The 288,358-nt window shown below is 44.4% G+C and overlaps 1 protein-coding gene across 1 annotated transcript; it reads left to right on the forward strand.

Moving 5' to 3' along the window:
- Positions 1-43,208: 43,208 nt before the first annotated feature.
- On the forward strand, positions 43,209-165,792 carry LOC145361358 (secreted frizzled-related protein 1-like). Its single transcript, XM_080217039.1, has 3 exons — positions 43,209-44,194; positions 70,893-70,970; positions 164,018-165,792. Exons 1-3 carry the CDS (start codon positions 43,666-43,668, stop codon positions 164,341-164,343), a joined length of 933 nt encoding a protein of 310 aa, XP_080073165.1. The 5' UTR covers positions 43,209-43,665; the 3' UTR covers positions 164,344-165,792.
- Positions 165,793-288,358: the final 122,566 nt, after the last annotated feature.

A 288,358-nucleotide genomic window follows, 5' to 3' on the forward strand; every position in this document is an offset into this window, starting at 1 on the left:
TAAGCCCTTTCTTTAACTCATTCCTAGCTATCTTATAACACTCAAGCGACCCAACTGAACCTTGTTTTTTCATCCTTACAGATGCTTCCTTTTTCCTCTTAACAAGACATTCAACCTCTTTTGTGAACCATGGTTCCCTCACTCGGCCATTTCCTCCGTGTCTGACAGGGACATGCTTGTCAAGATCACACACTATTTGTTCCGTGAAAAAGCTCCATACTTCGTTTGTGCCCATACCTGACAGTTTCTGTTCCCATCTTATGCTCCTTAATTCATGCCTAATCGCATTATAATTACCCCTGCCCCAATTATAAACCTTGTCCTGCCCTGTGACTCTATCCCTCCCCATTACAATAATGAAGGACACCAAATTGTGGTCACTGTCTCCAAAGTGCTCTCCCACAAACAAATCTAACACTTGGCCCGGTTCATTACCCAGTTCCAAGTTCAATGTGGCCCCACCTCTTGTCGGCTGATCCACATATTGTGTGTGCCGTAACGGTTCCAATCAATATTTGGAAAGTGAAAGTCACCCATGATAACTACCCTGTGACCTCCACACCTATCCATAATCTGCTTTGCCATTTTCTCCTTCAAATCTGTATTACTATTTGGGGGCCTATAGAAAACTCCTAACAACGTGACCGCTCCTTTCCTATTTCTAACTTCAGCCCATATTATCTCAGTCGGCAGATCACCCTCGAAATGCTTTTCAGCAGCCGTTAAACTATCTTTGATTAACAATGCTACTCCTCCACCTCTTACTGCCTTCCCTACTCTTACTGAAACATCTATACCCCGGAACTGCCAACAACCATTCCTGTTCCTGTTCTAACTATGTCTCCGTAACGGCCACAACATCATAGTCCCAAGTACCAATCCACACTCCAAGTTCACCGACTTTATTCCTGATGCTCCTTGCATTGAAGTAGATACACTTCAACCCACCATCCTGTCTGCCTGTACACTCCTGCAACCTGGATTCCTTCCTCAGTACCTTGCGACCCTCAACACTGGCTTTGGGACTAAATCTCATTTTCCCACACCCCTGACAAATTAGTTTAAACTCCCCCGAAGAGCAGATGCAAATTTCCCTCCCAGGATATTGGTGCCCCTCTGGTTCAGGTGCAAACCGTCCTGTTTGTACAGGTCCCACCTTCCCCAGAATGTGCTCTAATTATCCAAGTAAATGAAACCCTCCCTCCTACACCATCCCTGCAGCCACATGTTAATCTGCACTCTCTCCCTGTTCCTCAACTCACTGGCATTGTCAACAAGCCAGATATGACAACATGCTTTGTCCCAGATTTCAGCTTCCAACCTCGCTCCCTAAATTCCTGTTTTAAATCCCCATCCCTTCTTTTACCTACATTGTTGGTAGCAATGTGCACCACGACCTGCGACTGATCCTCCTCCCGCTTAAGGATCTTGAAAACACGGTCCGAGACATAACGGACTCTTGCACCCGGGAGGCAACATACCATCCGTGAGTCTCTTTTGCTGCTGCAAAACCTCCTATCTGTCCCTCTAACCATCGTGTTGCCAATTACTATTGCTCTCCTGCTCTCCGCCCTTCCCTTCAGAGGCGCAGGGACAGACTCAGTGCTCGAAGTCTGGTCACTCTGGCTTACTACTAATAGGTCATCCCCCTCAACAGTGTCCAACACAGAATTCTTGTTGCTGACGGGGACAACCACAGGGGATCCCCGCACTGTGCTTCCTCCCAGCCCCTCTCACTGTCACCCATCTATTTTCATTTTTCAGAGTCTCCAAATCCCTGAAGCTTTGACTTATGATCACCTCTGATCTGAAGATCATCCAGCTCCAGCTCCAGCTCCAGTTCCCTAACGCGGTTTTTAAGGAGCTGGAGACGGGTGCACTTCCCACAGGTGAAATCAGCAGGGACGCTAACGGCATCCCTCACCTCAAACATCCTGCAGGGGGAACATTGCACTGCTTTCACTGCCATTCCCTCGAGATAAAAAGAAAGATTTTGCTTGATATTTCCTCACCCCCTTAGATGAGAGAAATAAGTGAAAAAAGAAAAAAGCAGAAAGCTTACCTGTTCTCACTCCAAGCCCTTTTTTAGGTTAGAGGAGGGGGGGCGGGTGGAAGACTCTAGAAGTGTAAAGTCTCAGGTTTCCTCCCCGTTCAAATTTACTGGGGGCAAAAAAACCTTCCCAGGTGACAGTGGGGCCTACTTCCTGTTTTACACTCCCAGTTTAGGAAAAAACACAACCTCAGAAAAAAAGTAAGGTAAAAATCCCTCTTACCTACAAGATCTCTCCACTCCAACTGCTCCTCTGGAAAGAATGAGGTTGAACCCTCTAAAGTAAGCACCTTTCAAAGGTTAAAAAAAACCTTCCCAGGTGATACTGAGGCCTACTTCTGGTTTTACACTCCCAGTTTTGAAAAAGAAACCTCAGAAAAAAGTAAGGTAAAAATCCCTCTTTCCCACAAGCTCTCTGAACTGAATCTCCACTCCAACTGCTTCTTTGGAAACAATCGCTGAAGGTAAGTCCGCAGATACAACAGGTAGGAAAGAAAGTAAATGGTATGTTAACCTTCACTGTGAGAGGATTTGAGTACAGGGATGTTTTGCTGCAATTGTTTAGGGTGTTGTAGGGGCCACACCAGGAGTATTTTGTGCAGTTTTGGTGTCCTTATCTGAGGAAGGATGTCCTTGGTATAGAGGGAGTGCAGCGAAGGTTTACCAGCTGATTCTGGAATGGCAGGTCTGTCATCTGAGGAGAAACTAAATCAGTTAGGATGATACTCACTGAAGTTCAGAAGAGTGAGAAGGACCTCATAGAAACTTATAAAATTCTAACAGGGTAGATTAGGAAAGAATGTTCCCAAGGTAGGGGAGTCCAGAATTAGGGGTCATAGTTTGGGGATAAGGGGTAAATCTTTTAGAATTGAGGTGAGGAGAAATTTCTTCACCAAGAGGGTTGTGATTGTGTGGAATTCAGTACTGCAGAATGTAGTTGAGGCCAAAACATTGTCTGATTTCAAGAAGAAATTAAATATAGCTCTTGCGGCTAAAGGGATCAGGGGATATTGGGGGGGATGGCAAGATCAGGATATTGAATTTGATAATCAGCCAATGTGAAAATGAATGGTGGAGCAGACTAGAAGGGCCGAATGGCCTACTCCTGCTTCTAGTTTCTATGTATCTAAGGTCATGGGACCGTTAACACTGGAATGATATGGTTAGAGCTTTGGTTCAATGTGTTATGTGAAATATGACATCTCTGACAATGTGGCACCCTCAGCCTAGATTATGGTGACAGTGCCCTGGAGTGGGGCATCATCACCATAGAAATGTTCAACACTGTACATTTCTGGTCACCCTATTATAGAAAGGATATTGTTAAACTCGAAAGAGTGCAGAAAAGATTTACTAGGATGCCACCAGGACTTGATGGATTGAATTATGAGGAGAGGCTGGATAGACTGGGACTTTTTTCTCTGGAGCAGAGAAGGCTGAGGGATGATCTGATCGGGCTTTATAAAATAATGAGGGGCACAGATCAGCTAGATACTCAACATCTTTTCCCAAAGGTAGGGGAGCCTAAAACTAGAGGTTTACGGTGAGAGATACAAAAGTGTCCAGAGGGGCAATTTTTTTCACACAGAGGGTGGTGAGTGTCTGGGAAAAGCTGCCAGAGGTTGTAGTAGAGGCGGATACAATTTTGTCTTTTAAAAAGCGTTTAGACAGTTACATGGGTAAGATGGGTATAGAGGGATATGGGCCAAATGCGGGCAATTGGGATTTGCTTAAAAAAGGAGGAGCAGTGTGGACAAGTTGGGCTAAAGGGCCTGTTTCCTCTATGACTCTATGACAAAGGAGGAGGTCCTGCCAACAATCTCAATCTGATGCATCTTTGAGGGGAATCAATCCCTTCAGAAAATGAAACCTTCTGCTTCTGATGATCCATCTTCATTTCCTGGAGCTCCATCTTCTTCCCTCAATATTTGGGCGCATTTTCAATATGACGCCCAGATATGCACCATTAGTCTACCCCGCTACATAATACAGCGCAAAACCCTCGATTGCATTGTTAATGAGGTACGTGCAGGAGGATTTGATGCGTTTTCTCTCCGGCCTGTGTAACAGGAAACACCTCAAGTTCCCATATCCCCTTTGTACCCGGATAAGAGAATTCCACCCAACTTTTTTGAAGAGAAAGAAATGAATAAATACACAAATGATAAATGATTCTTCACAAATTTTGCTTTGCTTCAATGGAGTTTTCTCAAGATTGCTGCAGCCGTTCAGCCCATTTAACCTCATCCATCTTCACACAGTTGACAGCATCCCATCCGTCATCTCTGTCTTGACTGATTCCAGACGAGCAGCATTTTGTACTTGTTGATACTGGTACTGTTGGGATTCTATGATTCTAACTTCTGAATCACCTCAACTTAAGGCAGAATCATCCCAAGATGTTTAAATATAATCCCTGTCTTGAGACATTCAAATTATAATGTACTCAGGGTGGGATTTTCCAGCTCCCCCTACCCCCTCCTCACCATGGGTTCTCCAACTGTGCCACTAGCCACTGGCAGATCTTCCAATCCTGCTGAAGTCCACGCCATTTTGCGTGACTCACCCAAACCTGTGCTGAGGGTGGGGGTTCCCATCGGCGGTGGTGGGGGGGTGTTGGGTGGAGGGTTGGGGGGTTGGGGGGGTCACCTTTGATGGGATAAGAAGACCCCACTGCTGGGAAGAGCTGAAAAATACTGCCTTAAATAACGATTGAAATCTTTGCCCACCGAACCAGTGACAGCAACAGGGGCATGAAATGGTTCCATGATTTTAAAAAAGTCAAACTGCTTTGGGGGAACCTACTCGAAATCAAACCACTCTGTCTTCATGTTTATTTCAAAGACCTTAAAAGCAGTGCCGATCATTCAGCCTCAATCTGTTTCTCTTTGTATAGTTTAATTCAGTGTTGACATCAATTGAGCCAAGCACCTCCCGCTCTGACAGGTATTCCCCTGGTATTCCTCAGTCAAGGAGACCTGTACAGACTGGATGGAGCTGAAAATCTGTCAGCCCAACAGCAGAATCCGCCATTCAACTCTCATTGCTGACATCAGCCCCACAATTGGTCGGGACACATTTGGTGCACTGTGTACCACTCTGGTCGCCTTGCTATAGGAAGGATGTCATTGAACTGGAAAGGGTGCAGAAAAAGGATTTACAACCATGTTACTGAGACTGGAAGGTTTGAGTTATAAGGAGAGGCTGGATAGGCTGGGACTTTGTTCCCTGGAGTGTAGGAGGATGAGGGATGACCCTTATAAAGGCTTATAAAATCGTGAGGGGCATAGATAAGATGAATAGCCATGGTCTTTTCCCCAGGATAGGAGAGTCCAAAGCTAGAGGGCATAGGTTGAAGGTGAGCGGGGAAAGATTTAAAAAGGACCTAAGGGGAAACATTTTCACACAGAGGGTGGTACGCATATATAATGAGCCGCCAGAGGAGGTGGCAGAGGTGGGTATAATTACAGCATTTAAAAGAGGTTCTTTGGATTCTGTGATCTATATCACATTCCCTTGATGTAACAGGGTAAATTGATGCTGTGTCAGAAGACAGTTTATAAGCATAAAATCAACACAGCTACCTATTGTGAGACCATGTGTTTTTGTGATGTGGAGATGCTGACATTGGACTGGGGTGGGCTCAGTAAGAAGTCTCACAACATCAGGTTAAAGTCAAACAGTCTTATTCAGAATCACGAGCTTTTAGCGTGCTGCCCTTTCATCAGGTGAGCCAAAGTGTCAGTGCATCATCTCCCTACTGTCTCCCTACTGTATATTTATCCAATTTTCTTCACTGAGGTAGAATATCAGACAGGGAGTGTGAAATAGGAGGGCCTGTTTGCTGTCACCCATTCTGCATTAACTGTCTAAGTCTGATCATCCCTGTACAATAGCAAAGCATTCCAACAACAGTCCACAGAGCTTGAGGGATGAGCTGGCTTGAATTGCTTGGGCCATGTATGATAATGGCTTCATCAAGGAGGCAATGGCCTAGTGGTATTATTACTAGACTATTAATCCAGAAACTCAGCTAATGTTCTGGGGACCTGGGTTTGAATCCTTCCATGAACTTGAATTCAGCAAAAAAAAATCTGGAATTAAGAATCTACCAGTGACCATGAATTGATTATCAGGGGGAAAAAAAACCAACCTGGTTCACTGATATCCTTTAGGGAAAGAAATCTGCCGTTCTTCCCTGGACTGGCCTACATGTGACTCCAGGCCCTCAGGAGTGCTATTGAGTCTCAACTGCCCTTTGAACAAGGGCAACTAGGGATGGGCAATAAATGCTACCCAGCCATCAACACCCGTATCCCATCAATGGACTTTTTAAAAAGCTGTCCAACATTTGATGTCTTGGCACTTGAGTCCCTTGACGTGAAAACGGTTCACTCCCGGCTTTCAAACTGCAAGAAAGTTGCAAACCAGAAGACCTAGTGTCAAGTTTTTTGCAACGCTGACCTCCTGGGCTTCCTCAAGTGGTCTTACTTGCACTACAACATCTCCAAGGCACAAGGTAACAACTACTAGGCTGAGATACTTTCCTCCTCGCAGTGCCATTCTTGCACCAACCTCTATAATTGTCATCGCATCGAGCTTCACACAGATAGATTTTAGCAGCTTTTGCCAGTGACTCAGAGCAGCTAGACCATAAGATAGAGGAGCAGAATTATGCCATTCAGCCCATCAAGTCTGCCCTTCCATTCAATCATGGCTGATATGATTCTTATCCCCATTCTCCTGCTTTCCCCCCATAACCCTTTATCCTTTTATTGATCAAGAGCCTATCTATCTCTGACTTTAAGATACTCAGTGACCTGGCTTCCACAGCCTTCTGCGGCAATGAATCCCACAGATTCACCACTTTCTGGCAGAAGACATTTTTTATTTTATTCATTTGTGGGACATGGGTGTCGCTGGCTGGTCAGCATTTATTGCCCATCCCTAGTTCTCTTGAGAAGGTGGTGGTGAGCTGCCTTCTTAAATTGCTGCTGTCCGTGTTCTGTATGCTAGTAGGGAAGGAATTCCAGGATTTTGTCCCAGTGACTGTGAAGGAATGGTGGTATATTCCCAAGTCAGGAAGGTGAGTGGCTCGGAGGGGAACTTGCAGGTGGTGTTATTCCCGTTTATCTGCTGCCCTTGTCCTTCTGGATGGAAGTGGTTGTGGGTTTGGAAGGTGCTGTCCAAGGATCTTTGGTGAATTGCTGCAGTGACTCTAACTCAAGGACCCAACTTCAGAGTCTCTTCCAATTGTGGAAACATCCTCTCCACATCCACTCTGTCTAGGCCTCTCAGTATTCTGTAAGTTTCAATTAGATCCTCCCCTCATCTTTCTCAACTCCATCATAAAATCCCTACAGTACAGGAGGAGGTCGTTTGGCCCATCGAGTCTGTACCAGCCACAATCCCATCAAAGCCCAATTTCCATAACTCCATGCATTTACCCCAGCTAATCCTCGTGACACTAGTGTCAATTTAGCATGGCCAATCCATCTAACTCGCACATCTTTGGAGTGTGTGAGGAAACCCACGTGGACACGGGGAGAACGTGCAAACTCCACACAGACAGTGATCCGAGGCTGAAATTGAACCTGAGACCCTAGAGCTGTGAGGCAGCAGTGCTAACCACTGCGCCACCATGCCGCCCAGTATAGGTCCAGTGTCCTCAACCATTTCTCGTGTGACAAACTCTTCATTCCTGGGATCATTCCTGCGAACCTCTTCTGGAGCCCCTCCAAGGCCAGCACGCCCTTCCTTAGGTATGGGGCCCAACTGGCTTACAGGGAAGGAGCTAAGGAAGCTGGTGTGAGGGGGGAGGGGTGGGGATGAGGTGCTGAAAATCCAAGAAGGCAAGCAAATAAAATAAACCCAGCCAGCCGAAAAGTTACTTAAAAGTTTAAACTTGTGGAAACAGTCGCAGGGAGAGTAATTATTATTTACAGAGAGGTATGAGCTTCTTGTATTCAAAGCAAGACAAAGTCTCACTTGGAACATGCTGGCACTCATCCTGTTTAGTATCAGGGTTAAGTCACACAATGCAGCCAATCTCTGGTTTTAATTGCCAGATGAAGGAACAGCAACTCAGAGGCAAGCCGTGGAGGTTGCACTTTGTTAGTTAGCCTTGGGGTGCCGTTGGATGGATGCTGGGAATGGCCATATGTTCAAAGTCATTATTCACTGTCGGAATTAGTGCCCCCGTGTTTGTGCTTCACCCACTGTTTACTTTAAAGCTGTTTATTCATTTGGATTCCTGAAGTCTGTCAGCGTTTGCTACCCAAACCAAACACTGCTCCCCTCTCGGAATTATCATTCAGTAGAATGTGCTGGGGGGGGGGGAGAAGGTTAATGACTTCAGGCTGTGAGGGGAAAGCATTCCTTCAAGTGTCCAGTTTCGCACAGCTCAGCAAAAGTGGGGGCTTCTTTGTCTTACGGATTTTAAATAGTCCCAGTAATGTTTCGATTCAAAGGAGCTCTTAAATTTATGGTTCCAGCAGCCATCAATTTCAAGGAGAGCAAAGCACAGGAACAGGAGTTGGCCACTCAGCCCATCAGGATTGCTCTGCTGGTCGGTTAGACTGTAGCTTATCCACGCCTCAACTTTGCTCCCTCGGTACCCAATAAAAACCTGCCCATCTCAACCTTCAAAAGCTCCAATTGCCCCAACATCCATCGCCTTTCCGTCGAATCATCGAATCTCTGCAGTGCAGAAGGAGGCCATTCAGCCCATCGAGCATGCACCGCCCACAATCCCACCCAGGCCCCATCCCCGTAAACCCCTGCATTTGCCCCGCTAACTCCGCTGACACTAAGGGGCAATTTATCATGGCCGATCAACCTAATCCGCACGGTAACACAGTGATTCGCACTGCTGCCTCATGGTGCCAGGGATCTGGGTTCAATTCCTGGCTTGGGTCACTATCTGTGTGAAGGCTGCATGTTCTCCTGGTGTCTGTGTGGCTTTCCTCCAGTTTACTCCCTCAGTCTTAAGTGCCAGCTAGGTATGTTTACCCTAAATGGTGCTGGAGTGTGGTGATTAGGGGAATTTCACAGGAACTTCATTGCAGTGTAATGTAAGCCTACTTGTGATTAAAAAATAAACTTTTACTTTAATCTTTTGGGGAGGGTTCCAGATTTAAATTTTAAAAGTTTACTTATTCGTGTCACAAATAGCTTACATTAACATTACAATGAAGTTACTGTGAAAACCCCCTCATTACCACACTCTAGCACCTTTTCAGGTGCACTAAGGGAGAATTTAACATGGCCAATCCACTTAACCAGCACGTCTTTCAGACTGTGGGAGGAAAACAGAGCACCCGGAGGAAACCCATACAGACAGAGGGAGACTGTGAAGACTGCTCAGACAGTGACCCAAAGCGGGAATTGAACCCGGGCCCTTCGCGCTGTGAGGCAGCAGCGCTAACCACTATGCCACCCCATATTTACAATCCTCTTTGTGTGCAGAAGTACTTCCTGATTTCACGCCTGAGTGGCTTTGCTCTTAAACTGGCACCATCATTATTTTCGAATTGTGGTGCAGGTCTATCGCACTCCCACGTTTGAGTTTGTGTGGGGGCGCCTGGTTCTATTTTCCCCAGTATTTTTCATTCTGATTTCTAAAGGAGTGTCGCCTGTTGACAGAACCATGAGATCAGCCACTCCCTCCCTACTGCATGGTCTCTCTGGCAGGATTGTCAAGATTGGGTCTGAGTGCAACTGGGCAAGAATTGAAAAAAAATACAAACTGGTTTGACGGGATTGCTTCACTGCTTGTGGCCTCTGGTCGGGAAGGAGTCACATTTTACAATGTGCAATTAGAGGGATGTGAATCTGGGGTCGTTACTTCCATGCAACCCTAAATTAGTCTGTCTGGGGAAGTGAAAACAGACTTGATTAGCCTTGAGACATGATGCTTTTTCTCTGCTGATACTGGTGATTGTGAAGTCTTGGTATGTGAATCCTTTCGCTCAGCCTCAGGTAACAGTTGTAAATCTCCTTGTACTGAGTGCTAAGTCCTGCAGGCAGAAATGGAGCAAGTTTGGGAGAAAGGGGTGTTGTAGATTGGGCCCTGGTGCTCCTTGTTCTTCTGCAGAGTTACTGTGCTATCAGCGGCTGTTTGTTTCGTCCCAGCTCAGGGGCCAACTTAGTGCTGGATCTGTCTTCTTGGATCTAATATCTCATTCAACTAAACTGAAGCTGCATTTTTTAAAATAATACTGTAATAACGCCAGATGCCAACTGTAAAGGAACGACATTTGTTCATCAAAGCAAAAGTGAAACTACAACCCTATGGTACATGTACATAAATCCCATCCCGGAAGATAGAACACCAGACCCGCTCATGGGTCTGCTTTATCTGGGGCTTGGAATGCGAGTTCCACCTGGTTAGGCAATTGCCTATTACCATGAGTCCAATAAGGAGATCAATGGCAGCATGGTGGCACAGTGGTTCGCGCTGCGACTTCACAACAATTCCTGGGTTCAATTCCTGGTTTGGGTCACTGTCTGTGTGGTGTTTGCATGTTCTCCCTGTGTCTGTGTGGGTTTCCTCTGGGTGCCCTGATTTTCTCTCAGTTTGAAAGATGTGCTGGTTAGGTGCATTGACCCCAACAGGTACCAGAGTGTGGTGACTAGTGGAATTTCACAACAACTTCATTGCATTGTTAATGTAAGCCTTACTTGTGCCTAATAAATAAACTTTAATTACGGATTCCTCATGTGAGTACGGGTGTAATCACAAGCACAATTTTAACCCCTACCCCATCTCAACAGTTAAAAAAACTTTGTGGCCCAGTATTCTTTCATTTTAAGACAGAAAGGGGGAATAACAGTGTACATTATCGTTGGTTTACTCCTGAATAGCTTCCTTAGCATTCCAAACTGGATCCATGGCATGCACAGGTTTAGTTCCAACTAAAAGTGAATCCTGATGCAATTTGGAAATGGGATGAGTGAGTGGATGCTTGAGAGGTTTCCAGAGTAGGCAGATCATGATATTAGTCAGCCTACAATGCTGATTTGACATTGTGGAGCTGGATGCCCTCTCTCAACTTCCTACAGCTGAGTAAATATTCAGTAGGAAAGATCCCCACATGCTTGCCTTCTTCTGCCTATTGCTATAATTTTACATGTTTCTCATGCTTTCAAGTTTTGGAAGTCTACAGCAAATATTCTGGCAGCTTCAGAAGGAGGTTTTGCTGAAATCAAGGCATAGATAAGCCACTTCAAGACATGGATGCACATGTAGACATTCCCCTTTGAATACAACATGACCTGGAGAATGATCAGGGATCACAGAGAGCAGGACAAATTGCTGGAAGTCAGAGGAGGAGGAGGAGGAGGAAGAGGCGGGAGTATTCTCAGCAGGAGGCCACATCTGCGCAGAATGTTCAGGGAGAAATTCTCCAACCTGAACATCACTGACTCATGTTTGAGATGCTTGCTTCACGAAGGAGGTCCTTTGTGAAATCTACCACCTACTGCAACCACTCATAGCTTTGCCACTGGCTGTGCAGATAGCCAGGGCAATGAACTTTACAATATCTTGCAGACTGAATTCCATTGATACATAAACAGAGTTACTGAGGCTCTCTATTCGAAGGAAAATAAAATAATTTCATTTCCTCTGATCACGCTGTGCTTCCAGCATTTTCTATTGCTATATTGGCATCTGCAATTACTTATTTTAGTCTTGATTTTATGTTCTGCTAGATGCCTAAATCTAAATTTTCACCCCAATTTTAAGCTAACAGGTTTTGGAAGAAAGCATGATAATTCATTCTCTTTAAAAAATTAACTTTAACTGAGTTATTCAACTCACTACACAAGTGAGTTAACACTTGTTTATGAGTACTGCATTAAACAGGTAGAGAGTAGGCATGTTCACAGAATCTTAGAATGATGGAATCCCCCGCTTCCAGTGCAGAAGGAGGCCATTCAGCTCATTGAGCCTGCAATGACAATAAACGGATGCTGGCCTTCATAGCAAGGGGGATTGAATATAAAAGTAGGGAGGTCTTGCTGCAACTGTACAGGGCACTGGTGAGGCCGCAGCTGGAGTACTGTGTGTAGTTTTGGTCGCCGCACCTGTGCAAGGATATTTTGGCCTTGGAGGGAGTGCAGAGGAGGTTCACTAGGCTGATACCAGAGTTGAGGGGGTTGAACTATGAGGAGAGGCTGAATAGACTGGGCTTGTACTCATTAGAGTACTCATTAGAGGGGAGATCTCATTGAGACGTATAAGATGATGAATGGGATGGATAGGGTAGAGGTGGAGAGGTTCTTCCCGCTCAGAAAGGACAGCAGGACTAGAGGGCACAGCCTCAAGATAAGGGGGGGTGCAGTTTAGAACGGAGTTGACGAGGAACTTCTTCACTCAAAGGGTGGTGAATCTCTGGAATTCTCTGCCCGTTGAAGTGGTTGAGGCTAACTCGCTAAATATATTTAAGACGCGGGTAGATAGGTTTTTGGTAGGCAAGGGGATTAAGGGTTATGGGGAGAAAGCGGGAAAGTGGAACTGAGCCACTTCAGATCAGCCATGATCTTATTGAATGGTGGGGCAGGCTCGAAGGGCTAGATGGCCTACTCCTGCTCGTATTTCTTATGTTCTTATGTTTATGTTACTAATACAAGCAACAATAATAAATCAGATCAAATCAAAAATTATACTTTCATGTGAGCTGTGTTAACATGCAACTGGTCAGGTTCTGTGATGCAACTGGCCCGAGAAAATTGGATTTTGCACCCCACTCCCACACCAGAAACATTGTCAAGCACCTTGTGTGGCACCTTCAGCTGTCGCAGATTTTAAACAGAGGAGGAATTTGTTTTTTGCCAGAGATTTTACTCCCCCACCCTTCCCCCGACCCCCAAACACACACACAAGAATAAGCAAGAATAGCAATGAATAGTTTTGTGGATGAATTTAGTTTGTGAGAGGAATGCAGTATTCTATAAGCTGCCTTCAAGTAAGCATTTAACATTTAAAAAAAAGTTTTATTTACTAGTCACAAGTAAGGCTGACATTCACACTGCAATGAAGTTACTGTGAAATTCCCCTAGTCGCCACAATCAAGTCCCTGTTCACATCAATGCACCCAACCAGCACGTCTTTCAGAATGTGGACCAAATGCTTCATTTGCAAGCATTCATCAATGCCTCACCATTGTCGAGTTGATCTGAAAGTCCCATGTTACATTGACTTAACCCATGCAGGGAGAGGAAACCTGAGGATCAAACAAAGCTGTAGCGTGTTGTTGTGGATCCTGTGTACGGTTTGTTTCGTGTATACAAAGATTTCATTTTAAGATACTTCTGCCTATGAAATCACAATTAAATGCTAAGCTTCTAAAGTTAACTTGCCATGCTTTGAACTCGGCAGGCATGCTGGGATTAGTTTGGGAAATTGACTGCATTCTTTTAAATTATAATGTTCACAGAAACAAGCCCTTATCATAAGCCAAAACAAAGCTTTCGTGGTCACAGCTGCAAATTGTTTATGAAAGTTAGAGACGGCCTGTACCAAGCAATTTCATAACAAAGATAACAGAGAAGTTATCATTCTGTATACAGCCATATGTGCTCAATGAAGTTTCGGTCAAATCAGTGTCAGAACTGGCTTTTGCGAGTATCTCGCTCTCTCTCTCTCTCCCAGTTTTTTCACTCTCTGTAATGTGTTAATTTTAAATTCTGCTCAGCAAAAGAAATTCAACGTACCAGTGCTGTCTTCGTCTATTCTGAAGAATGAATGGACCCTACACATGTCAAGTGCTTGTTCCATTCATGGCAGCTTGAATCTGCTTCTTCAACAGATCTGAATGATTCACACAATAAGGACTAGAAGTATTGAACTTGCAGCACAGTGGCTGTGTGTGTTTATGGTATGGTGCACACTACTGAAACTCCAGATCATTTCAAGGGACTGTCGTGGGGTCTGCGTGTCATTGGAACTCTGAGATCGAAGCAAGACTTGAAATGGAAACATGGCCTGATATTTGTTACTTGGGAAAAAATCTACAAACACCTTTCCAGAGCTATGTCATGAGGTTATTTCGTTCCAATCAAGTGGCAGAGAACTTTTTTTATTCATTCGTGGGCATCTCTGGCTGGTCGGCATTCATTGCCCTTGAGAAGGTGGTGGTGAGCTGCCTTCTTGAAACACTGCTGTGGGTTGACCCACAATGCTGTTAGGGAGGGACTTCCAGGTTTTTGACCCAGCCACTGCGAAGGAATGGCGACATATTTTTACATCGGGATGGTGAGTGGCTTGGAGGGGAACTTGCAGGTGATGGTGTTCCCAGGTATTTGCTGCCCTTGTTCTTCTTGATGGACGTGGATGTGGGTTGAGGGTGCTGTCTAAGGATCTTTAGTGAATTCTGTGACTGAACATTGGCGCTGCGTGTTTGCGGATGTGGTGACGCTCAAGAGGGCTGTTTTGTCCTGGATGGTGTTGAATTTCTTGAGTGTTATTGGAGCTGCACCCATCCAGGCAAGTGGAAAGTTTTCTATCACATTCCTGACAGAAGAAGTGTGGTGTTGAGCTGGAAAGAACAAAGGGAAACAGTTGAGTGACCTCTGGACAAGACACATTGAGAGTGAATTGGTAACTGGCAGTAGTTCTTCTGAACGAGAAGGATCAAGCCAATATACATCATACCAACATCTTGTCCATTTTGATGATGGTGTTTGATAGGCATTCTGTGCTGAATATAAATGCACTTAAATGCAGTGACTTTATTTTAGGCGAGCTGGACAGCCCATGGAATACACTGAGTCACTGAATCTGTAGAATAATCAAAGCCACCCAGTTACAATCTGTGTGAGGGATTTACAAGACAAAGTGATGTTATCATATTTGAAACATGACTTTCTCTGGCAGTGTTCCGACTCGGGAGCAGTGTTTTGCGGATTCACTTTTCAATAACAGCAGCGTTGGCCTTTGAAACTACTTTATGTTATTTTGGTATGGCAAGCTGTACCAATCACATTTTGAACAGCTCCATTATAGAGCGCACACAATTGTTTGAGCTTGAGGGTTGTTGGAACTCCACTCATCCAGGGAACTGGACAGTGTCCCATTATACTTGTGTCTCGTAGATGGTAAACAGTCTTTGGGGAGTGGGGGTGAATTACTTGCTGGAGAATTCCCAGTCTCTGGCCTGTTCTTTCATTTATGTGTTTGTCTAATCCAGTTTCGGGTCACTGGTAGCCCCCAGCATGTTGATGCTGAGGGAGTCAGTGATTTGTATCCTATTGAATGTCAAAAGGGGATGTTTCGATTCTTGCTTTTTTGGAGATGATCATTGCCTGACACTGACCTGCCACGGATGTTACTTGACACTTAGCAGCCCAAGCCTGCATGTTACCCAGGCCTTTCTGAATATAGCCACAGCTGCTTCAGGACCTGAAGAGTTGTGACTGGTGCTGAACATAGGGAAATCATCAGTGAACGTTCCCAATTCTAACCTTTTGATGGAAAGAAGATCACTGATGGAGCAGCTGAAGATGGTTGGGCCAATGTCATAAGCCCATAAGAAAAAGGAGCAGAATTAGGCCATTCGGCCCAGAGACTCTGTTCCACCATTCAATTATGGCTAATATGATTCTCATCCCCATTCTCCTGCCTTCTCCCCATAAACCTTGACCCCCTTATTGATGAAGAACCTATCTATCTCTGATTAAAAGGCATCCAATGACCTGGCCTCCACAGCCCTCTGTGGCAATGAGTTCCACAGATTCACCAAACCCTCCACTGAAGAAATTCCTCCTCATCTCAGTTTAAAGGGAGTGTAGCATCCCTTCACTCTGAGGTTGTGCCCTCAAGTTCTAGTCTCGCCCACCAGTGGAAACATCCTCTCCACGTCCACTCTTTCTAGGCCTTTCAATATTCTGTAAGTTTCAATGAGATTTTCCCCCCCAGCCTCATCCTTTAAACTACATTGAGTATAGTCCCAGACTCCTCAACCGCTCTTCATATAAGAAATCCTTCATTCCTGGGATCATTCTTGTGAATCTCCTGTGGACCTCCTCCAAGGCCAGAACATCCTACCCTAGGGAACTCCAGCCATGATGTCCTGGAATGTTCTGAGATGACTTACATCCAATAGCCACCAACTTTGCCATTCAGAATTACTCCAAACAAAGCTGCCAGGCCTCCCCTTGAGGGAGTTCCAAAATCAACTCCAGGACAGAGCAACGCATAGTTCACCATCTCTTCCTTCCTTTCTGTCTTTGGCAGGGGATTATCCAGATGCTGCCTCTGCCTGAATGTGCAGGCTTTGTCAGACACATTTGTCAACAAGGAAAACGGGGAGAAAGATGGGCAAAGAAGCAATTTGCAGATATCAAAATATAACTGGGATCCCCAGCAAATAAAAGGGCAACTCTTTTCATTCAGTCCCAGTTTCCTCATGCTTTTCAGTTTAAGGATGTTTTCACTGTCTTCCAGCAGGTTGAGTTGCCAACTGTGTGAATGGGGCACAAGAAGCACTTGGAATCACATCCTCTTGGCTGTTGACCAAACTGCCCTCAAGGTGCCTGCTTCATGCAGTTATAGTTTAAAGCACCAAATGGCAAACTACCAGTCAATATGCACATGATGGACTCATTCAGCAGTTTAATAACTGAGTGGTTGCATTCAGATTCAGGGGGAGCAGAAGAATGTAATTATTGCCCTTCACGACACACTGACAATTGCAATTATCATTATCCAATCATTTTATTTGTTTTTTCTTACACACAATGTGGTATTGGCACTTCAACTGTGAACCCATGTGTCTATTTATTCACAGATGAAGTCTTCCCCTCCCACATCAAAGTCTAAAGTTTATTGTAGCCAGGTCTGAAGCTTTAAAGATTATAGCACTCAAACTGCATAAACAAGCTCACTCGGCACTGCACCCCAAAACAAACAATCCTCTTTATTAGTTCTGTGGTTAAAGGGATTACTCTAAAAATTCAAAAAGGATACCAAGAGAATTATCTTAAAAACTCAAGTCCTGAGTAAACTCAAGTCCTTGAGTGTAATTGCTGTTATTACCTCTGTGACAGTTTAATGATTATCTTGCAAGAGTCCTAAGTTGAAAAATAAGCAAGGAACTTACTGGGGGGGAGAGAGAGAGCGCGGTGATGAACAATTGTTAGCCTCTCCTTTGATTGTTTCATATGTAAACAGGCAACACAGTTTGGTACCAGCAGCCAAGTCCTCTCTTTGAATGAAACAATGGACCTCGGTTTGGGGGACAGAAACATGAGATTCAGCATCCTTCACAAAGGAGAAAGAAATCAGAGAGAGGATTCTCCTTTTTTGGAGGGAATTTATGATTTAGGGCAGTCGCTGACACATTGGAGCATTTGAATGAAGTCAGATGATCCTATAGAATAGAATCATAGAATCTCCACAATAAATGAGGCCATTCAGCCCATTGAGTCTGTACCAACCATATTCCTGTCACTCCAAGTATTTACCCTACTAATCTCCCTGACACCAGGATCAATTTAACCTAACCTGCACATCTTTATTTGCTTGAGCTATTGCGGAGGATTCAGATAAAGGACCCTTACAAATACACTCACATTCACTCAGACAGTGTCTCTCTCACACACACACTTACACACACACACACACACGCACACACACACACGTGCACACACTCAGACACATTCACACACACACATGCAGACTCATGCACGCAAACACACATAGGCACACACATGACAATAAAAATATGGGGTATGATCTTACCTGACATTCATGTCACGCTCCTGCTGCAGCGAGTTTAGAGAATTTGGCGGCCAGCCAAATCTCCATTCACTGCAGTGAGATGGGAAAATCCCGCCAGCGTGAACGGAGATAAGGTTTAATCCTGGAATCTGCTCCCCTCAGCAGACAAGAGCAGAAAGCTCAAGGACAATAATTTATCAGTGAACTTTAACAGGAGGGAGCAAGAGTAGAAAGAGACTGTTTTGTTTGAAGAATCTGGTGAAACAAATGCATTAGCATGGATCATTGCAATCGATAGGCTCGGTGGGTGTTCAATCCCCCTGACACAATTTGTGACCCTGCAGAGGAGGGTGGGATCATACAGCAGATGTGAACCAAGGCAATGTTCTCTGAACCTTCAGAACAGTGGGATGACGGTACCAAAGCCAAGCAAAACAATTATTTCTTTCTTTTGCGGTGGTACTGGAGGTATACATATGGAGCAAATGAAATACAAACTCCTTCATACGACATTCCTCCTTAAAATAACTATAAAAGCTGTATCTACATCCAAATATGAAGAGAGACACTGGCAGTGTCCCAGACCCAAGTTGCTGAGCTGTATGAAATTGCGAGGTTTGGCTCTATCGATTTGATTTGATTTATTATTGTCATATGTATTGGGATACAGTGAAAAGTATTGTTTCTTGCACGCTATACAAAGCATACTGTTCATAGAGAAGGAAGCAAGACACTGCAGAATGTAATGTTACAGTCATAGCTAGGATGTAGAGAAACATCAACTTAATAGGAGGTAGGTCCATTCAAAAGCAGGGAAGAAGCTGTTCTTGAGTATGTGACCTCAAACTCCTGCATCTTTTTCCCAATGGAAGAAGGTGGAAGAGAGAATGTCCGGGGTGCATAGGGTCCTTAATTATGCTGGCTGCTTTAACGAGACAGCGGGAAATGTAGACAGAGTCAATGGATTGGAGACTGGTTTGGTAACCTCGGCTGGGAGGGCAATAGGTGGACACTGGCCCTGGTGCCTCAAATATCAATGATTGATAGTTATAGAATAATATTATAGAAAGGATTATTATGTATAATATCTATTATAGGAAGGATATTATTAAACTAGAAAGACTGCAGAAAAGACTTACTGGGATGTTTTGGGACTTGATGGTTTGAGTTATAAGGAGAGGCTGGATAGACTGGGACTTTTTTCCTTGGATCTTAGGAGGTTGAGGTGTGATCTTATTTGAGGTCTATAAAATAATGAGTGCATAGATACTGTAGAGAGTCAACATCTTTTCCCAAAGATAGGGGAGTCTAAAACTGGAGGGCATAGGTTTAAGGCGAGAGGGGCAGTTTTTTCACACAGAGGGTGGTGAGTGTTTGAAATGAGCTGCCAGAGGAAATAGTAGAGGTGGACACAATTTTGTCTTTTAAAAAGCATTTAGAATGTTACATGGGCCACACACGGGCAATTGGCACCAGTATTGTGGTAAAAACTGGGCAGCATGAAAAAGTTGGGCTGAAGGGCCTGATTCCGTGCTGCAAGCCTCTCTGACTCTGTGAATGGCCCCTCACGGGGCGCCAGCAATGAGCTCCACTGCAAGTGCGTGCATGGATGTTTGATCTGGTTAACATTTGATTTGACTGTGAAGTACTCTGCAGTCAAAGAATTTTCTAATGTCAACGTTGACTTCATGTGTGAAGTTACTGGACGGCAAGTATAGCCTGAGGGATTGCAGAAAGGAGGGGAGGGAGAGACATGTGGCAGAGAAAATGTGGTGAGCACTGCTGCCTGACAGCACCAGGGACCCTGGGTTCAATTCCGACTTCGGGTAACAGTTTGCATGGCACTTTCACATTTTCCCCATGTCTGCGTGGGTTTCCCTCAGCCCACAGATGTGTGGGTTAGGTTGATTTGCCATGATAAATTGCCCCTTGGTGTCCCAAGATGTATAGATTGGGGTATTAGTGGAGTTAACACATAAAGTTATGGGGATGGGACGCTCTGTCAGAGAATCGGTGCAGACTTCATGGACCAAATGGCCTCCTTCTGCACTGTAGGCATTCTACGATTCTTTGATTCTATGAAATATCTGTGATGTCAAATTTTGGGAGCAGAGTTGGAACATGAGTTTGCATAGTTATATAGGATCATAGAATCCTACACTGCAGAAGGAGGCTATTCAGCCCATCGAGCCTACACAAACCACAGTCCCACCCAGGCCATATCCACATAACTCCATGCATTTACCCTAGCTAATCCCCCCCGACACTAAAGGGCAATTTAACACGGCCTATTCACCTAACCCGCACATCTTTGGACTATGGGAGGAAACCGGAGCACCCAGAGGAAACCCACGCTTACACGGAAAGAATATGCAGACTCCACAGTGACCCAAGCTGGGAATCGAATCTGGGTCCCTGGCGCTGAGAGCAGCAGTGCTAACCACTGTGCCACCGTGCCACCCATCTCGATTATAAGGGACCACAAATATCTTAATTACTGATTATCATCCTCTATATAGCCTTGATGCAGCGTTGACACCATCCCCAAAGTGTGGTGTCCTGATTTGGACACAGTGCTCCAGCTGGGGCCTAAAAATTGATTTATAAAGCGTAACTTGTGTGTTTTTGTCCCTGTCATGAACCTTAGCTGAACATCCAAGTTGATGGTCAGCTCTGGTTAGGTTATTTTGTTAAAGTAGACAACATTTGATACTTAAGACACTCACTAATAGAAGGAAGACGCACAATTCCCTGGGGTTTTGAACAAACAAAAACAAACCTTATTGTACAAGGCCAGAAAGATAAAACAACTTGCATGATTTACCTTCTGCTGTCATGTTCAGAATAAGTATGAGGCACATGTAAGTTAACAGATAAAAAGTGATTGATCACATCACGCTGACAGGTATGACCAGAACAGATACCATGGATTTCCCAACAACCTCTCCAGATGTGAATCACACTATGCGTCAACCAATCTCACTTGAAACTCTGTCTCTCTCTCTCCCGAGGGCTTCCAATTTTCACTTTTGAAAATCTTGCTTTGGATTTCTCTCCAAATGTTGCCACAACTCAGATAGCTTCAATGAGACCCTACCTCACAAAGTTTCAATCTCAGCCTATTCCATTTCCCTAGATTCCTGACTGCACTTAAGCGTCTTCTTACAAGCTCAATTTCAACCCTTCAGCCATGCCAAGCAGAACATCATGGCTCCAAAAGCGTACCTTTGATCCAGTGGCCTGCAGCACAGAGTTGCCAACCTTTGGCTGCCTTCTTGCATCTTCAGGGCTTCTCTCAGGCCCATGTTGATTCTATGAAATATCTGTGATGTCAAATTTTGGGAGCAGAGTTGGAACATGAGTCTGCATCGTTATATAGGATCATAGAATCCTGCACTGCAGAAGGAGGCTATTCAGCCCATCGAGCTCCCCACAGTCCTTTATTCTAATTCAAGCCTGTTTCTCTTCTCCTTTATTCTTTACTGACTTAACTTGGATCTGTTTCTGTCCCCTGTCTTTGAGCCCTGCCTGGCACTTCCTTTTGGAATCTCTCTTGTCCTGCTCCCTTGTCCCTCTGGGAAAATTCTGTTTTGGATTACAGCTAACTCACTGACTGATCCAAAGCGACTGTTCACTGACCCTTGAATTGATCTGGTGACCTATCGAAACACACCAAAAGGGTCCTGCCTTGTAATGGAGCAGGAACAAATGTAACAAGCAGCGCAACATCATGTACCTTAAACGGTACAATCTCCAGAGTCTGCGAACTGAGAACACAGGGACATGGGAATAAGTGGATTTCATTACATATTCACATGCCTCTGTTATAAAAGCAAGAAAATGGTAAATTGAACATTGCAAGTGATAAGAAAAGTGATGCATATTAATGACCAACATACCCTACAGACTGATCTAAGGCAAAATACGTTCTAAGAACTTAACGTCATCCCAATGCATCATATATCACTGCCTTATCAGACACTCTGCAGGCTCTGCTATCTTATATGTGGCAGGGAGAAGGGAAGCGAGGCAAGTTTCCCACTGCCTATCACCTGTCTTCATAAGCAGACTCATGGTCTGGGCCATTAGGATGGGATGAGTGCTTCCAACTAAGGCAAGTCGAGAGAGGAACGATAAGGGTATCTGCTGTATTTAGAGGATTGACTACACCTGAGAAAGGGTCAACTCACTCCCGATAATGATTTCCTGCTGTCAAGTCAAGGCTTGTGTTTCTGTGCGTGTGTGTGTGTGTGTGTGATTGTGGACAGCAGGGTTGACAATGCGACAATTCTTCAGATGCACCATAGAAAGCATTCTTTCTGGTGTTGTCACAGCTTGGTATGGCTCCTGCTCTGTCCAAGACTGCACAAAACTGCGAAGGGTCGTGAATGAAGCTCAATCCATCACTCAAACCAGCCTCCCACCCATTGACTCTGTCTACACTTCCCACTGCCTTGGAAAAGCAGCCAGCATAATTAAGGACCCCACGCACCCTGGACAGTCTCTCTTCCACCTTCTTCTGTCGGGAGAAGGATACAAAAATCTGAGGTCTCGTGCCGACCGACTCAAGGACAGCTTCTTCCCTGTTGCTGTCAGACTTTTAAATGGACCTAGCATATCTGAAGTTGATCTTTCTCAATGCCCTAGCAGTGACTGTAACGCTACATTCTGCACCCTTTCCTTTCCTTCTCTTGAATGATATGCTTTGTCGATGTAGTGCGCAAGGAAATGATACTTTTCACTGTGTCCCAATATATGTGATAATAATGAATCAAATCAAATCAATGATCCAGTGGAGATCAGCTGTGATTGGCTCCCTGGTTGAGTGCCGTGTCGACACTCACTGTGTTCACATTGAGTAATGGCAATCTGCATGACTAGGAGGGGCTGGAGGGTTGATGATGCCGCAGCTACAGTAGTCCAGCTTGTGTCTGCCACCGCAGGAACACAGGCAAGCAAGGAAGAAAAGAGTGAAGAAGAGAAATAAAGGGTCTTCCCATCCTGCAGCCACACACAAAACTCTGAGATTTTTCAGGAGATATTCTTTCCACTGGTGGGAAGGTGAGCACAGTAAGGAGTCTCACAACACCAGGTCAAAGTCCAACAGGTTTATCTGGTAGCAAGTGCCACTCAAATTTGGGGCTTTACCCCTTCATCAGGTGAGTTAGCAACCAGTGGATGCAGATTTACAGCAATCAGCAGAGCGAGTAGAAGATTGTTACGATCTGGGATACGCTGTGTGAGAAAATGGTAGAAGCAGATTCAGTATCAACTTTCAAAAGGGAATTGGGTAAATAAACACAGCCGGCGCCTGTTTGGGTACACAGAGGGAGGATTTAGCATGGCCAATGCACCTAACCAGCATGTCTTTCGGACTGTGGGAGGAAACCGGAGCACCCGGAGGAAGCCCACGCAGACACGGGGAGAATGTGCAGACTCCGCACAGAGAGTGACTCAAGCTGGAATGCAAAGTCCCTAAGCCAAGCGGTTTCTGCTGGCCTGGCTTTGCTGAGTCTGGATTGGCTTCCACTGAGTGTGTGGACTGGACACGCTTGTATGAGTTTGTGAAAAGTTTGTTCTCCCCCACGGGCACACAGCGGGTTGGCACCAGTGCCCCATCTGTGGATGGTGGTCAAGCAGGCGGCCGTGGCTGGTCCTGAACCTGTTGAGCGTAGACCACTCTTTCCGTGGAAGGTTGCAACCAGTCGGTGTTGGGTTGGGTGTCATGTCCAAAGATTCCCATTCTTAAGTCCAGGTGGAATTTGTGTTGGAGTCCTGTGTGTGAGGGTTTCCCTTCTTAAAAGTGAAAGTTTATTTATTTATTAGTCACAAATAAAGCTTACATTAACACTGCAATGAAGTTACTGTGAAAGTCCCCGAGTCGCCACAGTCCAGCACCTGTTTGGGTCAATGCAAAGTCAGTCCAAAGATGTGCAGGTTAGATTGATTGGCCATGCTAAAAATTGCCCTTTAGCCTCCTGAGATATGTAGGTTAGAGGGATTAGTGGGTAAAATATGAAGGGATATGGGGGTAGGATTGTGGTCAGTGCAGACTCAATGGGCTGAATGGCCTCTTTGTGCACTGTAGGGTTTCAATGATTGTCTTCTATGATTGATTGCACCTAACCAGCACGTCTTTCAGACTGGAGTACCCGGAGGAAACCCATGCAGACACGGGGAGAGCGTACAGACTCCGCACAGATAGTGACCCAAGCCGGGAACCGAATCCGGGTCCCTGGCTCTGTGAGGCAGCAGTGCTAATCACTGTGCCACCGTCCTCTTGCTGGGAGTCGGATCTTGGGTGGGCTGAATAGATGAGCATGAAGTGGCAAGTGGGGGTCATTGCAAACTTTTTCTATCATGCTGTGGGTACTAATAGGACAACTCCTTTAAAGAGCTGGCAGATACACATTGGGGCAAAGGGCTCTTTCCTTGCTCAAGGGTTCAATGCAGCCTGTTTGTCGGGATGTTGGGAGTTGCGATCTCAGTACTTTGTGCTACTCTACTATTCCACGTCTCAACATTTAGGTACTGAAAAGTCACAATGACGGGAATTTGAGCATGGAAAAAGAAAACAGAATTATATTTCCCTGTGAACACGGCTTGCAGTAATCATCAATCGATTCCACAGCCTACTTACGGACTCCTTAATTAGTGCAGCAGGCAGCTGAATGGGAAGGCCCGGTGCACTTTGCGGTGGAAAGGATAACAAAGGTGCCATTTTCTCTGCTAATGTGGCTAGACAAGCAGTCTAAAAAAAAACACGTGAGGCCTTGCTGAAAAGGGTCAGTGTTGACTGACAGACAATCGAAATGACAAATTGTTTAATTGTTTTTTGCCAAGAGGGCAGTATTCGGCAATTATGTTGAGCAGTGAAATGAAAGGTTGAAGGTCAGAAGACATGTCTGACCTCCCCCTCCCCCACTGCTAGCCCGCCTCCCTCCTGCCCCCACTCCCCATCCCCATCCCTCTCGGCCCCCACCCCCTGCCTTGTTTGCTGAGAACCTAGATTTAGCACAGGAGAATGAGACACACTGGGGCTCGTTTAACTACCCATCCGTCCCTACTAACCGTAAGGTCAGGGTCGAGGAAATAAAGCACAGTAATCCTTTCTTGGTAGCTGAGTATCTGATAAACACCCATGTAGTGTGCGTCGGGATGTTTTAATGAATTAAAAGTGCTCAATAAATGCAGAATGTAGTTGCCAGTGGTGCTATTGCTTGTTAAGTATGTTGGGACTTCTCGAGGCTGTGCTAAACTGCTACATAAATGCAATCATCCTCTGGCCAGAATTGAAAAGATGTTCAAATCTAACGTGTTTAGAGTGCGCAATTTTGCTATGTCGGCCAGCTTTGCGACTGTAATGTGAGACGTGAGCACAACAGGGGGATTTGGACTGGGCTTTTTTTTACAGTTATGGTGAAATCCAACTTTAAAAGAAACACGGTTAAGAATTTTCCCACGAAATGTCGCAAATCGCCCCCCCTCTCGTCTGCTCAGCCCACAGCTCAACATTGTCGCAGATGTTTGTCTTTTGGTTGAGGAATGAACCCGGGTTCCGCCTGTCCTCTCCAGTAAACATAAAAACAAAACAAGGCATTGTTTCACCGAAGAGCGGGAGAAGTTCGCTCCTGTGCCCTGGCCAATATTTATTCCTCAATTAACATCACAAAGACAGGTTATCTGGTCAGTGTTTGTAGAAACTTGCTTTTAGATTTATTTCCCCATTTCTGTCAGCATTGCAAATTCCACTGAGTATTATATGTGGTTTAAAAGTTTAAAGTTTATTTATTGGTGTCACAATTGAGACTGACATGAACAGTGCAATGAAGTTACTGTGAAAATCCCCTCGTCGCCACACTCCAGCACCTGTTCGAGTACACTGAGGCTGAATTTAGGATGGCCAATCCACCTAACCAGCATGTCTTTCGGACTGTGGGAGGAAACTGAAGCGCCCGGAGGAAACCCACGCAGACACAGAAGGAGAATGCAGACTCCACACAGACAGTGACCTAAGTCAGGAATTGAACCCGGGTCCCTGGCACTATGAGGCAGCAGGTCACACAGATCAGTGCACCTCAAACCGTGCTGCACTACTTCAGTACTGCACTGCAGTGTCAGCTGAAATGTTATGCTCAGGTCATTGGAGTTTTTTTAAAATTAATTCGTGGGACATGGGTGTTGCTGGCTGGCCAGCATTTATTGTCCATCCCTAATTGCCCTTGAACTGAGCGGCTTGCTAGGATATTTCAGAGTGCCACTTGAGAGTCAATCACATTACTGTGGCTCTGGAGTCATATGTAAGCCAGAATAGGTAAGGACAGCAGATTTCCTTTTCTAAAATACATTAACTAGTTAACCAGATGGGTTTTTCCAACAATGTTTTCATGGTCATCAGTCAATCGTTCATTTCAGATATTTTTTATTGCATTCAAATTCCACAACCTGCCATGGTGGGATTTGAACCTGGGTCCATTAGCTGAGTTTCTGGATTAACAATACAATCAGGCCTTCACTTCCCCATAGAGTAAGGGTCTTGACCCACAACCTTCTGACTCAAAGATCCAGGCACAATAGGTGAAAGATAAAAATTCAACCTTTAACTTTGTGTAAAATAAGAAAAAGATGGTGATTGCACAACTATATTCATGAGGATTTAAGTACATCAGTTTATTCTTTCGCATTTGGTCAGTAAACTTCAATTCAATACCATCTTTGTGATGGTTTTAAAGGTTCCTATGGCGTTGCAGCCAGTCCGGGCATTTGTAATTGTTAAAAATGACCTGGATTCATCTGTTCCCTGTGTTTTTGTAACAACTTTAATCAGGTAACTGAGGGGGGCCTGTTAGAATTTGAACTCCCTGATTAAGGGCCAAATTGATGGGTCAATCAGGGAGCCTCTTGCTTTGTACTTAACCAGGCGTGTCAGTTCCTCTGGAACTCCTAGTGTAATCGGCAAACTGAAAGCATTCTGTATGCTGTTGTCCGACTTGTAAGTAAAAGGATTTTGGTGAAGGGACGTCTGCCCCTGAGGACTTATTACAGTTTTTAATAACTAGTTTGTAGGTAGACAATCGCTTGCAAAAGCCTTTAAAAATATATAGAAGTGGATTGTGTGGTTTCCTGGTCTGACACTCCTTATTCGACAAATTTGTCATGTCAAAAATCTCATGAGCAAACACACTGGAAGGCCATTATTAATGCAGAGGAGACCACCAGGTTCTCAACTGTTCTTGATTACCTGGGCTATCTAAGGAACGATGTCCCTCTGTAGCTGAACCGTCTTGGAATGGTTCTTGAATTCTACTGAAAAGTAGAACAAAAAGTTTATGTACTAGTGTCACAAGCAGATTTCTGTTAACATTGCAATGAAGTTACTGTGAAAATCCCCAAGTCACCATACTCCAGCGCGTGTTCAGGTACACTGAGGGAGAATTTAGCATGGCCAATGCACCCAAGTGAGGCAGGATTTTAAGACTGTGCTTGCCCCAATGTTGGAAAATCCCGATCGAGGTCAATGGACCTTGGCATGGTCCATGTCCTGCTCCCTATGATTCCCAAGGCAGGCAAGGTAGGAAAACTCTCCCCCAGATCTTCGAAGACCCTTGTGTTGGAAGGGATGGTCGGCAGAGCTATTAATCAGTGCTCGCAATGACCTGCTCACTGGTGTTTCAGTTCTGCCAGGGCTACTCAGCTCCTGATCTTGTTACAGCCTTGGTCCAAACTTGGACAAAAGAGCTAAAATGAGAGTGACTGCTCTTGACAACAAGGCAGCAGTTTGCCTAATGTCCACCCCTTTCTACCTAATCAGTGTATTCAGGCAGACCCATCATCTGGAAGAAAGATTATTCTCTCTCAAAGACAGATGTGGCTGTTCTATCATAAACCCTTATAGTTGATTTGGGAGCTCACTTTAGCAGAGGTCCAGCAGCAAAATGTTTAAAAGTTTATTTATTAGTAGGCTTACGTTACAACTGCAATGAAGTTATTGTGAAAATCCCCTCGTCGCTACACTCCAGCGCTTGTTCAGGTACACTGAGGGAGAAGTTAGCATGGCCAATGAACATCTTTTGGACTGAGGGGGGGAACTGGAGCACCTGGAGTAAACCCACGCAGAACTGTAGAAGGCACATGACTTCCCAACCAGTCTTCTTCCTAACAATGCAGGGTCTTAAAACAAATCCCAGACAGTACCTCAAGCCCAGAGTAAAAATAAACAAAACCCCATTTAAGCCATTGAAGTAGCAAAAAAAAGGACTTCTAGCTGGACAACCGGGCAACAATGAAACCAGGAGGCCAGCTTACAACTGCAAATCATGATTTTTAAAATAAACATTCCTTAAAGGTAGACAAATGTCACATCAGGGACTGACAGCCTGATTTTAGTCTTCATTGATGTCTCTGGGAGTAATTTTAGGTGGGACACAACTAACTACTCCCATGGCTTTACCTCATGGCTAATTAGGTTAAATTGCTCCCATTGGTTTGTGACCGAGTTCCATCTCCTTTGCAAATGCCAGGTTGGCTCAGCTGTCAGCATGTGGCTTTGGACCACATGTGGATTCAAGCCCTACCACATGCCCAAGCCTGGCACTTCAGTCAGAGTGCATCATTCTTGACAAACCAAGGTCACTGGTTAATCATTGATTGCATGAATAACCCATTTCCAGTGAGCGACACTTCAAAGTGAAAGTGATTGGAAAACAGATCCCTCCGTGGCACCACAAAGAAACTGCCATCCTTCTGTTCCTGAAGTATTGCCACCACAATTGTTTCTGTCGAAACAAAGATTGCTCCTTTTTAGAAATGAAGGCCTTATAAATCCCCTTCATTCATTACATTGGCACCAGGCTCCTGTTAAAGGTGAGGCCCCCTCACTCCAGCTCAAACAGCAGATAGGAGCACTATTGTTGGCCTGAGTCCACTGGTGTTACGGAACATCAAATTTAGCAGACCCATTGCTTCTTAATCATTGCTCAGTGACTGCAGCTGGAGAACACGATAGTGTGACCAGGCAAACATGGGGTATGTTCAGCTGTAAAACACGGTAGGGTCAAATTGCCTGTCACAGATAGATTTTTGAATCGATATGCAAAAACTTAATCCACTGCAGAACTCAGTAGCAAACCAATGGCCTGGAGGAAACCCACGCAGACATTAACGAGCCATGTGGTAAAACTGGATAGTCAATATCGTTTCCCAAAGGTAGGGGAGTCTAAAACTAGAGGGCATAGGTTTAAGGTGAGAGGGGAGAGATACAAAAGTGTCCAGAGGGCCGTTTTGTCACACAGAGGGTGGTGAGTGTCTGGAACAAGCTGGGGGAAGCAATTTTCATAAAATCATAGAACAGCTACAGTGCAGAAAGAGGCCATCTGGCCCATCGAGTCTGCACTGACCACAATCCAATCCAGGCCCTATTTCTGTAACCCCACATATTTACCCTCCTAGTCTCTTTGACTCCAAGAGGCAATTTACCGTGGCCAATCCACCTAACCTACATATCTTTGGGCTGTGGGAGGAAATTGGAGCACCTGGAGGAAACCCACGCAGACATTAACGAGCCATGTGGTAAAGCTATGGAATCGGTCTCACCTAAAATTACTCCCAGCGATATTAATAAAGGCTAAAATCAGGCTGTCCTTGCATTTCCTAGAATTAGAGAGTCAACAATAATGAGAGGTATGAAAGAAACACTGTTCCTCATTAGTATATGGTTATATGCGCTGTTCACACTGGAGACCAGGGTTCATTTCCTGACAGCAACTTATGAAGTTTTTCTGACGGGCGCACTAGTCGGATGTCTTTTTGATACACACTGGCACAGTGGTTAGTGCTGCTGCCTCACAATGCCAGGAAACTGGGTTCGATTCCTGGCTTGGATCATTACCTGTTCAGAGTCTGCACATTCTCCCCGTGTCTGCATGAGTTTCCTTCAGGTGCTCCCACAGTCTGAAAGATGTGCTGCTTAGGTGCATTGGCCATGCTAAATTCTCCCTCAGTGTATCCAAACAGGCGCCGGAGTGTGGAAACTGGGGGATTTTCACACTAACTTCACTGCAGTGTTAATGGTAAGCCTACTTGTGACACTAATAAATAAAAAATATCGTGTTTATTTATTTTATAAATTTTATAATTTTATAAATAAAAAAAATTATGTTTTATAAATAAAAAAAGTGCAGAAAAGATTTACTAGGATGCTACGGGGACTTGACGGATTGAGTTAGAAGGAGAGGCTGGATAGACTGGGACTTTTTTCTCTGGAGTGTAGGAGGCTGAGGGGTGATCTTATAGAGGTCTATAAAATAATGAGGGGCATAGATCAGCTAGATAGTCAATATCTTTTCCCAAAGGTAGGGGAGTCTAAAACTAGAGGGCATAGGTTTAAGGTGAGAGGGGAGAGATACAAAAGTGTTCAGACGTGCAATTTTTTCACGCACAGGGTGGTGAGTGTCTGGAACAAGCTGCCAGAGATAGTAGTAGAGGCGGGTACAATTTTATCTTTTAAAAAGCATTTAGATGCATGATAGGCATTGAGGGATATGGGTCAAATGCGGGAAATTGGGATTAGGTTAGGGGATTTTAAAAAAATCTAAGGGCAGCATGGACAAGTTGGGCTGAAGGGCCTGTTTGCATGCTGTAAATCCCTATGACTGTACAACTTAGGTTCTCTGGAAAGTTCATTACTTATGAAAATATCGAAGCTTGGACAAATGGTTCTTTGACCAACAGTCCTGACTCTTCCAATCGGATAATCATGGAATGATGGAATGCCTACAGTGCAGAAGGAGGCCATTTGGCCCATTGAGTCTGCACCAAATGCAATCCACCCAGTCCCAATTGCCATAACCCCTGCTGTCACCCCGACACTAAGTGGCAATTTAGCATAGCCAATCCACCTCACCCGCACATCTTTGGACTGTGAGAGGAAAGCAGAGCACCCGGAGAAAACCCACGCAGACACGGGGAGAACGTGCAAACTCCACACAGACGTAACCCAAGGCCGGGAATCGAACCCAGGTCCCTGGCGCTGTGAGGCAGCAGTGCCATGAGTCTGTTTGTTATCCAGCTGGTGTGAGAAGGTGGGGCGCTGCAAAGATGGACGTGTGTCTGGCTCAGAGTGGGAGTGTGCGGGAACCTGATGGAGGCATGTATCAGACGTTTGGAAATTGGGAGATCAAGTAATGAAACCACCGAGAATAAAGATTCAGCCAGAACTGGCAATAACATGCACCCAGCATTTCTAGTTTGCTATTCAAGATAAAATTAGCACATCTACAATTGACAATGTCCATTCTTGAAGTTGAGATTAAAGAATCAGAGTTTGATTGTTTTTTGATGTTCCCTTTCCCCAGTTTTTCATTCAGCTGTTGTGCATTCCAGTGGTCTGTTCAGTGACCTTACACACCATAACATCCAGGGCAACATATCCTACCATTCACCAAAAATAATGAAATCAGGATGTGTTAATAACCTATTAGAATTGAGACAATCCGCTCAAGTTTCAGCTTGCTTCACTGGCAAAGGCTATTTTTCAAATCAGGCTCAATTTATCAACTGTCGCTTCGGTGGCGAGGCAGAACTGAATAATGTAACACTTTGCACTGAGTTCAGTTTTGTGCATTTGAAGATGCATTTTAATTTGTTCGAGTGTAATGAAGAAATTGCTTTTATAAATGGTTCTGCCTTTGTGCTGTTGAAAAGCCTTCGCTTATTAATTTCAGTGGAATTAAGGCATTATCATTGACTGTGGTGCAATCTCGGTGTATTTTCATTGTTTATAAAAATGCATTTCTATTCGAGTTTTTCCATTATTACAAGTAACGCAACACACCCCCAAAACTGGTACAGTACAGCTTGATCATTTCCCTACATATAAACATAAGACATAGGGGCAGAGTTAGGCCACTCGGCCCATCCAGTCTGCTCTGCCATTCAATCATGGCTGATATTTGTACCCTCCCCCATTCTCCTGCTTTTTCCCTATAACCCTTGATCCCCTTATCAATCAGGAACCTATCTGTCTCTGTCTTGAAGACACTCAATATCCTGGCCTCCACAGCCTTCTGCGGCAAAGAGTTCCACAGATTCACCACTCTCTGGCTGAAGAAATTCCTCCTCATCTCTGTTTTAAAGGATCGTTCCTTTAGTCTGAGGTTGTGCCTTAGGTTCTAGTTTTGCCTACGAGTGAAAACATCCACTCCATGTCCACTCTGTCCAGGCCTTGCAGTATCCTGTAAGTTTCAATAAGATCCATCCTTATCCTTCTCAACTCCAATGAGTACAGACGCAGAGTCCACAACATAGAAAGAGACAAGAGGAAACAACTGCAGTAGATTCATTATGTTCAGTGTATTCTGTGTACCCGCTGCTTCCACATGTACAAAATAATAGAGGTCAAGTAACAGAATGGGGGGGAGAAAGCTCTTGAAACAGGGCAAAGTGGTATACATCCTTACATATTCCTTCTGCACTGCAGTGGTTCTATGATTATCTGTGATATAGTATATTAGAGGCAGTGCTACATTGCCTACATAAACTTTGCCGGAGTAAGTCAGTTGTTGACTTGAACCTGAACACTTGAGATAGGGGTCCCATTCTTTCCGAATGCATCCTATTTGGATCAGTGTATACAGGTTAAGAATTCCAGTGGGATACATCAGTCCATAATAAATTTATGCCAACTCTGAACTGAAGAAGACTTATCCAGGAGGAAAGGATATTCTTCTGCTCTGTTAATGCTAGGATATTGTAAAATCTTTTCCCATTCCTGTCGATTATCTTTTGCTCAGAATCAAATACAAAGGACCAAACCCGAAGACCATAGTTAGTATCTTTTCAAGATCTTTTCCACTGTAACAATTTTCTCCTCCACTTCATCAAGCCTTATGCCAGCATTTTGTAGTTCTATAGTATAAGCATTGATATTTTGTGTTAATAGACCCACTTTCTCACCAATGACCTGAATAATATTAGCAGTCAGTTGTCTTGCCTTTGAGAGTGCCATATCGTTCGTCCATTGAGTCGCCATGTTGAGGAATTGGGTCCATCCCCAGTTACTTCTGACTGCTGTCTTTTGTCAAGGATTTTCTTAATACTCCCTAGCATTTTGTCACCAATGTTCAAACAGAAATCTTCCAGGGAGTTCTCACTCCCAGGATAGCTAAATACGAGCTGTGTAAGCATGATAAATGAAAGGGTTGCAGGCTGAGAACACCAGAGCTCACAGAAACACAGCTATTACCATGCTCGCTTCACGTGACCCCAGCCTTGATATATTTTAGATTGTGTCAGTGCAGCCTGGATGGGCTGAAGGGCCTCTTCTATGCTGCATAGTACTGTGATTCTATGAACTCTGGAGTTTAGACAGATGTACATTATTTACACTTGAACGGAATCTTTTTGGCGTGGACAGAACATGTACCCGACCAGGTGTGGACAGCAGGCATATAATTTTCAACATCGATAGAAGATGCATGCTACTATATCACTGCAGCACGGTGGCACAGTGATTAGTACTGCTGCCTCACAGCTCCAGGCGCATCAATTTCCTTTAGATTTTTCCATCAAAATGCAATCTTTTGTAAAGTTTATTTATTAGTGTCACATGTAGGCTTACATTAACACTGCAATTAGGTTACTGTGAAAATCCCCCAGCTGCCACACTCCGGCGCCTGTTCAGGTACCCTGAGGGAGAATTTAGCACCTAACCAGCATTTTCTTTCAGACTGCAGGACGAAACCAGAGCGCCCAGAAGAAACCCACGCAGACATGGGGAGAACATGCAGACTCCACACAGACAGTGACCCAAGCCAGGAATCGAACCCAGGTCCCTGGCACTGTGAGGCAGCAGTGCTAACCACGGTGGCATTGTGCCACCTAGTTGACATCTGAGCAGTTCTCCTGTACATTTTAGATCTCACTAATGGATTGGTGCTCTTAACAAAACTTTTGAAAAGAGAATTTACTTGTCACTGAAGCAGGGCTCATTCATAAAGGTTCATTTGTGATATAAAATGGGGATTATGTCAGCGGCATTGCAATTTGGGGTGTAAGTGTTAAATCTATTTTCAGCTGAGTCAAGGTGTACAGATTTAAAAGATCAGAGGTGGGTGAAATGCAAGAGTTCCATGTAATGGCTGCTATTTCCTTGCATGGCCATCAAACCCACTTCTCAAAGGTTCAATAAAGTCTCTTCTGTTGGCCATTGGATTTTGTTTTGAGCTGTTTTGCAAGCAGCATTGTGTTGCCGTCGTTTCCACTGAACAGCTAAAGCGACTTGGCATTCAGCTCCCAAGGACTTACAGAGTTCCTGTCCTGAGCCACTCAGGCCTGAAACAAAAGAGGTTGCTGAGTCATGTCCCCCTGCAAGAAAGTACAACCCTCCTTTTGCTACAGAGGCTCCTTATATCACCAGATTGCTGAGAAGAATCATCCCATGATGTGGGCCATACAATGCTGCCTCTCTGTTACTTTCACAAAACCTGCACTGTTCCAGACTGCCAAGTCCAGATAACCAATATTAATTTTCAATGTGATAACACTGATTGACTTGTGGAAATACTGATGTGAGTTGTGATTAGAGGTTTAGCTTTATTCACCAGGTACCAGAGACTGGAGCTATTTTTTTTTTGGTTACTCCTATTTCTTCATTTAATCTGGGCTACTTGCTCTGTGACAGTGCACTTATATAAAATTACACAGCACAGAACAAGGCAATTTTGCCTACCGAGCCATACAAGCTCTTTGAAAAATCTCTTCAGTTTATCCCAGTCACAGCTCTCTGCAATTTTCTTCTTCTTCAAGTCTATACCCAATTCCATTTTGCATGTCATAATTGAATCTGTTTCTACCGCACAATCAGTAAGCACATTCCTGGTCGCAAGAACCCGCTACATAAAAAAAAATTCTCCTCACCTTTCCTCAGGGTGCTTTGCAAATTATCTGAAATCTGTGTCATCTGGTTGCTGATTCTCCTGCCTTGGGGACAGTTTCTGCTCATCTAGTCTATCAAAATGCTTCATAATTTCTGTTGCATCTCCCCTTAACCTTCTCTGCTCCAAGGAGAACAACTGGAGCTTCTCTCAAGCCTCACTGTTGGTATCATTCTTCTCACCTTCTCCAAAACCACTCTGTAATCTTAACCCTTGCTTAAGTTCCCAATAATCATGGATTTTAAAGGTTCTCAAATTAAGGTGGTAGTTGATTTTGGATGAAACATCAGCACATTTTTGCTTGAGAAATTTGTCACCCACAGTCCCTGGAACAGACAATGTTTTTGTTCTGTTAACCTGTGATGAGATATTGCGGAGGCGGGGGGTGGGGGGGGGGGGTGCAAAGAGAGAGAGAAAATTCCTATTGAACAACTAACTCCATATTCTTTAGATATGTGCCATGCAGTTGTGGAGACAGCACAGAACAGTCTAAGTAACTAGTTGATGTGATTTGATTTACTATGATCACATGTATTAGTACACAGTGAAAAGTATTGTTTGTTGCGCATTATACGGACAAAGCACACCGTTCATAGAGAAGGAAAGGAGAGAATGCACAATGTAGTGTTAGAATCATAGGTAGGGTGGAGCGTAAGATCAACTTAACGCGAAGTAGGTTCATTCAAAGTTTGATGGCAGCAGGGAAGAAAATGTTCTTGAGTCAGTTGGTACGTGACCCCAGACTCATTGTATCTTTCTCCTGATGAAAAAGTGGAAGAGAGTATGTGCGGGATGTGTGGGTCCTTAATTACGCTGGCTGCTTTTCTAAGGCAGCAGGAAGTGTCAACAGTGTCAATGGATGGGAAGCAGGTTTGAATGATGGACTGGACTTCGTTCACTAACCTGTGTAGTTTCTTGCCTTCTTGGACAAGGCAGCAGCCATACCAAGGGATGATACAACCGGAAAGAGTGGATTCTTTGATCTGTAGAAGTTGGTGAGAGTTGTTGCGGATGTGCCAAATTTCCTTAGTCTTCTGAGAAAGTAGGGCTTTCTTAACAATAGCGTTGGATGGAGGGACCAGGACAGGTTTTCGGTGATCTGGGCACCTAAAAACTTGAAGTTCTGACTATTTCTCGTTCATCCCCATTGATGTAAACGGGGGCATATTCTCCACTATGCTTCCTGAAGTCGATGACAATCTCCTTCATTTTGTTGTCATTGAAGGAGAGGCCAACATCCAACGTGCTACCAATCCACCATCAACTCTTTCCACCATCAACTTTTCTATTGTCTCTTATAAAGCTTAGAAAAGCCAATCTTGTTGGAAACAATGTGCAGGGATACAGGGAAAAGGCAGGGAATGACACTCAGTCACGATGGGCCAAATAGCCTCCTTCTGCATCGTAACAATTCTGCGATTCCATAATTTAGGAGTTCAGCCGCAACTGTTGCACCAGCTATTTCGAAACACTCTTTTAAGAGACATACTGAAGGCTGATGTGCTCACTTTGATGATGTTAAAGGTGCTATATAACTGTAAGCAGTTGTTGCATGAAGGTTACAATTCAACATCAATGGAGAGGAGACTTTCTCCAGTTTTTAGATTGAAAACTCAGGATTTGTGGCTGCACAAACATTCCAATTTGACTAACACAGCTTTGGAACACCATGTTCAAACATGCTTTGTTTCCAAGGGAAAATAACTTGGCATTAACGTTGGCACAAAGGAAATGCAAGACACTTCACAAATTCCTGAGCAGAAAAGATAATGAGTCAAAGAAGGAGATGTTAGGAGGGGGTGATCCAAGAGATGGGTACAAGGTATGCAGATGTTTTTAAGCAGGGAATTCCAGACAGCGTGACCTAGATCATTTAAGGCATAGCTGGCAAAACTATGGCAAAGTGTCAGGAAGTTCTGGCAGGTAAGTTGGTTAGTGAGACAGGGAAAGGACTGAAGAGGGATTGCAAACTAAATGTGATATAACCTTCCTGGAAATGGGATGGGTTCATGTGGGATTGCCATTTTACACCCCATGAAATTTTATACTCCACTAAATTCAACGGAGTGTAGAATTGAGCCAACGACAATGCAGGCTTTCATCCTGAAAGTGCAACATTCAGGCGAAGAAAGGTTAAAATTGGTGTATAGGTTTCTTGATGCTCCAACCCAAAAAAATGATCCATTATCAGATTTGGAGCATTGTCAGCCACAGAATCTTGCCTGACAGTTTTTTTGAGATGATAATCATTTCAGTTGCGTCACAATAATTCAACGGGAACATTTTGATTAACTCTGAAGAATCTATAGCTTTAATTTGACAAAACATTTGACAAAAATATTTGCTTAAAAGATGAGTCACTGGCTGCTCCAAAGACTTTCCATTGAGTAATTGTGCCACACATTGCGCTGTGCAATGGAAGGAAGATGCCAGAATTGATCTAATTTCCACATACTTCTGCCGCTCTCCTCAATCTCAGCAGCAGAAGCCTGAGGATAGGGAAGTTGTAGAGACTATATAACAAGGAAACATATTCTTAAAACCAGAGTCACGTCAGTCAGGAAAGAACTAAGGAAATATGTATTTTTCATGCAAAGGGTAGCAAATATTTTTTAAGAACGGTGCCAGGCAAAAGGCAGGGAATTATAGGCCGGTTAGTTTAACGTCTGTGGTAGGTAAAATGTTAGAATCCGTCATCAAGGAGGAAATAGCGAGGCATCTTGAGGGGAATTGCTTGATAGAGCAGACGCAGCACGGTTTCGTTAAAGGGAAGTCGTGTCTGACAAATTTACTGGAGTTCTATGAGGATGTGTCTAGGGTGGTGGATAGAGGAGAGCCGGTGGATGTGGTCTTTCTGGATTTTCAGAAGGCGTTTGACAAGGTACCTCACAAGAGGTTATTGCAGAAGGTCAGGGGGCATGGAGTTGGGGGTAGGGTGTTAGCGTGGATAGAGGATTGGTTGTCAAATAGGAGGCAGAGAGTGGGGGTCAATGGGTGCTATTCGGATTGGCGGATGGTGACTAGTGGAGTGCCCCAGGGGTCGGTGCTGGGGCCTCAGCTATTTACCATTTATATAGATGATCTGGAGGAGGGAACCGAGCGTATGGTGTCGAAATTTGCTGATGACAACAAGATTGGTGGAACGGCAAATTGTGCGGAGGGTGTGGAGAGTCTGCAGAAGGATCTAGATAGGCTGGGCGAATGGGCCAGGAACTGGCAAATGGAATTTAATGTTGGCAAGTGCGAGGTGGTCCACTTTGGTAGGAAGAATGGTAGGAAGGATTATTACTTACGTGGAGAAAAACTGCAGTAGGCGACGGTGCAGAGGGACCTCGGGGTCCTTGTGCATGAGTCGCAAAAACCCAGCTTGCAGGTGCAGCAGGTGGTCAGGAAGGCGAATGGGATGCTGGCCTTCATAGCGAGGGGGATTGAATATAAAAGTAGGGAGGTCTTGCTGCGGCTGTATAGGGCATTGGTGAGGCCGCAGCTGGAGTACTGTGTGCAGTTTTGGGCGCCGCACTTACGCAAGGATATTTTGGCCTTGGAGGGAGTGCAGAGGAGGTTTACTAGGCTGATGCCGGAGTTGAGGGGGTTGAGCTATGAGGAGAGGCTGAATAAACTAGGCTTGTACTCGTTAGAGTTTAGAAGAATGAGGGGAGATCTCATTGAGACGTATAAGATGATGAATGGGTTGGATAGGATAGAGGTGGAGAGACTCTTCCCGCTCAGAAAGGATAGTAGGACTAGGGGGCACAGCCTCAAGATAAAGGGGGGGGCGGTTTAGAACAGAGTTGAGGAGGAACTTCTTCACTCAAAGGGTGGTGAATCTCTGGAATTCTCTGCCCATTGAAGTGGTGGAGGCTGCCTCGCTAAATATTTTTAAGACGCGGGTTGATGGGTTTTTGATAAGAGAGGGGATTAAGGGTTATGGGGAGAGGGCGGGAATGTGGAACTGAGCCACGACAGATCAGCCATGATCTTATTGAATGGCGGGGCAGGCTCGAAGGGCTAGATGGCCTACTCCTGCTCCTATTTCTTATGTTCTTAATATGTGGAACTTTTTGATCATAGAATCTTTGGAGTGCAGAAGAAGGCCATTCAGTCCACTGAGTCTGCATCAATGCTCTGACAGAGCCCAGGCACACCCCCCACCTTACTCTAACCCCACGCATTTTCCCCACTAATCCCCCAACCTACACTAATTTCGCATGGACAATCCATGTAACCTGCATATACTTCGACCATCAGAGGAAACTGGAGCGCCCGGAGGAAACCCACGAAGGCACATGAGGATAACCTGCAAATTCCATACTGTCAGCTAAGGCTGGAATCAAACCTGGGTCCCTGATGCTGTGAGGCAGCAGTGCTAACCACTGTGTCACTGTGCCGCTCATTTCTTGTCCAAGGAACGTCAGTCAGAGTTCTTGTCCACAAAAAGCATGAGATATTAACATAATTATGAACAGCGGTTTGTTAGCCAAGGATATTAAAGGAAGGCAGATGGATGGAGGTGAAACACAGATCATCCGTGATCACACTGAAAGGTGGAAGAGGCTTGAGAGGTTGCACGTTCTCTCTCTCCTTCTGTTTAAATCAGCCAGGCTTTCTGTCTACAATTCCTTGGCATGATGCATGTAAGCAGTTATCAGGTTTGGGTGGAATCAGCATAGCCAATTCGCACTCAGTGTTCAGGATAACATATGCGAACATAACAATAATGTGCATTTATGAAGCATCTTTAATGACCTAAAACATCCCAAGATGCTTGTTGAACCATATAAGGAGATATTAGGACAAGAGTAGGAAAAAAAAGACTTGAAAAAGGCAAAAGGAGGACAACTCAGCAGCATTTTATGGACAAGAGGCAGATTATTAAGGTACATAAATATTAAATCTGACAAATAGGATAAATTATGAATATTGCTTCAAAGTAAGCAAGAATGTGGTCTTAAGGCTTTAAATTTAAAATAATGAGGAACAAATTAAGAAGCAATAATTCGCTTCTGTGTAAGCTGCGGCTGACTTGGTAGCATGCTGGACTCCGAATCTCTGGGTTCAAATCGCTCTCCTGGATTGAGAATAAAATATCAAGGCTGACACTCCAGCGCAACAACAGAAGGAGTGCTGCACTGTTGGAAGTGCCATTTTCCAAAGAAGTATTGAACAAAGACCCCCATTCTATCTACATGGGTAATCCCAACAGTGCAGAAAGAGGCCATTTGGTCCATTGAGTATGCAGTAACAACAATTCCACCCAGGTCCTATCACTGTAACCACACGTATTTACCCTGTTGATCTCTCTGACACTAAGGGGCAATTTAGCTTGGCCAATCAACCTAACTTGCACATATTTGGACTGTAGAAACTGGAGCACCTGGAGGAAACACATTCAGACATGCAAACACCACATTGATAGTCACTCAAGGCCAAGATTGAACCCAGGTCCCTGGCACTATTAAACAGTAGTGCTAACTACTGTGCCAACATGCCACCCTTAATGTAGATGTAAAACATTCCATGGCATTATTGTAAAGAAGGACTGAGAAGTTATCTCCAGTATCCTGGCCAGTATTTATCCTTCAGTCAACACCATATTAACTGGCCATTTTCACAGTGCTGCTTGTGTAATTAACAGCCGCATTTCCTATATTACAACTTTAAAAACTTTACGCTTTTATCAAGTATTTCATTGGCTGTAAAATACTTTGAGATGCCTGGTGATTGTGAAACGTGTACATGAAGGCAAGTCTTTCTTTGGAACAGTCTGACTGCATGATGTTCAAAACAATCTTTGAGATTGTATTGTTCTGATTCTCTTCTGTGAATATTCATCTGTCTGCTTTCAGGGCCTTGTAAATGATGGGTTGGGATTGGAGCACTCATCCAAATGGAGATATATTACCATTTCTTCATCGTCACTGGCCAAAACCTTCATCCAAGAAACATGGCGACTTTTTGTGAGCTGTCATCAGCGTACCATCTAATTCTGTCTTTTACTCTCATACTATGCTTTTAAAACTGTACTAATGAGCCTACCTTAAATTAAGTTGATCTTTCTCTACACCCTAGCTATGACTGTAATGCTACATACTACATGTACCCTCTCCTTTCCTTCTCCCTTATGTTTAAAGTTTATTTATTAGTGTCACAAGTAGGCTTATATCAACACAGCAATGAAGTTACTGTGAATCATAGAATCCTGCGTTGCACAAAGAGGCCATTCTGCCCATCGAGTCTGCACCGATCACAATCCCACCCACATCCTATCCCCATAACCCCATGCATTCACCCTGCTCGTCCCCCGACACTAAGTGGCAATTTAACACGGTTAATCCACATAACCTGCACATCTCTGGACTGTGGGAGGAAACCGGAGCACCTGGAGGAAACCCACAAAGACACGGGAAGAATGTGTAAACTCCACACAGACAATGACCCAAGGCTGAAATCGAACCTGGGTCCCTGGCGGTGTGAGGCAGCAGTGCTAACCACTGTGCCACTGCCGAAAATCCCCGCATCACCACTGTCAGATGCCTGTTTGAGTACACTGAGGAGGAATGTAGCATGGCTTCCTTTTGGACTGTGAAAGGAAACTGGAACACTGGAGGAACCCCTGCAAACACAGGGAAAACATGCAAACTCTGCACAGACAGTGATGAAAGCCAGGAAACCAACCAGGGTCCTTGGCATTGTGAGGCAGCAGTGCTAACCACTGTGCCATCCTTACGTACTCCATGAACAGTATACTTTACCTGGAATACCCATAAGAAACAATACCTTTCACTGTATACCAATATATGTGACAATAATACATTTTTAAAATCAATCCCTACCGAATAGTACTGTGTGAACACCTTCACCACACAGACTCGCCACTACTTTCTTCTCAAGGGCAATTAGGAATGGGCAATGAATGCTGGCCTCATCAGTGATGCCTGCATACCAGGTATCAACTGTAAAAATGGTCACTCCACAGTTTGAACCTGTATAGGGAATGTCAGCAGTCTAGTCAACCATTGGCAAGCCTCATAACATTCTCGGAGAAGTCACTAATAACCGGTCAGCAATGACTCCCCTCATTCTTGCCTGGGGTTGACGTGACCCAATTGTACTGCCCCCTGCTGCCTTGGGTGGCATCAACCAACCCAGAACAGACCATGAATGAATGAGGAGACTTGCTGCCCTATTTTGTTGAGGACTCTGGTGCAGTGCACTACTGCAGCTCACCAGCCCAGTGACGGGGTGGAACTTGTGTGTAGCAGCGAGCCAGGGCGGGGGTGGGGGGGGCGGGAGGTGTTGGTCGTTATGTTGGGCCAATCTCAGTGGGGCACGTTCGGCGTTTGAAACAAGTATGGGTACTGACAGTAAGCTGCTTTGATGAGAGTGGCGATGCAGATGGAACTTGCCTGCAACAACTCATCCAATTTGCCTCAAAGTCAATTGTCTTCTCCCCACAGAAGCCTCAAGCACGCAGACACAACAGAGGGAGGGAAGCCCCCATAAAAGATGAAGGATGTTGACATGCATCAGAATTCAGATTGGAAGAAAAGGTTCCCGAAAGTGACTGCTCTTTCAGCCAATTCAGAAGCTGACAAGGGCAATGGCGTTTCATTCACAACGCTTCAAAGCACTCACTATCTGCTTTGCAAAGTTCCACCAACTCACTTTTCCTTGTGAAATCCGGGGGGAGGTGGCAAGAGAGTAACTTGGCCTCGGTTCAACTTCTGCCAAGCAAGTTGGAACAAAAGAAATGATAATACGAAAAGAGAAATGCCTTCCTGGAACAAATCAGCTCCAGTAAGGAAGGTGGAATGTGTGTTTCTTTTTTGAAAAGTTTTACTGGGCGGCAGCAAGGAGACAGACTTCTCTCTCTTCCCTCCCCCCCGTCACCCCTTGCCCTCCACCGAGCAATGACTGTGAAAAGAGTTAAAAATTTAGACCAGGGAGCGAGCGAGTGACTGAGTGAGCGCTGACTGGGGTGGGCTGTTCCTCTTTCTGTGGGATTTACGAAACTGACCCGGAGCTGACAAGTAGGTCATTGAGGGGGTTGGGGGGGGGGGGGGGGAGGAGGAGGAAGGCACTTCGGGACTTTGAATAAGTTAAAACTTTGGTGGCGAGGAGGGGGTGGGTGGAAATAAAAGATTGCCATGCATAACCCGAGTTCTAACTGGTGTTAAAACCTGTAGGGGAGACACAAAAGCTTGGAGAGAGAGAAAGATAGAGAAAAAATACAATCTGTTACTTTTCAATCTCAATATGTTGCCGCGATTGTCTTATTTGGGTGTAGGAGAAAAGCAGTGGGTTGGAGAGAGCGAGGAGGTGCGGGTGATGTTGGTGTGGGGGAGTTGTGTGTGACTGTGTGCGGGGTGGGGGGGGGGGGGGTGGGTAGCTGCCTGTCACGGATTGGTAAATAAAAGCTGTAATTGACACTTGCAGAGGGGTGGTATTGGGAGGAGTGGGGGGAGAGGAGGACGGACACGGGCTGATTGGTTGCTGAACGAGACGCAGGGGCTGTAATGAAGACAGAAGGCTGCACATTCCAAACTTGATGCTGAGGAACTGGGTGTATGAGAGGGCAAGCTTCATACATCAGCACTCCTCCTAATATACACACTCAAGAGAACTGAAAGAGAGGTGATTTGAGGAAAGAAAGACAGACGCGCACACACACACACACACACACACACACACAGGGGAAGAAAGAGAACCTGGCCAGACTGGATAATGAAAAAACAGAGACAGGTACTGATATCTTCGAGGCGTTCTTGTTTCTAAAGCCGAGTGCACAAAAAGACCAAAAACTGCTCCTTTTATTTTTTTTAGCTGGGAAGCTTGTCCTTGGAGAGTGAAGCTTAAAGTCCAAAAATCACCGCCAGTGCAGGGGACAGTAACTTTTGCAGCCCACATACAGGAGGACTTTGCAACAACAAAGAAACGACAGGGGAGAGAGAGGAAAAAAAATGGGAGAAGGAGGCATTTCAGGCAAGGCTTGCTGGAACTTTTACACGGCCTTTCTTACACTGAGCATAGGACTGTTTGCCCGCTGTGCCCCGATGGAGGTGGAAGATCCCAGCTGGCAGGCGGACAGTCGCTTTTACATCAAGCCACCGCACTGCGTGGACATCCCTTTTGCCCTGAGACTGTGCAATAACGTGGGCTATCACAAGATGAGTCTGCCCAACCTGTTGGACCACGAGACCATGGAGGAGGTTCAGCAACAAGCCAGCAGCTGGGTGCCGCTTCTCAACAAGAACTGTCACCCCAACACCCAACTCTTCCTGTGCTCCCTCTACGCTCCCATCTGCCTGGACAGACCCATCTACCCGTGCCGCTCCCTCTGCACGGCGGTCCGAGATGCCTGCACACCTGTCATGGAGTTTTTCGGCTTCCCCTGGCCCGACATGCTCAAGTGCGACAAATTCCCCCTTGACAATGACTTGTGCATCGTCTTCCCAAACCCCAACTCCACTCTGCCCACCAGCTCGCCAGGTAAGGACTTCGCTACCTTATGCAAGAAATAAACTTCAACAAAAAAAAGGTGGTGGTGGAGTGGGGGGGGGGTAACTTCACAGAGATGATCCTGTTTTATCCCATTGCTAAAGTTTAGTTTAAAGTTTATTTATCAATGTCACAAGTGGGCTCACATTGACACTGCAGTGAAGTTACTGTGAAAATCCCTATGTAGGAAGGCTGAAGCGTGGTGTGCTGAATTCTTGACAGCGCTGTGTTTAGATGCATTTTTACCCAGTTCAAAAACAGGGTTCCATCGAAACTAAAAGCAGGAGAAGGCCATTCGGCCCTTCGAGCCTGCTCCGCCATTCATTTTGATCATGGCTGATCATCAAATTCAATATCCTGATTCCCCCCGCCCTGCTCCCATATCCCTCGATCCCTTTAACCCGAAGAGCTATGTCTAATTTTTTGCTTGAAATCACACAATGTTTTGGCTTCAACTACTTTTTGTGGTAGTGAACGCCACACATTCATCACTCTCTGGGTGAAGAAATTACTCCTCGCCTCAGTCCTAAAAAAGTTTACCCCTTACCCTCAAACTATGACCCCTCCGGTTCGGTGGAGGGACCATATCTAATCATTTCCCCTTTATTGAAATCCGATTCTTTGTCCACGATAGATGGGAAGAGAACAGTTTGGGGGGCGGGGTGGGGGGGAGAGAGGAAAAGAATTGCCCTTGTTACTGGATTGAAACAATGATACCAGTCCCACTCTCTAACTTTGCCAGTGTTGTGCTCTCTCCGGGGTGTGCGTTTGCCCCTTCCCCTAGCCGCTGGAAGAGTTTATTTTCAGCCAACCTGCTTGTGAGCGAGGCCACGTTTTTTGTGTGTCTCGGACTTGAACGGCGGCAATTCACCGGGTTGGTGACAAAAGGTATGTCAAAAAGGAGAGCAGAGTGCTGCCAGTTCTCCAGGGGAAACTTTGACCCACAGCTGTCTCAAAATGTTCCGGCTGTGCAAGCGCCTAACCGTGAACTTTATTCTGTCCCCCCACCGTTCAGTTTGTGAAATCGATCCTGCCTAACTCCAAATCGGCGCTGGAATAAATTAATAAATAATCTTGAAGTCATTTCGCGTAATCGAATCAAAGGGATCTTAAGCAATATAATCCCATCGTTTGCAGTTTATGGTTATGTTCATTGCTGTAGGACCTTCTCACGTCTGTGACTTTATATTTGGCAATGTCTACATGCACCCTTTTTAAGTCTTCTTCTGTGGAAGGCAGGTATATTTGTACTATAAAAGTAGAATTTACCTGCCAGTTACTCTGTAGCATCAGAGGAACATGACATTTGCACCGTAATCATAATTACGGAATCCTTTTTTTGTGAGGATGCTGTTAAATTGAATGCACAAAGTTCGATTGTGTTTTATCTTAGTAGATTTCAACACTTAGTTCCTTCGGCACTTGGTCAGACGCCACCCCCCTCGTCTTTCACTGGAGTATTTGCACAAGAGGTGCATGTTGATGGTCTCATTCATTGCAAAAGTTGAATAGATTTTCCTGAAATGTGGCATTGGGGGGCGCAAACCACTGGGGAGGGGAAGAGCTGGCTATTCCTGCCTATATTGGGGAGGGGTCATGCTCTGTCTTGTGGCCGAAGAGCTTGGAGACGTTTCCTAGGCCATTGGAGTCAGGTAACAGAAGGCTGGCGACAGCCACGAAATGATAATCCAGCAACAATTCATAATTTCCAGGACCGAAAGGAAGTATGCCATTGAAAGATTACACTGTGAATATTGAATTTGAACTTCAATTGGGAGTGGAAATGTTGTTGGCCCTCCAATCAGGCCCCCCTGCGGGGCAGTGCAAACGCTTGCTTTCAGTGCTTCCCTTCTGCAATATTTTCAGCAAATATATGATGTGTGGAATCTCGTATGTCTTAAAGAGACAACGGTTGCATCGGTCTTATTAAGCAGTCAACTCATACAAGAGGACGGACTTGTCTGACCCCGGACAAACATCCAAATAAATGGTTGTTTTTGTTCGGCTTCTGTGTGAATGCTGTTGAATAACTGCAATTCAGTAGTTAGTATTCAATGCAAATCTCTCTCCTGAAGGCATTGGCTTCTTGCAAGGACAGAGAATCTGGATACCAATCGCATTATATCTAGCCAAAAGCCCATTTTGAGGCATGCTAACAAGTGTGTAAGCTACAGCCTCTTTGGCAGCCATGTCTTCATGTGCCTAAGCTTTGGGATTCCTGTGTCTCCTTTTTACAACGTTCTTTTAAATCCAGCTTTTTGGCCAAACCTCTTCCAATCGCTCCATGATGTGTTTTTAAAATTTTTTTTGCTTACTCCATGAACTTGTCATTTCATTGATGTTACAATAGTCTCTGCATCAGCTCATTATATTTTAATGTGTAGTCTGAAGACTGGAATTTGAATGGTGTGGGCTTTGTTCCCCCCCACACCCCCCACTCCCATATGGACTCGAGCTAGGCTTGATCACACGAATTTATGTCAGTCTAAATATAATATTTGTATTTAACCAAAGTGACCTCTTCGCAGGCCTCATAGAGGTGTTCCCTCCTGATGAATTGGAAAACAGATTGAATGAAGTGATGAAGAATGCAGTGTTTATAAATTCATAAGATACAGGCACAGAAATTAGGCCATTTGGCCCATCGAGTTCGCTCCATCATTCGATCGTGGTTGATATGTTCCTCATCCCCATTTTCCTGTCTTCTCTCCATTACCCTTTAACCAATTAAAAATCTGTCTAACTCCTTAAATTTACTCACTGTCCCAGCATCCACCGCACTTTAGGATAGCAAATTTCACATATTCACAACCCTTTGGGAGAAGCCATTTCTCCTAAACTCAGTTTTAAATTTGCTACCCCTTATCCTAAAACAATGGCCTCTCATCATAGAATGGGACAAGATTATCATGTAGATAGAAGAATGGTATTTATATTTGGAACAAAGTGACAACCCGAACTGTTCAGCAAGCTGCAATGTTTATCTTGGCCAGCAATTATGAAGCACCGATGAATAATTATTAACAGATTAGCATTTGGGTCTGTGAATGAGACTCATAGCTGTAAATGAAACAATGCCTTTATTGCTGCTTGCTTCACAGAAAAACTTCCAGTGTCATTCATGAAAGGAACTGCTGGATAGTGTTTTCAAAGAGTGCAATTGGAAAAATATTGGCACAAATTGCACTCATTTGGTGAAGAGTTTTGAGCAGAGAATTTCTGTCCAAACTCATTTGCACATCATTGAATGGAAAATCTATTGTGAACCAAAGCATTCAGGCTGCGTTAAGTAACTCTTGATATATTTCAGTGGCAACCCAGAGAAGCTCAATTCAGTCCAAAATAGGTTTATCACAAAAATAAGCATTTTAAAATCTTATTTTAAATGACTGAAAATGCTTCCTAAAAGGTATACAAAACTATTTTCTCACCTCATTAGAGCACAGTTAGTTTCTTTCAATTGAAGAAAAATACATGCAAAAACTTTTTAAAACATTACCTTTGATTCATTGCATCCAGAAGATGATTTTCTTTTTTTGGAGTAAGCAGAAAGGTTATTAATTTATCCTGGGTTGTAGCCAGTTTTCTGGTCGAGTACAATGTATTTTTAACACTTGGGGCCCCCTCTTGACTAAAGCCCATCTGTTAATGCAGTTAAAATTCCCTCCGACATTACAAAAGAAGAAATTTATGTGGTGTTCATGCATTTTTTTCACTTTGTGTTGCTGCTGTTCTCCACACCCCCTTGCACAGGTGTTGGGTTACTGTTCCATTGGCACTCTTACTCATTTCATCCCAATGGCTAAGAGTTGAGCAAGTCCTTTCACTCTACGGGGCCTCTCAATACAGTTATCTCTTTGCTTGACATACACACATTGCATTCATAGGGTGATTATTGGTTAGCAATTAGAAGAAGAAATCATGTTTGACTTGTTTGTCTTTCAACAGCCTATGAACTCCATTACAGTTGAGATCATTCAACTCAACATGGATCACAGAGCAAACGTTGGCTTTTCCTAATCAATGAGATAGTTTCACACTGGTTAGAGCAGTTTTATTAACTAAGCTACTGAGGTTTCCTTGCTTGTAATCTCCTTGGTTGCTCCACAAAAAGTTAGTTTCGTAGAGTCACACACTGTGGAAGAGGCCCTTCGACCCATCAAAACTGCATTGACATGTGAGAAACACCTACTTCCTAATCCCATTTACCAGCACTTGGCCCATAGCCTTGAATGTTATGGCATGCCAAGTGCTCATCCAGGTACTTTTTAAAGGACGTGAGGCATCCCACCTCCACGACCATCTCAGGCAACATTCTGGTGAATTTCCCTTACACCCCCTTCAATGCAATCATATCCTTCCAAAAATGTGGTGACTAGAATTGCACACAGTACTCCAGCTGTGGCCTCACCAAAGTTCTCTTTAACTCCAACATGACCTCCCTGCTTTTGTAATCTATGCCTTGATTGATAAAGGCAAGTATCCCATATTCCTTTTTCACTAACTGACCAACATGCTCTTCTGCTTTCAGAAATCTAGTGACAAACATTCAAAAGTCCCTTTGTTTCTCAGAGCCTCCTGGTGCCATGCCAGTCTTTGAATATTTCCTTGTCAAATTTGTCCTTCCAAAGTGTATCACCTCACACTTGGCAGCATTAAATTCCATCTGCCACTTACCTGCCCATTTGACCATTCCGTTTACATCTTCCTGTAGCCCAAGACGTTCAACGTCACTGTGAACCATCCATCCAATCTTTGTCATCTGCAAACTTATTAATCCTACCCCCCCTGCACACAGTCATCTATGTTGGTAATGTAAATAATGAATAATAGGGACCCAGCACAGATCCCTGTGGTACACCACTGAACACTGGTTTCCAGTCACGAAAACAACCTTCTGTCATCACACTCTCTCTCCTACAACTAAGCCAATTTTGAATGCACCTCAGCAAATTACCACGTAGCCCATGTGCATTTGCCTTCTTAAAAAATCTCCCATTTGGCACTTTGTCAAAGGCTTTGCTGAAATCCATATAGACTACATCAACTGCACTACCTTCAACTACACACCTCCTCAAAATAAATCAATCAAATTTGTTTGGCATGAGCTCCCTCTAACAAAGCCATGCTGACTATCCCCCGATCAACCCTGGAGGTAGAGGCAGATTCTTTCCTTCAGAATTTTCTCCAACAATTTTCGCAGTACTAACACAAAACTCACCGATCTGTCGTTCCCTTGTTTATCTCCATAATCCTTCTTAAATCGCAGAACCACATTCACTGTTTTCCAGTCCTCTGGCAGCTCCCCTGAGATCAGATAGGAATTAAAAATTTAGGTCAGAGCCCTTGCAATCTCTTCCCTCGCTTCCCACAATAGCCTGGGACACAATTCATCTGGACCTGGAGATTTGTCCATTTTAAAGCCTACCAACACTTCCAACACATTGTCACTCCCTATGTCAATTTGCGCAAACATCTCACAGTCTCTCTCTCTCTCTCAATTCCATACCATCATTCTTATTCTCTTGGATGAAGACAGTTGTGAAGTATTCGTTCAACAATCTACCAATGTCCTCTGGCTTCACTCAGAGTTTGCCCCTTTGGCCCCTAATGGGCCCTTTCTCTGGTTATCCTCTTCCCATTTATATACTTATTGAAAATATTGGGATTTTGCCAACTTTTATAAGCCAGAGCTTTCCAATATTCTTTCTTTGCTCTCCTAATTGCTTTTTTAAGCTCCACCCTGCACTTTCTGTACTCCACTAGTGCCTCCGCTAGTTTGCTCCTCTTGCGAAAAGCTTCTCTCTTTCTTCTCATCATATTCTGAATATCTCTGGTCATCCATGGTTCTCTGGGCTTGTTACTCCTTCCTATCGCTTTAGTGGGAACTAGTTGGGTTTGTACCCTCCCCATTTCCTTTTTAAATACCCCGTCACTGCTCTAGATTTCCCCACAAGTAGCTGTTCCCAGTTACCTTGGCCAGATCCTGTCTTAGTTTACTGTAATCTGTTCTTATCCCAATCCAAAACTTTTTTTGCAACTTGTCTTTTTTTTGTCCATGAATTGTATTGTATCATGTTGTGATCGCTATCACTAAAATGCTCCCCCACCACTACCTCAACCACCTGTCTGGGTTTTTTCCCCAGCCCAGAATTGGGTCCAGCACTGCACTGACACTCATTGGAACCTCTGTATATTGACCTAAAAAGTTCCTCTGCATCCATTTCAAGAAATCCACTCCATCCAAACTGGAGTTCAGGCTGAGTTCCATGCACAATTCTAGTTGCAATTTATGAGGAGTGGCAAAGGCAGTGGTCCTGGTTTTTTTTGACACATATTACTTGTTGACGTCTGATCTGATCCAATCCAGCTGGTTTACTTGTTGGTTGCAGCTACTTATGCACAGAAACAAATGATGTGAGACCAATCTCACTGGGCACTTGTCAGTAGTTTTGTGATTAAAAACAAAATCTACATGAAAATTTGATAAAAGGGGACTGTCATCTGTTTGGTACATGTGCAGATCTGCTCAGGTCCCAGTGCAAAGCCACAAATCGGCACAGCTGTCAAAGAAGACTTTGTTACAGGTGCCACTTGGGGGCATCACCAAATTCTTGGATACAGTCTCTGTACTTCAACATTCTTGAAATATGAAAGTTAGAATCTTTTTTTCCAGCGGTGAATGCGTATTTCATATGGGACAAGGTGAATGAATTGAGCCTTCTTGCTTAGTTACCCCATTCAGTGTTCTGTGAGCCTTTTTACCTGACTAGTTATGTTTGAAGGCTTAAATATGCATGCTCATAGATGCAGCATATAAACGTGAGTATATACATTTTGCACACACGCATACATTGTATGCACTTTAGACAGATGGTTCCACATACTGACACATACAACTAATGCAGATTGCGTACACACAGCAAAAAAGAACATAAGTAGGCTTTGGAGAGGGTGCAAAAGAGGTTTATCAATATATTGCCTGAATTAGAGTGTATGAGCTGTAAGAAGAGACTGGACAAACTAGGGTTGTTTTCTTTGGAGCTGAAGGGAGACCTTAATGTTTAAAAGGTTTATTTATTTGTCACAAATAGTCTTACATTAACACCTCAATGAAGTTACTGTGAAATTCTCACCAAGAAATCTAGGAGTCCATAAAATTATGAGAGGCATAGATAGGGTTGATGAGTCGGAGATGTGCACGTAAGGCGAGAGGGGGGAAAGTTCAAAGGAGATGTGAGGGGCAAGTTTTTCTTTACACAGAGGGTGGTAGGTGTCTGGAATGTGCTGCTCGGGGTGGTGGTGGAGGCAGATATGATAGGAGTGTTTAAGGGGCTTTTAGATAAGCACATGAATAGAGGGATATGAAGCAAAGGCAGGCAGAAGGGATTAGTTTGATTTGGCATCATGTTTGGCACAACATCGTGGGCTGAAGGGTCTATTCCCGTGCTATACTGTTCTATGTTCTAGAGACACAAAACACCTTTTCTACTCCATGACATTCTGTCTCAGCAGTGAATACTTTGTGTTTTCCTTTTTGTTGTAATTTCTAAATGACCTATGAAGTGGGTTTGGGGGTGGTGGTGGCGGTGGGGTGGGGGGGGCGGGGTACAGGGCAGAGGGTTTGGGGGGGGCGGGGGGATTTGAGCGGGGGGGAAGTGGTGGAAGGTGGTGGGGTGGATAATTATGCTCAGTTTTCACAGAGAAAGCCGAGTCTTAGAGCAGTGCTGTAGAAGTATTCGAGCTCTGGTTTTAATCACAGTGCAGTGAGTGGATGTTCTGTTCATCAAGTGACCTGCCTAGAGGTATATAAAACAGTCTCATTTCTCAATGACAAGTGTGTGGTTTAGAATAAAAACAGCTGTAGAAATGTGAATGGAGCTACAATTTTTCTTTGGAAAAGGAGACGGGCTGATTAGAAAATTAAAAATATTGATCCTATTTTATTCTTGTGGTAGAATTTCCTGGCTGTGATCCGCTGGTTTCGGAGAGTTGGGAAAGAGGGTGTAATTGTGGAAAGGAGATGAACAGACACAGACATGAGAGCCAGCACTTTTTTCCCCCCAGTAGTGGAAATCTGGAAGACTCTCTATCAAGTTTCTGGATGTTGGAACAATCAGAGCTTTCAATACTTGAGATGGATAGATTTTTGTCAGATAATGGTACTTAAGGATGTGGGCCAAAAGTAGGGGAAATTGCAGCATATAAACCATGATCTAATTGAGTGACAAAGCCAAGCCGAGCAGAATTGCTCATTCTGTTCCAAATGCTACAAATTCTCCCTCAGTGTCCCCGAACAGGAGTGGCAACTGGGGGATTGTCGCAGGAACTTCATTACAGTGTGAATGTAAGCCTACTTGTGATACTAATAAAAAAAAATCTGTTGCCAATTTGGTCTTTGGATTGGGAAAGAGAGAGTGAGATGAGTTCCTCTGTTGAGAATACATGTTTAGGTGGAACATTGAAAACCATGAGATTGTAAGGTTTGCAGCAGAGGACAGTCACTGTTCAGCTTGTCATTGAAACGATCTTTTTTTTGATGTTTATTAGTGTCACAAGTAGGCTTACATTAACAGTGCAATGACGTTACCGTGAAAATCCCCCAGTCGCACCTGAACGGATACACTGAGGGAGAATTTAGCATGGCCAATGCACCCAACCAGCACATCTTTCGGATTGTGGGAGGAAACTGGTGCACCCAGAGGGAACCCACACAAACACAGGGAGAACAGACAGACTCCACAGATAATGACCCAAACCAGGGATTGAACCCAGGTCCCTAATGCTGTAAGGCAGCAGCGCTAACCATTGTGCTAAAGCACAGCGACTGCCCTTGCTTTACCCACATAAGGTGACAAACAAAAATGAGGAAAAAGGGGTGGGAGGGTCTTGCTGGTGAGGACAGTGAGAGCGAAGGAAGGATAAGAGTAGCAGAAACAGAAGGTGTGAAATTCTTTTGAGTTGAGGGAGAGCTGCATGACTGATGGTGTTAAATTAATTTAAAGTTAATTGTCGTACCCCAAATGTTGAAAATTAATAGAAGCAAGTGAAGTTCAGGCGCCATCACCAGTCTGATGCAATTTTCCCATCAGCTGAGTTCCTCGTCCTGTTTTGGAGCCTTCAGGACACAGACTGGGATGGCTCTGTTGTGTGCTGTCTGCTCTGGCACAAAGTCTTCCAAGTTACATTTGGCAGTGCAGTATTAAATTTTACATGTACTCCGATATACCTGACAGCTCCTGCCAATATTCCTTGGACAAGGAATGGGTAGCACGTTGGTACAGTGGTCAGCACTGCTGCCTCACAGTGCTAGGGACCGGGTTCAATTCCGGCCTCTGGTGACTGTGTGGGTTTCCTCCAGCCCTCCAAACATGTGCAAGTTAGGTTGATTGGCCATGCTAAATTGACCCTAAGTGTACCAGAGGATGATCAGGGTAAATATATGGGGGTAGGGTCTGGGTGGGATGGTTGTTGGCTCAATGGGCTGAATGGCCTCTTTCTGCACTGTAGGGATTCTCTGATATTCCTTGGACAAGGATTGTTATTTCTGTGTACAGCTGCTAAAGGGTTTGAGTGGCAAACACATAATGTACCTTTTACACATAGCCTTCTTTCTAGGCTCCTCTTACTTTGTATGAAACCACCACTGTCTTCACTGCTAATCTTTTAACCTTACAGCTTATCCCTGGACAGCGATGCTGTAATCACCTCTCAGCATCACTCTTGTCGGTTTATATTTATCACCTTCCCATGGGCTTCTTCAAGTTCTGGAAAGGAAGTCTTAATGATTGCTGCCATGCAGAATAAACACCTTGCAGTAGATGACGCAGGATTGGAGGCGACTAATCCAACAGCTCATCGAACTCAGGAAGAAAGTGTCTCATCATTGGTGTCAGAACATTGGAACTTACACTAAGGCAGGAAACCACATGTTGCATTTTAGCGCACAAAAAACAGGGGGCTTGGGCCAAACCCATGTGTGAAGGTGGGTCAATGGGATAAAGGAGCTAAATTAGCTCCATCAAAGTGGCTGTATCAGTGTCACCAATCGAAAATATAATCCAGAATCAGAATTAACCCCAATTATCTTTCAGTCACGTTGCTCCAACTTACTTGTCGCATATCCAAGTGCTCTACTATATATCTGACAGAATGTCAACCCATAACAGCATTTTGTCACCAAAGGTACGAAGTGATATGGGAGAAAGATGAGCATATGAAGTGAGAGTGGCACAGTGATTAGCACTGCTGCCTCACAGTGCCAGGGAGCCGGGTTTGATTCCAGCCTTGGGTCACTGCCTGCGCAGAGTTTGCACATTCTCCCTGTGATTGCGTGGGTATCCGCCGGGTGCTCTGGTTTCCTCCCACACTCCAAAGATGTGTGGGTTGGGTCGCTTGGCCATGCTAAATTTCCCCTGAATGTTTGGGAGATCAACAAGGTAAATATGTGGAGTTACAGGGATAGAGGCTGTGTGGAATTGTTGTCGGAGCAGGCTCGATGGGCTGAATGGCCTTATTCGGCATTGTAGAGATGGCAGTCTTGAGGTGAACGTGCTTTTCAGCTTTAACAATGAGGGTGGGTGGGGGGGGGTGGGGGAAGGAAGAGAGAGAATCTAACCGTTGAAGAATGGTGAGTAGAGCTTCAATAAGAAGGTGGCTTTCCAGCACTGTTCGTGGGCAATGAGGAGGAGGAGCATTTACTCCCTTCCCCTTCCCTGTATCATCATCGCTTTAACCCTCTCACATCCCACTCCAGCCATATTTACTTGAGAACACTTGGTTTTACAGCTTATCTGATAAATGGCACCTCAATGCAACAGGCCAGAAGTGCGGTCCGAGGTGATGGTCTACACTATGGGCTCCACTCTTTAAAACCCACCCCCATCTTTGATTGAGAGGCAGCAATGCTATGAGAGCCAAGGCTAACACACTCTGATCTTGTTATTCATATTAATTCCATCCCTAGTCCAAATGTATTAATTAACCCTTTCCAGACTCTGATATGTGATTAAATGATTATTCTTGTTGCATGGAGAGGGGGAAAGGTTGTATGGACATATGTGTTTGACAGATGGGTAAGATGGATATAAAGGGATATGGGCCAAATGCAGGCAATTGGGACTACATAGTGGTAAAAACTAGGCAGCAAGGACAAATTGGGCCAAAGGGCCTGTTTCCATGACATGGGGAAAGAATAATGTTTATTTATTAGTGTCACAAGTAGGCTTATATTAACACTGCAATGGAGTTACTGTAAAAAGACTGGGACTAATTGGAGAGGTCTTTGGGCCAAGTAGCCACCTTCTGCGTTGTCTGATATCGGGAGGCAACCAGGATGCCCCTTTTGATAGTTGCTGTGGCCTCTTGTTGCACTGTAGGGATTCTATTTTAGTTTTAGTTTATTTATTTATTAGTCACAAGTGAGGCTTATGTTAACACTGCAATGAAGTTACTGTGAAATTTCATTTGTTGCCACATTCTGGTGCCTGTTTGGGTCAATGCACCAAACCAGCATGTCTTTCAGACTGTGGGAAGAAATCGGAGCACATGGAGGAAACCCACGCACACATAAGAACATAAGAACATAAGAAATAGGAGCAGGAGTAGGCCATCTAGCCCTTCGAGCCTGCCCCGCCATTCAATAAGATCATGGCTGATCTGAAGTGGATCTGTTCCACTTTCCCGCTTTCTCCCATAACCCTTAATTCCCCTGTCTATCAGAAACCTAACTACCCGTGACTTAAATATATTTAGCGAGGTAGCTTCCATCACTTCAATGGGCAGAGAATTCCAGAGATTCACCACCCTTTGAGTGAAGAAGTTCCTCCTCAACTCTGATCTAAACTGCCCCCCCCCCGCCCCCTTGAGGCTGTGTCCTCTAGTCCTGCTATCCTTTCTAAGCAGGAAGAATCTCTCTACCTCTACCCTATCCATCCCCTTCATTATCTTATATGTCTCTTTAAGATCCCCCCTCAGCCTTCTAAACTCCAATGAGTACAGACCTAGTCTATTTAGTCTCTCTTCATAGTCCAACCCCCCTCACCTCCGGCTTCAGCCGAGTGAACCTCCTCTGCACTCCCTCCAAGGCCAATATATCCTTTCTGCAACTGCAGCGACCAAAACTGCACACAGTACTCCAGCTGCAGCCTCACCAGTGCCCTGTACAGTTGCAGCAAGACCTCCCTGCTTTTATATTCTATCCCCCTCGCTATAAAGACCAACATTCCATTTTCCTTCTTGATCACCTGCCGCACCTGCAGACTGGGTTTTTGCGACTCTTGTACAAGGACCCCCAGATCCCTCTGCACCATAGCATGCTGCAGCTTTTCACCTTTTAAATAATAATCCCTCCCACTATTATTTCTGCCAAAGTGGATAACCTCACACTTGCTAACATTATACCCCATCTGCCAGGTCCTCACCCACTCGCTCAGCCTATCCAGATCTCTCTGCAGACTTTCCACAACCTCTACGCAATTTTCTACACAAAAGACACGGGGAGAACATGCAGACTCCACACAGACAATGACCCAAGCTGGGAATCGAACCCAGATCTCTGGCGCTGTGAGGTAGCAGTGCTAACCACTGTGCCACCTATCCCTTGAATTCCATGATTCAAACACAGCAACAAACATTTCCAAGACCATTGTGTGCCTTTTTGTGCTGATGCCATTTACAACCAGCGAAGCCCCTGAAACGGGATTTTGAATCCAGAAATCATGGACTCAACAAGGAGGGCATCCTGGTGGAGTCATTCAAACCCTTACTTATCATCAGTTCATCCCTCTGCCTGAACTTCCAGTCCTCCACACTTGTGTGTGCCGCAGATGGTGCTTGTATCGGGTGGAGAAAAGAACAGCACTGGGGAACTGTGCGTCAGAAAGCATAGTCACTCGTGCTCTCTTTCTGGCAGAGCAAGTGTCCGTGTAACCCAATGGTAACCATCTGTTTCTTGTAGTTTACAAAGCAGTCTCATGGATGACATTTAATGAGTTGTAGCATTAAAGATGGATCGCTATAATGAGCAGAATATGCAAGAGTGGATGGGAAATGACGGTGGTATTGCAATTACACAGCCTAGTATCACAAGGATAAAAAAAAATTCTGAGAAGTATTTTCCTGTAATAGAAACATAGAAAATAGGAGCTATTCGAGCCTGCTCCACCATTCATTATGATCACGGCTGATCCTCTATATCAACACATACTCCCCTGCTCCCTCCCATACACCTTTAAAGTCTAGAAATCTACCTATTTCCTTCTTAAATGCATTCAATAACTTGGCCTCTACAGCCTTCTGCTGTAGAGAGTTCTACAGGTTCAACACCCTCTGAGTGAAGAGGTTTCTCCTCCTCTCAGTCCTAAATGGCCCAGCCTGTATCCTGAGACTGTCACCCCTAGTTCTAGACCTGACCCCCACCCGACATGCCTGCACCAAATCCTGTCAGAATTTTGCATGTTTCAATTAGATCCATTTTCGTTCTTCGAAATTCCAGCTAATATGGCCAAGTCGATCCAATCTCTCCTTATACAACGATCCTGACATTCTGGGAATCAGTCTGGTGAACCTTTACTGCAGACCGGCTGAGGCAAGCATATCCTTTCTTAAACAAGGACACGGAAACCACATACAATGCCCCCGGTTTGATCTCACTAAGGCCCTGTCCACCTGCAGTAAGACATCCTTGCAATTGTATTCCAGTCCTCTTGCAATGAAGGCCAACATGCCTAACTGTTTGCTGTACATGCATGCTTGTTTTTGTGGCTGGTGTACAAGGACACCCAGGTCCCCTTTGTGTGTCAACATTTTTCAATCTATCACCATTTAAGTAAGACTGTGCCATTCTATTTCACCATCCAAGGTGGATAACTTCACATTTATCCATGTTATATGGCATCTGCCATGTATTTGCCCATTCATTCAACTGGCAGAGGATTGGGAAGCCTTTAAAAGCGAGCAGAGGATAACTAAAAAAGTAATAAGGGGGAATAATGCAATATCTTGCATTAAGTCGATCTTTCTCTACAGCCGAGCTATGACTGTAACACTACCTTGTGCACTCCTTTCCTTCTCTATGAACGATATGTTTTGTCTGTATAATGTGCAAGAAACAACACATTTAACAGTATGTTTAATACATATGACAATAATAAATCAAATCAAAGTCAAATCTAAGAAAAGGAAATATGAGTGTAAGCAAACTAGTAATATAAAAGCAGATAGGAAGAGCTTTCTTCAATACATACAAGGTAAAAGAGAGAAAAATAGACATTGATCCACTGGAAGATGAGGCTAGAGAAGTAATAATAGGAAACAAAGAAATGGCGGAGGAAATAAATAGTTACTTTGCATTAGTCTTCATAGTGGAAGACACCAGTGGGATGCCTGAGCTCCAGGAGAGCCGGGGGCTCAGGTGGGTATAGTGGCCATCTGTAAGGACAAGATCTGGAGAAATTGAAAGGTCTGAAAGTGGATAAATCACCTGGACCTGATTGACTATACCCCAGGGTTCTAAAAGGGATAGCTCAGGAAATTGTGGAGGCATTGGTGATGATCTTTCAGGAATCACAGGAGGCAGGGAGGGTACCAAAGGAGTGGAAAGTGGCTAATGTAACATCGCTATTTAAGAAGGGAGGGAGGCAGCAGACAGGAAATTATAGGCCGGTTAGCTTGACTTTGGTCATTGGGAATCTTAATCATCTTATTATAGATGAGATCGCAGAGTACTTGGAAGTGTATGATAAAATAGGACTGAGTCAGCGTGGCTTCATCAAGGGGAGTCATGTCTGACGAATCTGTTAGAGTTCTTTGAGGAGGTAACAAGGAAGTTAAATAAAGGAGAACCAATGGATGTGATTTATTTAAATTTCCAGAAGGCCTTTGACAAGGTGCCATATAGGAGACTATTAAATAAGTTCAGAGCCCATGGTGTTAGGGTAAGATCCAGGCATGGATAAAGGATTGGCTGACTGGCAGAAGGCAGAGAGTGGAGATAAAGACATCTTCTTCAGGATGGCAGCTGGTGACTAGCGGTGTGCCTCAGGGCTCAGTGCTGGGACCACAACTTTTCATTGTACATTAACAATTTGGAAGATGGAACTGAAGACATTGTTGCTAAATTTGCAGATGATATAAAGGTACGTAGAGGGACAGGTAGTATTGAGGAAGCGGGGGGCTGCTGAAGGACTTGGACAGGTTAGGAGAGTGGGCAGAGAAATGGCAGATGGAATACAATGTGCAAAAGTGTGAGGTTATGCACTTTGGAAGGAAGAATGGAGGCAATAGACTATTTTCTAAATGGAAAAAAGCTTAGGAAATCAGAAACACAAAGGGACTTGGGAGTCATTGTTCAAGATTATCTTAAGGTTAACGTGCAGATTCAGTCGGCAGTTAGGAAGGCAAATGCAATGTTAGCATCCATGTCGAGAGGGCTAGAATACAACAGCAGGGATGTACTTCTGAGGCTGTAAAAGGCTCTGGTCAGACCCCATTTGGAATATTGTGAGCAGTTTTGGTCCCATATCTAAGGAAGGATGTGCTGGCCTTGGAAGGAGTCCAGAGGAGGTTCACAAGAATGATCCCTGGAACGAAGAGCTTGTCATATCAGGAACGGTTCAGAACTCTGACTCTGTACTCATTGGAGTTTAGAAGTTTGAGGAGGGATCTTATTGAAAGTTACAGGATGCTGCGAAGCCTGGATAGAGTGGACATGAAAAGGATCTTTTCACTGGTAGGAAAAACTAGAACCAGAGGCCACAACCTCAGGCTAAAGGGACAATCCTTTAAAACAGAGATGAGGAGGAATTTCTTCAGAGTGATGAATCTGTGGAACTCTTTGCCGCAGAAGGCTGTGGAGGCCCGTCATTGAGTGTCTTGAAGACAGAGATACGTTCTTGATTGATAAGGGGTTATGGGGAAAAGGCAGGCGAATGGGGATGAGAAAAGTATCAGTCATTTTGAATAGCGGACTCGATGGGCTGAGTGGCCTAATTCTGCTCCTATGTTTTATGGTTCTCTCTAAATCACCTTGAAGCCTCTTGACATTCTCCTCATCACCCCAATTCCTTCCAAGTTTCATGTCGTCAGCAAGTTTGGAAGTATTACATTTGGTTCCCTCATCCAAATTATTGATGAATGATGAAATGAAATTGAAACTTAAGTCACACTTCAATAATTGACCAAAGCTCCACTTTGCAGATTTCTTTGTTCGGTAAATGATATTGCAACTTTTTTGCACGACGAATGTCAGCCAGCATTAACGACATAGATTATTGGGGGCTGTGCTATCATACACAGAAGGAGTACAGGGAAGGTTTACCAGGCTGATTCTTAGGAATGGCAGGTCTGTCATGTGAGGAGAGATTAAGTTGTTAGGATTATATTCACTGGAGTTTAGAAGAGTGAGAGGGGATCTCATAGAAACTTATAAAATTTTAACAGGATTAGAAAGGGTCAATTTCAGAAACAATGTCCCCGATGGTGGGGGAATCCAGAACTAGGGTCATAGATTGAGGTTAAGGGATAAACCTTTATGACTGAGATGAGGAGAAATTTCTTCACCCAGAGGGCAGTGAATGTGTGGAATTCACTACCACAGAAAGTAGTCGAGTCCGAAACGTTGTCTGATTTCAAGAAGAAATTAGATATAGAATCACTGATCCCTACAGTGCAGAAGGAGGCCATTCAGCCCATTAAGCCTGTGCTGACAACAATCCCACCCAGGCCCCAACCCTGTATTTACCCTGCTAATCCCCCTGACACTAAGGGAAAACTTAGCAAGGCCAATCAACATAACTCGCACATCTGTGGACTGTAGGAAGAAACCGGAGCACCTGAAGGAAACCCATGCAGACAGGAGGAGAATGTGCAGATTCCACACAAACAGCTCTTTGGGTTAAAGGGATCAGGTGGAGGGGGGGATCAGGATATTGAATTTGATGATTAGCCGTGATCACAATGAATGACGGAGTAGGCCCAAAGGGCTGGAAGGCCTCTTGCTTCTGGTTTCTATGTTTCTACACCAGTTGCACAAAAATAAACCCACCGGCTGAACTGTGAATGAGTAAAGGGGAGAAGATGTGAAACGAGCAGTCCAGTTTCCAGGTTTAAATAGAGATTATCAACCATTCATGCTATCCATTTGGGGATTATGATAGCCTTTGAATGCCTCAGTTGGATAAAGCTTGGTCACAGCTCATAGTTTTAAGATTTAATATCTTTTCAAGTTGAAGGATTGAGTCTATTTGCTCTGTAATGTGACCATGTGTGAAATGACCTTTGAACATCTTGAAAGTCTTACAGATGTACAACTCCTTCAGGATATTCCAAAGCACTTTGCAACTAACCAAGTGCTACTGACATGTAGTCACTGTTGTAATGTAAGAAAATCTTACCGTCCATCTACAATTGCACGCTCCACATCTGAAAGCTGCACTGTCACTGGCAAAGTGAACTGTACGTCTGTAATGTGGTGCAAATTTTCTGGTGACCTCGTATAGATGACACAAACCAATCATTCAGAGAATGTGAAGCTGCTTACAATATGCATGCAGACAATGTTTGCTTATAATCTCTTCCTTAGCCTGGGTTTTACTGCGCCTCCTCCTCTTCCTATACACTTGCCAGTAGATGGTGCAGCCTTTCATTTTCTAAACCCAGACTGCATCGTAGGACTTATTGTTTTTGTACGGGAGATGACGCTACATTGTATAGATTAGAATCATAGAATCCTACAGTGTAGAAGGAGGCCATTCAGCCCATTGAGGCTGCACCGACCACAATCCCACCTGGGCCCTAGCCCCATAACCCCAAGCATTGACCCTAGCTAGTTCCTCTGACACTAAGGGGAATTAACTCTAAATCCACCTAACCGCACATCTTTGGACTGTGCGAGGAAGCCAGAGCAACCAGTGGAAATCTATGCAGACATGGGGAGAATGTGCAGTCTCCGCACAGACAGCTGTTCACCTCTTGGGCAGTAGCACAGTGTTAGCACTGCTGCTTCACAGCTTCAGGGACCTGGGTTCGATTCCCAGCTTGGGTCACTGTCTGTGTGGAATTTGAACATTCTCCTCGTGTCTGCGTGGGTTTCCTCTGGGTGCTCCAGTTTCCTCCCACAGTCCAAAGATGTGTGGGTTAGGTTGATTGGCCATGCTTAAAAATTGTCCTGAGATGCTTAGGTTAGAGGGATTAGTGGGTAAATATGTAGGGATATGGGGATAGGACCTGGGTGGGATTGTGGTTGGTGCAGACTCGATGGGCCAAGTGCACTGTAGGATTTCTATGATTCTATGATCTGACAATGCAGCTGTCCCTCAGCACTGCACCAGACAGTTAGCCAAAAGAAATCTAAACGTATTTCTGAAAGAGTTTAAAGTAAAAGTAAAGCTTATTTATTAGTGAAACAAGTAGACTCACATTAACACTGCAATGAAGTTACGTGAAAATCCCTAATTGCCACACTCCGGTGCCTGTTTGGGCACACCGAGGAAGAATTTAGCATGGGCAATGCACCTAACATGCACATCTTTCGGACGGTGGGAGGAAACCAGAGCACCCAGAAGAAACCCACGCAGACACAAGGAGAATATGCAGACTCCGCACAGACAATGACCTGAGCCAGGAATCGAACGCGGGTCCCTGGTGCTGTGAGGCAGCAGTGCTCACCACTGTGCCACTACAAATGTTTGTGACTTGTCTAAGCTGCTTACAGCAACAATAACAGTCACAGCACTTCAAAAGCATTAATCTATCCTGGAAGCATTTATGGTGTTTCTGCGCGATGGAATAAGGCGCGACAGAAACGCATCCTCAATCTTATTTATTTATTCACGGGATGTGGACATCGTTGGTGAGTCCAGCATTTAATGTCCTTGAGAAGGTGGTGATAAGCTGTCATCTTGAACCACTGTCGTCCCTGTAGTGCAGGTACACCCACGGGGCTGTTAGCGAGAGTGTAATGAGTGTAATGATAGCACTACAGACTTCATGAGGAACACAAAAGGTGTTTATTAACAAGGAAAAACTGTAAAGAGGCTGGCAGCTGTCCGCTAGCTGTCCTAAAGCAGCCCATCGGCTGCTCCAGTGCCTACTGAAGTTACTGCATACCTTCAGACTGTCTTCTGCGTAAGAGAGGGCTCCACCCCTGGGGTGATTAGCCATTCTCAGTCCCTTAAGCTAGGTGACCCCCCCCGCTTCTGCTGTGTTGCCCTTTAGAAAGGACAATCACCACGTCCCTCCTTTTAGCTCATCGCCTAACTAAGTTACTCAAATCTAAATTTTAACTAAACATTAGACACAAGTTGGACAATTTTAAATCGAGTCTTTGAAGGGTTTTTCTCTTTCTTGTAGAGGGGTGTAATTCTGTAGTCCAAGGTGCTTCTTGGTTAACAGGAATTGCAAATAATGGGTACCTCTTGTGGCACAGGCAGTTCATTATAACTTGTGGAGTCATCAGTTGTGTCTATAACAGGTCGAATAGGTACTTTGGTGCTTAGAAGTTTGAAAATATTTCTTGATAGCTCATTGATGAGATCTTGCACCTTGAGCGTCCAAACATAGAGACTTTCATTGGGAGGCACTGAAAGTTCCAAATACAGTCTTGCCTAGAGCTCTTCCATTCAGGCCTGCTGCTTTTCCATTTGTGTGATTGTTTCAGCAATCTTCTTCTGCTACTTCATTTCAGATTCTTTCTCTGTCTGATTTGCTGATTCTGCTGTCAATTTCTTATTGCCGAGCATCCGTCTTCAAGCTCTTGTTTGCCTGATGCGATTCTTCACTTGTTCTTATTTTCTGCTTGTTTTTTTTTCACAGAGTTCAGCCGATTCCACATTGTCTCATTAAATTCTCCCTCTTAACTTGATTTGGTAAATTTTTGCAGCTTTTTATTCTCCAAGTGTGCTGTCACTCATTTTATCTTGTTGTTTTAATGTCTTCTCGAGAACTTTAACTCTTTTTGCCCAACGCTCTTTATGTTTCCTGGTTTCTTTTGCAGCCTTCAATTCCTGCGTTTCTTCCAGAGTGAATCCATCATGTTCCAACTGATCATAGACATTTCATAAATGGAATCTTCATTTCTGCTTGCCTTAACTTCAGCAAAATCCTTTTGGCTTCACTGGTGGTTGGATCTATCTATCTATGATGAAGTGTTAATTCCATCTCTTGTTGCTCTTCATTTGGTCATTTAGTGTCTTCTGGGGACCCTCATTTTCACCTCTGAAATAAGGTGTTACCTCTTTCCTGAGGTCTTTTGTTGCTTATGGAACCTTTGTGAGAGTTGCCATCTATCTGGGGTTTTCTTCAGTTTTCCTGTCCATTTCCCTCTGTTTCTTCCTGAGGTTGCTGCTTCAAATATACTCCAAACTTTTCACTGGACTGGCCAACCTATGTTTGCTCTGTGACCATCGCACTGGGTCCATTCACCCAAAAACATGCAATGAGGCAAATATCTTCTCTTTTTCTTTGGATTTCAGTTCACAGGTTGGTTTTGTCATCATAATCCATGTCCTCCTTGTCACTAATGTAATGATGCATGCTACAGACTTAGTCAGGAACACCAAAAGGTATTTGTCAACGAGAAAAACTGTACAGAAGCCAAGAGTGTTTCCCCACTCCCTTGGCTGCCCTGGAGCAGCCCACCCGCTGTCCCAGTCCCTATATGTTTGCTACATGCCTTCAGACTGCCTTCTGCCGAAGAAAGGGCTCCATCTTTTGGGGTGATGAGCCACTCTCAGTCCGAACTGGTCCCTCAAACCAGGTGACCCTCTTCTGCTGTGCTGTCCTGAAAGGCGCAATCACCAGAATCGCCTCAGAGGCAGTTCCAGGATTTTCACCCAATGACAGTGAAGCAATGGTGACATATTTTTAAGTGAGAGATTTGGCGAATAACTTCCTGGTGGTAGTGTTCCCCCATGTCTGCTGCCCTTGTCCTCGGTGATAGATGTTGCAGATTTGGATGACGCTGTCGAAGGAGCCTTAGTAAGTTGCTGTCATGTATCTTGCAGATGGTACATACTGCTGCCACCACTGCTGCATCAGTGTTAGGGGGGTGTGTTTAAGATGGTGAATGGGTTACCGATCAAGTGAGCTGTTATGTCCGAGAGTGTGTTGAACATCTTGAGTGTTGTTGGAACTGCATTCATCCAAGTTAGTGGAGAGTATTCCATTACATTCTGGACTTCTTCACCTCAGGGATGGGGGACAGGCTTCGGGGATCAGAAGGTGAGTTGTTTTCTGCAGAATTCCTAGCCTTTGACCTGCTCTCGGCTGCTCCAGTTCAGTTACTGGTAATTTCCCTAGGATATTTTTAGTTGGGGATTCAGCAATTGTTGTTGCTACTGAGTGTCAAGGGAAGATGGTTAGATTCTCTCTCATTGGAGATGGTCATTGCCTGGCATTTGTGTGGTTGGAGTGTTACTTGACACTTGTCAGCCAAGCCCAAATGTTGTCTAGGTCTTGCTACGTATGGGCATGGACTTCTTCAGTATTTGAGGAGTCATGAATGGTGCTGAACATTTGTGAAGTTATCTACAAACATCAACTACTGTGCGGAGGGAAGGTCCTCAATGAAGCATTTAAAGGCAGGGCCTAGGACACTACCCTAAGGAACTTCTGCCTCAAAGGCCTGAGATTAATAACCTCCAACAACCCCAACCACCCTCCTTTGTGCGAGGTAAGACTTCAACCAGTGCAGCATTTTCCTCCTGATTTCATTGAGTCCAGTTTTGCTCAGGATCCTTGATGCCTCACTTAGTCAGATGCCTCACTCACTCAAATGCTGCCTTGATGTCAAGGGCAATCACTCTTGCCTCACTTCTGACTCTTTTATCCACATTTGGACCAAGGCTTTAATGAGGTCTGGAGCTGAGTCGCACTGGTGGGACCGAACTGAGGGTCAGTGAGCAGGTTCGAGCTGAATAAGTGTTGCTTGAGAGCACTGTTGATGACCCCCTTCTGTCACTATGATGATCGAGAGTTGGCTGATGGGGTGGTAATTGGCCAGGTTGGATTTGTCCTGCTTTTTGTGAAAAGAAGTTTGTGATGAGACAGAAATCCTGAACTGCCAGAGCCATGGAGATTCCACCCCTGCTTTTTGTAGATGTGCATCTGCGGTTCGATCCATCAGCTGAGCATAAGTTTTATTCGCGTCACAAACAGGCTTACATTCACACTGCAATGAAGCCACTGTGAAAATCCCCTCACTACCACACTCTGACACTTGTTCAGGTTCACTGAAGGAGAATTTAGCATGGCCAATACACTTAACCAGCATGTTTTTTGGACTGTGGGAGGAAACTGGAACAGCTGGAGGAAACCTATACTCAAACTACTAGCTGAGGGAAGCCGGGTTCAGATCCAGTTGAGGTTGAAGGGATAAAAGGTCACTCCCTGCTGGGTAGTCGGGGCTTTGTGTGGGAGTGACAGCTAAGATTTTTTTGGTGAACCCTGGAGTGAGACTTGAAGCCAGGATTAGATTTGGAGGCGAGTGTGCCCCAACTGAGCCACAACTCAAACAACAATGAGGAGTGACAACCCAAGCCCACTGACCGAGGGGGAATCTTTGCGCAGGTCTTATTTCATAAGGAACCAATGGACAGGGCAACAACCCTTTATCCGCCGACCTAGATTACAATGCAAAACATTTTCCCTGTAATTGACCCTTCAAAAGTAATTTGGCACACCTTGCCACGATGGACATTCTCTCCCCTTTAAAATGAAGGCTGAGCCATACAACAAAATCCAATAGAACAATACGCCCAGACCATCAACTCTTTTGATCTGACCATGGATACTGTGAGTGGTTCCAGCAGAGTAAGTGTTGGATTAGATAGCTTGTACCTGCTGCTCTTTTCAAATAAACTTATAAAACAAATACTAATTCGGACTCTTGCTCAAATATTCATTTGAGATCATCTGGCTACTGGCTTGGATCAGTTTCTAAACTGAACCCTGCTCTTGCTTATTGCAAATGCATGTAAGTTTCCCATACACAGTCTGAGGAGGGTTGGGAAGGAGATTTTGGAAACATTTATAGGACAGGGGAGAGAAGGACTGGTTAATCATGCCTGGCTTTCATAAACCCAAGGTGAAAGTTTCCCATTTCAGTTTGCCTGATGGTGATGCACTGAGGTGAATTTATTCCAAACGTCCAGGAAACAAGTTCATATTAACAATGTGCTGATGGCCCTCATGATGGTGCAGACAGTGAAGGTAGCAACTAGCCCAAAACTGATGCCTGCCTTATGCTGAGTTAGCCACGAAGCCCATCTGGGCCTTTTTGAATGTCTGCAAAGCAAGTTAAATCTAAGGCATTCAGTCTTGTTGACACACATCAGGCAAACCAGCCTCTCATCCATTTTCTCTGTCTACACTTCCCCCTGCCTTGGCAAAGCAGTTAGCATAATCAAGGACCTCACGCATCCTGGACATTCTCTCTTCCGCCCTGTTCCATCAGGAAAAACATACAGAAGTCTGAGATCATGTACCAACCAATTCAAGAACAGCTTCTTCCCTGCTGCCATCAGACTTTTGAATGGACCTCCCATATTTTAAGCTGACCTTTCTCTACACCCTAGCTATGACTGTAACACTATATTCTGCACCCTCTCTTCTCCTTCTCCCCTATGTCCTCTCAGAACAGTATGCCTTGTCTGTATAGCATGCAAGAAACAATGCTTTTCACTGGACCCCAATACATGGGCGGCACGGCGACACAGTAATTAACACTGCTGCCCTCGCAGTGCCATAGACCCAGATTTATTCCTGGCTTGGGTCTCTGTCTGTGTCATGTCTGCACGTTCTCTCTGTGTCTGCATGGGTTTCCTCTGGATGTTCCGGTTTCCTCCACAGTCCGAAAGACGTGTAGGTTAGCATTGGCTGTACCAAATTCTCCTTCAGTGCACGCTAACAGGCGCCGGAGTGTGGCGACTAGGGGATTTTCATTGCAGTGTTAATGTAAGCCTACTTATGACACCAATAAATTATATCAAACTTTAAATGTGACAATAATAAATGATATCAAATCAAAAATGCCAACGTACCTCTGAGGAGTTGGTTGGCTACTTACGTTGCCTGAGTAAAACCTGAAAATCAATGGATTGGAGACATCTTCCCAAAATACTTAAATTATTTCACTGATTGATTCTACACCGTTTCTCTCTTCCACCTTCTTCCTTTGGGAAATAGCTACTAGAGTCTGAGATCATGCACCAACCAACTCAAGAACAGCTTCTTCCCAGCTGCCACCAGACTTTTGAATGGACCTACCTTGTATTAAGTTGATCTTTCTCTACGCCCGAGCTATGACTGTAACACTACATTCTGCATCCTCTCCTTTCCTTCTCTATGAACTGTATGCTTTGTCTGTATAGCACACAAGAAACAATACTTTTCATTGTATACCAATAAAGTAATAACAATAAATCAAACCAAATCAACCCCACCCCTCAGCCATGTTAAAATGGCCATTTGAACATTCTGATGTGACATCTCATACATAGAGGGAAAAATAATTATTGTGGGGAGAGTCCAAAGTTTTGGTGAGAAATGGCTTTTCCTTTGGTTCTTCTTTTCAGTCAGTTGAGAAAAGTGTGATAGAAATCACCCAGAGGGTAGAATGGAGGTTGTGGGGAGAACGCTGCAGCAAATATTACTTTCTTCACTGTGAAATTGTGCATGACAAGTAAAATAAATAAGAGTGTGCAGTGAGAGGCTGGGGTCTGCTGAATCAGCATGTGACGTAAATAGCTCTGAGCGGTGTCTGTCAGGAAAGCTGCAATCCAGCACTGCAGCACAATCAATCTTTCACTGCACTCCAGCTGATGGAACCCATTAAACAGTGAGCCACCTGTGTATACAAGTTGTCATACCAGTCAAACAGTGTGGTTCCACTGAGTCTGAGCCAAGTCTGGATGTTGAGCTCTCCACTTCACCCGCTTTGCTTGTCTTTTAGCTGCGAGGAAATATGGTTCTGTGAGTTAGCACTCTTGCTCGAGTCAAAAAACTGTGCGTGGGCTCAAATCCCACCACGGGGCAAAGTCACATTCTTGTGCAGGACTGGGAGAGCATTGCAGTGTTGGGGGTATTACCTTTTGCATTAAAAGTTGGACCAAAGCCCCATCTCTTCTCTTCTTCGGAGCGCTTTGCCCAATATAAAACCAGATTACATTGCATGACAACACTTCCAAGTGGTGACTACTCTTCAATCGTACTTCATTGTGGTAAAGTGCATTGAGATGTCACATAGTTATTAAAGATGCTACACAAATGCAAGCCTTTCTGTTGATCTGCTGGATAAATGCATCGCCCGAGTCTCTCAAACCATAATTACTAGGAAGATTCCCATCTCCATGTGTTGGTTGGTTATCTTTATGAGGTAATATGGAACAGGCCATTATCTAGTTATCCCTGATGGGAAGTTCATGATGGTCGAGAACAGGAGGAAAGTATAAAAAATACTTTTTTTATTCATTCATGGAATATGGGCATTGCTGGCTGGCCAACATTTATTACCCATCCCTAGCTGTTAATTGCTGGGGGTCTGGAGTCACATGTCGACCAGACCTGGTCAGGATGGCAGATTTCCTTCCCTAAAGGATGTTAGTGAACCAGGTGGGCTTTTCAATCGACAATGGTCATCAGTACATTCTTAATTCAGATATTTTTTGTTGAATCCAAATTCCACCATCTGCCATGGAGGGATTTGAACTCAGGTCCATAGAACATGAGCTGAGTCTCTGCCTGGCCATTGCTTCCCTTGTATTCAAATAGCTCGCTAACCTGTAGCATCTGAGCAAACCAGAGCAACTGGCGATTTGGTGAGTTGTCAGTTAGTAGTCCAGAAAGAGAGTGAGCACCTCTGGAAACGAGCATGGGGTAAACCCTTTTTCCAGCTTGAGCTTTGATTACAGACAAACGATTTGATGTTGTCTTCCATGTAGTCTACAGAATCTCATAAACAGCGTACCGCTTCAGAATACACTCTCAATCTGGAATCAGACCTCTTCAAACAAGTTTTTATTTCCTTCTCCTGTATAGTTCCTCTGATTGATTAATGTTCAACTTTTGTTGTCTGATTAATTGTCTAATTTAAACAGCTGTGAAGTATGTTGGAACACGGTGGCGCAGTGGTTAGCACTGCTGCCTCATAGTGCCAAGGACTCAGGTTCGATTCCCGGCTTGGATCACTGTCTGTGTGGACTCTACATGTTCTCCCTGTGTCTGTGCGTGTTTCCTCCGAGTGCTCTGGTTTCCTCCCACAGTCCAAAAGACTGGCCATGCTAAATTCTCCCTCAGTGTACCTGAACAGGTGCCTGAGTGTGGTGACCAGGGCTTCATTGCACTGTTAATGTAAGCCTACTTGAGACACTAATAAATAACCTTTAATTTCAAAGCACCAAGTGCAGATAATAATTTGTGTTCACAAAATGTGCTAGAAAATCTCAGGAGGTTTGACAGCATCTATGGAGAGAGACTCGAGCCAATGTTTTGAGACTCAAAATATTGGTTCTGTTCTCTCTCCACAGATGCTGTCAGACCTGCCGAGACTTTCCAGCGTTTTCAGTTTTTGTTTCATATTCCAGCATTCACAGTATTTTGTTTTTATCTTATGATTTGTGCTGTTGTAACTACCTCGACAATCCAGAATTGATGCTGTTTCTCACCATCTTGTTTGCCTGCTTCTTTCCACCAGGATTGGAAGTATGTCCACCCTGCGACAATGAGATGAATACAGACATTATTTTGGACCACCTCTGTGCAAGTGAATTTGGTAAGTACTATTCATCATTAAAGGACCCCCATCAAACTTGAGTTTGACCACCTTTCCCAGATACTTTTTATTCTGTCAACTTAATTGCTGAATGTGAGGAAAGGCCATTTAAATGAGTTCAATTTTGCTTTTGCTAGGTTGGGGATAAACTTCATCCTTCTCTACTAAGTTGTCATGTGGCATTCAATTAACACTTATTCTGAGAGATAAAGAGGAGTTCGCCCATTTCATCTCTCAGAAGTTCAGACGTGTGTGTGTGTTGTTAAGTGTTCATACTGGACAGGAACTCGATGCAAATATCAAGCGTGTTCTCAGGAAGATGGCTTGTTTCCCTCTGATGCACGATTCCCTGTGCACAGAATCTTTTTTTTGAAATTTGAACTGATTACTGGGAGCTTTGTCTGCAGTAGAGTGGGAGTGGGACAGAGTGGGAAATTGCACATGCGCTACTCATAGTTCCTGTGGGGCAAAGCTTGCTGACCCACAAATTGCCCTTCAAATATTGGTGATCTTATCATATATATATTATATATTTATATCTATCTATATTCGTAGAAGGGGGCAATATGTCAAGTGGGCAATTTCAATTCAGCTGTCTATCAAATTTGCATTTCCATCAAAGTGCTTTATCGGTTTCACCCATTTGAAAATACCACCCAAAGTCAGAATTAACCCCAACTTATCTTTCACTCATGTTGTTCTAACTTAGTTGTTGCATCTCCTATGTGCCCTACAATAAACCTGACAGAATGTCAACCCACAACAGTGTTTTGTCAGTCAGAGATATGAAGTGATATGGGAGAAAGTGTGTGTGGAGTGAGGGCGGTGCAGTGGCACAGTGGTTAGCACCACTGTCTCACAGCGCCTGGGACCTGGGTTCAGTTCCTGGTTTGGGTCACGGTGTGGAGTCTGCACATTTTCCCTGTGTCTCCGTAGCTTTCCTCCGGGTGCTCCAGTTTTCTCCCACAGTCCAAAGATGCGGAAGTGAGGTGGATTAGCCATGATAAATCATCCATTAGTGTCAGGAGAATTAGCAGGTTAAATAGGTTATTTAATTCTTATTAATATTTGTTCTTGATTAATAAGGGGATCAGGAGTTATGGGGAAAAGGCAGGAGAACAGGGATGAGAAAAATACCAGCCATGATTGAATGGCAGAGCAGACTCGATCGGCCGAGTGGCCTAATTCTGTTTCCATGTCTTATGGTCTAATTATTTGGGGTTATAGGATTGGGTGGGATTGTTGTTGGTGCAGGCTTGATGGGCCTCCTTCTGCACTGTAGGGATTCTATGATTCCAGGTTAGACATTGTTTCTCTGTGGCGGAACAGGCTCTGGCGGAGGGAGTTTGCTGGATGGCCTCCTCCTGTTACTGTCATTCAGACTAGTAACACAGAAAGCGACATGGACCTATGATAAGATTCTTTATCGCTTATGTAGCCTAAATGGCCAACATTTTTAAAACAAATGCACTGGCAAGAGATTGCCAAAGAGTATTTTTGGTATTTAAAGTGGTATTTAACAGAGCTAAATGTTTATACACAGTGATCAGGAGTGTCACTTCAATTAAAATAGTACAGCAGGAATCACATCTGTCCAACTATAAACCACTTCTGTTTGACAGACTCCCAAAGACTGAAGCTTATTAAATTGTGATTTTAACAGCTTGGGAGCAGTATGTGTCAGGCAAATTGCCATTTATTTTGGCCCTGCTCCTCTTTACTCGCTGACAACGAAGATTCTGCAGATAATGCCTGTTAACTCCTCGCACTTGTTAACACATGTTCTGACATCAGTTTTCCATGTCTTCAAAACCTCTCCGTTCTGAAAGACCAACATTTGTGCTGACATCAGTGACAGATTTACGAAGCTAGAACATCGAACAGTAAAGCACAGGAACAGGCCCTTCGGCCCACCACGTAATGACGAACAAGATACCAAATTAAACTAATCCTTTTTGCCTGCTCTTGCTCCATATCCCTCTACTCCTTGCATATTCACGTGCTTATCTAAAAGCCCCTTAAACCCCCCCCCCCCCATTATATCTGCCTCCAGTACCACCCCTGGCATGGCATTCCTGACACCCACCACTTTCTACTGTGAAGACTTGCTCTTCACATCTCCTTTGTACTTTGCCCTCTCATTTTAAGCGCATGCCACTAGTAATGGACATTTCAACCCTGGGAAAAAGATGTTGACTGTTAGCCCTATCTATGTTTCTCATAATTTTATAGGCTTCTGCGAAATCTCCCCTCAGCCTCTGCTGCTCCAGAGAAAACAACTCTGGTTTGTCCAGCCTCTCCTCATAGCTCATACTCTCTAATCCAGGCACAAGTTAGAAACATAGAAACTAAAAGCAGGAACAGGCCCTTCGAGCCTGCTCCACCACTCATTTTGATCCTGGCTGATCATCAAATTCAATATCCTGATTTCGTCCTCCCCCATCCTCCACTCCCTCTAGATCCCTTGATCCCTTTAGCCCCAAGAGCTATATCTAATTTCTTTTTGAAATCAGACAACATTTTTGGCCTCAACTATTTTCTGTGGAAGTGAATTCCACACATTCACCACTCTCTGGGTGAAGAAATTTCTCCTCACCTCAGTTCTAAAAGGTTTACCCCTTATCCTCAAACTATGACCCCTAGTTCTGGATTCCCCCACCATCAGGAACATTCTTTCTGAATCTACCCTGTCTAACCCTGTTAGAATTTTATAAGTCTGACTATCAATTGAAGTTTAACGTCTGATTTTTTTTAAAAAAATTTACTCATCAGCAAGTTTTCTCCCCTTCTCCTTTGGAAAGAGGTGCGGTGTACAGGCATCTGTCAGTCTGCAGTGTCTTGCTCAAGTGGCCATCCAGCTGAGCCAAGCTGGCGACAACAGTGATTTTGTTTGGTGTTTTTAATGTATAAGATTCCGCAAGGTTTATTTTTCAGACAAGTAATGAAAGGAATTGGATGCTGGACTATGGAAAAAGAATTGTGGGAAGTGAGTGAAGACCAGAATAAATAGGTGGTGAAGGAATGATAAGGAAATGGTTAAGTGAAGTGGAGCGTGCATTTCGGAGCTCATGTGAGCATGGTTGAATCAAATGAAATCTTTGTCGACAATGGTTCATTGAAACAAGGGGAGATGTACGCAGGACCAGAGTTGATCTGACCGGTGTGACGAGATGTATTCATTGGAGTATGCACAAGGAGGGTGGTGCTTTACACTTGGGGGCAGGATTCAAAAATGCAAACAGCAGACTGGAAATCTGTTTTGATTATGGTGTGGTGTTGTTTTAAGTAGCCGAGTGAATTTGATATAAACATTGGACTTTCACCCTTTGTCCCTGCAAATGGCTCATGCGACTGTCATTCAGACCAGTAAACCACATCCACCTGACAGCAATCTGAATGAGAAATTTCACAGTTTCAAGGGCAGGGGTTTCACTGGGCCTGTTTCAGAGATTGCCACCTTGTATTTAAAAACAGGTGTGTTAAATGGCTCAATGTACACCATGTTATAGACTTATAGAGTCATAGAGATTTACACTCTGGAAACAGGCTCTTCGGCCCAACTTGGTCCATGCCAAAATGTTGGGTCATTTCATGTAGAGCCTGCCTTCGTTATAAGTGAAGGGAAAAGCCATAATACTTATCTTGTGGCTGGCAATTTCCAACAGTTGCTTCAAGGGCCAGTGAACCTTAAGTAACTTGCCAAGCATGGACTGTGGACTGCATTGGATTTCAGCAGCCCATTTGCAAAGGGGTCTGAGAAAGTTACAATTTAAGCATGCAACAGGCCAGAAGTCCATTTCTTGGTTTACACACTTATTGGTAGATCCAGTATAGTGAAGCACATAACTGGTACTGAATTATCGTGCATGATTATTTTCGATATTGGACATAGAGATGCATATTTGTCTGAGTGTGTGTGTGTGTGTGTGTGTGTGTGTGTGTGTGTGTGTGTGTGTGTGTGTGTGTGTGTGGTATGACTGAATTTCAAAGCCATGGCATAACAAAACCACCCACAGTGGGCGGCACTTGGGCGCAGTGGTTAGCACCGCTGCCTCACGGCGACAGGGACCCGGGTTCGATTCCGGTCTGTCCGTGTGGAGTTTGCACGTTTTCCCCATGTCTGCGTGGGTTTCCTCTGGGTGCTCTGGTTTCTTCCCACACTCCAAAGATCGGCCAAGCTCAAGTGCTCCATACTGTCAGTGAGACTAGCAGGGTAAATTCATGGTTTACAGGGTTAGGGCCGAGGTGAGATTGTTGTCCGTTCAGGCTCGATGGGCCAAATGGCCTCCTTCAACACTGTAGGGATTCTATGATCCCAACCAGAAAGCGACTTGATATCTGCTGCCCTGTTAACCGACATCAGTCAGGACAGAATTGCTGGATCACCGTTGTGTTCAAAGATTCATACTTGCAGTGCAGCAAACTATGTTGTTTTGGGTCCAAGGAATCTCGGTGGAAGTTCAGCCGTGGTGGTGGTGGTCAGAGTAGAATCTAGCTGGGCTGGGATCCAAGTAAAATCAGATTGACCAGCAATAGTGGGAGTCCGCGTGTACGTGAGCCGGTTTGTGCTTTCAACAAGCGAATGGAGCAGAGAAAGACGAATAAGAATAACCTTCCAGAGTCGGCACTGGGAAGTCAAGTGGGGCCTGGTGAAAGGGTTAAATCAGGAGGTGCAGCAGCAGTTTAGTTATGGTCAGACTCATTAAATCAAATCTGAGTAAGTGGCTGCACTTTTGATGAATTAGTCTCGATCCATTCTGCTGCGTGCAGTTCATGAGCAGTGAAAACGGGTCTTGCGCTGAACACTGCTCCTTCTGTTCTTCCACATGTGTTGGGATTTGAAAAGAAAATGAGAAAAATTCAACACAACCCGCACTGTTTTATTTAGCAGAGACACTTCATCGAACGTTTAACTAAATCACTCTAGGCCTTTTCGCCAGCACCAGGTCATACCGAGCTTGGAACAAGTAGAACCTTCCATGGCTACAGCCCGGGGTTTCCGTTTTCACTGCCATCCTCTTCTATCTTGTCTTTGTCCAGACAGGTCTCTGTCATGTTACGTTGATGGCCAGTCTTGCTTGAGCATTGGCAGTACTTCCAGCAGATCATTCAGCTAAGGTCAACCCCATCCTATCTCAACCAACAGGAGTCAATGGCTGGCTTGCCAACGCTGACAACCTCCTGTCCATCAACCATGCTAACAGCCTCTGCACAGTGCTTTAAGAAACATGTGTAAACTCTCATTCTTTGGACTCCTGTTCTTTTTTGCCTGAGATTAACCAGCAAGATTTTCCCAAATTTCCACTGATACTGCCCAGGGGAAAGTAACCTTGTATATATCTTTTTTTTGTGTGGGGAAGGCCCTTGCTATTGGTCTGTGACTGCACTGTGGCAAGGTTACATCAATGCAAACCACACAGCAATCTGCTTGCTGCTACTCCTGCAAAACAAATGAAATCAACACAACCTTTAAATGTATCACGTACCAACCAACTCAAGAACAGCTTCTTGTTCTTGCTACCATCAGAGTTTTGAATGGCCATGTTGTAGGTTAAGCTGATCTTTCTCTTCAACCTATCTGTAACTGCAACACGGTATTCTGCACCCTATCGTTTGCTTCTCCCCTAGTCCTCTATGAATGGTATGTTTTGTCTGTATGGTGCTCCAGAAACAATACTTTTCACTGTATCCCGATACATGTGATAATAATAAATCAAATCAAATGAAACCACCAGAGAATTTGACTTCACGGGATCAATCAGGAAATACTTTACTTCCCCACTGAATCACATCTGGCACAGTGTAAGGACGTCTTTGGTACTATTGAAACAATGCCACCTGCTCAAGTACATCAGGTTATACTGAGCCTACAGCACAGGAAAAGGTGAATTGGCCCAACTGCTACACACCGGTGATTTTTTCCACACTACTTTCTTTCAAATCCACCCTTCTTCCTGGCCTAGCCGTGTATCCTTCCGATCAGCTCTCCATCTTGCTTATCCAGCCTCCCCTTAAGTAGACCTGTGATATTCATCTAAGCTGGCTCGATGAGGCGGTCCTTTCCACACTGTAGCCTCGCTTCAGGTAAATAGATTTTCTGCTGAACTCCTTGCTGTATTTATTTGTGTCTATCTTGCATTTGTAGCTCCTAATTGTGCTGATGGAGTGGGAGAATATACGCTGGTGTAGCTATTTCACTTGACTTTCTTGCTGCAAGTCCTGAAGACGTTGACTCATAGAATCCCTACAGTGCAGAAGGAGGCTATTCAGCCCATCAAGTCTGCAATGGACCACAATCCCACCCAGGCCCTATTCCCGTAACCCCATATATTTTCCCTGCTATTCCCCTGACACTCGGGTCAATTTATCATGGCCAATCAACCTAACCCTCACATCTTTGGAGTGTGGGAGGAAACCAGAGGAAACCCATGCAAACACGGGGAGAAAGTGCAACACACACAGATAGTAACCTGTGGCCGGAATTGAACCCAGATCCCTGGTGCTGTGATGCAGTAGTGATAACCACTGTGCCACGTGCCTCCCCAGTGGGTGCTGATCCATTTTCCTGATGCTTAATCCAAGTCAAGCTACAGTGAATTCATGAGTTCTGGCAATATTTCAGATCCTGGTGATACTTCCCACACCTGGCAGCATTCTAGCCCTGATGAAAGGTTGTTGATCTGAAGAGTTAAATTAACGTTTCTGCACAGATGTTGCCTGTCCTGAGTACTTGCAGCATGTTCGATTCAGTACAGAGTCCCCTCTGTACTGTCTCAACATTCTTCCTGTAGTCTGGAGTCCAATACTGCACATGCATGTGGCCTTAGGGTGCATCTGAATTTCTCAAACGTGATTGTGGCCTGTGGGACACTCTAGCACAAAGGTCAAACCAGACAATTAACCCTCAAATGTTCCGCAAACCAATTTTAAAAAGCAGTCAACGTTGACATTCCGTGTAACCGAGGACAAGATTTGAAAGGGGAACTGGAAGCTTTTTCTACAAATATGTACCATAATGTCTTCAATATTTTTTCCCCCTCGAGCACAGAAAATGTCCAGATTTGATATAGGTTCAGTTCTGACCTACCAGATGAGAACCTGAGAAATATTGAATGTCGGTGATGTTTTGTGTGTTTCCAGAGAGATTTGAGTTATTTGAGCTCAAGACAGATCTTGGATTGTAGCAACCTTTGGCTTAGTTCGGGAAGGAGGTACATTAGAGTTCCCACTCCTGACAGAGAATCAGAAAATGTTGGACATGCCCAGCAGGTCAAGAAGCATCTCAGGTAGATTCTGCCTGAGCTGCTGATTATTCCAAATTACTAGCATCCACAGTATACCTGATCTGAAAGTTGTTGAGTAAACGACTTTCTTCTGTCTTTGGTCCAGGCCCTCTCAAGATCAATCAGTACACAAGTGGACACAGGAGGTGATTAACATCGCAACTGTCCTTAGCACTATGACAGTCAAACTAAAAGGAAACAATGATCCTGTGATCCTTAAAAGCACTGGTCTGCAGAGTGCACTAAGCCAGACAAAACATCAGATTGGTAACAGGCAGGACATTGTCCTCTGCACAAGGACGATGCATGGTATATTTGATTTGATTTATTATTGTCACATGTATTGGGATACAGTGAAAAGTATTGTTTCTTGCACGCTACACAGAAAAAACATACTGTTCATAGAGTACATAGAAGAGAAGGAAAGGAGAGAGTGTAGGATAGTGTTGCAGTCACAGTTAGGGTGGAGGATAAGGTCAGCTTAATATATATAGGTCTATTCAAAAGTCTGATGGCAGCAGGGAAGAAGCTGTTCTTGAGTTGGTTGGTACCTGATCTCAGACTCCTGTATCATTTTCCCTGACGGAGGGAAGTGGAAGCGAGTATGACATGAAGAATGCTTATTGGAGAACTGGCACGAGTAGAATGCATGAGGTTTACCCCCACTAAAAATCAGCTGCTTCAGAACAGAGGGTGGCAGTTCCAGCAGCTGGGCTTTGTTTTACCTCCAGAACGTGGGTACAGGAGTGGGCCATTTCACCACTGACTTGTACCTCGACCCCATTCTTCCACCTTTGTCCCAGTTCCCTCGACAGTGAGTCTGCCACCTACTAATTCAGGGGTGTAATCTGAGTCCAATGTTATTTTAAAGCAGCCAGACACAGCTCTTTGTTAATCATTTGACAGCAATAAGCACTGAAGTGCAGGCAACTAAAACGGTTGGTGATTTTGTTTTAACGTAAGCTGTTGCGTTAATCCAGGATGAAGTGTTGGTAGAAACTAGGGATTAGAATTCTGGTAAATCATCAACTCTCTTGTCCCAAGATGATCCGTCAGTTTACCTTCCTGAAACGTGATCTATGAGGTGAACAGGTGAGAGGGAGGAAGAAAGCAATGCCGAGTAGAAAGGAATGCTCAGACCCGTCAGAATAGTATGTACACCAAACTTATGTACATTACATGTAACAAGGTAGATAATGTACAACCTTGAAAGGTTTGAGTGAACAATTCAGTGTTGGTCCGAGGGACAATGCGTGGGCACACCAATGACAATGCGTGGGATTGTCACTGTCCTAACATCCTAGAGACCCACAGTAATGCTTTGTTGCCCAGGATCTGAGTTTGAATCCCATCATGGCAGATGTTGAAATTTAATTTCAATAAAAATCTAGAATTAAGAATCTACTGACGAATATGAAACCATTGTCAATTGTCATACAACGTCCCACTGGGGAAGGAAATCTGCCTTCCTTACCCGTTCTGGTTTCCAGGTATCTCCAGACCCACAGCTTTGTGGTTGACTCTTAACTGTCCCTCTGAAATGGCCCAGCAAGCCACTCCATTCAAGAGCCATAAATGCTGGCCCAGCCACCGATGCCCAGATCCTGTGAATGAGTAAAGAAAAATCTCTTCATCTCTGTGGCCTGGATTCAAAACCTGCCCAAGATAAGTCTTGGCTAATTGCTGTTAATGTATGACTTTGTTTGTCCAACTGGGAATTAAATTGAGCCTGCTCTCTGTCCTCTTGGGTCAATGTACAAGATCCCGTGGTACTGTTTCAAAGAGGAATAGGGAGCTTTCCTCCAGTGCTCTGGTCTGCATTTGTCACACAACAAAGGCCAATCAAGCAGATAATCTGGTCCTTGTCTTGTGGAAGCTTGCTGTGAGCCAGTTGGCTGTCTTACGTCTCCACTGCAAAAGTGAAGTGCTGTGAAGCAGCTTGGGATGTCCTGAGGTCACGAAGGGTTAACTCAAGTTAATTCTTTCTCTCCTTCCCCCCTGAATGGACCTTGTCCAACACGAGTTCACTTGAGAAACAGGTTTTAAGGAAGGTTGTGGAAGCATGGAGGGAGATGTCGAAGCATCCCTGAGGGTCAGAAGTGTTGAGACAGAGTTAATACTAAGCTGTGCCGCAATAGAAGAGAACGTGAAGCTAGGGATTATACTTAGGGTGGCACAATGGTTAGCACTGCTGCCTCACAGTTCCAGGAACCCAGGTTTGATTCCCAGCTTGGGTCACTGTCTGTGTGGAGTTTGCACATTCTCTGTGTATCTGTGTGGGTTTCCTCCAGGTGCTCGGGTTTCCTCCCACAGTCCGAAAGAGGTGCTGGTTAGATGCACTGGCCATGCTAAGTTCTCCCTCAGTGTACCCGAACAGGCGCCGGAGTGTGGTGACTGGAGGGGATTTTCACAGTAACTTCATTACAGTGTTAATATAAGCCCACTGCTGAATAAAAAATAAACGTTACATTTAGAAGTTCCAGTGATGAGATTTAGAGGAGGCAATCAGAGGTGGAAAGGAAGAAGTTGACCATAGACAAAGCGTACATGAGTAAAACAAAAAATGACAGTTTTTAGTGCTCTTTTAAACCACCAAGAGTTAATCATTCATACCACATCTGCCGCTGGAGCTCAGAACAGTTAAATCTGCCAATAGGAGCACACAGCTGCTAATGAGATATTTTAACAATCAAGCCACATTGTGGGTTTTAAAAAGCACTGAAATATTTCATTTCATCGAGATTTCAGATTGCAACTTGAACCTTTTTTAAATAGTAGACTGATAAGGCTGGTTGGTAACTTAGTAATTCAGTACTTTTTCCAGACACAGAAAACTGAAACATTGTGCAGTGAGAATGAAGGTGCTGTTTGTACGTAGTTTGAAAAGAGCACTCAGTTAATCTGGGCAAGCACATAATAAAACCACTTTTGTTCCTGCCACAGTCTCGCTCGTGATGAGTGTTCCTGTCAGCTAGTTTATTACTTGTCTAACTCTTTTTCCGTCAAACGTACCAGGAGCCTAAACACACTGCCTCGGTCAGATTTAACACAACGCAGTACCACATCTCGAATTTACTGCCTTTTTAAAGGACGTTGAACCTCAGGAGAGAGATCGCAGTTGCTGCAGTTTTGTTTTGCAAAAGGAACCTCTGTAAATGGCGAAGACCCACAGCGCAGAACTTGGCCAAGGTGAAAAAAGAGGCAGTAAATCTGGAAGAAGTGCCTCACTGATGCCAGGAGGTTTTTTTTTCAGTTGCAGTTATGGCAGTGGGGTGATGGTGCCACAGAGTCATGTGGCTGCAAAGGGCTGGGAAGCCAAATCTAAGCACTGCATTTAGACTGTGAAACATACAAAAAAAGTAACGTTCAGAGGAAAACTTCAGCAACAGGATATGCTGCAAAACCTCAACTGTGCCAGTTGAAAATGTTTGCAGGACTGCAAACCAGGAGTTAGAAGAGTGAGAGGGGATCTCATGGAAACTTATAAAATTCTAACAGCATTGGACAGGGTAGATTTGATTGGATTTGATTTATAATTGCCACATGTATTGGCATACAGTGAAAAGTATTGTTTCTTGCGCGCTTTACAAAGCATACCATTCATAGGGTACAGAGCAGAGGAGGAAAGGAGGGGGTGCAGAATATAATGTTACAGCTAGGATGTCGAGAAAGATCAACTTAATATCTGGTAGGTCCATTCAAAAGTCTGATGGCAGCAGGGAAGAAGCTGTTCTTGAGTCCGTTGGTGTGTGACCTCAGACATTTGTATCTTTTTCCCAACAGAAGAAGGTGGAAGAGAGAATGTCCAGGGTGCATGGGGTCCTTAATTATGCTGGCTGCTTTACTGAGGCAGTGGGAAGTGTAGACAGAATCAGTGGATGGGATGCTGATTTGCATAATGGATTGGAGAACATTCGCGACCTCAGACTCAGAAAGAATGTTCCTGATGGTGGGGGAGTCATAGTTTGAAGATAAAGGGTAAACCTTTTAGGATTGAGGTGAGGAGAAGTTTCTTCACTTGAGATTGGTGAATGTGTGGAATTCATTACCACAGAAAGTAATTGAGGCCAAAACATTTTGCGCTTTCAAGAAGAAATTAAATATAACTCTTGGGGGTAAAGGGATCAAGGGATACGGGGCAGGTGGGGGAGGGGGGTGGCAGGGAATCAGGATATTGAACTTGATGATCGAAATGAACAGCAGAGCAGGTTTGAAGGGCTGAATGGACTCTTCTTGCTTCTGCTTTCTGTTTCAAAGCCATTATTCACAAACCCTTCAGGCCTTCCCACAGCACATGCACAATTCTGTTTTTGCAATTTTTTTTCACCTGAATCTCAATGCTTTGTGTTTTAATGTCTTTCTGCTGCACCCCCTTTCCCCCCTTTACACTCCACTGCATTATTTTCTGTCAATGTGCATACAAGTAGCCCACTGACTGGGTACAAGAAGGCACGCCCGAATGGGCAAGGGGCTGGCATACTCCTCACTTGAGACAAACACTGTTGGCACCTCTTTGAAAAAGTTCTGAACATTTCCCCCTTGTTCAATTCACAGCTGGCGGGAGGGAGAGATTGAAAAGAAGCAAGATAAAGTTTTAAAATGTACTTATTAATCAGTGTCACAAGTTGAGGCTTACATTAGCACTGCAATGAAGTTACTGTGGGAATGGGCAGAGTAGGATGTTGAATCGTTCGCACTTTGCTCACAGCCTTCTGAGAATACTACAAACATTCTGGGAATCAAAAGTGTTTAATTATTTTGCTTTGTCTCAGCAACTTGAGAAAATGACCTCTTTGGAAAGCGGTCCCGTTTTTAACACACCACAGAACATCTCGTCCCGATGAGCGAATTTAAAATATAATCAGCAGACGCATTTACTCCTGTACCAAATATTGGGTAATGGTTGATGACAGAATGTTCTCAGATGAATTGCACGCATTGAGCTATTAATCTTCTCCCACTTCTCATGTTTACTCCACCCTGGGGATTGGTTTTGCAAAGACTTGGCATTCCTTTTTCATGACTGACTGGGAAATCTGCAATCGGTTCCATGTACTTACTGAGCTGATGTTGTGACATCTGAATGCACCCATTTCAGCTCCACTGACCCCAGCAGGATTGTTCTGCTTTTTTTTCAGGGGGAGGGGGATAAGGAAGGGTTATACTTGTTTTTCCAGCTTTAAAGGAGTATCAACTTGGAACCCCCATCTGTTTGTCCTGGCTTCTTCGCGACTGACACCACGTCTCTCGCTCCTCCAACTTTGCTTACGAGCCAGAACTCACTTGAGGCTGGGTGACCAGTGCCAACTTTCACGGATAACATTTTGTCTCGTCTGTCACATGTTATAAAATGAAAAGAATGACGTGCATTTATGCGTGGCACCTTCCACAGCTTCAGAATGTCACAAAGCACCTTGTGTTCAATTAAATGATTTTGAAGTACAGTCACTTGTAATGTATAATGGGGCGGCACGGTGGCACAGTGGGTTAGCACGGCTGCCTCACAGCGCCAGGGACCTGGGTTCGATTCCTGGCTTGGGTCACTGTCTGTGTGGAGTTTGCAAGTTTCTCCCCGTGTCTGCGTGGGTTTCCTCCGAGTGCTCTGGCTTCCTTCCACAGTCCAAAGATGTGCACGTTAGATGCATTGGGTCTGCTAAGTCCCCCCCCTTAGTGTCAGGGGAACAAGCTTGGGTAAAGGCATGGGGTTATGGCAATCCTGGATGGGATTGTGGTCGGTGCAAACTCAATGGGCCAAATGGCCTCCTTCTGCAATGTAGGATTCTATGAACAAAAGCAGCAAATTCCCTCAAATAAGAAATAGGAGCAGGAGTAGGCCATCTAGCCCTTCGAGCCTGCCCCGCCATTCAATAAGATCATGGCTGATCTGTCGTGGCTCAGTTCCACTTTCCCGCCCTCTCCCCATAACCCTTAATCCCCTCTCTTATCAAGAACCCATCAACCCGCTTCTTAAAAATATTGAGCGAGGCAGCCTCCACCACTTCAACGGGCAGAGAATTCCAGAGATTCACCACCCTTTGAGTGAAGAAGTTCCTCCTCAACTCCGTTCTAAACCGCCTCCCCTTTATCTTGAGGCTGTGCCCCCTAGTCCTACTGTCTTTTTTGAGCGGGAAGAGTCTCTCCACCTCTATCCTATCCATCCCATTCATCATCTTATACGTCTCAATGAGATCTCCCCTCATTCTTCTAAACTCTAACGAGTACAAGCCTAGTTTATTCAGCCTCTCCTCATAGCTCAATCCCCTCAACTCCGGTATCAGCCTAGTAAACCTCCTCTGCACTCCCTCCAGGGCCAAAATATCCTTGCGCAGGTGCGGCGCCCAAAACTGCACACAGTACTCCAGCTGCGGCCTCACCAATGCCCTATATAGCTGCAGCAAGACCTCCCTACTTTTATATTCAATCCCCCTCGCTATGAAGGCCAGCATCCCATTCGCCTTCCTGACCACCTGCTGCACCTGCAAACTGGGTTTTTGCGACTCATGCACAAGGACCCCGAGGTCCCTCTGCACCGTCGCCTGCTGCAGTTTTTCGCCACGTAAGTAATAGTCCTTCCTACCATTCTTCCTACCAAAGTGGACCACCTCACACTTGCCAACATTAAATTCCATTTGCCATTTCCTGGCCCATTCGCCCAGCCTATCTAGATCCTTCTGCAGACTCTCCACACCCTCCGCACAGTTTGCCTTTCCCCCAATCTTGGTGTCATCAGCAAATTTCGACACCCTACACTCAGTTCCCTCCTCCAGATCATCTATATAAATGGTAAATAGCTGAGGCCCCAGCACCGACCCCTGGGGCACTCCACTAGTCACTATCCGCCAATCCGAATAGCACCCATTGACCCCCACTCTCTGCCTCCTATTTGACAACCAATCCTCTATCCACGCTAACACCCTACCCCCAACTCCATGTCCCCTGACCTTCTGCAATAACCTCTTGTGAGGTACCTTGTCAATGGTGCTGTGATAACCCATCTTACAGAGGCTGCTTTCAGAGATAAAGATTGGCTGGCACGGCAGAGAGAACACCTCTCTTTTGTTCAAAATTGTGTAAATAAGATGTTAAAAGGGATCAATCAGGTAAACATAGACCCCTTGTGGAGCAATCTGGAACAAGAATGTCACAGATACAGGCTGAGAGGCGGGAGATTTAAAACTTGAGATGAGGAGGAACTACTTCTCACAGAGGGTGGTGAATTTGTGCAACTCGCTGCCCCAGAGCGCGGTCGAGTCTGAATCATTGAGTGTTTTCAAGAAGGAGACTGATATATTTCCGGTTTTTTTAAAAAAATGGATTAAATGGATATGGGTTTCAGGTAGGGGAGTGGATGTGAGACCAGGGAGAGATCAGCAATGATCTGATTGAATGGCGGAGCAGGCTCAAAGGGCTGAATTTGCCCACTTCTGCTCCTAATTTCAATGTTCCATCGTATTTTTTTTTAACTTCACCTGACAAGGCAAGATGGGACCTCAATTTAATGTATCTCCAAAAGACAGCACCTTTGACAATGCAGTACTCCTTCCGTGCTGTCACCGAAAGCATCAATGTGCAATTTCTGCTCAAGTCCGAGTGCGACGTAAACTTACAACCTTTTGACTTGAGCAAGCTGGCTACCGCACTGAGCCAGGTCGCAGGTCTGTTCATTTTGAACAGGTTTACACTTTTGGCACAGAGAGGGCAGGTGATAACTTTCTCCATGCCATTGTTTCAGAACATGGGAAGTCCACTTGGAACGCGTTGGGGGAACTTTGAAACACAAGAGGCACACGTTGCTGGCTGAAGATACTGTGTTTTAAACCATAACAGGAACATAGGAATTAGAAACAGACATAGACAATTCAGCTCTTCGAGCTTGCCCCTTCATTCAATTAGATCATGTTGATCTCTCCCTGGTCTCAAATCCATCTCCTGACTTTTAAATCAGAAATATATCTTGTAACCATTCAATGATTCAGATTCCACCACACTATGGGGCAGAGAGTTCCACAAATTCACCAGCCTCTGCAAGAATCAGTTCCTCCTCATCTCAGTTTTAAATCTACTGCCTTTCAACCTATATCTGTGACCTCTTGTTCAAGATTGCCCCACAAGGGGAAACATTTGGTCTACACTTAATTTATCAATCCCCTTTAAAATTTTATGCACCTCGATCAGATCCCCGCTCGTCCTTCTAAACTCCAGTGAGTATAAACCCAAAGTGTTTAACCTCTCCTCATACGTCAACCCTTTCATCCATGGAATCAGTCTGGTGAACCTCCCCTGAACTGTCTCCACTGCCACCACATCCTTCCTCAAATAAGGAAACCAAAACTGGACACAATACTCCAGATATGGTCTCATCAACACCCTGTACCATTGCAACAAGACTTCTCTACTTTTACATTCTGCTTCTCTTGCCATAAATGCTAACATTCCATTTGCCTGCAGACCAACTTTGTGTGATTCATGAACACAGGCACCAGATCCCTCTGCCCAGACGCATTTTGAATCTGCTTTCCATTTAGATAATAATTTGCTTTTCCATTCTTAATGCGTATGGAACATTATTTCGGCATAATACAGTAGTAAGTAAAATGTAAGTTTGAGAAGACGTCCAAACCACAAGCACTTTGCCGTATAAACCCTGAAATTAGAATTACTCCCAAATTGCCATACTTAAAAGCATAGTTTCTTTACTCTTTTGTCCATTTTGTGCAGACAGTGAGAATGACTGCAGATGTTGCCACACTGTGTGCTTCTTGTTCTTAGGCCACAATGTCCAAGTTCATGAGTTGACAGCTCCAATGACAGTGTTGCAAGGATATGGAATATTAGCTGCTATTGAAATGTCACCTCCATTTGGAAGCAAATGACAAGATTCTTGCATTAATCTGACTCATCATGGTCAGGGAAGGGAGTTCTTTTCTGAATCTGAGAGTAAGCCGAGCATTTAACTCCAGAGCAAAGTCGGAACTGGGAGCATCTTAATGTGGGTCATTTTGCAAACCCTGCTCTCTCTCCTTCTCACTAGTTTCAGCACCTACCTTACCATCACCTCCTTGCTATTCTGGGGAGCACAACTGTGTGTAAGGTGGTTCCCCCAGTTTGGGCATTTTTCATGTGGCAACAGTGAGCGCTGGCATCACTGACCTTACTCAAGTCCACACCAGGAATTTATTTGCACATGGGGTTTTTTGGAAGAGGATAGGAGGGTACTCCTGGACCAGCAGTAGGGACTCTGACAGAATAAATACCCCTTGGCTTGATGAATATGACTCATTCAAGTCGAGACATGGATCAGCAGTGTGGGAATTCGAGACAGTTTGCGTGGCATAGGCGGAGATCTTTGGAACATTGGGTAGGGTTCCTGCCTGTTGAGTCAGACGCTCCGGGTTGGAGCCCCGTGCCAAGTCTTAGTGGTCATCAAAAAAGGTGTTCCTATCATGGCCAAACAGGCCATCAACCTGTAATTCCTTTCAATGTGCTTACGGTAGGCAGTGGTAAGAGACGGAAAGACTCCTGATCAGTCACACTTGATGCAGTGCGTTGCCCAACAAGCTAAAATGTCTGGTGAGAGACTGGCAACCTGTTAGAGGAAAACATTAAAAACAGACATTGCTACATGCTTAATCTGCCTTATGTATCATTATACACAGGACGTTCCAAAGTCCAAGTATGGCATAACATGAGAGAACTCTTGGTGGATTTGTAAGTGGGGAGAATATTTTTGTTTGGAAACTGAATGCATCGTGGCTTTGAGCATGGCTTGACAGTGAAAGGCGAATCAGGATTTGTGTTCATTTCAGTTGCTGTGGCTGCAAACTATTTCTCAAATGTGGAAGGAAGGATTGGAATTTGGATTTGTGGTTCTAGATTCCAGCACTCAGCTGAATGGGAGCCGGTGACTTCAGCTCAATGGATGAAATGTTGTTCATTTCTTCCTCCTCTTCTCCCTCCTCTGTTATGATGCATGCCGGCATCGCGTTCCATTATCTCCCCCAAGTGGCCATTTAACAGTGAACCCAGAAAGTGAGTGTTTCCCTGACAAGCAACCCTGAGGGGGCTGTGGGATGGACGGGGAGAGGGGGAGGGGGGAAATCACACTTACACTCTTGCCCCATGACCATTCGTGTCCACAAACCATGCCTGATTTCCCATTCTCTAAGTGGGCCAAGCCACAAGACAATGCCTCCTACTGTCAATTCATCAAAGACCAGATGACCTGGCACAGGCCTGCGAACTTTCTCAATCTTATTCACTTATTGATCCTCTCAGCCATCGGTTCAACTGCTGATGTGCAGAAATTGCCCCTTAGTGTCCAGGGTAGCGGAGGTTAGAGGGATTAGTGGGTATAATGTGCAGAGATATGTGGGTGTGGCCTGGGTGGGATTGTGTTTGGTGCAGACTCAATGGGCCGAAGGGCCTCCTTCTGTACTGTAGGGCTCTATAGTTCTATAGTCACTTTGCTTTTGCAAGTGGCAGGGTGGCCTTCATACTCAAAGGCAGCACAATAACAGGGGAAGAGATGGCCTCGTGGTATTATCGCTAGACTATTAATCCAGAAATTCAGCTCATGTTCTGGGGACCCTGGTTCAAATCCTGCCCCGGCAGATCTGCAATTAAGAATCTGCTGATGGCCAGGAAATCATTGCCGATTGTTGGAAAAACCCATCTGGTTCCTTGAGGGAAGGAAATCTGCTGTCTTCACCCGGTCTGGCCTGCATGTGACTCCTGAGCAAAGTGGTTGACTCTCATCTGCCCTCTGAAATTGCCGAGCAAGCCACTCCTTTTCAAGGGTAACTAGGGATGGGCAATAAATACTGGGCCAGCCAGCAGTGCCATGTCCCACGTACGATTTGAAAGAAAAATCACAGGGGTGCAGATTAAATAAACCACAGTTTGTACAAAAAAAATTAAGGGCCAGATTACAATGAAGATTTGATTCCTCCCATTAGCATTCCAGTTCAAATCTGTTGAGATGCAATGTTTGAGAGTCAGCAACACATAGATACTGCAGCTTAGCGTAATGGAAAACATGCCCTTGTCTACATCAACAAGGATGACATGGAAATGGTCGAGAGCTTCAGGTTTTTAGGTGTCCAGATCACCAACAACCTTTCCTGGTTACCCCATGCCAACACTATAGTTAAGAAAACCCACCAACGCCACTACGTTGTCAGAAGACGTAGGAAATTTGGTATGCCCACTATGACTCTCGTCAACATGCACCACAGAAAGAAAGCATTCTTTCTGGTTCCATCACAGTTTGGTATGGCTCCTGCTTTTTCCAGGACAGCAAGAAAGTACAAAAGGTCGTGAACAAAGCCCAGTCCATCATGCAAACCAGCCTCCCATCCATTGACTCTGTCTACACTTCCCGCTGCCTCAGAAAAGCAACCAGCCTAATAAAACACCCCATGCACTCCAGACACACTCCCTTCCACCTTCTTCCATCAGAAAAAACATACAAAAGTCTGAGGACATGTACCAACCGACACAAGAATAGCTTCTTCCCCACTGCCATCAGATTTTTTGAATGGACCTGCCTCGCATTAAGTTGAACTTTCTCTATACCCTAACGATGACTGTAATGCGATATTCTGCAACCTGTCCTTTCCTTATCTATGAACGATATGCATTGTCTGTATAGTGCGCAAGAAACATTACTTTTCACTGTATCCTAATACATGTGACAATAATAACTCAAGTCAAATCTTAACCATCCGATGAAAGCTGACCTCGATCGTGCTGTGATAACGGTGTGAAATCTCCAACAGGACTGTGTCATGTCAGCTGCTCACTTCAACTCATGTGCTTTGCACAGATGAGTGGGGATGTTAATCCAGAATAAGTCAAGGCGAGCGAGGGTGGAAGAGTTTTCTATTGCCCAGAGCCTGACAGCGTTTTGATAGCTTTGCTCTGTTGGAGCTGTTCGGTTCGACAGCTGCAGGTCATGTTGGCAGGCCTGAGGTGACACTGTCGATGGAGAGTCTGCTCCCTTGCTCCTACTTATGCTAAGCCTGGCGCTTAAGTAGAATTAGTTACAGCAGGTTAGACATAAACCTCCCAGAGATTAAGTATCCCTAAACTGTGCAAATTTAACTACTATTCTCCTTTTGAATGATCCCTTTGATGTCATGTGCAAGCAGGGGAAATGATAAGTGGTGGGGATGCCTGTAGAGTTGCCGACCCTCCAGGATTAGGCTGGAGTCTCCAGGAATTATGAATTATCGGGAACCATACCAAGCTGTGATACAACCAGAAGGATTGCTCTCTCTGGCGCATCTGTAAAAGTTGATGCGAGTTGTAGCTGTCTGCATTCCTGAAGAAAAACACATCAGGACATGAAAAAAGATTTTCTCCGTCATCTTCCTTCAACATTTCTCTCTGGGGAAAAGGGAGGGAATAAAGGCTGACAGTCAGGCATCATCCAGTTGGGGAATAAGTTTTTTTTCTTGTACTTTCCAATTGGTGTCACAAGGATGGGTGTGTTGGGTGTTGAATGGCTGGACTGTGGGGTCAAATCATAAAATCCAGGAATACATTTAACCACAGTTGGCAACCTGACAGATGAGGGTCTGTGAGTGATGGTGATAAGGGCCACCTTGACCTCCACACAATTGGAGTGGGCCAAGGTCTAACAATGGAAATCTCCTTTGACGTCAGCTGGGAATTTCCGGTCTCGCTTGAGTGAGACGGTAACATCCCACCCAATGTCTCTGCTATTGAGCAGCACTTAAATTCATCCCTCCACTTTTAAGACATTCTTGTCCAACACTCTGCGTCTTGTTGCTTCTCAGTGGCTTAGCGGGTAAAGGCACCACATTATCTGGTCCAGAATGACGCAGACAAAGGAGATCCCAGGTCTGATCCACACAATGTTTGCAGAGTGAACAAGCCTCCATTGCAAGAGTGGAATGTATTGTGGAGGGGGGAGGGTGTAACTGACTACAATGAATTCGGGCCTGAGATGGAGAATTAGTGGCCGGGGATGGGGGCTTCCTGCTCCTAATGACTATCAAGTAACCAATAGTCAACATGCAAATAGATGGATGTCAGAATACCTACAGTAAAAACTTACCATTCATATAATGCCTTTAGCATAGTGAAACATCTCATGAGGGGAGCATCATCAGATAGAATTTGACACTTGAGATATTAGGACAATTGAGGAAGATCAAAGGGAAAGATTTTAAGGAGCTTCTTAATGGAGGGGAGAGTTGAGGGACCGTATTCAAGAGCTTCAGGTCTTGGCAGCTGAAGGCGTGGCTGCTACTGTTGAGGCGAAGGTGATGTGTATGAGACCAGAGTTGGAGGAGCACAGACGCTCAACTCCACAACATGTGCACCCAGTATAACACTGATGTGCCAGAGAGCCTGACATGAGGACACTGACTTTGACTGCAAGAAGTGGGGAAATCGGGGAATGGAACAGGTTTCCTCACTCCCCTTTGATTCCACATTAAGGGCTGAATCAGCCTCACTCGTGTCCCAGACCACGTTCCTGTTTAGTGCTGTGTTCATTGATCTTACAGTCGTGTCGCTGAAATGGGACTCTCATGCCTCCTGGGATAGGAAAGAAAAATTGACCAGAATCCAAAAGCCATAATGTAGCCTCCGCTGAGGCCAGAATTCTCCAGCCGTCCACGCTGGCAGTACACCTCTTTCTTTCTGTATCACAGCTTAGTATGGCTCCTGCTCTGTCCAAGACCACAAGGAACTACAAAGGGTCATGAATGAAGCCCAGTCCATAACTCAAACCAGCCTTCCATCCATTGAGTCTGTCTATACTTCACACTGCTTTGGCAAAGCAGCCAGCATAACTAAGGACCCCAGGCACCCCGGACATTCTCTCTTTCACCTTTTTCCATCAGGGAAAATATACAAAAGATTGAGGCCATGTACCAACGAACTCAAGAACAGCTTCTTCCCTGCTGTCATCAGACTTTTGAATGGACCTACCTCACGTTAAGTTGATCTTTCTCTACACCCCAGCTGTGACTGTGACACTACATTCTGCACTCTCTCGTTTCCTTCTCTGTGAATGGTATGCTTTGTCTGTATAGCGCACAAGAAACAATATTTTTCACTGCATGTTAATACATGTGACAATAATAAATTAAATCCACCCACGAGTTTCCCATCAATGATGTCAGTGGGAATTCCGAGTGATAGTGGCAGGACAGGAGAATCTGACCACTAGCAAGCAACGCACCACTTCCTGCCAGCGGGAAACATGTGGCTGGGAGGCCGGAGATTCTCACCCATTGTGTTGAACCATAAAGCGATGATGAACTCCATTTGAATGTGATGGAAAGTTAAACCATGGTCAATACTCCCTCTCAAAGTACACACAAATACCAATGGAATAATTTCCTTTCCAGTCCATAGTCTCTTGTAAGTGCACACGGTTAGCAATTCATCTAGTTAGAATACTGGCTGTTTCATATTACCATCCACCATTGGAATATATCCCGCCCAATATTCATTCCATTTCAGTGAAGTGGAATATCAAGTGTAGCCCATGATGGGCAGTGATAGTTTCTCTTTGTGTTACTGCCAAAGCTACTTTCTGGACCATATTGTGCACATTAAACTCATTGCTACAAACAGCAATTGACTATATGATTGCTTTGAGATTTTGTAAAATGGATTTGATTTGATTTATTATTGTCAAATGTTGTAACATACAGTGAAAAATATTGTTTCTTGTGCGCTATACGGACAAAGCACACCATTCAGAGAGAAGGGAAGGAGAGAGTGCAGAGTGTGGTGTTACAGTCACAGCTAGGGTGTAGAGAAAGATCACCTTAGGGCGAAGTCGGTCCATTCAAAATGGCAGCAGGGAAGAAGCTGTTCTTGAGTCGATTGGTATGTGACCTCAGACTTTTGCATTTTTTTTTCTGACGGAAGAAGGTAGAAGGGAATGTCCAGGGTGTGTGGGGTCCTCAGTTATGCTCTCTGCTTTGCCGAGGCAGCGAGAAATGTAGACAAAGGTAATGGATGGGAGGCTGGTTTGCGTGATGGATTGTGATGGATACATTCACAACCTTTTGTAGTTTCTTGCAGTCTTCGGCAGGGCAGGAGCCATACCAAGCGATGATACAATCAGAAAGAATTCTTTCTATGGTGCTTCTGTAAAAGTTGATGAGAGTCGTAGTGGACATGTCAAATTTCCTGAGTCTTCTGAGAAAGTAGAGGCATTGGTGGGCTTTCTTAACCATAGATTTAAATGGATATAAATGGAAGTACTGGGTGTAGACTCAGGAGAAGTTTAAGTTTTTTAGGGAATCTGCTCCTGCGTGGTAAAATATGTTCTCCTTGAAACAAAGAAGGCTGAGGGGTGAGTTGATTGAGGTGTACAAAACTGTGAGGGGAAGAGATAGAGTGGACAGGATAAAATTGATTCCCTTGGTGGAGAATTCAAGAACCAGGGGACATAGATTCAAGGGAAGGGGCAGAAGGTGTAGAGAGCGCATGAGGAAGAACATTTTTACGCAGAGGGTGTTGGGTGTCTGGAATTCACTGTCCGAGTTGGTGGTATTTTAAAAAGTACCTGGATCTGCACCATAAAGGTTATAAGCTACAGGGCTCTGCGCCAGCTACAGGAAGGTTGGTTTAGAAAGGACACATGAGTCCCCTTGGGCTTCAATGGACAAGATGGCATGAATTACCTCCTTCTGTGTTGTAACCTTTTTGTGGTTCAATGTTGTGCAATGAAATCATTCTCACTGAGGTCTGAGATTTTTTTTCAAGTTGGAGATCAAACATGTGTGATCTCAAAAATGGAAGCGACGCTTCTTCCAAAAGCATGGCTGTGTTTTTCAGTGAGAAGAAATCTGCTCACTTTATCATACCGTATTGTTTTGGTGAGTGTCTGCTTTCCTGTGCTGTTGCTGAGCTCCTGCGAGAGGCCAAGATAAATCTCTGAGTTACAACTTGAGGCCACACCATCACTGTGGATGCTGCCACATGGAGATTGTTTTAAATTGTTAAAGAAGACCTGGCATTGCAGGAATACATTTCCATGTCAGGCCTTCAAGGGACATAGATAAGACCCCAAAGGCAGCAGCAAATGGTGCAATATTAATCCAAGACAGATGGGCCAATATTACCTGATGTCTCTCCTACCCCTGTTCAGGGTCTGACCCCAATTTATAGAATCATAGAATCTCTACAGTGTTGAAGGAGGTCATTTGCCCCATTAAACCTGCACCAACAACAATTCCACCCAATTCCTGACTGCTCTCATGCATGTCCATAATGCGCCTGCCAATAATTTACATGAGGAATCCCTTTAAATTCCATTCTGAAATGACATTTTTTTCTCCCTGTTCAACAAAATTTCCTGCCAGCTGCCCACATCATTTTACCAATGACCAGAGATGAAAGGACCGATGCAAGAAGTTCCCATAATGAGTAAAGTTCATTAAAGTACAATTGCTCTCTGAAGAGAGAGAGCTACCTCATCCCACTGAACTGCATCCTGGTATTCGCCAAGAAGCTCCCTGAAAAACATACAAAGCTTTGAGAGAGAGAGGCGGCTTGGCCCAGATCCACCCAGGCTGACAAATGAGCCACCCAGCCTAATCCCACTTTCCTGCCTTTGTCCCTGCAGATTATGCCACTTGAGGTGCATATCCAGACCGTTTTGAAATGAGTTCAGGACTTCTGCCTCTGCTGCCCTTTTAGGCAGCGAGTACCAGACCCACATAAGCTTCTGGGCGGGAAAATTTTTCCTGGTTTTTCCCTCCTCTAATCTTTCTGCCAATAATGGAACCATAGCTTTAAGCATTGTAAGAACTGCGTTCTTCAAGACGAGAATCCTAGAATCCCTACACTGCAGAAGAAGACCTCTTGGTCCATCGAGTCTGCATTGACAATCTCAGCCAGGCCCTATTCCCCCTACCCCACGTATTTACCCTGCTAATCACCTGATGCTAGGGTCAATTTAGCATGGCCGATCCACCTAACCTGCACATCTTTGGACTGTGCAAGGAAACCAGAGCACCCAGAGGAAACCCACGCAGACACGTGGAGAATGTGCAAACGCCGCAGAGACAGTGAGCGGAGGCCGGAATTGAAGCTGTGTCCCTGGCGCTGTGAGACACCAGTGCTATCCACTGTGCAACAAACTATGGCAGGATTTTATGCCCTCGCTCCTCCTGAAACTGTAAAATCCCGCCCGAGGTCAACGGACTTCTCCATGGTCCACCCCTCACCTGCTCCAATTCCCATGGCAGGCGGGGTAGTGAAGTTCCGCCCTATGTTTTCGAACAAACTCAACCTTGTGTGAAAGAATATTTTGGGTCACCATTTGTTCCTGAAGGGAAGAGAGATGTGGGGAACAAGCTGGAAAGTCAAGTTGAAGCTGAAGGTCAGCCATGAATTTTATTGAATGATTGAGCAGACTCGATGGGCTGCATGGTCGTCTCCTGCATTTATTCCAAATGCTAGAGAATGCTGTATCATTTCTATCACTGACCTTCTTCTCCTGAGACTATCCTTATCAATAATAAGCGCTTGCAAAAATACCAGACTAAATATTCACCAACTCCGCCATGGGACTGTTTAGTGGAGGTTTTTTTGCCATTTCCAGAAGGAGTTCTGTCACTTTCCCTCCAGCAAGAGATCTGCGGGATCCTCAAAAATTTCACACTCTACCCCCTGTGTGAGCACTGCTTAAAAATCAAGGGAAACCTTGAAAGGGCCGTAGGAAATGCATTTCAAATTGAGCAGTCTAGAAAATTTTCAAATGCAGTTAGTAGAAAAGTGAACATTTCTGTCTGTTTGTAAACACAAGAACAAGTAAGAAACGGTCATGTTTTGTTTTTCGGTGGGTGAAAACTTTGTAATCTTCGGCTTGATGTACAAATTGAGGATATCTTTTCAATGTTTTTTGGCAAACTGAGCAAATGAGGGTAGTGATTGTCGTGAACTGTTGCTGCACGTAGCACAGCGCTTCATATACCACTGCAGTCCGCTTGCATCAATAATCAGTACTGCTTCCAAGTCCAGATGTTTTACCATAAATTGAGGAAGGATTGAAAACACAACAGTTTTACTTGTGCAGTCATTTCTCACTAAACGCACAATGCTGATTTGATTTGGTTTGATTTATATTGTCACATATTGGGAACAGTGAAAAGTATTGTTTTTTGCGCATTTTTCAGACAAAGCATACCATTCATAGAGAGTACATAGGGGAGAAGGAAAAGGGAGGGTGTAGATTGTCGTGTTCTACTCATAGCTAGGATGTAGAGAAATATCGACTGAATATCAGGTAGATCCATTCAAAAGTCTGATGGCAGCAGGGAAGAAGCTGTTCTTGAGTCGGTTGGTACATGTTCAGACTTTTGTATCTTTGTATCTACCGATGGAAGAAGGTGGAAGAGAGTGCGTCCAGGGTGTATGGGATCTTTGATTATGCTAAGTAAAGTAAATTTTATTTATTGGTCACAAGTAAGACTTGGTCACTGCAAAGAAGTTTCTGTGAAATTCCCCTAGTCGCCACATTCCGGCACCTGTTCAGGTCAACTAACCTGCACATCTTTCAGACTGTGTGAGGAAACCAGAACAACCGGAGGAAACCCACGCAGACACAGGGAGAACGTGCAAACTCCACACAGACAGTGACCCAAGCTGGGAATCGAACCCAGGTCCCTGGCAGTGTGAGGTGGCAATGCTAATCACCGTGTCACCATGCAGCTGGCTGCTTTTCTGAGGAAGCGGGATTTGTAGGCAGAGTCAATGGATGGGAGGCTAGTTTGCATGATGGACTGGGCTATGTTCACAACCCTTTGTAGTTTCTTGTGGTCTTGGTCAGAGCAGGAGCCATACCCAGCTGTGATATATCCGGAAAGGATTGTATGGAGCACCTGTAAAAATTAGTGAGCATCGTAGCGGACATGCTGCATTTCCTTCTCCTCCTGAGAAAGTAGAGGCGTTGGTTGGTTGCTGAACTATAGCGTCAACATGGAGGGACCAGGACAGGTTGTTGGTGATCTGGACACTGAGAAATCGGGGGTGTGTTGCCAGCGGGACCGCAGAATCCAGCCATTGTGACCAGCTGGAGAATTCTGGCCATAATCTTTTTTGGAAGGGAACTGGATAAATATTTGAAGGAGGAAAATTTACAGGGCAATAGGGAAAGAGCAGTGGATGTGGATGAGTTAGGTAGTACAAGCATGATGGGCCAAATGGTCACAATCATGCACTGTATCATTCAATACTTTGATGAATTGAATACTTCTATGCAGTGAAGCAACAGAAATATCCCGAGGAACAAATACTCAAATCTCTTCAGACAGTTTGCAGATAGAAAAAGCTAAGAGGATGAGATTCAGGATTTTGTATCTGTAGGAGTTGTGAATACGCAAGCAGCAAGTAATGCTGAATCACTGGTTTGATCACACGTGAAATGTGTCTGATGCAGTTTTGGGCACCTGTTCAATACTTTTGTCATGTCTGCATCTAATGACTTCAGTTCTATCAGTCCTATCCTTTTACGGTTGATGGGGCTGTACAAATTTCCAATCGCTCAGTTAACTTTCCTGATCATTACACGTCAGGTTCTGGTGGGGAATAGAGACGTGCAAACACCTAGTGCACAGATGGAACTTGACTGTGATACTCCACATGAGCAAACAGCCAACCTGAACCAACTGCCTGCATAGATGTGAAGACTGATCACTTGGAGGCCTGGGGAGACGGTGCACAGTGTGTATTGTCATTGGACGATTAAACCAGGGCCCCAGGCTAATGGCCTCAGGTGCTGGGTACAAATCCCACTATGGCAGCTGGTAGAATTTAGGTTCCGTTAATTAATCTGGAAGTGAAAACCAGAAACAGTGTTGGTGATCGTGAAACTGCCATTGTTTCAGACACCCATCTGGTTCACTAACGTTTCTTCAGGAAGAGGAATCTCTTGTCCTCAGCTGCTCTGGCCTACATGTGACTTCAGATTCACAAAAATGTGGTTGACTGCTCTCTGAAATGGCCTAGCAGGCTTCTCAGTTCAAGGATAATGAGGGATGGGCAGCAAACGCTGGCCTTGCCAGTGATCACCACATCGCCTGAAGTCATAGAATGCCTACAGTACAGAAGGAGACCATTTGTCCCATTGAGTCTGCACCGACTCTCCGAAGAGCATCCGACTGAGGCACACCCCTCTGCCCCATCCTTGTTACTCAACATATCCATCACAACTAATCCACCCAACCTGCACACTGGGGACAATTAGCATGACAAATCCACCAAAGCTACACATCTTTCAGTCTGTGGGAGAAAACTGGAGCACCTGGAGACACGGGAGAACGTGTAGAGTCCACAGAGACAGTCACCTGAGGCCAGAATCGAACCCGCTGCCGTGAGGCAGTAGTGCTAACCACTGTGCCAAGATAAACTTGGAGGAGGCAGTCAAAGAAAATTGACACCACAGAACTGTACCCTAATTTGAGTCACAAACTTTAAATGATGATGAGGAAAACAGGCAAAATAATGGCAGCATGCATTGACACATCATGTTCATGAAATTTGAAGCTCATTGCATAATGCAATGTTTGTACCCAAGTGGATGATTATTCTCTGGCTCTCTCTCTCTCTCTCTCTCACTCTCTAAGATGCTTTTTAATGGCATGCCAGCTTTGCCAAGAGTTTAAATGTACCCAGGTAAAATCTTCTCGTTGTTGGGTTGTGCTTGGCAATGTATTCAACGCTGCCTTCGCGTATTGGCAAACGTAAGATTGGAAACCTACCATATAGGAAAATATTATGATTGTACTCGCTTGAATTAACGAGCAGAGCTGAGCTCCACAGGACTTTCATCTTACCATTCTTCGGGAATCGTGGCACTGAATGTAGAAATGAGTGGCCCAGAAAATGGACAGGATATCGGGCTTAAGGCTTAACTGATCGGAAAGCCAATTCATCCACAGCAAATAACTGGAAGAGGGATGGAATCTGTGCTCTGGAAGGCGATTCCATGGCAGGAGGCTGCAAGTGATGGCTTCAGTAGCATTTAGTCGGCTCTGCTCAGCCAAGAAATTATCATGCGGCTTTGAGCTCTGTGACTCAGTGTAATGCAATTTTCTACATCCTGTACATTAAACAGTCTTTATCAGGAACAGATTTTCTTTAAACATAGATAAGATGGAGAGAGTCTGTGCCTGTGGTCAGCTACATACTTTCTTTGGAGTTAAACTGACGACAGCTTTGCAAAACAGATGGTGAAAATGGTTTCCAAAAAGGCAACATTGTGCAGTGTTCGAGGAATATAAGTTGTGCTGTGAGATATGAGCATGTGACAAGTGTTTGCCGCCCCTGAATTTCATCAAGGCACTGAGCCGATAGGTTAACACATTGATTTAAGATATCGGGGTGGAGATTTATTTCCTCCTGGAGAACCTATGAAAATACCACAGGCAAGTGCCACGCAGCACAATGAACCCCCTGTTGCAACTCAGTTTAGGAGGAGGAAGATGTTGAGAAGGTTGCCTCTGCAGCTGAGTGTGTGTAGCTTTCAGATGGCTATAAAAAAAGGGCTTGGTCTTTGGAGAAAAGGAGTCTTGCAACTTTCCACCTCCCGCCACGCACCATCACCCCCCCGCCCCAGCCTTATTACCTCTATCAAAATCCTCCATAATATTAAACATCCTCCATAATATTAAACATTTCAGCTTTTCTGTTCGGAGGAGAACAATCCTAGCTTCTCTCCACATAATAGAAGCTGGCAGAATGTTTCTCCTGGCAGGGGGTTCTATAATCAGTCTCAGGATAAGAGGCCATTTAGGGCTGAGATGGGGGAGAATTTCTGCAGTCTGGGAGTGGTGAATCTTTTAAATTTTCTACTCTAGAGGGCTGCGGAGCTTGAATATTCGAGTCTGTTCGAAGTAGAGGTCAGTAGATTTTTCAATGCTGATGACATCATGGGGTACTTGGATAGTGCGGGAAGATGGTTATAATAACTCCAGGAGTTGGCTGTGAAGGAAACGTGCTTCATTGCATAACATGAAAATAAACAACAGCTCCCAGCCTGTGGCAAACACAACAAGTCCCAACTGTGTCCGAAAGGTTCAGGATTCTCTCGGGGTCTTGCTTTATACAGGGTTCAGTATCTGAGCTCCACCTGGTTGGCTAAATACCAATCCCCAGGTGGCGCTCGTATTCAACGAGCCCAACTGGAAGTCAATTAGTGATCCCCCCATGTAGATCATGGAGGTTATCACAATGATGATGATGATTAGGTGTCATATAGTCAAATGGTGGAGCAGGCTCGAAGGGCTGAATGGCCTGCCCCACCTACTGCGTAACTCCAATCCCTTTTTCAACTGGTTGCTTGTTGGCCATTTCAGTGCACTTCACTGACAGGTTATGCACACTGCTGACTCGCAGATAAATCCAAGTGATCTTTCTATATCCTATTAAAAGGCAATTGTCCAATATCCTTCCAGATCACCCACCCCCCCACCATTACTCCCCTCCCCCTCCCGCTGCTGCTCACTCCCAATTGAAATCGAGGAGACCTGTGCCGGAGGAGCAGACTTTATTAAGTTCTTAAATATTTACCGTAGGACATGAGGGCACTGCCTTGTATGTGTATTCCCCGAATGCAATGAGTTGCATTTCATCCTGCGTTCCCCCTTTCGGAATACATACAGAGCAATAGCCCCTGTATACATTCACCTAAAAATCTTTGAAAGGAGTCATTATTTTGTTGCCAGTTTTTTCTATAACTGTGCCTTGAGGGGTGAGTGCAATGGTAACTGGTTTTATTTTTGAAACGTGCTTTACATAAATTTCAGTGCCAGAAGGGCAAGATCTAATAAAATAAATGGATTTATTTCCCAAAGGCTAAAGTAACAGAATCAACAGAGGGGCAGATAGAAAATAATTTAGGGTGTGTGTGTGAGGTATAGGTTTTAGAGAGAGCTTCATTCCATTCCGGTTGTACTGCAAATGAAAAGTGTACTTTGGACAAAACTTCGGGAGACTTTCTGAAAAAAAAGACATCTTGTTGCCTCAGCTGATTTTGGTCAAGTCAACATACGAGAGCCATTTGGCAAATGGTAGCCCCAGCCCAGGAAGGGAAAGGGAAACTTGGCCACCATGCCTTTCCCTGTTTAAGCTCAAGTCATGGTGTGGATATGCCGGCGTTGGACTGGGGTAAACTCAAGTCACCAATCATTCCTCTCCACTTTCTGGTAAGTGCATGTGGTCATTCACTCACCAATGCCCCCCAACCACCCCCATTAGCAGTATGTGGATTCAAATCCTGCTTTGGGGTCTTGAGTCCTGGCTGGCATTCCAGTGCAGTTTAGAGAGAGAGAGAGAGAGCTCCATTGTCGGAGTTGCTGTTTTTTGGGTACAACTTCTGCACCTTCACGTGGGCATACAAGATCCCATGACAGTCGTCAAAGAACTGCAGCGGAGTTATTTCCAATACACTGGTCAGTACTTTTTCCCTAACTTAAGATTGTGGATTTCAATGAGGACGACTTTTCTTGCCACTGTTCTTCACTGAAGGTTACGGGGAGAGAATTGCTCCCTGAAAACTCTGGGTGAATATGGATTCCTACTCAGAGTTCTCTCTCATCTTCCTTCCATCGTCCTCTCTCCCTCCTTCCATTCTCCTCTCTCCCACCTTTGATCCTCCTCTCTCCCACCTTCCATCCTCCCCTCTTCCACCTTCCATCCTCCTCCCTCTTCCAGCAACCTGTCCTGCTCAATGTACCTGTGTTCATGCTCAATCATGCAATATTCTAAAGGTCATGGTGGGGGGCGGGGGGGGGGGGGGGGGGGCGGGGTGTGGTGTGTGGGGGGGGGCAGGGGGTGGAGAACTGCTCCCTGGAAACACTGGGTCAATATCAATATGCACTCCAGCTCAGAGTTCTCCCTCATCCTCGAGGATATCTTCTAGGGAATCCAGTCTTCTTGATGTGGAAAGAAACCAACTTTGCCATCCTTTGTGTGTACACCCAGCTATTTGAGCAACACAGCTGTTTGATCATGAGGGGCGTCACGGGACCATGAATCCGATCCCATTTCATTTCCAGGCACAGGGAGCAATTTGGAGCGAGAAAATGGAATTCTTTATTGTAACTCTTTGCTCCTTGCAACAGAGAAGGTTTCCTTCTGCTGTACCATCGGAGATGAACGAATTCGGCCCAGGGATGGAGCCAAACCTCCCGTTATCTCAGTGCTTCATTGGGTTGATTCTTTAACTCATTCATTCTTCAGAGCAGCCCAAACATTCTGAAACTTTCCAATGCTGTTCTAATAGGAGGATTTGAAACATCGTGCGAGGGAGAGGCCATTCAGCCCTCCAGCCCCAACTAGATTTCCCCATAGGTGAAGAATTGCAGATTGACTATCACCCCTGAATGGCATGGTTTGAATTTAAAGATTATGTCCCTTTGTTTTGGAACATGCTTCCTCTCTATTTAGCCTCATAACTCCTTTAATCAACATACTAGTCAATGGAAAGTTCCCACCAATGGGGATTAAAGCTGGCCCCCATTAAAGGGGGACCAGGCATGATCACCCCGCAGATGGGGAGAGAGAGGCCATCCCTTCATCTTCTATAATTCATGGAATATAAGCCGAGATTATTCAATTTATCATGATTTAATCTTTTTAGTCCAAGTATCATTCTGATGGATCTCCAGTGTACTCTTTCCATTGACTAATATGTTGTTCCTGTGGCCTGGTGCATGGAACTGAGCACGCTGTTTCAGACAGGGTCTAAGGAGAGACCTACAAAGCTGTAACACAACTTCCACACATTTCATTCCAGCTCCTTTGACATAAATCCATGAGCAGGTTAAACAGCAATTCTCCCAAGAAGAACTAAGTGCCAAACGGGCTGAGTACGTGAGTTTTTCCCACCTGTTTTTTGGGATGTACTTAGTTGAATGAATCTTCCCAATAGGTCCTGCCCCCCTTGGCACTGCCAGGGTGTTAGGCTAGCACTGCCCAAGGTGGCACTCACTCACCCCTGGACTGATCTCCCGAGAGGGCAGTCCCACTGGCCTCTCTCTCCCTATCAGCGGGGTGATCATGCCTGGTCCCCCTTGAATGGGGGCCAGCTTTTTGGTGGGAACTTCTCCCCGGCGGGGTGGGAGACATTAGTGAGCCTGGAGGAGATCATCCCGGGCTCACTAATACGATGGAAATTCATATTTCCACATTGTAATGAGCCTTCTGTGGATTTCTGGCGCAAGGCTGATTTACGTTTAAAACAAAGGGCCTGGGAGATTGGCGATTGGCTGGATGTTGGTCATGACTCCTGCTATAGGAGCCATGATATCTGCCGTCCTGCGACATCACCCGAGCAGCACAGCACGCTGGGAGAATCACCCCCAGTGTGTTACAGGTGTCCGTGATTTCTGAACACAGACCCCTTAATCTCTCTCCTCCTCTGTTGTTCCTTGCTTCTCAGCATTTAAAAACTCACCCTGATCTATTTATCTTCAGATAACCTCACACTTGCCCATATTGAACCCCATCTTTCAATGTTTAGCACTGCTGCCTCACAGCGCAGGGACCTAGGTTCGATTCCCAGTTTGGGTCACTGTCAGTATGGAGTTGCACATTCTCCCCATGTCTGCATGGGTTTCCTTCGGGTGGTCCGGTTTCCTCCCACAGTCCAAAGATGTGCAGGTTAGGTGGATTGGCTGTGCTAAAATGCGCTCATAGGGGGACTAGCTAGGGTAAATGCATGGGGTTATGGGGATAGAGCCTGGATGGGATTATTGTCGGTGCAGACCCGATGGGCCAAATGGCCTCCTCCTTCACTATAATATGCTGCAGTACTGCCGCTCACTTAATTTATCAATGTTCTTCACAAATGTTTGCTGCCAACAACAGTACTTGGTGTGCCAACTCATTGTTTTCCAATTGCACTTAACCCCTGTGGCAAGCAGGCAAGGACAATGAATTCTTTTTTTTTAAAAAAATTGTTTCATCTTTTTCCTTTAATCTTGTGCATCGGTTGGAGCATAAACGCAGGCAGGGACCTGTTGGGCCAAATGGTCTGATTCAGCGCTGTAAAATTTTATGTAACTCTTTTGCTGAATATTTATGAGGATTTCAAGATTTACGAGACTTTCAACAAGTTGCCTCTTTAATATTATGGTGCAGCTTTTGATCTGAATGCCCGGTTGGACTGTAAATCTTAAGTATAAGGTTTGTAAAAGCTAACACAGGTTGGCTAGTTCCGATTAGTGTGTTGAGTCAGAGTGACCAAGGCAATTTTTCTCCTCTTCACTTCAGCCTGACCACGCTTTAGAAAGTTGGAATAATTTGGTGGTTTAGCACATGACAGTACTGTCGGAGATAACATCCTCAGTTCATTTTTCAATTGAATACAAGTGGAGGGACATCTTTTCATCTTTCTCTGACTGGGGGTTGGTGGGGGGGGGGAGGTGGGAGCGGGAAGGAAAGGCAGCCTCGCACACTTGAAGAATTTTAATGAAACATTTGCAATTCTAAGACTTGCATGCCATTCTTCAAATAGCATCGAGGAGCTCTTGTGTGTCCAGCCTAACAATGAACACTTCCCTCAATGGGGCATTGCAGAGTGCTTTTCCCTGCCAATCAGTTGCTCCGTGACTGCATACGCTGTTGGAACGCCAGGCAGTTAGTCCGCAGAAACAGGTGAAAGGAATAGTTTGCTCATTTTGCAAGGCCTAGTGAAGAAATATTTCTGGAACTCAAGGGAATGGAGATCTTGTCCTGTAAACATCAACTTAGAAGTGAATGAATCTTAGTCATGACTGCACAGAAGGAGGCCATTCTGTCCCCTATACTGGACTAATGGGACTTGACTGTCCCATCTCTACTTCAAGCACAAATGCAAATATTTCTGATTTAAGTTTAATTATTAGTGTCACAATTAGGCTTACATTATCGCTGCAATGAAGTTACTGTGAAAATCCCCTAGTTGCCACACTCTGGCACCTATTTGGGTTACACTGAGGGAGAATTTGGCATGGCCAATTCCCCCAACCAGCACGTGTGGGAGGAAACTAGAGCACCCGGAGGAAACCCATGCAGACACGGGGAGAAGGTGCAGACTCCGCACAGACAGTGACCCAAGCCAGGAATTGAACCCGGGTCCCTGGCGTTGTGAGGCAGCAGTGCTAACCATTGTGCCACCGTGCCAGCCCAATCGATTTACGATTGCTCCCTCGGTGTTGGGTGACAAGCTGACGGAGGATGTGCTGTAATGATACTTTAAATACCACAAACTACCTCCTCTATTTCAAATGGCTTTGTTCTAAACCACAGCTATGCTTATTTGTGGGATTTTTTTCCCAAGAGCCAGAACTGTCGCCGGAGGCAATAAATTTAGCACAAAACCTATCCTTTCAACATATCTTCAAACCACCTCTCCACAAAATGAAACAACCAAATCCCTCAATCGTTTTGCTTGAGACTTTTTTTTAAAAGTATCTGCAGTGTAATTAAAACTACCGGGTTTATGTAAAAAAAATCATTGGAGAAGAAAAGGGCTTTGGAAATTATGACTGCCTCCCCCCAGCAAAATCAAACTGGTGGCTCACCTACTCAGAGACATGGTCACAGTTATAATCGCAACCCCCCCTCATCCCAAACAAACTTCAGAGGAGAGAAAATGACTGGCTTGTCATTCCCTAATGATCACGTACACATTGCAACCCTTCTGCACTAAGAAATGGAATGCAATATTTCAGCAAAACGCAGACCTGAGAGAAACATCTTGTTTTCCTATTTCACTGTTCCCTGGGCAATCACAATAGCCTTTATTCTCATGCAAAAATATTCTCGGCATTTTCAGCCTGCCGCCTGCAACAAGGCAGCGAGCAGGAGATAGTGAGAGCAGTGAAAATGTCAGCCTGATATTGCTTTTTAATGAACGTTTGGAGTTCTGATATCAGCTCATCAATTTGCAGCAATGAGGAGTGAAATTCTCTGAGCAGGAACACACTGGGAAATAGCCTAGCCATTGTTGCAGGCTTCGGAGTGGTCTATTGGGAGCAATTACACTGATAAACTAAATTATGACACTGTAAGGAACTGCTAAGTTAAGTTGCAACGCTGGAGGCGGAGAATACTGAACAACCAAAGGAAGTAAAGCCTTGCCGAACATGAGAGCTTTTTCTTACATAAACTAAATCCGTAAACTATAACTTGGTATTAATTCAATATTGAAGGGTACGGTGCAGTTAACTCATTATTATTGTTGTAATTGGCATTCGTCCGTGGTACCTGGGAAAGCATTTGTTCTGCAAATGGGTTTTTAATTTGGCATGTCATTACAAATATCAACTCCCAAATGCAATGAATGAGTCAACCGTCTCCCTCTCATGGAAGATAAATAATGTTCTTCACCTGCTGTTTGAGAACTTTTAATCAGCAAGTGATTGAATCCAGTGAAAATAAACCTTAACTCAATGAGCATAAGAAACATAAGAACATAAGAAATAGGAGCAGGAGTAGGCCATCTAGCCCTTCGCGCCTGCCCCGCCATTCAATAAGATCATGGCTGATCTGAAGTGGATCAGTTCCACTTTCCTGCTTTCTCCCCATAACCCTTAATTCCCTTGTCTGTCAAAAACCTATCTACCCGTGACTTAAATATATTTAGCGAGGTAGCCTCCACCACTTCAACGGGCAGAGAATTCCAGAGATTCACCACCCTTTGAGTGAAGAAGTTCCTCCTCAACTCCGAGGAAGGGAGGGAGGGAAGGAGGAATAGCACTTAACATCAGCTTTGCTTCTCAAGGGTGGAATCAGAGAGAAAGCAAGATTTGCATTCACATGGCATCTTTCGTGATGTTGGCATGTCACACAGCACTCGACTGCCAATGAAGTACTTTTGAAGTGTTGTCAGTGCTGTCATGTAGGAAACACGTCAGCCAATTTGGTCACCTGACCTACCAAGGGTCAGGTGGTAATGACCAGGTTCACTTGAGCTTTCTTTTTGAATGATGTTGTCAGAAGATAACTTTTGACTCGGAAACAAGGGAGAACTCTCCCACTCTTCAAAACAGTGCCAGCCCAGGTTGTGCTGAAGTGAGGCTTGAATGCGGAGTCTACCAACTTAGTAACTGTTCTCAAGACCATGACCGGCTGTCATAGAATGACAGAATCCCGACAGTGCAGAGGAAGGCCATTCGGCCCATCATGTCTGCAACAGAGCATTCCACCGATGCCCCAATCCTATAAATCCATGGATTTACCCTGCCAATCTCCCTAACCTACACATTTTTGGACACTAAGGGGCAATTTAGTACGGCCAGTCTACATAATCTGCACATCTTTGGAGTGTGGGAGGATACCAGAGCACCAAAGGAAACCCATGCAGACATGGGAAGAATGTGCAAACTCCACTCAGGCAGCCACCCAAGAGTGGAATCGAACCCAAGTGCATGGCGCTGTGCAGCAGCAGTGCTAACCACTGTGCCACCACTGTCCAACAGTGTCTCTGAACTATAAAATTGAATAAAACGCTGCACAGATTGAGAAAGGAAGAGTAAATTATGCTTTTGGCATAATTAACTGTTTCCAGGATTGGCTTCAACACAGGGAAGGATACTCATTCAACGTAGTTGCATGAAAGAAGCAATTGGAGTGCATACTGCAAGGTATGGTCAACATTTAAAATGGACTTAGTGACGGCAAACAGCATAATTTAAGACACTTGGAGGCAATTTTGAGGAGGCTACTGTGTTTATTAGAGGGATGGGGTTCATTAATATCAGAAAGCTTTACTGGTCCAGTGTTGCGAGGAATCTACAAAGGGCAAAGAAACTATCTGTGTGCACGACACCAACATTATCATAGAACCTTTGCAGCACAGAGCGAGGCCTTTCGGCCTGTCATATCCTTGTCTGCTCTCTGCCAAAGCAATTTAGCTTGTCCCATGTTCCCCATGCTATTCTGCCAACTCCCACCCCCCCCCACTCCTGTACCCCACACCCGACATGCCCCCAACACCAAACTGGAGTAAGGAGAGAAAAGCGGGAAGCCGCTCATATTAACATATTTAGAAAACAAAATAGCGTCACACACCTGATTTCATGAGTCACAGACAGTGGTAGCAGTTAGGAGTTTTATATGAAGTGCAGTAGGGACTGGCGAGGTAAGATGAGGTGTTTGGAGGGCATAAATTCTGAGACATGTGCATAAGACCATAAGATATAGGAGCAGAATTAGGCCACTCAGCCCATCGAGTCTGCTTCACCATTCAATCATGGCTGATATTTTTCTCATCCCCATTCTCCTGCCTTTCCTCCATTACCCCTGATCTCCTAATTAATCAAGAAGCTAACCATCCCTGTCTTAAAGACACTCAATAACCCGGCCTCCACAGCCTTCTGCAGCAAAGAGTTCCACAGATTCACCATTCTCTGGCTGAAGAAATTCCTCCTCACCTCTGTTTTAAAGGATCATCCCTTTCGCCTGAGGTTGTGCCCTCTGGCTTTAGTTTTTCCAACGAGTGGAAACATTTTCTCTATGTCCACTCTATCCAGGCCTTGCAGTATCCTGTATGTTTCAATAAGATCTCCCCTCATCATTTTAAACTCCAATGAATACAGACCCAGAGTCCTCGACCGTTCCTGATAAGCTCTTCATTCCAGGGATCATTCTTGTGAACCTCCTCTGGACCCTTTCTAAGGCCGGCACATTCTTCCTTAGATACGGGGCCAAAGCTGCTCACAATACTCCGAATGGGGTCTGACCAGAGCCTTATACGACCTCAGAAGTAGATCCCTGCTCTTGTGTTCTAGCCCTCTCGTCATGAATGCTGACATTGCATTTGCCTTCCTAACTGCCCACTGAACCTGCACGTTAACCTTAATGTCCAGAAACTGACTTGCAGAGTTTATCAGGAGATGTGGCGATGGTAGGGCAGACAGCTAACCGATTTCCAAGATAAGCACGTGTGCCTTGGAAAAGCAGTCACTGTAATTAAGGACTGAGGACATCCTCTTTTCCACCTTCATCCTTTGGGGAAAAGATACAAAAGTCTGAGGTCACATATCAACTGATGCAAGAACAGCTTCTTCCCTGCTGCCATCAGACTTTTGAATGGACCTACTTCACATTAAGTTGATCTTTCTATGACAGTGACGCTACATTCTCCACCCTCCCCTTCTCCCCCATGTACTTGAAGAATGGTATGTTTCGTGGCACGCAAGGAACAATACTTTTCACTGTATCCCAACACATGTGACAGTAGTAAATCAGATGTTGTGGGTTAGCATCTTAGTTACATTAACAAGGCTTCCAGCCTCTGCTTTAGCTGCTCCTCATTTCTTCCGGAATGCTACAGCTGTGCCCGACCGGATGTCAAGGCTGCCAATCAAGCTGATATCTGGGTGGAGAGCCTATCAGGGATGAAGATTGCACGTGGAGTTAAAACTCCATCACCTGTGGGGAAACACAGACTTCCAAGTTTGCAGTTGGCCAGCCCTGCTGCCATCTGCTCCTTACTCATCAGCAAAGTAAAAACTACCCTCTCCCCCTTGTCCTCTGCTTGGTTTGTAACAAATTGCATGAGCAGCAATTTTGTGCATATTTGTGCTGCACACTTATTGGCAGTTGGCACAGACATCAACTGTTCACTTCTTTCAAATTATCAGCAATGTGTTTCTTTACTTTCATTTTGAATGTTTTAATCAGTGAGGGCCGATAACCAAAGGAGGGCAAATGGCTTTGAAGGTGGTACAGACTGATGTTGACAATTTGTATGGGAGGGCAATGGACAGCAGAGACACAGCCCATTAACTTGGGGGTGTATCAACAGTATTTTATTTCCACCGCACATGTTGTTTTGGCTCCTCCACCTTGTCAGCCCCAGCAACTGGCACAGGACCAGGAAAAGAAAAGGGCAAATATTTAGTTCACCCAGCTGGGAAGCACATCAAAGCTTCAGCAGCCTGGTCTAGCAAAGATTCTGCGAGGCCCGTTTCATAGATATGTCCCGTTTACATGGAAAACGGGACTAACATGTCACGATGTGGAGATGTTGGCGTTGGACTGGGGTGGGCACAGTAAGGAATCTCACAACATCAGGTTAAAGTCCAACAGGTTTATTTGGAATCACAAGCTTTGAGAGCGCTGCTCCTTCATCAAGCCTGTCCTGGTCCTGGACCTGTCCTAGTGTCCCCGTGCCCACACTATAGTTAAGAAAGCCCACCAATGCCTCTACTTTCTCAAAAGACTGAGGAAATTTGGCATGTCAGCTACGACTCTCATCAACTTTTATAGATGCACCATGGAAAGCATTCTTTCTGATTGTATCATAGCTTGGTTGGCTCCTGGTCTGCTCAAGACCACAAGAAACCACAAAGGGTTGTGACTGAAGCCCAATCCATCACGCAAACCAATCTCCCATCCATTAGTTCTGTCTACACTTCCAGCTGCCTTGGCAAAGCACCCAGCATAAGTAAAGACCCCATGCACCCCGGACATTCTCTCTTCCACCTTCTTCCGTTGGAACAAAGATCCAAAAGTTTGAGGTCACGTACCAACTGACTCAAGAACAGCTTCTTCCCTGATGCCATCAGACATTTGAATGGACCTACCTCGTATTAAGTTGACCTTTCTCTACACCCTAGCTATGACTATACAATTACATACTGCATTCTCTCGTTTCCTTCTCTATGGACGGTATGCTTTGTCTAAACAATGCGCAAGAAACAATATTTTTCACTGTATGTTAATACATGTGATAATAATAGATCAAATCAAAGGTGAGTGGAGTGGCAGGCAGTCACTGCAGGTGAGGGAGTGCAGAACATATATAGGAATGCTATTACAAATACAAAATACACAATACACATTCGAGCAAAGAAATGAATATTGATAAGCTCAATTTTAAGGAAGGTAGATGTGTTTGTAAGTGTTTTAAATACTCATGTACAATGCTGTAACTGCTGCTTTGTTGCACTGTTGGTTCAGTGCTCACATTCATATGACTGATCCAAATATGAGTATTTTCAATTCTCTTAACTCCAGCAAATTTTAAAGGCATCTGTTGGAAAAATCTCCATTTCCAAGTTCTGCTCAAGATGTTTCAAGTACAATGCAGCATCAACCGGTTTTATTTTTCATTCAGCCTTCCAAAAGCCAGATTTTGAATACAAATGTGTTTTTCACAATAACTCTCTGCTATTCATTGTCTGCATTGCGCATGAAGTAAGTTTTCATGGTCCAAAAACCCTGGCTCTTATCAATGCCTGAAGACTCCAATATGACTGTGCCATTCAGCTTGAGAATCCTTTCAGATTCATGCTGTACATTCGACACAGGCTGTGCATGCTTTGTTCCCATCAGTGAATATGAATCATATCACACTTGCTTGTGAGAATTTTCCTCTTCCAAATCAGCTGAGCAGCTAAACGCAGATTTAAATTTTCTTTGATCCCCCGCATCTAAATTGATTTTTTTAAACGAATTAACCCCTTGCTGAACCCTCCCATTGAGTTGGTGTGAGAACGATTTGGAAGTGAGATGGCAGGAAAGACAGCAGGTGTCTCTGAATAACACAAATCGGGGGGTGGTAGGCTGCACGGTGGCACAGTGGTTAGGAGGGCTGCCTCGCAGCGCCCTGGGTTTGAAACCTTGGGTTCGATTCCCGTACCAGCAGAGCTTATTCATAAAGGGCCGAGGGTGGCACAGTGCTTAGCACTATTGCATCATGGCACCAGGGATCTGGGTTCGATTCCCAGCTCGGGTCATCATCCATGTGGAGTTTGCATGTTCTCCCTGTGTCTGCATGGGTTTCATCCAAGTGCTCCAGTTTCCTCCCACACTCCAAAGATGTGCTGGTAAGGTGGATTGGCCATGCGAACTTGCTTGCCCCTTATATATGTAGAAGTTAGAGGGATTGATTGGGTAAAATACATGGGGTTACAGGGTAAAAGTTGGTGCAGACACGATGGGCTCCTTCTGAACGATAGGTATTCTATGAATAGTGGACTTAAAAAAAAGTTTATTTACTAGTCACAAGTAAGGCTCACATTAACACTGCAATGAAGTTACTGTGAAATTTCCCCTAGTCGTCATTCTCTGATGCCTGACGGACGCCTTTCGGACAGTGGGAGGAAACCGGAGCACCCGGATGAAACTCATGCAGACATGGGCGAAGTGCAAATGCCACATGGGCAGAGACGCAAGCCGGGAATCGAACCCGGGTCCCTGGCACTGTGAGGCAGTAGTGCTAACCACTGTGCGACGTGCTGCCCCATCACTTAGGTGATGAAGGCAAATGCTCAAGACATGGCATTTATCCCTTGTGGGAAACTGCAACTGATGAGAATAGGTGGGGTAAGTTAAGACCGAAGTTTACGATTTGACAAAGAGTAGACCTTGAGAGCATTGAGCCATTGGAAGAAACTGAGCATAAACCAGTGCAAATGGCCTTAGAAGTGTTCCAGGTAGCTGGCATGGTAGGTGGAGCTGGACAGGGGGAGGGTTGTGTGATGGTGTGGTTGGAGGTCAAAGCAACCTGTCTGCTATGGAGAAAGGGAGCTTGCAGTTGATGAATCAGGAGAAATAAGGGAATAGGGGAGCAGAGGGGATGGTGATAAAGATTCCTCCTGTGGTTTGGCAAACCTGTGCATGGACTTTCAAGACCCTGAGGTTTCTCATAGGCCAGGTTGGTTAACCTCCAAAAGGGATGCTAAATTTGCTTGGTGCTGTGGGGTCAGCAAATAGAAATGGGTGATTGGGAGGAAGCATGGCCATGAGCGTTTGTGATGGGGAGGGATGTTGGTGAGCTGTGCAACCAATGGCGGTGGAGTCATGAAGAGCCATGATGCCTCTTGAAGTCGATTGCCACTTGAGTGAGGCAGTACGAACAGCTAATGCACTTAATTAAGAACTGGGGAGAGAGAGTTGGCAAGAGAAGAAGGGATTAAACCAAGCAGAGAGAGTTGGAAAATTAAAATGAAAGGGTTGGCGTGAGAACAAATGAATGCAAGTGGGTGGCAGGGGAAGGGGGTCTATTTTTTCGCTTGCTGATTTGAGAAATTAAGTCATTGCTGTCAAGTTGATCGGAGGAACTTCCCAACCTGATCTAAACTCTGCCTATCGCTTAAACTGCGGTCTGTAGAAAGAGGGAGGGAGAAAAAAGTGAAGGAAAGCGCTGAAACGCTCTGGTACGGGCTTTTGTCCCACGTCAATCTGTGGGTTGGAAAGTGAACAAATGAAGCCATCGATCAATGCTGATTGCAGGTGGATCTGACTGATTCTCCTCATTGAGAATGAAGCTTCACATTGATCTTCCTGAACATGCGGGAAATGTTATAGTTTGCTGATTTTGCTAAGGGAGGTAACAAGAGAGACAGCAATCACATTCTGCTAGTCTCAATATAGTGGAGCTGAAGTCCCAGGTGACCAGTGGTGATTTAACCTGGTGAGGATCACCACACCTCAGGCAAGGGGCGAGCCTCAAGTTTAAAGCTTATTTATCAGTGTCACAAGTAGGGCGGCACGGTGGCACAGTGGTTAGCACCGCTGCCTCAGAGCAGCAGGGATCTGGGTTCAATTCCTGGTTTGGGTCATTGTCTGTGTGGAGTCTGCACATTTTCTCCTGTGTCTGTGTGGGTTTCCTCCGGGTACTCCAGTTTCCTCCCACAGTCCAAAGATGTGTGGGTTAGGTGCATTGGCCATGCTAAATTGCCTGTTAGTGTCAGGGGGTACAAGCTAGGGAAAATGCATGGAGTTGTGCGGATAGGGCCTGAGTGGGATTGTAGTTGGTGCAGACTTGATGGGCCGAATGGCCTCCTCCTGCACTGTGGGATTCAATGATTCTAAGTCGGCTTACATTAACCCTGCAATGAAGTTACTGTGAAAATTCCCGAGTCGCCACACTCCGGTGCCTGTTCGGGGTACACTGAGGGAAAATTTAGCACCTAACCAGACTGGTTGTTTGGACTGGGGAAGAAACTGGAGCAACTGGAGGAAAGCCACGCGGACACAGGGAGAACGTGCAAACTCCACACAGACGGTGACCCAAGCTGGGAAACGAACCGGGTCGCTGGCACTGTGAGGCAACAGTGCTAACCACTGCGCTGCCTTCATGAATTACCTCAGCCGGCATAGGAATTGAACCCTTGCTTTTGGCATCGATCTGCATCATGAAGCAGTCATCCAGCCAACTGAGCTAACCGACTCCCCGGTGTTTGAGTACAATGGACTGCACTCCCCAAAGCGACAGCCCAACTTCAATGAAAATTAAGACCTCCAACACAATTATATTGCCCATTACAGGACAGAATTCATTTCTAAGGTGCAGGAAAGCGATTGCAGATCTCTTCTGAGAAAGGTACCTTATAACACAAATCGGGGGCATTAGGCTGCACGGTGGCACAGTGGTTAGGATGGCTGTGTTCCAAGGTACAGCATGTTGCATGTTTAGGGCGGCAGGGTAGCACAATGGTCGGCACTGCTGCTTCACAGCTCCAGGGACCTGGGTTCGATTTCCAGCTGGGGTCACTTTCTTGTGTGGAGTTTGCACATTCTCTTCGTGTCTGCGTGGGTTTCCTCCCACAGTCCAAAGATGTGGGGGTTAGGTTAATTGGCCATGCTAAAATTGACCCTTAGTGTCCTGAGATGTGTAGGTTAGAGGAATTAGCGGGTAAAATATGTTGGGATGTGGGGGTAGAGCCTGAGTGAGATTGTGGTCGATGCAGACTCAATGGGCTGAATGGCCTCTTTCTGTGCTGTAGAGTTTCTATGATTCTATGATCCGACATCTCGCTGTCAGGGCCCCACTCAACAAAAACACTTGCAAGAAGTTATGAAGAATTCTGCAATTCTGTTTTACAATCCTTTATAATTCAGTCATATTTTAAAGGGACACGCTGAAAAAGGAATCTGACAAATTACCTTGCTTGCAGAGGCTTGAATTGTTAAATTGAATTGGGTTGTAAATGCATTGTGCGTCACTGGCAGCAAACCAGTGGAAACGAAATTTCTATATCTGCAGTCAGAACAAAGGCTCGACCTGGTTTATGTTAAATGGGCTGATGCCTGAGATTAAAATAAGAGGGCAGGGGAAGGTCAGGCCCAGTGTTAACCCATCCTTTAGCTGAGTGCAACTCCCTCTGTGTGCCAAGGTACAGCATGTTGCATCTGCGTCAGATTCCTGTGACTACTGTTGTAGTTACCAAGGTAAAATGGTGAAATAAGTTGTTCTCTGATACAAACAAAGCAGCAAGTAAATGAGTCCGCTTGCTGTGAGGAAAATGGCCCCTTGAGATATGTAATTGAAGAATTGGAATTGTTATTCAGTGTTTGACTGTGTGATGTGTCTGCATCACAACATGCTGTTGCTGAATGAAATGCTTTTGTTGACTGCCTACTTTTATTAACGGTAATTCGAACACAGTTAACCTTAGTAAAGCTTTCAAGCCAATACCACAGATAAGTCAAGTTTAAATGTTTATCTATTAATGCCACAAGTAGGTGTACATTAGCACTGCAGTGAAGTTACTGTGAAAATCCCCCAGTCGCCACAATCTGGCACCTGTTCTGAGGGAGAATTTACCATGGCCAAACCACGCACCTAACCAGACTGTGGGAGGAAACCGGAGCATCCGGAGAAAACCTACGCAGACACACGGAGGGGGGGGTGTAGAACGTGCACACTCCGCACGGACGGTGACCCAAGCTGGGAATCGAACCCGGGTCCCTAGCGCTATGAGGCAGCAGTGCTCACCACTGTGCTACCCCAAGTTCCTCTGCTGATGGCTATCCTGTCCCTCCTTGCTGGAAAATGCATCTGTGTGGGTCCCAGCCGATGGCAATATTGTACTTGGCTGTGGAGTCCCAGTTACTGAATATCAAACCAACTGATGGTGCCCCAATGTGGAGCATAGCCATTGGGTGTTGGAGTGTGAATAGGACCTATAAAATCAAACCTCAACATCTGCTTGTAGGCCAAGGAAAAAGAAAACAAGGATGGGGAAATTAAGAAAAGATGTTAACATTATTCCGAATTTGTGGAATAATTGATTTTTTTTAAATAAGAGATCTTGATGCCAAGATTCTATCTCTAATTATTTCCTTACATTCAATGCCTCCCTCCAATGTTTTTGCCAGGGCTTTGAAATCTTTTAAGGAACACATTCCCTTTGCAGAGTGATGTGAATAAACATGCCCCAGGAACCAGAAATGACCTGTCCATTGCTGCCCATTGGTTTATTCATTTTACGTGAGTGAGGCTGGCTGGATAGCATGTATTGCTCATCCCCAACTGCCCTCCATTTCAGAAGACATTTGAGAGTCGACCGTGTGAGCCGTGGGTTTGGAGTCACATGTAGGCCAGACCAGATAAGGATGGCAAATTTGCTTCCCTGAAGGATATTAGTGAAACAGATGGGGTTTTTTCTTAATGACAATAGACAATGGTTTCATGGTCATTGCTGGACTATTAATCCAGACTTTAATTGAATTTAAATTTCACCATCTGTCTTGGCGGGATTTGAACATGGATCCCTAAACCTTGCATTACAAGTCCAGTGACAATACACTGTCTCCCCATCTGGATGAAGAGGACTCATGTCAGCCTTACAAAGAACAGTACAGCACAGGAACAGGCCCTTTGGCACTCTAAGCCTGCGTTGATCACATTTACCCATCTAAACAAACCACTTATATCCCTCTATTCACTGTTTGTTCAATGCCAACAAGATAAGTCTTATATGTCACTAATGTAACTGCCTCAACCACCTCACTTCGCAGTGCATTCCAGGCCCCCATCACGTTCTGTGTAAAAAAAACTTTCCCTGCTCATTTCCACTGAACCTTATCTCCTTATCTTGAACTTATACCCCCTTGTAATTGTCATTTCTGCCCTGGGGAAAAGCTTCCAACTGTTGACCCTATCTGTGCCTCTCATAATTTTATCAACTTCTAACAGGTGCCCCTCAGCATCATCTTTTCAGGGAGAACAATCCCACTTTATTCAATCTCTCCTCGTAGCTAATACCCTCCATACCTTTTCTGCACTCACCCCAAAGCCTCCATATCCTTCTGGTAGTGTGGTGACCAGAATTGGACACATATTTCAAATGTGGCCGAAGCAACATTTTATACAATTGTAATATAATTTGCCAACTTTTATACTCAATACCCCATCCGATGAAGGCAAGCACGCCCTTTGCTTTCTTCACCACCTTTTCCACTTGTGCTGCCACTTTTAAGGATCTGTGCGCCTGTACTCTCAGATCTCTCTATGTGTCTCAGCTCCTGATGGTTCTGCCATTTATTTAATAGCTCCCACCTGATTTGAACCGACCAAAATGCATCACTTCACATTTGTCTCGATTAAATTCCATCTTCATTTTCTGTGCCCAATTTTCCAGCCCATCTATGTCCTGCTGTATTCTCTGACGATCTTCATCACTATCCACAACTCCGCCAATCATAGTATCAACCACAAATTACTAATCAGACCAGCTGTTTTCTTTATTTATATATACTGCAAACAGCAGAGGTCCCAACACTTTCCTCTGCGGAACACCACCAGTTACAGACCTCCATTCACAAAAACACCCTTCCACCACTACCCTCTGTCTTCTATGGCCAAGGCAGTTCTGAATCCACAGTCTTGTTGTGTAAGTGCCCAAAAGGAATCTCCTGTGGGCTTCACTCCTCAACTAATAAGTCAGGGACGTCATGGGGGCAAATTTTAACATTCAGAATCTAGCGAGATTGGGGTCAAGTCAAATGTTAAAAATGTAAAAAACTTGAAAGCTGTCTCCAAGATAGCTCCAACCTACTTGTATTCAAATTTGACAGGGCAGAATACAGCGCAGACAGTCAACTTTCACTGTCAGGAGATGGCTGGCAATTCAAATACTTTAACAAGTAGGTATTTAAAACCAAAATAAGAGCATTATTTTTCAAAAAGAATTAAACAGAATACACATTTAAGTCTAAAAGTGGATTCTGGGGTTGAGGGAAGTTAGAGAAAGGGTCACACATGGAAAAGGGAGGAAGATTGGGGACAGAGACAGAGAGCGATACTGTCTGCTGTCATGTAGCAAAATGCTTCTGCTATTTCTCAGCTCACTGAAATGGAAAGGGAACTTCTCCCTCCAGCTCTTATTCACTGAGAGGGTGGCACAAACAGCTATGGGACACAGTTGCTAATCTAATAAAGCAGGAGATGTGAGGCAAAGGGAGTGATTGATATGGGTAAATATGCTGTTGCTTTTTAATCAGTCTCATTAAATGGATGTTTTGGCAAAAAAAATCACAAGTTGGAATGAAAAAGAGAGGGAATGCTGAAAGGTAATAAAAACTTGAGTGTCCTGGGATCTGTAAGGAATCATCAGGGGACTATTTCTGATAAAGTAAGGTTTGCTTAGTCTCCTTCAAACTTAAATATTTTTGTTCTGCATATTGCTGTGGAATGCTGCAGTTCATTTTCAGTAATACCTCTTTTACTAGTGCCATGACTCCAAGACTTGTTCTGCTGGGCAATGTAAACAGACCTTTACATCCTGAAGTTAAGGTCTGAAAGTAGATAACTTTGGGATAGCTCTGTGAGTTTAAGCAGTGAGTGCCTTCTCCACACTATCATCACTTCAACTTCAGGTCCCAGCAAAATTGCGCTGGTAAACCTCTGGACTGGGGGTCAAGGAGAGGACAACTGGCCAAGGTTCCTGCCTTAGCTCAATATCTAGGGATTTCTGTTGGAACTATGTGTGTGCGCGCCACGGGAGTTGCTTTGACAGACAAGGACAGGATGCTAGGATTCAGAACATTTCCCTTCTTTAGAGTGTAAGAATAGAATAGAATCCCCATGGTGCAGCCATTCGGCCCATCGAATCTGCACCAACAACAGTCCCACCCAGGCCTTATCCCCATAACCTCATATATTTACCTTACTAATCCCCCTGACACTAAGGGGCAATTTGGCATGGCCAATCCACCAAACCCGCACATCGTTGGAGTTTGTGAGAAAACTGGAGCACCCGGAGGAAACCCACGCAAACACGGGGAGAATGTGCAGACTCCACGCAGACAGCCAGTCACCCGAGGCTGGAATTGGGTCCTTGCATTGTGAGTCAGCAGTGCTAACAACTGTGCCCAATGTGAAGACTCTGACTTGAAGAATAAAGCCTTGGACTTGATATATCGGGGAGGTGATAGAATCTGTACCTCTGACCCAGTGGGGAGAGGAGGGGAAAGGAGTACAATGGTAATGAAAAAAAAAGTTTAATATTATTTTGATAAGGGTTGATTTCTTATCCTCAAGTACAGGGCAGCATGGTGGCACAGTAGTTAGCACTGCTGCCTCACATCGTGAGGAACCTAGTTCAATTCCGGCTTGGGTTACTGTCTGTTTGGAGTCTGCATGTTCTCCCTCTGTCTGCGTGGGTTTCCTCCGGGTGCTCTGGTTTCCTCCCCCAGTCTGAAAGATATGTTGGTTTGGTGCCAAGTTCTCCCTCAGTGTACCCAAACAGGTGCCGGAGTGTGGGGACCATGGGATTTTCACAGTAACTTCATTGCAGTGTTAATGTAAGCCTACTTGTATCACTAATAAATAAACTAAAAAAAATCAGTTTCTGTGCTACTATGTCTCCCCTTCACTTTACCTTTCCCAATGCTTCAAACCCCTTTGTCTCCCCGTATTTTGCTATTTATAAACTTTCTGTCACGGACGGTGTTCTTCTCCATCAACTCACAATTCAACCTCTATCATTTCTGTTATTGAATACATGGGGAGGCAATAGCCGAGTGGTATTATCACTAGACTATAAATCCAGAAACTCAACTAACATTCTGGAAACCTCGGTTCGAATCCTGCCACATGGTGAAATTTGAATTCAATAAAAAAAAAATCCAGAATTAAGAATGACCCTGACGCCATTGTTGGTTGTCGGGAAAAACCCGTCTCGTTCACTGATGTCTTTAGGGAAAGAAATCTGTTGTCCTTACCTGGTCTGGCCTACATGTAACTCCAGAACCACAGCAATGTGGTTGACTCTCAACTGTCCTCTGGCAGCTACAGATGGACAATAAATGCTGGCCAGCCAGCGATGCCAATGTCCTGTGAAAAAAACATGAATTGCATTTTTTTAAAATCACTGTTTTTTTTATTGTGTTGTTTCCTCCAAACACCTACCCCAGCTAAAAACAAAGAAGACGCCATTGTAAAGAGTGCGAGAGGGTTTGAATGAAGAGATAAGTGTGTTTCTTTGATAGGAGGCAATTCTATTCGAGAAAGTCACAGAAAGATTTATTCTGGAGAAGATGATAGCAGCAGAGAAATACTTTTATCTCCAGTATGGAAGTGAAATTCAACTTTAAGGGGCACAGGACAGGCAGTGGCAGATTTGTAAAGCTCACCCAGTTTGTTTCTCCATCACGTCAGTGGACAGGAAAGTTTATGTGATGTATCTAATGGGCACAAAATCCACCAATGCTTGTTCTGCACCAATGCTGAAGTTGGATTTTATCCCGAAATGCATTCTTCCTGCTGCAAATTTTATCTGACAAAATCTTCATCACCAAAGGGAAGGAGTGGTGCATTTTGAGTGGCACAGTGGTGAGCACTGCTGCCTCACAGCACCAGGGTTCAATTCCGACCGAGGGTGACTGTCCGCGTGGAGTTTGCACGTCCTCCCCGTGTCTGTGTGGGTTCCCTCCGGGTGCTCCGGTTTCCTCCCAAACTCCAAAGATATGCGGGTTTGGTGGATTGGCTATGCTGAATTGCCCTTCAGTGTCAGGGAGGTTAGCAGGGTAAATACTTGGGGATAGGGACTGGGTTGAACTGTTGTTGATGCAGGCTCGTTGGGCTGAATGACTTTGTCGGGATTCTAGGATTTTCAAATGACAATGTGAAATCATTCTAGGCGTAGTTCGGTCAGTCTCATTCAGGTATTTGTAGTCAAAGGTGGTTCAAAAGTAAGTATTTATTAACGACTAGAAACTATATACACATATCGATACAGTAAAGATATATAGTAAAGTATAGCTGGAAACTATCTCCATGCTTGCTTCTGCACAGAGCTCTGTCCAACACAACCCGCCTTGTGTAGCATAAGAGTCTGACAGACAAAGGATTCATTTCAGCCTGAATTCTGCTGCTCACAGAGCAATACAAAAGATCACATGACCCACAATTTGTTATCTTAATTATGATTCCTGTTGTCTTTCATCTACAAACCATTTGGAATTACTTCAATGTATGAGTTTCCTCTCACTTGCAGTACTTTGAAGATCAAAGATTTTGACAGCTGAACAAACATTTCAATTTTGTTTTAATGTTGCTCCACACCCCATCCATGTTGGATGCAGTATACTGTCTAAATCAACAAATATTTACTGTAATATCATTTTTTAAAGAGAATATTTAAAACTCCTTTTTCTCTGCAACTCGCATTAATAATTGGTTGCTGCAGTGGGAGCTTGCTGTGTGTAAATTGATTGCTGCAGTGCAAGTTTACTGTGTGTAAATTGGTTGCTGCAGTTAAAGTTTGCTGTGTGTAAATTGGTTGTTGCAGTGCGAGCTTGCTGTGTGTAAATTGGTTGCTGCAGTGGGAGCTTGCTGTGTGTAAATTGGTTGCTGTAGTGCAAGTTTACTGTGTGTAAATTGGTTGCTGCAGTAAAAGTTTGCTGTGTGTAAATTGGTTGCTGTAGTGCAAGTTTACTGTGTGTGAATTGGTTGCTGCAGTGGGAGCTTGCTGTGTGTAAATTGGTTGCTGCAGTGCGAGCATGCTGTGTGTAAATTGGTTTTGCAGTTCCTACATCACAATATTGACTGCAGTTCTGAGTCTCCCTTTTTAAGTGATTTTCTTTCTGATTTAACATTTGTATTATACCCATTGCCATCACTCACACAGATTTTGTCCTTATATAGCAGCTTTATCTCCAGAGAACATCCTGAGATAAAAGTAAATTACTCCAGATGCTGGAATCTGAAACCAAAAAAGAAAATGCTGGAGAATTTCAGCAGGCCTGGCAGCATCTGTAAGGCGAGTAAAGAGCTGATGTTTCGAGTCCAGATGATCCTGGGTCAAAGGTGAAATGAATGGAAAATGGGAGATATTTATATTGTCGAGTGAGAGAGAATGAAAGATGAATCATAGCCACATAAACCAGGGGAAAGGCTAAGAGGTGCTAATGGCATTTTCTCATTGAGGTTAACATCCCAAGGCACTTGGCAGAAGCTTTCTAAAAGAAAACTGAACATTGAACCATGGGGGATGGTATTGGGCCAGACGACTCAAAGCTTGGCAAAACTTAGAAAGGTTTTAAGGACTGTTTTAAAGGAGAAAAGTGAGGGAAAGAGGCAGAGAAGTTTAGAGAGACTTCAACAGCTGAAGTGCACGGCCACCAATGAAATAGCAATTAAAATTGGGGCTGCGTTATGTGCCACATTAAGTGAGCAGAGGTAATTTGGAGAGTTTAAGAACTGTGCATTGAGGATGCGCGCTGTTGAGTAAATCAACAACTATCTTAAATTTGCAGTGCTGCTGAACTGAGAGTCAGTTCAGGTCACTGGTCACAGGGTTGACGAGTGGACAGACTTGGTGTGAGTAAGGGTGCAAGCAGCAAAGCTTTACGAGCAGGGCCCTCAAGACTGAAAGGTCGAACAGGGGAAAACCAACAGGAATGCAGTGAAATAGTCAAGCCTTGAGCAACAGTGGTGTGGACAGGGTCCCAGCAGGGTATAAACTTGAGATAGTGACTCAGTGTAAAGATATTCCAGCTGCTGTTCCACCACACGCCACCCAAGCCATTGTATAGAAGTTTGGTTATCCGGCTTAATTTCCTGCAACTCACTGGCACATGCTTAACGTGGTTTGCCACAGGGGTTGGCAGAAGCAACTTGCTTCATTGAGATTGTACCAAAGGGCTGTAAGTATTTTGGGGAGTGAAGGTGCTGTTCATGGCTAAAGACTCATATTTAGAGGTTTGACTAGAATCCATGACAAAGTCAAAACAATTTAATAGAATAAGACAATAATTTGGGAGGTGATGGTCCAGTGGTATTGTCACTAGATCGTTAATTCAGAAAATCAGCTCGTGTTCTGGGAACCCGGGTTCGAATCCCACCACGGCAGATGGTCGAATTTGAATTCAGTAAAAGAAATTTTGGAATTAAGCATAACCATGAAATCATTGTCAATTGTCGGGAAAACCCATCTGGTTCAGTAATGTCCTTTAGGGAAGGAAATCTGCCACCCTTACCTGGTCTGGTCTACATGTGACTTCAGAGACACAGCAATGTGGTTGACTCTCAACTGCCCGCTGAAATGGTCCAGCAAGCCACTCCATCTCAAAGGCAACTAGGGATGGGCAATGAATGCTGGACCAGCCGGTGATTCCCATGTCCCATGAATTAATAAAAAAAAAATTTGCCTTTCTCTACAGTATCACTCAAAATCTATAAAGCAAAATATGGTCAAATTCTAAAATAAAGTCTGATTTTATACATTTTTTTTATAGGAAAAGACTCAAAGCTGTAAAACATTCCCTGTAACATTACATTACGTAACCCATCACATTGACACGGCCATACTGTTAGGTATTGTAGCTCCATAGCAACTCTGACAGTTTACAGCACTCTAATGTACTGATATTTATATGGCAGTCCGCTGGTTCTATATTTATGTTGCAAGTTCTTTACTGGAACATCATTTTACTGACACTTTACAGAAGGAACTGTCTAAGTTGAAGATTAATGCATACCTGAAGGACAAAGTAATAGCAGGCTTCAGGAGAAAGGGTAAAGAGGTAATTGGAGTAGGCTTGTGTGGAGTCCAACACCACTCCACAGAATAGATCAGCCAGCCTCTTCTGTACTGTATATTCTTAAAAAAAACTTCAAAGGGTATTCTTTATTTCACAAGGGTGAGCTTGTTTATCTGAGTGAAAAACCCATTCACGTAACTCTGACATCGTTCTAGTGAATCTGCACTAAAGCCTCACATCGTTTGCAGAGAACATTACATCTTGGAAAGCAGTGTCTGGACTTTGTGTGTGGCTGGGTACTTTTTTTTGATTCATTTGTGGCTGGATTCGAACCCCAGAACATTAGCTGATTTTTTAAAAATTTATTTGTGGGACATGGGCATCCCTTATTGCCCACCCCCAATTGCCCTTGGAGGGCAGCTGAGAGTCAACACATTGCTGTGGCTCTGGAGTCACATGTAGGCCAGACCAGGTAAGGACAGCAGATTTCCTTCCCTTAAGGGCACGAGTAAACCAGATGGAGTCTTCCAACAATAGTTTCGTGAACATCAGTAGTTCCAGATTTTTTTTTAATTGAATTCAAATTCCACCATCTGCCGTGGCGGGATTCGAACCCGGGTCCCGAGAATAGTGGCTGAGTTTCTAGATTAGTAGTTAGCGATAATCCTATGGGGCCATCACCTCCCCAGGCAGGTGGTCACTAGAAGTTGCTGCCCGATATGTGCATAAACAATAATGCAGACTTAGAGTCTCCCCCTTATTTTCACAATGCAATCTGGCTCAATGTGTTTCCAACTCTGGGTTTGTCATATCCTGCGGCTTGCTTTGTAATCTGTGGAGACAGAGATGTGTTGAACAACTTTGAGACAGAGGGAATCTTGCCACGATTTACTGTATTCAGAACTGGAGCCAATTCTTCAAGTTTAATGAATTAATCATCGCAGCAAGACGCCGTCGCAGCTACAAGAATGTGGAGGAAATCAGTCATTCTTTTGCTGATCCAGTACTTCCACAAAAAAGGAACAGATAAATGTATGAAGTTCTGTTATTGCGAGCAAGGATGAGGAGAATGTCAAGTGATTCTTACTGCAAGAAGGAGTTCCATGAAGCACAGGAGTCAACCATGTCACTGTGCAAGCAGGGAGGTGGTGGTGTACTGGTATTGTCACTGGGCTCATAATCCAAAGACCAGCTGTGGGGAGCTGGGTTCAAATCCCACCATGGCAGATGGTGAAATCTGAAAATGATAAAAAATCTGGAGTTAAAAGCTGAATTATGTCAGTTGTCAGAAAAGCCCATCTAGTCCTTCAGGGAAAAGGAAATCTATTATCCTTTCCTTGTCTGGCCTACATGTGACTCCTGACCCACAGTGATGTGGTTGACTCTTGAATACCCTTGGAGATGGGAAATGCTGGCCCTGCCAATGACACCCAGATCCCATGAATGAGTGAAAAAAAGCTACAGAAACACATCTTCTTTTCCTCGACCCAGTTGCAATATTAATTCTATATCTTTTCATTGGGTTGACATACATTCAAAGTCATTGATGATGTGACTACTTAACGTGCAACTGATGCCCGTCTATCGTTACAAGCAATGGTCAAGATGTGTGCAAAAGTTTTGGGGGAACTTGACTCAAACGTGGGCTTCTTTGAATTTTTTTATTTTACGTTGGTTTTTATTGAATTAGGTCTGACTGTTGTTCACAAAATAGCAAGCAGATGTGAAAATGTTTCATACCTTACGAATTGCAGCACAGAAAATTACGAGACTGAATTCACTGCTGCCTGAATATGGGCGTGATTAACTCATGCCAATGGATTGCGATGCAGGCAACATATAGACTTGGTGTTGCCTGCTTATTTCTCTGAATTCAGCCTCCAGCCAGCACTAATTATGCTGCTGATTGGCCCCCTGGCCAATATCATGAACAGCTGGCACTTGGAAGTGACCTGTGTTGCCCTCTTAAAGCTGCCTTCTTAAAGGGAAGGTGCACTTCAGCTACAGCAGGTGCTGATGGAAGAATCTAATCTGCACAACATTGAAGAATGGCACAACGTGGGAGTGAGAACAGACCCCAGATTTTTCAGACACTGTAATGGAGGCCTTGGGGTAGGTGGTGGAAATTAGCAGTGATGATGTGTCTGTAGGGAGGCCCCAGAGGCCCTCCACAAGGCAGTGGGAGCTACCGAACTTATTGCCAGGAGTCAAGCCCAAAGACTTGGATGCACTTCTAGAAGATGTTCAACTGCCTCACTTGAGTCACGTCATCAGGAGAAAGATGCCCTTTGCGTTGGTCTTGTGACTGATAATACGGGTGGCAAGCAGACTGCGACAGAAGAAAGGAATGTAATGCTCCCAGGATATGGGGCATTGAGCTTCCTGATTCTCTATGGTCACATGCCAGCTGGACATTGAGACGGTGAGATTCTTTCATTCCCTGTATGGGGCAGAGTTGACAGGTGGTTCCCTGAAAGTTCAATGTGTATGTGGTTAATGTAACCGTGCACCGTGGAGATACCGACAATCCAAGCAAAGCAACATGCTCGCTCTGCCTGCTTGCGTTGGGCAAGAAAGAGAAACGCGGTTAGCTCTCAATGTAGACAGCTTCAGTGATTTCCCTTACACAAGCTGGGACACGTCATAAATATCTACAACGCCAGTCTGGAAGGAGCCAGATTCATGGCCAGTGACACCTTCCAGGGGAGGTCATGGCCCAGTGGCATTATCACTAGACTGTTCATCCCAAAATTCAGCTAATGTTCTGAGGACCTGGGTTCGAATCCCACCACAGCTGATGGTGGAGCTTGAATTCCATTAAAAAAGTCTGGAATTAAGAATCGACTGATGACCATGAAACCATTGTCAATTGTCGGAAAAACTCATCTGGCTCACTATGCTCTTTAGGGAAGGAAATCTGCAGTCTTTATCTGGCCTGGCCTACATGTGACCCAAGAGCCACAGCAACGTGGTTGACTCTCAACTGCCCTCAAGCAACTAGGAATGGGCAATAAATGCTGGCCAGCCAGCGATGACCATGTCCCAGGAATGAAAGAAAAGGTCTTTGCCTGGGATCTCATTGCCAAGGACCACATTACCTCGGACCACATGGGCAATGGGGCCTTTGTCTTGATCAAAGGTTGCAGTTGTGCTGCAGCAGATGGCAGTTTTCATTGAGTGTGTCCCGACTGAACAACAGACTTCTCACCTATTGTTTCATGTTTTAATTTCAGCACAGGGAGTTGCTTCCTGAACACAATGGACAAAAATGTCTTCCTGTTGAGGATTCGGGAACAGCTCCTTCCCTGCTGCCATCAAAGTTTTAAATGGTCCTATCATAAACTAAGCTGATCTTTCTTTTCCCCCTGCCTGTAATTGCAACACGATATTCTGCACCCTACCCTTTCTTTCTCCCCTATGTACTCTCCGAATGGTGTAGTTTTGAAGTGACAATGATTCAATGATTTCTTTTTAAAAACCAAAAAACAGCCTCTTCAACCAGGCTCAGTTATTTGACACAGGATACAAAAAGATTTGCAAGTGAGCTCGGACAAATATTACAAACAGCCTTGTGCCCTTTCTGCGAATCTGATTTCCCAGCTCTCTTGTGATCATACTGGCTCACCCTGCCCTACGTAGAGTGCAAGACACAATACTTTTCAATGAATCTCGATACATGTGATAATAAATCAAATCAAATATTCCCCTCCCTCTTCCAGCAGCTTGTCCTGCTCTCTAATCATTCTCCAAATCGTGCTGCCTTCCAAGGGTGACACATACACGTTCACCCATGTCCGGGGGGGCGGGGACGGGGGGGGCTACTGGCTTTGTGTATGAACTCTGAAATTGACAAAACAAGTTCTCCTGCACTTGCCACACCACACCTTGTAGAGAAAAAGAATGGTGTGCTAGCTGGAGTGTAGAGTTCCAGAACAGCAGAACTGATCGCGATGCACCCCTCTGGTGAACATCCATTGTGACCACGAACACTCTCTCGCCAATATGTGTCATCCTGCATGATTTTCCCCACAAGTGTAGCAGTACTGCGGAGGCATTTTGGAGTTCACAGGACTCTGATAATATGCCCAAAAATCATAACTCCCAAGGTATTTTCTTTTCTGTTCGTCACATATTCTCACAATTGAACGTAAACAGGGTAGCGGTTAGTTGGTATAAAGTTGAGAATGGAACACGATTTGGAAGTTTGGTTGCAGTTGTGATCCGAAAGGCGAATGCTTTTGTTATGTTGCGGCTGTTATGGCATCACCAAGAAATTTCAGGCCTCATAAGGAACAAAAGGTACTTATTGATAAGTGAAACTTGGTATAGGAGTTTTGCAGCTCTCGGCCACCTTACAGCAGATCTCCAGTCTTTACATGCTGACAATATGGCTTTTTGTGAGCTTTGATGTCAGCCTTCAAATTGCTCACAACTTTACCCTTCAAGTAACCAGACCAAGTCACGGAGTGCTCTTAAACAGCTGTTTTAATGCAAGCTATATAGCGAGGACCTTGGACAGGCTGGGTTGGGAATCGTAACCAGGGCTAGGGAGATCAAGTGGCCATGCTCTCAAAGAACCATCTTTTTTTTTTCTGCTGTTGCTTCTCCTAGCTTGCAAACATACACACACACATCCCTCTCTGCGACTGTTGACAAGACATGGAATTATTTCCTCAGCATTAAATTTGGCTGTCAAAACAGGACAGTATCTTAACAGTTACGTGTTGCCTTGTTTTCGATCACCAGCTTTGTTTTAGTCATAAGACAAGGCGCACCGCAACTCATACCATACAACCCGTTCAGTGATGGTAACTAGCCAGAGGCCCAAATTCAGAAATACACAAGCAGTTAGAGTTTCACTTTCAATTACAAGTAATTAGTATTTCCCAGTCAAGGTATAGGAGTTATCTCTATCCACTCAGTTATTCATTAAGGTTACATCATTCATAAGGTACAGATGTTAAAACCAATCACAATCAGCTCATACTTGCTTAACTATAGTATCAAATCAGGATGAAGAATTCATCCATCATTGTTACAAGTTATCGTTGTCTTCGTCTGTGTACATCACTCCCTTTTTCAAGTTCCAGGTGTCTGATTTAGTGAATTCTCTCAGACTAAAGGCCTCGTGCTCATCTGTGAAGACTTTTATAAAGACCTTTTTATTCTCATAGCAGCTTATGTGATTTTTAAACTTGCGTGATTTCACGGCTGCTGGAAGATTCTGCCTGAGAGAGGACACTATTCTTGGGGTGATCACTCACTCTCGGATTCCATTGGGTCCTCAAGCCAGGTAACTGTCCGACACCACATACGCAACAGTTCCCAAGATTGGAAGGAACTCTTGCACATGAGAGCTGGCAGGTACAGACATGTTTCACCGGATTCACCTCAAATATCCAGGACTGGTGATGAAACTTTATTCTCCAAGTCAACAGTAAGAATTGGCTGATGATGGGACTGGATACTTGGTTCACCCAGATAGGTTTCTTTTCCCAACGAGCTACCTTATCACATTGATTCTGCTGCAGGAGTGCCATTAATGACTGTTGTTTGCCAGTGGGAAGAACAGAAAACTTTTGGTTTTATAGGTACTATGATATGACCTGACATGGGGGCATGCATCCGCTTCCTTTCCCCCAGTTACTAACTCATTTTTTGTTTTCATAAAGACCATTTTTCAATAAATTTCTTCTCATTTCCCAGCACAATAGAATATTCCTTATTCAGTTACTGAAACACCGTGGAAAGTGTTTTACTCAAAATGTTTCAATCCGCAACCAAAAACATGTCATCATCAGAGCAGCAGCAACTGTACACTAAGAATATTCAAGAAAAATGTAGTTACACATTTCAAACTGCTTTTCCAGATGCAAAATATATTTCTATTGTCTCTTTGTCGCCCTTTTCAATTCACAGGGGTGGCAACAACAGGGTTTGAACAGTTTTTCACATGGTGAGCAGTCTAAGTGAACAACTTTCAATAAGATTATAGTGCAAGTAGAATCATAGAATCCTACATTGCAGGAGGAGGCCATTCGGCCCATCAAGTTTGCACTGACCACAATCCCACCCAGACCCTATCCCCATAACCCCATGTATTTACCCTAGCTAGTCCCCCTGACACTAAAGGGCAATTTAGCATGGCCAATCCACCTAACCTGCACATCTTTGGGCTGTGGGAGGAAACCGGAGCCCCCGGAGGAAACCCGTGCAGACACGGACAGAACGCGCAAACTCCACACAGACAGTGACCCAAGCCGGGAATCGAACCTGGGTCCCTGGCACTGTGAGGGAGCAGTGCCTAACCACTCTGCCACCGTGATTAAGTGATTTATGAAATTAGGGTCACAAAAGCGTATTAAGTGATAGAAGTCCAAAGGTGTGCAGGTCAAGTGGATTGGCCATGATGGATTGCCCCCGTCGTGTCCCACATAGTGTTGGTTAGAGAGATTAGGGAGGTAAATGTGTGAGGTTACAGTGATAAGGTGGGGGTTGGGGGGGGTTGGTGAGGTGCGCCTGTGCAAGATGCTTTGTCATAGAATTGATGCAGACTCATTGGGCCGGGTGTCCTCCTTCTGCACTGTAGGGATTCAATGTTTCTGTACTATTGTTGCTGTTTCACAACTGAATGAGCATTGAAAGGAGCGTTCGAGAAGGTTTTATCCTTTCTGCCACACAGCTTCATTCAGCTATAAATGGAATTGATGTACAGGTTCAAACAAATTGGCCCTGTGCTCCATTGAATCTCGAGAAGCTACAACTGATTCAAAAGTTTAATCCTTCTACTTATTATCCCATCTCATAGTAGCGATTTAAAGAGAAAAATAATATTGGCTTGCAAAAGTGGGGCAGTTTTCAGAAGCTAAGGTTCATATTTCTTTTTGTAAATCTACAGGAAAATCAATATTCCAACCATTTGGAAGGATGTTGTGTGACTTTGCCTTTCCAATTATGAACAGAGTCTTATTTATTCTGAGTGCTTGTTCAAAATCATTGAAATCTAAAAGGACATACTAATCTTTTAGGCCAACCAAATAAACTAAATGAAATTAAGTAAGAGGCAAATTAAAAGGGGCAGCTCCCAAAAAGAGGGCAACCTTCCGAAACAAAGGATGAAGTAGAAAGGAAACTTTAAACATCAAATTAAAATGTTATTCAAGGTGTCGATAATGCACCACAGCCTTTGTGGTGCCCTCGGACACCACGTGCTTCCTGTCCAGGGACACCCGGCCGTGAATGTAGCCATGGTAGAGGGGTAGATAGTCAGGTCGGACGTCCCCTCAGTCGCCCACAGCCTACACCTGTTTGCGGCGAATTTTGCCAGGGATGGGGACATAGCAACAGCATAAATGTGTTTCATGAATGAGGGAAAAGAAACGTGTTTCTAATTACGAAACGTGCACATTTGTGCAAGATTGGTGTTATTTCTGGTTGGCGCTGATAACAGGAGGACAGAGCAAAGTATTTATGACAATCAGTTTTAGGAATTGTACCAACGCAAAAAAAAGCCAGGTGATTGATTGCAGTCTGCATGGGCCATGCATCGTGTCGAAAGATCGAAAGAAGTAAGTGATCACTCTTACGTGTTAAACCTTAAAAAAGAAATCTCTCGTGGTTCATTTGCTGCATATAAAATCAGCTCTGGACCAAATGAACCAGGCTGGGTTGGGAATCAGGACTAGGGAGATCGAGTGGCCATGCTCTCACAGAACCATCTTTTTCTTTCTGCTGTTGCTTCTCCTGGCTTGCAAACATACACACACATCCCACGTCCCTCTCTGCGACAGATAACAAGACATGGAATTATTTCCTCAGCATTGGATTTGGCTGTCAAAGCAGGATAGTATCTTAACAGTTACATGTTGCCTTGTTTTCGATCACCAGCTTCGTTTTAGTCATAAGACAAGGCGCACCGCAACTCATACCATACAACCCGTTCAGTGACGGCAGTGCAGGACTGATTAATTAACAGGATGGAAGTAGGCTGAGCTTTGTTGGAGGCCTATTTTTGATTTACAACACACCAATCAGTTCTGGCCATAATAATGTCTCATTGCTCGGAAATCTGATTATTGTTCTTGTTGCTGCCCAGGCTACAAAGTTGGGGGGGGGGCGGGGAGAGTGTTTTGGCAATGCGTCAAGCTGCTTTTGCTTTCTGTGTGGTGAAAAATTGTCCTTCGCATGAGGATCAGCACTTGGCTGGTTGAAACATGCACAGTTTGACTTTAGTTTTGTCATAGCGAAATGAAAAGTTGGATTGATTTAAACACTGCCTGAAGCTAACCCATGAATGATCTGAGTGTATTTTTTTTTAAATGAGAAAAGTAATGCTTTGGGCGAGGGATAAAATGCAAAGTTTGGTTCGTTCCCTGAATGCCATTTGCAAAAGATGAGAGTTTTTTTTTATTGATCTTTTAATCACTTTTCCCGAAAATGATAACCATTTTCTATTAACACGGTTGTGTAATAAACCAACTCCACCCATCTAATCACTGAGGTACCTCACTCTTGCGTTACATGAACACTAATTTGAAAAGTATTTGATGAGAAGCATTGAATATTTTCAAAAGAAGTAATGGTGCTGAAGAGGAGAATCATAGAATCCCTGCAGTACAGAAGGAGGCCACTCGGCCCATCAACTCTGCACCGACCTCAATCCCACGCAGGCCCTATCCCCATTACCCCACGTATTTACCCTCCTAATCCCCTGACATTAGGGTCCATTTAGCATGGCCAATCCATCTAACCCACACATCTTTGGAGGAAGAACAAAACTGGATCAAAATCAGCTTAAATTATCTGAGTGTTTAGTTGACAGAAAGCTTCATTTCCATTTAATTGTTCTCATGGCCCTCCAACACCTATAATGACGGATACCAAAGAAGGCGAGGCTGCAGATTAAAAGACGTGCCAATGGCAAAAATCTGCAGACAAATGTAAGTGGAGTACCTAGTTTTCACTTTTGGGAATATTTTACAGAAATCACAATTTTCCTCCCAAACTAGGGAGTTGGGTGCTAGGATGGGGAGGGGTTGGAAGCAGACAGCAATATAAAACCATAAGATATAGGAGCAGAATTAGGCCATTTAGCCCGTGAAGTCTGCTCCTCCATTCAATCACGGCTGATAAGTTTCTCAACTCCATTCTCCCTTTCTTTTCCCCGTAACCTTTGATCTCGTCACCAGTAAGAACCTAACTGCCTCTGTCTTAAATCCACTCAATGACTTGGCCTCCAGGGCCTTCTGCGGCAATGAATTCCACAGATTCACCAAACCCTCTGACTGAAGCATTTCCTCCTTTATCTCAGTTTTAGAGGGTCGTCCTTCACTCAAGGCTGTGCCCACGGGTCGTAGTCTCTCCGACTAATGGAAACATCTTCCCCTCGTCCATGGTATCCAGGCCTTTCAGTATTCCATAAGTTTCAATGAGATCTATCCCCCCACCATCCCCGCACCCCCCCCCAACCACCACCACCCCTCCTCCCCACCCCACCATCCTTCTAAATTCCATCATACATCAAGCCTTTCATCCCCAGGATCATTCTTGTGAACCTCCTCTAGACTCTGGACAGTGGTATGTGGGACACTTGGCTGCTTATTTTGAAGGCACTGTGCAGCATGGGATGCGAGTCAGAAAGTTAACTGCAGTCTGGCCCATTAATCTGTTCCCTGCAAGTTTTGAAATGCAAACTTTATTGCAACGAACAGATTACAGCTGAAAAAAAAAACCCAACTGGAGAACAACATTGAAAGGTCTGAATCACACTGCTGACCTCTTTTCTTGGCTGCATTGCTGTTAAAAACTGGACGGTGTTCCACCGACCTCATTATAGCTCATGCTGTATTTGTTCTCTACCTCCCCCCCCCCCACTCCACTGGCACCCCTCCTCAACGCTGGCTCTTGGCTTTGCCCGTGGCATTCTTCACATGAGGGCGGCTAGAATCAGTGAACAGCTCAACAACGGGGAGAGTGCAATCACAAAGCAAGCCTGATTCCTATCTTGAACTCACACCCACGCACAAATGATTAGCAGCGGGGACCCTAGGTGATTTCATATTTTTCAGCTCTTGCAAGTGAATGCAGCCCTTGGCCCTACCCAAGCCAAGCTCAAATAATCCAACAAAAACTGGTGATCTCAACCCAAACCAGCCGACACAGTCAGACCTGTTTTGAAGTTAGAACTTAATGAGAAGTAGTTCCTCAGAAATATTTTACACCCATTATCATTGACGTAAACAACAGCTGGTTTCCAGTCACATGAGCAGTTCAGAATGATCAATCTATTTTTCTATTGCCAGAATCAGTACTCAAGCTAAAGTTTAAAGTTTTACTTATTAGTGTCACAAGTTTTATTTATTCGTGTCGACTTCCGTTAACACTGAAATGAAGTTAGTGTGAAAATCCCCTCGTCACCATATTCCGGCACCTGTTCGGGTACACTGAGGGAGAATTTAGCACGGCCAATGCATCTAACCAGCACCAAAAGAGAAAATGCTGGAAAATTTCAGCAGGTCTGGCAGCATCTGCAAGGAGAGAAAAGAGATGATGTTGGAGTCCAGATGACCCTTTGTCTAGCCAGCGCATCTTTTGGACTGTAGGAAGAAACCGGAGCACCCGGAGGAAACCCACGCAGACACGCAGAGAACATGCAGACTCCCCACTGTGCTGCCCCGATCTATGCATTCAATGTCTGGCTGACATTCTAATTGAAGAAAACAGAAACGATATAAGCGTCAGTCTTGTCGGTAGATTCAGAAGTGCAGGACTGATGATCTGTTTCTCTCCACCAGCTACACTGGCGAGTGCTGTGTGTGTTCAGTGCAGATAAACGGAGCCCATTTTTCAGGCCCACAAAGCCACAACCACATCAGCAATTAGCGTATACTGGGAATTGAGCCCAGGGACCTTTGGACCGAAATGTTTGTGCCCAGACTGTGTCCTTCCTAATTAGGCCAGAAGCAGAGATGAAATAGAAGCACTGTAAGATAGCAGAAAATTTTCCACTTTCAATGAATGAAAGGAATTACTGAACAGGAAGAAAATCATTCTGTAGAAATTAGAGCAGTCTTCTGATTCAATTCCAAATTAAAAATGAATTCAATCATTTTTCAACAAGAAAGGACGTGCACAAATTTCTGAATGTTATAAATGGAAGGATGTCTTTGTCTTTTGTCTAAAGCTGTCTTTTCAGTTGCCTCATCTCGCTACTTAAGATCATTGGTTAGAGATAAGAAATCCACAGCAATGAACAATGCTATCTGTCGGCCGTTAACTCCTTGCGTTAGAGATAATTAAGTCCCCCTCCCACCACTCCCCCACACCCAGACTACGTGCTGTGCCCTTGCCTCCCACAGTTCTTCTTCCAAGTGCTTTTCAACCAGCACTGATTCATCGGCAGAGGGATTGGGAACGCAGGTATTAGGTGGCAACCCACAGGAGATTTCCTTGCCCATGTTTGACCCAATGGCATGAGACTTCATGGGCTACAGGGACTCACGTGGCAACTGCCTTCCAAGTCTGTCTAGTGGGCAAAGCCCCCACTGACAGCGATAGTGATGGTGGTGTCAAGGGACATCATTAAGGTAAAGTTTATTTATTCGTCATAAGTAGGCTTACATTAACACTGCAGTGAAAATCCCCGAGTCACCACACTCCGGTGCCTGTTCGGGTACACTGAGGGAGAATTTAGCACGGCCAATCCACGTGACCAGCACATTTTGCCGATTGCGGGAGGAAACCGGAGCACCCGGAGGAAACACACGCAGACACGGGGAGAGCGTGCAGACTCCACACAGACAGTGACCCAAGCCAGGAATCGAACCCGGGTCCCTGGCACTGTGAGGCAGCAATGCTAACCACTGTGCCACCGTGCCATTACACTGACACAATCATATCTTACAGTCTATGGGGCAGATCTCCCAGTTTTGGCACAGGCCCAGTGTTAATAAGGAGGGCTTTTGGCAATTTTGACAGGGCTGGATGTTCCATTCTCATCTTCCCCGCTGAGGCCAGGTGGTCCATTTGATTTGATTGCTTTTAGATTTCCTACAGTTTGATCCAACTGATATGCCTCCTAGGCATTTAAGCATCCATCACATTACTGTGTGTCTGAAGTCACGTACAGCACAGATCAGGTAAGAACAGGAGAATCCCTTCTCGATTAGTCATTAGTGAACCTGACAGTTTTCGCAATGCGATTTTTAATTCCAAATTTATTAATTGAATTTGAATTCCACCAACTCCCGTGGAATTTGAACCCATGTCCTCAGAGTATTATCCTGGGCCTCCAGATTACTGGTCCGCCTCAACCTCCCCCGTCATTCACTGAGGCAGCAATAGTATCTGGTCAAACCATGCTGGGAGCAGAACTGATACCACTTCAATTGTAAAGTACTGAGGGTAATTACCTTTGCTTGAATTCTTTCAACAAACAAAAACTAATCCTCTAATTCTCTTTTAATTGCTGAGATTACAGTGGTGAAACATTTGCTGCTGTTTAGCTTTCAAGTTATCAGTTAGCAGTGACTAAGATCGCAAGTTCTGTTGCAACATTGCCAGCGCTGCCCCAGTCATGGGGCTCTCGATGCTGTCTGACAGTGCCGGAGGCAGGCAAAAGCTTTGCTACATTGCTCTACCTCAGTAATTAAGGAGGAATGGAAAATAATTTATTTTTGCTTTCAAGTTTGGGTTACTCCAGATGTAATTTCAAAATTCAATTTAAAATAAAAATGCATCTCAAGTCGAACACTGGACTTCAGCAATTCAGGCTACTTACTGATGGCGCTGGGATGTGATACGGGCAAATGGACGCCTGCAAGTGGCTGCAATTTTCCACTTGTCAAGTTTCTCATTTCAATTTTGCTATCAGAAGAGGCAGCACATTATTGTGGCTCTTCTGCCGCCAAGCAACAATTAGCTAAAACTTCTGGTGTCACGCGCAACTTTCTTTAAGTGGACGCAAGTGACAATTCTGTTTTGAATTACTCTGGGAATATCAGCCCATAGGTGCTTAACTTTTTCGTGGGAAGTTTCTTATCTGCTCCTTAAACAGGGATGTCACGATTCAAGCTCCCCCTCCATCAAACACGCACCCACACCTCATCATAAATGTACACATGGGTTGGCATGCCATGGGATTAACTGATTTTTTTTTTCTTAACTTCAAAGTTCTGCTCACATTGTCCACTATCAAGAAATTCCAGCACCTCAAACAATCTCAGGACTTCACAGCCAATTAAGTATTTTTTGTTGCGATGTATGAAATGCAGGAGCATGTTTCTGCACAGCAAGCATGCACTGGCTGAAGGATAAATATTGGCCAGGACACTCGGGGTCGGGTGGAGTGGGTGGAACTCTCCAACTCATCCTCGAAGTAATGACACAGGATCTTTTACTATCAGACATAGATACATAGAATCCCGACAGTGCAGAAGGAGGCCATTTGGCCCACCGAGCCTGCACGGACAACAATCCCACCCAAGCCGTATCCCTGTAGCCCAGTCTATTTACCCTGAAGATTGAGGGGCAATTTAGCACGGTCAAACAACCTAACCCGCACATCTTTGGACTGTCACCCTGAGACAGGAGATTTTTGGTGTGATGTCTCAGCTGAAAGACAGGAGTGCCAACAGTGCAGCACTCCCACTGTGGTTTCTTGTGGTTTTCTTGTGTTCAGGTTTCCACCGCAGGAGCTGAACCCACAACTTAGTGACTCACGATAGAGTATTCCTATTGGGATCAGGATGAAACAGAACCTGGTAACATCCTCCCTTCCACACCCTGTTACCACATTGAGGGTGGAATGAACTGAGCCAAAAATCTGGTTACTAAATACCATTAGGTTGTGTCTGCAGGAGTATGTGCTTTGGCAATGATGCTTGTGCAATGGAATCATGGCTTGGAATCAAAAAAGGTTGACAGCACAGAAAGAGACCACTTAGCCCATTGTGTCTCTGTCAGCTGAGCAACATGCCACCGAGCTTAATCCCGTGTTGCAGGACCTGCTCCATAACCTTGTGGGTTATGGCACTTAAGGTGCGCATCCAGGCGCCTTTTAAAATGAGATGAGAGTTTCTGCCTCCACCTGCCCTTTTCAGGCAGTGAGCTCCAGATCCCCACACTCACCTGGGTGAAATGGTACAGTGGTTAGCACTGCGCATGGGACCTGGGTTCGATTCCCGTCTTGGGTCACTGTCTGTGTGGAGTTTTCACATTCTCCTCGTGTCTGTGTGGGTTTCCTCTGGGTGCTCTGGTTTCCTCCCACAGTCTGAAAGACGTGCTGTTTAGGTGCATTGACCTGAACAGGCCCTGGACTGTGGCCACGAGAGGAATTTCACAGTAACTTAATTGCATTGTTAATATAAGCCTTACTTGTGACTGATAAATAAACTTTACTTTTCTTTAAATCCTCATCGACCCTCTTATCTTTCGACAAATCTCTTTAAATCTACACACCCTCTGCTGGAGTGAACAGGCCATTCTATCCAGGCCACTCACAGTTTTGTACAGCTCAATCAAATCTCTCCTCAGCCTCCTGTGTTCTGAGGAGAACAGCTCCGGCCAATCTAACTGTTCCCCCTCGTTTCCAGTCGTAAATCTCCTCTGTCCCCTTTCTACGTGTACTTAATTGAAAAAAGTAGAAATTCCATTTCATTTTCTTTGCTCCAGTACTGCGTTGGAGAATCAATTCAAATGAAAGGCGTCCATATGCTTGTATTTAAATTCAGATGAAATGCAGATTAAGTTCTCTATGCAAGTTCAATGGGAATGATTTACATTGCCAACTGAGAATTATCTGAAGTGCTTGAGTTATGCACTGACACAAATGATGGAGACCAGACACGTGCACAACATATATATTTGCTTGAGGATAAATGCATGTGACACCAGAACGCACAATTCCAATGGAAGTGAAACAAAACTTTTTTAAAACAACTAACTGGGGCACCAGTGTTGCTAACTGTGCAGCTGTGTTTATTTGTACCTTTGTAAGACTATGCTTTGTTCCTGCTCTCCGGAATGTGTTTTCTGTCTTCAAAACTATTTGAAAGTTGACCAAGGATAACAGTGGGCTGGGCAAAGCGGAAAACAAGATGAAATTTAAATTTGTTTACAAGATGCAAAATTCTAAACTCATGGGCAAGCACAGTGGCTAGCATTACTGCCTCACAGTGGCAGGGACCCGGGTTCGATTCCCGGTTTGGGTCACTGTCTGTGCGGAGTCTGCACATTCCTCTGTGTGGGTTTCCTCCCAGTGCTCTGGTTTCCCCCCACAGTCCGAAAGATGTGCTGGTTAGGTACATTGGCCATGCTAAATTCTTCCTTAGTACCCGTACAGGCGCCGGAGTGTGGCAACTGGGGGATTTTCACAGTAATTTCATTGCAGTGTTAATGTAAGCCGAACTGTGACACTACGAAATAAATGTAAACTTTAAATCACCTGCCATTTTCTTGAAACCATGCATTTTCTGGATGAGATTCATTTCCGATGCTCTTAATTTTTTAAAAAATCATCCCCAGTGTAGGTATGGAGCAGCTCACTTCAAATTATTTTCCATCCCGTTTTGTTAAGAAACATATCAAAGAGACCTACTGCTTGAGAACTTGACAAGAGGTTAGCCGGATGTTGCCTGGCCTGGAGGGTGTTAGCTATGAGGAGAGGTTGGATAAACTTGGTTTGTCTCACCGGAATGACAGCGGTTGAGGACTGACCTGATCCAGGTTTACAAGATTTTGAGTGGCATGGACACAGTGGATAGTCAGATGCTCTTTCCTCAGATCAAAATGTCAAATACCAGAGCACATAGTTCAAGGTGCACAGGAGAAAAGTTTAGAGGAGATGTGCAAGGCAAGTTTTTTACACAGAGGGTGGCAAATGTTGCGTTGCCCAGGGAGGTGTTGGGAGCAGGTATGATATTGCACTTAAGCGGCATCTAGACAAATACACGAATAGGATGGGAATGGAAGAATACAGACTCTGCAAGGCAGGAATCATGATCAGCACAGGTCTGGAAGGCCAAAGGACATGTTCCTCTACTCTCTTTGTTCTTAGACTCCAAAGTCATTGCAACATTGATAAAATATTGCTTCACTCTGTCACACACCTTTCCTTTGTGGCATCAATTCAGGAATGTGTACGAAGCATGTCATGACTCATTGGACATTGGAAGATCAAGGAAGTTGCATGATTCAGCCATTGGGTACAGATTCTGATCAAGCAAAACTACACGTTTTGTTTGCCTAAACAATGACTTCCATATGTGTATCTTTGAATAACTGCTTCTTAGTTATTCCTCAGCTGAATTTCATACAACGAGGAATTTAGATGAAGGGACATGATGGCGTTGCTGCTTGAGTGCTTAAGGGTTCTTCCCCATAATCTGCTGCATTCCCAATTTTAGCATCAAAGCTTAGGGAAGCAGAGTGAGCAATTGGAGATTTCCTTAACAGGTTTGTAAGTACAGCTGTCTCCAGGCTGATCTTGTACAACTTCTGATGGCTCCAAGGAAGGGCTGGAGACAGGCTCCTTGTCAATGTTAAGTGTTGCTTCAGGACACAACAAACCCCCACAAGAATAGAGGGTTTTATACGTGCCCTGAAAAGCAAGGTGTAGGAATGGGATCAGAGTGTAAGTAAATGTGATGAGTTGCATTTGTGTGTCGAAGAAACATGTTGCAAGTTCTTGATGTTGCTAAAGAATCAGACTATAGTGGAGGCCAATTGATTTTCAGCAGAGGAGGGCCAATGGCTGGTTAGTATGTGTGTGAATGTCTTGGACTCAGTCGTGCACTATGTTTATAAAACAGCCCATGAATAGATCCATTTGTTTCTGGATCCAGTTCCCATCATTTGACGTGCAAACTCCATTTTACTTCTATGGAATTGAAAACAATTTAAACTATTGGTTGAAATGAGTGCAAGTCTTGAAGAAAATCATGAATGTGAAGGTGAGTATTGTTTCTTCGCAGGTCAATAAATGTTCTGGCACCCAGCTAGAGTATAAATTACTACAAATAAATGGATATATAAACACAATAGATGGCCATTTGGCCCTTTGAGTCTGCACTAATTCTTCAACAGAGCATCCTACCCAGGCCCTATCCCCCAAACCTCATGTATTTATCCCACTAATCTCCCTAAGGCCCAAGGCCAGAAAATTTCTCCTGAGGTCAACAGAACTTTGCATGGTCCATGTCCCGCTCGATACGATTCCCGTGGGATGGGAAAACTTCACCCAATACTTCATATTATAATCAAGATTTGTGAAGACATTTGTTTTTCCAAAGTATATCAAATGGAATAACAAGAGGGTTTTTATGAAATAAAATATTCAGTGGAGTCTGAAAGCAATGAATGGAACGAACAAGCTTAACTTATGTAACAGCACAGTGGCACAATGGTTAGCACTGCTGCCTCACAGTGCCAGAGACCCATGTTCAATTGTGGCTTTGAATGACTGTCTGTGTGAAGTTTGCACATTCTCCCTGTACCTGCGGGGGTTTCCTCCGGTGCTCCAGTTTCTTCCCACACTCCAAAGATGTGCAGTTAGTTGGATTGGCCATACTGAATTGCCCCTTGGTGTCCCAGGATGTGTGAGTTAGGGAGATTAGCAGGGTAAGTACATGAGGTTTGGGGGATCGGGCCTGGGTAGGATGCTCCGTTGAAGAGTTAGTGCAGACTCAAAGGGCCAAATGGCTTTCTTCTGCACTGTAAGGATTCCTGAATTTCCTCAGCATATTGCAAAGCACTTTTGATGATAAGTATGTCAGAATGTTCTCGCACTGAGGTCCCACTAACAGCAAGTGAGAGAATGATCAGTTTTTGATTTCATTGATTGACTGAAAGGAATAAACAGGAGACCAGGAAGACTCCCTGTTCCTTGTCGAGTCGTGCCTTTTACATCCTGTATGTCCATCCAACCAGGCATGTAGCGGCTTGTTTTAACATGATAATGTCTGGGGGAAAATGTCCAGTGCAATATTCTCTGAGCACACAACTGAACTATCTTGGAATGGGTCGAGCACCAATGATGTTTGGACTAAGACGTGAGAGTTTTCCCTCTTAGCTAAAGTAGTAAACACATGGTTTGGCTATTCTTAATTTGCGTTTTTCATGAATGCCCAAGCCAAAATATTGAAGCCAACAAAATTCCTCACAATATTGAGCACAGAACACGCACAAGGGAGTGTTCCAGGCTGTTCAGTGCATGGCACAATGTTCATGTTCTGCTATTCAAATAAAAATCTGTGTGTTCTACATAATAAAATCCCAGTCGTGAAACACGCTGGCAAACCTTCCTGGGCCACCCACCCACATATAAATATTGCTCAAGTAAATTTTCACATGAGCATTCAAATGGTCAGTATACAAACTATTTCCTTACTTTCAGAATAATCCCATTTAACAGAGCAAATTTGTCAACAAGCTGAATACTCAAAATTAATGCATGGATATTCAAAATGCAAGGAAGTTCATCTCAGCAAGGTTTAACCTCCTGGCTTTGAATATAATAGCTTTGCCTTCCAGAGAAGAGAAAAGAAAAATATTCTTACCGTCAAGAATTGTAAGAAAATGCCTCATTACATATTCAAACCAAATCATGTTGAGTAGAAGGAGAGCTCTGGAGCACTGATATTCTGTGGAGTTCAGATAATCTTATATGCTGTCAAATCAAAACTTCAAGACAAGAACAGGGCAGCATAGTAGCACAGTGGTTAGCACTGCTGCCTCACAGCGCCAGGAACCCAGGTTCAATTCTGGCCTCAGGTAACTGTGTGGAGTTTGCACATTCTCCCTGTGTTTGTGTGGGTTTCCTTCCACAGTCCAAACATAGGTGGATTAAGTTGATTGGTCATCTTCAATTGCCCCCTAGTGTCAGGGAGATTAGCAGGATAAACAGATGGGGTTACAGGGATAGGGCCTGAGTTGTCAGTGTGAGCTAAATGGCCTCTTTCTGCAGGGATTCTTTGATGGAGTTTCGCTCTCTTCGCAATTAACTCAAGGGTAGCGAGGATATAGAATTTGCTACCACACGGAATGTCTCAAGTGCATATCATCTGAGGGGAAACAAGATAAACTCACTGCGACAGAATTAAATCTCATTTTACCATTAATACCACCAAGTATTTCTGTTTGGCTTCATGTCACATAATGGGAAGGAGAAAAGTTTGGTTTTAATTTCACATGGGACCACATGTGCAATGACCTCAAATTGTTTTATCTTAATCTTTATCTAAATTGTCACACTTGAAATAAATCTGCGACTCTACAGAGCTGGATGGAGCATTGTTGCACTTCTGTTTCTTAATAACTATTTTACTTGTTAGGACCGGTTCAAAATAAGAATATTTCTCAAATGCAACTTTATAGGGATTTTTTTTTGGTCAATAGACTGGAGTATATTTAGTTTTGTATCAACTCTCAAATAATTTAGAAATGGTTCTTTACAAGCTAAGAACATGAAGATAAATAAGTCTAGTTTAAAACTCTGATGCCAACCTCCATTCCTGCCGTCCATACATCCTTCCCCCTCCACGGCATAACGTGCAAACATTTTGAATGGCATGAATAGAAAAACATGTGCGAAAGAGGATTCATTTCAGATGAGCTGTCGGTGTAGTATCAATTTATGGGCAATAAATGGGGGAAGCGATGACTGAGTAGTATTATCACTAGATTATTAATCCAGAAACTCAGCTAATGTTCTGGGGACCTGGGTTCAAATCCCTACATGACAGATGGTGGAATTTGAATTTGATAAAAAATATTTGGAATTAATAATCTACTGTTGACCACGAAACAATTGTCAATTGTCAGAAAATACCATCTGTTTCACTAATGTCCTTTTGGGAAGGAAATCTGCCATCCTTACCTGGTCAGGTCTACATGTGACACCAGAACTACAGTAATATGGTTGACTCTGAACTGCCCTCGAGCAAGTCAGGATGGGCAATAAATGTTGGCCAGCCAACAGCACCCATGTCCCACGAATGAATAAATTAAACAACTTCGGACAATACAATTGGTGTCCATACTCTGGGGGAAGGTAGAGGAAATATCGCACAGGGTTTCACCTCTTTGCTGTGTAGTGACACTTTCTGAAAATTGGCTCAGGGTGGGATCAGGCTCATCTGGCTCCACTGTCAGTTTGCCAACACTCACTCTGGTACCGTGTAATAGAAATGTCACTTAACAAAGTTATTTTCTCCCTGGTCTTTGTGAGACTTCATCTACGTGTTTTTTGAACAGGAAGATAATTGGGCGGAATAAGTGTTGGAAAAGCAAAAGATCCAGAGCTTGGGTCCTTTCTATTTTCAGATATGCCAATTCTAATTGAAGTGATCTTTGCTCTACTAGTTCTTGCAGACAGACATCATTGAGAAGTTATGGTGACTCTCCCCATTTCTATGCTGCAGAGTTCGGCTCAGACACGTAGCTTTGTTCACAAGGTTGCATTTTGATCCCAACCGTGGACAGGAGTACACAATGCTAAAAAGTTCAATATAATATGGAACATGGACAGATTTTTAATTGGTAAGAGTCATGGGGATGAGGCAGGGAAGCAGAGTTAAGGATTATCACATCAGATCAGTCATGATCTCATTGGCAGAGCAGACACACAAACCCATAGAATAGAATCATAGATTGCCTACAGTACCGAAAGAGGCCATTGAGCCGAACATGTCCAGACCGACTTTCCAACAGAACATCATACTCAGACCCTGTCGCCGTAACCCCATGTATTTACCCCACTAATTCCCCCTCACCCACACATCCTGGGCCACATGGTCAATGCACCTAACCAAAACATCTTTGGACTGTGGGAGGACACCAGAGCACCTGGAGGAAACCCACACGGACACGGGGAGGATGTGCAGATTCCACACAGACAGTGAACCAAGCTGGGAATCAAACTCGGGTCCCTGGCGCTGTGAGGCAGCAATGCTAACCACTGTGCCACCTTGCCACCAAATGGCCTCATACTCCTCCTCTGACTTATGGCCTATATTGTGACTTGCTGTACTGCCAGAATGTTAAAAAATGAATAATGTAATAATAACTGATTTTCACTCAACATCTTTAGTGTCCCATCATTCTTCACAGACTGCAATCAGGTAAAATTTAAAATCAGGGTAATATAATACTCATGAAAAGAAATCGCAAACAACCACAGAAAACAAAATTATTTAATAGCAGTAATTAGTTCTGGATTCCAGAAATTATACTTGGAAGGCAGAGATTCTGACAAAATTATATTGGACTGTATTTATACTTACTACAATTTGGTAAACTTACTTTTCCTTTGTGATTGTGGAAGGGTCGTGCATGATTATTAGGCTCACCTGGCAAGTCTTACAAAGTGGTTAGTTTGCCTGCTCAGAAACAAAGACTTTCACCAACTATTTTGCACAAAGCAATGCTGCTAAGAATCCCTCTGTCTTTCCATTCATTTCATCTGTTGAAGTCACGATTTTAAATGTAAACCCGGTGATGGCCAGAGTTCTCCAGCTGTTCACGCGGCTTTCCAGTCCCGCCAGCAGTGCACCCCCCCGCCCACAGGTTTCCCAGCATGGGGGGATGTCAGTCGGAATTCCCACTGACAGCACTGGGAACACAGAATCCTGCCACTAGCAAACCACCTCCCTCCACCACCCCCCAAATTGGACAACTTGTGCTGAGGCACATAAACTGTGTTGTATGACCAAATAGTGATGCCAAGTCCTGCCGAGTAGATGTTTCCACAAAACCTACATATTTGCATGAGCAGAGATGACGGCATTAAATTTTTTATTCTTTCATGGGATGAGAGCGTCACTCACTGGGCCAGCCTTTATTGCCCATCCCTAATTGCCCCTGAGCGGGCATTTAAGAGTCAACTACATTGCCTTGGCTCTGGAGTCATGTGTTGGCCAGGCCAGATAAGGACTGCAGATTTCCTTCCCTAAAGGACACCAGTGACCCAGATGGGTTTTTACCAACAGTCGACAATGGTCTCATGCTCATCATCAGAGTTTTAATTCTAGATTTTTACTGAATTCAAATTTCACCATCTGCCTTGGTGGGATTAGAACTGTGTCCTCAGAGCATTACCATGGGTCGCTGGATTACTAGCCCAGTGTCAATTGCCACTACATCACTATCTCCCCATTAAAACAGACCCAGTATGGAAATGACTTTAATGTTAACTAATTCCTTGTCTTCTCCACCTCTCTACCATTATTTTCCTCCATTAGGACCCTCCATAAAATCTATCTATCTTAACCAAGCTTTTGGTCATCTAACAGAATATCTTTTCCTTTTGCTTGCTGTCAGTTTTTGTCCAGTTATGTTCTTTTGTTGTTGGAACACTTTACTCTGTTTAAGGCATTGTCCAAATGCAAACTGTTCATTGGCATTGAATATCTCCTGATGCATAAGTGAAAATGTAATTTTTTGGAATGGCAGCAACATTTTGTAAATAATGTCCAAGGAACCAACAGTAATCTCTGGGATTCAGATGGGCTAATGCAATGAACACATTTTGATGTAGAGATGAGATAGGTTTCAGTTGAACAAAGTAAGTGACAGCCATTCACTGGTTCAGCCCACAGGCCAATGCCTCAATGAATCAAGAGTCACGCTGCCGGGTATAAACTGCAAACAATGCTTAGCTGTTAACTATCAAGCATCCTCCACTGTTGCATACTCCATAGCAACACCTCTGCCAATGGGAGTCCACTTGCCAATCAATCAGCATCCTCTTCTCAGACTGTGGAAAGTTGTTTGCCTTGACATTGGTATCCTGACAATAATCCTGATGAGTGCAAGACTCCAGAAAGATATAATGCAGGATTTTTCAGCCTTGCTCGGGCAAGACCGGAAATTCCTGCCTGAGGTCGACAGAGATTTCTGTTGTCGGACCCTGGCCTGCTCCAATTCCATGGCGGGTAGAGTTCTGGCAATATTGTTTCAGGAGTAATTAAATTCTGTACCACTAAACATCTACATTTTTGACATAAGGAGTTGTTGGGATTTAAGCAACAATATAATTGTATGCAAACTTTGGGTGGCATGGTAGCACAGTGGTTAGCACTGCTGCTTCACAGCTCCAGGGACCTGGGTTCAATTCCTGGCTCAGGTCACTGCCTGTGTGAGGTTTGCACATTCTCCCCATGTCTGCGTGGGTTTCCTCCGGGTGCTCCGGTTTTTTTCCCACAGTCCAAAGATGTGCGGGTTAGGTTGATTGGCCTTGCTAAAAAAAAAGTCCCTTAGAATCCTGAGATGCATAGGTTAGAGGGATTAGCAGGTAAATATGTAGGGACATGAGGATTGGGTCTGGGTGGGATTGTGGTCAGTGCAGATTCAGTGGGCCAAATGGCCTCCTTCTGCACTATCGGGTTTCTATGATTTTTCTGATACGGTTTGGCATGAACTTGAGTGTTTTATGGTCCAGAAACACATTCCCATCCAACTGTGTTCTCTAATATTTATTTTCAGTGCTTTCAACAATTGAGCGTCCTTGTATACCCCTGCACCTCTTCATCAATGAAACAGCATAAGGTTACAACTGAAAGTTTGGAATGAATTTAAGATGCTCTGAAGTTCAGACTCCATTCAAACTAACACTAACTTTGTAATGTAGGTGGAACAATACTTATGAAAATGCTACAGAGTTAAACTCTTCGTTTTCAAAGGCACAAATGTATGTTTACAACCTTCTAATAATTAATGAAATGGAAATAGAAAATGCTGGAAAAACTCAGCAACTCTGGTAGCATGTATGGAGAGATATTACAAGTCCACGTGCTTCTTTTTCAGAGCTAAAGGGAGATTTTTTTTAAAGTTTATTCATTAGTGTCACAAGTAGGCTTACATTAACACTGAAAATCCCCGAGTCGTCACACTCCAGCAGCTGTTTGAGTACGCTGCGGGAAAACTTGGCGTGGGACAAGAAAACTTGGGACAAGAAAATGAAGCAGACTAAATGGAAAGGAGTTTTCACCCCCCTGTCTCCTTCCCGCACCAACCCCCATCTCTTATCTAAACATATCAGATTTCTACCACTCTTCGCTCTGAAGAAGAGTCATTTTGGACTCAACATTAACTCTGTTTCTGTCTCCACAAATGCTGCCAGACAAAATGAGTGTTTCCAGCACTTTCTGTTTTGATTTCAGATTTCTAACATCTATAATATTTTGCTTTTATTTGAATAGTTAATGACAATCTGATGGAATAGGCTTGCAATTTTGCACCACATGATTTTTGACTCAACGTACTCTGAACCTGCAGACAAAATGAATGATTTGAACAACTTTTTTTCTCAGGAAATATATAAGCATTAGTTTTTTTTTCCCTTTCTGAAGCTATAATTCTTGGAAACACTTGAGCTGACTAACTGAGTTCACTTTGGGCCAGCTCCAGAATGAATGGTATTCCACTGTTCACCCGAGTGGTGGGAAAAAATGCGCACTGAATACGATAATTATAGTAGCTATCACCAGATTTCCCAAGAGCAGAGACCCAGGGATGAGCAGGAGGTTGTAGGGTCAGGCTGAGGAGTGAGACGAGAGGTGGGGTTATGCTGCAACTACACCGGACATTGGTGAGACCACATTTGGAATATTATATTCAGTTCTGGTCACCTCACAATAAGAAGGATGTTGAAGCATTGGAGAGAGTGCAGAGGAGATTTACCAGGATGCTGCCTGGTTTGGAGGGTAGGTCTTATGAGGAAAGGTTGAGGGAGCTGGGGCTTTTCTCTTTAGAGCGGAGGAGGGTGAGAGGCGACTTAGTAGAGGTTTATAAGATGATGAGGGGGATAGATAGAGTGGATGTTCAGAGACTATTTCCTCGGGTGGATGTAGCTGTTACAAGCAGGCATAACTATAAGGTTCATGGTGGGAGATATAGGTGGGATGTCCGAGGTAGGTTCTTCACTCAGAGAGAGTGGTTGGGGTGTGGAATACACTGCCTGCTGTGAGAGTGGAGTCGGACACTTCAGGAACTTTCAAGCAGTTTTTGGATAGGCACATGAAGCACACCCAGAATGATAGGGAGTTGGATAGCTTGATCTTGGGTTTGGACATAGCTCAGCACAACATCGAGGGCCGAAGGGCCTGTACTGTGCTGTACTGTTCTATGTTCTGTGTTCTAGCAGGGAGCCAAGTGAGTGAGCAGTGGCTGGTGAAACATTTAGGGTTCAAATGTGCATGAGGTGATGAGTGGGTGGACGAAAGAGTGTAAGAAGGAGCAGTTCACAAACTAGCTGGGAGCCATTCCATTGTATCGAGTCCTTGAAATTTTTCAGATGTGATTGCTCAGAGGTGAACACACAATATCAGGTATCACGTGTACAATCAGCAACAATTGTTTCCCAGTCTGTACAGAACTAGAAGTCCACAGTTACTCTTGCAGCGAAAATAATTATTGCATTGTTGAAAGTATGATTCTAGCTATCAGTAATACAGAGGGTGCTGTTCATGTTCCTTTCTTTTAATAGATTGAAAACCAATTTTTAAAGAGAACAAAATTAGGAAATAAGCAAGCTCAGTTTTTGTGTACATACAATCCATCTGTAAATATGGTACAGTGCAAGTTTTAAAGTTTATTTATTAGTGTCACAAGTAGGCTTACATTAAATGAATTGCAATGAAGTTATTGTGAAAATCCCTGAGTCGCCACACTCCGGCGCCTGTTTGGGTACACTGAGAAAGAATCTAGCATGGCCCATGCACCTAACCAGCACATGTTTCAGACTTGTGAGAGGAGCACCTGGAGGAAGCACACACAGACACAGGAAAGCGAACTTGTAGACTCCACGCACATAGTGACTCAAGCCAAGATTCAAACCAGGGTCCCTGGCATTGTGAGGCAGCAGTGCTAACTAGTGTGCCACTGTGCCACCCTAAGTGTTAGAACACTCTAATAGTCCAGCAAGCTCAGTAATCTTCTCTCTGCAGTGCCAGATGAACACTACGCAAATGCGTCATAAGCAGTATTGCGAAAGAAGCTCTGACATGACTAACTTGGTCTGAAGTGATTGTATCTGTGTAGCGCAAAATATTGAAAAAAATTTTTTCCCCCAAACAGTCTGTGCTTTGTTTTACAGTTTTCCGTTCTGTCAATGTTAAAATACATTTTGTCTCAAATTTAAATAGTCAGTGCTGGATGGTGTCATCTTAATGAGCCTGGAGGAGCCTTCATTGCAAGGCACCATCTAGACCACAGTGAAGCTAAGGATTAATCTGGTCAATGATTACAGCCCCTCCGAGATTAATTCAATCCCTGGAGTTTCTGTGTCACCAACATTTTTAAGTCGGTTGTCTCCAAAGACACCACAAGGACTAATTGCTACGCAATTAAAATGCAAACAAAATACACAGATGTTAAACAGAAGTACAAGCGCTTAATGTAAATGCTTATTCATTACAGCTTTACAGTCTTTACCAAACAATTCCCTTTTATTCTGACACATGCAGCATAAGAAACGCGATGTTTGATGACCAACAATGGAATTGTCCGTGGAGGTGCTTTAAACATAAGATCAGTCATTAAAATAAAACTTATGGCCGAAGAAGTTGCAGTTGGTATGTGCCACAAATCACATGTGCACAGGATGTATTTAACGAGGAAATAAAGACTTGCATTTATATAGTATATTTCCTGACCTTGAGCTTCATATCCAATGCAGTGCATTGAGGTGTTGTCATGCAGGTCAATGATGACAGTCCTCTGAGATGAATCTGGTCCCTTGAGCTTCTGTGCTGACTGACCGGCTAAACTGATGATCCAAAATTACACCAACATTGCAACATTCCCTCGGCAATGTCCTGAAATCTCAGCCGGGATTGTGTGCTCATGTCTCGAGTTTAACCTACTATGTCTGACTTGTAGACAGCGATGAACCATGGCTGTCATGAATGGAGACATTAATGTGACAACAGTGACTGTGCAGTGAAAGCAGATGCTACCCTGTACTATGGATTCCATAAAAATAATGGTGAATTACTTCAGTTCAGTAGCCCCGGCAGCTTAGGGATTTACGAGGGGGTCAAAGCACTTCATTGTGTCTCCGGTCTACAGCCAATCTTTTTGTGCTGCTCCAGTGTCAACTGACCAGCTGGAGATCTCGGCCGGAATTATACGGCCTCGCCTGTCCCAGAAGCAAGGTGGGGGAGGCTCGCAGAACGACATTCTCCGTTGGCCTCAGACGGGATCTTACGAGCCTCGGGCGAGCAAGGCAATTCAATTCCGGCACTCGACTGTGACAGCCTGGGTCACCTTTGACTAGTAAGCGCCTGTTGTATGAATTGATGGGCAGCTCACAATGTCAGAAGTCAGATTTGATTTGGTTTGATTTATTATTGTCGCATGTATTGGGATACAGTGGAAAGTATTGTTTCTTGTGCGCTACACAGACAAAACATATCATTCATAGTGTTCATAGGGGAGAAGGAAAGGAGAGGGTGCAGAATGTAGTGTTGCAGTCATTGACAGAGTGTAGAGAAATATCAACTTAATAAGATTGATCAGATGGGTCTATTCAAAAGTCTGATGGCAGCAGGGAAGAAGCTGTTCTTGAGTCGATTGGAATGTGACCTCAGACTTGTGTATCTTTTTCCCAATGGAAGAAGGTGGAAGAGATGACCAGGGTACATGGGATCTTTGATTATGCTGGCTGCTTTTCTGAGGCAGCAGAGTCAATGGATGGGAGGCTGGTTTGTGTGACGGACTGGGCTTCATTCACGACCCTTTGTAGTTCCTTGTGGTCTTGGGCAGAGCAGGAGCCATACCAGGCTGTGATATATCTGGAAAGGATGCTTTCTAGGTGCATCTGTAAAAATTGGTGAGAGTCGTAGCTAACATGCCGAATTTCCTTAGCCTCCTGAGAAAGTAGAGGCATTGGTGAGCTTTCTTAACTATAGCATCAGCATGGAGGGAGCAGGACAGGTTGTTGGTGATTTGGACACCTAGATGACAAGGCCAAGCAGCTGAGCCATCTACTTCAGATGATGGGTGAATCTGGGGGTGTTCTGAACATTTTATTCATTCAGAATTGGGAAAACAAATCTGCCCAGTGTATGCTGAGAATCCTTCAAAGACAAGTGGGATCAAAGGTGTCATTTCCCTTGGTAGGTTTTCAATTTCCAAGTTTCACAATCTTACAGGAGAGCACATTTTGTGTTGCAGAATCTAAGTTTTGTAGTCAATCTATTTAATGTTGAAAATCTTTTTGCCTATTCTTGCACTGAGTTTCTTGTCTTCATTGCAAGACACCATCTGGCCACAACGAAGCTGGAAGCTTAATCTGGTCAATGATTAGATCTCTTTAAGATTAATTTGGTACGTTGAGTTTCTATGCTCGTTACCTCATTCAACACAGAATCACCAAGCAGAAACTGATAGCCAAGTTTCGCGCAGATGAGGATGGCCTCAACCTGGATCTTGGGTTCATGTCACGCTACATGTAACCCCCATGACTTCCCTGGGCTTGCAAAATCTTACTAACTGTCCTGGCTTAAGACAATAAACACCTCTTTAACTTGTGCTTAACCCGCTCTCCACTTGCACTGTCTGTACCTATAAAGGCTTGATTGCCTGTTAATACTCACATTCCAACCATTATCTTGCAATTATGCCTTTGCCGATATATGCCGTGTTTGTGAACCCACCTCTTGGCTCACCTGATGAAGGAGCAGTGCTCTGAAAGCTCATGGACTTTAACCTGGTATTGTGAGACATTTTACTGTACCTCTTTCAAGTCAGTTGTTTCCAAAGGGACCACAAATATTAATTGCTTTGCAGTTAAAATGTAAACAAATCCATCATATCATCGAACTCCCACACTGCAGAAGGAGGCCATTCTGCCCATTGAGTCTGCACCGACCACAATCCCACCCAGGTCCTATTCCTGCAACCCCACTTATTCACCCTGCTAATCCCCTGACACTAGGGTCAATTGACCATGGTTAATCAACCTAACCCACAAATCTTTGGACTGTGGGAGGAAACTGGAGCACCCAGAGGAGACCCACGCAGACACAAAGAGAATGTGCAAACTCCACACAGACAGTGACCTGAGGCCAGAATTGAACCCGGGTCCATGGCGCTGTGAGGCAGCAGTGTTAACCATCATGCTGCCCTTTGCACATTTTGCACATTCTTCCCATGTCTGCAAAGGTTTCCTCCGGGTGTTCCAGCTTCCTTCTGCAGTCCAAAGATATGCAAGTTAGGGGAATTAGCAATGCTCAATTGCCCCTTAGTGTCCCAAGATGTGCAGGTTAGGGGGATAAGCCAAAGATAAATGTGTGCGGTTATGGGGATAGGGCAGGGGAGGGGGCCTCGATAAGATCCTGGGCAGGAATTTACAGCCTCGCTCATCCCGAAACCGTAAAATCCCACCCAAAATCAGTGGATGTTCTGAAGCTCCGCCCATCACCCACGCTTCCCGTGGTAGATAGGCCGGTGAAATTCCAGCCATTTTTTCAGAGAGTCGGTGCAATGACCTCTTCTGCACTGTAGGAATTCTCTGAATGCGCTGTTGTGTAAAAGTCTGCTCAGCACAATGTGTTAGTCTGAAGCCTGCCTGTTCTTCTCCATGTTCACCATCTACAATGTCTGGCATTGGGTAAAGCAGTCGACTTTTACCTGGTATTGACAGGAAGGTCACTCAGTCCCTCCCAATTGCCACATTCTGTGAGATTGCCTTTTCTGGGGATGCATTGGCAAAAGCTTGGTTGCTTCTGTTATTCTCCTTTCTCTAAGAGGTGGGAAAGATTTTGGGTAACCATCAATGAACTGTTGCTTCAGGTGCTTGTGGACTAGTAAATGCACAGTGACCCAGCATCCTCTGCACCCCGCCCCCCCCCCCCCCCACCCCCTCCCTTCCTCCCCTGGCCCCAGACAACCCCCAGTTGTTTTATTTTATGATTCTGCCACCATAGTAGTCATATGTGCAGCACCAAGGGAGATCATTCGGCCCATCAAGACTGTATACCAGTTCTTTGAAAGAGCGAACTATTTCATCCTGTGTTTTCGTCCATCGCCAATTTGACCTTTCATACATTTATGACATGGTGTGTCTTGAAATTTAGTGAATCTACTTCTTCCACCCTTTGAGGTGGTGCATCCCAGTTTATGAAAACTTGCTGCATCATTATGTCACCTTGGTTCACCGATGGTTCTTTGCCAATTATCTTAAATGGACTTTCCTCTCATTTCTTGGCTTTCTGCCACAGGAAATAAAAATAATCTCCTTCTCCACTCAATCAAAACTCTTTGTGGTTTTGAAAAGCTCCATTAAATCACCTCTTAACCTTCACTGCTCTGAGGAAAACAATCCCGGTCTTGAGTTTCTTCAAGTTACTTAAGTCTCACACCCTCTCGTACCAAGTCTTGTTCCAAATCTGGCAAAATTTTTCCAAATCCTGAGTTGTATTGGTCCCATACTGGATACAATACTCCAGCTGGAGGCCAAACTGGTTAGTGCTGCCAGCAGAGAAATTGAAGGTGATCTTATTAAAAATATTCTAAGTGCCTAACAAGCATGAAAACGGGAGAGAATCATACCCATCTTTTGGACATGCTCTCAGACATGATCTCACTAAGAGAAAAAAAAAGGCAAAGTGTGATTCTCGCCAGGAGGGGGAGTGGATGGAGTCTATTCACGCTGGGAAGACGGCTGCTGACTGCTAGAGGGCACCATTGCACATGCGCCAATCCCCCAGTGCACAAACTGTTTTCAAGATAATATACTGGGAGATATCTCACTCCCCTTCCCTTCTGGGCATCTCGTCCCACCCACCCCAATCGTAGCACCCCCGCCTCCCAATCAATGCCCCTATCCCCCTCCTCCCCAGCCAATCACTGTCCCTGTTCCCCACCCCTCGGTTGATCACCGCTCCCGTTCCTCGCGCGAGGCTGATCATGCCGGCTTCACAGTGCCACGAATATCGTGAGAGGCGAGAAACCAGGCACGAACATGGTTTTTCACCATGCCGATAGACCAACGGATAAACCAGTAAGATTGTCCCCACTATTGTTTTTAGGCTGATTGCAATGCTTCCAGTTTTGTCTTATGTTTGGAGTCTTGATGGAATTCTTCAGGATTTTGCTACTGAAGGCTGTAGTTTGTTTGAACCATTGTTTGTTCACATCATCACATACATGTTAGGAACCCTGCACAGCCCTCTCTCCAGATCTGTTCCTTAGTTCTGTATTATTACAAGACAATGAGGGACATGGACAGAGCAGCTGTTTGCCTTAGTTGAAGGGTCAGTCACCAGGGGACTTAGGTTCAAGGTGAGGGGCAGGAGGTTTTGGGGTGATGTGAGGAAAAATCTTTTTACCCACAGGGTGGTGATGGAATGTGCTGCCTGGGAGGGTGGTCAAGGCAGTTTGCCTCATACCCTTTAAAAAGTATCTGTAATATCATTTGGCACATCATAGCATTCAAGGTGATGGGCCAAGTGCTGGTAGATGGGATTAGGTGGGACTTCCGGTGTTTCTTGTAAAGGGCTTCTTCTGCAGTGTACACTCCTTTGATTCTACAACACTGTTGCTTCTGATGTTCACCCTTTACACTTCCGAAGGCAACAATTCTGAATAAATATCCAGGCTCACCACAAAAATATATATATTCTGAGGCATATTGTCTGCAAAAGGTAGTATTTTTCCTTGTATAAGCTTGAAGACCTGAAGGCTGGTTTTACAGAAGTGTTCAACAAGCCTTGCCCGAGCCCAAGAGTATTTTGGGGCAGCACAGTGGTTAGTACTGCTGCCTCACAGCGCCAGGGACCCAGGTTCAATTCCGGCCTCGGGTGACTGTCTGTGTGGAGATTGCACCTTCTCCCCGTGTCTGTGTGGGTTTCCTCCAGTTGCTCCAGTTTCCTCCCTCGCTCCAAAGATGTATGGGTTAGGTTGATGGACCATGATAAATACCCCCTTACTGTCAGGGAGATGAGGAGTGTAAATAATGTGGGGTTACAGAGATGGGATCTGACTGGGATTGTTGTCAGTGCAGCCTCAATGGGCCAAATGGCCTCGTTCAACATGGTTGGGATTCTAGGATTCTGTGTTGGTAAAACATGTACTGGGACGAACACTGTGATTTTCTGACGCTAAAATTAATCCGGATATGAACTCCCAGTGAGCAAATTTCTCTGCTTGGAGCATTCTTCTGCAAAATATGCTGTGGTAATGGCACCACTTAATTAGGGTGCACTGTTAATTGGTAACAGCAGGAAGGTCATGGGTAGACAATATCTGCACCAAAAGTGTAGAGGAGTGGGGAGGAGGAGATGGAAAAGGCAGAATAGAATTAAAAAAACGACAGTCTGCATCAACCACAACCCCACCCAGACACTATCCCCACAACACCATGCATTTACTCTGGCTTGTCCCCCTGACACTGAGGGGCAATTTAGCATGACCAATCCACCTACCCACACATCTTTGGAATGTGGGAGGAAACCGGAGCACCCAGCAGAAACTCATGCAGATACGGGAGAACGTTCAAACTCCACACAGACAGTGACCCAAGCCGGGGTTCGAACCCGGATCCCTGGGGCTGTGAGGCAGCAGTGCTAACCACTGTGCCGCCCTATGTTAAGAGGCATTGCCCATGAAGTGGTGTATTTCTTTCGGGTGCGTACCACATGTGGTCTTCCAAACACATGATGCTCCATTTCATGGTTATAAAATGTGTCACATTGCACTGCATGAATATATAGCACCAACCTTCAACCAATTTCTCTTCTCATGCAGATCATGGTTCAAACTAGGATGTGGCTTGGGGGGAAAATCATCGAATACCTGCAGTGCTGAAAGAGGCCATTTGGCCCATCGAGCCTGCAGTGACAACAATCCCACCTAGGCTCCATCCCTGTAACGCCATTCAGTTACCCTACTAATCCCCCCCAACACTAAAGAGCAATTTAGCATGACCAATCCAACTAACCTGCACATTTTTGAACTGTGAGAGGAAGCCAGAGCACCCAGAGGAAACCCATGCAGACACAGGGACAACGTGCAGACTCTGCACAGATAGTGACCCAAGCCGGGTATCAAACCCAGGTCCCTGGCGCTGTGAGGCAGCAGTGTTAACCACTGTGCCGCCCCTGGTTTGTATCTCATCAATACGGCTGATGAGTGTAAGTGGCAAGTCAGACAGTGGCGTAAGGGCTGGGGCTGATGAACATCAATAAGTGCACTTTCTAGCAGAAAATCAGATCTGGTCACCGTTGCACTATTCCTCTCTCCCCCATGAAGCAACAGAGACCTTTCGCAGCACTTCTACTGCCTTCCTGTCTGAGGTTGGCCTTTCTCTTCTTTCAGATGATCGTGGCCGCCATGCATTAGACATCGACCTTGCGAACCACTGGGGGGGGCCCAAAATTTAACAAATCCAACCCAGCCAGGCAAAGAAATAAGCATTGTGTAATCACGTGCATTCTCAACCAAGACAAACCGTAACATGCACTACTGACAACATCTAAACATTTCCACAAGTCAGGCTTTCAGATAGTGAAAGACTAAGGCATTCAACAAATCTATCAAGTTGTGTGTGTTCTTATAGTTCTTTTTAAATCAAGTAAGTTATCCCAAGAAAAATTTGGCAAGCTTGCAGTAAAACTTGCAACCAGGTCTGATACAGATTATGGTATCAACTGGGTTCAGAATAAACAACTAAATTAGTACATGTAAGGACAGGAGGCTGTAGACAACGTCCAGACTAAAAGTACTTAGTATGAATTCAACGATCAGAATTTTCCTGTTCCGCCCGCCCGCCACGAGAATTGGGGGGTGGACCGTGCAAGGGTCTGTTGACTTTTGGGATTTTCCAGTCTAGGCACGAGCATGGCTAGAAAATTCTGCCCAACATGTCTTTCATTCTCGGGAGATAGATCTCAATGGAAAGACCAGCACTTACGGCTGTTCTGGAAAAGGCAAAGGTGACGGTAATGTTTTTGAATGGGGAAGTGGCTGGACTTGGAAATCATAGAATCCCTACAGTGCAGAGGAGACCATTTGGCCAATTGAGTCTGCACCAATTCTCCGTCAGAGCACCCCATCCGGGCCCCATCCCACATATTCACCCCACAAATGCCCCAGACACAAACATTTCGGGACACAAAGGGGCAATTTAGCACGGCCAGTCCACCTAACCTGCACATCTTTGGACTGTGGGAGGGAACCAGAGCATAGAATCATAGAATCCCTACAGTGCAGAAAGAGGCCATTTGGCCCATCAATTCCATACTGACAACAATCCTAGCCAGGCCCTATCCCCTTAGTCTCATGTATTTATCCTCTTGAGACAAGGAGCAATTTAGCATGGCCAATCAACCTAACTCACATATCTTTGGAGCTTGTCAGGAAACCAGAGCACCCAGAGGAAATCCCGCAGACACAGGGAGAGCGTGCAGACTCCCCACAGACAGTGACCCAAGGCCTGAATTGAACCCGGGCCCCTGGTGCTATGAGGCAGCAGTGCTAACCACTGTACCACTGTGCCACAACTGCTCAGTATCAGCCACTTGTGCGGCTCTAATATAACTTGTCATTTGCTTGTCCAAAGTCAGGTTGTCCAGTTGTAACAGCATGCAGGCAGATGTTATTTCATGATGTGAGGAATCGGGAATGGAAGTGAAAGCTGCAATTATCAGTAAATAGCTTCCCCTCAAACTTTCCGCCTAAAAGTCATTAATGAGCAGATGAAGACAGTTGGGCCTTGGAGAATTCCTGCAGCAATGTCCTCTGTATTCATCCTCTGATGCCAACAGTGATGACCTCAAACAAAGCAGCATTTCTTGCACAACTCAAGAGGGCAGAACCATAAATTCAATGCATCAGCACCTTGGATTATTTCCACATGAATAGGACCCTAATCTGTGATCAGTAGGTTTCAAGTGCAATGTGTTTATTGTTCCTGTTCAATTTTTCTTCAGAAATATCCTTCTTTTCCAAAAGGAAAGGAAATGTTTTGAAATTTTGGTTCTGCAGTGATGTAGCTCTTACTTTTTCCCAAGGTGGTAAGGTCAACTACAAGACGGCACAATTTTAAAATGAGAAGGGGTAAGTTTCGGGGAAAGTTTTTCACAGAGGGTGGTGGGTGTTGGAAGGCACTGCCAGTGAAGGGTGGTGGAAGCTGGCACGTTAGCAACATTTGAGACGTATCTTCATAGACATATGAACAGGAGGCGAACAGAGGGATAGAAACCATGTATCGGCACAGGCTTGGTTGACCGAAGGGGCCTGTTGCTGTGCTGTGTCACTCTTTGTAGGATGGATTTGCCAGCAAGAGTTTTGGAGCAGATTGCTTCAAAAGGCACTAACGACACTCACCGGGTCTTGCAAGGAGCTGAATAGATAGTGGGAGGGAATGGCTTAGTATTTCGGTCGCTGGGAAGATGAACAAATATCTTGCTGAAATAAGAGACAGAGCAACCGTGTTATCAGCACTTCAAGAAAGTCACCTCAAGTAATAAGAGATGGGCAACAAAAGCCAGCTTTGCCTTCAACGCTCATGCCATGAGTATGAAGAAAAAGAAAATCAATTATTTCTGCCTTTAGTACCTTTGTCTGTATTAGTTCCACAACATTCAACATAATGTTTTTTAAAGGGAGATTTTAGGCTGGATTTTCACACAGAGGCCTGGTAGGGGGTAAGAATGGTGGCCCCCAGCCCAATATCCAACATTTCCTGTCCCACACCTCATGGCCTCTGATTTTTGGGAGTTTTTTTTAAGTGTTCATTCAGGTTGCAAGCCCACAGGTGATATTCTGGACCTGGCTCATTCCATTGAAGGGACAAGCATGACCCAATCCTTGACAATTTTCATGGAGTCAGCCCAACTTTTCAGTAAATCCCACTTGACAGCACCATAGAATCCCTACATTGCAGTCAAGGCCATACGGTCCATCGAGTCTGCACCAACTCTCTAACAGAGTATCTTACCCAGGCCCTCTCACCGACCCTATCCCCATCACCCCACAGATTTCCCATGGCTAATCCATCTAACCATGACTGAGGTTTCAGGTTCTTGCAGTTTCTGCTGTTGATGCTTTAATGAATGACTGACACACATTTATCAGCCTACATTAAAAAGTATTTTTAGAAGAAAGTGGATTTTTATCAATAAATTACATTTTCTTTAAAAAATTTTTTTGCACATCTTATGACATTATTGGGTTTATTGATTCTACACAGCGTATGATTTGCGAATAGGTATGACTGCTGCTATAGCTTGGCATGGGGGGGGTGGCATAAGGAGGATCTTCTGATCTTACTTTCAAAAGGTTCCCTGATTTAGACTATAGTTCACAACACTGCCATCTGGGCGACACAGTGGTTAGCACTGCTGCCTCACAGCTCCAGGGACCTGGGTTCAGTTCCCACCTTGGGTAACAGTGGGGAGTTTGCATGTTCTCCTTGTGACTGCGTGGGTTTCCTCCCGATGCTTCAGTTTCCTCCCAGAGTCCAAAGATGTGCGGGTTAGGTGGATTGGCCATGTTGAATTGCCCCTTAGTATCTGAGGATGTGTAGGTTAGGGAGATTATTGGCAAAAATTAGCAGGGTAAATAAGTGGGGGTGACAGGATAGGGCCTGGGTGGAATTGTTGTTGATGCAGGCTCGATGAACAGAATAGCCTCTATCTACACTATAGGGATTCTGTGATTTGAAATACAAATCAATGAATGTTGAAAAATAAGTTTTCAGATGTCAAACACAACAGTGGTTAGCAGAACTGCCTCACAGTGCCTGAGACCTATGTTCAATCACCGACTTGGGTCGCTGTCAGTGCGGAATCTGCAGCTTCTCCCCATGTCTGTGTGGGTTTCCTCCCACAGTCCGAAAGATGTGGTTAGGTGCATTGGCTATGCTAAATTCTCCCGCAGTGTTACCCGAACAGGTGCCGCAGTGGAGCAACGAGGGGATTTTCACAGTAACTTTGTTGCAGAGTTTTTGTAAGCCTACTTGTGAGACTAATAAATAAACAAACTTAACTTTTCTGCAGCTGTGATTCACGGTCATATCAAAGAATCTTTTGAAAAGATGAGTGTTTAATAAATTTTATTTCTGAGAGGCAATTTTTTTTTGTATCTGTTTCTGTTCAATATTTTGATTACCTGTTACAAAATGACGTCCCTGTAAATTCAGACTCCTGGCACTAACATTAAATACAGTTAAAATTACAACACTTCTGAAGCCCTTCAGGTTAATTATTATTTTCATCAATGTTAATTAAGCACTTTCAGAATCTTGGGCTCAGTAGCTCTTCCAAGTCACCCTTCATCCCCTGTGGATCTAATAACAGCTCAGCATTCCACTTGGAGAAAAGGTGCCAAAAATAATATTTTAAGATCTGAAAATAGACTTTGAAACTTAACCTGATGGATTTGTCACACCGTGTTCTCCTGATAACGATTGGGTGTTGTGAAAGTTCTTGCCGTTTCAGGAGTCTGATGGCTCACGTTGCCTTCCTAACCAGTACCTCCAACAAGGGAAGACTGAACGAACCAGTCATTTGCTGGGGCTGGACTTCACACTGGGCAAACTGACTCCCAAGGTTCCATTGGACTCGAACACAATCCTTGGGTTGAAAAGCCCTTTGGAACCTTCTGGAGTTGCAGTGAAGCACAAGGAATATGGAAGCTTTCTGTTGCTTTGAGTGTTGTCATGTGAGAATGATGGTCAATAAAAAAAAGTACTGGTCGTGTCCAGTAATAATAAGTAGAATGAAAAAGTTACCTGTGCATCGTCATGGAAAAGAGAGGAGTTGCTTCTCAGAGTTGTACTGAACCAATAACTGGATGTACACAGCATGGTTGTGCAAAGTTTTAGATTCAGAAGACTCTGAGACACTAGTCTCATGGCATGGGCTGTGGATCTTTCTCTTGATGTGGAGACGCTGACATTGGACTGGGGTAAACACAGTAAGAAGTCTCACAACACCAGGTTAAAGTCCAACAGGTTTATTTGGTAGCAAAGGCCACTAGCTTTTAGAGTGCTGCTCCTTTGTCAGGTGAATGACTCCGAGTTACAGACCTGAAAGGGAGGTAGATGTCTTATTCTGGGAGAGGCCATTAAACCAGTCATTGGGAATGGGAGGATTGATTTGTGTTCCAACATTCAGACGTAGCTGGGGTACCCAAAGATACGTGGAACAATACCCTACTGATGCTATTAAAACCTCACACAGATTGGATATTATATTTAAGCAAGCGTAAGGTGATGTGATTGGTTTTGATATCTGTACCTTATGTATGACGTAAGCTTAATCTAATTGAGTGGCTACAGATAACTCCTGTACCTTGATTGGGATATGGTAATTGCTTGCAATCAAATATGAGACTCTCACTGCTTGTGTATTTCTGTATTCTGAATGGCCTTGATGACCCAAGTCAGAGTCCTATAACTATAGAGTCCTTCAACAAATCATTTTGAAGCACTCCATGACTTTGTCTGGCTACGTGACTGGAATGGTAGTTATAAACTACATTAACAAGCAAAGCATCAAAGCAACACATTCTGTTGAGATTAACGAGGACAGCATATTACAAAATCTGACATATATATTCTCCAATATGTATGAAGCAGAGTTAGAGAGTATGCAAACCTGGACCATGTGAGGAAGTGGACTGGATGTCTTCGGGTTTTGTCTGCCAGTGCCACATTCACACCCACAGGATTGCAGCTGTTCAACACGCATGTTGTCTGAAGCATCCAGTGTAGTCGAGGTTCACCAGATCACACGTAACTTAAGGGAGAATTTTACTAAAGCATGTTGGAGAATTTTTTTTTCTCTCTGCTTTTGAAAGGATGAGCAAATGTGCGCTCAAATGCCGGTTGTAACAGAGCCCAGGCAGCTTGCCAACATCTTTTGACTAGACATAGAGAGATTTTTCTGCCCATGCGGGAGACTGAAACTGTAGAAGATACATGAACAAATCCAGCAAGGAATGCAGGAGGAGTTATTTTACCCAGAGAGCGGTTTAGAGAGTGGAACCTGCTTTCGCATGGAGTGGTGAAGGTGAACAGCAGAGATGCATTCTGAGGAAGATGTGAGGGAGAAAGGAATGGAAAAATATGGGAATTGGCACATGGAGCACAAAGACCAGCATGACACAATTGGCCCAAGTTGCTTATTTGATTGTGTTGTAAATGTTACATCATTCGGCCCCTTCTTAAAAACATGTTATCCTGTAGCTTCCGTCCATTCAAACATTTTACAAACATTATAAATATAGGTTGTCCCAAAACAAGCCAAAGTGGACCCTGCAGATTGGATTATTTAAAAACTTCTTGCTTTCCTGAAATAATTTTCCTGAAATCTGAAGAAATTCTGTTGATAGCAGCTAAGCTTAAACTTCATCTTTACAAACAGCACCAAATGCTTGTAATAATTAAGCAAAATGTGAGATTGCAAGAAGATATTAGAGATAGCTCTTGGGATAGCCAAAGGGCTATGTGTGTAAAGAGGGGAAGGAGGGATCAGGATATTGAATTTGATGATCATTCATGATCAAAATAAATGGCTGAGCAGGTTCAAACGGACAAATGGCCTACAGGATGGAACGGTGGCACAGTGGTTAGCACTGCTGCCTTACAGCACCAGGAACCCAGATTGGATTCCTGGTTTGGGTCACTGTCTGTGTGGAGTTTGCACATTCTCCCCATGTCTGCATGGGGTTCCTCCAGGTGCTCCAGTTTTCTCCCACAGTCCAAAGACGTGCAGGTTGGGTGAACTGGCCATGCTAAATTCTCCCTCAGTGTACCCAAACAGGCTCTGCACTGTGGCAAGTAGGGGATTTTCACACTAAGTTCATTGTACTGTTAATGCAAGCCGACTTGTGACTAAAAAATTAGCTTTAACTTTTTACTCCTGCTTCTAGTTTCTATGTATGGTTGTAAATCGCACTGAAAGCAAACATCCATCTATGAAGTACATTGCCAAGCACAAAGTCCATAGAATTTCCACCTATTAAAGGGAGATTAATAAAAATGTTGCCCATTACTAGCAAAGATCACATTTGTTGCCTCTTCCAATTAACACCTGTGCTATTTTATTCAAGCTCTGAAAATGAAGATCAAAGAAGTCAAGAAGGAGAACGGAGATCGGAAAATCATACCACAGAAGAAGAAAAAGCCTCTGAAACTCGGACCACTTAAGAAAAAGGACCTGAAGAAGCTAACCTTGTACATTAAGAATGGGGCGGACTGTCCTTGCCACCAGCTGGACAATCTCAACAGTAACTTCCTCATTATGGGCCGCAAGGTGAACAAACAGAACCTCCTGACGGTTATCCACAGGTGGGACAAAAAGAGCAAGGAAGTCAAAAAAGCTGTGAAGAAAATGAAGACTCACGTTTGTCCAACATTCCAGGGTGTCTTCAAATGATTATCTGCCCTTGTTCTTTCATCAGACAACAACTGTTGAACTTGCACATGCTTTTTTTAAAAAAAAATTAAACTGATTTTTTTTCTATAAAATAGGATGATCCTTTTGAATTAAGATTTTCAACTTTTATTTAGAGCCTGTGTGTAATGAAAATGATTCTTCATTTCTTTCTGTTAATCAAATTCAATAGCATAGATTATTAAGCCAGAGAGAGGAATCTAAAAGGGAGGTGTTAGGATGTACTCTGTTTTTTATGCTAGTTAAATGGCATCCAAAACTGTCTGGACAAATAAGAAGAGAATCATGATTAACGTCCTTCAAAAGTGCGAGTAGATTGAAGTCAGAGATAGGAATGATATCAGGAACATTAGCAAAACTGATTTAGCCTTGACCACCCCCCACATCCAATTCCTGAACAATCTCCGTAAAACCGCAAGAGACAAAAAGCACAGGCTTGAAAGTTTTACTGATCAGAGCATTCACATCTGCGCGAGTGAGTAATCGGCCAGGGACAGAGTGTGCCGGGTTCCTCTGGGAATCTCAGGTCTGCTGAAGGGCTCCTGGGTGCACACCAAGTTGTCAGCAGACTGCTGGCCCTCTGCCGAAAACGCTGAACTGAAAACGCTCACTGTGGCAGATTAGAATTAATATCTGATCATCACTTTTGTCCTTCAGCGCAATTGCATGATTAAAGAAAACTCCTTGAAAGGCTGATTGAATCTCGCATGTTGTAGAAACTGGACCATTGCCCAAGACTCCCACCTCTTTCTGGCACTGCAGCTTCATATTTTACAGACTGACGGCTTTGAACCGCTCAATATTCACTCAGCATTTGGGGAAGAAATGTAGCCTTTTGTAACGGACAAATTAGGAAACTTAGGAGCAGAGTCTGTAAGAACTAAATTTTATTCTGAGTAGATTTGAGAGCAAGAGTTAGGGCGGTTATAAGTTGCACGCTTTTAAAGTTAGGACTTCATTGCTGTTGGTGTTTGCCACAAGATGATTTTCATACTGGAACAAAATAGTTTTGTAAATTACAATCAAATATCAGCAGCTTCTTCATTTCTTTCATTTATTATTTTGTGCTTTTATAATCATTTGTTTTTTTTTACAGATTTACTACATTCGTTCAGTAAAACAATGGCATTTCTGTATCACATTGATTTATTTTCATCTTTTTAATTAGTTCATTTACTTAAAAGCTAATACAATTAAGGCCATAGAAACACAGCTTAAAGATGTAAGTGTGTTGCATTTTTTTTGATCTAAGTGCACTGTGAATATTTCATTTTGCCATGACAAAGTATCTGGAGAAGTATTGCTTTCAACTGACTTTATTTTACTTATTTCAAACAGTTTGGATAATTGTAAGGATTAAAGAGCTGCTTCCTTTGTAGTTCCTTGTAATTAGACCTGCTTTTTTGAAAATAAATTGGTTCAAAAATTGAATTTTGCTTCCTATTTCAAAAATCTGATCCTTTTAAATTGATTTTTTTTTTGATGGGCATCACAGTGAGGGAAGGTAAGACTTTGCGTTTGCAAATCACTTCACAAATTCACCTTGGTGATCTTCAGATAGGAGAATTGCAATGCAGAAACCAGGAAAGTTGGTTACATCCAGCTTGTGTTGCCCCCCAGTTGGAATTGTGTCTGAGCAGTTTGTTGTCATGTAGATCAAGAAGCTGTGAGGGGTGGGGGGGTGGGTGGTCAATTGGTCTTTTGGGCTTCTATTGTCAATGGTGTTGCAAGGGAAGGAGAACTCGCCACATGACTCTGGACAATTCACCGCCCAAAGAAAAGGACCAAGATTTGTTCCCCGTCCAATGCTGAGATGGCTGGGCCAAAGTAAAAGTCAACCCAAATTTCCATCATTGATTGGCAATGTCAGGAATTGCGTAATTCAGCTGAGGTGATTCCTTCCACATCCAAACAGCCCTCCTGTCATTTCCATTCAAAAAAAAGCCATTTGGGTGATATCTGGAGCCACGCCTCAGCTAGGCAACCATATAGCCATATGAACAGGGAGACGGTGGTGTGGTGATAATATCAATGGACTCGTAATCAAGAGCCTAGAAAAATTGTCTACAGATAGGGGTCCAAATCCTACCTCGGCAAATGGTGAATGTTAAATTCAAAGTAACCATTAAAAAAAATTTTGGAATTGAAACTAGTCTTCAGATTGCTTACCACGGAATCACCATCGCTAATTGTAAAAACCCATCTGGTTCACTGATGTCCTTTGTGGAGGGAAATCTGCCGTCCTTACCTGGTCTGGCCTACACGTGACTCAGAGGCACAAGAATGTGGTTGACCATTAACCCCCCGCTCTGAAATTGACTCTGCTAACCCCTCAGTTCAAGGCCAATTAGGAATGCACAGAAAATGCTGGCCCCACCCAGCCATACCTACATCCCAGGGGAGAAGATATAGAACAGAATAGGAGAACAGGGGCGCCACAGTGGTTAGCACTGCTGTCTCACAGCACCAGAGACCCGGATTCAATTCCGGCCTTGGGTCACTGCGTGGGGTTTGCGCGTTCTCCCCATGTCTGTTTCCTCCGGGTGCTCTGGTTTCCTCCCACAGTCCAAAGATGTGTGGGTTAGGGTGATCGCTCGTGTTACCTTGACCCTAGTGTCAGGGGGATGAATAGGGTAAATAGTTGGGGTTCTGGGATTGTGGTCGGTGCGGACTCGATGGGCCGAATGGCCTCCTTCTACACTGTCAGGATTCCCTGATAACTTAAAGAAATGGAAAGGATGGGGAGAAAATATCTCAAAAGAGCTGTTTGTGAGATTCAAACCCAAGATGCAATCTCACTTTTTTACTCACTTAACTGCAGAGGAATGGTCAACCCCAAAAATAATCAAGCAAAATGCAGAAATGAAATCCTGTAACTTCCCAACCAGAGCCTTTACCACATAAAGCGAGCCTGTCTGCACATGGAAGCAGTTGCTCCATCAAGTGATGTCCACATTAAGTGGATCCATATTTTTCAGAGCAACTGGTTTTTCGGGTAATTCGATGATAATTAATTGCATGTGTCGCAAACAAAAATGTTAAGAGTTGTTTAATCCTCTGTCTGACATTTGAAGGAAAGAAGATATTCATTTTAAACCATTCAATTCAACGCAGCTGAGGAGGAAACAAAAGTACGCAGCATTAAAGTGGGAGGTAAAAGCGGCTTTGGTTCTGGCTCTCTTCCCTGACTTAGGGAGGCAAATGTAATTCTTACCTCACGTGTATGCAAATCCTATACCGCAGATGTGACATCCTAATTTATCCACAGTTACTTTCCACTGGCTAAAACAAGCTGGAACGAAAATTAGCTTACGCTCACCATTGGAAAGTACCAAGTGTAATCATATGCCAAGTGACTGGTCAACTTTATAGGGCTCCAGTCTTAAGAAATATTACTCTGTTATGTCAGAACTAGAGTGGTGGAAGTTAATTTTCAATCAAATGTGAACACATGGCTCGCAAATGTAATTAGGTCCTGCGTCAATGGGAAAGGAAATCTGTCAAACCTGCACCTGGGAAATGCAATGAAGTTGTACAACCGTGTAGTGCTGCTGTTGCTCTTCACTGGAAGATGAGAGAAATGTGACACCTATCAGGACAATATTTTTGTTACCTTTGTGGAGCAGGATTATACTGCAAGTGATTCTTATGCTGACCTGGTGGGTCAAATTTTGAAGAAAGGGTGTGGAAATTGCTAACTGTGGTGTCGGGTGGCTTTGGACGCCATTGTCTCAGATGTCACAGCCTTACAGCCGGCCCTTCCAATGTGCTATGTCAGAGGGCAGGAGGAGTTAAATGTGCACCCACAATTCTCTGAACCTCAGCACGGCACAGTGGCACAGTGGTTAGCACTGCTGCCTCACAGCGCCAGGGACCTGGGTTCGATTCCTGGCTTGGATGACTGTCTGTGCATAGTTTTCACATTCTCCCCATGTCTCCGTGGGTTTCCTCCACGTGCCCTGGTTTCCTCCCACAGTCCAAAGGTGTGCGGGTTAGGTTGATTGGCCAGGCTAAATGGCCCCTTAGTGTCCCGAGATTCGTAGGTCAGAGGGATTAGCAGGATAAGTATATGGAGTTAACGGGGATGGGCCCAGATGGGATTGCTGTCGGTGCAGACTCAATGGGCCAAATGGCCTCCTCCTGTGGGGTTTCTATGATTTCACCTTTGCCCTGCTGTGAAAACCAAATGCTTCTCAACATGAACAAGGTGAAGTAATAACAGGTGAGCAGGGTAGGCTGTGGGTACACAGTCAATCATACATCTTCCATTGCTAATTCTAAACCTTGTAAGTCCCTGAGATTTTGGTGTAGATTTCAGTTTGCTTCTTTGGTGGAACTTAGAGACTGGCGCAGCGGTGAACAATAAACAAGAAAAAGATATAAGTTTTCTGTTTGGATGTTGCAGTTGTAAGGAGTGCAGTATTAGACAATCGAGCATGCAAATTTTTGCCTTGGTTTGGGTATAGCTTACATCGCCCACAAATTTCCTTCAACACGTGAACATGATAACATGCTTATACTCGAGATTAGAATCTCATTGACCTGACCCCATGGGGAAATAAAGTTTATTTATCAGCGTCACAAGTAGGCAATGAAGTTACTGTGGAACTCCCCTAGTTGTCACGCTCTGCCGCTTGTTCGGGTACAATGAGGGAGAATTTAGCACCTAACTAGCACGTCTTTCGGGCTGTGGGAGGAAACCGGAACATCTGGAGGAAACCCACGCAGACATAGGGAGAATGTGCAGATTCCACACAGACAGTGACCCAAGCCAGGAATCGAACCTGGGTCCCTGGTTCTGTGAGGCAGCCGTGCTAACCACTGTGTCACCGTGCTGCCCACTGGAGGCTTCAGATATGGTGGCCCGATGGTAGGTATGGTCTTGGTGCCTGATGATGTCTTGGCCATCTGACCCGGACACGATTCCTTTCACACGCCACTTAAAACGTGAAATGTTATGATGGGCTAACACTTAAAAGCCTGTGCTCTGTTTAGCATGGGAGATCTGCTTCATTTGGATGCTGCTCAAAATGAACCAGATCTAAAAACCTGAGCATTCAGCCAGGATTGGGGAAGTAGGTTTGAGCTGGCCAATGTCCCAGTTCCAGCTCACTCCAGATCTATCCACTAGTTGAACAATTCTTTGGGCAAAAGGCTCCTCAATGACATAAAAGCAAATTACCGTGGATGCTGGAATCGGAAACAAAAATAGAAAATGCTAAAAAATCTCAGCAGGTCTGACTGCCTCTGTGCAGAGAGAACAGGGCCAATGGAGGGGATTTTTGGAACTTTGCCTGGTCCGACCCCACATCCAATATGATTCCGGTGGCAGGTGGGATGGGAAAAGTTCCCCCGACATTCCATAATGCTGGCTCTATCCTCTCTCCACAGATGCTGTCTGACCTGCTGAGATCTTCCAGCATTTTCTGTTTTAACTCGGTGACATAGCTGTGGTTATCAAACAATAGGGTGGCACAGTGGTTAGCACTGCTGCCTCACAGAGCCAGGGACCCGGATTACTGCCTCGGATTACTGTCTGTGTGGAGTTTGCACATTCTCCCCGTGTCAGCGTGGGTCTCCTCCAGGTGCTCTGGTTTCATCCCACAGTCCAAAGTTGTATGGGTAAGGTTGATTGGCCATGATCAATTGCCCCTTGCGTCAGGGAGATTAGCACAATAAATACATAGGGATAGGGTCTGGGTGGGATTGTTGTTGGTGCAGACTTGATGGGCTCCTTCTACACTGTCGGGATTCTGTGATCATGCTGGGGGTGCCATTCTGATGAAATCTTGACCAACTCACACCTCATGCCATGCCAAGTTTGCAGCTGACAACCAGGACGATAATAAGAGTCTTGTCATCACTAGGGCGTGTGCAATCACAAGGATATGCAATTGCTCATTGGGTGTATGTGCCACATTCTGCAACTGCTCCTTTAACTGCAAGTATCTCAAGAATGGCAAAATAACATAAATAGCAAGAAGCAGATGCAGGTTGGAGAAGGGGTTTAAAATCACTAGCCCTCGGCTCAAACCTGGAAGAAGCCATCCGCATAACCTTGCATATTCGAGAGTGGAGGGAACAGAGTTATGCTGAAACACCAGTCGGAAATCTAGGGTTTCAAATGGGTACAAGTGCTTTATCTTGTGGGTGAGATTTTGTTGAATGAGAATTGTGGGTTAAATGAGGTATATACAATCATGCCTAAACCTGCATGCTCAATTGTCTGATAAGAACATAAGAAATAGAAGCAGGAGTCGGCCATCTAGCCCTTCGAGCCTGCCCCGCTATTCAACAAGATCATGGCTAATCTGAAGTGGATCAGTTCCACTTTCCCGCTTTCTCCCCATAACCCTTAATTCCCCTATCTATCAGAAATCTATCTACCCGTGACTTAAATATATTCAGCGAGGTAGCCTCCACCACTTCAATGGCAGAGAATTCCAGAGACTCACCACCCTTTGAGTGAAGAAGTTCCTCCTCAACTCCGATCTAAACTGCTCCCTGCTTATTTTGAGGCTGTGCTCTCTAGTTCTGCTATCCTTTCTAAGCGGGAAGAATCTCTCCACCTCCACCCTATCTATCCCCTTCATTATCTTATATGTCTCTATAAGGTCCCCCCTCAGCCTTCTAAACTCCAACGAGTACAGTCCCAGTCTATTCAATCTCTCCTCATAGGCTAGCACCCTTTACATTTTTTTATTCATTCACAGGAAATGGGCATCGCTGACTGGCCACCCTTTATTGCCTATCCCTAATTGCCCAAGGGCAATTGAGTATCAAACACATTGCTGTAGCCTGGAGTCACATGTAGGTCCACAAGAATGTACATCACTGATCCGGATGGGCTTTCTCCGACAATCAACAATGGTTTCATGGTCATCGTGGATTCTTCAATCGAGATATATTTTTTTTTGAATGTCGTTGAATTCAAGTTCCATCAACTGCCACGGCAGGGTTCGAATCTGGGTCCCCGGAACAGGAGCTGAGTTTCTGAGGATTGGTTCATCTGAGCAGGTGAACCAATTCTCTCCTACCTCTCAACTCTGTGCCAGCCTCTAATTTGTACCAAGGTATCAAACTGAAACCAACTCTTAAAATCTCAGCACTAACAGGTTTAAAATCAGCATCTGTACTGCATTTCCCCTCACTCCATCCCACCTACTTCAACTCAAGCTGAGAAACACTCTCACAGCGTAACAGAGATGAAGGACTCGGGTTTGTAGAATTGTAGGCACAAATTTATCCCTACTGCCCTCTGACAGAACAGATTGGGGTTGCAAAACTATTCACCGTTGGCTGCCCGTCAACCATTTATTTTCTGAGGTTGATTAACTGTACGGCAACAAAAATGTGAATTGTTGCTGACACAGCAATTAATGGCAGGCAATGTATTGCTGAAGCATTAATGTGGGGATTTTTTTTTAAAGAAAGTTAAAACTGCAAAAGACACACTTCAAAGCCTGACTGCAATTATTCAATGTGTCAGACAGCACAGCAGGTTTGCATTAAGCAGAGGGGGATAAAAAGCGCAAGAAAATTCTTCCAACTGTGCAATGTGATATCATACTTATTGTATTTTCTCTTCAAAACACGCATTAAGAAAAACTGTAAATTCCCTGCAGCATGCCAATTTTGTGGGCTGTTTTTCTGAGAAGCATTGGAACAACTGATCCACTTGTAAGTGTTTTAAGAAAGATAAAATGACGGTCATACACGGTATTTTTCACTCATATTTCCACACCACGGAGCAAAATATATCAGAATTAGTCATGGCTTTTTATTTACGAGCAATAAGGGGAAGGTCATTTCAGGGATTTACTTACATGTAACAAACCCGGGTTTGATTCCTGGCTTAGGTCACTGTCTGTGCGGAGTCTGCACGTTCTCCCTGTGTCTGCGTGGGTTTCCACTGGGTGCTCCGATTTTCTCCCACAGTCTGAAAGACGTGCTGGTTAGGTGCATTGGCCGTGCTAAAGTCTCCCTCAGTGTACCCGAACAAGCGCCGGAGTGTAGCGACGAGGGGATTTTCACAGTAACTACATTGCAATGTTAATGTAAGGCTACTTGTGACACTGATAAATAAACTTTAGAGCAACTAATGAGTCACAAACACGAACTGGAAAATAGACAATTAGACATTTTTTTTGTAAAAACAGATGGCGCCATTACTGTGAAGTAATATAGTGGTTAGGTAACTAAACTGGGAGTTCAGGGAAGATGGAATGATGTGTTGCTTGCGTTAAAATTGATGATAAACATCTAGGGTTGGTTTATGAATGTTAAACCTGGCACCTGACCATTATGTAAAGTGAAAACCTGACCAATGTTGACTTCTGACTGTCCTCTGAACTTCTGACTGCCTGGCAAGATGCATCAAATTGCAACAAATAGCAGGATGAATAAAGCTGGATGGACCACTCAGCTGCAACCTAGGCATCAAATGCGGACACAACAAAGATACACCAAGGCCAAAGATACACTAATACTTGGGGACTGATACAAAAAATGGAGGGGCTATTCCACAGATTCATCAAGTAACGGTCTAATAGAGTCTTATTAATAGATTTGCTCCCCATCAACCAAAGTCCAACATGGTATTCCACTTGACAACGTAGTATCCCACTTGAACTCAATCTGTTTGTCACTGATGTGTTTTGTCATGATGGTACTAGGAGGAGTGTTCACCAAACATTCATTATAGAGAGCAACACTGGAATTCAATCACCCCGCCTGCCACAAAATTGGAGCGGGTGAGCAGGGGACAATGGAAATGTCTGCTGACCTCAGGCAGGAATTTCTGGTCTTGCTTGAGCGAGGCTGTAAAATCCCACCCGAAGTTTCACCTTCACATTGAAGATGTCCCCCACTGTTATTTGTCTGTACCACCGTGCTAAATTAGTCAGGTTAAGAACTGATCAGTTAGCATAAAACCAGTAATCCAGGAGTAGCTCTGGGTCATCAACAGACTGAAGAACTTCAGAGCTCTTTCCAGCATTGGTTCAAACAGAGACAAAAGGAGCTGAGTTCCAGAGGTGAGGTAAATGTCACTGCTGTGACATGAAGGCAGCATTTGACTGAATGTGGTCTCACGGAGCCTTCCATTGAGGCAATGGAAATTGGAGAGAAATGTTGCAGTGATTACCTACACAAAGGAAGATGATGTGGCGGTTTGGAGGGAATCATCTCATCCCCAAGATATCGCTGCAGCAGTTCCTCAAGATCATGCCTGAAGCCCTTCTTTCAGATGCACCTAAAAGGCGCTTTTAGGTGCATCTAAAAGCACCTTTAGATGCTTCATCCACGACCTTCCTTCAGAAGTGGGGATATTTGCTGATGATTGTGGGGTGGTCAGTTCTATCTGCTATTCCTCAGATACAGAAACAGTCTGCACAATTGTGCAGCAAGATCTGGTTTTGACTTTAACTGGTGGGTAACATACATGCCACACATGTGCGAGGCAAAGTTAGGCAAAGTCCTACCACTTCATCTTGACTTCCAACAGTATTAACCCATCAACATCCCAGAAGGTCTCCATTGACTAGAAACTCAAACTGCAGTAGTCATATAAATGTTCTGGCTATTAGAGCAGATCAGGTTATTCTTTGACACTTGACTCATTTTCTGAAACCCCAAAACTTCTCCACCATCAACAATTACAAGTCATGAATATGATGGAAATTCTCCACCTGACTGGATAGATGCACCAAAACTGTGCTCAAAAAGCTGAGCATCAAGGACAAATTCATCTTCTTGATCAGCACCTATCCGTGAGTAAAAACATCCATTCTCTATGCATTATGGCCGAACGTTCTTTTATTCATTCATGGGGGATGGTCCGTATTTATTGCCCATCCCTAGTTGCTCTTGAGCTGAGCAGGCCATTTCAGAGGGCAGTTGAGAGTCAACCACATTGTTGTGGCTGTGGAGTCACATGTAGACCAGATCAGGTAAGGATGGCCAATTTCCTTCCCTAAAGGACGTTAGTGAGCCAGATGGGTTTTCCGACAATTGACAATGGTTTCATGGTCATCAGAAAGTTCTTAATTCCAAATATTTTGGTTGAATTCAAATTCTACCTTCTGCTGTGGTGGGATTCGAACGTGAGCCAAGTTTAATAGCCTAGTGATAATACCTCTATGTCAGTACTTCCCTGTAGTGACAGAAGGCCTCTTAAGCAACACCGCACAAGCCCATGACTTCCAATACCTTAAGAGCCAGGAGACAGAGTGTCTTGGAATACCACCATCTGCAAGTTCCCTTCCAAGTTGAGGACTCTGGGTTTGTACTTATTGGAGTTCAGAAGGACGAGGGGGGATCTTATTGAAACTTACAGGATACTGCGAGGCCTGGATAGAGTGGATGTGGAGAGGATGTTTCTGCTAGTAGGAAAAGGTAGAGCCAGAGGGCACAACCTCAGGCTAAAGGAATGATCCTTTAAAACAGAGATGAGGAAGAATATCTTCAGCCAGAGAGTGGTGAATCTGTGGAACTCTTTGCTGCAGAAAGCTGTGGAGGCTGGGACATTGACTGTCTTTATGACAGGGTTAGATAGGTTCTTGATTAATAAGGGGACCAGGGGCTATGGGAAAAAGGCAGGAGAATGGGAATGAGAAAAAAAAATCAGCCATGATTCAATGGGGAGCAGACTCGATGGGCTGAGTGGCCAAATTCTGCTCTTTTGTCTTATGGTCTTCTGGTCTAAGTTACACCTCACCCTCACTGGGCATTTATTGCTGCCATTCCTTCATTATCACTGGATTGGAATTCTTGATCCTTTCTGATATTGCAATGAGACTGCCTTCACTAGATGGTTCAAGAAGAACAGGGAGATGCCAATACAGTGGTCATGTCATGGCACTCGTAATCCAAACACCTGGCTTTAGACCCCTCACCAACCCCCCACTACCCCAAACCAATCTGCTCTTCCATGTTAAAATGCCCCTCCATGCTGTGCACGGTCTTCGCAGATTTAATTACGGGAGATGAATTCTCCAGTTTGGAGTTGCGGCCAGACTTTGTGAATAGCGTACTCCACGAGTCTCAAAGAGATAGAGGGAAAGTAGAGATGGCATAAGTTAGACGAATTGTTTGGAGTCTGACCTCACTGTGGTGACCCTTCCAATCTGGGGTGGAAGAGCAGTGGGAAGAAAGAAAAATAGAATTTCCTGTTTTAATGAAGGAATTGTGAGCCAAACATTCTTTTTCTTAAACCACAGATTGTTCTGTGCAGGATCTGGAGAATAGATCAGTCACATTTTAGTAATTACAATGAACAAGAGATTGGTTAAAAATGGTAAACTTAGTTGTAATTGCTGACTGGAAAATATTTCATTCTACAATTCATGCCCTGTGGTAACTGTGGTTTGCTCGGTTACAAAATAAAACAATGAGGACAAAAAAACCATTTGAGCTGCAGTTTCAAGACAGTCATAAAGATGTAGGATAGTCCATCAGGGGTGCTTTCCCATTGTGCACAGCTAATGCAGAATACTGGTCACCGCAGCAAGCTCTGGCTGGGATATTGTGGAGCCCCAGTTCTGTACCTTAATTAAAATGAATTAACCATAAGGAGTGCTAAAAGAAAGTAGCGTTTTTCACAACACCAGGACATCCTGGTGTTGTGAAAAACTTTTTCCCACCCTTTTTCCCAGGGTGGAAGAGTCAATTACTCGGGGGCATAGGTTCAAGGTGCAAGGGGCAAGGTTCAAAGGAGATATGCAAGGCAAGTTCTTTTTTTAAGACAGGGACTGGTGGGTGCCTGGAACTTGCTGCCAGGAGAGGCAGTGGAAGCAGATATGATAGTGAGTTTTAAGGTGTGTCTGGACAAATGCATGGGTCGGATGAGAATAGAGGGACACGGTCCCCGGAATGGTAGCGGATTTAGTTCAATTGGGCAGCATGGTCGGTGCAGGCTTGGAGGGCTGAAGGGCCTGCACCTGTGCTGTAATTTTCTTTGTTCCTTGTTCTTTATCCTTAAGTGCCTTTTGACCAATTACGATTGAAGTGTAGTCACGTAGAGACGCTGGTGATGTGTGCACAAACGGCAGAGTGACACTGAACAAATTATCTTGGGCATGAACTGAGGAATACGACGTGGTTGGGTTTATGTTTTTGAATAAATGTCACTGGATCTTTTATGTCAATCTGAGAGGGCTGCTTGGCCATCGGTTTAGAATCCCGACAGTGCAGAAGGAGGCCATTCGGCCCATCAAGTCTGCAACGACCACAATTCCACCCAAACCCTATCTCCATGACCCCATGCATTTACCCTGGCTAGTTCCCCTGACTCAAAGTGGAAATTTGGTATGGCCAATCCTTCTAAGCTGCACATCTTTGGACCATCTCATTCGATACACAGAGGGATAAATCTTACCAAAAAATGGCAGAGTGTTGTTTCCGGCAAGAAAACTGGCATGTTTCTCTCCAGAGTAGCCAGTTTTCTCTCCAGATCTTGTGACACTTTGCTAAAAAAAATCAAAGGGGTGTGATTCGCACTATCATATGGGAGGGGGGAGCCTAAACACGCCAGCAAAACCCAGCCACACTGAGATCAAGGCGCCATCCTAAAAGGGCACCCCAATCAGAGCAGTGATAAATCTCCCACCACACAGGTTTCAGGGGCACCCCCCCCCAAACCCTGACCGACCCACACCTCGATCATTGCTCTTCCTGCCCGTCCCAGAAATAATTGGTCCCTCTTCCGCACCCCCCCGAACTGATCATCAACCCCTTCCCCCCACAGTGAGAGCTGCCAAGGGACACGGCCATGGCACTGCCTTTATACCCTGGGGAGATGCCCATGACAGGTTCAAGTCTGGATGAACCTATTGCAAACCACGTCGATGGCTTTGCAGATATGGTGAGGGGGTCAAGATACAGCAAGAAGGTTGCGGGGGGGGACACGTTATGACATTAAAATCCATGGATTTACGTGCAAATTAGTGCCATGCCCATCATGTGCTTGTACCTTATGATGTTGCTTGCGAGGGGCAAGGAAGATCCAGAAGTCACCGGCGAGAACTACGACTTCCCGATCTTTTGTCCCTGCTGGCAACCTCACAGGCAAGGTGGAGATGGGCTCACGATACTGTCCAGTGTTTTTGACAGTGCAGCATTCCCTCTCAGTACTGCACCAGACTATTTCCCTAGAAGATCTGCCCAAGACACTGGAATGGAACTTCAATCATGTGACTGAGAGATAGGAGTGCTATTTGTCAAACCATGCTCATCGAACAGGCCGTGATTTCTCATCACTTGAGTACCAGCCTGGCCCGAAAGTTTCCCACTTGGGGAATCAATCCAGTGACCAACAAGTTTTGTCAGGTTTCTTTGATTAAAAAGTTCAACACTGATAAAGTATATTTTCCAAACCAAGGCACTTTCCTAATAACATACACAAATATTTATTCAATCAATATCAGGAATAGAACCATAGGAACGATAAGCACAGAAAGGGGCCATTCAGCCCATCTTGTCCATGCTGACCCAAAGACACCCAGGCCTCCTGGTGCCCAAAGCTGCAGGTAAAGTGAGTGCCTGAAATGGGCCAGGTCATCAGGCCAACACTCCATGCGTCTCTCCACATCAAATTCCAAAAGTCGACAGTCAAAGTCCTTTGAAGTGTATCATCTATTGACTGGCTTCATAAGATAGGCGGGCCAGAGGTTGGGTGGCCATGTTCTCAGCCGTGAACGGTTCCTGGGATCGGAAGACCTCAGTGTAGGATGAAGGAGAAATCCACAAGTCACTTAGAGTAAAGTAACTTCCTTACAGAGAGCATAATCAGATAATCAAAAACCACACACACCCCAGACATTCCCTCTTCCACCTTCTTCCATCAGGAAAAAGACACAAAAGTCTGAGATTGCACGTCAACCGATTCAAGAGCAGCTTCTTCCCTGTGCCATTAGAATTTTGCAGGGACCTACCATACATTAAGCTGATCTTTCTCTACACCCCATCGGTTACTGCAACACTATATTCTGCACCACTTTCTTTCCTCCCCTCCCCCCACCACTGCATGTACTCTATAAAACTGCAAGGAACAGTACTTTTCACTGTATCCCAATAGACGTGACAGTAATAAATCAAATCAAAACAATTAAGAACTGCCGCGGTCACTAACTTGAAGTCAATCACAGTAGAAATTACTGCATCCTTAAAAATAACATTTATGAAAATGAATGAGGTTAAAATTAATTGAGACGAATGTTAGCAATGTCATGGGAACATCATCCAAGTTCTCCTTCAAATCATCTGGATAATATTGCTATTCCTTTACTGCCTCTGGTTTAAAATAGTGGATTTCTCAAACCAGTGTGGATATCTCACCACAGCAATTTAAGACGTAAGCCCAGCACCAAGCTCTCAGTCCATCTGTCTATAATGAATAAATGACTTTCTTGATTAGTGGCATCAACATCGGAAAAACAAATAGAAATTATATCCTTCTTAACACGACATTCTGCACCCTTTCCTTTCCTTCTCCCCTGTGTACTATTTGAATGTTTTTTTTTGTGTAGCATGCAAGAAACAACACTTTTCACTGTATCCCAACATATGTGATAATGATAAATCAAATCAAATAACAGAACCTACAGTGCAGAAGGAGGTCATTTGGGCCAGTGAGCCAACACTGACAACAATCCCACCCAGGTACTGTCCTATCCCCGTAACTCCAGATATTTACAGTCCTAATCCCCCCGACATTAAGGAACAATTTACCATGGCTAATCAACCTAACCCGCACACCTTTGGCATGTGAATCTAGAACAGCCGGAAGAAACCCATGCAGGTACGGGGAGAATATGCAAACTCCACACAGTCACCCAAGGCTGGAATTGAACCCGGGTCCCTGGCACTGTGAGGCAGCAGTGCTAATCACTGTGCCACAATGCCGCCCCATACTGAAAAATAATTTGGTTCATAAGAGGAAGGAATGAGCATTGGGTTTACAGAGCTTCAAACAGAATTTACATATTCCCCCAAAGGATTCGACTTCAAGGATTAAGCAATTTCATGATTTCCTTTTTAATACAGTCATAGAAGATTACAGCATGGAAGTAGGCCCTTCAGCCCAACTTGTCCATGCCGCTCCTTTTTTAACCCCTAAAATAGTCTCAATTGCCTGCGTTTGGCCCATCTCCCTCTATACCCACCTTACCCATGCAACTGTCTAAACACTTTCAAAAAGACAAAATTGTATCTGCCTCTACTACTGCCTCTGACAGGTGATTTCAGACACTCACCACCCTCTGTGTGAAAGAATTGCTCCTCTGGACCCTTTTGTATCTCCTCTCACCTTAAACCTGTGCCCTCTAGTTTTAAACTCCCCTACCTTTGGGAAAATATATTGACTACCGAGCTAATCTATGCCCCTTATTCTTTTAGAGACCTCTATAAGACCACCCCTCAGCCTTCTTTGCTCCAGAGACAAAAGCCCCAGTCTATCCAGCCTCTCCTTATAACTCAAACCATCAAGTCTCGGTAGCATCTCAGTAAATCTTTTCTGCACTCTTTCTAGTTTAATAATATCCTTTCGATAATAGGGTGACCAGAACTGTACTGAGTATTCCAAGTGTGGCCTTACCAATGTCTTGTACAACTTCAACAAGACATTCCAACTCTTGTATTCAATGTTCTGACCAATGAAACCAAGCATGCCAAATGCCTTCTTCACCACTCAGTCTACTTGTGACTCAACTTTCAAGGAGCTATGGAACCTGTACCCTTAGATCTCTTTGTTCTATAACTCTTCCCAATGCCCTACCACTGAATAAGTCCTGCCCTGATTCAATCTACCAAAATGCAACACCTCGCATTTATCTAAATTAAACTCCATCTGCCATTCGTCAGCCCACTGGCCCAATTGATGTATTACTTAGTTACTTTGATTTACATTTGTCTGTAATTATCAGGTGTTTTCTAGGAAAAGAAATGTGTGACAACATCTCAGAATACCTCCTGTTCTGCCCACTATGATGCCCATGAATTTATATGTAAACATCCTAGTGATCCACAGCACTTCACTCTTCATAAAGAAACATGAGATCAAATCCCACCATATGACTTGGTGAATTCAAATGGAATGAATGAAATAAAATCTGGAATAAAAGGCTAATTTCAGTAGCAGCGGCCAGGAAAATACCAAGTTATCGTAAAATCAATCTACTTCACTGAAGTCCCTTTGGGCTAAGAAGTTATAGCATCCCTACAGTGCAGAAGGAGGACATTTGGCCCATCAAGTCTGAACTGACCCCAATCCCACCAAGGCCCTATTCCCACAACCCCGCATATTTACCCTGCTAATCCCCCTGACACTAGGGTCAATTTATCATGAACAATCAACCTAACCCACACATCATTGGACTGTGGGAGAAAACTGGAGGACCCGGAGGAAACTGATGCAGACATGGAGAGAATGTGCAAATTCCACACAGAAAGTTAAACGAAGCCAGAATCAAACCTGGTTCCTGGCGCAGTGAGGCACCATAAATACCTGGGGTAACATCTGGTACAGAGTACAATAAGAAAGGCATTCGTAATCTTGGCATTTATTGCAAAAGGAGTGGATTTTAAAAGTAAAGAAGTGTTGTTACAATTGCATGAGGCATTGGTGGGACCACATCTGCAGTACTGTGTCCAGTTTTGGTCTCCTTACTTGAGGAAGGATGTGATGGCACTGGAGCCAGTTCAGAGGAGGCTCATCAGATTGATCCTGGGGATGAAAGGGCCGTTGTACGAGCAGAGGCTGAAAGCTTGGGCTAGTACTCACTGGAGTTCAGAAGAATGAGAGGGATCCAATTGAGGTACATAAAACTGTAAAGGGGATTGATAAGGTTGAACAGATGTTCTCCCTTGTGAGACAGTCTAGAACAAGAGCTCATAAATAGAGATCAGGATTTTCCTGAGAATCATCGCAGATGGGGGGGATGGACCATGCAAAGGTCCATTGACCTCGGGAATGATTTTCTGATTTGGGAGTGAGCGCTGTCAGAAATACCCACCTGTAGAGTAAGAGGAAGTTGGTTCAAAACTGAGATGAGGAGAAACAACTTCTCTCAGCGGATTGTGAATCCGTGGAACTCTCTTCCCCAGAGCGCAGTGGAGGCAGAATCCATCAACTGTTCCAAGGAAGAGATAGACATGTTTCTGATGAAAAGTGGGATAAAAGGCGATGGGTTGCAGGAAGGAAAGTGGCGTTGAGACCAGGATAAGATCAGCCACAATCATGTTAAATGGCAGAACAGGCTCGAAGGATTGAATTGCCTACCACACTTCTAATTCCAAAGTTCCCATGGCCTAATAGAAGCAAATTACTGCAGATGCTGGAAATCTGAAACAAAAGCAGAACATGCTGGATAAACTCAGTAGGTCTGGCAGCATTTGCAGAGAGAGAAGCAGAGCTAATGTATTGAGTCGGTGTGAGGGATAGAAATATATTGAATTATGTAGTTGGGGGAGGGGTGAAGGAGACGGGGCAGGATAAAGATCGGTCAGAGCTAAGGAGAAACTGACAAAGATGTCAAGAACATAAGATAAAAGGGGTGTGAATGGTAGCAGTAAGGACTGAAGAACGCTAAAAGGCATAAAGTGGAGGTGATGGTCTTGTGGTATTATCACTAGAATATTAATCCAGAAACTCAGCTAATACTCTGGGAGCCTGGGTTCGAATCCCACCACGGCAGATGGTGAAATTTGAATTCAGCAAAACATATTTGGAGCTAAGAATCTACTAGACCATGAGTCCATTGTTGATTGAAGGAAAAACCCATCTGGTTCACTAATGTCTTTTAGGGAAGGAAATCTGTCGTCCTTATCCGATCTTGCCTGCATGTGGCTCCAGACCCAGAGCAATGTGGTTGACTCTCAACTACCCTCCAAGAGCAACCAGTATTGGGCAATAAATGCTGGCCAGCCAGTGATGCCCATGTCCATGTAAAAAAAAGATAAGATAGCAGAATATGTTCATAGAAGAACAAAGGTCAGTGCCGAGATGAGTCTTCAGATTACAGCAATATGAAATGGCCTGGCAAACAGTTCAGTTGCATTCTTAAGACCAATTAGTGATGGACAATGAATGCTGACCTTGCTAGCGATGCCCACATTCCATGGAAAACATGTCAACTGGAAAATGGTGATCAACATACAGCTGAGTGAATCAAGTTTTAATTTTGAGCTAGGGATTTGTCCCAGTTCCTTGTGTGTTTGCCACACTGATTAAGAACATAATGGGAAATCAGCATGCACTTAAATATTAAAGTGGAAGTTGTGCTAAAGTAATCACGCTTTTGATTAAAAAGTGCAGAACCATTACTGTAAATGTAAATCATGTGTGTCACAGCGACAATGTAGTTTTGCCAAATATATACAAACTATTGTTGCCAATTTTTTTCAGAATTGGGAATAGTGTGTTGCTGGATTGAGAATTACTTTCCCAAAGTGATGAGTTGCATTTACCCTTCCGTCATTGCAAAAGCACCTTGCTGTCAGAATACTGAGCTAAGATTTGAGATTGGATCCATTTCAAAAAAAGCTACAATTATTCGGAGGTAAAAACGCAGAAAGAAGCCAGGGAGACCAACATAGTTCACAAGTATATAAACATTAATCTCAGAGGATATTCACAGTGCAATTTTCAAAATATGGTTAAGCTCATGTTGATGGCAGCCACGCAGGGCCTTGCTACTGTAAAACACAAAGAACAATTTACTCTTGGGACCTTCTTAACTACGACCCCATCTGCCCAGTCACGTAGACAAATGGGTTGTGCGGCATTGTTTGAAGAAGAACAGAGGTAACCTGGTCATTCCTAAATCAACCTAATTGGTGCACGAGGGACCTTGCTGTGTGCAACTTGGCTGTAGCATTTTTCATTTCAGATAATAACATCATTGACTGCAAAACCCTTTGGGATGTCTCAAAGTTGTGTAAGTTGGTATTTCAGATTTTCTTTTTCTCACTTATTCTGGCAGCAATCATTGATATGAATTAGACTGTGTCCATTATATATAGAATCCCAGAATCCCTACAATGCAGAAGGAGGCCATTTGGCCCATCGAGCCTGCACCAACAACAATCCCACCCAGGCCGGTAGCCCCACATATTTACCCTGCTAATCCCCTGACATGAAGGGGCAATTTAACATGGCCAATCTACCTAACCTTCATATCTTTGGAGTGTGGGAGGAAACCGGAGCACCCAGAGGAAACCCACACTGACACAGGGAGAATGTGCAAATTCCACGCAGACCATCACCTGATGTTGGAATTGAACCCAGGTGCCTGGTACCGTGAGGCAGCAGTGCTAACCACTGTGCCACCATACCACCCTCCTGTCCTTCTTTATTTCCTTTATCTCCCAGCATGATTGATTGAGGACAATAAGGAGCGCAACAAAAGTGGATTTTTTTTCCCTCTGACCTCAGGTCGTGTTCTCACTGAGAATTCAGAATGACCTGAAATTATTTACTTACCTTCCAGGAAACACTGCCACAAGCCAACAAACTACTGGAGTATGAGGGAGAGGCAAAGCACCAGAATCCCAACAAACAGCGAAGAAGAGGCAGAACTCGCAGATTCAGGTAGGTGGTTGGGCTGGCCAGAAGCAAGCACATTAATAACCTCATGAATTGAGAAAAGCAATCTTCACCTACTGAGAAGCACATTTCCAGAGCAATTGAACTCACTGTGGTTGCCCTGAAATCCGATTAAACTTGATGCAAAGCAGATTTATATCAGAAGGGTAAGAGTAGGATATACTGCTCCTCCCTGCGGTTGGTGGAGAGATACAGAGAAGCAGCCAATGCTGGCTCCAGTATTATCCAGGCACTCACAATGTGGTTAATCAGCAAATTATTGTTGCGGAATAAGTGGCAGTCAGTACTCCTCTGTTCTTCTTCAAAAGGTGCCATGGGCTGTCTTAATCTTTGGTTTAATATCTGAAAGACAGGACCATCATACCAAACATCTCCATAACTGCTCCATACTGTCAGCCTAGATTATTCACTCCAGTTTCTGTAGTGAGGTGTGATCTTCTGAGCTAGTGGGAAGAGTGCCACATCTGACACTGCAAATAAGATCATTACTTATCTATAATGCGCTTAGCAATTGGAATTTCTTTACCAACCTGTGTAGTTGATGTAGTTAACATTAAGTTTCTCCTGGGGGGATAACATTACTCACTCTTGCACACAGTCTAAGCAGGTTAAACAACTGAACACAAAAAGCAAAATGAAACTTCTTACTGAAGCTTTTTTTTAACCCTTTCTCGAGATGTGAACATTGCTGGGGGTGTCCAGCATTTACTGCTAATTCCTAATTACCCTTGAAGATGGTGGCAAGAGTCCCTGACAATGTAATAACTCAGGAAACCAACTGGAAATGAACAAGGTTTTCCTTACAAAGCAAAAGGTAAAGCCTGTGATGCGTGTACAGAAGGAGGTGGCACAGTGGTTAGCACTGCTGCCTCACAGTGCCAGGGACCTGGGTTTGATTCCCAACTTGGGTCACTATCTGGGCGGAATCTGCACGTTGTCCCTGTGTCTGCGTGGGTTTCCTCCGGATGCTCTAGTTGCCCCCCACAGTCTGAAAGACATGCTGGTTAGGTGAATTGGCCATGCTAAATTCTCCCTCAGTGTACCCGAACAGGCGCTGGAGTGTGGCAACTAGAGGATTTTCACAATAACTTCACTGCAGTGTTAATGTAAGCCTACTTGTGACACTAATAAATAAAGACTTTAAAAGCTTAGTAGATGACTGGACCTGCTCAGGGGTCTGCCTTATCAATGGTTAATTGGAAGATAGAAACATAGAAGATATCAGCAGGAGGACAGCATTTGGCTCTTCGAGCCAACTCTGCCATTCATTACGATCATGGTTGATTGTCCAACTCAAAGCTAATCCTGCTTTCTCCCCATAACCTTTGATTGCATTCACTCAAAGTGCTATATCCAACCGCCTCTCGAATACATTCAATATTTTGGTATCAACTACTTCCTGTGGTAATGAATTCCACAGACTCACTGCTCTTTGGGTAAAGAAGTGTCTCCTTATCTCTGTCCTAAATCATCTACTCTGTACCTTCAAACTGTGACCTCTACTTCTGGACACACCCACCATCGGGAACATCCTCCCTGCATCTACTCTGCCTAGTCCTGTCCGGAGTTTATAAGTCTCAATGAGATCTCCCCTTATTCGTCTGAACTCCAGCAAAAACAATCCTAACCTAGTCAATCTCTCCTCATACATCAGTCCCGCCATCCCCACAATCAGCCTGGTAAACCTTCGCTGAACTCCCTCGACAGAAAGAATGTCCTTCCTCAGGAAAGAAGACCAAAACTGCACACAATACTCTAGGTACGGCCTCACCAAGACACCTGTATAATTGCAACAACACATCCCTGCTCCTGTACTTGAAAATGAAGGCCAAGATCCCTCGGGAGACAAATTCCAATTGCCTGTTACCACTCATGTTCCACATGCCCCACAAGGAGATTGATTAGGGATTCCCCTTCTAAGTCCTGAGGGTTATCACCGAGAACTGCTACAGTCTGCACAGCAAGAAGTCTCACAACACCAGGTTAAAGTCCAACAGGTTTATTTGGTAGCAGATGCCACTAGATTCTGGGCCGCTGATCCTTCGTCAGGGAAAAGCCCTGAAAGCGAGTGGCATTTGCTACCAAATAAACATGTTGGACTTTAACCTGGTGCTGTGAGAATTCTTACTGCCTTTAGCCCTGTCCATCACCGGCATCTCCACATCATGACAGCCAAGCGTACACAACAGCACTGTTTTGGTACTGAGTTCTGGGATTTTGGGAACAACTATGCAACAGTCAGGCGCTGTGCTACTTGGAAGGGAGTTTGGAAATGGTGGTGTTCTTAAGGCCGAGAAAAAAATACTGCATTAAGTAGAGAAAAACTGAAATTGACAAAGGAACTCCAGCAATCACAGAAAAGGCCACAAGGGAGATATGGGGAAATTCATGAAGGAAATGGGACTGCAAAACCCAGTTTGTAGGTCAGATGCAAATCTTATAATTAGTGAGCAGCTGTTCTAATTTCAATCCCTTGCGACACAGGGATTGAGAGTCTGGTGCTTTGTGACCTTTTGAAATAGATGTTATCTTCATATGAATATAAAATTTGTTTGAAAAATGGGAAGTTTTGAATGGAGCTGACAGGGAATCAAAAGCACAGCCAACCCGGTGGCAGAGCGGCACAGAGGTTAGCACTGCTGCCTCACAGCATGGGACATGGGTTCAATTCCGACTGTCTGTGTGGAGTTTGCACATTCTCCCCCGTGTCTGCGTGGGTTTCCTCCGGGTCCTCCCACAGTCTAAAGACATGCAAGTTAGGTAGATTGACCATGATCAATTGTCCCTTAGTGACAGAGGGGATTAGCAGGGTAAATATGTGCGGTTACAGGGTAAGGCCTGGGCAGGATTGTTGTCCGTTCAGGCTCGATGGGCTGAATGGCCTCTTTTTTCACTATAGGGATTCTATAATTCCAAGAACTTCTTCTCTCCAGGATCAGAGAATTGATCATTCAAATTGGATATCAGTATTCGCAGGATATGTGCCAGTCATAGAATCTTTCAGTGCAGTACGGGGCCATTTGGCCCATTGAGTCTGCACGGACAACTAACCCACCCAGGCCCTAACCCCGTAACCCCATGCATTTGCCGTAGTTAGTCCCCCTGACACTATAGGGCAAAGTAGCATGGCCAATTTACCTAACCAGCACATCTTTGGACTGTGGGGGGATACCAGAGCACCTGAAAGGAGTTCATGCAGACACGGGGAGAACGTGCAAATTCCACCCAGACAGTGACCCAAGGTGAGAATCGAATCCGGTTCTCTGACACTGTGCGGTAGCAGTGCTAACCACTGTGCCACCGTGTCGCCCGTGCAGTTTGAGTATCACTATCACTGCCCATTGACTCCCTACTTACTGAACAAGTTAAAGACAGTGTGCTGAGCTTTGATCGCACAGGTCATCCTGTGGAAGTTCGCTTAAATGCTCACCTTCTTCTGTGATAGTAACAGCGAATGTCAGGATGAGCTGGCAAAGGCCTGGGTTTTAAATTTAAAATGCACATCTTGGTAAAATTACACTTAGCACATAAAAGGGACAAGTTTTAAGTGTCATTTCAAACATTAGACAAGTTTAAAGGTATCCCAATGCAGTCTACTTTTTTTTTGTCGTGTATTTACCAGCATTCACGACTTGCTCAACTGTTTCGAACAAAGAAAGAAACCAAAAGAGGAGAGAAAAAAAACGATGCTTCGAGTCCAGATGACCCTCCGTCAAAACTTTGACAAAGGGTCGTCGAGACTTGAAATGTCAGCTCTTTTCTCTCCTTACAGATGCTGCCAGACCTGCTGACATTTTCCAGCATTTTGTCTTTTGGTTTCAGATTCCAGCATCCGCAGTAATTTGCTTTTATTAAAGAGTAAAGAAAAATCCAGCACAGGAACAGGACTTTCAGCCCTCCAAGCCTCTGCTGATCATGATACACTAACTCAAAAGAAAAACCTTCTGCCCTTACTCGGTCCGTATCCCTCTACTCCCTCCCTATTCATGTACCCATCCAGATGCCTCTTAAATGTTGCTAATGTACCTGCTTCCACACCTCCTCTGGCAGCGCGCTCCAGGCACCCATCACTCTCTGTGTGAAAAACTTCCCCCTGCACATCTCCCTTAAACTTTCCCCCCCTCACCCTGAACCTGTGCCCCTTGTAATTGACTCTTCCGCCTTTGGAAAAAGCCTCTGACTACCCATCCTGTCTATGCCTCTCACAGTTTTGTAGATCTCTATCAGGTCTCTCCTCAACCTCTTTCTTTCCAGCGAAAACAATCAGGGTTTGTTCAATCCCTCCTCATTGCCAGCACCCTCGAGACCAGGCAACATCCTGGTGAAACTTCTTTGCATTTTGTTCAAAGCTTCCATGTCCTCCAGGTAGTGTGACGACCATACTGCACGCAACACTCCAAATGCACCTCAACCAAGGTTTTAAATAGCTGCAACATGATTTTCCAATTCATGTACTCAATGTCCTGGCTAATGAAGGCAAGCATGCCATAGGCTTTCTTAATCACCTTGGCGACCTGTGTTGCCACTTTTAGGGAACTGTGGAACTGCACACCCAGACCCCTCTATATTTTAATGCTCCTGAGAGTTCTGCCATTTACAGTAAAATTCACACCTAAATTTGATCTTCCAAAATGCATCACCTAGCATTTGTCTGGATTAAACTCCATCTGCCATTTCTGTGCCCAAGTCTCCAATCTATCTACAACCTGTTGTTTCCTCTGACAATCCTTGGTGCTGAATCCTGAGGCCAGAACTCTCCATTCACCAGAAGAAGAGGGAAACCCCTTGAAAGCTAGTGAGTTTACTATCAAATAAATCGGTTGGACTAAAACCTGGTGTTGTCAGACTTTTTACAATCCTCGGCACTATCAGCAACTCCGCCAATCCTCGTGTCATCCGCAAACTTACTAATAAGACCACCCACATTTTCCTCCAGATCATTTATATATACTACAAACAACAGAGGTCCCAGCACTGATCCCTGTGGAACGCCACTAGCTACAGATCTCCATTCGTAAAAACATCCTTCTACCACTAGTCTCTCTTCTATAACCAAGCCCGTTCTGCATCCATCTAGCCAAAGCGATTTTAGCTTTTGCACCAGTCTGCCATGTGGGACCTTGTCAAAAGCCTTACTAAAGTCCGTAAAAACTACACCCACAGTCCTTCCCTTATCAATTTTCTTTGTCACCTCTTCAAAAAACTCAATCAAGTTGCTGAGACATGATCTTCCCCATACAAAACCATGCTGCCTGTCACTTAATTAGTCCTTTTTCCTCCAAATGTGCATATATCCTGTCCCCCAGTATCTTCTCCAAAAGCTTCCCTACCACTGATATCAGGCTCACCGACTTATCCCTGCTTCATTTCTGAAACAAGACTTACGTAGACACAAATGTCCATCAAATATTTATTTTCAGGCGGGCATCAGCCATTTTTATATGGCTGATGCCCACATATGTACTTGCTGCCCCAATTGTTAACACATTTGTGCGGTGAGTCTCTGAGGTATACAGATCAGGAAAATTTGGGATGGTAACCGGGCAGGATTATATGGCTTTGCTCGGGCAAGATTGGAAATTCCCGCCCAAGGTCAATGAAGGTTTTGGTTGTCAGACCTTCGTCCACACGGCATGCGGGTGGCACGGTGGCACAGTGGTTAGTACTGCTGCCTCACAGCACCAGGGACCTGGGTTCGATTCCCGGCTTGGGTCCTTGTCTGTGTGGAATCTGCACGTTCTCCCCATCTCTACGTGGGTTTCCTCCGAGTGCTCCGGTTTCCTCCCACAGTCTGAAAGACTGTATATTGAAAAGATGGGGATACTTGGCTGGTATTTTCCTCCTAATCATTGAAGATCTACACTTACAACCCCAACAACCTCCACAAAGACCAGAAATACAAGTGGTCTACCGCCTCACCCACCACAGAATTGGTGTTTATTTTAAAATGTTTATTTATTTATTAGTCACAAGAAAGGCTTACACTGCAATGGACTTACTGTGAAATTCCCCTAGTCGCCACACCACAGTGCCTGTTCAGGTTAATGCTCCTAACCAGCACGTCTTTCGGACGGTGGGAGGGAACCGGAGCACCTGGGGAAAACCCACGCAGACACAGGGAAAACGTGCGGATTCCACACAGGCAATGACCCAAGTCGGGAATCAAACCCAGGTCCCTGGTGCTGAGAGGCAGCAGTACTAACCACTGTGCCACCGTGCCACCCACATGCTGCGTGGACCAAGGTCTGACAATGGAAATCTTCATGGGCCTTGGGTAGGAATTTCCGATCTTTCCCGAGCGAGGCTGTAAAATCCTGCCCAGTTACCATCCTAAATTTTCCTGATCTGTGTATCTGAGAGACTCACCGCACAAATGTGTTAACAATTGGGGCAGCGAGTACTGCTCATAATATACCATAATTTCATTCCAATATGGAAAGAGTATGTTGCATTGCCTAAAGCCTCCACTGATAAATTGAAAGCACCTCCATAAAGTTGGAAATATTTAGCTGGGAAAAATAAAAGTAAGGACATTCGGGAAGCTTACACATGTTCAGCAGCCAAGTGGCTGAATGTTAAATTGACAAAATGAAATGCGTGTGGATTTTCATGGACCTGAGCAAAAAATCATTGGCTTTGGTGCCACTGATCCAGATGGTTGGAATTGCGTTCCTACAAGGTCATTTGGTTGGGAGTGATGACACAGCGTGACAATGCCTATCAGGAACGGTAACTCATTACTGAGAGTCTGGCATTTTCTCTGGAGGATCGTAAGTAACGGCCGTAAAGCTGTCCGAAGCCATACATTTCGACAAGATAATTGTTACCACCTTTAACCTTGGGCCTCACATTCCAGTGAAACAGGCACACCCTCCCCCCATCCGCAAGTGGTGTTTTCAGGGATCACCTATACTCACCGCACAGGTGTCGCCTGAAGGAATGGTGAGCCGCTGTCGAATTGCCGCAACGATTGGCTAATGATTGAGTGCAAGGCTCTGAATGGTACGATGGTAAGTTGCACTTTTGCCTGCAGACCCTTTGCAATCCTGCCCAACATGGATGTAGTCGCTGATCATTTAAACTGGCTGCTGCTCCCACGTCTCCTCACGCCACCCCGCCATGGTCAGCCCATGTGCGAACCAACAACTACATTACCCAGGACAGAGCGACAAGGCTTGGTTGGTAATACTACAGGAGATGCTGCAACTCCAATGGTAATAGCAATGGTAAATGCATGGGGTTATGGGGATAGGACTTGGGTGGGAATGTGGTTGGTGCAGACTCGATGGGCCAAATGGCCTCCTCCTGCATTGTAGGATTCTAAGGTTCCACTCAGTACAATGGCAGCTTTATAGGCTCCAGAGATTGAGAGTGGTATTCATAGAAGCTCTTTTTCCCTGCAATTGTATAGGGCGTTGGTGAGGCCACACCTGGAGTATTGTGTGCAGCTTTGGTGTCCTTATGTGAGGAAGGATGTCCTTGCCCAAAAAGGAATAAAGGGAAGGTTTACCAGGCTGATTCCTATGAGGAGAGACTACATCGGTTAGGATTATATCCACTGGAGTTTAGAAGAGTGAGAAGGGATCTCATGGAAACTTAAAAAATTCTAACAGGGTAAGAGAAGGGTAGATTCAGAAAGAATGTTCCCGATGATGGGGGAATCCAGAATTCGGGGTCATGGTTTGAAGGGGTAAATCTTTTAGAACTGAAGGGAGGAGAATTTTTTTTCACCTAGAGGGTAGTGAATGTGTGGAATTCAGTACCACAGAATGTAGTTGAGGCCAAAATGTTGTATGATTTCAAGAAATTAGGTACAGCTCTTGGGGCTAAAGGGACCAAGAGATATAGGGGGTAAGGGGGATAAGGATATTGAATTTCATGACCAGCCCTGATCAAAATGAATGACATAGCAAGCTCAAAGGGCTGAATGGCCTTCTCCTGCTTCTCGTTTCTATGTTTCTAAGTTCATAGAGTTCATCCCTATGAAGGAGAAGCAAGTCATTCAGCCCATCGAATCTGCACCAACTCTCTCTGAAGAGCAACGTAACCCTACTCAGTTAGATCAATAATCCCCCTAGATTCCACATCTCGGGACACCAAGGGTCAATTTAGCATGGCCGATCCACTTAACCCGCACATTTTGGGATTGTGGGAGAAAATCAGATCGCCCAGAGAAAACCCATGCAGACACAGAGAGAATGTGCAAACTCCTCACAGACAGTTACCCAAGGTCAGAATCGAACCCAGGTCCCTGGTGCTGTGAGGTAGCAGCTAACCACTGTGCCACTATGCCACCCCATTCTTAAATTAAAAACCGAAAGTTGAAGGCAGAAGATTCTGCCTATTTATCGTGAATCAATTGCAGATTTGCAGATGTTAAATGTGCAATGCAGATTTTCAGATGTCAATGGTCAGTAAACATCCTTTATGGTGATACTATGAGCCAAGCAGCAAAAAAGTGAACAGGAACAGGAGGAGATCATTTAATCCTTTGGGCCCTTTCTGCCACAGCTGTTCTGTAACCAAACTCTAAATATCCACCTTTAGCACACATCCCTTAATACCTTTGGTTAAAAAAAAATCTATATTCCGAGATTTAAAATTAACCATTGCGAGCATCTTTTGTGGAAGAATGATCCTGAATTGTACTGCCCTTTGTGTGTACATATCTGATCTTGTCCAAGTGCAAAGTTAGATAAGTGTCAAAACTCTGTAATGATGTAACTTTGTCAAAGGAAGATCAATATAAGTGTCTCAATCCTGATACTAATTACCTAAAATATATTATTTTGAGTAAATTGGTAGGTAAAGCGTTATTAGAATACAGTAGAATACAAATGGGGCTACCATTGAGCAGAAACTGGACTCATCACATAAACACAGTGGCAAGGAATACTGCAGCAAGTAACGCACCTCCTGACTCACCAAAAATAATCCACCATCAACAGGGCGCAAGTCAAGAGTGTGATGGAATATTCCCCACTTGCCTGGATGGGTACAACTCCAACACCACTCAAGAAGCTTGACACCATCCAGGACAAAACTGTCTGCTTGATTGGCATCACATCTACAAACATTTAATCCCTCCACCACCGACGCTCAGTAGCAGCAGTGTGTACCATCTACAAAATGCACTGCAACAATTCACCAAAGATCCTCAGACAGCACCTTCCAAACCCACGACCATTTCCATCTAGAAGGACAAGGGCAGCAGATACATGGGAACACAAGCCGCTGCAAGTTCCCCTCCAAGCCACTCACCATCCTGACTTGGAAATATATCATCATTCCTTTGCAGTCGCTGGGTCAATATCCTGGAATTCCCTCCCTAATGGCACTGTGGATCAATTCACAGAACACGACTGCAGTGATTCAAGAAGGCAGCTCACCACCACCTTCTCAAGGGCAACTCGGGATAGGCAATAAATGCTGGCCAGCCAGCGATGTTCATGTCCCATGAATGAATAAAAGGAAACCATAACATCATTATTTTGCACGTTTAAATCATCGTTAAGTGTTGCATTAAAACAGCAAAAACTGAACGATGACTGCCAATTACTCAGAATTGTATTTGGGAACAGCACCTCACCAAACACAAATTACCTGTTTAAATTCTAAGCAGTTTAATTCTAAGCAATGTAAGCATATTATACACCCACTTTTAAGTTTAAAAATAATGGAATATCCTTAATAATTGTGATGCGATTGCCATCTAAAAAGTCTTTGTACCTCCAATCTGTCACCCATTTTATAATTTTGGCAGACAAAATTCATATTGCTGTTTGCCTGAGAAACAGCTTGGCATCGCAAATGTTTTCTTTAAAACCCTAAAGGCAAACACCGGATGGAACCTGAAAACAACATGTTGCACTGAACATTAAAAACACTGTCACTTTTTCATCATTACTGATTTAGGGCATGACCGCCTCTCACCTTACATATATCAACTTCTGTCACCACATTTATCAATGGGAGCTGCGTGAGGCTGCCGGTTAGAGGCCAGAGGCTTTGGTTGTTCATGGTGGGCTGGGTATTAATCAGTGGTTGGTGAAGGTTGCTTGTTGGGGTGGGCGGTTTAGTGTGACTAATTAGCACAGACGGACTGCAGTTTGCTGATTAGAGCTGGCAGCTCTGGTGATGCAGTTGTGTAATGGGTACAATCACTTACCTGAATACTGATGTGAGGGTGATGCCAATCTGAGACAATTGAAATTCCCTGGGAAGAAAACCAAATTGGGCATTGTTAGCAACGTCTGCAATCAGTTCAAAAAGGCACACAGCAAGTTGCCTTTCTGGGACTGACAGTTCACACGAACAGCATGAGCTTGGTACCTAAACAATGGTTAAATTTCAATAATTTCACAAAGATTTCTCAAAATTTATAGCCTCACTTTTTGCTCCTCTTCTGAGTCTGTGTCATCTACAAATTTTGAAATTATAAACAAAGAACAAGGAAAATTACAGCACAGGAACAGGCCCTTCCAAGCCTGCACCTATCATGATGCCTGCCTAAACTAAAACTGTATGCACTTACAGGGTGCGTACTCTTCCATTCCCATCCTATTCACGTATTGCTCCTTAAATGCCGCTATCGTACCTGTTCCCACCACCACCCCAGGCAGTGCGTTCCACACATTCACCACGCTCTGTGTAAAAAACTTGCCTCGCACATCTCCTCTAAACTTTTCCCCACGCACCTTAAACTTATGTCCCCAAGTACTTGACTTTTCCACCCTAGGAAAGAGCATCTGACTATCCACTCTGTCATGACGTAAGTCAAATGTTATTTTTTTTAACAAATCCATGCTGGATTTTATTTATCAGGTCATATTTTTCCTAGTGCTCATTAATTTTGTCCCGGATTCTTGTCCCCAAATATTTCCTGCCTATTTTATTGGCCAACTTGTGTTTCGTTTGCAATTTGGACACTTTCCCTTTTCTAGACATTTGCACCATATCTGAGCAGGATTGTGGCTGCAGCCTCTTCCATTTCCCTCCTCACGTCCCTCAGCAACCTCAGCTGAATTCTACACAGGTCACGTGACTTTCCAACTTTGAACATCAAAAGCAACATTCCTAAGCGGTGGTCTGCTGGTATTATCGCTGTAGCGGGATTTGAACCAGGGTCCCCAGAACATTAGCTGAGTTTCTGGATTAATAGTCTATTATTATTAATCCAGAAGCTCAGCTAATGTTCTGGGGACCAGGGTTCGAATTCCACCACGGCAGATGGTGGAATTTGAATTCAACAAAAAAAAATCTGGAATTAAGAATCTACTGATGACCGTGAAACCATTGTCGGAAAAACCCATCTGGTTCACTGATGTCTGTTAGGGAAGGAAATCTGCCGTCCTTACCTGGTCTGGCCTACATGTGATTTCAGAGCCATTGCAATGTGGTTGACTCTCAACTGCCCTGGGGCAGCTTGGGATGGGCAATAAATGCTGGCTAGCCAGCGCTGCCAGTGTCTCATGAATGAACAATAAAAAAAGTGCATCCTTTAATCTGTTTTCAATCAGAAAGTTATTAACTTTGGAGCAACACCTGAAGATTTCCAAGTTCTGGAAATGTCACAGACAAGAAATTATGGCTTAAGTGATCCATGATGAATACCCGAACACAATTAAGCAACTATTGTGGCATTGCTTCATCCTGCCTAAAGCAATCCAGTACTGAGATTGATTGCAGTCATTACTACGACTTAATAATTAAATGATGAGACATTGCCATTTGAAGTGCTACAGGATTTTCAAAGCCTGAATCTATTATTCATTTTATTATCCCAACATTGCGTCACAGAGCAACTGAGCAGCTTGATGTCTGGCTCTGCATGAAAGCCATTGTGCAAACAATGACATTACCCACAATAGAGAGCAGCAACAGTCCCACCTGATGGAAAGTGTGTGTTGGAGCAGACAACATTACTGAGTTAAAAGAAAGAATGCCTGTTAAAGGAAGAATTAATGATTGCTGTCAGAAACTTTTTATTATTTAATCGTGGGTCATGGGCGTCGCTGGCTGGCCAGAATTTATTGCCCATCCCTTGCTGCCCGTGGGCAGTTGAGAGTCAACCACATTGCTGTGGCTCTGGAGTCACATGTAGACCAGAACAGGTAAAGTGAAAGTTTATTTATTTGTCACAAGTAAGGTTTATATTAACGCTGCAATGAAGTTACAGTGAAATTTCCCTAGTTGCCACAGTGTGGCGCCTGTTCGGGTCAATGCACCTAACCAGTGTGTCTTTCAGAATGCAGAAGGAAACTGGAGCACCCGGAAGAAACCCATGCAGACATGGGGAGAATGTGCAAACTCCACACAGACAGTGATCCAAGCCAGGAATCGAACCCGGGTCCCTGGTGCTGTGAGGCAGCAGTGGAACGACTGTGCTACTGTGCAAGGGCATCAGATTTCATTCCCTAAAGGACATTCGTGAACCAGATGGATTTTTCCAACAACCCACAATGGTTTCATGGTCATCAGTAGATTCTTAGTTCTTAAACTGGCAGCTTAACACAGTTGGCAGCATGCAAAGGTTTGCAACGTTAGTTCCTGGGATGAGAGGGTTGACCAATGAGAAGACCAGAGAGAATGAGGATTGGCCTGTCTTCTCTGGTGTGTTCAGAAGAATGAAATCTGATTGAACTGAAAAGTGTAAACTTCTTGGAAGAGCTGGACAGATGTATGCTGAAAGGCTGTTTCCACTGAGTGGAGAATCTGGAACTTGGGGTCTTGATCTCAGGATAAGGGGCCAACGATTTCAGACTGAGAAGAAGAGAGATTTCTTCACTCAGTGGGTTGAAAATCTTAGCAATCCTCTCTCTCAGAGGGCTGCAGCCGCTGAGTCATTCAGTACAAGGGCGGCACAGTGGCATAGTGGTTAGCACTGATGCCTCACGGTGCCAGGGACCCGGGTTCGATTCCCACCTTGGGTCACTGTCTGTGCAATGTATGCACATTCTCCCCATGTCTGCATGGGTTTCCTCCAGGTGCTCCAGTTTCTTCCCACAATCCAAAAGACATACAGGTTAGGTGCATTGGCCATGCTAAATTGTCCCTCAGTGTACCTAAACAGGAGCTGGAGTGTGGCGGGTCGGGGATTTTCATAATAACTTCATTGCAGTGTTAATATAAGCCTACTTGTGACATAATAAATAAATTTAAACTTAAAAAATATTCAAGTCCAGGGTTGCTGGATTTTTGAACACGAAGGAAATTGGTTATGGGGATTCACCAGGAGAGTTAAGTAGATGATTCTTGTTCTTGTCTTTTATGATCTTACATTCATAATCCAAGTATTCAAATCACATTTTGGGACTTAAAGAAAAGCCATTGAAACAAAGCAGCACTCCTCATACACTGTGACACCTTGTGAAGAAAAAAGCAGATTTTCACGGTATTTTGGCCAATATTTTTCCTCTCGCCAGCACCGAAACAATAAAACTTGTCAATTATCTCATTTACTGTTTCTGGGACCTACTATGTTGACCTACAAAACTGCATTTCAAATCTAATTCATTATCATTGGAGATAGAAAGAAATATTGCTGGAAATACATAACATGATCAATAATCTGGTGAACTGGTGCAGTGACAATAGTCTTTCCATCAATGTCAACAAAACAAAGGAGATAATCATCAAAGAACAAAGAAAATTACAGCACAGGAACAGGGCCTTCAGCCCTCCAAGCCTGCACCGACCATGCTGCCTGACTTAACAAAAATCCCCTCACCTTCCAGAGACCATACCCCTCTGTTCCCATCCTATTTATGTACTTGTCAAGACGCCCTTTAAAAGTCACTACCGCATCCGCTTCCACTACCTCCCCTAGCAATGAGCTCCAGGCATCCACTACTCTCTGTGTAAAAAATCTGCCTTGTACATCTCCTTTAAACCTTGCCCCTAGCACCTTAAACCTGTGCCCGCTAGTAATTGACTTTTCCACCCTGGGAAAAAGTTTCTGACTGTCCACTTTGTCCATGCCTCTCATAATCTTGTAGACTTCTATCAGGTCTCCCCTCAACCTCCATCGCTCCAGCGAGAGCTTCAGGAATCATAGTGAGGACTTCAGGAATCATAGTGGAGAATAAGCCCCTGTCTGCATCAATGGGGACAAAGTAGAAATGGTCAAGAGCTTCAGGTTTTTAGGTGTCCAGATCACCAGCAACCTGTCTCGGTTTCCCCATGCCGACACTATCGTTAAGAAAGCCCACCAACACCTCTACTTTCTCAGAAAACAGAGTAGATTTGGCATATCAGCTACAACTCTCACCAACTTTTACAGATGCACTATAGAAAGCATTCTTTCTGCTTGTATCACAGCTCAGTATGGCTCCTGCTCTGCCCAAGACCACAAGAAATTACAAAAGGTCATGAATGTCGCCCAATCCATCCCACAAAGCAGTCTCCCATCCATTGATTCTTTCTACACCTCCCGCTGCTTCGGCAAAGCAGCCAGTATCATTAAGGACCCCATGCACCCCGGACATTCTCTCTTCCATCTTCTTCCGTCTGGAAAATGATACAAAAGTCTGAGGACACGTACCAACCAACTCAAGGACAGCATCTTTCCTGTTGATATCAGACTTTTGAATGGACCTACCTTGCACTAAGTTGATTTTTCTCGACCCCCTTACTATGCCTGTAACACTATATTCTGCACTTTATCGTTTCCTTCTCTATGAACAGTATGTTTTGCCTGTATAGCCCACAAGAAACAATACTTTTCACTGTATCCCCAGAACATGTGATAATAATAAATAAAATCAAAATCCCTCTTCTTTTCTCTGTAATCCCACACATTGTTCGCATTGTTCCCATTGTTCGCAGCAAACTACCCAGCCTTCAGGAGAACAGTGACCACAATACCACACAACCCTGTCACAGCAACCTCTGCAAGACATGCCGGATCATCGACATGGATACCATCATCACACGTGAGAATACCATCCACCAGGTACATGGTAAATACTCTTGCAACTCGGCCAACATTGTCTACCTGATACGTTGCAAGAAAGGATGTCCCGAAGCATGGTACATTGGGGAGACCATGCAGACGCTACGACAACGGATGAATGAACATCGCTCGACAGTCACCAGGCAAGACTGTTCCCTTCCTGTTGGCGAACACTTCAGTGGTCACGGGCATTCAGCCTCTGACCTTCGGGTAAGCATTCTCCAAGGCGGCCTTCACAACACACGACAGCGCAGAGTCGCTGAGCAGAGACTGATAGCCAAGTTCCGCACACATGAGGACGGTCTCAACAGGGATCTTGGGTTCATGTCGCACTATCTGTAACCCCCGTGACTTGCCTGGGTTTGCAAAACCTCACTCACTGTACTGTCTGGAGACAATACACATCTCTTTAAACTGTGATCAGTGCTCCTACCACTCACATTATCAGCCACTTCAGGTCTTGAACAGCAGGTTAGGTGTAAGGATTCGCATTTTCATCAGTAATCTCTAAACTGTCTGTGCTTTATATGCTCTGTCTGAGGCCAGAACTCTCCATTCACCTGACGAAGAGGGTAACCCCTCGAAAGCTTGCGAGTATATTATCAAATAAATAGGTTGGACTAAAACCTGGTGTTGTCAGACTTTTTACTGTGATCCCACACATTTACCATGGCTAATCCATCTAATCCATCTAACCTAAATAAATCAAATCACATCAGGTAGAAAATAACCGAAGGCTCAGCGCTAACAGCCTGAATCATAAGATTTCATCCACCTAGGAGATGACAATGGCAAACCCAAAACTTTTGACCCTGCAACGTCCTTCTTACCAGCATCTGGCGGCTTGTGCTAAAATTGGGAGAGCTGTCTCACAGATTTGTCAAGCAACAGCCTGACATATTCATACTCACCAAATCGTGCCTTACAGATAATGTCCCACCATCACAATCCCTGGGTATGTCCTGATTCACCAGCAGGACTGACCAACTTGAGGTAGAACCACAGTGTTATGAAGTCAGAGGGGAATTGCCCTGAGATTTCTCGACATTGACTCTGGACCACCTGAAGTCTCGTAGCACCAGGACAAATATGAGTAAGGAAACCTCCTGCTGATTACCATGCAAAGTCCCCCCCCAACTGATGTATCAGTACGCCTCCATGTTCAACACCACTTAGAGGAAGCACTGAAGGTGGCAAGGGCACAGAATGCACTCTGGGTGGAGAACTTCAATGTTCGTTGTGAAGAGTGACTCGGTTGTACCACCACAGAGCGAGTTATCCGGGTGCTAAATGACATAAGGGATTTTCACAGCACCTTCACTGCAGTGTGAGTATAAACCTACTTGTGACTAATAAATAAACTTTAAAAAAAACTGCTATACGGGGTTTGCAGCAGATGGTGAGGGAACCAAGAAGTTGAAAAACATACTTGACCTCATCCTCACCAATTTACCTGTTGCAGATTCACCTGGCTGTGACAGTTTTGTTAGGGGGTGTCCACCACACAATCCTTTTAGAGAGGATGTCCCATCTTCTTGTTGAGGATACCCTCCATGATGTTGTGTGGCACTACCACTATGCTGAATAGGATAGATTTCGATCTGGCAACTCAAGACTGAGTATCCATGAGGCACTATAGGCCATCATAATCGTACACAACCATAATCTGTGACCTTATGACCCAGCATATCTCCCACTCTACCATTACCACTAAGCCAAAGGATCAACTCTGACTCAACAAAGAGTGCAGGAGAGCACACTAGGAGCTGCAAAAGGTATACCAAAAGTTAGGTGCCAACCTGGTGAGGCGACAACACAGGACTCCTTGCGTGGCAAACAGCGAAAGCAGCATACAATAGACCTAAGCGATCCCACAGCCAATAGATCAGATCCAAGCTTTGCAGTCCTACCACATCCAGTGGTGAATGGTTAAAAGCAAATTACTGTGAATGCTGGAATCTGAAGCCAAAAGAGAAAATGCTGGAAAATCTCAGCAGGTCCGGCAGCATCTGTAAGGAGGGAAAGGAGCTGATGTTTCGAGTCCAAGTGACCCTTTGTCAAAGCTTGTATCTTTTTCCCAACGGAGGAAGGTGGAAAAGAGTATGTCTGGGGTGCGTGGGGGTTCTTGATTTTACTGGCTGCTTTTCTGAGGCAGTAGGAAATGTAGACAGAGTCAATGAATGGTAGGCAGGTTTTGACAAAGCTTTGACCTCAGCTTTGACACAGGGTCATCTGGACTCGAAATGTCAGCTCTTTTCTCTCCTTACAGATGCTGTCAGACCTGCTGAGACTTTTCAGCATTTTCTCTCTTGGTTTCAGTAGTGAATAGTGGTGGACAACTTGAGTTCTGATGGACTCACTGGAGGAAGAGTCTCCTGTCTTTTGCACTGATGAACATCCTCAATGATGTTCATCAGTGCAAATGACAAGGCTGAAGCATTCGCAGCCATCTTCAGCCTAAAGTGCCAGGTGGGTGATCCATTTCGGTCTCCTCCTGAGTTTCCCAGATCAATGATGTCAGTCTTCAGCCAATGCGATCACGCAGTGTGATATCTAGAAATGGCTGAAGTCACTGGATAGTCCAAAGGTTATGAGCCCTGATACTATTCCAGCAATTGTACTGAAGACATGTGCTCCAGAACTAGCTCTGCCCTGAGCCAAGCTGTTCCAGAACAGTTCCAACACTGGCACATACCCTGCAATGTAGAAAATTGCCCAGGTAGCCCTGTTCATAAACAGCAGGACAAATCCAGTCAGTTACCTCCCCCTCAGTCTACTCTCAATCATCAGCAAGATGATGGAAGGGGTCATCAACAGTGCTAACAAGCAGCACTCACTCAGAAATAACCTGCTGACTGGTGCTCAGTTTGGGTTCCTCCAGGGCCACTCAGCTCCTGCCCTTGTTACACCCCGGTCCAAATATGGACCAAAGAGCTGAACTTAAGAGGTGAGGTGAGATCATGTTAATTGCAAAATAAGTTACCATTATGATTGTAGAGCTAATATGTTTATATGAAGTACTACTTAAAATGGTGACTGTCCTTGACAGCAGTGCCGCATTTGACTGAGTGTGACTTCAAAGAACGCTAGTAAAACTGGAGTATCTGGGAATCAGGGGAAACTTTCAACTGGTTGCAGTCATACCTAGCACAAAGGAAGATGGTTGTGGATGTTAGAGATCAAACATCGCAGGGCTGGAGATCATAGAATCCCGAGAGTGCAGGAGGAGGCCATTTGGCCCATCAAGTCTGCACCAACCACAATCCCACCCAGGCCCTATCCCTGCAACCCCATGTGTTTACCAATCTAATCCCCTGACATTAAGGGACAATTTAGCATGGCCAATCCACCTAACCTGCTCATCTTTGGACTGTGGGAGGAAAGTAGAGCACCTGGGGAAAACCCAAGCAGACATGGGAAGAATGTGCAAACTCCACACAGACCATCACCCAAGGTCGGAGTTGAACCCAGGTCCCTGGCACTGTGAGGCAGCAGTGCTAACCACTGTGCCGCCAACATCCTCGAGGTAGTCCCCACAGCCCAACCATCTTCCACTGTTTCATCAATGGCCTTCCCTCCATCAGATGGTCAGAAGTGGGGATGTTCGTCAGTGATTACACAATGTTCAGCATCATTCACAACTCCTCAAATACTGAAGTCGTCTTTGTCCAAATGCAGCAAGAGCTAGACAAAAAACAGCTTGGGCTGATAAGTGGCAAGCAACATTTGTGTCACACAAACGCCAGGCAATAACCACCTCTGAGAAGTAAGACTTAAACCATCTCCCCTTGAAATTGAATGGCATTACCCTCACTGAATCCTGACCATCAATGTCCTGGGGCTATTACTGGCCAGAAACTGAACAGCTCCAGCCACAGAAGCACTGTGGCTGAAAAAACAGGTCAGAAGTTAGGAATTCTGCGACGAGCAACTCCCACTTGACTCCCCAAGGCCTGTGGCTCACTCTTAAATGCCCTTTGGCCCAGCAAATCTTTCAGTTTAAGGACAATCAGCAATGGACAATAAATGTTGTCGCAGCCAGCATTGCCCCATGTAATGGAGTGTCTTGGCTGCAACCTACAACTTGGGAGTGTAATGGAATACTCTCTTCTTGCTGGGATGAGTGCAGCTCCAACAATCCAGAGACTTGAGCACATGCTTTAGGCCAACACTTCAGTGCCGCACCGAGAGAATGCTGCACTGTCAAAGGTGCAGCCTTTCTGAAGAGATGTTAAACTGAGAACCTGTTTAGCCTCTCAAGTGGATGTAAGAGATTGGGTGGAAATATTTCAAAGAAGAGGTGGTGTATGAGCCATTGTTTCTGCTTCAGCCAGCATCTTAAAAAATACCCAAATTTCCTGTTTCATTATCTCATTGCTGCTTGTGAGAGCTTGCTGTGCACAAATTTGTTGCTGTGCTTCTGACATTACAACAGTGACTAAACTTCAAGAGCACTTCACTGACTTTGAGGATTTTTGTTAAAATTCATTTGTGGGACCTGGGCATCGTTGGTTGGCTAGCATTTATTGCCCATCCTTAGTTGCCTGAGGGCAGTTGAGAGTCAACTGTATTGCTGTGGCTTTGGAGTCACATGTAGGAGCAACCAGGTAAAGACGGCAGATTTCCTGCCCTAAGGGACATCAATGAACCAGATGGGATTTTCCAACAATCGACTACAGTTTCACAGTCATCAGTAGATTCTGAATTCCAGATGTTCTTTTTCATTGAATTCAAATTCCACTATCTGTCATGGTGGGATTCGAACCCGGGTCCCCAGGACATAAGAACATAAGAAATAGGAGCAGGAGTAGGCCATCTAGCCCTCGAGCCTGCCCCGCCATTCAATAAGATCATGGCTGATCTGTCGTGTCTCAGTTCCACATTCCCGCCCTCTCCCCATAACCCTTAATCCCCTCGCTTATCAAAAGCCCATCAACCCGCATCTTAAAAATATTTAGCGAGGCAGCCTCCACCACTTCAACGGGCAGAGAATTCCAGAGATTCACCACCCTTTGAGTGAAGAAGTTCCTCCTCAACTCAGTTCTAAACCGCTCCCCCTTTATCTTGAGGCTGTGCCCCCTAGTCCTACTGTCCTTTCTGAGCGGGAAGAGTCTCTCCACCTCTATCCTATCCATCCCATTCATCATCTTATATGTCTCAATGAGATCTCCCCTCATTCTTCTAAACTCTAACGAGTACAAGCCTAGTTTATTCAGCCTCTCCTCATAGCTCAACCCCCTCAACTCCAGTATCAGCCTAGTAAACCTCCTCTGCACTCCCTCCAAGGCCAAAATATCCTTGCGTAAGTGTGGCGACCAAAACTGCACACAGTACTCCAGCTGTGGCCTCACCAATGCCCTATACAGCTGCAGCAAGACCTCCCTACTTTTATATTCAATCCCCCTCGCTATGAAGGCCAGCATCCCATTAGCCTTCCTGACCACCTGCTGCTCCTGCAGGCTGGGTTTTTGCGACTCATGCACAAGGACCCCGAGGTCCCTCTGCACCGTCGCCTGCTGCAGTTTTTCGCCACGTAAGTAATAGTCCTTCCTACCATTATTCCTACCAAAGTGGACCACCTCGCACTTGCCAACATTAAATTCCATTTGCCAGTTCCTGGCCCATTTGTCCAGCCTATCTAGATCCTTCTGCTGAGACATTGGCTGAGTTTCTGGATTAATAGCTTGATGATAATGTCACTGGGCCATCACCTCTCCAACTTTGGGATCTTCCCTCTCCTTTTCAGGAAGGGCATTTAACAAAGAGGCTGGATTCTCAGATGGGAGGGAGAGGTGAAAGGGACCAAAAAAGGTTCCCTTTGTCCAAACAAGTCCAACGTGAAGCCACAAGATCGCTGTCATGCGTCGAAATAGAATTCCAAGTTCCAAAGGCAAAAGTTCACTCTGAAAACGCAATGCGCCCAGTTTTCCCCATCAGGGTGCATTTCGTTTGACTTTTTTTCCCCCGTTAGCCCACTAAAATGCTGACACGTCTGCTATTTCTCACAGGCGGCAGCAGTAATGAAACCAACATTTTTTAATAACTTTCATCACACAGTATGAATAAGGTATGAGGCCCAAAAGAGATGGAATTTCAAATCAGAATTTTATGGCTGTTTTACACAACTATATTTTCATTCCAATTCCAGTTCAGGATTTACAGTGATGATATCTTTCATTATCTGAAATACTTGGTTAAACAAAATATTTTTGCCTGCAGGTATGTCTTGTAGCATCAGCCAGAAAAAACTGCAGAGCCCTCGGATATTATGCTTATTAATAATTATGTCTTACATGCTGATTCGCTTTGTTTTTCTTGTAAATCCTTTCTAACACATTTTCCAACATAAATATCAAGCAGTAACCAGTAATAAAATCGGAGAATCTTACGGCACAGTAGGAGGCCATTTAGAACACTATTTTCTTGAAAGAGCTATCCAATTAGTCCCACCATCCTCTTTACCACAGCTCTGGAAACCTCCTCTGTGCTTCAAGTGCCTTTCCAAACTGCCTTCTGAAAGTGAGTCTGCAACCTTTCAGCTTATCAATTCCCGATCACACAAACTCACTGCGATAATGAAAATTCCCCTCATCTTCTTCTCTCGCCAATTATCTCCAATCTGCATCATCTGGTCTGCAATCAGTATGCTGGTTGAAGACATTTCCTCTTGTTTACCCTATTAATGTCCTTCATAAATTGTAATCCTTTGACTAAACCTCCTCTTATGGTCTCTGCTCCGAGGAGAACAATGCAGATTTTCTCGCCCTTCTGCCTAAGTGAAGATCATGGATGTGGAGATGCCAGCGTTAGACTGGGGTAAAACAGAAAGAAATCCCACAACACCAGCTTAAAGTCCAACAAGTTTATTTGTAGCAAATGCCACAAGCTTTCGGAACAGGCTGTCCTCTCGCCAGGTGACTGGGAACTGACGAAGGGACAGTCTGTTCTGAAAGCTTGCAGCATTTGCGACAAATAAACTTGTTGGACTTTAAGCTGATGTTGTGGGATTTCTTTCTGTTTTATGTGAAGATCCACATCCCTAATGTCATTCCAGTAAACCTCATCTGCACTCTCCCCAAAGTCTTGACAGCCTTCATAAAGTTCGGTGCCCAGATTTGGCCATAGTACCCCGCCTGAGGCTTTGCTGGTAATTTGGTTGGGTTGGGTGGGAATTTTTTTCCTACTCATTCATGGGACATGGGCTTTGCTGCCTGACCATTATTTATTGCCCAAGGGCAGTTGAGAGTCAACCACATTGCTGTCACATGTAGGCCAGACCAGGTAAAGAAGGCAGATTTCCTTCCCACAAGGACATTAGGTTTTCCTGACAATTGACAGTGGTTTTGTGGCTATCAGTAGGTCCTTAATTCCAGATATTTTTTGTTAAATTCAAATTTCATCATCTGCCGTGGCAGGATTCGAACCTGGGTCCCCAGGACATTAGCTGAGTTTCTGGATTAATAGTCTGATGATAATACCACTTGGCCATCACCTCCCCAGTTTGATAAAGCCTAACCAGTCCTGTCAAATCACATTTATTTGTAAGACTAGCTTTTTAGACTGTGCTATGCTACATTTCACAAAACATTGCAGAACACCTTACATGTAATGTGATGTTCTAAAATACAATGGCTGTTGTTACTGATCCCAGCACCAACAGATAAATCAATGATCAGCTTATCTCTTATCAGCCACGTTGGTTCAGAAAAATAAATTGATGGCCAGGACACTGGGTGAGTATCTGACTTTTGTTTGAGACCAGCTGTACCCTCTGACCCACATGGACCAGGAATTAAATCTCAGCTGAATGATAAATGGCACCTGCAAATATGCAAATAAAAGCAAATTACTGTGGATGCTGGAATCTGAAACCAAAAGAGAAAATGCTGGAAAATCTCAGCAGGTCTGTAAGGAGGTGACATTTCAAGCCCAGATGACCCTCTATCAAAGCTGAGCTCAAAACTTTGTCAAAACCAGCCGACCATTCACTGACTCTGTGTACACTTCCGGCTGCCTTGGAAAAGCAGCCAGCATAATCAAGGACCACACGCACCCCAGACATTCTCTCTTCCACCTTCTTCCATTGGGAAAAAGATACAAGCTTTGACAAAGGGTCATCTAGACTCGAAACGTCAGCTCTTTTCTCTCCTTGCAGATGCTGCCAAATTTTCCAGCATTTTCTCTTTTGATTTTGAATAGGTCTGTGCTTTGCGGTGGTCTTTTTTTTACAAGTTTCTTGAAGAAGTCAGCTAATTTTCAAGCTGACTCGCTCCAAAGTATAAACACAGTTCGCTACACGTAACTGACGTTGCAATCTTCCTGATCATAACCCTTTGTCTTCGGAATTATTTAATGCAATGTCTGCAGGAGCATATGGAACGGATTAAATCACTCGATGGTCTTTTGTTAAACAGTAGAGAACTGCAGTATATTAATTGGGTAACCAGTACTTAAATTATTTGGGCTGTGCACGCAACTTGCAATATCATTCCAAATTCTGCTCAATATGATAGGTGCAGATGACAACAGATAATAGAGTGAGCTCATCTTGTCTGTTCCAACACGACTGAAACATAATTACACAAAGATTATCTCAAAACACTAAATAGTTGATACGGTCAAACTGCTACTGCATTCTACATTTTTTGTGGTGCTTTATGTTTTTACATTCAATTGAGCGATAACACCCAGTTATGTATGGAGCATGAAATGTTAAATAGCTTGTGGGCTGGTTCAATGCCAAGATTGCAAGTTAGATTGTTTAAACAAATTACATCAGCCATACAGCAGGAGAATGCCTCCAATGTCAGCGTATCCTTCCTTAGACAAGGGGACCAAAAGCATTACAGATGCACCATAGAAAGCATTCTTTCTGGCTGTATCACAGCTTGGTATGGCTCCTGCTCTGCCTAAGACTGCAAGAAACTACAAAGGTTCGTGAGTGAAGCCCAGTCCATCGTGCAAACCAGCCTCCCATCCATTGACTCTGCCTACACTTCCCACCACTTCAGAAAAGCAGCCAGCATAATCAAGGACCCCACACAGCCCAGATATTCTTCCACTTTCTTGTGTTGGGAAAAAGATACAAAAGTCTGAAGTCACGCACCAACCGACTCAAGAACAATTTCTTCCCCATTGCCATTACACTTTTGAATGGACCTACCTTATATCAAGTTGATCTTTCTCTATACGTAGCTATGATTGTAACACTACATTCTGCACCCTGTCCTTTCCTTCTCTATGAATGGTATGCCTTGTCTGTGTAGCATGCAAGAAACAATACTTTCACTGTATACTAATACAGATGACAATAATAAATCAAATAAAATTAAAATCAATCAGTATATTTAAAAAAAAGCTCTTAGCCAGAATGTTACCACTGTCCTTGGTGGTGGGATTTTCCCATTCCACTGCAGTGAACAGAGGCTTGGCAGGGCACCAAATTCTCTGACCTCACTTTAGCAGGAGCATGGCATGAACGGCCTCTTGTCTTTCATCCAAATGATTCTCTTTCCTAGAATCTGGACTCGAAACATGAGCTCTTTTCTCTCCTTACAGATGCTGCCAGACCTGCTGAGATTTTCCAGCGTTTTTTCTTTTGGAAAGTAAAGTTGCCCACCTTGTTTATTTGACATGTTGAGGTCTCTGAAGGAGTTCATTCAGAGCTCTCCTTTCTGACTTGCCGAGATTTTCATGGGGTCAGGCAGCCACTAGGAGTTCCGTGGATACCATGCCTCAGAAAAACAGCCAACATTCACAAGGAACCCTCACACCCCGGACATATTCTCTTCCACCTTCTTCCTTTGTGAAAACGATACAAAAGTCTGAGGTAACAGACTAACCGTCTCAAGAACAGCTTCTTCCCTGCTGCCATCAGACTTTTGAATGGGGCTATATGATATTAAGTTGAGGTTTCTCGATACTCTAGCTTTGCACTCTCTCCTTTCCTTCCCTATGTACGGTATGTGTAGCATGTGACAAACAGTGCATTTCACTGTATGCCAACATGTGACAATAAATCAAATCAAATATTAAGCTGATTTTTCACTACACCCTAGCTATGACTGTAACACTACATTCTGCACCCTCTCCTTTCCTACTCCCCATGTACTCTATGAATGGAATGTTTTGTCTGTATAACACGCAAGAAACTATATTTTTCACTCTATCCCAATACATGGGGAGCATGGAGAGAGACTTTGCGGTGCTCTGGTGCAGAGGGATCTGGGTGTCCTCATTCATGAGTCACATGAAGGTACATCAGATAATAAAGAAAGCGAATGGAATGTTGGCAATTTATAGTTAAAGGAATAGAATACAAAGGTAAGGAAATATTGTTGCAATTATACAAGGTATTGGTGAGACTGCATTTGGGGTGTTCTGCACAGTTTTGGTCCCCATATTTGAGGAAAGATGTAGTGGCATTGGAGGCACTTCAGGGGAGGTTCACGAGATTGATTCCAGAGATGAGGGGTTTGCCATATGAAGAGAGATGGAACAGTTTAGACTGATACTCTCTGGAATTTAGAAGAGTGAGGCGAGATCAAATTGAGGTATACAAGATGATAAAAGGTCTGAATACAATAGACATGGAGCGGATGTTTCCTCTTGTGGGGCATTCTACAATGAGAGGTCATAGTCTTAGGTTAAGGGGTAGCAAATTTAAAACAGAGCTGAGGAGAAACAACTTCTCCCAAAGGGTTGTGAATCTGTGGAATCCACAATCCCAAAGTGCGTGGATTCTGGGACAGTGAGTAAATTTAAGGAGGAGTTAGACAGATTTTTAATTGGTAATGGGGTTGAAGGGTTATGGGGAAAAAGCAGGAAAATGGGGATGAGGAACATATCAGCCATGATCAAACGGCAGAGCGGACTCGATGGGCTGAATGGCCGAATTCTGCTCCTATATCTTATTAATTTACATTTACAATAATAAATCAAATCAAATCAAAAATTTAGATGATGCTAAAGGGTTAATGAAAACAAACCGGAGAGGATTTTTGTATCAGTGTTATCACTATCTGAGATCAGTCTTTCAGAACAAGTTGAAACCCAATATGTAACAGGCAGTCTCTGCAGCTGAAGAGCAAGGCATCCAGTGCCTACGTACCACATGTTAGTTATTGTGAAATGAAGGTGATTATTAAACACAGGAAGGGAGTTATCAGCAGAGGGAGTAATACCTGCAGTCTGTGGGAGAGTTGTAAGATGTGTGCCCCTACAATTTAGTGTGCTCCAGATTTTTAGATTACCAATTTATAATTTAGATTATTTCCTTCTCCAGCTGCAGGAAGTCCCTTACTGAACAGATACCTCAGACAGCTCAAAGTAAAACAGCTGCGCACATATTTTTCATATTTGATTTCTTTGTTTTTCATTGCTAAAAAAAAAACTAAAGGGTAGATACATGAGAAAATGTGAAGATCCATATCTTAAGTATGTGTCATGAACAAGCCTACACTCACGTGACTGAGGAGCCTTTAGTTAAGCTTCCACTGCTGCTAGAACTGCATGTGTGTGTGTGTGTGTGTGTATATGTGTGTGTGGGGGTGGGGGGCAAAGTGTGTGGATGGAGGGTGGGGGTGGCCATGGGAGAGAGGGAGATGGTGTTGTGGTGGGGTTGCCTACACATGAAAATCATAAGCGATCTTGGAAAAAAAATGCATCTGCCCCACTGTGGAAACGTGCGGCTCCAGACTTCGACCACATGCTGAGAGTTTATCCTGGCAGCAGGTGTTAAGGGATGCAGCTGTTTTGATCCCAATCCAACCTTCTGCCCCTCTCTCTCTCCTCCCCCAGCCACCCTCGACCATCTCCATTTTTCTTTTCAATTTCTTTTAAGACCATTATGTGAATTTTGGAAATTGCCCTGATGGCTCAGAACAATCAGTTGGTAATTGCTTCAAACCTTAATCTCAAAACTTGGAGAGGAATGGAGGAAGTGTAGTTCTCAATCAAGGAGCATTCAGTTCCTATCACTGCAGCCCCTTGACACTCAAGAGAATTTTTTTGACAGCAGTCTAAGTCCATTTACCTGTACTTTCAGAGATTTCACACTGTTCCCTCTTTTCCTACTCTGCCAGAACTGAACGATAAGAAATTGCAAGAAAGGATCAAATGAAGATGATCTTTTGTTCACGTGAGTTGTTTTTTAATTTTCTCTCTGTAATGACTTCAATCAGGCCATTGAGGTTGGCCTATTGGAATATGAGCTCCCTGATAAAGCAGTCAATTGACAGGCTAATCAGGGAGTCTTTTCCTCGTATTGAACCGTGAGTGTCAGTTCCTTGGGCACTCCCGAAGGTACACTGCTGACAGATAGCACTCCTGGTACTGCTGTTGGAATCGTAAATAAAGGGATTTTGGGAAAGGGATATCTGCCTCCGAAGATTTAATACATTCTCTCTTTCAGGTCTTCTCAGAGGATGGAACAAAGGTGGATGCTAAGATAAGTGGTCAATCTATTCCTGGACCATGTCCTTTTGATAGCTCAAGAATATCCATGGGCAAATTCTCTCTTCCATTATGAGAAAACAGAGCAGTGGGGTGTGGGACAGATTATTAAACTTAACATTCACAACACCATCGTGCAATGTTGCTGCTGCTCCAGTGCACCGCACCACCCTGAGGCAAATCAACAGGGAGATTTTCAGAGATTAAGTGCATCTTAGAAACTAAATATACAAACACTGCTCCCAAAGGACTCTAGTTCTCGCATTATCTGAGTTGTTAAATTTCATGTTCAATTTGTCTGTTTGCTATGAAAAAGAGTCAACATTATTCAAAAGACAGAATTCAATTTGAGGGGAATACAGATTAGAATTACGATGGACATAATCCAACGGTTGAGGGAATGCTATCACTGTAATTGATGTTTCTGCCCATGTAAAATAATTTTGCTGGCATGTTTTGTTTCTGAGAATGATGTTTAACTACAGGTAGTCAGCGATGTGACTGACAAGTTGATTGAATCTCAATATACCATTTTGAAAAATAGTGCTGCCAAAGACAATTATTTCTGCATTGCGAAGTCATTTTATATTTCAACAATCACAACTCCTGCTGTTACCTGCGGCTGAAATGACAGCAACTTATCAAAGTCTAAACTGGGGACAATCAGTGACTGTTATTGTATTTCAGAGTCAAGCTTGTCTGATGGAAGACCTGCACAAAGATGTTACATTAGGCTGCTGCATTGTCTAGTGATTTGATTTGATTTATTATTGTCACATGTATTAACATACAGCGAAAAGTATTGTTTCTTGCGCGCTACACAGACAAAGCACACTGTTCATAGACAAGGACACGAGAGAGTGCAAAAAGTAGTGTTACAGTCACAGCTAGGGTGTGGAGAAAGATCAACTTAATGCAAGGTAAATCAATTCAAAAATCTGACAGCAGCAGGGAAGAAGCTGTTCTTGAATCGTTTGATACGTGACCTCAGACTTTTGTATCTTTTTCCCGACAGAAGAAGGTGGAAGAGAGAATGTCCAAGGTGCGTGGGGTCCTTAATTATGCTGGCTGCTTTGCCGAGGCAGCGGGAAGTGTAGACAGAGTCAATGGACGGGAGGCTGGTTTGCATGACAGATTGGGCAACATTCACGACCTTTTGTAGTTCCTTGCAGTCTTGGGCAGAGCAGGAACCACGCCAAGCTGTGATACAACCAGAAAGAATGCTTTCTATGGTGCATCTGTAAAGTTGGTGAGAGTCACAGCTGACATGCCAAATTTCCTTAGTCTTCTGAGAAAGTAGAGGTGTTGGTGGGGCTTTCTTAACTATAGTGTCAGCATGCAGGGGCCAGGATGGGTTGGTGGTGATCTGGACACCTAAAAACTTGAAGCTCTCAACCCTTTCTACTTTGTCCCATTGATGTAGATAGGGGCAAGTTCTCCATAGCGTAAACCACATGCCCATTTCATCTGCCCACAGCAAACAATTCAAGTGTAACTCAAAGTCTCCCAACATGAGGATGGCACAGTGGTACAGCGGTTGGCACTACTGCCTCACAGCACTCGGACCTGGGTTCAATTCTGGGTTCAGGTGACTGTTTGTGTGGAGGTTGCGTGCTCTCCCCATGTCTGCGTGGGTTTCCTCCGGGTGCTCCGGTTTCCTCCCACTCTCCAAAAGACATGCAAGTTAGGTTCACACAATCCCTACCGTACAGAAAGAGGCCATTCGGCGCTGACCACAATCCCACCCAGGCCCAATCCACATAACCCCATGACTTTACCCTAGTTAGACCCCCTCACACTAAGGGGCAACTTAGCATGGCCAATCTACCTAATCTGCACACCTTTGGATGATGGAAGGAAACTGGAGCACCTGGGGGTAACCCATGTAGACGCAGGGAGAATGGGCAAACTCCACAGAGTGACCCAAAACAGGAATCGAACATGGGTCCATGAGGCAGCTGTGCTAATCACTGTGTCATGCTAAATTGCCTCTAGGGAAACTAGGGCAAATATATAGGGTTGGGGGATATGGCCTGGATGGGATTGTTGTCGGCACAGGCTTGATGGGCCAAAAGGCCTCCTTCTGCACAGTAGGGATTCTACAATTGTACATGTAGTGGTTGTAAACAAGCACTCAGCACCAGCCCCAGGAGACTAGGGTAATCACATTCATTCCTGAGTGTAGGGTAATTACAGAACCACAAATAATGGGTTTTGAGAGCAATTGCCCATCAGCATTGGTTGGCACACTCCATCAACATAATTGTCCTTCTTGTTAAACAACTGACAAAGCATGAGCTCCTGAATGCAGCACTGGCATCAGCTAATTACAGCTTCCTGGTTTGCATTCCCTCCTCTCCTGCCTGTTGCTGTTGGCATTCTTAAGTGGCATCAAACACAATGATAAGATTTTCTGTGCTGGATACACAGTGGGTGAAAGAACAGTCCAATGGCTGGTCCAGAATTCTTCCACCAGGTTTCAAAGAATAAGTAGGAACCATCTGGATTTGAGTTCTGTACTTTAATTGTGAAGTTGAGGCCAACCATAAGTAGGCACACCTGGAAAATTGGGAATTTTTTTTTTACTGGAGTTCAGAGTTTTTCTGGAAATGACAGGTTGGCCACTGGTTTTGGGGTATATTTTCATTCTTCGTAATTCTCTCAATTGTCGAATCAGTTGGCCCCCGGAAGCTTTGAAGATTAGAAGCTACTCCCCTCCTCTCTCAGGATGTTTACAAAACTCAGAATTGTCCCCTGGTTCCTGGATCTGAAACCTTTTCCCCTGCTTCCGTTTTCAGATACTGCAGTAGACTTTTCCTTCACAACTATTGCCAGCTTATTTTCCCATTTAGCTTTTGCACTTGCGATGATGCAAAGGCCAGAACCACAGGTTTTTGGTAAAATCGAGTTCGGGACCAATGATGTTTTGTTTAAAATAGACAAATTTTGAGATTAAAGACACTTGCCCGGTGAACAAAGCCACGAGATTCCACAGATTTTAAACAAACAAAAATAAACTTCACTGCACAAGATCAGAAAGATAAAACTATTTACAATATCTACCTGATGCTCTAACATTCACGATTAATATGAGGTTGAAAACACTACGCTGCACACTAAGTGGCAAATGTGACCAAGTCCACAGATTTTTCAACAACTGACCCAGACGCCAGTAACCGCTGCGAGTCACCCAAATTTCGTGAAACTCTGTCTCTCTCACAATTTCAATTTTCCAAAGGAATCAGCAGAGCAGAGGGACCTGGTTATCTATGTGCATAAATCGTTGAAGGTGGCAGGCACTTTGAGAAAGTAGTTCATAGAAATCATAGAATTCCTACAGTGCAGAAAGAGTTCATTCGGCCCGTCGAGTCTGCACCAATCACAATCCCAGCTAGGCCCAATCCCCATATATTTACCCACTGATCCCACTAACCTATGCATCCTGGGACACTAAGGGCAATTTAGAAAGGCCAATCAACCTAGCCCGCACATCTTTGGATTGTGGGAGGAAACTGGGACATCCGGAGGAAACCCACGCAGACACAAGGAGAATGTGCAAACTCCACACAGACAGTGACCCGAGCCGGGAATCAAACCCAAGTCCCTGGACCTGCGAAGCAGCAGTGCTAACCACTGTACCACCCCATTAACAAATTATACTGAATCCTGGGTTCTGTACATCGGGGTACAGAGTGCAAAGGCAAGTAAGTTATGAACCTTCACAAAGTGTTGGTTCAGCCGCAATAGGAAGGATGTGAAGGTTTCAGAGAGAGTGCAGCTGAGATTTCCAAAATGTTTCTGAGGATGAGAGATCACAAGTAGCTTATCAGTAACAAACACAGGGAGGAACCAGCCTGGGATTGGATGAGCACCTTTGCAGTATTTTTCAAATATCAGTCACCTGATTGTCCAGCAGGTTTGAAGGGCTGCACTGAATTGGACAAGATTGCTTTAAATAGAAGGTGCCAGAATGGTGCTCTGATACACTCCGTCCACACTATACACCATGACACCACCACTGCTCCTGTCCCATTCATTTTTCTCTCCTGACGCCTGGACGTGGTGCCTCCTCTGCACATAGGGTAGTTCATCTCCTGATTATTGCTGACCCATTGTGATTCTTACTATGGAGCAAAGTATTAAACACAACTTTAAAATACTCAAGGAACAATAAGGCCAGCCTAACCGTGGGTGGCCACCAAGAATATTGAGGTCAACAAAGTGAAAAAATGCCAACTCAGAAACAACTATTTTGAGGAAATGAGGTCAGGTGCAAATCCATATCGGAAATTGTGGGGCTCCATGTTGAGCTTAAGTTTGTTCATTCGTGTCACAAGTAGGCTTGCATTAACATTGCAATGAAGTCACTGTGAAAATCTCTGGGTTGTCACACTCCGACGCCTGTTCAGGTACACTGAGGGAGAATTTAGCATGGCCAACATGTCTTTCAGACTGTGGGAGGAAACTGGAGGAAACCCATGCAGACATGGGGAAAATAGGCAGACTCCATACAGACAGTGACCCAAGCCGGGAATTGAATCCAGGTCCCTGGCGCTGTGAGGCAGCCGTGCTAACCACTGTGCCACTTTACCGTGTTCATCTCAGATGAATCTGAATATACATCAGGAAGGATCATAGATGTGGTGAGAGTGCCAATGGAATGGAGCTTTCAGCAAATGAACTAACATGTGAACCTTCGGCGTTATCCATACAATTTTCTTTTCATTCATTCGTGGGACATGACATCACTGGCCGGCCAGCATTTATTGCCCATCCCTAATTACCCTTTAGAAGGTGGTGGTAAGCTGCCTTCTTGAATCACTGCAGTCCATGTGCTGTGGGTTGACCCAAGATACTGTTAGTGAGGTAATTCCAGGATTTTGACCCAGTGACTGCGAAGGGTGGTGAATGGCGTGGAGGGGAACTTGCAGGTGGTGGTGTTCCCATGTATCTGCTGTCCACGCCCCTCTAGATGGGAGTGATCGTGGGTTTGGAAGGTGCTGTCTAAGGGTCCTTGGGGAATTGCTGCAGTGCAGCTTCTGGATAGGTCACAATGCTCTTTCTGAGCGTCAGTGGTGGAGGGAGTGGATGTTTGTAGCTGTGGTGCCAACAATCAACTGAGTTGCTTTGTCCTGGATGCTGTCAAGCTTCTAGTGTGTTGTTGGAGCTGCACCCGTCCAGGCAAGTGGGGAGAATTCAATCACACTCCTGACTTTTGCCTTATAGATGGTGGACAGGCTTTGAGGAGTCAGTAGGTGAGTTATGTGCCACAGTATTCCAAGCCTCTGACATGCTCTTGTAGCCATTGTGTTTACGTGGCTAGTCCAGTTGAGTTTCTGGTCAATGGTAACCCCAAGGATGTTGACAGTGGAGGAGTTGGTGATGATAACACAATTGAATGGCAAGGGACAGTGATTAGATTGTCTCTTATTGGTGATGGTCATTGCCTGGCATTTGTGTGGTGCAGATGTTACCTGCCACGAGTTAGCCCAAGCCTAGATATTGTGCAGACCTTGTTGCATTTGAATATGGACTGCTTCAATATCTGAGAAGTTGTGAATGGTGCTGAGCATTGTGCAATCATTGGAGAACATTCCCATTTCTCACCTTATGATGAATGGAAGGACATTGATGAAGCAGCTGAAGATTGTTGGGCCTAGGATACAACCCTGAGGGATTCCTGCAGAGATGTCGTGGAGCTGAGATGACTGACCCTCCGCAACCACAACTGTCTTCCTATGTAACAGGTATGACTCCAATAAGTGGAGAGTTGTTGATGGTTTGGATTATAAGGAGAGGCTGGATAGTCTGGAACTTATTCCTCTGGGGCGTAGGAGGCTGAAAGGTGATCTTGCAGAGGTCTATAAAATAGTGAGGCATGGATCAGCTAGATAATCAATATCTTTTCCCAAAAGTAGGGAAGTATAAAACTAGAGGGCATAGGTTTAAGGTGAGAGGGGAGAGATTCAAAAGTGTCCAGAGGGGTAATTTTTTCACACAGAGGGTGGTGACTGTCTGGAACAAGCTGCCAGAAGTAATAATACAGGCAGATACAATTTTGTATTTTAAAAAGCAGTTAGATAGTTATTGGGTAAGATGGGTATAGAGGGATATGGACCAAATGCGGGCAATTGGGATTAGCTTAGGGGTTTAAAAAAAAGGGTGGCATGTACAAGTTGGGCTGAAGGGCCTGTTTCCATGCTGCAAATCTCTATGACTCTGAGTTCGCCCCCGATACCCATTAATTTCAGTTTTGCTAGGGCTCCTTGATGTCACACTTGGTCGAATGCAGCCTTGATGGCAAGGGCAGTCACTCTCACTTCATCTCTAGAATTCAGCTCTTTGTCCATGTTTGAGCCAAGGCTGTAATGAAGTCAGGAGCTGAGTGATCCTGGCAAAACCCAAACTGGCTATCACTGAGCAAGTTATGGCTGAGCAGGTGTTGCTTGATAGCCATGTTGATGAACCCTTCCATCACTTTATTGATGATCGAGAGTAGACTGATGGGATAGTAACTGGCCAGGTGATATGATGTGACAAGCTGACAAAGAAACTTTGCCTCCATTGTGTATTGACAGATGTGGATGGTACTGAAATGAATAGCTTTGAACACTGTGAAGAACTTAGCTAGCTCCCAAAGTTTCCTTCCGTTTGACCGTAGCATTCCCCAATGAACAGGATGCACGTTTACAGGTATGGCTTCCCATTCGCTGACTCTAGTGACTTCCGCCACATGGTCACAAGAATGGAATACCAAGACTGCCTCCAAATGAAGGGAGTAAAAAGTGCAAGGGGCCAAGTTTACCTTTCAGGCGGGGTAACCACTGGAGCACAATGCTAGTCAAACACATTTCAGTGACCAAAGGGGCTGGTGTCATTCTATAGGCCGGGTAACATTCAAGCTGTAGACATCAAAAGGGCTTCCTGATGTATCTCAAAGAAATCACGTCAGTGTAACTTGAGTTATAAGGAGAGACCAGATAGGCTGGACTGTTTTCCCTGGAGCATAGGAGACTTAGAAGTGATCTTGTGATCTATAAAATAATGCAGGGCATAGATCTGATAGATAGTCAACACCTTTTCCCAAAGGTCAGAGAGTCTGAAATTAGAGGGCACAAAGGATAGATACAAAAGGGTCCAGAGGGGCAATTGTTTCGTGCAGAGGGTGATGAATGTCTGGAACAAACTGGTAGTAGAGGCGGGTACAATTTTGTCTTTTGAAAACATTTAGACAGTTACATGGGTAAGATGGGTATAGAGGGATATGGGCCAAAGACAGGCAATTGGGACTAGTTTCGTCGTTACAAAAAAGGACGGCATGGAGAAGTTGGCCAAAGGGCCTGTTTCCATGCTGTAAACCTCTATGACCCTATGACTCTAATTTCAGGAAACCTGGCCAGTGGGGAGTGGCAAAAACTCTTTGAATGTTCAGTGGCTTATTATCAGTGCCCCTTCAGCTCTATCTCCAGAGAAACTGCCTGCTCTGAGATGTTCTATCCTCACCGGGGTGATTTGAAGTCTGAAATAGCTATATGCGCCTCAATTTATAGGGCCCATCACCTGTGACAAGCAGGTGCTTTGGTTGCCAAGTACTCCCATGCGGGGGCTGTTCCTCTCTTGGGAGACTACCTTGGGCACATCTTTTTCAGAAAGATCTAACAGATTTTGATTTGATTTATTACTGTCACATGTATTAGTATACAGTGAAAAGTATTGTTTCTTGCACACTATACAAAGCATACCATTCATAGAGAAGGAGAGAGTGCAGAATGTAGTGTTACAGTCATAGCTAGGGTGCAGAGAAAGATTACCTTATGCAAGACAGGTCCATTCGGAAGTCTGACAGCAGTAGGGAACAAGCTGTTCTTGAGTTGGTTGGTTCGTGACCTCAGGCTTTTGGATCTTTTTCCAGATGGAAGAAAGAGAGAATGTCTGGGGTTCGTGGGGTCCTTGATGAGACTGGCTGCTTTCCCGAGGCAGCAGGAAGTGTTGACAGAGTCAATGGATGGGAGGCTGCTTTGTGTGATGGACTGGGCTTCATTTTTGTAGTATCTTGCGGTCTTGGTTGGAACAGCAGCCATCCCAAGCTGTGATACAATCAGAAAGGATGCTTCCTGAGGTGCGTCTGTACAAGTTGGTGAGAATCGTCATGGACATGCCAAATTTCTTCAGCTGAGAATGAAAGCTGGTTGTGTGAGTGGACGATTGAATGGGTCAATCTGGCCACCACAGAGGGATTAACCGTAGTATGCTGATGCTCGACATCTGGTGCCCAGTGCTGTTCTCTAACATAGACCTGGGGAGCAGCTGTCTCGCCCTCTGCATGGTAGCATGATACATTCATGATACAGGGATGAGGCTGACAATGAGGACATGGGAACAACAAAAGCAAAGTACACAGGTAAATCATTCAGAACTGTGCCTGTTGTTGTCACGTGTTAAAATTACACTGAACTGCCAGCAGCAGACAGCGGTGAGAGGTGTTTTATAGTTTAACCCATAACTTGAATTGCAGTTCAGTGGCACCACCAAATGACATAATTAGTATTTAAAACAAAGATGATAAAATATTGTCAAGCTCCAGCAGGTTTCTGACACTTCTGGCATTATCAACGTCCATTACAGTCATAACTAACTAACCAGGAAGAATAAAACCTATCAGATTTTGTTAAGTTGATGTAAGACGCAGAGACTCACGTACACCATTTTCCTTATCCTGCCAGGTTACTGGGCATTGTGAATCGCCCCCATTACATTTCCCCGAGTTTGGATGTGGAATATTTTTACTGACATGGAGATTTACTCAGCTCAAAATTTCATGTCGGGGGCAAAACTGATGTGTGGCTGCTGTCTCTCAACACAATCTGGATACTCAGGCACATCTGTGCATCAGCCATTGCCTTTCTCCACCCACTACTCCATCAGCTCATGCCTTTTTCTAACAGTTGCCTGTGTTCATGTCTGATCTCCAAATAGTCATCCAAGGTCATTTCCATTTCCTCACCAGTAAAAAGAAAATTGAACTGGACTTGTACTTGAAGGAAACTTAGTTGCAAGTTTTGGGGTAGGGTGGGGGACCGGGGAGGGGTGGCAGGGGGGTTGGGGGGGGGGGGGCGGTGCAGAGAATCTGAACGTTAGACTAAATTAGACAACTCTTTCAAACAGCCAGCATTGGGATGATGGGTCAAATGGAATCCTTCTATGCTGTGTCAGATTTTCTGCTACTTTAAGAACAAAGAAAATTACAGCACAGGAACAGGCCCTTCGGCCCTCCAAGCCTGCACTGACCATGCTGCCTGCCTGAACTAAAACCCCCTACCCTTCCGGGGGCCATATCCCTCTATTCCCATCCTATTCATGTATTTGTCAAGACACCCCTTAAAAGTCAGGATCCTGCCTGCTTCCATTACCACCCCCGGCAGCAAGTTCCAAGTACCCACCACCATTTGTGTAAAAGACTTGCCTGGTATATCTCCTTTAAACGTTGCTCCTCGCACCTTAAACCTGTGCCCCCATTAATTGACTCTTCTACCCTGGGAAAAAGTTTCTGACTATCCACTCTGTCCATGCCCCTTATAATCTTGTAGACTTCTATCAGGTCACCCTTCATCCTCCATTGTTCCAGTGAGAACAAAGCATGTTCCTCCAACCTCTCCTCATAGCTAATACCATCCAAACCAGGCAACATCCTGGTAAATCACTTCTGTACCCTCTCCAAAGCCTCCTTCTGGTAGTGTGGTGATCAGAATCAAAAATGATATTCCAAGTGCAGTCTAACCAAGAATCTATAAAGTTGGAACATGACTTGCAATTTTTAAACTCAATACCCCGGCCGATGAAGGCAACATGCTGTATGTCTTCTTGACTATCTCCTCCAGTGCCATTGCCTCTTTCAGTGACCTGTGTACCTGTACACCCAGGTCCTTCTGCCTATCAATACTCTTAAATGTTCTGTCAAAACTGAATAAATTCTGCCATTTGCTGCACACTGGATACTTTGCTGTGTCTGACCCCGAGATGAGCTTCGACCATAAAGACTGCCTCATTTCACCTGCTTAACATTCACCCAATGTCAACCCTGCCTGAGCTCATTTGCTTCAGAAACCCTCATCCATGCCTTCTTTACCTCCACACTTGACTAGTCCACCACACTCCTGGTCGGCCTCCCTCAGAATACTCAACATAAACTTGAGACTCTACAGAACTCTGCTGTCCAGACTCTTACCTGCGCCAGCTCCCACTTACCCACCTGTGCTTGCTGGCCTCCACTGACTCGTGTTTCAATTTTAACGTTCTCATCTTCGGTCCAGATCCCTCCACAGCCTCACCCCTCCCCATCCTTTTGACCTCAGCCCTCCAAGCTACAAAAATGGAAAATGGTGCAAAAATCTCAGCAGGTCAGGCAGCATCGGTGGGGAGAGAATAGAGCCAACGTTTCAAGTCTGGATGACCCTTTGTTAGAGCTAAGAGCAAAGAGAATCAGCAGAGATTTATACAATGAGAGTTGGGGGGGTGTAGAATGGGACAAAGGAAATGTAAATGAGGATACAGAAGGCAGAGAGAGATGCTAGAAGAGTCCATTAAGTGATCAGAATGTGTGAATGGCAGTGAAGAAGGGGATTCCTAACTGGCTAATAAGATTGATAGGCAGAATGCAGTCTTGGAGAGCACAAGAGATCAGTAAGGAATTAAATGATTCTTATGACAAGTTAACACAGTTTACACATATGTGAATGCAGTAAAACAATCAAAACAAGTAGTTATGATTTCAAAACATATATGCTGTTATTTTATGATATTCCATGATATTTGAAAGGTCATGTTCACTTTACCCAAGCAAAGTTACCAAAAGGCATGGTGGTAAATGTCATCAGTTTAAGACCTGTTAGCAGCAGTCTTAGTGGGACGATCCCCATAAGGAAACATATCTTGCAACACAATGAATAGATGCATTCACTGACCAGACACAAGGATAGATATGCCCCTGGGCACAGGAACACATGTTGTTACAACTTGGCAGTGAGCCGATGGTAACATCTACTTTGACCTTATGGTAGCATTTGCCATTACCAGGCAACAGGAAAAAGGTTAGTGCCAAGAAGGACAGTACGTCCATATTAGTTGGTCGAATAAGGTATTGCCACGCTATTAAGTATCATGTGGTTGGTTGAGGTACTTGATAGAGATTTGCATTGATGCATGACTGTTAAATGAAATTGATTTTAAGCTAATGAAAGGCACAATTATTGATTAGAAAAAAACTATAATTGATCTGCATTTGACTATGTATTTCAGATCTTTCGAAGAGATTTGGTCCCTCCATTCTCAAAGCAATTTAACCCTTTAGAAGTTTCTGCTTGGCTGTATGTTCATTTGTTTGTTCTATGTCATATCTGAAAAATAAATTTATTGTGTCTTTGCACAGAGATATTTGCCTTGCCAGTTTTGAATTGTCTTAGTTTAAGACACTATTGGCCATTTTCAAATTTACTCACAACAGGCAGAACAGAGGTATAGATTTTAAAGGTCTGCCTGAGGAATGTGGCATTTGCCCTGAAGGGGTGAGAGAGAGAGAGGGGAAGAGGAGGGGACAAGAAGGAGAGCTGGAATGGGAAGTGGAAAAATGGAAGTGAGAAAGAAGGATGATAAAAATGGATGAATGAGATGAAATGAAATAAAATAAATGGACATGAGGTGAAGATGGAGGGGAGAGTTCACGTTCTGAACTCAATGTTCAGTCCAGAAGGCTCTAAAGTTCCCAATCGGAAGGTGAGGTTGCTGTTCCTCCAGTTTGCACTGGGGTTCGCTAGAATATTGCAAAAGGCCAAGGATGTTCACGTGGGCAGGAGAGCAAGGTGATGTGTTGAAGTGGCAAGTGACAGGAAGGTCTGGGTCCTGGACGGGCCTAAGATGTTCAGCAAAGCGGTTACCCAGTGTGCATATGAAGTAGACTGCACTGGGAGCAGCGAATGTAATAGACCAAATTAAGGGAGGTGCATATGAAGCATTGCTTCACCTGAAAGTGGTATTCAGGACCTGGGATGGAGAGGAGGTTGAGGTGCAGGTGTTGCACCTTCTACGATTGCATGGGAAGGTGTCGTGGGCAGGGTGTGAGATGTTGGGTGTGATGGAGGATCTTCCAAGGTGTGCGTGCTTCTTGCTTCTTGAGCATCCTGAATGTAATAATTCCAAAACTGTTGGCTATGCCTTCAATTCCCTGTACCATGTGCTCTGAAATTCCCTCTCTGAACACCTTCTCTCTACCTTTATCCTTAAACACTACCTCTTTGACAAGACTTGTGGCCATCTATCCTAATGGCTCTTTATGTGAACTGGAGTTATATTTTGTTTTATAATGCACCTGTCAAGCGTTTTGGAAAATTTGATTATATGAATAGCTGCATATAAGTACAAATCGTTTGTCGTTCTTTTAAGATGCTCCTACACCTGGGGAGCTGAAACCAATTGCAGCGTCCAATTCCTGTCCTACCTGAAAGAAATTAAATCACTACTGACCTGATTCAAATGGGGAGAACTTTCATCAAGGCAAGTCATGAGGAAGTTCATGAGGCGTTTAACGTATTGAAACCAGCCTTTGGTACTACAAGGTTAACGACTAGTTTAATGTTGTGTGATTTCAAGAAGAAATTGGATATAGCTCTTGGGGCTAAAGGAAGCTAGGGATGTGGGGGGAAAGGGGGATCAGGAATTTGATCGTCAGTCATGATCATAATGAATGGTGGAGCAGGTTCAAAGGAGCGAGTGGTCCAGCTCTGATTTTAGTTTCTATGCTTCTAAGCTGATTTGGCCAAATCCACGGCCCCCAACCTCACTGCTGGTTGTGAATTCATGCTTCATTGCAGGGTCTCAGCACATAAAACTAGGCGAACTATTCTGTACAGTGCACCAAAAGAGGTGCCTACTTGGAAAGTGAATTCAGCTTAAGTGGAATGTGGAACTGCTCCACCAGAACGTTAAAGATTCTACTCAATAAGAAAATTGAGTAAATTGTGCCTTGATGTGCTGGCCAATATTCCCTCCAATGGTGCCAATAAAGACTTGGCAGTGAATCATTTCTTGGCTATTTGTTGGACCTTCATAACAACAGTCACAGGATATCAAAGTAGCTCACTGTGCTTGTAAAAATCTATTTAATGTTCTAAGAGAGATGATGAAGTGCTTGAGACTCTCCATTTTCTTGACTGCACGGGTTTCATGCAGAGTTAGTGTGGGTGGTCTTAACTGGCAACAGAAAGGGAGACTGGTACTCCCAATGAGAATGGAGGTGGTTGGATAATTTTCCTCTCATTCACTGCAAGGAGTGATTTTATGTGGATTTCTGTATTCTGTAAACACCCTACACCCATTGTGTCTTGCTGGAGAAATGAACCTGCTTTTACCGAGAGATGATGCTGTAGCTTCAGTCATGATCTCTCTTTGTTGCAGTTTATTGAGACATTTTCAGTATTGAAGGGACCTTGTGCCATGGTCCAGCTACCAAAATTTCCCTCGATCCACAAACAATGATGTGGAATTTGCGATATCCCACGGAGTGATTAAGGTTGTTGTTGATTCTCTTCCCTATCAAGTGGGTGGTGCACAAAAGGCAGACTTTCACAAGGTTTCTTCCTGGAACAAATTGCTAGGCTGTTGTTCGAAGCTAATCGCCTAAGGTCCGTCACATTGCATCAAGTGAGGCTGACCAGGAGACTCTCCCACTCTTGTTGCCAGCCATTAGCACATTGGAAATAGTTTGCAGGTTGGCACGCGGCCTGTTGGTCACTTTATGAACGCATCTTCCTTGGCCATCAAGTCCCAGGATGGGACTCGAACCCAGAGCTTGTGACTTAGAGGCAGGGATGCTACCCACAACCACAAAATCTCCAAGCTACTCAGGTGAATGGCATAAATTCATTGAAAGGGGAACCAGGTATGTAGACCAGGGAGAAAAGTAAAATAGAAGGATACATACAAGCATAGTGAAGGACATGTCCCTATCTAATCAATGGGGATGAAATGGAAATGGTCGAAAGCTTCAAGTTTTTAGGTGTCCAGATCACCAACAACCTGAACATCTTAGACCCATCGCACGCTGGACCCAGACCTTCCTGTCGCTTGCTACTTCAACACATCACCTTGCTCTCCTGCCCACAGGTGTTGCACCTTCCATGATTGCATGGGAGGGTGCTGTGGGTAAATTTGTGAGGGTCCTGGTCCCTCCATGCCGACACTATCATTAAGAAAACCCTCCAATGCCTCTATTTTCTCAGGAGGCGAAGGAAATTTGGCATGACTGCTACGACTCTCACCAACTTTTACAGATGCAACATAGAAAGCATTCTTTCTGGATGTATCACAGCTTGGTATGATTGCTGTTCTGACCAAGACTACAAGAAACTAGAAAGGGTTAGGAACAAAGCCCAGTCCATCATGCAAACCAGCCTTTTATCCATTGACTCCATCTCCACCTGCCTCGGAAAAGCAGCCAGCATAACCAAGGATCTCACCCACCTCTTCCACCTTCTTCCGTCGAGAAAAAGATACAAAAGTCTGAGGTCACATACCAACTGAATCAAGAATATCTTCTTCCCTGCTGCCATCAGACTTTGGAATGGACCTACTTTATATTAAGTTGATCTTTCTCTACACTCTGGCTATGACTGTAACACTGCATTCTGCACTCTCTCTTTTCTTTCTCTATGGATGGTATGCTTTGTCTGTATGGTGCAAGAAACAATACGTCTTACTCTATTCGAATCCATGTGATAATAATAAATCAAATTAAAGTAAAGAGTGGTGTGAAATTAGATGGGAGAATGCATGTGTGGAGCATAAACAATGGCATGGAATTGTGAAGCCAAATGGCTTGTTCCTGCATGGTAGACTCTGTTAAAAAAAAAGCTTTTCTTTCACCCTGTTAAAATCTGATGTTTTTACAGACCCAGAAATAAAGAGAATTGCATTTCTGCCCCAGCATTAAGATAAAGAATGTGTAATTTTCATAATCAGAGTTAACTCAGCAACAAAGTGGCTGAGGTATCTTTTCAAAATTCAACATACGTTGTCCAGTTCAATTCACGTTTGGGCTACACAATAGTGCTTTTTGTCCAATGACTTTCTGAAAAAGTGAACTGTTAGTTTAAACGGCGACTTGAACAATGTAGGACTGTATGATCAAGTATTAGGAAAGTTCCCCCCTTCCCCCCCCCAATTAAAGTTTAAGATTTTTAAAGATTATTTATAAGCATCATAAGTAGGCTTACATTAAGACTGCAGTGAAGCTACTGTGAAAACCCCCTAGTTGCCACACTCCGGCGCCTGTTCGGATACACTGTGAGAGAATTTAGCAGGGCAAATGCACCTAACCAGCACACCTTTCCAACCATGGGAGGAAATTGGAGCACCCGGAGGAAACCAATGCAGGCACAGGGAGAATGGACAGACTCCACACAGACAGTGACCCAAGCCGGGAATCAAACTCGGACCCCTGGCGCTGTGAGACAGCAGTGCTAACCACTAACCGTGAAGGTCACAACTCACAAATATTGCATCTCAGTTAACAGCCACAGATTCCTGATTTGACCTGTGCTAATTCTGTAGTATGATCTTTCATTCTCCAATAAAATGACGAGTAATTCTTCTGAACTTACTGGCCATAAGTGTTTTAACAAAGGTTGAAATGGACATGGTTAATAATAGGGCAAGTGGGAATGTTCATACTGCACCAGGGGAGATTTCCCTTTGTAAATTAGACCACATTTTCTTCTGTGTAACCTTTACCAGAATGAAGAAAAGATCATCACAGTATCTTTCACATGATCCTGTAACCAGAAATCTGAGATATTAATCTCTGAACATCTGACACAACTGTGTAACATTGCCTTATTTATCTCAATGAACATTTTAACCTACATTCATGCATCCATATCCCCCTCACTAATTCCCAGGCTTATTAGACTTGATACCACAGTTAATTTTCTAACCTTGTTATCTATATCATTTAAAACACTTAATTCATCTTGCGATTCCACTAAAAGAAATGGTAGCAGACAACACAAATAAGCTTTGTAATAATTACACACATTGCACAAAATATTTCACTGCAGATGGGTTTAATAAAATGGATTTCAGTGAGATATAAGGCAGTAATTGATGTGAGGAGTCCTTGGCAATCTCTGCAGCTTTGTTCGTGTAGTTTGAACTCATTATTCTCCATGTGTTTCGCATTCATGGTATCGTATCTCTGATATATAAGTGGTGTGCGCAACGACAGATAATGGATTCAAACGCACACACACACACACACACAAAGACTCAGCCACATACAATAAACTCAACCTAAGTAATCCATTAAACAGTCTGGAAGGAAGAGTTTCAGTCCTGAAAAGAAAGATGTTCGCCCTCCTGTGCATTCCCAATTTTTAGCTCCCCACCATTGCCAAGTGTGCCTTCAGCTGCCAGGGTCCTGAGGCAGAATTTTCTGTTCTGCAGACCAAGTGCTGTGGTGGGTGGGAAAGTTGGAATGATTCCCTTCCGGTCTCAACATCGAATTCAACAACTTCAGATGATTGGCTCGACCCCATTTTGACCCCGTTGTTTCCATTTTATTTAATTTTGAACTGGTCTCTACCTTTTATTTCTTTATTGTCTTTCTTTATTTTTCATTCTGTCCCTCGACACTTTCTGCCAATTTCATCCCCCCTTTCCTTGTCTTTTCTCCCCTCTCCCCTTTTTCTCAATTTTACCTCTCTCCCACCCATCCTCCCTCTCCCCCCACATCTCCATCTGTCACAACTTCTCTGCCATTTGGCCATTCACACCTTTTATTCTCTCAATGGCAGCCTCTCCCCTTGTTTTTGTGGCTATGGTTCATCTTTCATTCCCTCACCCTACAGTATCCATATCTCTCACTTTCTATGCCTTTTGACAAAGGGTCACCTGGACTCAAAACGTCAGCTCTTTTCTCTCCTTACAGATGCTGCCAGACCTGCTGAGATTTTCCAGCAATTTCTCTCTTGGGGTTGGGATCCTTCCCACTGGCCAGAGAGGTGGGTTGTGGCACCGGGTCATCCATTTTACATCACAGTGGCACAGTGCTGGAATCAACATGGATTCATTGCAGCCCTTTTGGTCAAACAAACCGTATGGTTCATCTCGTAGTATAATTCGGAGTTCACTGTGTCAGGGGCCTGGGTTCGATTCCCGGCTTGGGTCACTGTCTGTCTAAAGTCTGCATGTCACCTTGTGTCTGCGTGGGTTTCCTCTGGTTTCCTCCCACAGTCTGAAAGACAGGCTGGTTAGGTGCGTTGGCCATGCTAAATTCTCCTTCAGTGTACCCGAACAGGCATCGAAGTGTAGCGACAAGGGGATTTTCACAGCAGCTTCATTGCAGTGTTAATGTAAGGCTACTAGTAACACTAGTAAATCAGCTTTCTTTTAGGAAACATTATTCAGCACCTCAGCAAATTTCGTGGTGGGACTAGCTGGTATTTGTCCACTCTGCCGTTAATATCATCAGGTCGAAGGTCCAGGTGTCATATTGTAACAGCACACACATACACAAGCATTCATTCTCTGCAGCTCTGAACTTATCGCGGTCCCGTGGAAGAATCAAACCATCTGCCCCCAAGTTCAGCGACAAGTGCCTGCAGAAACTCTTCCAGCCAGATCAGGACTGGTGAGAGACCCTTACCCCGTGATGGAAACTGGAGGTCCACCAGCCTCACCGTGCAGGCTTGAAGCAGGTCACCAGGGAGATCAGTGCCTGTGGATCTCAGAAGCAGTCTGCTCTTCAGTGTCGAAAAATGGTGAATGATCTCATCTGCTGTGCCAGCATAAGTCAACCTTGCCCTCACTCTTAACTCCCAGTCTCATAGGGCCATCAGGTATTCGCAGGGTTCAAGCCCACAGAGATCTCACACACTGGCAGTAGAAGGGACTTCAGCACTGAATCTCTCCGACGCATCTCTTGTGACATCCTACACGAACAGCATCTTAGACAGGGGCCACTCGACATCCACAGAAGGCATCTACAGAAGGATCATCCGCTCATGTATCCATCCTGCTCACAGTCTATCCATAAGTTTTTATGCAGGACAAGATTGACATCAACAAGAGGGAGAGCTACTACAGCTCCTCCCCACCCCTCCCATCTCACCATCACCAAGCAGTGCCTCCCTGCACTTCCCTTCCCTCTGGTCTTGCCTGAGCAGCCTTGGCATGGGAGTCGAAGCAGCCACAAGAACATCGCAATGAAAGGTAGGCAAATGCTGTGTGTACAATTCTTGAAGTCATGAGTGATGTGTGGTTTGCCAGATACACGCCACTTACATCCATCTGGTTATGAGTTAAACTGATCTGATTATTTGCTTGCAGGGTGGATCAATTAGATTTGGGGCAGGATTTTCCAACTGCACTCACCCCAAGATTGGAAAATCCCACTGACCTTTGCATTGTTCATGTAGCTCTCTGACCAAACTTGTGGTCACCTGTTCTAGTATCTCCTTCAGTGGCTCACTGTTGAATTTTGGTTGGCTTACCATTGTCAGCAAAGGCTCCACACAATTGCAAGTTGCTGCTCTTGCTTTCAAGTGAAAAATTTTCCACTTTAAATAAAGTGATTCAAGCAGATCTACAAAGCATCTATGGGTCATAATATTTCTTCACAAAACAGATCCAACTCAGAGGAAGAAAATCAAATTTGTTGCACAGGTGTAACATTTGCTTTCTACTCCTGAATGGAGGCAGGTAATGGCATTGGCTGGAACAATGGTGAGGCTTTCATTTTGGCAACTCAATGGAGAAAAAAGATGGACAGGAACTAAAATGAGTTGCTGCTGCACTGTTTCCAATCTTGTGATTTTGACCAAGGGGGATTTAACCTCCACTACGTTCTACTGCAACAAGGATAATGTAATATTTCGCTATTAAACAACTGCAAACATGGACACATACTAATAAGCTGAAGAACAATCTACCAAAAACGATTCAATGTGAAACAGGAAGCAATAACCTAAACCTGAAGGGTGCCTGGTATAAGAATGCAAACATCATCCTGTGGCAACAGGAAGCTCCTGTCCAAGATTGGAATTGAGGCATATTATCAATAGAATCCCTACAGTGCAGAAGGAGGCCACCCGACCCATCAAGTCTGCACCAACTGCAATCCCACCCTGGCCCTATTCCTGTAACCCCACACATTCACCCCACTAATCCCCCCTGACACTTGGGTCAATTTAGCATGGTCATTCAACCTAACCTGCACATCTGTGGACCATGGGAGCACCCAGAGGAAACCCACACAGACAACTCCACACACACAGTGACCCAAGTCAGGAATTGAACCTGGGTCCCTGGCACTGTGAGGCAGCAGTGCTAACCACAGTGCCACCACGCCGTCCACTTATTGCAAATTCGTCAAACATCTAACCTTGATTTGATTTGATTTTGATTTGATTTATTATTGTCACATGTATTAGTATACAGTGAAAAGTATTGTTTCTTGCACGCTATATAGACAAAGCAAACCATTCATAGAGAAGGAGAGGATGCAGAATGTAGTGTCACCTCCACTCTATCTGATCTCGAATCACTTGCTACTGATGCAGGGTATGTGACATGTAAAATCTTCCTTGCTCTAAACATCAATAACTCTTCATGTGAACACAAAAAAATGGTCTTGTTGGGGCAGTGCAGTCGGACTTGTGCTATGCAAACTAATCAGAAGCATTTGACACAGATGGCGCATGCCAAACAGAGGGAAATAATATCTTTTGATGGTCACAAAAAATTACCAAAAGCTTCTATTATTTTGAAAATGTAGCAGGTCTCTCCCTAACCCAAAGATAAGTGCACTATGAAGGTGTTGCAGCAAGAAGACATGGATTGAATTCCTAACCTGTCCAATCCTAGTTGGTATAATAGTGGGAATTCTACAATGGGTCTCCATGCCCATAAAAAAGACAAGAATTGGCCAGGATCTGATTCTGATCATGTTCCAGTCATCTATTTACATGTGGGCAACAGAAGTGTTGAGCTATGATGCCTCCCCATGGATATTTTTACCCAGGCTGGATACAGGAGGACTGTCAGTGTTATTATTAAATGTTCTCCAGGACGACTTATCCTCTGCAGGAGGGAAGGGGGGCAGAAATAGAATCATAGAACAGAGAATCTACTTATCATTTCCTTCCCAAAGTTTTGCAGATGATAAATTTCCGATAAGGGAGGAAGCCACGAACGCTCTTCACAATGCTGGCGGATTGTTTAAAATGGTAATTTTTAATACGATAAGCCTCAATACACTTTATCTGCAGTGCTAAAAGACATGTTTAGGTGTTCTTGACATGAGTCAGAGACAGGTATGAAAAGAATCGCTTTGCTTCGCCAAGCACAAGCTGTACTAACAAGTTCAAGATAGAGGGCAAGCATACCATCATGAGTTTCAATTGTACAGCTTACAAACAGGCTAGTGGGTGGGGAGATAAGTCAATGTAGCCTTTCCTCCAAGATGAAGCCACACTTAGAATCACTGATGCATAACTTATCAGTGTGGACATGGACAGGTTTCCACATATGTGTGTGTGTGTGTGTGTGTGTGTGTGTGTGTGTGTGTGTGTGTAAGTGTGTTGTGTGTCGCAGGAATGGAGAATTGGAATGCGTGAGGATTGTTACATCGTATTGGCAACCAAGTATGACAACTCCGGAGAGCTTTCAACAACTTCAATCAATCGGCTGAAGGATTTGCAGCTTATTAAGCTCCTTTTCTGTAGGCGATAAGGAGTCTTCAACCCAAGTTCTCAGTCTATATTTTCTAATATAAATATCTCACGAGTAGCTACTCCTGACCGCACTGTTATTATCATCACTAATACTGAAATCCATCAACTTGGCTTCAGAAATCTAAGAACAGTGGGGATGAAATGGGTCTTTGTCAGTATTACGAAACACGCTTTACTGGGAATCAGCCACTCATTTTTTCTAACCCTGCAACAGATATTCTTTTCCGTTTACCAAATTCACCTGCTAAACCTTTAACCTCAAACAATGCACACAAATAGACCTTTGAACACCTTTCCCTGGTCATCTCCCCTAGCTGCTTTCTGGCCAAGTGTGGCTTGGCACTTGTTTTTGCATGTCATTTATCTTGGGATACTTAAAAGAAACAGTGCCTTCAACAAAGTAAAACATCCCGATCAACATTCATGAGAGTGTAATCAGACACTGAGCTAAAGAAGGTGGCATTCAGACAAGTGACCAAAACCGTGGTCAAAGGTTAGATTAATGTTTCTGGTATGTGACAATGTTCACAAGTTCTAGAAAATGAAATTGCAGTTAAAGCAAAAACTTATACAATAGACTTATTGATAATTTTTTTTTTACCTGTATTAAACTTCACAAGGCGGCACGGTGGCACATGGTTAGCACAGCTGCCTCACTGTGCCAGGGGCCTGGCTGCAATTCCAGCCTCAGGTTACAGTCTGTGTGGACTTTGCACATTCTCGCTGTGCCTGCGTGGGTTTCTTCCAACTTAAAGACGCGCGGGTTGGGTTGATTGACCATGCTAAATTGTCCCTGGTGTTAGGGGATTAGCATGACAAATATGTGGGGTTACGGGAATGGGGCCTGCGTGGGGCTGTGATTGGTGCAGACTTGATGGGCCGAATGGCCTCCTTCTGCATTGTAGGGATTGTATCAATGTGATTTGCTTAATTTTGACTTAATACATGAGGATGCAAAAAAGAATGTGGCCTGATTGTCTCCTCTTTCACTCTCCCCTTTTTCATAATGATTGTAGTCATCTTCAACTCAAAAAAGATCACACTGGACTATGGCTGATGACAGCATTTTGTCTCCCAAGAAGGACTATGTCTCAGTCACTCAGTTTAATTCCACCCCCCCCCCCCGTTTATCCTGCGAAGCTCTATGTTAACATCCCGCATGTTCTCTCTCCCACATTCCATTGAGTTGTGAGCGAATCTGTGTTTTTAAATTCAATTCGTATGTTTTGAAGCAAACTGTGACCAAACCAGAAACTGAACTGAGAGAGGAACAGAAAGGGAAACAGAGAAAGGAAATCGACCCTCCCAGTTTCCAAGTAAACGGAAACAAATCAAAGACCAAAACTTAAAGCAAACTGAACCTCCATGAGAGATATAAAAGGACACAGATCAGTCCAAGCTGAGTAGTAGCTGTTGATTAGTCCACTGGTGCAGCACAAGCAAGCCGATGTGATAATCATGACCTGTTGGACTTTAACCTGGAGTTGTGAGACTTCTTACTGTGCTTACCCCAATCCAGTGCTGGCACCTCCGCACCATAATTGAAGAAGGCAATGTCCAGCTCTGGAAGCTGAGAGTATATTGCTGCAGTTGTTTCTGTGACTGGACGATAACATGGCTGTGTCTGCCTCAATAAGATCAAGTTGAGCCGCTTCTGCACTCCTGTGCCACGATTGATGAAACCATGCCTGTGGAACCCAGTGGGAGTGTGTTGCTAAGGGCTGGAGATTAGGCCAACTCCGAGGAAAAGAGGAGCTGGAATTCTTCATGAGGAAGGCAAAGTATGAAGGATTGTGTGACGTGTGACCACCAATATCTGAGTGGATTGCTGAACCAATTTCTAACATCCGCTTTGTAATTTCTGCCATTTATTGTGTAATTTATCATTAATAATTAACTGTGATTTGCTTGTTATTTAATATTTAGCTCATAATAATTCTAGACGTTAGAGTATGGATAGATAGTATTTAGTGTTTGCTTTATTGACTCTTGTATGGTAAAAAAAATCAGTTCTAAACGTGTGCCTTCATTCTTTTAGTAAATAATCAGGATTTTGTATTTCTTCTTTGTTTAAAAAAATATTGATCACTCTGTAGTGTTAAGATCAGCACAATATTTCATGTTAGCTCATTCCTTTTTTTAAGAACACCATCCTTTGCTTTTATCTTTTCCTCACCTCTCCGAGCTTTCCTTTGTCCTTCAAGTGAGTGCAAAACCCAGTGCCTCATTGAATCTTACAGAATACTGAAAGGCTGGATGGAGTGGAAGTGGGGGAGATGTTCCCATTAGAAGAAGAGACTTGGACTCGAGGGTAGAGCCTCAGAGTAAAGGGACAACCCTTCAGAACCAAAATGAGGAGGAATTTCTTAACCAGAAGGTGGTGAATGTGTGGGAATTCATTGCCACAGAAGACTGTGGAGGCCAGATTATTGAGTGTATTTAAGACAGAGATAGATGGGTTCTCAATTGGTAAGGGGATTAAAAGTTTCGGGGAAAAGTGGGGAGAATGGGGTTGAGAAACCTATCAGCCACCTTTGAATGACAGAGCAGACTCAATGGGCTGAATGGCCTAATTCTGTTCCTATATCTGAAAGTCTTAAAGTCTTTAATTCAATTATGGTCTCTTATTGCCTTGGTCCAAACCTTTGTTTCAAAGTTAAAAAAAAGACCAGTGCAGGAGGGGAAATAAGCCAGAGATAACAGGGAGCTGAGGAGACCAACATTACTTAACAGGACGGTGGCTCAGTGGTTAGCACTGCTACCTCAGTGCCAGGGACCTGCGTTTGATTCCCGGCTTGGGTCACCGTCTGTGCGGAGTCTGCACGTTCTCCCCGTGTCTGCATGGGTTTCCTCCGGGTGCTCCAGTTTCCTCCAATAGTCCGAAAGACATGCTGGTGAGGGTGCATTGGTCGTGCTAAATTCTCACTCGGCATACCCGAACAGGCGCCAGAGTGTGGCGAATGGAGGATTTTCACAGTAACTTCATTGCAGTGTTAATGCAAGCTGACTTGTGACACAAATAAATAAACTTAAACTCCTCTTGGTTAAGCTCCTGTTGTTCCACAACTCAGCTGAGCTTGATTTCACACTGTCATTTGACAAAAGGGTTCCCGCAAAGGAGCAGTGTTTTTGTAGGGGGCAGATTGCCTCAAATGCCATCTGCTGGTTGGCAGTGATGAATTAACCGTAGGAAAGTTTGCACACAATTGCTGTGCAGACCATTCTCTCCTGTTCTCTTTTGGATCTTTGAGTGTCACCTTCCCAAGCCAACATTTTGCAGAATGTTGCAGACCTCAATTAGATGGATCCAACCGTGTTGAAGAAATGCACTGCCTGTATGCTTTGCACAAGGGAAAAAAAACAATTAAACAGCAAACACAAAGCCTTTGTGCTCAGTTCATTACAGATTTTTAAGATTTGTTTCCTGACTGATCAGTCCTGTTGCATACTTGCTTCGTGTTGTCATGTCCCAAACACCATCAGGGGTTATTTCAGCATGTTCCCCTCTCAACCCTTATAACGTGCCAACTATCCTTCTGAATTACATTTGAACTGAAACTGAAGAATTTCACAGAACAGCAGGGCACAAGAATCTAATCACGCATTTCATCCCAGCCAATTTTGCTGCAAGGCATATGGTATAATGATCCATGTTTTCTAATTTTCAGACATGTGTGTAACATTAAACAGGATTAAATCTTAAAAGTCAGATGATGGGATTTTTTTTTTGTTGTTTTCTTCGTAACACAGGTTCCTGGAGACCTCGGGGTGGACGTTCAACTTGCTGTCCAACTGGCATTGCAGTCAAACACCTGTTTTCCGTTACTGAATCCACCCAATGCTCACTTCCATTGCACAGGTTGGAAAATCGACCCCGCCGTTTCTCGATCTGCCGCTCACCCTTTCTCAGAAAGCTGCATTAAGGCCGGCAGGCGCTGGAAAATAAATAAATTGCCCTCAGCTGTGAGATGTTCCAGTCAAATGACCTGAAATGATTTCTTTGGTGTCGGCAACTCGAGTTTCGCTTGAATATATACGAGCTTGTTTTTCGATTCGCCTAATCGGTTCACACAATTATGGTGCAATATCGTGCGCGGCATTAAATCGCTCCCTGCTCCTCCAACTCGGCACTGATGCAAGAGTGTGCAATTTTCAGCTCAACAATCAGTTTTCAGCCGAATGCTTCATGATCGAACAGAAAATCAACATCTCCACTGCAAAGTGGTATAACATTTTTACATTCTAGAAAATAGCACAGACTGCACACACACGCATATGTATATATATGTGTGTGTTATGAATGGAAAACATGCTGGGTCGCATATGTTATACAAGGGATACCCAGCCACCACAACATTCAGGTGAAGGCACTTAACTAAAGGTGCAACCGAGCAAATCTACACACATGCAACTGAAGAGGGAACAGCTACAGCTGATCACTGGGTAACGAGGCAGCAAATTTTTATATCGCATAGTTCATCAGCCGAAGACATTCAGGGGATAATTTCATTTCTGGAGCTAGTGGGGCAATGGAAAAAGTATGTTGCTACTTTATCCATCTTCCTTTTTACATGGAGTCTGCTTCTAGGAAAGCAGCAGCCGATGGCCAGTGATCCATGATGAGAAAGATGACTTTTTTTTTAAAAAGAGAAATGACTGTGATCTGAAAAGAAACAGATGGGCTTGCAATGGAATGTGGCGGTGAATGATGCAGCAGGCACAGAGCTCAGGCTATTGTGGATGCTGATGGATGGGGACATGTGCAGTGCTCACGATGACTACACTGTACGCACAGAGAGAAAGCTTAAATCCCTTAAACCTGCAGGAACCACCTTGGTAAGGTACACCAACATTCAATAAGTCGTGGAGTGTAGTTTTTGCACAGTTGCCCCACCTTGCTGCCCCAAAGTCATTTCACACTGATATGTATCACATCACCTCTTCACTGAGGCATTCCTCTCCCAAATCATTGCCATGATATTAAGCCCATTTTTAATAAAATTGTTACCCGATTTCCTGTCAGTATCAAACACTACTCAGGATAATTCAACTGAATTTCAATTAAATTGACTGGGATCCGAGGGGGCATGGCCTTGAGATGAGGAGGAATTTCTCCAGCCAGAGGGCTGTGGAGGCCAGGTCATTGAGTGTATTTAAGACAGAGGTAGATAGTTTCTTGATTGGTAAGGGGATCAAAGGTTACGGGGAAAAGGCAGGAGAATGGGGTTGAGAAACTTATCAGCCATGACTGGATGGCAGAGCAGACTGGATGGGCTGAATGGCCTAATTCTGTTCCTATATCTTATGGTCCAAATAACTTGAATTATACAACGCAAACAAAGCACGTGATAATTTTTGGTGATTAAACAGACATGAGATCATGCTCCACATTTAACCTGTGTCCATCCGTTATGCTGCTGCAGGTGCCACAGTAGATTTGTGCTGCCGATGATTGAATCGATATCTGTGTGCAGCCAGCGTTATTTACACTGTCTGACTGTCACACGAATCAGCAGGCAGCCAGATATTGCAAGTGGTCAGTGCCACTTAAAGGCAGCTCTTAAAGGTGGGGCACCTTGCAGCTGCGGGAAACAGTGTCAAAAAGTCAATGGATTTGGAAAAATGTTGTCAATTGGCTCGCTGTGAGAGACAGCACACTCTCAGGTTTTCTGATGGTGCATTGAAGGCCTTGGTGCAGGAAGAGGAGAGAAGGAGAGACATCCTCTCTCCGCAGCACGGTAGCACAGTGGTTAGCACTGCTGCTTCACAGCTCCAGGGTCCTGGGTTCGATTCCTGGCTTGGGTCACTGTCTGTGTGGAGTTTGCACATTCTCCTTGTGTCTGCATGGGTTTCCTCCGGGTGCTCTGGTTTCCTCCCACAGTCCAAAGATGTGCAGGTTAGGTTGATTAGCCATGCTAAGAAATTGGCCCTTCGTGTCCAGGGATGCATAGGTTAGCGGGATTAGTGGGTATAATATGCAGGGATATGGGGGTAGGGCCTGGGTGGGACGGTGGTCGGTGCAGACTCGATGGGCCAAAGGGCCTCTTCCTGCACTGTTGGGTTCTATGATCTATGATCCTCCATCCGTAGGGGTTCTCCAGAGATATGCTCGGAAAATAGTGGCAAGAGATAATGATATAGGTCAATCCCAGGGGCGCAATTCTAAGAACACCAATGTAATGCAGGAAGAAGTTTAATGATCTGACAAAAACTGTCAAGAGAATCCAGTCTTCAAACAGAATTTCCAAACAACCGCACATGGACAGCCTCAAAAACTGCTGGATATGCTGAACCCATCAGCCAACAATTTCTACCAATCAGTACCGAGAACCTCGATTTATATGTGTCATCTCAGCTTCACACACCGAGCTTTGTTGCAGCCCTTATATCCAAAACTCACAGCTTCCACACACTGGCAGCTCTTCAACCCAGATGGACTGGGCTTCATTCACAACCCTTTGTAGTTTCTTGCGGACTTGGTGAGAGCAGGAGCTCTGACACATCCAGAAAGGATGCTTTCTATGGTGCATCTGTAAAAATTAGCGAGAGTAACAGTGGACATGCTGAATTTCCTTGGGCTCCTGAGGAAGTAGAGGCATTAGGTGGGCTTTCATAACTACAGAATTGGCATGGAGGGACCAGGACTGTTTTTGGTGAACATGTCCTGTGTTGGAAGTTATGCACAGAGATCTCAAAATCTGACACGGTCATTGGTGTGGATAAAATTTGTGCACTACTCATCCAACTTCAACCCTTTGATGTTTTGAGAAAGCTATATTAAATTAAGCAACCCTTTATTTGTTGGATGATATGGGTGACAGTGGAAGGCCATCTTTACTGGTCAGCCCCCAAAACCGAGGGACAGAATTCTGCAGCCTCACTCATCCTGAAACCGTAAAATCCTGTCCAAGGTCAACAGATCCTCCCATTGTCTGCCCCTTGCCCGGTCTGATTGCTGTGATGGGTGGGACAGTAAAATTCCAGCCTAGATGTCTGAAGCAGGTGAGTTTACCACAATGCAAACCAGCCTCCTATCCACTGCTTCTATCCACACTTCCCACTGCCTCAGAAAAGCAGCCAGCATAATGGAGGGCCCCACGCGCTCTGGACATTCTCTCTTCCATCTTCTTCCATTGGGAAATAAATACAAAAGTCTGAGATTATGAACCAACTGACTCAAAATCAGCTTCTTCCCTGGTGCCATCGGACTTTTGAATGGTCCTACCTTATACTGACTTGATCTTTCTGTACACCCTAGCTATGACTGTAACACTACATTCCTCCCCCTCTCCTTTCCTTCTCCCCTATGTGCATAGAACATAGAACACTACAGCACAAACAGGCCCTTCGGCCCACATGTTGCACCAATCATATTCATCCTACCAGGCCTATCTATAACTCTCAATGCCATTAAATCCCATGTACTCATCCAGAAGTCTCCTAAAAGACCCCAGCGAGTTCGCCTCTACCACCACTGACGGCAGCCGATTCCATTCATTCACCACCCTCTGAGTGAAAAACTCACCCCTGACATCTCCTCTGTACCTGCTCCCTAGCACCTTAAACCTGTGTCCTTTCGTAGCGACCATTTCAGCCCTGGGAAATAGCCTCCAAGAACACACCCTATCTATACCTCTCAACATTTTATAAACCTCTTTATGTACTTTATGAATGCTATGCTCTGTCTGCACAGTGACCAAGAAACAATACTTTTCACAATATACCAACACATGTGACAATAATAAATCAAATCAAATCAAACAGAAATCTATTCAGAGCAGAATTTAATATGTTCAAAAAGCAAGTTGAAAAAATTAAACACCCAGAATTGTATATTCCAGATAACATTTCCCCTGGGGGAAAAATGCAACAGACTTCATTGCAAGAGATATTTCTGAGGCATGCAAGATGAATTAAAAAGGAATAAGACATTGCCACAAAATGCATTAAACGTGTGTGTGTGTGCACGCATACCTCACAAATAAATGTTCTTGATTCAGAGGGAAAAACTGGATCTCGCCAATGAATTCTCCTGTAACAACAAAAATAATATTTAAAATGAGCATTTTAGGATTGAGCAGTTTTGGGGCAGGTTATTTGTCTCTTGTACCCTCTCCCAGAACAGAATTGTGATTCTGTAAGAGATTGCAGTCTGCAGAGATCTTTACTTTCTGTGGCACTGCCAAGGCATTCTACAGGGAAGCAAATAAGTCCTTTGCACATGGAAGTTTGGAATTAGGCATCTTGTTCAAGTGCGTTATAATTTACAACGTGTTTTTTTTTAAACAAAAACAGTTGCCTTATATTTTTATGCAAAAATTTGGAGACTGTGCAGATATATATGTTCAAAAAAAATCACTGTTAACATTTGACAGATGGCTTATTACAAGCTGAGACATGATTCCAAATGGAATAAAAATTTACCAACCAGGTTTGTGGCATCGCGCCCAATTTTATCTCTGGATCGCAGTGGAATCAATCACGGTTTTGGTTTTGAAAAGTTCATAAATATTGCACTCACTGCAGATTAACATTTTTCAAACAATCACATTACTGCTGCTTGTTTCACGTCTGCATGCCGTGGGGAAAATGCATTTATTTTGGAAAATAGATTAATCTGAAACACATGTATCACAAAACTGCAATACACCGACTCACTAATTCTCCGAAATAACATTTTATTAGCTTTCATATTTGTAACTAAATTGTTCTTTGACTTAGTAACTGCATGGCGCCAAGGAACATAAAAGAGAAAGTCTCGCCATCAACTGCCCTTTTGTGAGTGCCCGATGAGTATAGGATCAGGATCAGATGTGATCTTCCCTCGTCCCCTCCAGGCTTCTCTGCCCTCCCAGATGAAATGGATGCTTTGGCAAAGTACCAGAGGGCCATCACTAGCCAAGGATCTGTACCCTCGTAAAAGTCAACCCTGAGGAGGATGAAAGAAGAATAAAATGGAGCACATTAACACAAAAGAAAGGTCAACGTTTGGAGGAAGCGTTCCTTGCAATGGTGTAGACTGCCACAGGGGTAGCAGGACAGAACTTCCTGCCAGTAACATTCACTGCATTGAGTGGCTGCTTGATGTCACTGGTACTCTTCAAATCTCAAAGAAGAGAGAGAACCCTGTAGAGGTAACTAGGGCTCAAAGGGGTGAAAGGAGGCCGTAAGACTGATGGCAGAAGCATTGCTCTCAGCCCTGCCTCCCCTCACTTGCTGCTGAAACTCTCACCCAGATGTTACCCTTGTAACATCTCGGCTTGACGATTCAAATGGATCCCCAGTCGGCTCCCCACATTGTACAGTCTGCAATTCAGAAGACATTCAAAAATTCTGCTGTCCACATCCTTGCTTGCTTCATGTCTATTCATCCATCATCCTTGTGCTCTCTATTCAATATTAACCTTCACTTAAGAATTGCCAAAAATTAAAATTTTAATCCTTTTTTTTATCAAATCCCTCCGCTGCTCACCCCTCCGTATCTCTGTTCCAGCTCAACGACCCTAGGGGTGGCATGGTGGCATAATGGTTAACAAACTGCTGCCTCACAGCTCCAGGGACCCAGGTTTGATTCTGGCTTGGGTCACTGTCTGTGCGGAGTCTGCAAGTTCTTCCTGTGTCTGTGTGAGTTTCCTCCAGGAGCTGCGGTTTCCTCCCGCACTCCAAAGATACACAGGTTAGGTGCATTGGCCATGCTAAATTCTCTCTCAGTGTATCCAGATAGGTGCTGGAGTGTGGTGACTAAGGGTTTCCACCGTAACTTCCACAGAAATGTAAACCTACTTGTGACATCAACAAATAAACTTTAAAACAAACATGGGCTCACAAAATCTGGCTCTTAAACACCCTTGATTTTAATTGATCCATTACTGGTGGCCATGCCTTCAGCTGCCAAGGTCCTAAGCTCTGAAATTAATTAATTTCTGCAACACTAACCTTTCAAAGTCACTCTTTAAAACCTTCCTCTAATTTATTACACAAAATTTAAAGAATCAACTTCTGGGCACATTAATGGAGGCAAATGTCTTGGCAGTTGTTAATGCAGCAATCATGGAATCATAGAATCCCTACTGTGCAGAAGGAGGCCATCCGGACCATCGAGCCTGCTTTGACGACAATCGCACCCAGCCCCTATTCCCATAATCCGATGTATTTACCCTGCTAAACCCACGATACCATGGGGCAATTTAGCACGGCCAATCCACCTAACCTACATATCTTTGGACTGTGGGAGGAAATTGGAGCACTTGGAGGAAACCCTTGCAGACACGGGGAGAGTGTACAAACTCCACACGGACGGTCACCCGCGCCCGGAATTGAACTCAGGTCCCCAACGCTGTGAGGCAGCAGTGCCAACCACTGTGCCGCCCGTGCCACCAAATGTAGGTGTTATGATCTTAGGCCAGGCCCTTAGTTTTTGGTAAGATCTGGTGAGGGACCAACGACATTTCTTTCGAAAAACGAGATTTAAGACACTCATTGAGACAATAAAGCCGCAAAACTCCACAAATATTGAACAAATAAAGACAAACTTTATAAAATAGGGTCAGAAAGATGGAACAATTTATGATATAGAAATATATTATATTCGAACATTCAGGTGTAATATGACATACATGTGAATTACAGGCAAACTGTGGTTGAATACACCATTCTCTATGATAAATGGTAGATGCGACCAAGATAAATTCGATGGATATCTCAGCAATCCACCCAAACATCAGTAAATTTCGTGAGGCAACCAATCATGTTGAAACTCTGTTTCCCTCCTGAGGAACTCCAAACGTTTCACTTTTGAAGTTCCAGCCTCTGAATTTCCTCAAAGTTGCTCAAACCTAGACTGCCTCAATGACAGGACACCTCTCAGGGTTCCAAAATGTTTCCCAAGATGTTGCTCCCCCTAGATTGCTCTCCTGAACTCCAGCCTTTACTTACTGGTACAATTTCAGCTCTTCGATAGCTGGTTAGCTCCACTGGCCTGGCACTGCCACTGGATTTCACGAAGCTCCAATCTCCCGACCTGCCGAAAGTGATAGATGGTTCCCAAGATTTCTAAACCTATCCAGCAGGAAGCCAGTGATTTTCTGCTACTTTCGCAGCTCTCCAGAACCTCTCATGATCTCTGAGAGCTATAAAATGACGCCCAGGACTTTTCCAGAGTCCTAACTCCACTGAACCAGCTAACAGCAACACTTCTGTTGCCTGGAACCTGCTACCAGCAGCATTTTTACGATATGGCTTTTCCCCTGCTGCAAAACACTTGGATAAATTGAAATCGCAGAAACTTTTTGAAGTTCCACCCATCTCCATGATTATATAGCCTTCCTGGCCTCACGGACCCCTTTTAAATTAATCTGAGCTCAAATTTCCAAAATGAAACATCTCGCTGGGTTGAATTTCTTGGCAGACAGTGTAGACACCTCACCTTTATTTCTCCATTTATGTCCATCCACCTATTGTTTTATGATTTTGCCTTTCTAGGTAGTAACTCCTTCAGTCAATGCTTTTTTAGTTCAATAGTCCTCAAGCTGCATTAGTTGCATTTGCCCATTTTCTACAGTTAAACCTTAAACTTCCCCAAACTAAAAATTATGTCTATAACATTACTATGAGCCATGAACTTAAAAGTTTAAAGTTTATTTATTGGTGTCACAAGTAAGGCTTACATTAACGCTGCAATGAGGTTACTGTGAAAATCCTCTAGTCGCCACACTCCAGTGCCTGTTTGGGTTACACTGAGGCAGAATTTAGCACCTAACCAGCACGTCTTTCAGACTGTGGGAGGAAACCGGAGCACCCAGAGGAAATCTACGCAGACACGGGGAGACTCTGCACAGGCAATGACCCAAGCCGTGAATTGAACCCAGGTCCCTGGTGCTGTGAGGCAGCAGTGCTGTGAGGCAGCAGTGCTAACCACTGTGCCATCAAACATAGGGACTGAGGGTTTTATTGAATGGATAAGATAGAATGGCTATATGGCCTTCAGCAGCTGTTGCAGAATGGTTTTGATTCCAACATTAGCTGAGAAAGATTGTGAAATATAATAGCAGAAGGCATCAGTTGATTGGTAGTGACTTTGACCGCTCTTGCCACTGCCATCTTACAGTGCAGCCTATTTGATTCTATTTATGGCAGATGGAACTGCTTTCTAGCTGCCTCCTCAATGAATTCTCCTCTGGTGTTGCCACTGTGCTTGAGCCTGCAGATATAGTTCCTTGGGAAGTGACAGATATGGGCAGCCCAATTCTGCGTGATCAGATCTCCTTAGTACCCTATAATTTCCAGTTATTAAACTTTAACATCAAGCTCAGGGGACTGGAACTCTGGATGTCACATCAGAGCTCAAGTCCAACTGCAGCCTTGACAATGGAACCACACAGCGTTCCTCCAAAGGCAACACTATTTGTCACAATTATTTCAAACAGAAGAGTACTGATATCACACCACCCATTAAAAAAGTTGAAGGAGAGAGCAGAACCTGTGGTGGGAGTTACAGCAAATAGTGTTGATCTTGCAGCAAACAGAATCCAATAAGAAAGAGTTTATATGAACCACAGCACAGAATCGTAGAATCTCCACTGATGCAGAAGGAGGCCATTCGGCCCACTGAGTCTGCACCAATAACAATCCCACCCAGGCCCGATCCCTATAACCCTCTTGGCACTAATGGGCAATTGAGCGTGGCCAGTCAACCTAACCTGCACATCTTTGGACTGTGGGAGGAACCAGGTGCCCTGGGGAAACTCAACAGAAACGGGGAGAATCTGCGTGGAGTTTGCACAGTTACGCAAAGCTGGAATCAAACCCAGCAGCAGTGCTTTCCACTGGGCTACCGTGCAGACAGAGCTCATGGGCAAAACCACAACAAAGTCTCCCAAGAAGAACAGGATAACGTCTCCGTTAAAATGTGCAAAGTGGCAAATACTAACATAATACAAATCACATATGTACAATCAATCAACAGAGGTGATTGATGGGGTGATTACTCCACCATCTCCATTCTAGCTGGGAACAGTGACTACATTTTAACTAGTAGATTTAGATCCAGCAAGAACCTCTGCAGGGACTCAGGAAATGGAGGCTTCCATTCACATACCATTATTTACATGGACTGATGGTCATGTGTTACAGATCATCCGTGATTCCAGGTTGTGGCCACATGCTCTTTTACTTGCACGTTTTAGCCTGGAGCTTCAGAAAGCGATGGCAGGGACTGCAACTTTCTTTCTATCGCAGTGGCCATCAAGTCCTGGAGTAGAAAAAAAGCAGAAAATGCTGGAAAATCTCAGCAGGTCTGACAGCATCCGTGGAGAGAGAACAGGGCCAATGTTTCGAATCTGGATGACTCATCAGCAGAGCAGAAGACGTGAAAAATAAGGTGAGATTTATCGTGTAAGGATGGGGAGGGAGGATGTAATGGGTATGTGGAACATTCCTTGTTCCAGTCCTACATCGGCCTCCTCTTTCATTGGTACATCGATGACTATTTTAGTGCCACTTTGTGCTCTTGTCTGGGCTTCGGAGAAAATTTTTCAGTTTCATTTTCGATTTCCACCCCTCGATCACCTTCACATGATCATCTCTGAAACTTCTTTTCCCTTCCTTGACCCCTCTGTCTCCATTTCTGGTGATAGACTGTCCACCAGTATCCATTACATGCCCACCAACTCCCACAACTACCTTGATGACAGCTCTTCACAGCCCACATCCTGGAAAGATTCCATTCCAATCTCTCAGTTCCCTCGCCTCCACCACATCTGTTCAGGTGATGCCGTTTTCCAAAACTTTGTCCTCGTTCTTCCTTAATCCTGGTTTTCCACCCACTGTGATCAACCAGGCTCTCAGCCGTGTCTGACCCAACTCCCACGCCACTGCTCTCACTCCCATCCCTCCCTCCCTGAACTAGGATTGGGTGCCCCTTGTCCTCACTTTTCACCCCACCCAGCCTCTGTGAAGAAGTCCTGGCTTGGGTCTTGAGCACAGAGCTTCTGGGTCAGAGGCAGGGATGCTACCCATTGCGCCACAAGACTGCCACCATTTACGTGGAACATGTACATCTTATTCAGCTCATGCACATTTTGTGCAAGTGTCATGTACTCCTTTAGTAAACACAGACAGGAGAATGGCAAGTTGTACAGTTGAAGAAGGTCTGTTCTTGGCTATTGAAATTCCCAGGCTGAAGTTATATCTGTCAAATACAATAAAGAGGAAATGTTCAGGCTTCAGAAGAATTCCATGTGCATCTGTTCAAAATCTTGCAGGTCAGAGCATTTTGATGAAGGTTTTACTAAGTCTTTCAAGAGAAGTTATTTTATTGTCTTTGCAAATCCTCAGTCTGCGCTTTGCAAAGTCAAACACAACACCAACGGTGCAGACAGCAACAAGTTATTTCTAAACTGCACTTTTAACTTAGGAAACATCCTATCTCAGGGAAGAGTCTGACAAAATTTCGACACTCAGTCACACAAAGAGAGATGAGAGAGGAAAGGTTTGGACAAAGATGTTGGATTTAAGCAGTTCCTTGAAGGAGAAGTAAGCTTTGATGTGGAGATGCCGGCGTTGGACTGGGGTGGGCACAGTAAGAAGCCTCACAACACCAGGTTAAAATCCAATGGGTTTATTTGATATCACAAGCTTTCAGAGTGCTGCTCCTTCATCAGGTGACTCGCCTGATGAAGGAGCAGCAGTCTGAAAGCTCGTGATGCCAAATAAAGCTCTTGGATTTTAACCTGGTGTTGTGAGACTTCTTACCAAGGAGAAGAAAGTGAAGAGGCAGAGAAATTCAAGAAAAAAATTCCATTACTTCACAGCATTGGTTAAATGATTAAAATTGAGGTACAGCAGAGCACAGGTTTGGCAAAGTATAAAGATCTTGGAGGGTTGTTGGACTGGAATTGGCAACAAATATCAGGTGGGGCCTAATCTTAGACTTTGATCACTCATAGTTTGCAACCAAAGATATGTAATTTGTTTGGATGAACTTCATGCTTGTGAGCCAGACCGTTTTTTTAAATTCATTTGTGGGACATGGGCTGGGCCAGCATTTATTGCCCATCCCTAGTTGAGACTCAGCCACATTGCTGTGGCTCTGGAGTCACATGTAGGCCAGACCGGGTCACGATGGCAGATTTCCTCCCTCGAAAGACATTAGTGAACCAAATGAGTTTTTCCGACAATAGTTTCATGGGCATCAGTCGATTCTGAATTCCAGACTTTTTTTTATTGAAATCAAATTCCATCAGCCACCGTGGCAGGATTCAAATCTGGGTCCCCAGAACATAAGCTGTGTTTCTGGACTAATAGTGTGACGATGATACCACTCCTCCCATGTCAACGTTCATCTGTAATTTATTGAGCAGTTTAAATATATTACATATGTGTGCAACAAAAGATAACATTTTGGAGCATTCCTTGAGGCCACCTACTGTTTACTAGAAATAACTACAGAGCTGTTGTCAAGGCCATGAAAGGAACAAAGGTGAATGCTGTCAACTGGAAAATTCTCCAATGAAAATACATGCTGAAGGTTGTCAGAAAACATATCTGTGCACAAAGGTAACACTTACAGTGGGGCTAACTCAGCAGGGAAGATCCACGACAGTCATCCCATGTGGTGGTGGTATGTTACAGGACACTCGGAGTCCAGGTTGCTGTGGCAACATACACATTTCCACGCGTGCTGTGGCCTGGAGAAATGGCGACTGATGGTAGAGGCTCCAACTTTGTTTCCATCTGACCAGGATCGCAGCTGACCAGGAAGCTCTCCTGCTCTTTGCCATTGGTGTGTGGTTGGGGAGATTTTGCAGCTTGTTGAGGATGCACCATCGTTGGTTGTCAAAGTCCCGCGGTGGGATTTAGCATGGAACGTCGGACTCAGAGGCAGAGTCGTGACCCACTGCATCAGAAGGCTGCTCATCCCAATTGGCTACCTCCCAAATCAACTCACCTCTGGGTTCGTCGTATTGCTATCAGATTACCTGTATGAAATATGTGTTGGATGGTGACTTCCAACATGATGGTGCAGAACAATCAATGACCCCGTGATATGATCGCTCAACTGTTAATACAGTTGAGCGATCATGTTCAGCTCAGCTCATGTTCTGGGGACCCAGGTTCAAATCCCACCACAGCAGAATTTGAATTCAATTTTTAAAATCTGGAAATAAGAATCGACTGATGACCATGAAACAATTGTCGAATGTTGGAAAAATCCATCTGGATCACTAATGCCCTTCGGGGAAGGAAATCTGCCATCTTTACCCAGACTGGCCTACATGTGATTCCAGAGCCACAGCAATGTAGTTGTTTCTCAACTGCCCTCTGAACAAGGGCAACGGAGGGGTGGGCAAGAAATTGTGGACAGCCAACGATGCCCATGAATGAATTAAAAAAAAAAGCAATCACACACTTTGAACAACCCAATATTTTAAGACTGGTGTTATCCCGGAATCAAATCTCATGGCACAACAAGGGGGAACATAAATTGTGCCATTTGGAAAATAAGAAACTGCATAAGTACTGTGTTTTCATTGGCAAGAGAATTGCAAAACTTCTCTCTCCAATGCACATCATAAATAATGTCAGATGCCTCTTGGAAATTAAAACAATAATCCAATCTTTGAATTTCAAATGATGAACGTCAAACCCCTGGAGCTACATCCAGGCCATTAAAGATGCCAAGTAAATTACTCGAATAGACTACTGCCTTATAATGGACACTAAGTGCACTTTCCCATTTTCTGACCCCCAAAATGAAATTTATTATCAAAGAACTGGTCACGCACCCTTCAGGTCCAAAGTCTCTCTTGCCAATATTTGCCGTTTTCCTATGTCGCACATGAACAATCTTCATTTTGCTTCCAGCTACATGGTCATCAGTTTCCCTTCATTATTTGAAGATGTCCATTTGTACAGAGACAAAACCTGTTCTTTGTTCAACCATGGCTGTGGTGCCCAATTGTTGACCTGCATGGTTTTCTGTCACGTGGGCAAAGGTGAATTGTCTGACTTTGTTGTGACTGCCTGGTGTTACTCGCTTGCCTGTTTTCCCCTCAGCTGTCTGTATTATTTGAAGGGATCAACACCGGATGGGCTGGAATTTTACCACCTCACCTGCCACGGAATTGTGTGAGGCTCACACAGCAGAACCTTTCATAGCCCTCTGACAGGATCTTATAAGCTTTGTGTGGATGAGGCGGTAAAAGTCCAGCACATGACTTGAAATTGCTTCATTCTTGGTCATTTTCCTCCCTGTCCAGAAGTGAACCTGCCACAATTCCTGAAGTTCACTCTTATGGAGCGCTTGAACCTCATTCTTGGTCTATCTCGCAGGCAGTGTCCAAGTTTAAGTTGTAAATACGTGTTTGCCGGAGGGATTTCTCAGTCATTTATGCTGCACGTTCACTCCAGCTAAGCTGACCAATGGTTTTGAGTGCTTCAATTCCAAACATTTCTGCTTTTTGAAGCGTTTGGGCATTTTCATCTCCTCCATTTGATGCCAAGGATGTCCTGAATGCATCGAATGTGGAACCTGTCGAGATTCCGATCACAACTCCCTCCAAACAGTTCTCAGAATCACATGGCATGTTGCACAGAAACATTCCAAAAATGGGTTTCACGTCCAAAGCATTCAACAAAATGAGGACCTCAAGTAATTTACCATGTTATATTAGTAGATTTATTTGAATATCAGAGTTACAGATGTATAATAGAGGGGGTGGCACAGTGGTTAGCACTGCTGCCTCACAGTGCCGCGGACACGGGTTCGGTTCCTGGCTTGGGTCACTGTCTGTGTGGAGTCTGCACATTCTCCCCGTGTCTGCATGGGTTTCCTCCAGTTGCTCCGGTTTCCTCTCACAGTATGAAAGATGTGCTGGCTAGCATTGGCCATGCTGAATTCTCCCTCAGTGTACCCGAACAGGCACCAGAGTGTGGTGTGGATAGGCAGTAAGATCGCGCCCACTATGTCCAATACAGGGCTTCACGTTTTGGGAGGGACGTGAGGCTTTGGAGTGAATGCAGATGAGACTCCACTTCCTAATGGGGTGGTGGGTTACAAATCCTATACTAACCTTCAAAATGGAATTGAATAAATACTCATATGAGAAAAAAATTGCATGGATAGGCAGAAAGAGTGTGTCAGTGACACGAAAGGGATTGCTAATTGGAAGAGCCAGGGCAGACTAGATGGGCCAAATGGCTTCCTTCTGTGTTCTACCACGTTGGCATTCGAGATCTACCTTGTGCCTTACTATCACTAGTCAACATTGTTGTACAGGTGATCCATTTAATAGTGGTTAGCACTGCTGCCTCACAGCGCCAGGGACATGGGTTCAATTTTGGCCTTGGGTGACTGTGCGGAGTTTGCACGCTCTCCCACGTGGGTTTCCTCCGGGGTGCTCTGGTTTCCACCCACAGTCGAAAAGACATGCTGGTTAGGTGCATTGGCCACCATGTTCTCCCTCAGTGTGTAACCCGAACAAGTGCCAGGTATGTGCTGAATAGGGAATTTTCACAGTACCTTCACTGCAGTGCTAATGAAAGCCTACTTGTGACGCTGATAAATAAACTTCAAAACTTTATTTTCCTGTCCCTCTTCTCAAGCTGGAATAGCTTCGCGAACCCCGACATGCTCTTAAACCTGAGCCAGTGGTCATTTTACAACATGTATGTCAGATAGGTACTTGACCACGGGAACATGAGGTACCAAACAAACCAGTTTGACTCTGTCATTACCCTACGCCTGCATATTTACTGTAGTGAATTTCCTCTTTTTTTTTGCTTCTTCCGCTTTGAACAGTTTTCACAGCACGGGATCTAATGCCGAAACAATTAAACGATTTTTTCTAACATTAGCACCAATGTCCATCAGAAGTGCATTAGCCACAATCCGAAAAGCATTTTCCCTTGGAGGTCTGACCAGAGCAATTTGTCAATCAGTTCTCATGCAATGGAAATCCAAATGATGCACCATCACTTTGTAGCCTGCGCTCTATTTCACACCGAGACAGAATCCAATCATTTGGAAGGGTCGGAGGACTGTGAAATTGCAAACTCCAATAAATTTACGTCATGTTTTTAATGTTGACATGACTGCATAGAATATTTAGAGTGTTAATGACAGGGAAATGGGGTACGGACAGACAACTGTTAGACAGTAAAATGCCCAAACTCATAATACAGATCCTACCTCAAAAGGTTGTAATTTAATAACCTATTAACTGCATAATGTCACAATGCCAAACAGGAAATACTTGCATTTTGACAGCTGTTTTCATGACCAAAGCATGCCCCCAAAGAGCTGTACAGTCAGTCAGTGAAGTATAAGTGAAGTCCCTATCGTTATGTAAGAAATGCAGCAGCCAATTTTCACCCAGGAAGGGCCCACAGAGAGAAATGTGGAACTGGCCAGATAAGCAGATTTTGTCATACTGTTGGAGGGAATAAATATTGAGCAGGAGACCCAATGATCACTCCCTTACTCCCCTTTGAAAGAGTGCCACAGGATCTTTCACATCCAGCTGAAACACGGCTAGTTCCAGTAGTTATTAGTCTTTGGGGGCGATCAATCTCACTGGCTCATCACGTAAGGGCGATTGGCCAGGGAGACCAGTGACTGGTGGGTGGCAAGGGATGGGGTGCGGGAATGGGGGGATATTCAGTGGGGTTGAGGGACTAATAAGTTTCTCTGTTCTGTTGCACGGAACAGTAAGAGATCTGCACTACAGCACAGCTCCGAGCAGCTGGTTTTCCAGTGTGAATAGACACCATTCAGTCCCTCTACTGGCGTGAATCATACATTGCTTCTTTTTTTGCACTAAGTGGCACAAGATGGTGTTTGAAAGCTCACCAAAAAAATGGACACGATTCTCTCCCATTTTCATGCTCATTCAGCACTTAGAATTTTTTTCAGTAAGATTGCTCCCTTTGCCTTTGTGCTTGCTCTTAAGTCCTGGAGTGGGATTTGAACCGACAATCTCCTACTTAGGCTTTCCAACTGAACCATGGTTGATACCACCACACATATCTTATTTGTAACAGGTTTGTTTGAAATTGCAAGTCTTTGTCCTTGTTGCTTTTTAAACTGTTCTTGGTAATGTTGCACCTGCATTGCAGACAGAGTTATTGCATGCCTCAGATAAAACACTGCCTCCGTTTTGTCAACAATCTCAAGGAAATCTGACATTTGCAGTGTGTATTGTTACTGGGGAGCTGGGGGGAGACGCAGTTGGACGATTTAGTCCAAAGTGTCTCTGAATGGATAAACTAAAGGAAGGTAATCGGCCTCTCTCATCTTTTTGGCAGTATGAAGTGTGCAGCACAGAAAATGAACCACTGGAGATTTTTCTTTTCAAAGTCATTGGGTAGGCAGAGAAGTTCAGACCTGCAATTACTGGCCAAGATATAGAGTTAAAAAGTGCGCACCAACGCAACTTGGAAATTAGTTACTGCTTTGGAAATAAAATTGAGTTGGGTCAAGAAGACCCAGAAGATAGGACAGATTTAACAGCCTCACTTGAGCAAGACCAGAAATTCCCGCCCAAGGTCAATGGACCTTTTCATGTTCCGTCCCTCGTCTGCTCTGATTCTGTGGTGGGCAGGGCAGCAAACCCTCTGGTAGATGACTCTGTAAGAACTACAGTACCTCAGGATGTTTCAGCTAAGACAGAAGGACATGGTGGTCCGCGACACAGCACCACAGGAAGGTCTCTGCTTTGACCTATAATCTTGCATCCTTTGAGTTCCTGAAATCTGCAGGATGCCAAGGGCAGTTCTATATGAAGGCATAGCATTAACAGAATAGTGGCATTGTGGGGCAACACGGTGGCACAGTGGTTAGTGCTGCTGCCTCACAGCACCAGGGACCCAGGTTCGATTCCAGCCTCAGGTGATTGTCTGTGTGGAGTTTTACACGTTCTGCATGGGTTTCCTCCGGGTGACCCAGTTTCCTCCCATAGTCGAAAGATGCGCAGGTTAGATGGATTGGCCACGCGAAATTGTCCCTTAGTGTCCAAAGATGTGTACATGAGGTGGATTGGCCATGGTAAATTTGTGGGGTTACAGGGATAGGCTGGGGAGAGAGCCTGGATAATATACTCTGGCAGGGAGTGTGTGTGGACTCAATGGCCTCTTCTGCATTACAGGGATTGTAGGAAGGATCTGAAAAGGCATAGTCTGGAAATTTCCGGCAGTTCACCCTGGCGGAATCTTATGGTCCCACCACTGGCACACTCCTGCTGTGGGTTTCATGGTGATGAGGGGTGCATTCAATGAGAAACCTTGTTGACATTGATAGAACTAGAAGACCCTGCCTCCGGCTAATGGCGGACCACCTCCCGCCAAGTTGTGTGGTCGAAAGTATCGCAGAATGGGCATAGCACAGAAGAAGATCATTGTGAAGATGTACTCCCTGAGGCTTCTTATGTTGAACAAGCAAACTTTATTTACAATGTTGCTTCACTGGCTGTAAGCTTTGATCCAGTCCATAGCACACTCTTTCTAATTGGAGAAGGTCTTTCCCCGAGAGAGATTCCCTGCACCAGGTGATGATTGATTGTTCAGACTACGTGACCCTTACTCAGTAAGCCTGACATTAAAAAGTGACAATCACCCCAGTCATGTAGTTTGTCTTCGCAAGAGCTAGTCCCAGTCATCCCCACTAACCCCCCAACATCCCCACACCACCCCCTCCACCCCAATCCTGCAGCTTGCTCTTCAGGTACTTACCCAAATCCCTTTCCCAAATGAATCTTCCTTCACCACACTCTCAGACAATGCATTCCAAATCCTCACCACTTGCTGCCAATAAAAATCTGTACCTCATGCCTCCTGTGGTTTTATTTTTTGCCAATCCTCTTAAATCAGCACCTTCTGTTTTGTGACTCTTCTGTCAGTGGAAACACTTCCTCTCCGCCTATTCAATCTAAACCCTCAATAATTTGAACACCTTTATGAAACATTCTTTCAACTTTGTCTTCTCCTTTAAACGTCTATTTATTGGTGTCACAAGTAGGCGCACATTAACACTGCAATGGAGTTACTGTGAAAATCCTCTAGCCGTCACAGTCCAGTGCCTGTTCGGGTACACTGAAGGAGAATTTAGCACGGCCAAAATTCTATGGCCATGCTAAAGAATGGCATTTCTTTAACCATTCCAGCTCGTCTTTCAGATTGTGGGAGGAAACAGAGCACCCGGTGAAAACCCAAACAGACTTGGGGAGAATGTGCAGACAGTGACCTAAGCTGAGAATCTAACCCAGGTCCCTGGTGCTGTGAGGCAGCAGTGCTAACCACAATGCTAACCACTGTGTCACCATGCCACCTTCACTCATCCTTACTCGCCCCCTATCTATTCATGTGAAGTCCCTCATCCCTGGAACCATTCTCATACTTCTGTTATGCATCTATGCTGAAGGGGGAGGCATTGACCTCATGGTATAATAGCCAGGCTATTAACCTAGAAACTCAACTAATGTTCTGAGGACTTGGGTTTGAATCCCACATGGCAGATGGTGGAATTTGAATTCAACAGAAAAAATCTGGAATTAAGAATCTACTGATGACCCTGAAACCACTGTAAATTGTTGGAAAAACCCATCTGGTTCACTAATGTCCTTTAGGGAAGGAAATCTGCCATTCTTACCTGGTTTGGCCTACACGTGACTCCAGAGCCACAGCAACGTGTTTGACTCTCAACTTGTTTCCAAGGACAACTTGGGATGGGCAATAAATACGAGCCAGCCAGCAACAGCCACGTCCCACGAGTAGATTTTTTAAAAAAGCCTTCACGTACTTTCCGAAGGACTTTGCCCAGAATTGGACACAATGCTCCAATTGAGGCTGAACAGGTTTAGCATGATTTCCTTGCCTGTGCTTCTATTTGTACAGTCCAAGATGTCTTCTCCGCCACTTTCTCAACCTCTCCTGCTACCTTGAACAATTCAGGAACGCTTGATCTAAAAACAGCAGTAGCGAGGTCATGGGAAAAGATACTCAGCTCCCTGGAGTTTAGTCTGGAGATGGTACATGCTGCCAAAACACGCAGAAGGAAAGTAAATATTTGTCAGAATTATAGTTAAAGTTCAGACAAGACCAGTGGCTTGACCTTGGTGCAGTTTCCCAGTCCTGTATCATTCTTTCCAAAATTGATTTTGTTCCAGGTGTTACGAATGTCACTGACTTGCCAGCTCTCTTGCTCATGTTTCCTTGTAAAAGACTATCCGTGAGGTATTCAGGACAGTGGAGGACCCTGAAGATTCATTGAAGATTCTCTTAACACCCTCACCCCGCCAAATACCAATCTGGAAGAAAACTCCTTCGTAGGATATAGGCATCGCTGGCTAGGTCAGCATTTACTGCCCACCCAGAATTGCCCTTGAGAAGGTGGTGGTGGCGATTGTGAGCTGGAATCAGGTGGGAAATTAAACGTTCTAAAAATGTCAAACTCGAAAGCAACCCTCCTCATAACCAGCCACTTCAGTTTGAATGAAGGTGGGACCAGTGCTGGGAGCAAAGCCACTCCCAGGAAGCAAGTGCCTCAGTTGAATATGTTGGGTTGCATTCCTGAGATATTTTCTCTGTTACAGCTCGAACAAGCAGATGGGGCTGCAGTTTAACTTCTCATCTGAAAGATGATGCTCCAGCATTGCTATTCTGACAACCCAGACTTGATCTCAGGTTCTAAATTGGGGGATTGATGTTCTGGTTCAGTATAGAACCCCTATGGAATAAGAGAATCCCTACAATGCAGAAGAAGTCCATTCGGCCCATTGGGTCCGCACTGACCCTCTGTCAGGGCATCCCACCCAGACTCTATTCCAGTCACCCCATGTATTTACCCTGCTAATCCCCTGAACACTTAGGGGAAGTTAGCATGGCCAATCCACCCAACCCACACATCTTTGGACTACGGGAGGAAACCTGAGGAAACCCACACAGACACAGGGAAAACGTGCAAACCCCACACAGACAGTCACCAAAGGCTGGAATTGAACCCTAGAGCTAACCATTGTGTCACTGTATGAAAGAATCCCGCTATAGTAAAGAGTGATAAAAATTTAAAATATAATTTTCTTATGAAGCAGGGGTTGGAAAATTAAAAGCAGGGTTCATCTGCCTGAAAGAGTAGAGGAAACTCACAAACGTGCCTCGGCATACTCATGGACACTAACATCCTGGGGCATATTTTTCTCATCCCTAAACTCCTTGAAAGCAGAGTCACAGTTGGACAGTGTGGTGAAGAAGGCATTCGGCATGCTTGGTTTCATTGGTCAGAACACTGAATACAGGAGTTGCGACGTCTTGTTGAAGCTGTACAAGACATTGGTAGGCCACACTTGGAATACTGTTTACAGTTCTGGTCATCCTCTTATATAAAAGATATTATTAAACTTGAAAGAGTGCAGAAAGATGCGACTGGGACTTGATGGTTTGAGTTATAAGGAGAGGTTGGATAGACTGGGACTTTCTTCTCTGCAGCGCAGGAGACTTCAGGGTATCTTATAGAGGTCTATAAAATAATGAGGGACATAGTTCAGTGAGCTAGTCAACATCTTTTCCCAAAGGTAGGGGAGTCCAAAACTAAAAGACATAGGTTTAAGGTGAGATGGGAGAAATACAAAAGGGCCCAGAGAGGCAATTTTTTTCACACAGAAGGTGGTGAATGTCTGGAACAAGCTGCCAGAGGCAGTAGAAGAGGAGGGGACAATTTTGTCTCTTACGATGCGTTTAAATAGTTACACGGGTAGGGTGGGTACAGACAGATATGGGCCAATGTGAGCAATTGGGACTAGCTCAGTGGTTAAATAAAAGAAGCGGATAGGCAGGTTGGGCAGAGGGGCCGGTTTCGGTGCTGCAAACATTAATGACTGTATGACTAACTCACACTCCCAACACAAAGCAGTTGCTGAAAACTGGCTACTAAAAATCATGGATACATCGCCTCAGTGATACATCAGATTTTCTAAATAATCATCGTAAGTTACCACAATTGAACAATAGATCGCATTTTTTTATACCAATTCCCACAAATCACCTGTCAACTAAAAAAAAATCATTCATGGGATGTGGGTGTCACTGGTTAAGCCAGCATCTATTGCCCATCCCCAGCTGCCCTTGAGGACGTGATATTGAGTCACTCTCTGCAGTCTCTGAGGTGTAAACATACCCATAGTGTCATTAGGAAAGGAGTTCCAAGATTTTGACCCAGTGACAATGAAGGAGTGGCCAATTTATTTCCAAGTCAGGATGATGAATGGCTTGGAGGGGAATTTGCAGATGGTGGTGTTCCCACATATCTGCTGGCTTTATCCTTCTAGCTGTTAGAGGCTGCGGGTTTGGAAGGAGCCTTGACGAGTTCCTACAGTGCATCTTGGAGAAGATGATACACATTTGCTGCCAATACGCATCAGTGGTGGAGGGAGTGAGTGTTTGTGGACAGGGTGCCAATCAGGTGGGCTGCTTTGTCCTGGATGGTGCCGAGCTTCTTGAATGTTGTTGGAGCTGTATCATTCTGGTAAGTTTACTCAGAGAGTGGTTGGGGTGTGGAAAGCACTGCCTGCTGTCATAGTCGCGTCGGATGTTTGAGGAACTTTCAAGCAGTTCTTGGATAGGAGCACACCAGAACATTAGGGAGTGGGACAGCATGATATTGGGTTCGGACATAGCTCGGCACAACATTGAGGGCCGAAGGGCCTGTACTGTGCTGCAATGTTCTATGTTCTACGTGTATTCCAACATAAGCCCTGTGCCTTGTAGCCAGCGGACAGGCTTTGGGGAGTCAGGAGATGAGATACTTGCTGCAGAATTCTCAGCCTTTGACCTGCTCTTCCAACCACAGTATTCTTATAGTTCGTCAAGTTGAGTTGCTGGTCAGTGTAACTGCCAGGAAGTTGGTCGTGGGGGATTCAGCAAGAGTAATGCCATTGAATATCAAGGGGTGATTGTTAGGTCCTCTCTTGCTGGAGATGGTTAATGCCTGGCACCTGCATGGTGTGAATCAACTGAATCCAGGAAATTGAGTTCCAATTTTGAGACACAACTGTCTCAGAGGTGTTTCATTCTCAGGATTCTGTTAGTTCTCATGATGTAGACAAGCGTACCTTCTCACAGCTTCCTGCTAGGTCAGCCTTTCCTTATGAATTTAACAATTTGGATTTTAACTAGAAATCGATAGTTATCCAGTCTTAATTGGGAATAGAAGGGGATGAACCAATTTAACAAGAGGTAACACCCCTTAACATAAAAAGGATTAGTTATGGAACTTAAAAACAGGGGGCAGAATATTCCCTTTCTGGGACAGAATATTACAGTGGATGGAAAAGTGGGATTGAAGCAGCCAACCTCTTCTCCACTATATTACTGCCAAATTTGAAAAAATAACAAAGGGTCGGTCCCATAACATCACACTGGTGGGGTGAACTCAACTGGGGTGCCACTTTGAAAGACTGTCCCGGTTAATGAAAGTACAATTAGAATTAGAACCGCTCCCACGCACGCAACATCCCACTGCCCCCACCCTCAGCACTGTCCAGGCACTGGCCCCCCTGCCAGGAGACAGTACCAGGGTACTGCCTGGGCATGACCCTCTCCCTCCTAAGTGATGCACACAGCTGACCTTCTCAGGCAGGTCTGACCACCAGGTGCACACTGGGGGAGACCAATTGCAGAATGTAACTGGAAAAGGGGGAGATAATTGGATTCAGATTTATTTCAGTAGGCTTTCAGGAATCCAGTTAGGTAAATGATGATGGGTGAGGAAAGGGGAGAAGGGGGGAAAAGGGGGGGGAGGGGGGAAGGGGTGGGTGGTGGGGTAGGTGAGGGAGGGGTGAGAGGTGGGGGGAAGAGGGTGGGGTGGGAGGTGGGGTAGTGGGGGGCACAATTGCGATAGGTCTTTCTGCAGATGTACAGCGCAATTTGGATCTCCTATGGGATTTTGCGCTCCTAACACTATTTATGCCTGATGTGACTGGAAGTTCAAATGCCCAGCCAGGACTTTTGATTTTTAGATAGGCTGGATTCAGCCACTATTTCTCACTACAAAGATATTGCTCCTGCTGTTCTCCCCTTGATTGGGATAGAGGTACCTCATAAACCTCTTGTAGATTTCTGCTCAGGGATTGAAGATACACGTTACTGATCATTTTGACGGATATCTTAACTATTTTACTGCAACATTTTTCAGATTTAAAACTTGGTTTCTCTATTAGAAATGAGATTCTACTTTCTTTTCCTAGAACGGTTGATGTCGTGATTGACGTTCTCATCAAATATGAATTGCTGTTCGGTTCTTTCATAAACTTTTATATGATATAGAAAATTTATGGATCAAACTTGAGAACCCACTGGGACTGTACATTAATGAGGGGAGTTGCCCAGACCCTTATAATATCAGGATTGTTATAATCTGGCTACAACTTGCTAAAAAGGATATTTGGAGGCCACTAATGTTCTCTGCTGATTCCTTTCCATAGGGAGGAATTTGGATCAGTCCTTCAAACACATTTGAGTATCTATCTCAAATCTTAGGTGAGAGTGATCATCTGAGGAGTGCACCTGATTCCTAACTGTACCCAAAAAGGGGTCAGGGTTATAATCCACTACAGCAAAAGTGCAATGACTGAGCCGAACAGGCATAATCAAAATGCTCAAATGTGCCAGCTCGGAAAACGGGCAAGAGCTTTCACCAACCATCATAGATGAAAAGGATGGATCAGAACCTGACAAAGCTCCAGTTCCCACGACCAAATACTGCCCCAAGGGTGGCATGGTGGCACAGTGGTTAGCACTGTTGCCTCACAGCGTCAGGAAGCCGGGTTCAATTCCCGGAGTGGGTCACTGTCCGTGCGGAGTCTGTGCCTTCTCCCCATGTCTGCGTGGGTTTCCTCCGGGTATTCCAAATTCCTCCCGCAGTCCAAAGATGTGCGGGTTAGGTGGACTGGCCATACTAAATTGCCCTTTAGTGTCAGGAGGGACGAGCGAGGATAAATGCATGTGAGGATAGGGCCTGGGTGGGAGTGTGGTCGGTGCAGACTTGATGGGCCGAATGGCCTCCTTTTGCACTGTAGGATTCTATGATTCGTTACGGCTCACCGCATTTCCCAGCCCAAACTGCACTGCAAGAGGGCTGTAAAACTTCATTCAAAGACTTAAGATTCAACTGCAGAAGCAGCAGCCTACACCTGCCATCTGTGATATTTAACTTGAGCTCGTGCCAAACATTCAAGATATGGAGCTCAGGCATTTCTATTTTGCTGTCAAGCAAACTGAAACTTTCTGGTTCAAAGTGAAAGTGATGATTTTTCTCTGCAAAATTTGCCTCAGTAGAGGGTTTTAATGAACACCCGCGTTCCACAAGATTATCTCGTTTAAAAGAATAATGATTTTTAGCATTACCTATTCAATAATATGCTGATATTTCCTTGCAATTTTCAAAGCATCAGCAGAAAAAAATTACACATCTGTTCCTGCAGTAACCGAAGCCCACTTCTTCAGAGAAATCCTGTCCTGATTGGTTCCTCCCATTTAGTTTTGATATTTTTTTTGATTTTTTTTTATTGTCACGCAGAATCCCTACAGTGCAGAAGGCCCATCCAGCTGACCCCAACAACAATTCTACACAAGCCCTGTCCCCGTAAACCCATGTATTTATCCTGCTGCATGGTGGCACAGTGGCGAGCACTACTGCCTCACAACATCAGGGACTGGGATTGATTCCTGTCTTGGGTCACTGGCTGTGCGGAGTTTGCATGTTCTCCCCGTGTCTGCGTGGGTTTCCTCCGGGTGCTCCGGTTTCCTCCCACAGACCAAAGACATGCTGGTTAGGTGCATTGGCTGCGCTAAATTCCCCCTCAGTGCACCCGAACAGACATCAGAGTGTGGCGACTGGGGGATTTTTCACGGTAACTTCATTGCAGCGTTAATGTAAGTGTACTTGCGACAATAATTAATCAATGAAGAAATAATCACCTGACACTAAAGGTTAATTTACCTCAGCCAACCAACCTATTCTGCACATCTTTGGAGGCTGGGGGGAAAATGGAGCACCTGGAGGAAATCCACGCAGACATGGCAAACTCCACACAGACAGTCACCCAAGGCTAGAATTGAACCCAGCGCTGTGAATCAGCAGTGCTAACTATTAAGCCACCCATGTATTGGGATGCAGTGAAAAGTATTGTTTTTTGTGCACTATACAGACAAAGCATACTGTTCATTGAGTACTAAGGGGAGAAGGAAAGGAGAGGGTGCAGAATATAGTGCTGTGGTTACAAAAAGGGTGTACAGAAAGACCAACTTAACATACAGTAGACCCACTCAAAAGACTGATGGCAGCAGGGAAGAAGCTGTTCTTGTTTCGATCATTATGTGACCTCAGACTTTTGCATTTTTTCCCCGAAGGAAGAAGGTGGAAGAGAGGATGTCTGGGGTGTGTGGGCTCCTCAGGATGTATTATTGCCATTTAGTCTCCAGGTCAGATTTCTTCAAATAACCCTGTGCTGAATCTTAGTGAGTGCGCTCTGAAGGCCTTCAAGAAACTTGGGAAGCAACTTCAAGCCTGAAGATAAGTAAATATGCAAAGTGTTCCTCACATTCTCCTGACAAGTATAGGGCATACCCCATGGATGACCTGATGTGATGAAGGAAAGTTAGAGTCTTCATTCCTTCAGATGGGAGGTCATGTCATGTTTGTGGTTTTGAACAAAACTTGCTCAACAATGCCAAGTAAACAATGTAGAAAAGCGACACAGCACAGAAGACGGCCATTGGGCTCATCTTGTCCATGGTAGCCTGAGGAAAACACAGTAAGAAATCTCACAACACCAGGTTAAAGTCCAACCAGTTTATTTGATAGTAATCCCACAAGCCTTTGGAAACGCTGTTCCTTTGTCAGGTAACGAAGGAACACCTGATGAAGGAACAGCGGTTCTGAAAGCTTGTGGGATTACTATCAAATAAACTGGACTTTAACCTGGTGTTGTGAGGCTTCTTACTGCGTTTACCCCAGTCCAACGCCGGCATCTCTACGCCAAGCCTGAGGAAATCCAGGTGCCCTTTCTAATCCCATCTTCTTGCACCCAGACCATAGCCTTGTAGTTTACAGCACTTAGTGAAGATCCAAGTACCTTTCATAAGACGTCAGAGTCTCTGCCCCCACCACCACCAATGAGACAGCGAATTCCAGATGTATACCAGTTCTGTAGAAAAAAAGGTTTTCCTCACGTCCTCTCTGCACCTTCTGCCACTTAGCTTGAATCTATGTCCCCTGGTTCTCGGATACTCCACCAAGGGAAACTGTCCGGTCTAACTCTTCCCCTCATAACATTGTCCATCTCTATCAAGTCACCGCTCAGCCTTCTTTGTTCCAAGGAAATAACCCCAGCCCATACTCTGGGTCTGAATACATAAGTGAAGGAACTTGCCGTTCACAAACACGGGACTTCAAAAATGATCGATAATTAATTACATATTTTTGAAGCATGGCCAACTTCCAATGTGCAGGTTTGATAATAAGGCAGAGATTTCACAAGGAAAATCTTGAATGGTGAACTCCACATGAAGAATTCACCTTGTAATGGCTTCTATTAATTCTAATTTTTAAATGTTTTGCAGGATTACAGAGGCAGAATAAAATAATAGTGGAAATATGAAATAGAGAGAATGCTGGAAATACTCAGCATCGGTCGAGAGAGAGAGAGAGTTAATGCTTGAGGTCAATGATCTCTTGTGTCCAGTTTCAAGATTACAGCACCATAGCACCAGGGACCTGAGCTCGATTCTCGGCTTGAGTCACTGTCTGTGTGGAGTGTGCACATTCTCCTCGTGTCTGCTTGGGTTTCCTCCGGGAGCTCCGGTTTCTTCCCACACTCTAAAGATGTGCAGGTTGGGTGGATTGGCTGAGCTAAATTTCCCCTTAGTGCCAGGGGGACGAGCCAGAGTAAATGCATGTGGTTAGGGGGAAATAGGGCTTGGGTGGGATTGTGGTCGATGTAGACTCAATGGGCTGAATGGCTTCTTTCTGTACTGTAGGATTCTATGCTTATACAATACCTTTACCATGTGAAAAAAACTCCAAGGTGCTTCACAAAGGTGCAGTCAGACAAACATGATGAAAGAAAGGAGGTATTAAGAGAGGTGACAAAAACTGTGTCAAAGAGGGAAGGGGCTAATATGTCGTATTTCATATACTAATATGAAGATATCGTAATATGCCTGTATTTCAGTGCTCTGTAGGCAACTAATGCTTGAAAGCAGGGTTTGAGATGTACAGACAGCATTCTGATCAATCCTCTGCAAAAAGGTTTGCAGTCATGCACCAAACAACTGCCAGCAATGATGAGTTAATATCAACTGCCATTTTCAAGCTCCAAGCTCCAGCCTGATGCCGTGCCTTAACCCCGCAGAAGTCAAAGATTCCCCATTACTGCTGCTCAATGGATCATGAACTAATTGCAGGTTCATTGTTGGATTATTTTTCCTGGCTGCCACTGTGAGTACATTTGGAGGTTTCTTGTACTTGGCTGAAGTTTGAGTAGCACACAGCGAGTGCAGTTGGCTAGTATCAAAGCCCTTCCCTGCTTATTCATCTGCTTGTGTTCAAACAACTTACATGCAGGCGTGGGTGTCCTGGTAGGCTTTGCTCTGAAATGATGAGGAAAATGGAAAGAGGCCACAAAATCCAGGGCAAGCTGCCAGAAGGGTGAGGAGGAGCGGAGTGAGGGGAAGCGGGGGAGTGGTGGTGGCAGGGAGGGTTCTCTGGAGCTTACAGTTAGAGAATCTTCAAGGTGCAATTCTCTTCCTCCAACTTCAGCTTAAACCAGTGCCAGAGATGTTTTCATTTCACAAAAGGGATCATGGCTGGAATCATTGAGTCCCTACCAATGCAGAAGATGTCATTGGGCCCACCGAGCCAGCACTGAGTCTCTGACGGAGCATCTTACCCAGGCCCTTTCCCTGTAACCCCACACATATACCATGAAGAATCCATCTAACGGAAACATCTTGGGACAGAAAGCGGGAAATTTAGCACGGCCAATCCACCTAACCTGCACATCTTTGGACTGTGGGAGGAAACCGGAACACCCAGAGGAAACCCAAGCAGACACGGGGAGAACATGCAAACTCCACAAAGACAGTCACCCGAGGCTGGAATCAAGCCCAGTTCCCTGGCGATGTGAAGCAGCAGTGCTAACCACTGTGCCAGCAACTCGATCTGGATCTCAAAGACTCTTTGGACTTTCAGCGTTTTCCGCTTCTTCCACTGGTCAGAAAGTACTCATGATCAACCTTGCACTTGCTTACATTTAACTAATTTGCCACAGTTCTGCCCAGCTGCTTAATTTATTAACAACTTGTTGTATTTTGACACTGCTGACAATGCCACTTATCTTTGTGTCAGTGACAGATTGGGCTATGCAGCTCTCTGTTCCATCATCAAAGTTATTAATAAAAATGGAAAATATGTGAGCCACCAACACAGATCCCTGCAAAATGCCACCCATCACATCCTACCAATTAAAAACCCAACTCACAGCCAATTTTCCAACCAGGTCAATGATTCGCCACAACTTCTTGTGTTAAATTTAACTTGACAACGTCTTACATGGGACTTTATTGCATTCCTTTTTGAGTTCTATATAAATAACATCCACAGAGTCCCCTGTCCAGTACTTCACATTTTTCAATTAGGTCTATCAGACATGAGCTCCCCATCACAAATCCATGTTGGTTCCCTGGTCAGCAGTATGTTTTCAAGAAGCACAGTTTTGAGTGCACTGTTGTGACAAGGACTGCAGCAATCAAGATGAGCTGACATGCAACAGCAAGGGCACTGCCAAGAGTGACAGGTCATCCTGAGGAAAAACACCAGGTTTGTTTTATTTTACTCGTTGGGGAGACACGGCAATAGCTGGCTGGCCAGCATTTATTGCCCATCTCCAGTTGCCCTCAGAGGTAGTTGAGAGTCAACGACATTGCTGAGGCTCTGGAGTCACATGTGGGCCAGACCAAGTAAGGATGGCAGATTTCCCTCCCTACAGGATGTCAGTAAACCAGATGGGTTTTGCTGCCAAACATCACAGAATCACCAGAGAATCCCTACACTGCAGAAGGTGGTCATTCGGCCCACCGAGTCTGCACTGACCACAATCCCACCCAGGCCCTGTTCCTGTAACCGCACATATTTACCCTGCTAATCCCCTGACACCAGAGTCAATTTAGCATGGTCAATTAACCTAACCCGCACATCTTTGGACTGAGAGAGGAAACCGGAGGACCTGGAGAAACCCATATGGGGAGAATGTGCAAGGTCCACACAGTCAGTGACCTGAGGCTGGAATTTAACCCAGGTCCTTGACACTGTGAGGCAGCAGTGCTAGCGACTGTGCCACCATGCCACCCATGGACAACAATAGCCACCTGTAGATTTTTAATTCCAGGTACTTTTTATTGAACTCAAATTCCACCATCTGCCATGGTGGGATTTGAACGCAGGTCCCCAGAGCATAAGCTGAGTTTCTGGATTAAGAGTCGAGTGATAATGCCACTAAGCCATTGCCTCCCCTGCAAAATGGACAAAGTGGAAAAAAAGATTGGGAATTTCCCCCCCAAGTGAATTAGGGTGGAGGTGAAGGATATTAACTGAATGATTGATAGAGACTGATTTATGGAGATGCTGCTTCAGGTATTTTCTTCTTTCATTCAGATTTGCAGAATCTGCAGTATTTTAAGGGGATTTTTTTTTGCATAATTATCCTCCTCAGTGAATTGTAGAAAGGTCTGAAGATTCTAGTCCTCTCCTGCAGAGCTTGCTGATGCTGTATTAGACACAGCAGCACAGCACCAGTTCCTTCAGGTTTGACTTACAAAGGAAGAAATTGAGTTGACATAGCACTATATAGCATCTCTTAGATATGGTCCAAAACTCGAAAACATCAGTGGAGGCAAAAAGTTTTTATTTATTAGTGTCACTAATGTACTTACTAGTGTAAGTAGGCTGACATTAACATTGCAACAAAGTTGCTGTGAAAATCCCCGAGTTGCGGCACTCCGGCGCCTGTGCGGGTACACTGAGGGAGAATTTAGCGTGGCCAATGCACCTAACCTGCATGTCTTTCGGACAATAGGTGGAAACCATTGTACCTGGAGGAAACCCACACGGACACAGGGAGAGTGTGCAGATTCCGCACAGACAGTGACCCAAGCCAGGAATCGAACCCGGGTCTCCGGTGCTGTGAGGCAGCAGTGCTAACCACTGTGCCACCATGTCACCCTCAAGCAGCAAGGTTCGCTTGCTTTTCATTTCTTCTCTTGCAGTGTAATGTGAAGGAGCATATAATTTTGACAGTCTGATAGCCCACAGTGTACATAATCATTCAGTGGCCATGCATTTGTGTATTTCTACTTTTCTGACTTTGTGTACTCAGAGCCAGATCTCCAGGTTCCACTCACAGAGGGATGTCTGAAGCAGGGTTTGAACCCCAGTCACGGGAGGTGATGATCATAAAATTCCTCCACCACCACCCCCCCACCAATACTGGAAACATTGGAGCAAGAGTTATCTCTGGCAGAAATTACTTCAGTTGGTGCAGGAGTAATACTGTAGGAATCCCTACAGTACAGAAAGAGGCCATTCGACCCATCAATGTTATGACTCTCTCACGAGCAGCTTACTCTTCTTCATCCCCTGCCCTATCTCCTTAACTCTGCGTACTTACCATGGCTAATCCACCTACCTACAAATTTTTGGATACTAAGGGGCAAGTCAGCATGGCCAACCCACTTAACCTGCACATTTTGGACACTAAGAAGCAATTTAGCATGGCCAATCCACCTAACCAACACATCTTTGGACTGTGGGAGGAAACCAGAGCATCGAAAGGAAACCCACGCATGTTATGGGGGGAATGTGCAAACTCCACATATACAGTTGCACAAGGCCAGAATTGAACCCGGGTCCCTGGTGCTGTGAGGCAGCAGTGCTAACCACTGTGCCGCCCTATTAGTATTGTCAGAAGCCTGGAATCAAATGGACTTTTTGTCTTTTTAGCTGCAAGAAGTTGAGGAGAGGGGTAGAAAACTGGAAATGGAAAAAAAAATCACCACAATATGGAATCGATTACCCTTTCATTTGTGATAATTCCCCTGATATAACCTGTCTGTCACATTGCTTGAAATGTGACCTTTGACGAGAGGTGGCGTGCTGTTTCGGGCAACTTCTGCCTCCAGCTATGCTTTGAATAAGATGGCAAAGGATCACATCTCAAACAAGGATGTGTGCTCAGTTACTAGGTCGATGCTGGCATTACAAACGATTAACGCAGAAAGGGTCAAGTGCATGACTGTCACATTCAGCATCACAATCGCACCAAATACTGAGTGCCTCACTGCACCACAGCACCCAGCTCTGGGCGTACATACTTAGGACAAATTGACCCTCATTTTGCTAAAAAAGGGTTACGTCAACAGAAAATCAGACCTTGAGGGAAATCGAAGCAGACATGTACCAGAGCCCATCAAATCCAGTGAAGATTCAAAAATGGTCTCAGAATGCTTCACTTTGCTCCATTCATATCCATGGCCTCCGAGTTCAAACTTCGAATTACCCTCTTGAAGCAATAACACAAAATTGGACTTTGGCATCATAAATTAAAGATGAGCGCTTAACCAGATTACAATGGTTGCATGCCAAGATACACAATCAGCTCAGAGTAATCGACATGAGAGCATTCTGATTTCTTTTTCCACTCTACTTGGCTGACATGAAGTTAGCCCGATCTGTCACAGTGTCATTAACTAACTAACACGCACAATTGCCGGGAATGCAAAAGCGAGCGTTTTCAACTGGCCCGCAAAAGTTTTAAAGTTTATTCATTAGTGTCACGGGTAGGCTTAAGTTAACACTGCAGTGAAGTGACTGCAAAACTCCCCACTCCAGCACCTGTTCGGGTACACTGGGGGTGAATTTAGCTTGGCCGATGCATGTCTTTCAGACTGGGGGAGGAAACCGTAGCACTCGGGTGGGGGTGTGGGGGAGGGATACGGGGAGAAGGTGCAGACTCCACACAGACAATGACCCAATCCGGGATCGAACCTGGGTCCCTGACGCTGTGAGGCAGCGGTGCTAACCACTGTGCCACCATGACGCCTCAAGCAAGGTACAGTATCGTGAGTTCTGCCTCACTCCAAATTCTTATTGTGCAAACCAAACCGGAGATATCAAAAGATTTGCGGCTTTCTAAAACTGATTTTTAAAGCTGGGGAAAAGAACCCACCATGAGTGAGACCTCCGCCTTAGCAAGAGCTATTTATGCAGAAGGCTTCCACAGATATCAATCAGAGTTTAAATTCAAAAGCACAAAACAATGATGATAAGCCCAGATGTTACTCATTATAATGCCTGTCATTATTTGGTGCTTTCCTGGCCATGATATCCGATCCCACATGCATATTATATGAACAAGTTTGAAAAATGTAATCTGACACCTGCCATATTTTGTTCCACTGACTGCAGTTCACAAGGTCTGCCGACTTGCTCCAGAGGGGCACATCAGAAGTCACAATGGATACAGCTCTCATTTGTATGCTTTGCAAAGTCAGGAATTTGGTGCCCCCGTGTCCCCTTTACGCAAACTAGCCTCCCATCCATCGGCTCCGTCCACACTTCCCGCTGCCTTGAAGCAGCAGCCAGCACAATCAAGGACCCCCCTCACCCCGCACATACTGTCGGGAAAATTATACAAAAGTCTGAGGTCACGAACCAACCAGCTCAAGAAGATCTTCCTCCCTGCTGGTATCAGATTTTTAATGGACCTACCTTGTACGAAGTCGATCTTTCTCTACACCCTAGCTATGACTGTAGCACTACATTCTGCACTCTCTCCTGTTCTTCTCTATGAACAGCTTGTTTTGTCTGTATTACACGCAAGAAACAATACTTTTCATTGTATACTAATACATGAGACAACAGTAAATCAAATCAAAGAAGCTGTACTTTGCAACCCAAAGTGTCCCTTGCAGGGTAAGTCTATTCATGTAGTCCATGGTAAATTGCAACCACATTTTGTATCACCTCTGTTATTCAGCAAGGGGTCCAAGGAGTCTGAAAACAGGTGGAAGTGTTCTTGATATCTCTGGCCTATAGTCACTCAATCAACATCACTAAAAACACACATTATCTCACCGTCATCACGTTGCTGATTGTTTTAGAAGCTTGCTGTGCGCAAATTGGCTGCCGGATGTTCCCCATTTCAATAATGACTAATTCCTGAGTTTGTGAAAGGTGTTGCCTTCTTTTTGTTCTTTCATCACACTCAACAGACTATTTCTGAACTGACCACCATTATTGCTGAGTTAAAAAAAGCCAGCTGCGGGCAGGACTCGCTCAGGATCACAGCTCTTAACATCTGCCTTGCTTAATACGTGATCCTTCCATACATTCTTGACAAGGTCAAGGTACCAAATACGTACCACGTCAAAAATTGATGCGGAAATGTGTTTTTTTTTTAAATCCTGCTCATAACATGACTAAGCATTGGTTATACTCATCAGTAGTCCTATGAAAGCAAACCAACCGGCAAAAAACTCAAGTGGGGTGGAATAGCTTCATCAGAATTTGGGTATCCAACTAACAGTTACACTTGTTGGCCAGTGCCAGCGCTCCTTAGCTTGTGTGGCAACACAGGCAGGTGTGCAAAATTTAATGAATTTACAAAGTCCTTTGTGAAAATGCCACGTGTATAATGATTACTTGGAAATCTTGTCTGTATTAATCCAGCAATGGATCATTCATTAAGTGTGCTGCCCAGGACGCTTGCCCAGTTGGCAAAAATCCTAGTTTAAACAGTTCCTGTAAAACAGCAGCTTTCTCTTAAATTGTGAAAGCTGTGTATCTGTAGTTATTCTCTTTAAACCAATGTCCCTATTCAAAGGATATGAATTACCTGACTCCGACTCTGCAGAAGCCCTGCTCGGTTGCTAATTTGAAAGTACATGTACGGTGAGTTTGTCTTGTTGCCAGTGAATGTTCAGTACAAGGTTAAGTCAAGTGCACCAGTCGTGGTGTGAAAAGTGCAGACTCTCGTTTTGACATTACGGATTCTATTTCAACTCAAGGCACATTTGGGATGGGGGACGGGAGGAGGGGTTTAGGTTCATTTTGAACTCCCAAGCCCCTTCTGAATAATCCGTCTCTGTTTTCTGATCAAAACTGGCAAAGGGTGGCTTCAGATGGTAGAGGGGGCAGAGGTCACTTTGGGTGGGAAAAATACTGGGGGGAGAAAAAGGGAATGAAGTTAGTGCCAGAGGTAGGCTATCCTCTGAGTTGGCAGAGAGAGGCAAGGCTTCCTTATTGGCCTAGCAAAGCATTCTTGCCCTCTGGACGTACACACAATCCATTGAAAAGTTGAACACTTGGATCGATGATTCCTGCCATGGTGTGACTGACCAATTCTTTGCAGAGAGTGCATGTTTTTCCCATGTCTGCGTGGGTTTCCTCCGGCTGCTCTGGTTTCCTCCCACAGTCCAAAGACTTGCGGATTAGGTGGATTGGCCATGCTAAATTGCCCCTCAATGTCCAAAGATACCCAGGTTAGGTGGATTAACCATGCTAAATTGCCCCTTATCGTCCAAAGGTGTGGAAGTCAGATGGATTGGCCATGCTTAATAGTCTTGTAGTGTCCAGAGGCGTGCAGGTTCATAAGATACAGGAACAGGATTCGGCCATTCAGCCATTTGATCATGGCTGATATGCTCCTCATCCCCATTTTCTGCCCTCTCCCCATAATAACTTTCAACTCATTGTCAATTAAAAAACTGTCCAACACCTCCTCAACTTTACTCTCTCCCCCAGCATCCACCGCACTTTGGGGTAGCAAATTCCACAGATTCACAACTCTTTGGGAGAAATAGTTTGTCCTCAACCCTGTTCTAAATTTGCTACCCATTATCCTAAACTGTGACCTCTCGTCCTGGAATGCCCATCAGCGAAAGCATCTGCTCCACGTCTGCCTTATCAATACTTTTATCATCTTGTATACCTCAATTTGATCTCCCCTCATTCTTCTAAATTCCAGAGAGTATAGGCCTAAACTGTTCAATCTCTCTCATACGGCAAACACCTCATCCCTGGGATCAATCTAGCAAACCTCGTCTGAACTGCCTCCAAGACCACTGCATCTTTCCTTAGATATGGGGACCAAAACTATGCTCAAAAAACTCCAGGTGCAGCCTCACCAATGCCTTGTATAGTTGCAACAATACTTCCTTACTTCTACATTCTGTTCCTTTAGCAATAAATGCCAACATTCCATTCGATTTCTTTAATATCTGCTGTACCTGCATACAAGTTTTCTGTGACTCATGAATGAGGACTCTTAGATCCCTCTGCACAGGAGCCTCTCGAAGTCATCTTCCCATTTTTCCAACCAAAATGCGTGACCTCACACATGTCCATGTTAAATACCATTTGCCACATTTTGGCCCACTCTCCGAACACATCTCTATCCATTTGTAAGATTAGGCGGATTAGTAATGATAACTGCATGAGATTAAGGGGATGAGGCAAGAAGTAAGATGCTCTGTCAAAGAATTGGTTCAGACTTGATGGGCCGAATGACTTCCTCCTGCATAGGAATTCTATCGTTCTAATTTATGTTGCAACTGAGAGCAAAATCACAGCTTTTGATTGTTAAACTTGACCCTGTCTGCCTGGAGTGACGGCTTGTATCTGACTGGAATGATTTACCATGGCTGGAGGGGAGAGGGGGTGCAAAAGGAAACATATCAGATCTGCTACTCCACCTGCCCTCTTCTCCACTCCACTTAGCAGCATCAGTCCCACCATCAGTAGAGAAAGGAGGAGAAGTTGGTTCAGGTCATATGCTGTATTTCAAACTTCAGTCATCAGTCGAGGAGGCCAGTTAGTTGAGTTAGCTAAATAGCTAACATGTAGTTCAGAACAGCACAGGTTCGATGACTGCTGTGGATGTGATCGACTTGGGAGCTGCCTCCTCACCCTGTCCCTGGGAATGGAAGGCAATGACAAACCACGACTGACAAGAAATGCCAAGGACAAACTGTTCAGAAGGCAGCATCAGCAGACAAGGAGCCAAGGACCTGTCTTCAGGCAGAGTATAATGATTAAACAAATTCTTCATCTAGGTCGCTGGTCTTAAACTTAATTGATTTTGATGTTCTTGGAGTAGGGTTGACACTGACCCAATAACAATCTGCTGAAAAACCGCTTCTCATTCCTTTCAATTCAAATATCATACCTGACATTAAGATAGTTCAGGAGTTATCTGGGTCATAGTCAGCTGGACAAATTTGAACTTTTACATTGACCTGATGGGTATTGTTTCAGAGTTTTTATACTTAAAAAGAATAGCATTTGAATTTTCAATAGACAAATTAATTCATTCCTGAAAGGTCACCATCATTATTATTTTGCTGCATTCAATCCAGTTCACTCTAGTAATTCATCCCTCTGAACACAATTCACAGAGGCATCACGCCACATTCAGTTCTCCACTCTTAAACAGAAATTAAATGGATTTCAATACAGATAAGTGTGAGGTGTTGCATTTTGGAATGTCAAACCAGGGTAGGACTTATACAGTGAATGGTAGGGCCCCTGAGAAGTGTTGAGGAACAGAGGGACTGTGGAGTACAAGTACAGATGGTTCGTTGAAAGTGGCGTCACAGGTAGATAGAGGTGTTGAAGAAGGCATTGAGCACACTGGCCTTCATGAGACAGGGCACTGAGTAGAGGATTTGGGACATTATGCTACAGTGCATAAGTTGTTGCTGCGGTTATTCTCGGAAGTATTGTGTACAGTTTTGGTCACCCTGTTATAGGAACGACATTGATAAACTAGAAAGAGTGCAGAGAAGGAGTACGAAATGTTACCAGGACTAGAGGGCCTGGGTTATAGGGAACGGCTGGCCAAGCTATGACTTTATTTCTTGGAACGTAGGAGAATGAGGATTGGCCTTATTGAGGTGTAAGAGATCATGAGAGGCATAGATAGGATGAACACACATAGTCTTTTTTTAAAACCAAATAGGGGAATTGAAAACTAGAGGGCATAGATTTAAGGTGAGAGGGGAAAGTTTTAAAAGGAACCGGAGGGGCAACTTCACCACACAGAGGGTGATGCATACATGAAATGAGCTGCCAGGGAAAGTGTTTGAGGCAGGTTCAATAGCAACAATTAAAAAGCATTTAGATAAATACATGGATGGGAAAGGATTAGAGGGATATGGGCTTAATGTGGGCAATTGGGACTGGTTGGGAGAGAACCATGGTCAGCATGGCCAGTTGGGCCAAAGGGCCTGTTTCTGTGCTGTATTGCTCTATGACCCTGCCTCTCATTATTTTCTCCTCTTTGAACCCTCACGGTTCATAGTAGTTGTAATCTCTCTATTGTCCCTCAATACAAACAGGCATTCATCGCCCTTCTAGCGCAGTTCACGTTGGCACTTGCAGCCTGCCCTGCTCATCAAGCTGCATCCCAACGCAGGAGTTCATTTTATTCATTCTTGTTTTGCAGATGTCTTGGTCAAGCATTGGTTGCCAGTTCCCGTCTCCCTTTGAAGAAGGTACAATGAGTCACCTTCTTCAAAACAGTTGAGTGGCCAATTCAGAGGGCACTTAAGATTCAATCACATTGCTGTGGGTCTGGAGTCACATTTGAGACAAAGTGGGGATGAACAGATTTCCTTCCCTAAAGGACACTAATGAACCAGATGGTTTTTTAATGATAATTCTGTAGCTCCATGGTTTCATGATCAATAATCACTTTGTATTCCAAATGTATTTAATTGAATTCAAATTACCCAGCTGGCGTGGTGGCATTTCAACCCAGGTCTTTGGATCATTAGTCAAGGCCTTTGGATGACACATCCTGTAATTTAACCTCCAGGCTCCACTGGCGTGCTCTTCTCCTGCTCCCCTCTCAGTTTGACTTGGCAATCTCTCTCAGCGAATGCAAGGACTCAGTCATAAAGTCATAGAGGTTTACAGCATGGAAACAGGCCCTTCGGTCCAACTTGTCCATGCCGCCCTTTGTTTTTAAAACCCCACAGCTAATCCCAATTGCCTGCATTTGGCACATATCCCTCTATACCCATCAAACTCATGTAACTATCTCAATGTCTTTTAAAAGACAAAATTGTACCCGCCTCTACTACTACCTCTGGCAGCTTGTTCCAGACGCTCACCAACCTCTGCGTGGAAAAAACTGCCTCTCTCGACACATTTGTATCTCTCCCCTCTCACCTTAAACCTCTTCCCTCTAGTTTTAGACTCCCCTACCTTTGGGAAAAGATGTTGACGATCGAGTTGATCTATGTCCGTCATTATTTTATACACCTCTATAAGATCACCCCTCAGCCTCCTACTGAAAAAAATTCCAGTCTATCTAGCCTCTCCTTATAACTCAATCCATCAAGTCCTGGTAGCATCCTAGTAAATCTTTTCTGCACTCTTTCTAGTTTAATAATATCCTTTCTATAATAGGGTGACCAGGATTGCACACAGTATTTCAAGTGTGGCCTTACCAATATCTTGTACAATTTCAACAAGACATTCCAACTCCTGTATTCAATGTTCTGATCGATAAAACCAAGCATGCTGAATGCCTTCTTCATCACTCGGTCCACCTGTGACTCCAATTTCAAGGAGCAATGAACATGCATCCCTAAATCTCTTTGTTCTGTAACTCTCCCCAACGCCCTACCATGAACTGAGCAAGTCCAGCCCTGGTTCAATCTACCAAAATTCTTCCTTGATGCACTTAGATGCCCTCTGAATTAGTCACTCGATCAGATTCAAGAAGATGACTCATTGTTTTCTCAAAGGCAGTTGGGCACAGACAACAAATGCTTGTCTTCATAGAATCCTAGACGGCAGAAGGAGGCCATTCAACGCATTGAGTCTGCACTGACCACAATCCCAAACACGCATTTACCATAACTAATCCTCCTGACACTAAGGGGCAATTTAGCATGGCCAACCCATTTAACCCACACATCTTTGGACTGTGGGACGAAACCAGAACATCCAGAGAAAACCCACGCAGACACAGGGAGAATGTGCAAATTCCACACAGATAGTGACCCAAGCTGGGAATCGATCCCGGGTCCCTGGCGCGGTGAGGCAGCAGTGCTAACCACTGTGCCAACATGTCGCCCATCTTGACCAAGAAGGCTATAAAACATGAACGCATAAAATGAAGACTTTCGAGTATTGTTTCTAGCTTTTCTCATACCGCTTATTGCCTTTATTCCTGCTCCATCCATTGCACACTCCTTCTTTGCCAGCCATCCAATTATTTTCCCCTTTTGTTTCCTTTCAATATTATCCATTTCCTTGCATTCCTTCAGCCACTCTTCTGCTGAGGTGTTGCTGCCACAGGTGAGGGTGATGGGTGCTGTATATGCGGGAATTCCTGCTGTGACGAAAAACCTCTGCCAAAATACACAGCAGTAGGAGACACTTCCACCCTTGTTCGGACTTCCTCTGGAGTAGGCTTTGATGGTCCATTGTGTCTTTTGTCAGAAGAGCCAGTCATGTAGACAAGGTCCGTCCAACACGTCCACCATTATTAAGGGGCGAAAATAGACTTGGGTTGTCATGTGAAATGGGCACTAGCTAATCAGTCTATTTTACAACTCCATCAGAAGCAATTTTCAGTGATTAAAGGAATCTTCAATTCCAGGTAATTACGTTCATTTTCACAAATCATAATCTGGGTAGAAAGGGAGGGATTGACGGAAGGAAGGAAGACTCTAAGAAGAAAAGAAAAAATGTAGTTATGATTACAATGGAAGGAAATATGGGCCAATTTGTGCACAAACATGGATGTGTGAGGGATGGGTTAACCAGGAAAACCTTCCGCTTCTTTCAGTCTTCTTACTTAAGGAAGGATGTAAAGAAACAGTTCTAAGAAAGTTTACTAGACTAATACCAGGGATGTGCATGTAGTCTTATGGGCAGATTGTCTTATGAGGAAAGATTGGAAAGGTTTTGGAAGATTTGGATTTGGAAGAATAAGTGTTTAAAGTTTATTTATTAGTGTCACAAGCTTACATTAACACTGCAATGACGTTACTGTGAAAATCCCGTGGTTGCCACACTCCTGCGCCTATTCGGGTACACTGAGGGGGAATTTAGTGTGGCCAGTGTACCTAACCAGCACATTTTTTCAACCGTCGGGGGAAACCAGAGCACCCGGAGGAAACCCACGCAGACACAGGGAGGAAGTGCAAACTCCACATAGGACAGTGACTCAAGTCGGGAATCGAACCTGGGTCCCTGGTGCTATGAGGCAGCAGTACGAAGCACTATGCCAGTGTGCCACCAGAGGTGACATGATCAAAATCGTTCGGATCCTGAAGCATAGATGAGGATTTTCCTCTTGTCAGAGAATCTAGAACTAGGAGTCATTGTCTTAAAAATAAAGGTTCACTCATTGAAAACTGAAATAAGGAGAATTTATTTCTCTCAGAGGGTTGCATGTCTCTGGAACTCTACTCCTTAAAAGGAAATGGAAGCAGAGTCTTTGAATATTTTTAAGGCAGAGCTAGATAGGTTCCTGGAAAACAAGGGGATGAAAAGTTACAGGGGGGAGATGGCAATGTGGGGTTGAGGTTACAATCAGATCAACCATGAAGTTATTGAGGCTTACTAGTGGCCAACTCCTGCTCCGAATTAGGATTTTCTTCAATAGTCATTGAGCTATTTATCACAAGATCAACACATTCCTCTGCTCATTCATCATCATTGACAGACACATATCGCGGCTGAGTCACACCTCAAGAAGCATTCAAAGAATATTGCAATATGTTCACTGTGATTGTTAGTTTTTGTTTTCTGAGCATGAGAAAGTATTTATATTTGTCACAGATGGAGACCAGCAGACATCAAGGAAGTCCCTTCTGAAAGGCAAATTTCATACCAGGGTGGCACGCTCGCACTGTGGTTAGCACTGCTGCCTCACGGCACCAGGGACCCAGGTTTGATTCACGGCTTGGGTCATTGCCTGTGCGGAATTTGCACGTTCTCCCCATGTCTGCATGGGTTTCCTCTGGGTGCTCTGGTTTCCTCCCACAGTCCAAAGATGTGTGGTTAGGTGGATTTCTTCAGCCAGAGAGTGGTGAGTCTGTGGAACTCTTTGCCTCAGAAGGCTGCGGGGGCCAGGTCATTGAGTGTCTTAGATCGAGGTGGATAGGTTCTTGATTAATAAAGGGATCAGGAGTTATGGGGAAAAGTCAGGAGAATGGGGATGAGAAAAATATCAGCCATGATTGAATGGTGGAGCAGACTCGATGTGCCAAGTGGCCTAATTCTGCTCCTTTGTCTTATGGTCTTTTGGATTGGCCATGCTAAATTGCCCCTTACTATCAGACTAGCTGGGGTAAATGCATGGGGTTTTCAGGATAGAGCGTGGGTGAGATGGTGGTCGGTGCAGACTCAATTGGCCAAATGGCCTCCTTCTGCACCATCGGGTTCTACGATTCTTTGAAGGATTACCTGAAAAGACTCTCTAGTCACTCGTGTAGCGTCAGATACTTGGAACAATAAATGAATGATACTCAAATTGCACATTGAGCCAATGCCAATGATTTTATATAAAATGAATACTTGGATCCTAGCAAGGCAACGTAAGGCTGGAATCAACCCTGGACTTTGCCTGATAATCATAAAACCTAAGCGCCAAGAGTGAATTCCAGCCTCATAAATCTTTCCTTAATAAAGATTGGCCAAAACATTAGCTGAACTCTTCCATTTAATTCCAACCGTGGATCTTCAGTTAAAGCACTGATTACTCCTAATATCTGTTCTGTCTTCATTTGTGGAGGGATTTATTGCACTGTTTTCATCTTGACATTTTACTGTTAAGTCGAAGCCATTTACAAGTTTTTTTTTCTTCATTTAGCATTTTACAGTTCTGATCCACACTGGCTTTCCTTGTGTCTCAGTCATCGCTATCTCGCACAACATATTTTCAGAGTACTGCATGACAATTTTTTAAAATATTCTTTGTGGGACATGTGCGTCGCTAGCTGGCCAGCATTTATTGCCCATCTTTGCTGCCCAAGGGCAGTTGAGAGTCAACCACATTGCGGTGGCTCTGGAGTCACATGTAGGCCACAACACATAAGGATGGCATATTTCCTTCCCGAAAGGACATCAGTTTTCCAACAATCGACAATGGTTTCATGGCCATCAGTAGGTTCTTAATTCCAGATATTTTTTATTACCGAATTCAAATTCTACCAGGCAGGATTCAAACCTGGGTCCCCAGAACGTTAGCTGAGCATCTGGATAAGTAGTCTAGTGATAATACCACAAGGCCATCATCTCCCCGGCATCAAAACGGTGAAAGGTGAAAGCTAGGAACTGATTGTTTTGGCTCAGTGAAGAAAGATTTGCCTTTCTGTCGCACCCATCAGAAGCGCCCAAAGTGCGCAACAGCTTTTTGAAGCACGTTCACTGATGTACTGTCAAAAATAATAGTCAACCGCACTAGAGAAATTTCAATGTGTGAAATACATGCAATTAGAAGCTTAACATGGCCAGACAATTTCACTGTCTTCACAGGATCATCAAATGGAACAACACATCATGTTTGGCTTATGCTGCCTGTTTGAAAGAGTAGTTAAATTGATCCCATCTCCCAACTCTCGCCTTATTGCCTTGTAGTTTTACAATTCCTCTTTGGAAGTTACGACTGAATCTGCTCCTACCACCATATCAGGCAATGCATTCCAAACCACAACACTTATATCTTCCCCGTTTTGTCTTTGGGACTCCTTAAACCTGTGCTCTCTGGTTTCTGAATCTTGAGCTGCTGGAGCAAGGTTCACCTTGATCCTCCGTCATTCATGATGTTGAACGAGCTTCATCAAATCTACAATGAACCTCGTCTGCTCTCAGGAGAATGATCCCACCTTCTCCAATGTCTCCATGTCGCTGAACCATACATGTTTGATTTGATTTGATTTATTATTGACACATGTACTAACACACAGTGAAAAGTATTGTTTCTTGCGCACTAAACAGGCAAAACATACCGTTCATGGAGAAGGAAACAAGAGAGTGCAAAATGTAGTGTTAAAGTCATAGCAAGGGTGTAGCCCCAAAAACTAGTGGCATTTGTTATCAAATAAACCTCTTGGACTTTAACCTGGTGTTGTGAGACTTCTTACGATGTAGACAAGGCCATGTCCTCCCCTAACTTCCTGAAATCGATGACAACCTCCTTCATTTTACTGACATTGAGGGAGAGATTATCGTCGTCACACAATTTCACCAGATTCTCTCTGTCCCATTCCTATACTCAGTCTCATCATTGTTTGAGATCCGTCCCATTACAGTGGTGTCATCAGCCAATCTGAAAATGGAGTTGGAGGGGAATTTACCCACACAGTCAGGGGTGTATAAGGAGAATAGTAAGGGGCCGAGGATTCAGCCTTGTGGGGCAGCAGTGTGTTGGCCACAAGTGAGAGCTTCCAGTGGGAGGACAGCTGAGGATGGGTTCGCTGCTGCATTCTTGAGCTTGATATTTCAGAACTGGTGTTACGATGTTCATGGACTGACCAGTTCTCCTCAGCCCATTAGGAAACAGGATTGTAGGTGTGCTTAAAACAACTGACTCCTGCTGGAGCTGAACTTGCCAATGAGTCACTGATCTTCTTCTCAGCCAGAGGTTCCAGTTCATTGTTCATTTCTTTTCGACCATAAGACATAGGAGCAGAATGAGACCATTCAGCCCATTGACTCTGCTCCGCCATTCAATCATGGCTGATATTTTTGTCATCTCCATTATCCTGTCTTTTTCCCATATCCCCTTACTAATCAATTATTTTCCCTGCCCAGGTTCCAAATAATAGCTTATTTTACTTCCTAAATTCAAAAGCAAGGCTGATTTTGAGACCTCCCTTTCAGCCTAATGATATACACCTCATTTTTTTCTGTCCCGGGGGCATTATGACTAACAAACATATCTATATCATCAGTGACCCAATTATTGTTTTGGTCTTTAAAGTTTATTTATTAGTGTCACAAGTAGGCTCACATTAACACTGCAATGAAGTTACTATGAAAATCCTCTGGTGGCTACAGTCCGATGCCTGTTTGGGTACACCAAGGGAGAATTTGCAATGCACCTGAACCAGCGGGTCTTTCGGACTGTGGGAGGAAACTGGAGCACCCGGAGGAAACCCACACAGACACAGGGAGAACGCGCAAACTCCGGACAGCCAGTGATCCAAGCCAGGAATCAAAGCCGGGTCGCTGACGCTGTGAGGCAGCAGTGCTAACCACTGTGCCAGCGTGCTGTCAATTTGACTTATTTTTCTCTCGAAGATATAAATGTGAGTGTTTAAGCTATTTGTTTGTCAGGCTCCATTATATAAAAGTTCCTCCTGCAAATTGTTCGTCCTGTTCTAATTTGGTTGACAATTTATTTTCTTCCTCCAAAAGCCGGGATCATTGCCTGCGAACAAAAAAGCTAAGGCTATAAACTGAAAAACAATGTCTAATTTGTTAAAAAGAAAAAATCTAATATATTCCTTGTGAAAGGAGGCAATCAATTACTGGGAAATGTCAGTGTGTCATATTTTAATAAAAATCTGGTCTAATTTAAAATAACAAAAAATGATTTATAACATTGGGTGTTATGGAATCAAATATCACTCCACATTAATTCTCTTTCTCTGTCACATCAGCTTCCACATGAACTACAACATTTATTTTGTGAAAAGTAACACGCCACATTGGGTCAAACAAGCTGTGTGATGCCAAGGTCTTCATTTGTGTGGAATGACATTGGGAATGAGAGGGTTCACCCCTGGGAAGAAGTGAGAGGAGATAACGTTGTCCTCTTTAGAGTAGAGAAAGTGAATCATAGAATCTTAGAATCACTACAGTACAGAAGGAGGCCATTTGGCCCATTCAGCCTGCGCCGGCAACAATCCCACCCGGACCCTATCCCCGCTACCCCACGTATTTACCCTAGCGAGTTCCCCTGACACTAAGGGGTAATTTAGCACAACCATTCTACCTATCCCGCATATCTTTGGACTGTGGGAGAAAACAGGAGCACCTGGAGGAAACTCACGTACACACGGGGAGAATGTGCAAAACCCACACAGACAAGCTGGGAACTGAACGTGGGTCCCTGGCACTGTGAGATAGCAGCTTTAACCACAGTGCCACCGTGTTGGGTAACTTCAACTGAGTGGCCCAAAATTATGAAGGGCTTTGATAGAGTGAGTCAGGAGAAGTCAGTTCCACTTTCAGGAAGGTTGGGTAACCAGGAAAGAAAGGTTTAAAATAATCATCAGTCGAAGAACCAAACAGGGGAAGGCAGGATCTGGCCAAGGTGAACTGGAATGTATTACTTGTGGGGAAATCTATAGAAGAGCAGTGGAGGGCGTTCAGAGATGAAATGGGGAGGGTACAGACCCAATATGTTCACCCTAGGGTAATAAGATGGTGTAACAAACCCAGAGAACCATGGATGACCAGAGACATTCAGGATACAATGGAAAAGAAAAGGGAGGTTTTTAACAAGTATAAGGGGAGTAAGTCTGTGGAGGCATTAGTGGAGCGTAGAAACTGCAGGATGGAGCTAAAGAAATCAATTAGGAGAGCAAAGAGGGAATATGAGAAAGCTCCGGCTGGTAAAAGTAGGGAAAATCCTAAGATATTCTATAGGTTTATTAATGAGAAGAGGATAACCAGGGAAAGAGTAGAGCCCATTAAGGATCAACGGGGACATCTGTAGATGGAGGCAAAGGACATCGATAAAGTGTTAAACAAATATTTCACATCTATCTTCACCCACGAGAATGAGGAGGTAGTTATGGTACTCAGGAGACAGACTGAGGTTTGAAAGCAAATTGTCATAGGGAGTGACAAGATTTTGGAGATATTGGCGAGCTTAAAAGTGAAAAAACCTCCAGTTCTGGATGAATTGTGTCCCAGGTTGTTGTGGGAGGTGAGGGAGGAAACTGCAGGAAGATATAGATGAGATGGTCAAATGGGCAGATAAGTAGCAGAATTTAACCCTGAAAAGTGTAAGGTGAGACACTTTGGAAGGATTAATTTGACAAGGAAGTATACTATGAAAGGTCTGACACTAGGAAGTTCCAAAGAACAAAGAGACCTTGGTGCGTTTGTCTATAGATTTCTGAAGGTGGAAAGGCAAGTTAATAGAGTGGTGAAAAAAAGCATATGGCGCACTGGCCATTATCAATTGGGGTATAGATTACAAAAGCAGGGAAGTCATGATGGAGTTGTATAGAACTTTCGTAAGGTCACAGCTAGAGTACTGTGCGCAGTTCTAGTCTCCACATTATAAGGAGGATGTGATTGCACTGGAGGGCGTGCAGCGGAGATTCACCAGGATGCTACCTGAAATGGAACATTTAAGTTACAAAGAGAGGTTGGATAGCCTTGGGTTGCTTTCTCTGGAGCAGAGAAGACGATGATTGACGTGTTCAAGATTATAAGGGGCATGGATAGGATGGATAGGGAGCAGCTGTTCCCCTTAGTTGAAGGGTCAGTTATGAGGGGACACAAGAGAGGAGTGGGAGGTTTGGGGGGATTTGGGAAAAACTTCTTTACTCAGAGGGTGGTGACAGTCTGGAGTGCATTGCCTGGGAGGGTGGTAGAGGCGGGATACTTCACATCCTTTAAATGAGTACTTGGCACAGCATAACCTTCAAGGCTATGGGCCAATTGCTGGTGGGCAAGTCAGAGTCTTTCATGTGTCAGGGCAGACTCAATGGTCCAAAGGGCCTCTTCTGCACTCTAAAAGCTGAAGGAATGAGACTTCAGCTATTTACTGATAATAGTTGATTGCAAGTGCTAAAGAGAGTATCGAACATTAATTAACAGTTACCACATGGTTAAAAACAAATAAAATGGACAAAACTAATGCTTTGCGGAGGGCTTTGATAAAGCCTCAAGATAAAGGGGAGGCGGTTTAGAACGGAGTTGAGGAGGAACTTCTTCACTCAAAGGGTGGTGAATCTCTGGAATTCTCTGCCCGTTGAAGTGGTGGAGGCTGCCTCGCTAAATATTTTTAAGAAGCAGGTTGATGGGTTCTTGATAAGAGAGGGGATTAAGGGTTATGGGGAGAGGGCGGGAAAGTGGAACTGAGCCACGACAGATCAGCCATGATCTTATTGAATGGCGGGGCAGGCTCGAAGGGCTAGATGGCCTACTCCTGCTCCTATTTCTTATGTTCTTATGTTCTTATGTTCTTTGCTCATATTTATCAGAACAAGTACAAGTACAGGAACTTCACACCACTTCAAATTAACTTTAACGTCAACCGGTCAGTGAGACACAGATTTGCAAAGCTTAGAATGGAACAATGTCAATATTTAAATATTTCAGCGCATGTCTGTCCCTTGTCTGAAGTTGCTGCCCCATTGGCATATAATTAACTGCAAGCACCATTAATCTCAATGTTATTTTGACAGGAAAGTCCGAACCATAACTTCACAAACGTGGTGGAAGATTACACAACATTGGTGCACCCATGGTTAGCACTGCTGTCTCACAGTGCCAGGGATCCACGTTCAATTCCGGCTTTGGGTGACTGGCTGTGTGGAGTTTGCACATTCTCCCCATGTCTGTGTAGGTTTCTTCCAGGTGCTCCGGTATCCTCCCACACTCCAAAGATGTGTGGGTTAGGTGAAATGGCCATGCTAGGTTGCCCCTGAGTGTCCAAAGATATGCAGGTGAGGTGAATTGGCCAGTGCTAAATTGCCCTGAGTGACAGGGGATTAGTAGTGTAAATACATAGAGTTACGGGGATTGTTGTTGGTGCAGGCTTGATGGGCCAAATGGCCTCCTTCTGCACTGTAGGGATTCTATTATCTGTGATTCTATGATATACCCCACAGGGATTTATGAGTCAAACTGCATAGATTTCCTTGTGACATTTAGTTTGTGAATATTTGCAGAGCTCAGGCTCAAATCCTGACCTTTTTGAAGAAATATTCATTCACTTTTTTGTGCCCTCACCAGTTTGCTTTGATTATAGTCATACACTGTGGCCTTTTTACTGTTACAGCAGTAACCCTAAAACTACAAACATACATTCATTTCAAAATTGTGTTTTCACTGGCGTTAATGGCAGACATTCTCTCCAGTTGAAAGTTCTAAATCTCAGAGCTACAAATAGCACCACCAGGTCAATCTGCAGTTTGTGTAAACATATCAAATCAATGAGAGGACCTGTCAAATATATCTGTCCTCAACTGGACCTAAATGAGTCAAGCCATCCTGCAGCACAACCAATGCCAGCACTCAGCTAATTTTAGCGATGATGTGATACGGCAAATGTCAGAATGCAAATGAGCACTGTAAATTCAATTGATCATAGACATTAACAATGAAAATCATGCCAATATAAACCTGATCTTATTAATTTTATAATGTAAAAAAATGCAAACCAGCCTCCCATCTATACTTCCCGCTGCCTCGGAAAAGCAGCCAGCATAATCAAGGACCCCCTCACATCCTGGACATTCTCTCTTCCACCTTCTCCCATCAGGAAAAAAAATACAAAAGTCTGAGGTCACGTACCAACCAACTCAAGAACTCTTCCCTGCTGCCACCAGACTTTTGAATGGACCTACCTGATATTAAGTTGACCTTTCTCTTCACCCGAGCTATGACTGTGATACTATATCCTGCACTGTCTCCTTTCTTTTTCTATGAACGGTATACTTTGTCTGTGTAGCACGCAAGGAACAATACCTTTCACTGTATATTAATGCATGTGACAATAATAAATCTAATCAAAGTACTGTTCCTTTTTGAATCTTTCAATTGTATTTTCTTTGAATTAAGTCTCCAGTGCTTCATCTTTCACCATGACCAACAAGCTCATGAGGCACCAAGGCCTCTTTGTTACTTGCCAAAGGGGTGCCTTCCACCTTTGTCCCCGAAATGTTCGCAAGCCTGTGTATTAACCTCACATCTGCTCTCAGATACTCTGAGGCAACTTGGTAATATTTCAAGATCAAATTAGCTCCACATTGCATAATATTTTCCAACAATGCACCTCTTTGGGGTGGCAGGGAGGGGGTTGGGGTGGGGTTTGGGGGCAGGGGGCGGGAGAGAATTGACTCCTAAATCTTCCAGATCCTGTTAAAAGACGAAGATTTTTCCACCTTTGAAATGCTGTGAAAGTTGAAGTGTTCTGATCCTGACCTAGCTCACTGCTGCCATCTTTTAACAACAGGATTACCATGCAATAGGGAATTTGGAAGCAATTTATTTCATAAATCCATGGGCGTATTCAGCATTAATGTTGTAGATCCAGGCCCACACATTCATCAGAATACCAAAAAAGGACAGGCAATAAAACAACCTTCTCCATGATTATGAAGAGGTACCACCAAGAACTAAAAAGTCAAAAAATGTAATCTTTTATTTGGGAATAATTACATAGTAACTTGCGTCAATAAGATTGCAAATATAAGAACATAAGAAATAGGAGCAAGAGTAGGCCATCTCGCCCTTCAAGCCTGCGCCGCCATTCAATAAGATCGTGGCTGCTCTGCAGTGGATCAGTTCCACTTTCCCGCTTTCTCCCCATAACCCTTAATTCCCCTGTCTATCAGAAACCTATCTAGCCGTGACTTAAATATATTTAGCGAGGTAGCCTCCACCACTTCAATGGGCAGAGAATTCCAGAGATTCACCACCCTTTGAGTGAAGAAATTCCTCCTCAGCTCTGATCTAAACTGCCCCCATCTTATTTTGAGGCTGTGCCTTCTAGTCCTGCTATCCTTTCTACAACTCTCTCTCTTTCAAACAATAATGATTTTACCAACTGCAGTCATGAAAAAATAGAATTCCAAAAACAATTGCTGGAACAAACAATTGAATCATGACAAGTGGATGAAACTGTTTGCTTGTCCGGTCTGAGAGTAAAAGCAGGCTGAAATACTGAGAAGCTAAATGAGGATCGCGAGGATGAAACGGATTGGATAGTTCTCCACGTAACTATACAATGAAACCTGTGACAAAGAAATAGAATGTGAAGAGGAGGAGGAGAAATTGGACCTTGGATGAAGCAAGGGTGGTGGCTTATTGTACTTGGCTGAAAATGAGTTGACCAGTAACAGAGTGTGAGAATGTCCCTCAGTAGCTGAAGGATAAGACAGATAACAATGGGAAAATGTACACAGGGAGCATGTTCTTCAGTCGTCAGGACAGACGTCACTGCGGTTGTTCTTCACTGAAAGGTTGATAGGGATACATGGGTGAGCAGAAAAGCAAGAATAAGAGTGAGTGATGTGATGAAATTGGCAAGAGAAACATCACAGTCCAATCCATCTGAGTAGAAACTGGAAAACATGGACTCCTCTGCACACGAAGGCATAGAGCAATTAAAATAGGCAGTTCTTGGTAGCTCGTTGGGAGAGGCACTGGCAGGGAGATAGAGAATCTGGTGAAATGGTGCGATGAGAATAATCTCTCCTTCAATGTCAACAAAATGAAGGAAATAGTCATCGACTTCAGGAAGTGCAGTGGAGAACGTGCCCCTGTCGACATCAATGAAGTGGAAATGGTGAAGAGCTTCAGGTGTCTTGGTGTCCCGATTTCCAATAACCTGTCCTGGTCCTTCTGCACTGGCAGCATAAGTTAAGAAAGCCCACCAATGCCTCTACTTTCTTAGGAGGTTAAGGAAATTTGGCATGCCTGCTACGACTCTCACCAATTCTTATAGTTGCACCATAGCAAGCATCCTTTCTGGATATATCACAGCATGGTATGGCTCCTGCTCTAACCAAGACTGCAAGAAACTACAAAGGGTTGGAAACACAGCGCAGTCCATCATGCAAACCAGCCTTCTGTCCATTGACTCCATTTACACTTTCCTCTGCCTCAGCACAATCAAGGACCCCACGCATTCTCTCTTCCACCTTCTTTCAATGGGAAAAAGATACATGAGATCATGGACCAACTGACGCAAGAATAGCTTCTTCCCTGCTGCCATCAGATGTTTGAATGGATCGACCTTATACGAAGTTGATCTTTCTCTAAATCCGAGCTATGATTGTAACACTATGTCCTCTCTTTTCCTCTCCCACTATGTACACTATGAATGATATGCTTTGTCTGTAGAGCGCACAAGAAACAATATTTTTCACTGCATACATGAGACAATAATAAATCAAATCAAAAGAGAGAGCACCAGTCTAGAACTTTCAGAAGGTCTATCACTCCAGCATGGTGCTTTGCTCAGAAGAATCAGTGGGCAGGATTTTCTGGCCTTTTCCACCAGCAGGACCTTCCAGTCCCACCATAAGCAACCCTCCCTTCCACCCCCAGCTCATCCCCCATCCCCCGCAGCATGGGTTCCCAGTAGCAGAGCATATGACTCACAGAAAATGCCATAGACTTCAGTAGGTCTGGAAGATCCCACCAGTGGCCACTGCAGTCCCAAGCAATGAGTGGAAATTTGATGAATTTATCTATTTAGATTAAATTGAAGTCGGGTTTGTTTCTGGATTAACATTAAGGGATTATTTAAAGTTTATTTATTAGTCACAAGGAGGCTTCATATTAACACTGCAATGAAGTTGCTGTGAAAATCCCCTAGTTGCCACACTCCAGTGTCTGTTTGGATACATAGAACATAGAACACTACAGCACAAACAGGCCCTTCGGCCCACAAGTTGCGCCGATCACATCACCTACCAACCTACAGACCTATCTGTAACCCTCAATCTCATTAAACCCCATATACTCATCCAGAAGTCTTTTAAAAGACCCCAGCGAGTTCGCCTCCACCACCACTGACGGCAGCCGATTCCATTCACTCACCACCCTCTGAGTGAAAAAGTTACCCCTAACATCACTTCTGAACCTCCCTCCCCGCACCTTAAATCTGTGTCCTCTCGTAGCGACCATTTCAACCTGGGGAAATAGCCTCTGAGAGTCCACCCTATCTATTCCTCTCAACATTTTGTAAACTTCTATCAGGTCGCCTCTCAACCTTTGTCTCTCCAGGGAAGAGTCCCAGCTCCCTCAACCTAACTTCATAAGGCATGCCTCCCAGTCCAGGCAACATCCTTGTAAATCTCCTCTGCACCCTTTCAATAGCTTCGACATCTTTCCTATAGTGAGGCGACCAGAACTGCGCACAATACTCCAAATGAGGCCTGACAAGGGTC

Source organism: Carcharhinus amblyrhynchos, chromosome 34, assembly GCF_965287045.1.
Source record: "Carcharhinus amblyrhynchos chromosome 34, sCarAmb.v2.hapA, whole genome shotgun sequence".
Taxonomy (NCBI): Eukaryota; Metazoa; Chordata; class Chondrichthyes; order Carcharhiniformes; family Carcharhinidae; genus Carcharhinus; species Carcharhinus amblyrhynchos.

Bases quoted from the DNA above. Each gene is read 5' to 3' on its own strand.
- LOC145361358 (XM_080217039.1), top strand. From the start codon at position 43,666: ATGGGAGAAGGAGGCATTTCAGGCAAGGCTTGCTGGAACTTTTACACG. The intron at 44,195-70,892 runs GTAAGGACTTCG...TCTTTCCACCAG, and splicing joins TCTGCCCACCAGCTCGCCAG to GATTGGAAGTATGTCCACCC. The intron at 70,971-164,017 runs GTAAGTACTATT...ATTTTATTCAAG, and splicing joins CCTCTGTGCAAGTGAATTTG to CTCTGAAAATGAAGATCAAA.